Below are 228,386 nucleotides of genomic sequence, written 5' to 3' on the forward strand. Positions count from 1 at the left end.
ATAATCATTCTTTAAATCCGTAAAGGACAGCTTAAGCATTAAATTCTATTTTGCTCTGAGATATTTAAAGATCTGATGAACAAAATCCACAAACAGTGGAAAACATGTAGATACCATGCAGATGAATGTTTTACACAATACCAACAAAAGTATTGGTGCTGCAACGCAGCGAAAACAATCCATGAAATTGAAAGCCATATCATTTTTCTGCAAGATAATGAGAAGCCAGATCATAGTATGGAGCACCTTAGGGGACATTGTGGTGGGGGAAAAAAAAAATTGTAGTGAGCGGGGAAAAAAAATCAATGCTTGTGCGTGCATTACCCCGAGCAAGTTAGCATTCTCTCGCAAAACTTTTGCGTTTAACTGAGAAACATTGCATTCGCTTTCAAAAAAATTGCGTCCTTTTGCAAATCATTTTGAGTTTTCTTGCAAAAAGTTTAACATTTCCTCGCAAAACTTGTACTCTCATATACAAGTTTTCATTCCTGCAGGCTATTGCATTTATGAGAGACACTGTATGTCGAGATGGCAGGTGTCAGTACCTATTTTTGTGGAAATACTGTATCATGTTAAGAGTGAGAAGACAGTGACTTCTTCTGTATTGCATCTTTAGGCTATGCAGAAATCTGATATATGGCAGTAAGCAAAACAAACAGGGTTTGAAATGAACTTTTGGCTTACAGGCCACTGTGGCTAGCAGTGCTCCAAGGTGACTAACCCCTCAGCATTTTCACTAGCCAAATTCCCCCACTCCACAAAAATTGATAAAGGTAACTACAGACTGTACTGCATGCATTTGTTTGTACATTTTATTTGAACCAGAATGATAGCAGGACACAAGCCTAATGATTTATGATTATGATGTGTATTTAAAAAACTGAAAATGTGTATTTGTGTCAGATTTCTGTTTGGATGCCAGCAGTCATTGAATCATTCAGTCAACTGATTCTTTTAAACTGCGTGCTAAACGGCTTCAATTATGTCTCCACAGAGCAGTGGATTAACCAGAAACAAGGCTCTGGGTGTGCCAAAGGAAAACAGGGTGTGCAAGAACTTAGCATGTGCCATTGACAACCATTGCATTTATTTATTTTTAGGTCTGAATACATTTTCAGTCCTGTGTTACCTTGTTATGACTTAACAAATGAATGTCACTTTTATCAATGGATTGGGTAGGCCTGTTAATTAGGCTTAAAATATAGTGATGAAATCTGAAATTCACTCCTGATTCAATTTGATTATTTTAGAAGGATTTATAATTATTTTACAAAACATCCTGAAGACATAAATGTAAATGGTGGGACATTTTGCACTATTCAGGAATATGCGATGTAGTAGCCAGTAATACAAAAATACACCAGATTGTACATTCATTGGCAAAAAAAAAACAATGTTGTAAATAAGAGCAGAAAAAGAATACTGATGTTACATTAATTATTGAACCAATATGAAGAAAGGATAACATGTCTTGTTGCAAAGTAACAAACAGACAGTAAATAGACCATTAATCATAAGAGACACGGCATATTGCAAAGTTTCTTGGGGGATTTACATTTTTTGCGAGAGCAACAATTATTTTTTCCCCTCCTTCCTAATTTTTTCCCCACCACCAATGTCCTACGTACAAATACCTGTATATTGGTAATACATTACACAAAACAGATGTTTGCTTTAACTACAGGCATATCTAATTGACCCTGATAATAAATAATTAAAGAACCCAGATAATATTTTTTACATTTGAGAACAAACCAATGCAGTATGTGGCCACTGCAACAGATACAATCGACATGAGATGAATAAGCATTTCCAGCATATTCTGTCACCTTGTCTCACAATTATCGCTTGTGCATCACTGAAAGAGCGTCTCAGGATCCCTGAAGGGGTGTACAGTTCTGCAAGATCAAGAGGTTTGCGACTGCACCTCTTTGTCCACCAAGCCTATCCTGTTTCCATCAGAGAGCTTTGGAAAGGTTATCGTCCAGCTCAGAGGAGTTGAATAGTGTGAGGCTACTTATTGCTTTACAGTCCACTTGATCTCAACCCAGTGACTCCATTTAAGCTGCCAACACTTTAAGCATTATAGACCAGAATGGTCATTGTTTCCCAGAAGACAATTTTATTGCTCAGAGGTTGTTCTTTCACAGCTCAGGAGATTTCAATGGTGGGTCAATGAACTGATGCTAATTTTTTGTCCGGATCTATTAAATTGTTCGAAAATACATAAAAAATGCAGTACACTTCTTCCATGATGAGTGTCTTTTTAATTACCAGGTGAAATATTTTTTTTCTGGCTTAAAAGTAAACAATTGCCATGTGGTGTAACCTTCCAGATTTAAGGGCATTTCACACTGTCCCAACAAATTTGGTTTTGTTGGGTCAGTGTGTTCACCCTGTTGGTATGGGTGACAATAACATTTAAGCTTCTAAATATTCTAAATTTAGAATGTTTGGAGTTTGTAAGGGCAGGGTGAATTGGCTTATAGTAAAAAGTAAAACATCTGACATTTTTGCAAAAATAAGTGTTGGAATGAGTAACTTATAATAATCTTTTATTATTATTTATTTTTAAAATGAATATTTTATTAATTATTTGATCAATAATATAAAATATATTATAATTGGAAAACCTTTGTCCACCAAATTTTAAGTCATATGGTGTAACCAACACGTAGACTACCATTTTGTTAAAAAAGAGTGGACCCCTTAAGACCCTCGTGACTGTATCTGAATTTTGACATGTGTATGTAAAAAAACTAAACAAAAAAAAAAACAGTTTGTTCAGGTCATGTGAAATAACCATATTGACTAAAAAATATATTTATATACAGTATTTACAATGAAAAATATGTTTGAAAACTTTTTTGAAATTAATGATTAAGGGAAGTATTTTAATACATTTTACTTGATGGTTACACCACATGACTTTTTTAAAGTCAGAATTTTTTTTTTTTATTTATGAAACCATAAAGATGACATTTCTATAAAATGTATGTTTTAAACCAGAGGTTCTCAACCAGGGTGTCGGGACCCACTAGGGGGCCTCAGCACACTTCCAGGGGGGCCTCATGATCTCTTAAAATGATTTAAAATGTGACAATTCTTATAATATGTATATAATTATTATAATTTAACTTACTGAAAATGCTAAAAATGTACTAACTCCCTTCATCAGCTTGCTTTTTATGAAGAATATACAGTTCAAGTAATTTCTGGAAACACAAGTTTTAAATAAATATCTTATAATATAAATATTTAAAAGCCTACATGGATGTCCTTCGAATATTTTCTCCCAAAATGGGGTGGGGGGGTGGGGGGCAAATAATTTGTTTTTAGAGGATTTCGATTAGAAATTAAGTTTCAATTGAAATCTCTGACTTTTCAGTGCATGTAGTACACTAGTGAAATTTTTAGTCTAGAAGAGACACGTGTTAGACCCTGTATTAGGGTCTCAGAGAAAAATCGGAGACACAGCAGACTTAATTAAATGTCTCAATTTGCTCTCCATTTATTGCATTACTGTCTACAGTAATATGAAGGAACACTTAGGCTTTATTACTTTCACTTTTCCTCTGTCTCTTTCTCTCTATCACACACACACACACACACACACACACACACACACACACACACACACACCTTGAACAAGCTTGCAATACAATGTCTGTTGTACTCACTTATGTAGCTTCAGAAAAATGTGAAACATGCTCAACCCGAACCCTGTGCATGTTTGTACTAAGAGGAGCTAGCTACACATTTGGAGATTAATCTAGTGGTCAAAGCAGGCGTGCTCGAAGCTAAAAAACCCTGATGATGGATCAGAAATACTCATCAAGTCATACATCTAGCGGGTCATGTTGACACATGTTAAAGGTGTAAGAATGAAATGACCAACATGAATACTTAAAAGATACACTGGAGACTCCAAATACTGTCATGAAGAGTTACATAAGTGTGCTGTGCAGTTCTTCAAACTGTCGCTTTTGACATTTAGGACATTTAACATGTCAAAATCAACAATTGCCGTTGTAAAAAATGTAAAAACTAAACCGAATCCAATCACAGTAAATACATTTCCAAGATGTGAATGTCTTTTCTGTTTATTTTGAACTTTGAAATATGTAATTTTTGCACCACTATTTTCACCATATGGAATTTCAAAAATATTTGTGTTTTAAACAATGATCCTGAACACTCCCCCGTCTTCCTTTGGTCATTTAAAAGATATTCCCACCTCAAAATCATGCCATTTGTTGACCCAATTCTGTTTTGTTGGGCTGGTCGGGATGTTTTGACATTGCCACAGAGCAACAGTGTTTCAATTTTTTGAGAAAATCAGCCTACAATTTACTTTTTACTATTTAACTGGGATACAAGAAAGTGTTTTAACACCACAAAATTACACACTTCACCATTAATCTGTATTTGAGATCAATAATGTGAGCCAGAAATTGCTGGAAAACTAGAGAAGATAGCGTTGATCAGTACTTGGGACTGACCTCACTATGTGCATGCATGATGGATTAAGTTCTTTAACCACTGATCTTTCGGAGCTATTTTTGCTCCTAGATCATTTCTCTCACCCTCTTGTTAAATGATATGACTACAACCTCAGAGAATCATTCTTAACTGGATGCAGCTCAAGTGTTAAGTTTGAACAGGCCTGTTCATTACAATTCTATACATATAATATCAGATTACCACAAATGTTGTATTGAGTTCAATGTAAATAAAGTTTTAAACTGTATTAGAAAAGGAGAGTTTGTCCAGACAAGCATTGAATGTTAGCTATAGACAAAGCCTTTCCTGAAAAGTTTCAAAGTGGAGTTTGAATACTATTGGATGGATGGTTGGATGGATGGCACTTTTAAAGCATTTAACAGAACTCCAGGAAAGCCCTCTGTGTGAATCCTGTTGTTGTATAAGCTACAGAAATTGCCACAGATTTTCTGTCTATAGAGATCCAATCAAGCCAGGGCAATTTTAGTGGTGCTGAAGAATTTGGCAACCAGAAAAACATTTGGCTCCACCTCATTTTAAGACTATAGCAGTTGACTGAAGGCTCAGAAGCAGATGCAGTGGAGGTATCAAGTGTCTGTGGAGAGTGCAATCAAAATTTCACCCAAAAATTAGACAAGCAGTATCATAGCTGATGCTAAAAAAGATAAATGACACATTTCACAATTTGCAATACCAAAAAGTGTGATTTCTGAAATACTATAGATGCCCTTACAGAAATGGAAATGTAAAATGTTTTTTTAAAAAAGAGCAAAAAGGTCTGTTGGTACACAGCCACTTTGATATAAGAACACACAGAAAGCAAACAATGTCAGTGGCACCATACACATATCATCTAGACCATAAGATGTGTGTGGTGATTGGACTCCCATAAAAGGTGCACAGATAAGCAACTGGGCCATTCTCCCCAGGGATTAAGCTAATAAGAGCAATAGTATTTATAGAGGGTCATTTTAATGCATCCACTCAATCCCTGGCCATCTCATTCTTCAGACCATTGGAAGCCTATTGACCCACTAGAGGTAGAGTTTTACTCACTGTTATAGATGGCAATTTACTTTTTTCATAACTTAAAGTGGGTTTAAGATGCTATGGAAAGCACCTATTTTTTAGAAACCATCATTATAGTGCTATATATTTCAAGTGATTTTGTGGATGGCACATTTCTGATTGCATTACCTTGGAATGTTGCAACACTTTATGGTTTTGTTTGCTGCTTTTAAGGCATTAACAAGGAATCATGTCTATGGAACGATTCGACTGCCATTACTGCAAAGACACCTTGCTTGGAAAGAAATACATTATAAAAGAGGACACACAATACTGCACTAAATGTTACGAGAACCTGTTTGCTAACGGCTGTGAGGTGTGTTCTTTGCCAATCGGGTGCAACTGTAAGGTAGGCCAAAGGAAACCATTTCTTAACAGATCATCATTTACATTTGAATTGAAATATAAAATCGAATTGTTTTTAATGCAACTGAATAAAGAGATATAATGTTTGAAAGAAAAATTTATAAAAGTTAAAATAGCTGTTGTATAAGAATGACAGAAAGTCAAAGCAGATTTGCAAGCTTTTTAATTGGACTTTCTCTGCATGCATAATTAAGGACCTTTCCTACAAGGACCGACACTGGCACGAAAATTGCTTCAAGTGTGCCAAATGCAGTAGATCAATGGTGGACAAACCATTTGCTGCTAAAGATGAGCTTCTGCTGTGCACAGAATGCTATTCTCATGAGTATTCTTCAAAGTGCACCACCTGCAAGAAAACCATCATGCCAGGTAAACACATTTTTCCTTTTCTGAAGAAAATATATATAACATTTTAACTTTAAAAATGTTTAGAGAACAGAGGCTTTCTAAATGTAAAATTTCAAGTGTTATTGTTAGTCAACATTAAGTGCCATTAGCAACCTTTGTAATATTACCTCCGTAATGTTAAGTCTGTACTAGTCATTGTAGAGGTGGAGCTAATTTTGACTTTCAATAAAAGATTACGATGACAATCATTTCCTACACATTGATTTCGCTACAAATGCCGTTTTCCTCATCAAAAAGAGAGCTTTGAAAATGCTGTCCATTACAGCATACTTTGGAAAGCGATGACATTCGGAAACTAAAAAAAAGATTTTTCAAATGAAAATGGATTAGTGTGGATGTGGCCTAAGGTCAAGTCCACACCAAGACATTTCCCTTTGAAAACACATTAATTTTGTTAATTTTAGGCCTCGCATTCAAAATAGAATGCTGTTTTCCTCCACCAGTGATTCGAAAGCACTTTCCATTACCACACACTTTATAAAGCGATGACTGAGGAAATTAAAAATTATTTTTCAAAACAAAAATGGATTACTCTGGATGTGGCCTAAGGTTAAGTCCACACTAATATGTTTCAATTTGAAAACACATTACATTTGCTGCATTCACGCCTCTCATTCAAACTTGAATGCCGTTTTCATCCACCGAAAACAAAGTATTTCGAAAATGCTCTCCATCGTGGTATACCTTGGAAAACGATGATGTTTGGAAATTCAAAAACAATTTTTCAAATGAAAACGGATTAGTGTGGATGTGGTCTAAGGTCAAGTCCACACTAATATGTTTTCATTTAAAAATGCATTAATTTAGCTAAGTTTACACCTCTTAGTCAAAATTGAATGCCGTTTTTTCTCTACCAAAAACAGAGTGTTTTGAATATGCTCTCCGTTACCGCATATTTTGGAGAGTGAGGACGTTCGGAAACTAAAAAATAGAGTTTTCAAACAAAAATGGATTAGTGTGTATGTGGCCTAGGATCTTCTTTCAATTGTGTTAGGTTCACGAAAGATGGAGTACAAAGGGAACAGCTGGCATGAGACTTGCTTTCTGTGTCAGCGATGTCAACAGCCAATAGGAACTAAGTCTTTCATCCCCAAAGATAACAATTACTTCTGTGTCCCTTGTTTTGAGAAGCAATTTGCCTACCAATGCTGTGCTTGCAAAAAAGTAAGTCACACAATTATAAGGGAATCATCATAGACATGCTCAAAAACATTATTACTGTTCTTTAAGTGTCTTGAAAAATATTGCATATGTACTTAATTGTACTGACATAAGAGTCTCTCTTGATTCCGTGTAGGCCATTACAACTGGTGGGGTCACATATCAGGAAAAGCCCTGGCACCGTGAGTGTTTCACTTGCATTGGATGCAAGAAACAGCTAGCTGGACAGCGTTTCACCTCAAGAGAAAACTATCCCTATTGCCTGGATTGCTTCAGCAACCTGTATGCCAAGAAATGTGTGGGCTGCACCAAGCCAATTACTAGTATGTTGTCATAACTTTAAACGCCTTAAAAGTGGAACTAGAAATGATTTTACTATTTTTATATATTTGTCATAAATTTTATGAATTTAGATTAAAAAGTGCAATTTCATGATTACAAAACTACTGTGTATGTGTGTGGTCTAGGTTTGGCAGGTGCTAAGTACATCTCCTTTGAAGAGCGCCAGTGGCACAGTGAGTGTTTCACTTGTACGCAGTGCTCCGTGTCTCTGGTGGGTCGTGGATTTCTCACCCAACGTGATAACATCCTGTGCACTGACTGTGGCAGGGAGAAGTGAGCTCACCTGAGTGGGTTACACAACAGAACAAGAGCAGCTGAAACTTTCAACATCTGCAGGAAAGCCTCCCACAGTGCTTTAGCAGTTTTTTGTTGTTTTTGCTTGCCAGTAAAAAGTATATTTTCTATATTTGGATTTCGGCTCAGAATAAATTGAATGTTGTTGTACAGTAGGAGTGAGAGAGGAATAAACATGAAAGATGAATAGATTAATGAACAGATTAATAACCTCTGCAGTCTTGCGATAAGGCTGCTTAATGTGATGTTTAACGAGTTTAATGATTTTACAGCAATGATTCGGAAAGTTATACTCATAAAACCTAAACCAATATGGAAGTATAAAAAATTAAGAACTTTGTGCTTTGGCAATATTTTTGTCAATAAACTTATTTGACTCTTTTCTATAGCATGTTTTTGGGGAAGATAAGTCTAAACCCACACAACTCCATACTCCAACTACATTATATACACTACATGAGCACAGTATACTGTATATGTAGTGTACAAGACCATGGCTGTGTTAGAAAACTGGGAAATTCTGCCTTCTGAGGCTGTATAAGGAGGCAGGATTAAAATAAGGTGCTTTTCAAACTGTTCTGAGACCAGTTTCCTTAAGAGTTCCATTAATTAAAAAACCCTGTCTGTTAAACCATTTACTGATTAGGCAGCAAGTCAGCTACCTACGTTTTCGGAATGCAGCCCACGATTTGCTACTTGGTATTGCTTATTGGAGGCAAATGGTATTAGGGGGAGGGCACATACTCCATCTAGAGAGAATTTTGTTGTACAAACATTACATTATACACGTTTATGAACAAGATGAGTCAAAGGTATGACGTTTTCCTGGAAGGGAATGACTGAAATTTAAATGTGTATATCTGCTAAATCTGTTAAATTTTTAAGTTAATTGTTTCAGCTTTTAGGAGGTACATATCTAGCATATTGATGCCTTCAAAGCTAACAGACATGGACTAAAAGCCACAAAGCACCATGATCACATGGAAAATCGCAATGTTGCTACCGAATGTTCCTGCAGCCTGAAATTGACCCATTCTGCAGAGTCAGACATTTTTGCGACAATTCCAATGCGTTTACCTTTTCCTGTGGTGCTACTGATAGAGACATAGGTTCTGGTCCCATGGAAACTAGGAAGTATATTCAGATTTCTGAATTTATTTTTAAGGAAGGGTGGAACTTTATATAATTCAGCAAAACACTGAAAACAAATTAGTTTTTTAATAAATTTAAACGTTTTTTAAAGGGGGCGAAACCAAAATAGAGAGAACCACTGGTTAGGGGATATAAAATATGTATTCCTATTGACAGTACTATATAATTTACAATTTAAAAATACAACTCGTTTTTGGTGCCATTTCTCCCAGAAACTGGAGCTCACATATGCCCATACACTCAACAACACTTCCAGCTTTGGCCACTGGGGGTAGCAGTTTGAATTTTGGTAACCACAGGCCGATTTCAGCTAAAGAACCTTTTACCTACGGTTGCCAAATTCATGATTTCATGGGGTCTTTAACTATTATCCATATAAAAGACATTAAGATTTGGAGAAATATCTATAAATGTATGATATATTTAACTATATTGAGTAATACCTCAGTTATTATATATCTCTGGTCTTTCCTGGGTATTTGGCATTGTGCAACCACTAATCAAATTTAGTGCAACCACTAAGCAAATTTCTCTCGGGATGTGTCACATGGCAAGGTCAAAATACACTTGAGTGAAAAACTTCCATAACACTTACAGACAGCATAACCTAATGAAGTGAGACATTTCATTTAATTTCACATTATGACCAACAAATACACGTTTTAAAAATAGTATTTTTTAATATTTAACAAGCTTGTTAAAAAAAGTGTAAACCTTGCTATTTCTGTTTGATCTGACCCTTAAAAATGACTAAAATCAGGTTGATTCAGTCATATCTCTAATAGCATATGTTCATCATCCAGATGTAATGTTTGAGTTTTCATCTTGAAGACGTATGTTTTAGATCGTTTTAATCGTTTTGCAGATGGTGTTTGCTCTCAGATGTCAATTACAAATTCTGCAGATATCTTTGAGACATTTATGATTTAGAATATATAAAAATCATCTCTTTTTAAGATGTTTATCAGATGTTAATCAGAATATAATGCTTTCCAGATGAAGCACTCATACTGTAAACAGATATTTCGGAAATGTATGTGCTATTGTAACGTTTGCAGGAATGAGGCGAGAGAAGGTGGATCTATGTGAAGACTTTTAATAAAGAATTCAAAGAAATAAACATAAAGAACATTCATCCATCCATCCATCCATCCATCCATCCATCCATCCATCCATCCATCCATCCATCCATCCATCCATCTTCAACTGCTTATCTGCAGCTGCTCCAGCAGGGGGCCCCAAACTTCCCTATCCTGAGCCACATTAACCAGCACTGACTGGGGGACCCCGAGGCGATCCCAGGCCAGTGTGGAGATGTAAACTCTCCACCTAATCCTGGGTCTTCCCCGAGGCCTGGCTGCACGTCCCAGCTGGACGTGCCTGAAACACCTCCCTAGGGAGGCGGCCAGGGGGCATCCTTACCAGATGCCCATACCACCTCAACAGACTCCTTTTGACGCAAAATGAACTAACATGAACTAAAACTTAAATTTTTGTATAAATGAACATATATGAAAAATATTATTGCTTGTTAATTATACCTAATGCATTTTCTAATGTTATCAAATAAAACCTTACTGTAAAGTGTTACCAATAATTTTGACTTAAATACAATTAGTTAATTTAGATGTTGGCATACAGTGTGAAGCACATTTTTAGATTACCTGACATTTTTTAATATGTACTATAATGTGCATGGAATATTTTGCATAAGAAACCCTATTTTATGTGTATTTTTGGCCCAGACACCAGACATGAAAGTCTTTACTTGTGTGCTGGTCTTTAAAAAAAAAATGCCTTCTGGGAAGGCAGAGACAAATATAGCATTCAGTGTTTAAAGTGTTTTGGTAAAAAACAATATTGTGACCAGAGAGGGGGTCGTTAAGTATCTCACAGTAAATAGTGTAAGTGGTGAAGAAAACCTTGCAGTCCAGGAGGTGGGGAGAAGAAAGATGGGCCGAAGTGGAGCCATTGGCCATTTGATGGCAATCCCTGTTCTGAATCATCTTCTTGTGCTGTGGATGGTTCGGTCACGGTGCTTAACATGTTCTCCCTGGAACCTATTCCAGTGTTCCTGAAGAAATGAAGTTCTTACACACAAGTTCAGGAGGAGCTTGCTCATCTAATCTGCCAATCAACCTGCAGGCTGCAGCGTATATAAGCTCTGTTTACCTCACTCCAGCGACAGATCCATGCGATATCTTATTACTTCACTTAAAGCATTCGTCCTCCTTATCAGATTCTATCACAACTAATATGTTATTCAAATGAAGCTGCCACACCAGCTCACTATTTTCTTACTATTTTCATACAACTGTTTTCTACCCTACTTTTCCTCCTTCCTAATTTACATGTCGAAGCAGAACCTTTTGCATTGAGGATGCCTCCACAATATCACCACTGCTTCGCTGTATACCAGAGCGACAGCTTAATGGCCATGCACAGGTCCTCTTTAACATTAACTGTCTACCTGGAGCGGCTCTCTTCAGTGTGAGGTTGCCGCCATTTTCGGGCACCGCTCCAGCTTCGCACATACGTAAGCTCTAATACAGTTTTAATTGAAGACGATAGGAATCAAAGATTAGCAACTGAATTCAAACATTTTATTCCCATGCACTCCAGTGTTCAATCCCGCTGCACTGCACAGGTGGTTCCTCTCAGTTTAATTGCTACACATCAGCTGTCTCCCCTCCCACTCTCTCACCAAAAAACTAAAAAACACAAGCACAACTGCGGTACTCCTGCTATTGGCTCAAAACATCCCTAAGCAGCACAACTGCGGCATCTTTCGGGTCGTGTGACTAACCCTCTCACGACACTGCTGAACAGCACAATGTGCTGTCCATATATCGCAACAGTGGCGTCTTTCGGTGCGACTAAACCTCCCACGGCAAGGCAAAGCAGCACAAATGTGCTGTACAGGTGCCGCAACTGCAGCATCATCAGGCTGTGCCACTAAGCCTCACAACACTGTAAAATTGGTGAGATTTCTACCACAACTGATCTATTTTACATCATCCCCAGTACCATGATAGCTGTGGCCCCCATCTCCTCCCATCCATTTTAATCTCCAATAGTTCCCTGTCCCTGGGAAAACCCTAGCAGGAGGCCACCTTCGCAAGTGGCATCTGCCCCGTCTGTTTCGGTTACTTGCAATTTTAATGGTGCTCCCGGGGTTTTTCTCCATCCAGATTTGTGTGGGGTATTTACGTCTTATTAAAATGTATAATAAAACTCGTAAATATATACACATTAAAAACCCCAGTTCGGCAATGCACTTTACCCTCTGCCACCTGTCATTCGAATACCGTCTGGGCTCTCTCATTCTGTCTACACAATTTGACCACAGGTTCTCCTGTTCTAATCACAGTGCGGGCTTTCCCGTTCGACCACAATCCAAGCTTTCCCGTTCGAATCGCAGTGTGGGCTCTCCCGTTTGAATGCCTCAGTCTGTGTCTGCTACCCCAGGCCCACAATTCTAACACCTCTGATACATGAGGTTTGTCTGTTTATTGTTTAAAACTCCCCTTTTTACATTGCCCAGTTTAGGGTTGAACTATTATTAATTAATTCCAACCCAACAGTAAGAGTTGTGTTTACATGCTTGAGAGGCTTCCCACAATGCAGAATGTAAATTTATCTGCCATAGCAGTACATTTTACAAATGTAATAAAGTTATTTGTTCCTTATTAAACTTTTGCTTCCCCTACAGGCGTGTACAAACGTAATTGCCGTGTTTTTCTAACTTACCTTTTGCTTCACTTACAGGTGTTTATAAATGCAATGAAGTAATTTGTGCCCTACTTGATTTGTGCCCACAGGAGGCCCACTTTACTGTCACAGCTTTGTTTTACTGTCTCTGCAAGCTGGTTACTTCAGTACAGTTTACCAAGATTTAGCACTTCTGTTAGCCTTTGATTTGGTGTTTCTTTCACTCATTTTGGGGGGTTAAACATTGCGCTAATAAAACATTCTACTACGCCATTATTTGTCATGTACACATACATGTCTAAGGGTATAATATTTTATATCGAAAAGCACTCATGATCTTTCCACACGCTTGCCTCTTCCTCGAGCCCCTCGTTTGCAGACAGGAAGCCACATCCGTTTACCCTTTATCACTCCGATTATATGGGCAGTCAAACTCGTGAAAATCCAGAATATGTCACTTTTGTACATTAATGAGTCAGTGGTTCAGAGTCTGGTTCTATCGAGCTCTTTGTAGCTTCCACTAAGAGGAAAACAGTGAGCGTTTACAAGGTGCATGCGGACAGATGGGAGTGTGTGAGACAGGTGGCTTTGCCTCAGGAACCCGTGGCTTTATCCTAGCATGAGATGTGTTTGTGTGTGGCCATTTGTGACTGATACTTTCTCCATGATTATGAGAGCCAAACCACACTTGATCTCTTCCCACATAACCTGGGAAAGGTAAAATATAATTGCAAACAAATGTGGCTTCTGTGTGCAATGTGTTTCAATTACATTTACATCCAGCGATTGTACAGCAATTTACAAGTGAGAAATACAACAACGCGACGTGATTTATATTCTTGTAAAGGACAGTTACACTGAAGTGAAAAATATATATATATACTACATACTGTAAATACAATGAAATTACCTAATATTGACCACTATTGGACAGATGGTATTGATGCTTTATCTAGCAAGATTAACCAAAATAATTATAAGTATATGCAGTCTGAAACGGGGAGCTTGCTATGCCTGAGCTGGTCAGTTGTGGCTTGTGAATATTCTCCCTCATTGTGGTCGATACAACTTAAAGTTACTATTATTCTTTTTTGGGATTTTACCTTTCCTTTAGTGTGTAATATAGCTGTTTGTGCGTATAGAAGGTCTGCAAAGTTACAAAGCAGAAAGGCGACGTCACAGGGAGTTTTCTTCACTGCGAAAGCAAAATCCATTTTGTATATAATGCCCTGTTATTTGCTGGTTCTTTGTCAGTTGTTGTATGTGTTTTGACCTCCTGAGTATTACCATTGTCATTTGTAAATGTTTGCTCCTGTTCATGTTCTTGTTTATGTTTTATTTGTTCCTGTGTCTACCCGTTATTTGTTTATCGTTTCATTAAAATCCTTAGCCGCACCTAGATCCAGCTCTCTTGACTTCTTCTCAGCGTCACAGTATATTGTATAGTTGCTTTATTAGTCTCAATTAAATCTAGTTAATCGTGTTGTTAAAGTCAATGTGAAATCAAAATAGACCATTATCAACTGGTGAAATCATTATTCGTAGTACGAATACTATCATTAGTAATGTAGCACAAAAGGTTCAGCTCTAGTTACAAGCCAACTTTTAATACTTAGGGTAAGGGGTTTGTTCAAAATAGTGTAATAGTGAGGCTTGTTTAGGAGCACCAATTATGTTTTCAATTCATGACGCAAAGTGTCCAGAGATAAAAATAAATAAATAAACTAAATAAAAAATAAATCTACTGTATAATGTACTAATTTCTTCATTTGGAGAAAGCAATCTTGCTTGGGAAAATCTGGTAAACACAAAAAGGTCCTGCAGATATTGGTGAATGAAGAAAAAGACCAGCAAGCTGCAGAACGTTACTGTTGGAGGACCTCTGCTGGACAAGACAGGAAGTTCACACAGGAAATTAGGAATGAGAGCTCTAGAGATGAGCCTTTTGCATAGAGATGAGATGGAAACCTAAAAAAAACAAGCATGCCTGGGAGAGCAGCATTACAAATGAAGGGGGGGTTGTACTTATACTTTCACACAAAGCTATAATGTGGCTTCAGAAGACTTGAAATATAGTGCACAATTCGTGAATTGGTCACTTTCAGAGTTTTACAGCCCCTGGTCCCCATCCACTTTCATTGTTTGGAAGAGAGCAGCTCAGAAATTCTGCTAAATGTTTCATTTGGTGTTGCACAGAAGAAGGACAATTATACAGGTTTAGAATATGATGACAGAATTTAAAGCTATAGTTCACCTAAAAATGAAACTTCTCTCAGAATGTTAGGGTTTGAAATCCTCAGTCACAATTCACATTCATTGTATGAAATAACAAATGCAGTGAAAGGTAATAGTGACTGAGGCTAACATCCTTTGGTGTTCCATGAAAGAAAGAAAGTCATTCAGGTTTGGCACGGCATGAGGGTGAATACATGATGATAGAATTTTCATTTTTGGGTGAAGTGGTGTACCAAATCCAGCATGCCTGTTTTGGTTCTGCTAACCATTGTGGATAAATGAAACATCTCAAATATTCAGTAAATCAAAACAGCAAAGTTGTTATTTTTGCTCCTTGATGGAAGTAACACATGAAAAAATTGCTGCCAGAAACATCTTACAGGGCCTCAGATTTTGCGCAGGCCAACAGGAGAACTGACGCACGTATACAGTACTGTCATGCTGGAGAGACCAGTCACTGACTGAACAGACCATTATTTACACCTATTGGCTCGGCAGAACTACATTTAGAGTCTTAGCAGATGTTGTCTAACCAGGTTACTTACGATAAAGACAGTAATTACTATGACAGTAGGGCAATTACTAGGACAAGTTGCTGAGGATATATGGAGCAAAGTAAGCTAGGCCGCATACACCAAAAGGAAACCCACAGCAGTTGCACGTAGGCCTACTGAACTTCCGCTAAAATAAAACATGGCTTAGATGCTACAGTACAATTATATACTGTTGCTTTAGATAAGTCTTTAGACAACTCAAGACAATCAGTCGTGGTCACATTTCAGCCCCAAAATCAATCGAACAAATGATAAGAATTTATATGAAGTTTAAATAAAATGAAGCTTATTTAATGGAACATTAAACATGACAGTTAAGTACATTCTCCTACTATATTACCTTTACCTTAATGTGTCATGAACATTACGTTACAATGCAAAAAACTCACAACGATCCAATAATAGGCATTAATTTCTTTATGCAAAACATAATTTCTTTTTTTTTTTCTAATTTCTTTTGATTTTGATGTGATATACTGTATGACATGGACATGTTCTGGGCTGGTTGTGAGATTCCCCCAATTGTTTTATTTTTATTAGTTTTTTTTATCTTACAAAAGTTGGTGTGTTACATTGTGCTTTTTTGCAAACAGCAAAAATTCAATCCAAGTACCCGGTCAAATCCTAGACAAGCTCATACAAATAATAAACCATTCTTATCAACCACACATTCATTCATGCTTCATATAGATTCATTGAGGATGTATGTGTGCTCCAACTTCATTTATTGTTGTTAGGCTGAGATGTTTAATGACCTTTGCATCCTATATCCTTTCACATACAAATTTTCACATCAGTGCCAGAGAACAAACTACATTGTAAACAACTCAACATCTCTTTTACACCCACTGGACTGGGGCTGGCTCAGTGCTGACTGCTTCTAGCCCAAGCATGGTGTGGAACTGGCAGCCTGACAAACCCAGGACTGAAGATATATATCCAGCTGGGCTGTACACCACTTCAGGACATAGTGCTCTCCAGACAAGCCACATTATATGGACATATTGACAGACCAGACTATATAGTTTGTGGACATGAACTAATAATTGACAAAATATCACAAAAATTGTATGAATGTGAGTCATAATAATGCGAACAGACTGAGATATGTCAGAGTCAATCACTATTGCAAAGAGGCATGTTGAACGTGTTGAGGTTTTCTGGCGCACTTCCTGTTTTGAAAAAATCTCTTGGCACTCCTTACCATTCGCAAGTTTTCCTTTAACGATATGTTTACAAATAAAGAGACATGGCCTATGAAAGATAACATCATATCTAATATTCCTATTCATATGCTTTAGTAAAAATTAGCCAATGGGATGGATTTTGAAAGCGTCTGGTGTTTATATTTTTATATTATACATTTTCTTGGTGTGAATCTCACAAAAACATGTCCAGGTCACATTTCAATCCAAGTAAAAAAAAAAAAAAAAAAAAAAAAAAACTTATTATATATTATATTATATTATATTTTTGTACATTTAAAAAAAACAAATTACATTTAATATTTTTTTGCATTTTTACATTATTTTCATAACAATTAAACATATTTCTCTCCCAAATTCTCTTTACCATAATGCATTCAAATTTTTAAATTTGTATTTATTCACATTATTCTCTGTGCTGTTTGTAATTACTGAATACAGTTATTTTCAATGTATTTAAAATCAGCATACATTCATGTTGGTACAAGAACTACCATTATGTATATATACATCATTTTTTATAATTATGGATTTATATTATCAATATTTTAAGTACATATATATATATATATATATATATATATATATATATATATATATATATATATATATATATATATATATAAACATATTTCGAGTAAAGGGGGGTGTCTTAATGATCCTAAAAAGAGTGAAAATATGACCTGGACGTATTCTTGAAAGATTTCATGAGATTAAGTATGTAGAAAATAGTGTGTGCACATAGTTTATAATTGTGTATTCATGCAAATAATGTGATTATGCATACAACACATAAATATTCATTTTCCAATAAAGACAGCATAATCTAAAATATACACTGTATTTATGTGTTGACCTCCCTATTTGGCTGTGACTCATTCTGCCCCCAGTTAAGATGTCCACTTGTGTTCTGGGCAAGGCCCATGATCATTTTGGTCGACTCTGAGTTTATTCTAGGATCCCTCCCTTCTTTAGATTTGATAGCTGCCTCATGAGGCCACCAATGTTTGGACATTTAATGGCTTGTAGTATTGCAGCAGTTTTAGTAGGTATAATTTAAACAAGCCATATTTAAGGTGTTATTTATGTTCACCAATACTCAAATAATGAAGCAATCTGGTGCAGATACTTGCTTGTATGGCCAGTTAGTTTTTCCCCTGGAGCGAGGCCCGGGATCTTTAAAGGGATCTGCACAGATGGTCATTTTACACATGAGGAAGCAGGATGGATGCAAAAATCAACAGTTACAGAACAAACTGTGGTAAAGAACCAGGCATGGGTAGCTCTTTATAAGTATCTACACCACAGACAGAGGAAAAAAGTACAAACAAAAACATGTTTCTATTTTGCTTCTAAAAATAAAAGCAGACATCTAAAAGGATGGTGTTTACTCCAAAACACTTTTACTTCTGACATTTCAAAACTATTTGAAAACATGCCCTGGGTTTCAAATGCAATAAGTTTTATACTTTGTTTGCACATCTTTATGGCTGTATAGAAATGTACACTGTACTCTTGAAGTGGTGCCACTTTATGGTTTTAAGGAATAGTTTACCCAAAAGTAAAAATTCTGTCATCATTTTCTCACCCTCATGTCATTCTCATGTCAAACTTGTATGCTGTTATTTTATTCTGTTTAACACAATCGGATTAAAAATCTTTACCATGAAATTTCATATTGACTATAAATGTTAAGACACAAAAAAACAATAATAAATAATAATAAAAATAAAACAGTCCATACGACTTGTGCGCTATATCCCAAGTCTTCTGAAAATATACAATGAGAACCAATGATATTTTGATGCTAAAGATGTCCAAGCACCATTCAGTGGAGGTGAAGATCATCAGTCAATAATGACTTAAATTATGGTCTGTTCTGCACTCAAAGCTATTGCATATCTTCAGATAACTTGGAATATAGTGCAAGAATAGTATGTGCTTTTATACTGTTTTGATCCTTTTTGGACCTTGACAGACTTGGGTCTCAATGATCTGTCATTGAAAGAGTGTCATTAGCAGTTTAACAATACTTCAAATATTTCTACTTTCATTTCTGGGAAAAATATTCCATTAAGAAAAATGCCAAGTCAGCTGTTTGCCAGCAATGCCAACATGCAATAATCCTGAGACATCTGCTGGGGATCTGAACAAAGACATCACACTGTGAGCGCACACTGTTAGCATCAGGTAGTGGCATAAATACAAGCATGGGAACTGGTATATAAGATGACGTGCATCTCAGCCATTTTTAGCAAATAAGCCACAAACTATTACAACATATTCTTTATTATGCATTTTACTGGCCTCAGTGGTTGCTGAGAGACACGGAGAATCTTAATTTGCAACCTCTGGACAGCAATAATGGTAAGGTACTAAAAAAACATCGATACAGTAGAACCGTCTCCTAATTTGTAGTTTCCTTGATGAGGCCAATGCTATAGTGAGTAGACTAAACATGAGAATAGCCCAGAGGATGATTAAAACATATCTATTTTTTGGCCCCTAGAAGCAACGCTATCATTTCCACAGCTTTCTTTACCTTTGGTTTTGAAGCCGGGAAACCAGGGGATAGTTGCAGCACGGACCACTGGAGACACTGCGGGTTAGGCAGAGACCACAGGCTCCTACCATGCATCCCGGCTCCCAGACACGGCCTGTTGGGTGGTGTGTAGAATAATTTCACAGCGGGGCATATGGGATTCGTTTTATTTTTTTACCAGAACATATGCTGATATCTCTTTAGGCTTTGTTTGGCTACTGAGTGCTTGTACAATGTACTTAACGGTGCACAAAACCTGGGAGAGTTGGCTCGTACAAATTGTTATGACTTTTAGTCCCATAGAGAAATATGAACGAATCAACAAACAATATTATTGATGTAACATTTAACCCCTAACCCAACCCTAAATGTTTAATCTAAAATGTGATGCCTGTATGGTATCAGTATGAAATTCTGTTTGTTAGTCATCAGAGTGTTATATATGTCCTACAATGAAAATTCACTTAGCTTGCAGAAGAGATATGTAAGCTGGTATGGTGAATTAGCTCAAACTCCTTTTAGTAAATGAAGCTTTTTTTTGAATGCAGATGCTGTTGAGTGGTAAATATAGATTCGTGAACATGCTGCACTTCTGAACTTTAACTCAACTGGAAACCTGTTTATCTACTACTAATGGGTTATTAACATAATGAATTGCACTATAAGGTCTAATGACTCCATAAGATTGGTTGATGTCCAAAGGAAAGTCTTGGCTCTAGTGTGTTAATTAAGGGAAAATTAAGATATTGAATTTAAATATGGGCTAAGCCCTTCTTTCTTCCATCAAACTTTTCAGGCCATAAAATAAATAAGGAAATTTACAGATCTTGGAATCGTAAAACAATATTGCCATGCTGGCACTATACCGAGTATATGCTCAAGGGTGGTTCTGTTGGCTGGCTGAACTTAGTGTAATGTACATTTAAAGTAGTTTTCCAACCCTACTCCATCCCTTCTTCTGGGAAGGGAAGTAATTGCTTCTGCTGACTCATGAAAGTCCACATTGATGTCCACATTATGTAAATGTTGTCCTCGCTTTGGCTGCTTTAAACTTTTTTCATGGCTTTAAAGAGAGGCATCAATTTGGAAAAATATGGGAAATCTCCACAACTAATTTTTTTTTCTTTTTCTCTCAAATAAAGTACACTGTGCAAACAGTATTTTATGAAATTAATAAAATACTGTTTTCATTATTTTTCTGTGAAATCAATGTATAGTAGATAATTTTCTGTCATAACACAATGACATCCTCTGTAAAAAATAAATATCACGCTGCATTGTGAGATAATAGTGCATATGTTGTGTTTTGTTTGAAGTCGCAATTATCTTGATTAATGTTCCCAATGGCTGCCAATTTGGACCTTATGTACATTTATTTCATTTTCTCCCAGCCAGTCTAACAGTGTTATAAAATACAATTGTTTAATCTGTCATATGGAAAAATAATATAAGCTTAGTGATTGATTCGAAGTCTGATCTTAACATTCAATAGCTTATGTGGCAATATTTTATGTTATAATAAAGAAATAATATAATATTTGATCATCAGTTAAGGCAATAATATTGTGTTTTTTAATCATTTTTAATATGCGCTATCAATTATCAACACTCAGGTTTCAAAATCCAACAATGGTGACAACAATCACAGAGTGTATATTTTACTTAAAATATACACTCTGAACATTATGAAAGTAATTAAATGTGACAGTATATAGTAAAAAAAAACTATTGACTAATTTATTCATGCCGCAGTGCACGGTGGGAATAAGCAACAGCGTAATACAGTGGACATGACACCATTATTGTGAATTTGTATACATTTGTTTACAGAGATTTCTGTAATGCAGACAGAGATAAATGTTGCGATTCATTCTAGCACAAGAACACCCCCAAAATGAAAATTATCTCATCATTTACTCATGCCACCCAGATGTAAATTACTTACTTTCTTCTGCTGAAACAAATTAAGATTTTTAGAAGAATATTTCTACTCTGTAGGTCCAAACAATGCAAGTGAATGAGTACCAACATTTTGAAGCTCCAAAAAGCACATAAAGGCAGCATAAAAGTAATCCATAAGACTCCAGTGGTTAATTCAGTATCTTCAGAAGTGATATAATGGTGTGGGTCATAAACAGTTTAATACTTAAGTTAAATTTGACATTTGTACTACATTCTCCTCCCTTCCCAGTAGGTGGCGATATGCACAAAGTATGCAAATTGCCAAAAACAAAAGAAGAAGAATGTAAAAGTGGAGATTGATATTAAAAAGGACATAAAGGACACTCACACTTATTACATCGCTATATAGATTAATCCACTGGAGTCTCACGGATTACTTTTATGCAGCCTTTATGTGCGTTTGGAGCTTCAAAATGTGTAGCTTGCATTGTTTAGACCTACAGAAATTCTTCTAAAAATCTTCAGTTGTGTTCAGCAAAAGAAAGAAAGTCATACACATATGGGATTTCATGAGGGTGAGAAAATGATGAGAGAATTTAAATTTTTGGGTGAATTATTCCTTGAAGTCACCATTTACAGTTGCTATTTTATTGTAATAAATTGCACAACTACAACTGTAAATGTTACTGTGTAAGTACAGTAACTAATAGCCAGGAATGTACTGCAAACTCACACAAAAATGTACTATGTGGGTACTTTCCATGAGAAAAAGACACAAAAAATGATAAAAAAGAATCAATAGTTTGATGTGTTCTGACCAACGTAATATAATCTTAATCCCAAACTTTGCGGATTCATCCAGAACGAATCACCGCTGATTACAGACCCAACATCCCTTGACGCACACTTAAGAAGCTACAATCAGCACCAGCCATGCAGTAATTAGAAATTCAGCAACATCAATTTCCACACAAAAAATGAACACACCCAAACAAACTGCAGTATGGCGGTAGAGGAACTATGCGCAAGCAATCTTTGTTCCCATTGGCACAGGCTGAGAAATGGTGAGACCACCAATCACAACTGCACACAGTTAAAGTTATGCATATCATCAATTTTCATTAAGTTCTTACGAAGGCATATCAATTGAAAACATTTACATCACACTCTCTCTGGCACCCTCTAGCTTTACATTGAAATTTAATGGATCAGCATTCATTTTACAAATTGAAGATATGTGATATAAACTGAATCTCTGTTTCATGGTTGATGAGTAAATCTCTCACAACAACATTTATCCTCCTCTCCGATATAAACTCTATAATGCTGGATTTAATTATGCACAGTGGGTAATTGTGCTTTAATCAGTGGTGGAAAGAGTACTGATTTTTTTTTACTTAAGTTAAAGTACTGCTACTGAAGAAATAATTCACTTGAGTACAAGTAGAAGTACAGAGTAAATATTATTTACTCATATTTACTCAAGTAAGAGTAATTAAGTAGTCTTCAAAAAAAACTACTCAAGTAATTATGTTACCAGTTACTTTATGAAAATTGTATTATATATAGTATATAGGATTTCATTTTTAGAACACAAATAAATTTTTGTTCTTGAAATTAATTGATGCTTCCTTTCACCAAGGATGCATTAAACTGATCAAAAACACTGCCAAAATCATTAATTGCAAATGCATTATTATGGTTTGAAATAATTGTTTTAAGTGGTATTTGTTCATTTTTTTCTTTACCCGTGATGGCAAATATATACTGTGTCACCTATTCCTTACAAAAGCTTTCTAAAGTGCTAATTTGGTACTTAAGAACATTTTCTTATTATTTGAACAATTTAAAATGTTTTCGCTACCATGCGGAAAAACCCAATACCCAATAGTGTTTTATCCCAATTGGCTGAGGTATTGAGTTTTTAAAAATTGCTTTAGTCTTGCAATTACAATTTTGGTTTTAAAAATAGGCAAATAAAAACACATTTCTCCTGAAATTCTATTTTCTCCTAAAGTCTAATGTTTTAGGGAGATGAAGGCTATTCCAGGCATAACTGTTTTAGAAAAAGAATATCTAACCAAGATAGAGAGGGTAGTGGACACCCCAGATGCACAACAAAAACACAAGTAAATCACGGTCTCTACCCGACAGCGGGACAAAAATAATGTTCAGTAAAAAGTCAAAAGAAGATCGCAATGTATGTAATTACAACTTTATCAGATATTATTAATAAAACACGGAAACTTGTTGCATGGGCATTTTTTTTGCCCTCATATTTTGAATTTCTGGGATATTTTTTGTCAATTTCGGGTGGCATTTTTGTCCAGAGTTCCCATTAATTTCCAACACTATTGGCATTGCATCTTTCTGAGTTATTTAAAAGTTTGTAGTAAGTAAACAAGATATTCCCACATATATGTCAAACAACATTGTGTTAATGTTTGACACTAATGTTAAACTACCTTAAAAACAAGTGAAGTTTGATCAGTGGTTAAACGAGTTCTGAATGAACGGCTCCTTTCATGAATAAAATGACGTATGCAGAAAATCACAGTATAACAGTTCTTGTATAGTGACAGGGCAGAAAGTCTTGGAGAAGACAGAGAAGAGAGGAAACCGGTGGCAGTTTATGAGAGCTGCTGTGCTCATGATGATGTGCCCTGCAAACTTCCGTCATGCCACGCACAGCGAGTTTTAGTTTATAAACAGACATAAATTTCTTCTTCCCAAACAATCTAAAATATTATGAAATTCCTTATTCATTATTCATTTTTTGTACTTTGTAGTTGTGGTGAAAAATAACTGTTTTGAAGTTGAATACTTAATTTTTAATCAACAAAAATAAAAGTAAAAAGTACTATTATTTATTATACTTAAAAAAGTTGAAATATTTGAAAAATGTACTCAAGTACTGTAATGAGAGTAGTTGTAATTCGTTACTTTCCACCTCTGGTTTTAATTGAATTGCACTTCCATAAGAGTTTGTTAAACTGATAAGAGATGTTACCTGATAAAAAGCCAGGTAAATCCCCATAAAAATGTCAGAGACACTATCATGATTTATTAGTAGCATAAAACTTTTCTTGCACCTAAGTATATGAGTGTCAGATTATAATTGTTTTAGCAGGTATTCAAAGGTTTCAACCTGTAGTAACCTGTTAGATTAAGAAACCGTTTGGGAATATCAAAAATAGCTCTTGCATATTAACTATAATGAGCACTTGGCATAAAGTTGACTGTCAGCGGCTTATCTCACATTAAGAAAGATGGAGATTGAGTAGGCATTGCTTTAAAAAGCACACAGCTCATAATGTCAGGCTCCAGCGCTTTTCTGTCCTTTAATTTGGAAAAGGGCGTTTCAGAAATGTCATGGAATTTAGATGATAATGGAGGGTAAATGTATAGATTACAGTGAATTTTCAAGGTCCAACAATATAATTTGGCTTATTTCAATGGAACAAACCCACAGTCAGAAGCCTGTAAATGTAGTTTAAAACTGATACAAATCTTCAACGGGGGGAGTGAAAAAAAGGCCTCTAAAGTGAAGTTTATTTTTTGCCCTTTACCTGTTTCTTTAAAGATGAAAATTACCATATTGAGTGTTTTTAAGAACTACTAAAATAACAAGAATATATATTTATCGTCACCAAATGCCATTTGCCTCTTCCTCTCCATAAAACATGATCTGACCTGATAATTAGCAAGTGGTTTCAGTCTTACATATTACTTATGCAATACTCTACAGTATTTAAATAAAATGTTATACATATATGTAAAACCATACACATTCTAAAGCATCAAAGTAGTCAGCCAGACTAACTCTTGCCTCAACTTAAAATTGGACATAGAAATAGATATGACTTCTACAATATCAACAAGTATAATAGACTTTGGTTTATCTTTGTTTTAATTATATAACTCTCTTGGAAAATCTTAAAGTGGTTTATTTCATCTCATCGTCAGAATTCTGGACGACGAGAGCGTGACAATGACATATTGAGTGTTTTTAAGAATTATTACAAGTATGACCAAGAATAATATTTAACTCACAATAATATACAGTATAAGAACAATAGCTAAAGGTATGACAAAATTCACATTTCCATAGCATACAACATTATTTAACCTTCTTATATCGTTTGGTCATTTTTTACCGAAATGAATTTTTCCTATATAAAAAAGACTTGTTTCCTTCATCTGAGTGGTTCAAGACTTAGGGACTTTTCTTCCACATGCCATCTGAACACACACAAAATTTGGACTTGATTTGATAAGTCTAAGTGGTCGTAAATAACAATAACAACAACAAACACATTTACTTTTCAGGGTCAGAATTGACTGACCATGGGAGATGAATGGGGAAAGTCTAAAAAAACAGAGCAATTTTTTTGTTTTGTTTTTGGATTTGTCAAATAAAATCTATAAATCAGCCACAATACAGAGAAATGAAGGGGTGAGACTACACAACATTCTCAGACACACAGACACACAAACTTACACTCACACAAACACGCACTTGTGGCACTATAAAACATAGCATTATTTAATTTTATTTTGTCAAATAAAATCAACACAAATCAGCCACAATGTAGAATACACACACATAAATGAGGGGGTGAGAAAATGACGATACACCCACAATGCAGCACACACACACGCAAACACACACACACACACACACACACACACACATGTTGTGTTTCCATGTTTTATGGGGACTTTCCATAGACATAATGGTTTTTATACTGTACAAACTTTATATTCTATCCCCTAACCCTAACCCTACCCCTAATCCTAACCATCACAGAAAACATTCTGCATTTTTACATTTTCAAAAAACATAATTTAGCATGATTTATAAGCTGTTTTCCTCATGGGAACCGACAAAATGTCCCCACAAGGTCAAAAAGTTCGGGTTTTACTATCCTTATGGGGACATTTGGTACCCACAAAGTGATAAATACACGCTCACACACACACACACACACACACACACACACACACACACACACACACACACACACACACACACAGTGTTAGAGAGAGAGTGAGTGAGTGAGTGAGAGAGTGAGTGAGTGAGTGAGTGAGAGAGTGAGTGAGAGAGAGAGAGAGAGAGAGAGAGAGAGAGAGAGAGAGAGAGAGCCTGAGTCTGAGTCTGAGTCTGAGTCTGACCTCAGTGTGAGAATTTTTACCTATTCCACTAGGGGAAAGTTTAAGCTTAGGTGCGGGAGTCTCACCTTCCAGACAAAAACTGCATCTTTCTGACACTAAAAAAAAAAACCTTATAAGACAAATAATAGTTTGATAATGTCTAAAAATATATCAAAATGCATAACTTGTGATTAAATTTTCTAAACAGATGGTGGCTGCATAGAACACTGCCATGAATTTCAAGTCACGTTATTTTTTTGTTTTTCAACAGATAGCAGCAATCTGCCCCAATACATGAGAAATTTTCATATTTTCTTCATGTTTCAAATTAGTTTTTACTGTTAATAAATGTGACAATATATTGGCTTATTTGCATATGCATATGAATGGTGAAACTGAGACATTTATTTGTAAATAAGATGTTACAGTAAAAACATACAGTAAAATCCCAAAAGAAGTGCATCATTTTATTGCTTTTACTTCAGGGAAGAATAAATGTTATCACCTGTAATGTTTCCGATTATAAATGGCCACAAACAGTTAAGTAAGTAGACCTACTTGAACAGAATAAGAGGGTTAAATGTTGTTTATACAAGGCAACCAATTTTAGAAACTGTACTGAGCTAATGTTAGTTTATTCTGAGCAAAATTGCCTCTTAAGTGGTGATGAAGCATAAAGAAATCTGTCTAGATGAAAATGTTTGGGACTTGGACTTCTGCTCTGGTTTGTGGATGAATGAGCATGGATACTTTAATGGAATAGAGTATTTTTAAGGTTTCGGACAAACCTATGCGGAAAGGCAAATCAAACAGAGTAAGAACATTTTCTGAAGGTAATTTGTCTGCAATTGTCAGTTCTAAATTGGACCATCTGTAGAAGAGGACATTTTACATTTTATTTCCACCACTAATAGCTGAATTTCTACCAAGCACAACTTACTAAAGGCTTTAAACCCAAACCTCTGGCAAGTTTAGCCGTTGTGGTTTTAGCTGTTCTATTTGTACACCATAAAACCATAAAACCACAAACTGCTCTCACTGAATTTATTCATATATCACTACAAATAGTTTAGGTGTCCCCTTTAACCAACATAAACACCTTAGAAGTGCCTCTCGTGTTATGAGTACCAGTCCTTGCAAGGTAAATTGCATTTTAAAGCTAATGAAAATTTGCAGAATCATTTCTTTAATGATTTCTTTTCACACAACCCCAATGCTGCAGCTTACAGGAAAAGGTTGACAAATAGGATTTTTGCTTGTTCTGGGACACTGATATTCATAGTAGATTTCAGTGTTCCCCTTTGAGGCCAGCCTGTTGCTATTGAGGAAAAAAACTCAAAAGTGATGTGACAATGTGGTACAGAAGAGAGCACCATACATGTGGCTCTTAAAAGCCAACAAGTCATCAGTTGTGGTTACTGAAGAGCAACTTTGGCACATGCTGAAATTACAGAGATGACTACAGCTCTCACAGTCAAAAACTTTTGAGGTTGTATGATGCCCTAACCCCCTATATTAGTACAGACTTTCCCCTGCGGACCTGTCTAGTCTTCCAGAACCCAGCTGTTTATAACTAGCTCAGTTTATAAATGTATTAGCCCACAAATGCATATTACTAAAAACTGCCTGGCAAAGGAGGTCTTGGTTGAGCATGGTTATTTAAACTGCAGCTAGTGTATTCAAAGAGGAAATGCAAGTTGTAATGCGTCATTAAGCCTTTAGGGAACATTTAAAAAGCACATCTTTTCAAAATTTATAATGAATACAACCTTTGTTGACCATTTAATATTTAATATTTTCATATTTCATATACTTATGTACTACTTTAATTCAATAAAATGTCCTCCATAATTTCTAAAATGTTTCTAAAAATATATGTCTATATTCTTAAAGCATCAAAGCAGTCAGCCAGACTTTTGTGTTAAGAGTGCATACGTATTTATTGAGCAAATGCATGTCACTGAGCTCTTGCACGTAAGTAAAAACAATGGGATTGGGTCTATTTGATAAAGCCGTGATAAAGCCATACATTTTTGATGTTGCTATTATATTATTTCACAATGCTTTTACAACTCCACACTCCATAAACTCAAACATTTTGTGCTTTTAGATGTTTGTTGTGTTTTATTCTAAAACTGCTTAAATTTGTTTCTTTCAGACAGAAAACCAGTAATTATCTTTGGAAGACACTCTTAGATCGGTTATTATCTTTAAATACAGGACTTAACCACCAAAATGTATGCTCTGAAAAATCCATTACGTAGCTTTATTTAACTGATTCCTTTAAGTGATTCTGATTCCCTGAAAGAAAGGGATATATTTGTCACACACACACACACACACACACACACACACACACACACACACACACACACACACACACACACACACACACACACACACACACACACACACACACACACACACACACATGTTGTGTTTCCATGTTTTATGGGGACTTTCCATAGACATAATGGTTTTTATACTGTACAAACTTTATATTCTATCCCCTAAACCTAACCCTACCCCTAAACCTAACCCTCACAGAAAACTTTCTGCATTTTTACATTTTCAAAAAACATCATTTAGTATGATTTATAAGCTGTTTTCCTCATGGGGACCGACAAAATGTCCCCACAAGGTCAAACATTTCGGGTTTTACTATCCTTATGGGGACATTTGGTCCCCACAAAGTGATAAATACACGCTCACACACACACACACACACACACACACACACACACACACACACACACACACACACACACACACATGTTGGTGTAGCTATCATTATGAGGACTCTCCATAGACATAATTATTTGTATACTGTATGTACTATAGATTCTATCCCCTAACCCTAAACCTAACCCTCACAAAAAACTTTCTGCATTTTTACATTTTTTAAAAAAACATTGTATATTATGCTTTTTTTAAAGCGATTTGAATTATAGGGACACTAGAAATGTCCTCATAAACCACATTTATAGCATATTACCCTTGTAATTACAGTCTGTAACCTAAAAAAAATTCCTTGAAACCACCCAAACCCACGCACACACACACACACACACACACACACACACACACACAAAAGATGATACAAATTTAAAAAAGAAGTGTAAGGTGAGACATCTGCAAGGTAGTAGATCAGACTTACAAACTCCCAAAGAATGTCTTTGTTGTCTCCACCTATAGGAGGCGTTTGCAAAAAAACTCCTATAGGTGGAGATGAAAAGCAAGTAAAATCAAATCAAGCAAACACGTTTACCTCAAAGCTGCACACACTTTACTAAGGGTGAGTAACTAAAGAAAGCTAGATGCAGGCAACAAATACAACAAAATGCAGCAGCTAACTTCATATCATTAACTTTACAGAAACTCTGTGTCCGAATTCACACACATAACATAGGTTATACTGTATTTGAAGTTGGATAAACATCTCAGCTGGTAAAACCATACGTTCTTTAGGTAGGCCCTATGCATGTGAGTAGTTTGAATAGATTCTGGATATGCTTCATTTAGGGATGTGGGTAATGACCCCGTAAACCTAATATATGACATAAATACTAACAACAGTGGTAAAATAAATCTAATCTGGTTTAGTTAAACAAACCAACTTTCTTGGTATACAGTATATCGGATATAACTTCCAGTTGAGAAGAGCTGTTCGTCTTTCGGTTAGATGAATGTTCCGGGTTCAATACAAGTCACAGCATTTGTGGCACGAAATATATTACCACAAAAATTACTTTGACTCGTCCCACCTTTTCTTTAAAAAAAGCAAAAATCTAAGTTATAGTGAGGAACTTGCAATGGTAGTGAATAGGGAAAAACTTAAACATACTATTTCAAAAATATAGCCACAAGACATAAACAATACAGGTGAAACTCGAAAAATTAGAATATCGTGCAAAAGTTCATTAATTTCAGTAATTCAACTTAAAAGGTGAAACTAATATATTATATAGACTCATTACAAGCAAAGTAAGATATTTCAAGCCTTTATTTGAAATAATTTTGATGATTATGGCTTACAGCTTATGAAAACCCCAAATTCAGAATCTCAGAAAATTAGAATATTACATGAAATCAATAAAAAAAGGATTTTAAATACAGAAATGTCGGCCCTCTGAATAGTATAATCATGCATATGTACTCAGTACTTGGTTTGGGCCCCTTTTGCATTAATTACTGCCTCAATGCGGCGTGGCATGGATGCTATCAGCCTGTGGCACTGCTGAGGTGTTATGGAAGACCAAGATGCTTCAATAGCGGCCTTCAGCTCTTCTGCATTGTTTGGTCTCATGTCTCTCATCTTTCTCTTGGCAATGCCCCATAGATTCTCTATGGGGTTCAGGTCAGGCGAGTTTGCTGGCCAATCAAGCACAGTAATACCATGGTTATTGAACCAGGTTTTGGTACTTTTGGCAGTGTGGGCAGGTGCCAAGTCCTGCTGGAAAATGAAGTCAGCACCTCCATAAAGCTTGTCTGCTGAAGGAAGCATGAAGTGCTCTAAAATGTCCCGGTAGACGGTTGCGTTGACTCTGGACTTAATAAAGCACAGTGGACCAACACCAGCCGATGACATGGCTCCCCAAACCAACACAGACTGTGGAAACTTCACACTGGACTTCAAGCATCTTGGATTGTGTGCCTCTCCATTCTTCCTCCAGACTCTGGGACCTTGGTTTCCAAATGAGATGCAAAATTTGCTCTCATCAGAAAAGAGGACTTTGGACCACTGAGCAACAGACCAGTTCTTTTTTCTTTAGCCCAGGTAAGACGCTTCTGACGTTGTTTGTTGTTCAGGAGCGGCTTGACAAGAGGAATACGACATTTGAAGCCTCAGTCCACTCCTTGTGAAGCTCCCCACACATTTGAATGGCCTTTTCCTGACAATCCTCTCCAGGCTACGGTCATCCCTGCTGCTTGTGCACCTTTTTCTTCCACACTTTTCCCTTCCACTTAACTTTCTATTAATGTGCTTTGATACAGCACTTTGAGAACATCCAACTTCTTTTGCAATTACCTTTTGAGGCTTTTCCTCCTTGTGGAGGGTGTCAGTGATGGTTTTCTGCACAACTGTCAGGTCAGCAGTCTTCCCCATGATTGTGAATTCAACTGAACCAGACTGAGAGACCATTTAAAGGCTCAGGAACCCTTTGCAGGTGTTTAGCTGATTAGAGTGTGACACTTTGAGCCTACAATACTGAACCTTTTCACAATATTCTAATTTTCTGAGATTCTGAATTTGGGGTTTTCATAAGCTGTAAGCCATAATCATAAAAATTATATCAAATAAAGGCTTGAAATATCTTACTTTGCTTGTAATGAGTCTGTATAATATATTAGTTTCACCTTTTAAGTTGAATTACTGAAATGAATGAACTTTTGCACGATATTCTAATTTTTCGAGTTTCACCTGTATGTGGGTTAACATGATTTAGTGTGATAAAATCACTTACTAAGTGTAACGGGAGCCAGCCTCCTTGTTAGAGCACCCGCCTCCCATGTCGGGGATGCCAGTTCGAGTCCCGTTCGGAGCGGGGCGAGCAGGGCCGGTTACAATGGTGCCGAGACCCAGATGGGAGTGATGTTTAGGGGGTGAGTGTAATGGGATCCAGCTGGTAGATAGCTGTGTAGTGTGTAAACCTCACTCTCCTGACCTCAAGAGGTAAACTAGCAACTGAAGCTAGAGGCTGTAGCCTTTAGCCTCCTTGTTAGAGCACCTGCCTACCACGTCGGAGACGCCAGTTCGAGTCCTATTCGGAACGGGGCGAGCAGGGCCGGTTACTTATGCTCTTTTGTGTAAAGTTATAGCCAATTTTATAACTTTGTTGACATGACGATGTAATGTCAACAAACCCTAAAACACTGAAATTACTGTAAAAATTATGATTTAAACAACTGAGTTTTAACAGAAGAATTAATGTGTGCTTTTCTAAAAAAAAAATTGTTTATAACATTTCTGCCTTTAAACCCACCAAAAAATGGCCCCATTCATCGATTTTTGCTTTTTTAAAAGAAAAGGAGGGATGAGCTGAAATAATTCTAATCTATTTCTAGAGCTGTCCCAATCACAAAATCCATGTTCAGTGCACTGAAATGTTCACTCCCTTAAAATTAATTCCCAGAATGCACCTTAAAAACTAGGGAGCATCATTGCCCATAATGTTCCCTAACAGCGGACCTCTCTTAAGTTGTTGGAAGATGAGTGTAAGTGTACAATTACGTTTTACGTAAGTTAAAGCCTTATTTTGTTTTGAAATGAGATTTTGTTTGTAATATGTACATATTACCCATTATGGGCATGAAAGGGGAACAATCTCTCAAATATTAGAGGTTTTTTTTTTTATATATATATATATAAAGAAGATTATGAACGAACTCATTTGTATTTTCATTTCTTCTTTTGTCATTTATCTTTAATAATATCACTGTACGTTTGAATGTCTACCACGAAAATGCATGGCATTGTCATTTATTCAGCGATGTTGTGCCACAGGTGATTGAGTCATAAGTGTCCCAATGCTCAGAGTATGAACACCCTCGCCAGTGCCTGAATCTGTGTTCATGATATTCGATGATTCACATCATAGTGAGCTATGGAGCAAGATGAGAGGCACCCCAATAATGTGTGTAGGCAGTTCAATTCATCATGTGAAGGCACTCAAAGCTAAGACACTAGTAGGTGTTTAGTCTCTGCAGCCTTGCAGACAAAATCAGTTGTTGCAACCTGTAATACAATTCTGGCAAAATGTATGTATGATAAATCTGTGCAGATTTAGTGCAAAGACTCTCCTTGTAAGTCATGAGGTAATTTTTTGTACAAAAAAAATAATTATTTGCAGCATCTGCGCAGATCTGGGTTACATGACCATAACCAAGCAAACTCAAGTATCTCTGATCATTATAATGCCATATTTGTTTCAAGATTTCATACTTGATGAATACATCTCAAAGATTAGCTTCACTTCAGAGTGTCTATTTCCGAGACCCTATAATTTCACTGACAATCTAGTGGAGTAGTTCCCATCCACCCTTTCATTCATAAAACTCAAAGTAGCTCTTAGTGGTACAGTTAGTTTGTTGAAATCTTAAATTTAAGTCCCAACCTAGATGGCCTGTTGTGATAACCATAATTATTCAATAGCAAGTTCTCTTCTTGGGCGAGGAAGTTCTCTGGTCACAGCGAGGTTAACTGGAAATGTTATTCCTTGCATTTTCAGCGGTTCAAACCCCGCAGGAAAGGATCCAGAGCTGAAATATACTAGTTTCATCAGTTTCATCACACTAAACATTTTTTATATCTCCCTAACAAACACAAGCACACCTGATTCAACTCATCAACTTGTTAGTGGAAACTCCAAGACCTGAACTGGGTTTGTCAATAAAGGGAGATATCAAAAATGTGTAGTGTTGGGGGCAGTGACGGATTACTGACCGGGCCGATAGGGCCAGTGCCCAGGGGCCCTTGATTACCAGGGGGCCCTTGACTGCCCGAGGGTGTCCTGGGCTTTAAGGCTGCGTAATTTAGTTTGGTAAAACCACCCTTTTGGGCGTGAACAATCCCCATAAACATTCAAATACACATTGCATTAAAAATATATCAACTAGATTTAACAACTTATACCTGTTGACATGACTTTAAAGTGATACAATTGCTCACAAGCCTCATTATTGTAAAGTTATCTCCAATAGGACAACTTTGTTGCCATGATAGCACAACAATGGTAAACCCTGTTAGTGATTTAATGACACTAAAATAATGTAGAACAGAGATTTGATCATACTAGAGTCATGTTAACACTTATAAATGTTTATGTTTTTAGGTTATACTTTTGAAAAAGTGTGTATTTGAATGTTTATGAACTGGCCCAATTAACTTCCATTGTAAATGCCTCACACTGTAACCGTGGTTTTCAAATAAACAAGAAACGAGAAAATATTGTCTGTCGTAATCAACATTATGCTACAAATGCTGTTGGTTGAGCTTAATTTGTAATCAACATGGAACATTCCTTTAATGGCACTGAATGTGCTTTGTAAAAGATAGCTTTCTGTATATAGACAATAATGCCTTTTGCTCAGGCCATAATGGTTATTATAAAGCAAGATAGCAGCCACAACAATATGGTCAGATATGGTAATGAGTTTTACAGAGGACTACATATCTTTTCCTCTATTATTACAAAGTGAAGTTAATGTAACTCAAGTGCTGTGTTATTTTATGGCTCTATGATGCAGCTCATAAAAGCAAAGAAAAATCACCAGATTTAAATGTGACAGTATACACTTTTAATGACATCTACAGCATACAGAAGCATGATATCATCAAATAGACATATCTTGAGATTGGGTTTAGAGATGAGTGATGAAAATCATCAGGGTGTTTGGTTTTCACAGTTTTTGCAAAGGAGTAAGAAACATAAATGAACTAAACTTAAAAATGTCACAAAAAAGACTGACTCCACCCTTACATGCTCTGTCATTAAACTAAATGTTAGTAACATTTGGAGTCTCGCCTCCTTAGTGGGTTGTAAACACAAACACAGTTTGCAAAAATGAAAGCTTGCTGGAGACTTCGCTGCAGGAGGTGCAATGATGCATTTAGAAATCATTTTTGTAAGCAGAGAGATGAATGTGTTTATAGAGTTTAGCAGACTATAAAGGGACAGTTAACCCAAAATGTAAAATTCTGTCATTATTCTCTTATGTTGGTCCAAACCTATATGATTTTTTGTACTTTGAAGAAGTTCCATTCTCTTCAATTTTACTCCTCAAAAGGAGATGTTAAGCAAGATGTCCATGCCAGGGTTTCCTTTAGCTGGTAATTACTGGTTTTTGACTGTTAAAACGTCCCAATGTCTGACAAATTGAAAAATTGTCGGACATAATGTCCGATGAAAATATTAATAAGAAGTGTCAGCAATTAATTTAGTTGATGCCACAAGTGTACAGTGTGACACCATCCCAATGATGAAAGAGCTTCGCTGCCACAGAGGTTTAATCTATCCCGACAGATTGCAAAATTCAAATCCGCGCCCAAAGCAGGTTGCATCCCGCACACTGCCAAAAGCAGTCGGCATTATTCCTGTCTCGCATACCCAGAGTAAAAATGTGTTACTTCAAAATTGCATTAAAACAGCCTTGCGTTTCCGTGTTCTGGAGGAGGACACCAGGCTTACGTGTATCTCAATCTTTAAAGAAATGTTGCACACATTTGACTTAATGTTGGTAGCAAAACGCTTCTGTGCTATGAAGAGAATAGTCCTAAAAATAAAGAGAAAGAAAATAGCCAAGGTAAAAAATTATTTGACATAATAACCTAAGAGAAAAAATTTAAATAAGCTATAATGAACAAAGGTTTATGGCATATTATGCATAGTCCATTGCATTACAGTGCAAAATAAACTCCAAAATCAGATGACAGGATTTGTTTTCAAATTTGTCCCATTAACTTTATAATTCCTGGAAAGTTTGACCAACAACAACATTTCTAAGCAGAGACTCTAGTCCATGCTGCTCTTTTCCATACAATGAAAGTGAATGGTGACCATGGCAAACTCCAAAAATGTCAGTAAATAATTACTTATATTTCTGTCTTCTCTCACACAAAGCTATTATAGAAGGCATTGAATATAGCACACAAATGTTACAGTATACTGTACAACTTTGATTGTACTTTTATAATGCTTTTTGTCAGTTTTTAAGCCCTTGTCACTATTCACTTTCATTGTATGGCAAAGAACATTAACATTCTGCTAAACTTCTCCTAAAGTTTGTGATGCATGGTGAATAAATGATGTCAGAATTTCTGTTTTTGGGTGAACTATGCCTTTAAGACCAAAATGAGACCTGTAAAATGCACACAATATCAATCAGAATCAAAGGAGTTGGAAAAATATTGTCTTGGAAAAAATCAAGTGTCTGAGTTTAAGTTATAATCAAACACATGCTGCAGACAGCTGATTTTCTAATCTTTCATTTAGATGTCATGCAATGTCTGTAAAACAGCATGGCTTCATATTCTAAGCAGTGCAACAAAAAACAGACATGAAAAGGTCAAACAGGAGAAGAGCATGTTAAAACAATGCTTGTCAAGAGTAAATATTGTTCAAAACTATTTAGTATGTTAAGGCACCACTTTGGAAAATTATACTTGATTGAGACTAATTCGGAAAATTGAAGATGTTGAAACAAGCTTCATGTTTAGGGAGTGCTTAATGATATGCTATGTGACAGAAATCTTCCTTCATGTGCTGAAATGGGATCTTCCATTCAACCTGGTCTTTGAGTTCATTTGAGTAATCTTGACACAGAAGAGGAATATACTGTGTATGTGTGTGTGTATATATATATATATATATATATATATATATATATATATATATATATACTCTGGCTGACCAAAAGTTTGGAATAATGTACATACTTTGCTCTTATGGAAATAAATTGGTACATTTATTCACCAAAGTGGCATTCAACTGATCAGATTGTATAGACTGGACATTAATAACGTGATAAATTACTATAACAATTAGAAAAGAAAATTGAGAACTTCTTAAACTACTTCAAAGAGTTCTCATCAAAAAAATCCTACACGTGCAGCAATGACAGTTTCGCAGATCAATGTCATTCTAGCTGTCAGTTGTCCTGATACTCACGTGACATTTCACCCCACACTTCCTGTAACACTTTAGATGTGGCTGTCTTGTTGAGCACTTCTCACGCAGCTTACAGTCTTGCTGATCCCATAAATGTTCAATGGGGTTAAGATCCATAACACTCTTTTCCAATTATCTGTGGTCTAATGTCTGTGTTTCTTTGCCCACTCTAACCTTTTCTTTTTGTTTTTCTGTTGTATGTATTTATCCTCTTGTTTAGTTGTATATCTGACCTTCCACATCTCTTTCTGTCCTTGTAAGAGCCAGTTATCCTTTGTCTTAGAAGACTGTTGTGTACACCTTTATGAAATTTCAAGCATGCAATGTCTAGCCTTCATTCCTCAAAACAATGATTGACTGATGAGCTTCTAGAGAAAGCAGTTTCTTTTTTGCCATTTATGACTTAATATTGACCTTAAGACATGCCAGTCTATTGCATAATGTGGCAAATCAAAAACAAACACAAAGACAATGTTAAGATTAATTTACCAAATAGCTTTCAACTGTGTTTGATAAAATGACAAGTGACTTTCTAGTACTAAATTATCAATTTAGCATGACTACTCAAGGATAAGGCATTGAAGTGATGGAAATGGGGGCTGTCTAGATTTGATAAAAAAGTACTTTTCTCAAATAGTGATGGTGCTGTTTTTTTTTTTTTACATCATCCTGACTATAATTTGTGATCAGTTGAAAGCCACTTTGGTGAATTAAAGTACCAATTTCCTCCAGAAACAGCTAAATCTATACATTATTCAACACTTTGGCTGCCAGTGCATACGTATATATATATATATATATGAAATCATATGGGACTTAAGAATATGTGTGATTATGTAAAGATTTAGCGGCTGTAGCCACATAGCTGATTGTGATCATATATCAAGACCACTCTTGTGTTATAGAGGGTATGATTAATTGGGCGTGTGCATTTCCCATGTGCCCAAAAATAAATTGGGAAAAACAATCCACCAATAGATTCTTAAAGTAATCACTTGGTTTTGGAATGTAAGACAGATCTGTGTGAGAATAACCCATTTAAAGAAATAAAACATGATGAAATGCAAGAAATGCTTTGCGAAGAAGATGCTGACAACTCCAAAAACATTTACAGGCACGCTTTAGAAGAGTGTTGTACAAAATGCGCTCCCTTCTGGACATTTTGTGAAATTCTCACCATTAGGCCCCCAACATATTCAGTGAAAAGCGTAAAAAAAGTCCAAGTTAGATGTATTTTCCAGAGCGTCTTTTTATATATTCTTTATTAGATGCTTCTGGGTGAAGCACTTACAAAAATACACATGTTAAGAACTATAAACTTGTTTGGCCTGAAATAGTACATTTTATGAAAGCCTCACACACTCTCAGAACAGAAAAGCTGAACAAACAGAGTAAAAGTGGCCCCTTTAAGGAAAATAGTTAAATATGTTTTTTGATGGTCAGGTACATTTGGCTCAATCATATTTGTTGTTATATACAGCAAGTAGTTTTTTTCACCACAATGTTTTCATATATGCTTTTCAGGGAGAAATGCAAATGCACCAGACTGTCAAAAAGTGAAGAATTTGCTTAGCAGATGAGGATGAAAGTGAAGAGGCATTTTCAAAAGTAGTTTTGTTCTGCCTGCTACTGTCAGAGGTTTTAAATATTAGAGTGGGTAACTAAAACACTATTAAGACATGCTTTCATTGGAACAGATAATACATTTATATTTAATTTTTTAAATAATAATAATACAAAAAAAAATAAAAAAGAAAAGAAAAAAAAAAAAAATATATATATATATATATATATATATATATATATATATATATATATATATATATATAAAATGCCCATCATAAAAATTTTTATAATGGCACATTTATAAATAAGATGCTCATCTTGTACATTTCCAGAATGTGACCGAATAGAATTAAATAAATTAAACAAAAACTTTTTTTTTCATATGCACATCATAAAACACATTTGTAAAGCTAACAACAAAAGACTCACTCTTTGGAAGTCAAGCCAACATCTATCTGAATTTTTGCTTACATCCTGTATCTAAAGATAACAGAACCACATACAGTATGAAAGTACACATCATACAGGCTATCTATACCCTAAAAATGACATTTTAGACCAAATTTAGGACTAAAATGCATCTTTTGAAGCTTTGAGGGGAACTTAATAAGATCTAATCATGGGTCTAAACACTCAAAAGCAAAAAGTGACATGCCAACATTGGGCAAAATCTGCCTGGTAATTACAGGCTAGTATTGAGAGGGGAGGTACTTGTGTGGTATAGTGTTTTTTTAATGATGCAAGGCCCAGATATGGTATAAAAACCCTCATCATTGTGCTAGGCAGCAGCAGATCCTCTGTCTGGCTCATACTACAAGGATACTCAGAAGTGGGAGCTGCAGCCACAATTTGTATTTATTTGGAACACAAGTATGCCAGTAGGTGTCCATTTGTTCTCTCCTTTGGATAGTTTTAACACAGGTTTTGTGAACTAGGCCCTAGTTTTATGGGACTATCAGCAGGTGCAGAGAGGAGGATGCTCCTATATATTACTTTACATTATGGTGTACGTAGAGGATTTATATATATAAAAAAAATGGAATGGAATGGAATCAAAAGCAGTTTACAGATATTAACTATTATTTAAATCATAGTTCTGTAAAATGGTTGAAATAATTGCTCCAATGGAACTTTTCAATCTTCATAACCAACAGTTGTATTTACCTGTCATCAAATCTAACTCATTCAATTCCATTGCAGATTTGACCTCAGAGAATGGAACTACAAGTAGCAAACATTCTTCTCCTCCTGGTTGCCTTGACGGCTGCTCATGGTGAGAGATATGTTGTCAAGAAGGTGATGAAGGCCCCTCAGTACCAGCCATACTCAGTGAAAAGCCATGGTGAGTTTTTGAACTCCAAAATGTCTCTAAACTTCTACTGAAGAATTTGTTTCTATAAAATGTGTTTTCTGTGCAAGGCAATAGAAGACACACATGAATGCTGCATTTGATTTGAAAACAGGCAGAACAAAACAGTATGCTCATAACTAAGCTGTATGAGCTGATTACAGCACACTGATTGGGTACTGTTACAAAATGGTTCATCCAATGATGCAATGCAACCTGTCCAAGTTTTTGAATAATCATATTATATATTGATAACTGGGCAAAGCATGTTATGTTTCTACATTCTGTTTGCTCTGACTGCATATCAGCAGACATTTGTATATATATATATATATATATATATATATATATGTGTGTGTGTGTGTGTGTGTGTATTAGCTGTTTCATGATTTTATCCTATTTTTGAATATATATGAATTATCAGTTGAAATATAAGGATTTTTTAAGATATTTAATCTTTTTTTCTTATATAATATACATATGTCAAACAAATTATGCTTATATTTCGTGTGGCAGCTTTATAGATGTTATCGAGACGTGTATGTGTTTTATGAATATACATTTTGTGTGTGTGAGTGTGTATATATATATACTGTATGCACGTACAAATACATACAAAAAAAGGTATATTCAAGTTCATAAAATGGATTCACATCACAATAACATCTATAATGTAGGCATACCTAACATACAGTATTCTTTAATCTTTAAATATTATTTTTAAAAAAAGCTTGTCTGGTGGATCAGTACCATTCTTTATCAAGAATGTAACCATACTAAAGTATCTTTATTGTTCTTTAGTGTTTTTTTTCTAATACCTAAAGGAATATTCTCTTAAAACACAAGTTTCAATGTGCCTTTCAGGCGTAATTTGTTGTGAGGATATGGCCTTATTGGTTTTACAGTACACCAAAATGTACATGTATATCTGATTTGCTTGAATAAGCTATTCAGTTGTCTGGATTTGAAAATATTTATACACATCAAACCCAAACAACTTTTGCAGGTTTAGAAAAGTATGAACAGCTTTTTAGAATTACAGCTTCTAGAGACACGTTGAAAAGTGTTTGTCAGGGTGTGTCAAAGAAAAATAGAGACACATCTGTTTTGGTTCATGAATTCTGTGCTTCCAAGAATGACCTTTGGAATGATGCAGTTTACAAACCAATAGATTTGACCACATGAAGGCGATCATAAAACTGTGGTTCTTTAACAATTTTCCTGCTGCATAAAAATAAATATACTTATGAATATTTGTTTAGAAGGGGAGTCCTCAAATGCACAAAATTAATTAGCATTGTAATGTAACGCAGAAAATGCTTAGTTCTTTCTTTTGAGTTTGTATAGTATAAATAGAATACATATATAAAATACATAAAACTTGTAGCCTTTTTACAACCTCAGATTTTAATTAGAGCTCACAATCATGTGAAAGAGTTACATTTTCTTTGTATAGATATTCTGGTAAACATTTGTTGTGCACCCATAATACATAAGATAATAATTTTAAAATATCAATATTTATTTTCAATAAATACCTTATTTCTGTTTGTGTCTGCATTAAGTGTTGCAATACAAGGGACTTGCTGTAAAGTAAAAAAGAAAGGGCTTTATATAGGATTGGTAGAGCATGTAGATAGAGCACCTGCTTTTAAAGAAAGTGAATTCCAAAATTCCTGTTGTAATATAATACCTATTTCAACCATGCTTTAGTCAAAATCATATACTATACTTTTGAAATGAAGTGCTACTTTATATTTACTGCATATAAAGTACATATAGAGTCAATATATTTTTTCTTTAACACAAAATGTCTTAATAGATTATTAAGAAGCATTACTAAAGTTTAAATTCCATTAATTATCATTTTATCTGTAAGTGATCATTGATTGATTACAAATATCGCCACTGATATACATAATATTTACCAGTAAAGCTTCTGAAAATCAGTTTATTTATTTATTTATTTATTTTTGTTTAGTGGTGTCTGTAGCAGGAGAACCAGGTATCCCTGGTGAGCCAGGCCCAGCTGGGCCCCCTGGACCCCCTGGATCCCCAGGAGAAAACGGTGAAGGACTGGAAGGGCCACAGGGACCACCTGGACCACCCGGACCTGCTGGTTACTCTGCACCTGGAAAGCCTGGTTCTCCAGGTGGACCTGGCAAACCTGGAGCCACAGGGGCACCTGGGCCAAAAGGAGACACTGGAGCAACTGGTCCTCAAGGCCCCAGGGGCATGCCTGGCCCTTCTGGTAGCCCAGGTCCTGCAGGTTATTCTGCCACAGGAAATCCTGGACCAGCAGGTCTTCCAGGAGCAATGGGACCAAGAGGGGAGCCAGGTCTTAAAGGGCATCCAGGTATTCCTGGTCTGTCAGGACAAAAAGGAGATAGAGGTATTGGGGTTCAGGGGCCACCAGGAGAGAGAGGTCCAGAGGGGCCAGTGGGTGCTTCAGGGAAGCCTGGTGAGCCTGGTGTTGGAAGGCCTGGAAAATCCGGACTTCCTGGTGAACCAGGTAAATCAGGCTCACCTGGCCGTGATGGGGAATATGGACCTATGGGTTTGCCAGGCCCAAAAGGTCAAACAGGAGCTCCTGGAATTGGAATGCCTGGCAAGCCAGGTGATAATGGTGCCCCAGGTATGACTGGCCCTGTTGGCCCAAAAGGTCCACAAGGAGCAGCTGGTGTACCCGGTGCTCCTGGCATTGCAGGTTATGGTAAACCAGGTGAGCCTGGTATAAAAGGTGAGAGAGGACTAGCTGGTAGCCCAGGTGCAACAGGTCAGAAAGGTGAGGCAGGTGTTAAAGGGCACACTGGATATCCAGGTGCTACTGGTCCTATGGGTTCAGCTGGTCCTCAGGGTCCAAGAGGTTTCCAAGGTGAGAGTGGAGCAACAGGTGATAAGGGTGACACAGGTGCAATGGGACCTCCAGGGCTAAAAGGACACAAGGGAGAGCAGGGAGCACAAGGCATTGAAGGCAAGCAGGGTTATCCAGGGGCTACAGGGCCAGTTGGTCCAAGAGGAGCTACAGGTGCTTCTGGTAACAAAGGAGATACTGGCCACACAGGTGCGCCTGGTGCCCCAGGAACACCAGGACCTGTAGGACCAAAGGGTCTTCCAGGACACTCTGGAGCAGCAGGTGAAAGGGGAGATGCAGGTGCTCCTGGGGCAAGAGGTCCAGTTGGCCCAGCAGGTCCAGCAGGTGTACCTGGAATTAAAGGACACCCTGGTGTTCCTGGGGCACCTGGCCCTGCAGGATTGACTGCCAAAGGAATTCCTGGACCTCAGGGTCCACCTGGACTTCCTGGATCTGATGGGGCTGATGGTCTTCCAGGTCCTGCTGGACCTCCTGGCCCACCTGGACCTCCTGCTGAGTTCATGTATGAGAAGGCCCAAGGTGAAACTGCATACCCAGTTCTTGTTAAGAGTCCAGTGTCTGCATTCACTGTTGCAACTGTGACACCTTATCCCCCATCTGGTACCCCAATTAAGTTTGATCAGATTGTATACAATGCAGAGCAGCATTATGATCCTGAGACTGGTCTGTTCACCTGCCAGATTCCAGGAATTTACTACTTCTCTTACAGCATGCATGTGAATGGGGCTAATGCGTTGGTGGCACTTTATAAAAACAGTGACCCAATCATGTTCACCTATGATGAGTACAACAAGGGATTTCTGGACCAGATGTCTGGTAGTGCTGTCCTTCAGCTCAATGAGCAGGACACTGTTTATATCCAGATCCCTGATGATGAGGCTAATGGTGTTTTTGCAGCAGATAATGTTCACTGCTCATTCTCTGGGTTTTTGATTGCCTCCACGTGATAAGGTGATCAAACCACATCACATGTTCTATAACCATCACTATTTCTCTAACAAAATATAATGTTCTGCAAACCTAAATGCAAAACAGACTGTGCTATTGTTCTGAGAAATACAATATCAACTTGAAAATTCCAAGCAGTGGTGCCAATAAGAAGGAAGTAATTTACTGTATGTAACAAGTTATCAGGGACAGAAAGGGAGTTAAAATCTAAACAATTACACTTTTTGTGTGTGGAAAGAGCATGTGAAGTTGTGTCCTGATTTTTTTGTATTTTCCCCCAATTGTTTTATTTTTTTTGTATCTGTTTTCTTTGTTTTTGTTTGTTTTTGCGGGAAATTATTTCAATAAATATTTGTGTCTTGATTTTACTGTTACTGATGACCTTATATCCTTACTGATTAAATGGAGAGAATGGTGTTCCTGACATCCTTATATCCGACTTGAATATTGTGAGATGGTGAAAATTATCGAGAAAAACTCACAAGCAAACATCTTTAAATGTTGTTATCCCAAAGGCGTAATTTTGCTCTGTAAACCATAATGGATCAAATAAACCATTTCCTAAAGAGCTCTTGTCAGTTGTTATTATGTTTTGGTTTACTGTATAATTTTATGAGCCATTGATTTAATCAATGGTAACTTCTGACTGTTATACAGTGTAACAGCAACATATCATTACGTTGAGAAATAGGAGGGTGTTTGTATTTTAAGTGCTTTTTCTAATAAGTGCTTGTGGTTGCAAAAAGCATTACAGTTTCTGTACTTCCAAGGGGAAAGTCCTTAAAGGCATAGTTCACCCAAATATTTATTATTCACTCACACTCGTGTTGTTTCAAACTTTTATGACATTATTTCCAATGTGGAACACAAAAGGATAAGTTTAAAAGAATGTTAGTCTCAGTATCCATTCCCTTTTGTTGTGTGGATGTTAAAGTCAGTAATGATAACTGATTTCTCTCTTACATCTCCTTTTGTGTTCTGTGGAAGAAAGTCACACAAAATATGACAGGATATTAATCTTTGGATGAACTACCCTTTTAAAAAGGAGAGGGGAGTTAAGGAGTAGCTTAAGCTGTGATGACTGTGTTAAGTTCACTCAGTCATCTGTAAAGAGATGTTGGTCAAGTGGAGAGACAAGTCAAACAGAATGTGCTGGGTGGAGGTAATCAGCAGCTTGGAGCCACAAGCCACAGGCAGCCAAAAAACACTGCATTTTGAGGATTCGAGAGTTGTGGTTGTGTGCAAAACTGATGGTAAGAGCACCTGGAGTGTAAAGTCGTTTCTATCTGTGAACTGGTAGAGGTTAGAGTTGGGAGCCACCAGTTTAAAGTTGCCATAAAAGACAAACATCCAGTACCTAAACTAGGAAACAGGAAAATTGGGTGAAAACACACCCATTTTGTGGTTGATCTAGTGGAGTCAATAGTGCTAGAAACATCTGACTGGTGTTTGTTCACATCCTTAATGTTCTTAGAAAAGGATTTTCATGGTATTTAAAAGAACAACATTTACCAGTGAAAAGGGCAAATTCACAAAACACAAGAAACTTATCAAATGTTCCATGCTTATACGTTTGTGCTATGTGACTGTGGTGGAAGGAAAGAAAACCTAATATAATTACATAATTGCCTTTTGAACAAATAGTGAACCAGAGTAAAAATAAAGGAAAAACTGTACTAAACAAACTGCAAAAATATTTTTCAAAATGTATAAGTCAAAAATTCAAAATGTTTATATACATACATACATACATACTAATTGTATTTTTTTAACTCAATACATTTTAGATTGACTCCCTTATCTGACACACAATTCAGGTCTTGGGAGCCTCTACAAATGAGCCGATGAGTTAAATAAGACAGACAACCAAAGAGTCCAGTGATGAGATATCAGGACAAGATTGAGAACCAATATATTATGGGCAAACACATTTTTTTTATAAATAAACCCAAAAGTGATTTTTAGGTTCATATTAGTAAATACTCCAAAATATTGTAAGAACACTTTTTTTATATATATACACACACACACACACACACACACACACACACACACACACACACACACACACACACACACACACACACACACACACACACACATATTGTGAAGGTAAACAAAGCCACTCATATATTCTCGGTCTAAATCCTTTATTTTTGTTTTGAGTGCCCCTAAAATTCAGGGGTAAAAGAAGCATTGTGAACGATTTGCACGCAACTACATTCCATTTTAAAAAAATCAAGTAGAGATGGTGCTGAAGTATTTACAGGAAGAAAAAAAAAAAAGAAGAAAATCTACTTGACGATTGCACCTGCAATTTTTCCTACATTTGTGGACCTCTGCTGGAATAAAAACCACTTTGACTGCTTTACACATGACAGGTCAAACGTTTTGATCTTAAACATTGCAGAACATCATTCTCATTGAAACAAGAGTACTTCTGTGGATGAAAAAAAACAACAACAAAAAAAAAAAAACACTTCAATTGATACCACTGATTTAAAAAAAAACACTTCAATTGATACCACTGATTTAAAAAAAAAAAAAAACAAAACATTATCAACATCATAAAAACCAGCAATGACTATAGCCAATACCAATACATAATGTGGCGGTATTGCACAATGCAGCTGTTGAGGTTTTGAGCACCTATTTCAGTGATTCATGTAACAATCAGTAAAATCTAAATGGCAACTGACCAATAACATCTGTAAATTATTTGCTAATGTCATTTCTGATAGCTCCTTTTTCTACACCCTTGATTTACCCAATTGTATGGCACCAGTGCCTTCAACTAACATTTTAAATCAATGTCCTTAAGATACTAACATAGTTCACCTACAAAAAGAAACAAAAAGTGTGAAACAAGCAATGCTCTATTAATCTCATTCATGCACAAACAAACACGCACACACACCCACTTACACAACTGCTACAAAAAAAATTATGAAGAACATGGGAAAACAGTGCCTTTCGTATCCAAACATTCCATCCAACTTCCTTCCTTCAAAATGCGATATACAATGTAGTGGATGGAACAGGAATGGATGAAATGAAAAAGTATGGGAGAAAACAGAAGGTTTGAAATGTCATTGGTTTTTGTACAAATTTTCCATGTTTGTGCTCCTCGGACTTCATCTAAAACCGGCTTTTCACCTCCATCCTATTCTGTGGCAGCAGCCGGGGCCTCCAAGCTCTCTGTGGCAGCTGCTGGTTCTTGAGGTGCTGCCTCTGCTTGCTTCTCCTCAACGACCTCACTGGATGGTTTTTCCTCATTGCTTTCAGTTGGTTCCTCAGCTTTGGGTTCCTCGGTAAGAGCCTCCATCTTGGTTTCTTCACTGGCAGCCTCAGGTTTGGCCTCCTCAGCGTCATGTTCAGCATCTTTTTTCTGCTCACCATTCTCAACAACTGCAGCTGCCACCTCTCCACCTTCAGCTTCTTTTTTGGTGGTCTTCTTAAACGAGAAGCCACTAAGTTTAAATGGCTTCTTGAAGGAGAAGCGCTTCTTCTGTTTGCCAGGCTCGCCGCTAGCAGAGGCAGAGCCGTTTTCTTCAGACTTGCTTGTGTCCTCGCCATTTGCAACAGTGGAACTCTCCCCATTACCCTCCGGAGTGGCACCTCCATTCTCAGCTTTATCTTCCTCCGTCTTCACTTCTTCATCAGTGGAGTGCTTCCCACTGGCCTGCACATCTTCTGTGGCTGCATCTGGAGAAGCATTCCCATTGGTTTTAGCATGACCATTCTCCTGTGGGAATAAGAAAATCTTTTAATACCATTGTACTGCATGCAGTCAGTTCTTAATTAAAAATATGGGTTGTTTTCATTCATCTTGCATATATTTACAACCCTACAAAATATTAAAGAGCTCATGGAACATTGCATGGTGTCTATGGATTCGCCACGTGGGTGAAGTCTCACGCACTTTGTCTGGCTGATGCTGTTGCCATCTGAGTGAAAGCTTTGCAAGATGGACGAGTAGATCCAACCAACGTTGGTTGATCAAACCAAGATCATCGCGTTGAGTGCACAGGCAGCATCGCTCTAAAAGCCATGTCTCAAATTAAAGCCATTTAACATTAAATCTGTGGCTTGCGTTTAGAGTCTTATGAACGCTCTCATCTTATCTACAAGATGCAGTAAAGGCGTGGTGTTTTTACCGAAATGGCTTTACACGACGGAAAAGGTTGACACCGCTACTGATGCTTCCATTAAACATTTTTAAATTATAATTTTGCAATCTCCGAAAGTCATGGGTGTCAAAAAAGGCAGCATGCTATGGGATTTAAAAACTTGCCATGACCGACTACATTTGCGGCGGCTATTTTAGTCAGCGTGTGGGTTGAAAAATGCAATTTACACTAAATGAAACCAATTTAATCCCGGGCTTTGATTTTGTATATTTCACTAATCAATATACAGAAAATAACAACACCAAAGTGCTGATTTTCAGTGGAAAGTGTTGGAGTGCCTTTGTTGATCGGCGCATTGTTCAACTGAGGCGACTTGGGTTTTTTTGGGTACTGCACACCCCCTCAAAACATCACGCGTCTGCACAGTCAAAGATCATTATTAAAGATAGTTATTACCTGCCCGTTTGTTTTATTCTCTGCCTCGCCTGGTTTTTCGGCAACCGTCTCGTCTTTTGCACCGTTTTTGGATATTTGCGCTCCCATGCTTTCAAGCGCAACAAAGAATCCCAGCAGATCAAATGAATGAACAAAGAGCGCGAGCTTCTCCCTCAGACGCGTCGCGTGCTCGCTCTTAAGAGCGTAACTTTTCAAATAATCCGCGAAAATGAGATAACGAGAGGGAAGCTGTGATAAACTGATTAGGAAAATATATATATAAATGAAGCACCCTTTCAAATAAAATTAATTATTTGGGGTTAAGAGATGGAGATAATGAAATTGTTCTCTTTTGATAATGAGATGCTGGATACAACGCCCAAATACCCTTGACGTCACAGAAGAGCTGTGTGGGCCAATCAGACGTCTGCGAGTAGCAGGGGGAGGGGCTTCACTCAAGCAATGAAGAGGGTGGAAGGGCGCACAACCAGCAACTGTTGATTCAGTAGCAATGAATCCAGTCACAAAGGGTTTGTTCTTTTTTTTATCTAACACGTATAATATTTCCCCCCTTTTTCCCTTATAAAACCCTAAACTTTAAGACTTTCAATTTCCCCTAATCTTAGTGAAGATCTGCTGGGATAAAGGAGACACCATAGATGTAAATGACTAAGTAGCATTTTTATTGGACCCACTGTATCATATTAATACACTTAATAGACCAACACATTGAATTGTGAGCATTTCATCACCTGGATCTGCTCCATCCATGGATTGCACTTTTCCAATATAAACATCCAGTAACATTGCTTGATGATGAATTCATTCTGAGGAATCCTGGTGACCTAGATTCAGTAACAGTTTATTTTCATCTTAGACATAGCTGTTTTGAATTCAATGAAATTGTCTAAAGCATGCTTTCACATTAACTACTAACTCTCATCACCATGGCAACTGCTCATACAAGCAACATCACAGCAGATTGCTTATAAAGAATGATAATGGTGTAAATGTGCAATGGTGAAATATTTGTTTATGTCTGAATGAGTGAATGAGCATCTGGCTGACTAATCCAGGAAGGAGTGAGGAAAGATTTAGGTTGCAAACTACAAGCTGACATCAATGTTTTTGGCAGAAAAGTCCAAAGATTCCCATACTGCTTTGTACAGATTTAAGGAGCACACTTAACTTTAAATCAACAACATGACTCAAGCAATTTTCATAATAATTGATATTTTAGCCAGTGAAGCCTAACAAAACCCTTTCAAATATAAATTGCATCAAAATATAGCTAAATTTAATCCCAGTTGACCTACAATATATGGAAATTGAGAGATTTTATTTTAGTACAAGAATTCTCTGACAACATTTTCATTTTGTATCCAAAATAAAACCCTATATTAATATTGAAAATGTCTGAAAGCCCAAATCTTAAAAGCATCAGCCTGTTTATTTTTTGATGGCTAATTCTGACTACATTTGTAACATTGCATTCATGTACTAACAAAAAAAAAAAAAGCACAAAAATAAAAAAAGAATTTCCTTTTTTCTTTTTGGTTCCTGTACCATGGCAATGATTTGAACTGCTATTTAAAAAGTTCATTTTAGTAGCTACAATTCAAATACCATGGTACATGAATATGGTCATTCAGTACCATAGTATATATAAAAATTCCATAAACAGTATTCCCATCTGATACCATCACCGCCAAGAAGCCACAGTTGGGCCCTTGAGCAAGGCCCTTGACCCTATCTGCTCCAGGGGTGCTGTATCATGGCTGACCCTGCACTCTGACCCCAGCTTAGCTGGGATATGCCAAATAAAATAATATATATTCACTGTATATGTGCAAATGTATAATGTGTGACAAAAATAAATGATTCTTCTTCACTGTACGATGGTACCAGCGCATCAATTAAAAAAAAGGGTCTATACACATGAATACTGGTGAGAAAGAAATCTGATATATGCCATATGTAAAACACACATTGGTTGTATTCCAATTATAAAGTAAGTAGTTACTGTAATCAAGTTACATTTTAGTCAGGAAAAAGTAATGTAATGCATTATATTTTAAATTCTTGTATTCAGATTAGTTACTGACTTTCAATTAATTTAATTACTTTTAAGTACATTATAGGGTTATACTTATTTCTAATATATTTTTTATGAAGAATACATGAATTATGGCCCCTTAATGAGTCATTGTGAAGGAGAAATTGGAGGTGCTGAGTGTATTACTTCTGTGTAATAATGAACAAGAAAGAAATTTAGACATTATTTTGAAGTTGTTGAGCAGAAAAGTGTTTTAGAATGTAACTTAAAAGTAAAGTAATTAGTCATGTGATTACTTTTAAATGAAGTAATTAGTTAAGTAATCTGATTACAGTTTTAGATAAATAATTTGGCGTTAAAGTGGATTACTATTTTTAAGTAATTTACCCAAAACTGACACATGTCTATTCGTGTAATCTGAAAAAAAATTAAATAAATAAATAAAGCTGTCTGTTTTCACTGATATTCGATATTTAAAAGTACTTCAAATTTTGTCGTGTTTTATATATGTAACATATTTTCCCAAATAATACTTTTGAAATGTTTAAATGTGCCCAAATATATGACCTATGGTTATATATATATATATATATATATATATATATATATATATATATATATAGGGTATATATATTGCATTCAAATGTCTCAGAGATGATAACAAGACTAGGTTTTGATATATAAACTAAAATGTTGTACACACCCTAACCTTCTCTAGTTTATTGACATTTTCAGGAGTGTCTAGATTAGCAGGTGTGGTGTGCCCCTGAGACTCGCATGTATAATGGGGAAAAAATCTGATATTGGACACAGACCGCATTGTCATATTGTTAATGTAACATGTTCTCGACCGTTTCTAAGAGATGGGATGAGAAACAGAACCAGACAGTACTTGTTTTTGTAACTACATCTGAGCCCACACTGCATAGTTCGGGCAAGACTGGACCATCGTGGAGGCAAAATATGCACACGCACGCAGGCGTCTTCTGCGTGTTCTGATTGGTCAAACGCTTGTCAATCACAGCCTCGCTCCCCTTGAGATTCCGCCTCGGCAACGCCATCATCTGTTACACTCGGCGACAGGAGCAGCCTGAACCGTCAGGGCCAATGTTGTTATTTTCATAATTCACCGAGATTGTATGTATTGGTTAAAAGCTGTCTGCAAATGTCCTATTCTCGATTTTCTCTTTTCGGTGAATTACAAACCCTTCAGGCGACACCGCTCTTGGTAAGCGTTTTTTTTTTTTTTTGATGGTCTGGCGATTTTGATTCACTTGGTGCAGCCGATTTGTATCAAATGTCTATTCTGGTTAATGGAAATGATGGAAGATTGTTGCTTCATATAAATCAATTCGCTTGATCAACCGCATAATATTCACTGTTGTTTAATATCGGGAGGGAATGCATTATGGGATTCGTGATGCTTTTGCTCCGAAGTGCTTCTCCCTGGCAGCAGGGATTGATGCGCAGCATAAAAAAGCCTTATGTACACAATTGAATGGAAGAATAAGGCCTCTGTCACTAGACAGTGGGCATATGTTAATATTATGAATTCACTAAAGACCCTTGTATAGGGTACAGAATCTCAAAACACAAAGATGTGACTTAAATAAGTTTTATTTATTATATATAATTTTTGTGTTATCTTTCTGATGGCAGGTTACTTTATGTATATAAATGTACAGTATATGAAGTGGATGCAGTCCTAGATTACAGTACATATAATTCCTAAAGTTTGAAACCTTAAACACCAAAGACCTTTATTTTCCTCGTATTGCTTTTTCTTTATGCATCCTGAATGATAAGTAGGATGCAACTTTATTAATCACTTCATTAGCGTCTATGCAAATTATGAAATATGTGCTAATTATTACTATATATAGTATGAAGTTATATAGTAGCCTATAGTACAGTACAAAACATTCAAGGATAGGAATAACGGTAACTAATATATATATATATATATATATATATATATATATATATATATATATATATATATATATATATTACAATGAACAATACTTTTAATGTTAAAAATGTGAAATTAACATTAACCTAGATTAAAAAGTGCTGTAACATTCATTAATTTAGGTTAATGTTAATTTCAGCATATACTAATACATTTTTAACATGAAAAGTTCTAGATGTTCGTTAATGCACTAGTTGCTGCAATGTGAACAAACATGAGCTAACAATGAACAATAGTATATTTAGAAGTTAACATTGTTATTAATAAAAATGGTGTAAAAAAATTGTTCATTGTTAGTCCATGATACCTAATGTAACTAATAATCTACAAGTAATGTGTGACCAGAAAAACAATATTTTTGCGAATAGATTTGGAATACCAACAAAAATGTGAATGGCTTTTTCTCTTTTTTATTAACAATAATCTCAACTAATGTTGAATAAAGAAATTTGCATTTTATATAAAAGCTTAAACATTCTTCAACACAATATGCCAAAGAAGGTGATTGCAAATAAATTGATGTGTTATGTTTTTTCTTTGTTTTGCCCAATCAGGCAACAGAGCAAATCATAGATGTTTTCACCCCATCTTTAATTGAATGGAACGTTTATACTCCATTGTGGAAGCCCAGTGCTTGCCTTGGTATGTTATTAAATATATGTTTTCACTTACGTTCTGCATGTGTTACATTTCAGTCCTTCAGCCAAAACAATGTAGCCACAGTCAGAGTAAAACTTATTTACTGCTGTTTATCTACATGTAGCTTTAGTAGCAGAACTGTTAATAGTGAATGTGTCATCACTGATTATCCAAGTCATTTAAAATAAGATGTGAATCTATTGGTCAAATAAATCATAGATTCAATGAATGACACATTTAGTTGTTTTAACTGTAAATACAAAATGTTTGTTAAAAAAGATGTCCATGCTGGATCAATCGCAGTATTGGCTTTATTGATTTATATCCCTTTTTAAAAAATAACTTAGGAGATTTTTGTTTATTTTCAATTAAAAATATTTAATCTCTTCCTCATAATACTTTTTTTATAATATATCAATTGATTCGTAAAAAATAATGCAGTTATTCAGTGATTAATTCATAATGTATTGTACTTACATATAGTAAATGTTCTTTTATTTTCTCTCTTAATCACAAAGAATATAGATAATGGGCTGTGTGCAATGTAAGGACAAAGAGGCAACCAAACTCACAGACGATAGAGAAACTAGTGTCTCGCAGCATGCAGGATATCGCTATGGGGCCGACCCGACGCCTCAGCACTACCCAAGCTTTGGAGTCACCACCATACCAAACTACAACAACTTTCATGCACCTGTCAGTCAAGGAGTGACTGTGTTTGGTGGAGTGAACTCTTCTTCACACTCCGGAACTCTACGATCTCGGGGTGGAACAGGTAAAACAAACGGGGACTTTGCTGTTCTAGAACTTCAACAGGGAGTGGAATCTTCATTTTTTAAATAGGAAACCAGAGATTGTGAAAAACTGCTGTGAATGTTAAAGTCAACATGAAATTCAGATTGACTTATTTTATACTGTACATGTTTCTGGTCTTATTGTGCACAATTCTTCTGAAGTATGTAATTTCTGTGACACTAGCACCACTGGACGGAATTACAAAAATAAACCTTTCAAAACAGCTTTCTGAAAACTCCCCTCATCTGCTGTAATTCAAACAGTTAAATAGTCCTGCCCCCAACTCCTGCCATTGGTTGAGTAATGTTGTTGGGGCAGGTCTAAGTGGGTCACTCAAAACAAACACAGGAATTTACTGTATATAGCGCCACAAAGACACAGTGTTTACAGTTTTCGAGAAAATGGACCTATGAATAGCTTCTAGTTGTCTTTGCATATTAAGCTGGGATAGAAGAAAGTGTTTTAACACGGAAAAATTACATACTTCAGCTTTCATTTTTGAGTGAACTATCTCTTCAAGTATGCATGAAAAATAAAACCCAACAAACATTTTCCCTAATCTTTCTTAAAATATCCCAACAATTTTCCACCTTGCACAACACATTTTTTAGACATTGTAATATTTCTATAAAACTATGTATTGTATCAGTCTTTGTCAATAAGCTTATGTTATTTGCCCTCTCCTATGCAGGAGTAACACTCTTTGTAGCACTTTATGATTATGAAGCAAGGTCAGAGGACGACCTCAGCTTCAGGAAAGGGGAGAAGTTCCAGATTCTCAATAGCACGTGAGTTTATAGAAAACATTTTAAAAGACCATGGGGCATTATTGTCTGAAAAGCCAAATTGATCTAAATCTAGCAAAACAATTAATCAGAATGAAGACAAACAGTCTGATACATATTACTCAGTTGGTTGGCTACAAAGTTACAGTAACTTTTAATGTGTCTGCACAGAAAGTATTTGTCGATTTTAAATAGGATTTTATATACAAAATGGTACAGTTAGTTTCCTTAAAAAAAATCACAAGAATTATGCACCTCCCCCAATAAACACCTAGAAAAATATAACAGCAAAGTCTGTTGCTACCAAACAAACTTTTATGCTGACCATATGTTTAAAGCTGTATGCTCTTCATTAATAATTGATGATGAAGAGGATGAGGTGCATGTAGCTTGAAATGTCATATGTATGGTGAGGATAAATTGGATTGTAAATGTATTGACTGTTTATTTGTTCTCTTGCACTTGTTTCCATATTTCAGTGAAGGGGACTGGTGGGAGGCCCGGTCTCTCACTACAGGTGGCACAGGATACATACCCAGTAATTATGTGGCTCCAGTAGACTCCATACAAGCAGAAGAGTAAGTTCTGTTTTTTGTTTTTTTTTGTGCTAAAATAGACAATCGTAATATATAAATGGTATTGCTGACCAAAAGAACAATGACTGCTTTTTGCGTTACTCTAAATAGTATTTTCATTGGGACAAGAACTATAGTATAACTTTGTCATGTGGTCATACTGTTAACCAAACCAAACACTGTATATCCCTTTGTAGTTGGTATTTTGGTAAACTTGGCCGTAAAGATGCTGAAAGGCAGTTGTTGTCCAATGGAAATCCCAGGGGCACCTTCCTTATAAGGGAGAGTGAGACCACGAAAGGTAAACGGCATTTGCACAAACCCATATAGAATTACTCAAAATTATATTGACCGGTCTAAATTGACCAGTCTTTGTTCCGTAGGTTTGCTAACACGTCAAGAATAACACGGTGGTATTTTTACATGTACTTCGACATGTGATTCTCTAAAACACTATGTTCTGGAAGACTCCTGTTAGTATGTAAACTTCTAGTACGTTTCCTCTAGGAGCATACTCATTGTCCATACAGGATTGGGATGAATCTAAGGGCGATCATGTGAAGCACTACAAGATCCGCAAGTTGGACAATGGAGGATATTACATCACCACTAGAGCTCAGTTTGAAACTCTGCAACAGCTTGTGCACCATTATTCTGGTAAATTGCCTTTAAAAATAAACTTTAAATCACCTGGTTTGATTTACTAGATTTCCATAAGTCTGAGTAGTATCGTTTAGACTGCCCACTGACAAGTTGATTATGAAAATATGTAGTTTTGCACATCCCTAGCTTGTAAATTCTTAATTAAATTTAACCATTAAAAGTATAATCAGTATCACTCTTTACATCCTCAAGACGTGACCCAGTAGTGATTTTTAATCTTTTATTATTCAGCCAGGGCTGCTGGACTTTGTTGCCGTTTAATAGTCCCATGCCATAAAGGGATGCCCCGCCTTGCCGACCTGTCCATCAAAACCAAAGATGTATGGGAGATCCCACGGGAGTCACTTCAGCTTATCAAACGATTGGGGAATGGACAGTTTGGAGAAGTCTGGATGGGTAAGCTATTAGCTTAACCACATGCCCAATAAAAGAGCTTGATATTCGTGTATTACGTGAAATTCCAGGGGTATAAATCTAGGCTTGTAAGGAAGACAAGAGATAATTTTCTCTTGTCAAATATGTTTGCTAGAAAGCCAGCTGTCCTGGCGATATGTATGTGTGGTTCATTTCAAGGGCTGGGTGACTCACTAACTATGAAATCTTGTCACCGAATGGCAGGCACTTGGAATGGTAATACAAAAGTGGCAGTGAAGACCTTGAAACCGGGCACAATGTCTCCAGAGTCATTCCTGGAGGAAGCTCAGATAATGAAGAAACTGAGGCATGACAAGCTAGTGCAGCTGTATGCGGTCGTCTCCGAAGAGCCCATATATATTGTCACAGAATATATGAGCAAAGGTAAGAACAGATCCTTTGGGTTTAAATGTATATGAATTGGTGTTGTAAGTTGCAGTACGTAAGTTGAATAATAAACCAAAATATTTTCTGCTGTACAACTGTAACACGACAAATATTCACCTTTAATGTGACTAAGTCACAAATGATGGAAACATTTCATATGGTAATAAATGACTGCAGAATGACATACAATAAAAAAGTTGTAATTGTGCAACATATTAGTGGGTTTTAGAGACAGTCATGAGCAACAGTAACACTAGTTGCAGGTTGATTCACATGCGTTGGGATGGTTTTTCAGGAAGCTTGCTAGATTTCTTGAAGGATGGTGAAGGACGTGGGCTTAAATTACCAAATTTAGTGGACATGGCTGCGCAGGTTAGTAAAATGTTTTGTTGTCCTGTGCACTCAAATAATCATTAAATGCATTTGGTTTCAGTAAGCACTGGACGTTTCAAATTTTCATTGCTTGTACATTCCCTTTTAGGTTGCTGCAGGCATGGCTTACATCGAAAGGATGAACTATATCCACAGAGATCTGCGGTCTGCCAACATACTTGTTGGTGACAGCTTAGTGTGCAAGATTGCAGATTTTGGACTGGCCAGGCTAATAGAAGACAATGAATACACAGCACGACAAGGTGAGGGTTATATTTCCAAATTAGGATGATGGGACAAAAGCTATGAACTGTGCTGATAAAACGTTATTCTATCATCAGAATTACAAAGGACGTTGTTTAGCTGTTGATATAAAATAGTTTCTACTGCTGTATGTTGTGCAGAACTGTAGTGTAGTATCCACAAGGCTGCTTATTGCCTTTTGGTTGAAAATGTGATTGAGATGACGTGGCCATACAGGTCATGTAAAATTTTGGAAATGTTTTCCTTACATACTACACAATTAAATCTGTGGTTTTCCTGGGAACATTGTCCAATTCACAAGTAGAGCACTTTTCAAGATCAGATCCAAAAAATAAGGTGTTCCGTTGCAGGTGCCAAGTTCCCAATAAAGTGGACGGCTCCAGAGGCAGCACTCTATGGAAGGTTTACCATCAAGTCAGACGTGTGGTCATTTGGAATACTACTCACAGAGCTGGTAACCAAAGGACGTGTGCCCTATCCAGGTGAGATTTTATGCTTGAAGGGAATTCAAAGACAATGAGCTTAAATGGCTATGGTAATGTTCAAACACCAGCAAAATGCCATAGTCAGTCCTGTTTGGAGTGCTAAATACAGTTCTGTTTATACACAGTTCATGTATGAATCTGAGTGAAAACCGCACTCAATAAACAAAGTGATTTACAACTATGTAGTTCATGATCATGTACTTCTGGCAGATTATTATTGTGGATGATGAGAGTTTACAAGATTTAATGCTGATTGCAATGAATATGCAACCTATGTGTGGACTAGGTCTTTCAATTCGTCAAACTCCCATTTAGACTTTGGGAAAAGTTTGATGTGACTTGGTGAAATAATGGAACAGATTGGAATTGGTGATATTTTAGCACATTTCTAAGGTTATATTGCGAAAGACGTTAATAAAGCATTATATTGCTACATATTGTTTTGTTTTCAGCCTAAGATGGAAATAAATAAATTTTGACAAGAATTATATATAGTGTCAAATTTCATCACCATCAAAATATAAGATTAATCATGATTAACTACAAAAATTATGCGATTAATCGCGATTACAAATTTTTTATCGACTGACAGCATTAGTTAAAATACTCACTATTTCAAAAATAAATAAACAATATGTGTGTAAACATGATTTTAGTGTGATAAAATCACTCATTAACCTTTTCTGTGTGAAGTTATAGACAATTTTACAACTTCGTTGCCATGACTATGTAATGTCAACAAGCCTTAAAACCCTAAAATCACTGTAAATATTATGATTTAAACACCTTTACAGCTCAAGTAATACATGCGTTTTAACAGAAGAATTAATGAAAATGCTTTTATAAAATAATAAGCTTCACATTTCTGCCTTTAAACCTTCCAAAAATTGGCCACAATCACTTCCATTGTAAGTGCCTCTAATTGTAAATGCAAGTGAGTCTAAATGTTTTTTTTGGTGTTAATCAACATTATGCCACAAATGTTGTCGATAGAGTTTATCTTGTATTGTAACCGGAATGTTCCTTTAAAGACAGTATGATTTTGTCTATCAGGGATGAACAACCGGGAAGTGTTGGAGCAAGTGGAGCGTGGTTACAGGATGCCATGCCCCCAGGACTGCCCTAGCTCCCTGCATGAGCTCATGCTCCAATGCTGGAAAAGGGACCCTGAGGAGCGACCTACCTTTGAGTATCTGCAAGCCTTCCTAGAGGATTACTTCACTGCCACTGAACCACAGTACCAACCAGGGGACAACCTCTAAACATTGCGCTCTAAAATACAGGATGTCACAACAGACTGCCCTCGAAAAGACTGATTAAATGAGCGTTTGATGATAAAAGCTTCCAGATTTTGTGCCATCTTGTTCCAATATCTGACACAATCCATCTTCCATTGAAAAAGGACAGGCAATCACATTATATCTTGTTAGTGAAGCCTAATACTGTTTTTGGAAAGAGAAATCGATTGTGATTTATGATAAGAACGGCTTGTTTGTATTTAGTGTAAATATAATACTTGTGTTTAGTTACCCCTTGTATTTTGCTCCTTTTATTACTTTTTATAATGCTGTTTTATGTTCTTATCCAGGCCGAGAAAGAATCAGCGCTATGAGGAAAGCATGAACATCAAACCTTTTAATAATTACAATGATTCTGGAAATCATTCCTAGACACTTCCAGTAGGATGTTGACCAGCCTCTTTTAAATATTAAAGGAAAATTCTGTCAGCTATATAGTAAAATTATTATACGTGTCAAAACACTCCCTCTTAACAGTGCATAGGTAGCTTTTCTGACACATTATTGTGACTTTTCACGAAAGGTAATGATGTCTGCACTGTTTTAGTGAGTTTGCTGGGCCTGATTATTTGCAACTGCTTTTAGCAAGCACTCAGTGTCTTTATTTTGTTTTCCTGCTTCTTAGAATGAGTGTATTTTCTATTTAGTCACTTTTAGTTGGATTAACTATAGAGCAGTGTATGTATCAGAATAGTATGAGACCAAGTGGGCATTATGCTTGACTATACTTGCAAATGAGATAAAATGAACTGCTAACATCATTACTGTTGTGAGAGACATTTAATGTATCTCATAATATCATGCATTGTGAAATAACTAAATACTTAGAGAAAAATTATGAAATGGTTGAATTTCACTCAAGATAACTCATTGCTGGTCTGCTTTGTTTTTTACCCCTCGTTTTGACCTTCATGATAAAAGGACATGTCTGAATATTCATTATTGGCTCTTTCTTTTCTTTATTTGACACATTTAAGGTGACCATCCACCCTATACTTAGGGTAACAATATGATAATTTATATATTTATATATGATATTATGAGATATCTGTCATTGAACATAAAGCAAATTATGTAATGACACATATTCTCTTTGAAACAATATTAGCATTGTCAACAGTTAAACCAATGGTGACTGATCGTATACCATGAGCAGTTTCTTACAATACAGTGTTGGTTTCAGTCATTGATTTGAATAGAATAAGGGGTTCCATGGAACACTGTTTTTATCTGGGCCTATAACTTAAATTATGTGCTGCAATTTTGTTAAATTTCAACTGCATAATTTTCACATTTATTTTTGTACCATCCATATTTGTATTAATTCATAAATATTTTGTTTATTTAATTGCTTTGTTTCATTTATTCACAAACATGTTTAGAATAAAGTGTCATATTTGAATTATTATAATTTTTTTACTTTGAATTTTTTCACCTGGTCGAATATCTTTCTTGTCCACTCATTTATGAGCAATATCAAATATTAAAAGGAATGTTCCAGGCTCGAAACCAGTTAACTTCAATCGACAGCATTAGTGGCATAATGTTGATTACCACCAAAAACATTTCAACTTGCCCAGTCGCCCCTCGTTTAGGGTGAATATAAGCAGGACACATTTGGAAATTTTTCTTTGCACATTTAATTCAGTCTCTCAAGCAAAAATTAAGAAATACTATGGAAAAAATTATGTTTTAATTGTTTTTGTCAGGCAGTACTGGTAAAGTGGAACATTTGTATTGTCAAAGTGGGACACTTCATTTTATTCCCTCTTAATGGGTTAGTTCACCCACAAATGAAACTTCTCTCATTATTTACTCACCCCCTCATGCCATCCAAGATGTGTATGACTTACTTCCTTCAGCTGAACACAAATGAAGATTTTTAGAAGAATATTTCAGCTCTGAAGGTACTCACAATACAAGTGAACGGGTACCAAATCTCTAAAGGTGCAAAAAGCACATAAAGGCAGCATAAAAGTAATCTATTAGAAATCCCAATTTAACCTCTGCATCTAAGGCCACGTCATCCATAGGCCTGTCCTCTGCTGCAATGTACTTCTGTAATGCCCTGTATGTCCAGAAGAGGGCCCTTTCATTCCATGCAAAAATTAAGATGCCACATGGACGTCCACATTTCACATCACTGCTCAGCTAATTAGTTCCCTGGTTAGTTATAAATAGGTGAGGAGCTTCTATATTTCCAATCTGTTCCATTAAAATCACAGATGAAACTAATCCATTGCGATTTGAAATAAGAGTGCTAATTGGAAGCATAATTAAATATTTAAAAGAGTGTAAAAGATCCCAAAGGATTGATTTGAGCTTTTTCACTTGTATTGATGATCAGAGAGTAAATGACTACAGTATATTGACCACAAATAATGCAGTGTCACTGATGGTACATGTATTAAATTAATTAAACTACTATTATATCTAAAATACCAAGAAACAGTGACATTATAGTCTGTCAACACATAATCATGTCTCTTCTTTTGCTTCCAGTTGAGGCCCCTAACAGATCACGCCCCGCTACGGCCTTAAAAGGCAATAGAGAGTGCAGATGGTGAACACTACGCTGTCTAAGAATAAACCAGGCTTCCAAAGTATAAGGTTACCTTAAAGCTCCCTAGAACGTTTCCCAGCCCATGCTATGTGATGGACCAATAACATCAGTTATATTACCAGCACCTATTTGCCTTCTCCCCTTCCTGAACTCCCCTGTTTACATCCCATTCTCCCCCAGCCATGCTCACCAATCTGGCACTTTGAAGACCCTCATCCCACTTTTTCTCATGAATTTGTCAGGTTTCACTTGTGGATTGCATGGGGACATCAAAGAGGAATATCATTTCCTGAGTGGGATATAACATCAACTGGGTGAAACCATCCAAATTAGATTAAACAAACAAAATCAAAGGACAATCGGAACTAAAAGCAGAACTACACAATGGCTCAGGCAACTAAAGGTACTGCAGGTTTTCACTCCTGGTCTCTATTTCACTGAGAGACATACATTAGAGCTCATAGAATAATGACTGAATCTCACAAAAGGTGCTCTTGTGGTTTATTCTGATACTGAAAGTGCAGCTGAGCTTGTCATATATCAAAACATGTTTTGAAACAAAATGTCTTCTTATCTGGTAAAACAAAGTACATTTTATAATCTTATTATAACATACTGAGATTTACACTACTACTGAATGAACATGGTATGGCATGTTCATCATTGTGTTTATCCTAAACTAGTATGGGATGACGTTGATATAGCCATTTGGATCATATTTTAAAAATAACTCCAATGACAAATATTGAAAGAGTGTCCTACTTTACCTACAGTGTATTCAACCCTATTTATCATTTGATTTATTTGTATCTATTCATAATGCATTGGCAATTTTATGAAAAGTTTTCAGTGCTGTTAGGCCAGGGGCGTGTCCAGGATTTTTAGCCAGGGGTGGCAATGGGTGGCAAGAGTCGAGTAAGAGGTGTCATCCAGTAAGTTCGTCTGATGGGATGGGGGGATTGTGCGGTATTGTCTTGTGGCTGATTCTGTCTGACCTGAGGCGGAACGCTGTGCCCTGCCAGACATGTTATTGATCATGTGTGAGACGGATGGGTTATGCCATTACGTTTCCAGGACGTGAGCGGGGTCCGAGTTTGGGTGGCAAGTGGGGTGTCAAAGCTAATTTTTGGGATGGCAGCTGCCACCCTGTGCCACCTATCTGGCCCCGCCCCTGAGTAAGGCTATATAAAGATGTGGAACTGAACACATGCAAACAGGGTCTTGTTTCTAACGACACGTTTAACATTAAAGAAATATTGAGAGTTTTATTTGATGGATATTTTTGCTGTTGTTTACCGTTTATTAAACTCAGGACATTACGTAGCAATAAAGAAATGGATACAAGATGGACATACTGTACAGTTTGAAGTGTGCAGTCAGTGTGAAGTCAGATGTCTTGGAAGTTAATGTATGAGAGCAGCTGCAGAAATGCAGTGCATGGGGTCATAGCACAGTATTTATATAGAAAGAAAAAGATTCATAAAGAAATATATAAACATATTGAAAGTATTTTAAAGTGATGATTTCTTTGGTAAAAATTTGAGTGAAGCCAAATAACAAGATGGGGTTTGCATCAAACCAAACAGTGTACATTTCAAATAAAAAAAAAATTTCAACTTCAGATTTTTTAACTATAGCCATTTAGCAACCTTTGGATAACATATCCCAACTGTGTGACAATCAGAGAAGTTTAAGACTTCCTTTTCAATTTAAGAGTAAATTAAACACTGGTGTTAACATTGCTTGAAAATACTTTTTAATTTTGTTCTACAACATAAATGACATACAGTCATAACTCAAACGTCAATTTTGTTAAATTATATTATTGCATTTATTCATTGATTTGGAAATATTTACCATATATAAGTGCATTTATGCATTAGTAACACAATAATGAATTATCTGACAATAATGAACACAACAATGTTTTATGAAAAGGGCAAAAAGAGTGCACAGCTAGCTCTTCCGATTGACATCAGTGAGGATGAGATAGGCTTGACTGACATTGTAAAGACATCGATAATCGACACATAAGGACATGTTGCTCTTAAAAAAAAAAAAAAAAAAACGTTTTTGGACGATTTTTAATTGTGGTACATTGTTGCCAAAATGATAAAAAAAAAAATGTCAGAAAGTCAACTTTTATAACATAATGCATTCCACAAGGTTTTAGAAACAGAAATTGCTAATAAGTTGGTTAAATATAAATTTCATAAAGGAAAGCCTTTCTGATTCATCCAGCAGGTAAACTCACATCCTTGTGATAATTGTTGTCAGTGTTTTGTTAGCAACTTGCATTTACAGATCTTCTTTTACTCATAAATCAGAAACTATTCTAAAAGCTCATGGCTTGAAAATGCTTAATCCGAAACTGATCAGCTCTAGGAACACATTAGTATTTTTTCTTCTAAAGATTTTCTATAAAGTTTCTATAAAACCTTGGCATAGGTTTAAAGAGACAATTAATTGAAAAATGAAAATTCTACCATCATTTACTCACCCTCATGTGGTTTCAAACCAGTATGACCTTTTTCTTCAGTGCAACACAAAAGGAGATGTTAGGCAGAATGACAGCCTCAGTAATTTTTAACTTTCATTGTATGGGAAAAAGATGTAATGAAAGACAGTGGTGACTGGTGACTGAGGCTAACATACGGCCTAAGATCTCCTTTTGTGTTCCACGGATGCAAAAATATCATATGGGTTTAGGCGAACATGAAGTTGTGTAAATAATGACAGAAGTGTCATTTTTGGGTGATCTATTCTATCCCTTTAATTTCACCACATTACTCCAGGTGCAGAAGTAAAGCCTATTCGTCCCACCACTGCAGATGCTCCAGTAAGGCCAGTTCCTCAAGACTCTCTCACAGCCAGAAGCCATGGATTTCTTGTAGTCTTGAATCATCCTGCTCAATGGCTAGTCATCATTACACTTCTGGTTTCATGGTCAATCGCTGGTTTTGTCATGTTTGACTTTGTGAGTGACGATCAGCTTGCAAGTAAGTTCTAATTTTAATATAATTTCAAATTAGCAATGCGGCAACATGTTTTCAATGTATATGGCACCTTCGTATTGTTCAATCTGATTTTTTCCCTTCTATTTGAAATAGGCATCCATGATTTTACCTCCGATCCAATGTTAGCAGTGGACAAGGCCATTGAAGACATCGACAGTGGGATAAACCATGTGAACAATTTCTTTACTAATACTCATGGTATGCTTTTACAGTTATACAAAAGTTTCTTTAAACTTTTAGAGGGCGTAAAAGTTTCAATGATTTGAAAATAAAGCTTAATTATGTCATTTCTGTGACACTAGTGCCATCAAATAGAATTGCAAAAATAAAAATTATTTTCAAAACAGATTTCCAAATACGCCCTTCATCTGCTGTTGTTCAAACAGTCAGATAGTCCCGCCCAAACACCAGCCATTGGTTGAGTAACATTGTTGGGGCGGGTCGAAGCGGGTCACTCTAAACAAAATTTCACAGCGGCACAGAAACACAGTGTTTACCATTTTTCGACAATTAACCTATGAATGGCTTTCTCATAGTTATCTCTACATATTTAGCTGGGATAGAAGAACATATAGTAGCACTGAAAAAGTTAGTGAAAAATGTACATACTTAAGCTTTAAAGGGATAGTTCACCCAAAAGTCTCAGTCACCATTCACTTTCAATAGATATTTTTTCATAAAATAAAAGGGAATGATGACTTATGCTAATTTTTTGCCTAACAAATTATTTTGTTTTCAAGAGAAAAAAGAAAGTATGGAACAACAGGATGAGTAAATGATGACAGAATTTTCATTTTAGTGTGAACTACTCCTTTATGTGTAATGTATGCTTTGTTGATGATTTTAAGTGGATGTCCCATTTTCTTTGCTGTTTTGTTTTGAATACAGAGACCATCACTGAAGTGATCTTTAATCCGATGGATGCTGTTCATTCAGCAGCGGCTTATTTGTCAGAATTGTTTAGTGCCGGTGGTATGTAAATACATTAAGTCATGGCCATAACAATCATTCAGCAGTACAAAACACAATAGGACTTTTTTATTTAGTTTTTATTTAAATTATTCTGTATTTGTTTGTTTGTTTTTCTGCTACTGATGATACAGGGATCTCTGAAACCGTAAAACTTGGTTGTGCAGTATTAGATGACATCACCGAATGGATTAGATTCCCAGTGGGCTATTTATTCCACCTCTTTGAAGGTACCAGCATTTGTGCTAAAATAATTTCCCATTGTTCTGGGAGCTAACATGCAGTCAGAAACCATGGACATATTCTAATACAGGAGCAGGATTTGTAAATTGCTATTGATCCCCTTGCTACAAAAGAAATAATTAGTCATACTTGAACATTTCTATCATGATTTCAGTTGCACAGGCTCAATAATGTAGTTTGAATGCTTTCCTTACTCCTTAGATATCTTGGATATAACAATCATTAATCCAGTGGAAATGGTCTGTGAAGCAGTTGTGCAAATTCTAAGCTGGATCAAGGCCATTGTACAATATCTTTCAACAGTGTGGCGAGGCACTGAAGGTATCAGTGCTTTAAAGAACCCAGATTGTTGCATATATAGTTTGACATATAAACTGTATCATTCATAAGTAGTATAAAACACAATAGTACTTGGTTTAGTTTTAAGTTTCTGTTGTTTTGTCATTACAAAGGGGATGCACAGGGGATCACTGAAACAGTAAATCTTGGTGGTGCAGTATTAGATGGCATTACAGAATGGATTAGATACCCTGTGGGTTACTTATTCCACCTCTTTGAAGGTACCTGCATTGCTTATCATGCTGCAATATCTGGCCATTGTGGTTTTACTAGCTGACATGCAAATAAGATTTTAATTTCAATCAGGATTTTAAAAATTGTTAGTGATTCTATTGCTAAAAGGATAAATTAATTATATTTGATCATTTCAGTCAAATATGATTTCAGCTGCCCAGGCTCACTCATGTAGGTTTAATGCTTTCCATTCTGCTTAGACATCCTGGATGTAGCGATCATTAATCCAGCAGAAATGGCCTGTGAAGCAGTTGTGCAAATTTTAAGCTGGATCAAAGCCATTTTAATCTATTTTTCATCCATGTTGGGGGGCATTAAAGGTACTTTAAAATGCAACCCTGTCTCATAGAATCACATTACTATACCTACATTTTTGCTAAATTATTTTGCATGGCTCATTGTATATGTCGCAGCACTTTCCTGCTGAAATACACACTTTGGTGCTTATACAACAATGACTTTTATTCCCTTTCACACAAATCATGAGTAAAACAACAGATTATCAGTTCATAAACACTTACTCTTCACCCGGTTCCTCACACAATGTGATCTTATGACATCTAAACACTTTTACTTTAGTGCATTACTTGAAAAGCTATACGTTTTAACATTTGCAGTGCATAACCAAGCTAAATTTACAAATGTAATCGAGCGTGATCAAACTGCACGGTAGCTCAACTGAAATAGCGTTGCACTTGTGATGCAAAAGACAAAGGTTTGACACTTGAGCTAAAAGTGTCATAGAAGCACCACAGAATAACGTGGTTGCTGCAGCATTTGTGTTTTTCTTCTCACTTTAGCTTTATCAGACACTATCGTTTAGGTTTAGATTTAAGGTTTAGAGTAAGGAGGTAGGTTTTGTTCATTTCATAATTGATGAAACCTTTAAACATTAACCTTTAAAACCGAATTTGTTTGGGAGAAAATGTAACTCGCATTTAGCGCCACTCAGTGGACATATGCCCTAGGAACTGCTGCAATACATGTAAGGAACCACGTAATATAATTTAGCAAATATTTCACCACATTTATGTCTCACATAATAGTATGCTTATATATGATATATTAAATCTATAGACTACAAAGGTGAAATAAATGTCAATATTTTTTCCCATTATTCAGCTTTGATCCCCATGATGAGCACTAATCCAATGGAATTGGCCGGCAATATTGTGGAAGAGACTACAGACCTGAAGAACTCTGTCTCTAATTACCTATCCAACCTGTTTGCAGGAAGTGAAGGTTTTGTTCATTCATCAGCTTGAAACAACATTTAATTTGATTGTGTTTTGCCTAAAACATTTTCATTGCTTGTATAATATGAATCTACTATATCCAGGTGGTATTCCAGACATTAGCTTTGATCCCATAAAAGTCGTCACAGACACTGTTGAAGAATTTACTGACAGGAGGGACATGTTTTTGGCCTATCTCTCAAATATGCCCATGGAGGACAAAGGTATTAATAATAGCAAGTGCATCATGTATTTGCAAGTTTGTGTCTTGAAAACAAAATTGTATCTCTTTTAATATCCCCTTTGTTCTCCATTTCAGATGACACGCCACAAGTGATTAGAAGAAAAGGTTTGTTGATGTTTATTTAATCACTGATACTAATTATATTTTATTAATAATAATTGTAATAATTGTAATTATTTTAACCGTATAAGCTATTGTTATTACTATTATTATTATTCAAGATAAATGTAATTATTTTTGTAATTAATATTTTTATGATTAATAATTTTGTTTATTATAAGCCATGGAAACGAAATATAGTTTACACATGTAAATATTATAATATTCTAATACTTACTAATATTTCTAAATTCTCCAGGAGAATTTCTGCCCCCTCTGGAAAAAGGTTAGTGACTGAACATTCTTTAATTTATGTATAAGCTGTGAATTATCATGATCAAATGTTATAACTACTGAAACAGCATCAACAAGCTTAATGTATTAGGTTTCAAATGCATTTGTTTTGCACTTGCAAAAGTATGAGAGCATGTGAAAAGGGTGTTTGTTTACATAACATTTGATGCAAAATCATAAATGTAATGATACTGTAAAATTTCCAGGCTTGCCAATGCCCCATATCCATTCATCTTTGTGAACTTAATGTTGTGTCTTACACCTTGTTTCAATTCAATCTGACAATTAGATCATAAATGAATGTCAAAGCAATATTGCAAGTTATCATTGTGACAAAGTGCATGAAAAAGTGCTGCAAGACTGCAATGTTGTAATTTATTTGTGTGCCTGTCATAAAACTACAGTGTAAATGTTAATGTTTCACTCACTCTATCTCACACAGTATTGCCCATCTTTTTTTCATATTATGTAAAAATTTGATTTATGTGCTTGCGTTTATAATTTCTCTGAATTCTTTTTTTTTTTTTTTGCATGAGTGCATATTTACATATACAAAAAATAAAAAGATTTTTCAAGTGCACATCTTGCTGTGTTTGATATCCATTCCCTCTTTGCAGTGTAGTACGAAAGTCTAACCTTCTCTGATTTTTGTAGTTCATATTCACAAACACACAGCACATAGGATTTCTTAGCACAGCTATAGCACATGTTGTAAGAATATTGTGACCTGTGACTGATTTTAAACTTAGGTTGAGGAACTTAAATTTGATCTCAGTTACGCTTTATGTTAATGTAGCTAACTTTTATCTGAAGTGGCTGCAGTTTAGATGTTTCCATATGAGAAATCAATGTCACTTAACAAACCTTAGAAGATACAGTATGAACCAGGTTTTGGTGGGACAGTTTAAAACCTTTCTAAAGTGCAACATGTGCATACTGCTAAGGTCTTTAATGTGATGTAATGCCTGTAACTGTGTTTCCAATCTGTTTACCCTATTTGTACAAGACGTAAACTGATAAATGAGTTGTGTTTTGGTCATATTTTAATGTAAAAGACAGTAACAAGTTAAACAGCTTCATGAAATAGTTGCAGAAATAATGGGCAAAAAACAGGACGTTACCGACATCACTGTGACATCCACAGAGAAGGACACAGACAGCACTAAACAGGAAATAAAAGAAGTTAAAGAGACAGTTGAGATGGACTATATTGAGGTGGACACAACCAAGTTCCATGAGGAAGCTGATGAAGACACAACTGAAGCAGTTGAGGATGTCTTGGATGTTACAGAGAAAAGAAGGGTTGAAACATCTGAAGATACCTTCGATATGATAGAAAAGGAGGATGTTGAAGATACCGTGGATGTTTCAGAGGAGGGAGAAACTACTGAATCAGTAGAAGATACCTCAGATGAAGATATGTCTGATGTTATAGAGGTGGGAGAAACTACTGAAACAGCTGAAGATACCTTGGATGAAGATATGTCTGATGTTTCAGAGGAGGGAGAAACTACTGAATCAGTAGAAGATACCTCAGATGAAGATATGTCTGATGTTATAGAGGTGGGAGAAACTACTGAAACAGCTGAAGATACCTTGGATGAAGATATGTCTGATGTTTCAGAGGAGGGAGAAACTACTGAATCAGTAGAAGATACCTCAGATGAAGATATGTCTGATGTTATAGAGGTGGGAGAAACTACTGAAACAGCTGAAGATACCTTGGATGAAGATATGTCTGATGTTTCAGAGGAGGGAGAAACTACTGAATCAGTAGAAGATACCTCAGATGAAGATATGTCTGATGTTATAGAGGTGGGAGAAACTACTGAAACAGCTGAAGATACCTCGGATGAAGATATGTCTGATGTTACAAAGGTGGCAGAAACTACTGAATCAGTTGAAGATACCTTGGATAAAGATATGTCTGATGTTACAGAGGTGGGAGAAACTACTGAAACAGCTGAAGATACCTTGGATGAAGATATGTCTGATGTTACAGAGGTGGCAGAAACTACTGAAACAGCTGAAGATACCTCGGATGAAGATATGTCTGATGTTACAGAGGTGGGAGAAACTACTGAAACAGCTGAAGATACCTCGGATGAAGATATGTCTGATGTTACAGAGGTGGGAGAAACTACTGAAACAGCTGAAGATACCTCAGATGTCACAAACAATGAGGAACCTTCTGTTATCTCTGATAACACAGATGCAGATACTGCTGAAATTATAGAGGGCAAAACAAATGAAATTGCTTCTGATGTTGAAGATACCTCAGATGATAAGGAGGAAGAAACTTCTAAAACAGCTGAAGATACTTTTGATGTCACAGATGAAGAAGCAGCAATTGAAAGAGCTGATATTACAAAGAAAGAAATAACTGAAAGGACCTCTGATGACCAAGGTGAAGGTGAAGATATACCTGTTGTCACCAATGAGAAAGAAGTTGTAACAGATGACAATGATGAAGAAAAAGCTGAAATAGTCAGAATTGCATTAAAAGACAAAGTAGAACAATGCACAACTGAATTAGATGAAGCTGCTCCCTTCCATGTGGAGGAAATGGTGGAAGTAGCAGAACGTGTTGATCATGATCAAGCAGAAGGCAAGGATGAACAAGGTAAATGTGACAAAGAAGAAGAAGATATGGCAATTAGTGACACTGAAAAGAGCATAAAGGACATGGAGGTAGAGGAAAATAAAGATGAAGATGAGGAGGATGTTATTGTAAAAAAGGACATTGAAGAAACTGATCATGATCTTTTAAGAGCCACTGTTGCAGCTTCTGATGATGATGAAGAAGAAGAAAAGGTAAAAGAGGAGGACCTCATCTTGCTTACTGTCAAACGTGACATCAAAGATGGAGATGATGAAAATAACAACAACAATGACAAAAAGAGAGATGCCATCAAAAAAGGCCTTAGTGAGCAAAGATCATCAGCCAAAGCAGCTCAAGAGGAGAGTCATTCCATTGAAACAGATGACCAAGAAGCACATGAGGATCTTCATGAAGAATATGGCAGAGGTAGAGAATAATTCTGAATTATTTACATATAGCAAAAGCAATTGTTCAGTTGGCAGATGGCAACCTCACATAGGCTACCTTAGTAAGATGACCTTGTTAACTAATTAGAATTCACTTACAGGGGAAAGGTTAATTACTAAAGTAGGTTTGTTCATTATTATTGTTTATGTATTCATTTAAAAATAATAATACATTCATTAATATATGAAAATAAATAATGGTTCTAAATGTCCAAGAGTAGCCTAACAACTAACTTTTTGAAAAGACACTTTCCCATTCCCCTTATGATTCCCAATAATAACGGTACTCAAACAATAAACAATAAAACAAATTCATTAAAGGAATAGCTAACCCAAAAATGAAAATTCTCTCATGAATTATTTCTTCTGCTGAACACAAACGAAGATTTTTAGAAACATATCTCAGCTCTTTTGGTCCATATGCAAGTCAACAGAGTCAAATACTTTGAAGCTCAAAAAGCATATAAAGGCGCATAAAAGCAATCCATAAGACTCCAGAGGTAAATACATGTCTGCAGAAGTGAAATGATAGTTGTGAGAAAAACAATCAATATTTATGCACTTTTTTCCCATTAATCTTCACTTTCAAAGCCCTCCTAAGCACTCTTCAATCCTAAGTGTTCTTCTTCTTTGGTTTTTGCCGATTTGCATTTTCCGTGCATATCGCCACCTACAGGGCAGGGAGAACAATTTATGAGAGAATTTAAATTTTTGGGAGAACTACTCCTAAACCTGCTGTAGCATTATTTAACAAATAGCCCATTAGCATTCTTTTTTAGGAATTTTTGATAATTCATTAAAAGCACCTGTTGTACAACAGTGAGTTCCGGTCAAATAATTTGATTAGACAAGCATTCCAAAAGTGCTAATATTTTGTACAACAGCACTGTCACGGTTTGTATCACTCCGCTTGTCTGTGTTTGCTACATTGTATTCCAACAATATGACTATAATATGGCTAGCAACATTAAAATCCTATATTACTGTAATAGGTGGCAATATTGTCTGAAATGTGGCAATGTACAACTGCGCTCTTACTTCTGTGATATTCTTGCTTACATTCTGATGAACAATACGTTAGCTCTTCTTACAAACTGGATGTGGACGAACAACTTGATGGATGAAGATTCATTCAGTGTTGCTTCTACTTCACATGGGTTTTGGAAAGAGCCTTGAAAGAGGGACAAAACACTCTGGATGATTTTCCAAAGAGCATTGGTGCTGGAGAAATGCATTGAGTGATTTATAGCAATTTGTCCAATGTTGTCTCTTTTTATAGTAACTATGTGGGACAATGTGGCAGTCTTTTTCTTTTTTTTTCTTCGTGAAAAAGTTATTCAATGTATGTGGAATAGCTTTACTTTTCTCAAATCAACATACAGAAGAATGCAAAACTACACAAATTACTACAAGATTTTTGCAGTAATTTGTGAGGAATTTCAGTGCCTTGATTATTCAGTCTTAATTTTACTTTTGTGGGATTTCTAGTCTTTTTATACACAAGAGATAATGCACAACAGATGCTTTAACTGTCTCTTATCTAAATGAGAAATTCTCCGTGAGTATATCTATTTCATTTGAATGGCTTTACTCTCTAATGCTATATAACATGGCTGATTAAAAAGCTTTTCGCTTTTTACAAATACATTTAATTTAACACACTTATAGTGCACTAATTCATGCACCGATTCTCCTTTTACATTAATAATGTGGATGTTAAAACATGTAACTCTCTCTCTCATTTAACATTAACTGTACTCATGAATTTCAGTTCTTGAACAAGTGAAAGATGCCAAAGAGAAAAAAGCTAGAGAGGGGATTTACAAAATCATTCAAGGTGAATTGTTTTTTGTTTTCTTAAATGCTTGTACACAGCAGAATTCAGTGCTTGTGCAGAATGAAAAACTGGATTATTAGCTATATGGCTATATCCACATTGATCCGTTTAAGTTTGAAAACTCAATTTCATCATTTTACAAAGTATGTTTTTACCACTTTCAAAAGTCTCCATTTTCAGTGCCGTTCCTGTGTGGATGATAGTTGTAAACATAGTGAAAATAATGTGCTACGTGTTTGTGTGGACTTGGCCTTAAAAAGAGAGCAGGAAAATTATAGGACTGAAAGAAATGATCTTATCTGTTTCTACAGACATGAGAGGTAAGAAGGCCGGAAGAGAAGAGGAAATAACACTGCAAAAAATAAATATAACAGTAGAAAAAGCAAAGAAAAAAGAAAAAGCTAAACCTGATGAAAAGGTGATAGAAAAGGTTAAAAGAGAAGAGAATGCCAAAAAGTACAAGACTCCAGAACCAACAGGTAAGGCTGGCAAACTGAATGCAACAAAATATTTTCACTATCATTTTACTCATATTCAAAAAGCTCTACATTTAGATTCAACATCCAGACAACTCTTCATACACATTTATAACTCAAGGGGGGTCTATGTGCACTCCTCTGTTATTGTCAGTGACTACAGAATTCAGTTGCTGTTTATATAGATGAGATTCAAGAGATCTACTTGTATATACAAATGTGTGCTAGAAAAGCACACCAGAGAACCCTCTCTAAAAATACTGTATGTGATGTACTAACACCAGATGCCTACATTAGATAAAGAAAGCTCTGCTTCCTCATTAGAATAAAATTGTCTGAACGTTTATGTGAGGTGGCAACCTAAAACATTATTGTTCATGCATCATTCATTATGATATCTTTTTGTAATATGTGAAAATATCTTACAAAGGGACCGAAATTTCACTCTAACCCTTTTAAAATATTACACTATGCAGCTTTTTTCATGATTATAAACATGATTGTGTTGCTTGACATCATAGTCAAGATGTTGAAAATGTTACAGTATTTAGTTCTTTGCTTTTTATTGCTGCATCTAACAAATAAATACTGAAAATGCTTAATGTGCTTAAGTTAATGTTGCTGCACTGTAAGAAATGTTTTTGTTACGTAACCTACAAAACTGTCAAAGTAATATTATTTAAACATGACTGAATCAGCATGCGTACATTAGGTTACAGACATAAAAGTAATTTTATAGGTCAGACCAGGTAGAAATACACTCACCAGCCACTTTATTAGGTACACCTGTACATATACATACTTATTCATGCAATTATCTAATCAGCCAATCATGTGGCAGCAGTGTAATGCTTAAAAGCATGCAGATATGGGTCAGAAGCTTCAGTTAATGTTCACATCAACCATCAGAATGAAAATTAGACAGACGGGCAAATTCAAGTATTTCTGTAACTGCTGATCTCCTGGGATTTTCACTTGCAACAGACTCTACAGTGTAAAGAGAATGCAAAAAACAAAAAACATCCAGCGAGCAGCAGTTCTGTGGGCGAAAATGGCTTGTTAATGACAGAGGACAGAGGAGAATGGCCAGACTGGTCCAAGCTGACAGGAAGGTGACGGTAACCCAAATATACATATTACAACAGTTATATGCAGAAAAGCATTTCTGAATGTACAACATGCCAAACTTGCGGATGGGCTACTGCAGCAGAAGACTCTTCTGGGTACCACTACTGACAGCTTAGAACAGGAAACTGAGGCTGCAGTGGGCACAGGCTCACCAAAACTGGATAGCAGACAATTGGAAAAACATCGCCTGGTCTGACAAATCTGAATTGCTGCTGAGGTATACAAATGGTAGGCCCAATCAGTTTTCTGTTCTTGGCTGACAGAAGTGAAACCAAACGTGGTCTTCTGCTGTTGTAGCGCATCTGCCTCAAGGTTCGACGTGTTGTGCATTCTGAGATGCTACTCTGCTCACTACAATTGTTCAGAGTGGTTATCTGAGTTACTGTAGCCTTTATGTCAGCTCGAACCAGTCTGGCCATTCTCTGTTGATCTCTCTCATCAATAAGGCGCTTTCGTCCACAGAACTGCTGCCAACTGGTAGTTTTTTGTTTTTTTGCATCACTCTATACACTCTAGAGACTATTGTGTGTGAAAATCCCAGGAGATCAGCAGTTACAGAAATATTCAAACAAGCCTGTCTGGCACCAACAATCATGTCACTGCCTAAATCACTGAGATCACATTTTCCCCCATTCTGATGGTTGATACACCGCTGCCGATTGGCTGATTAGATAATCGCATGAATAAGTAGGTGTATGTACCTAAAGTGACCCAGTGTGTGTCGATCCTTATGGTTCATGTTATAATCTAAATTAAATATTTTTTTATATTTTCCAGAAGAAAAACCATTAAACCACCCAAAATAACTCATTAACACTAAAAAAAAATCATTCTAAAAAGAATACTCAGGAGGTTCAGAAAGCTGGTTTGTAGAGACACAGTTCCTTGAATTGCACACAACTTTTACAAAATAGAAACTGTAATTAGATTTTACACTGAAAATTGAGGAAAAAAGTAATCTTTTAATGACATTACAAATTAATCTGTATAGTCACATCATAAAATTGAAATCTAATGTCTACATTCTTCAAAACAGAAGCTAAGAAAAAGGTTACACCAGCAAAGAAAGGTATTCACAATCTATCAATAATTTGCTTTCAACATGGGGTATAATGGCAGAAAAGATTCCCACTAATGGCACTGTAAAGTAACAATGCTATATTTAATTTAACACAGAACCTGTGAAAGGAAAAGTGAAACCTGTGGACATTCCTAAAGGTAACATATCAAATTATATCAGTTATCACTTTATGAAATAAAATAATTTCATCCTATAAAATTTTGTTATGAGTTATGATTTTTTTTTTTTTTACTTTAACTTACATTCCATCTGACAATCACACCTGTCGCAACATAAAGCAAATGTTTCAGAATGGTAAATAAATCTGTGTTTACTGTAATAAACTACTAGACTATATTGTTTTTCAGATGATGTTACCAAGAAGTTAGCCAAAGCCAAAGGTAAAGAAACAAAAAATGCTATATATTTTTAGTGAGCTGAAGGGTCTAGTGGGTGAAAGATCATAACAGATCTGGGATGTAGCCTGTTTATGTACAAGTTCCTTTCAAAGGAATTGTTCACCCAAAAATAAAAATTGTTGCCCAAACCAGTATTTTATTCCTTAGAAAAACACAAAAGTACAGTTTTTTTGTCATGTTGAATGGAATAGTTCACCCAAAAATGTAAATTCTCTCATGCCATCACAGATGTGTATGCCTTTATTTCTTCTGCTGAACACAAATTATTTTTAGAAGAATATCTCAGCTCTGTAGGGCCATACAATGCAAGTGAATGAGTACCAAAAGTTTGAAGCTCCAAAAAGCACATAAAGGCAGCATAAAAGTAATCCATAGGACTTCAGTGGTAAAAAGTAAATAAGTGTGGTTGAGAAACAGATTAATATTAAACTATAAATTCTCCTCCCTACCCAGTAGGTGGCGAAATGCACAAAGAATGTGAATTGCCAAAAACAAAAATGAAGAATGCGAAACTGAAAGTGGAGATTGATAGTCAAAAGGACTTAAATATAGATCTGTTTCTCACCAACACTTATCATAGCGCTTCTGAAGACATGCATTAAACCACTGGAGTTTTATGGATTAATTTTATGTTGAATTTATGTGCTTTTGGAGTTATAAAGTTTTGCATTGTATGGACCAACAGAGCAGAGCATCTTCGTATGTGTTCAGAAGAAGAAAGAAAGTCATACACATTTAGGATGGCATGAGGGTAAGTCAGCATACAGAGAGGAGCTGCAGTGGCTGACAAACTGTTGCATAGCTAACAACCTGTCTCTGAACATGGACAAAACAAGAGAGATGGTTGTTGACTTCAGGCTCTTTTTTGGGGGGGATATTTGGTGATAAACACACACACACACACACACACACACACACACACACACACACACACGACCATCCAAGTCCCTTTGCTATTTTTGCACATTTGTATTATCTACCCGAATTTCAAGTGTGCACTGTAATAGCTGCATAAGGTTGAAATTACAATAAAAGCCACTACTACTACTACTACTACTAAATGATGAGAGAATTTTCTTTTGGGGTGAACTGTTCCTTTAACGACACTCCAGACCAGACATGCTCTTGAGCTTCAAAAAGGATAAAAACTGCTTCATAAAATGCTTCATAAAGTAGTCCATAACACTCGTGTAAAATATTACAGGTCATCTGAAGTCATACAATAGCTATGGGTGAGGATAACCGAGTCATTCTTTAAGAGCCGGTTCTTTTCAATGAATCGGTTAATCTTGTAAAACAAAATCAGACCGGTTACAAATCGCTCTGCTCACGAATCGGATAGATTCACGACTCGGGTTGAACTCGCACTCTGATACGGATAAGGGAGATTATAATGACTTAAGTTTCGATCTGTTCTTTCCACAAACTTGTCGAATGGCTGTAGAAGATTTTTAATAGATAGCACGACTTTTATGAGGCCTTTGTTGTTTTATTTGTGTTGTTTTTGGATCTTAACAGTGCGGTGCCCAGGAATTAACTCGTGGGGACAACATAGTACTTTATATTGAGGACATATTAACTAATTGGAATGGGGTAATATTTAGTTTTGTGGCATATTATTTTGATGCAAATTGATCCTTTTCTTGTGGTGAAGAGTTTACATTTAGAAATGACTTCTCTTCATGGGCATTTTACATTTGCACATTATATTTACATTATGCTTCTCGTTGTATTAGTTATCAATACATTATTAAAGATAATTATATTTTTTAGGGGCGTTTTTTCATGAATGAATCAGTGTTTTTTATTAACTGTTAATAAACTGTTAACTGTTGTTTTCTCACCACGTGAAAGATGCTCGTTTGTCGACGTATTGGCTACTGGCGAAATAGATGTAATTCGCATTAATGGTTAATAAACGAATCAGTGAACAAATCATGTGGCGAACGAATTCAATAGACTCGAGTCACTAGGACGAGTGAAAATCCCCGCCTCTCATTCACATTTGTATGTATGAGGGTGAATAAATAATGACACCATTTTTATTTTTGTGTGAACTTTTCCTTTAATGTCTGTTCTGTCATAGATATTGAGATTGAAAAGACAATAAAAGCCAAACCTGCACCCGTAAAGAAAGGTATGTAGGCCTCTTGACGAAGTTACATTCTTTTTGGTAAATTTTTAAATAACTGGACATACATTGTATTTACAGAAGCTGAAGTGGCTAAAGAAGAGACCAAAGCAGCACCATCTATAAAAGGTAAAGTGTTGTATGCTATTACTTCAACAATATGAGCAAATAATTGCAGTTTAGCAAATGTTTTTAATGCGACAATAATAGGCTTACTAATGTCTCTTCAAAATTAGCTAACCACTATATTTAATCAGTTATTAAAGGTGCACTCAGTAACTTTTGTCTTTGTGTTATCTTGGACTTACACTGACACCTAGTGGCTTGGATGCAGCATCATCTAAAATCAATAGTTTTCAGTTTCAGATGCCATTGTAGAAATGTTGTATTCCCAGTCAGCAATGATTACTTTAATCAATCAATAAAAGTGTCAAATAACTTGATGTTTACTGAGATTAAGCGAGTAGTATTCAGCTAGTCATGTGATTCTAACATGGGATGGGCACCACCAGTGCTCGAGGACTCGGGTACTCGGACGTGGCAGCAATGATCGATCATGAAAACGATTATCGATAGTGATCACTCATGATGTGACTTTTCACTTAATTCAAAATCCAGTGACAATTACCTGACAACTAAATACAAACGTGTCAAAGAGGGAGCTTATTTTTCATTTTGAGACTGATTACATTGTGATTTTGAGGGGTACACTGATTATCAGAGACTTCTCATGGCAAACAAACTGATACGACGCTGCGATGCTATCATTACAATAATCAAAACAAAGAGAATGTAATTAACCGCGTTTTGAAAACCTGTCTCTGTATAAAGTTAGAGATGGGTATGTTGGGTTCCCTATCGAGAGGTCTCTCCTATTGCGTAAGTAGCTTACGCTATGGGAAAACTCAGTTTCTCGAGAAATATTGAAGTCTTTATGTAAAACGCATTGCAGCTGCACAGCAGACAGTAATGAGCGAGGCAGCTCGGTCATTGGCTGTGCTGCGACAACTGCTCGAACCAATGACGGGGCGACTCTGAACGCGCGACCAATGGGCGCGTGCCTCGCGTTCGCGCGCTCAGAGCCCGCCGAAATTAGCATAGCCAGGCTATATAATGGGCACCCCGTCATACGAGTTCCTTTAGATTTAATCTCCTTCAGCAAAGACCTTCTCTTCACTGGATTCTCCGGATTGTTGGAGTCTTTCGCCCGCCGTTGACAAGCCTACAGCAGGACTGCTAAGAGGACGCCGGCGCCTTCAGCCGCCTTCGAAGCCTTCTGCTACGCCATCCGGCGCGCATCACTATATCCTTTTTACTAAGCTACTTTGCAAGTGTTCGCCTTTGCAACACTTTTTGTATTTAGTAAAAGAGCAAATTCGAGACGTTGTTCCAAATGCCTTCGACCTGCGCCTCGTGCAGAGGCCTTCTTCCTGACAGGGACCGTCACATTATCTGCACTCGCTGCCTGGGACCTGACCACGCAGAAGCTGCTTTCACTCGAGGCGGATGCCCCGAATGTGACTCCCTGGGCCTCAACGAGCCGTGCGCTCGCTTCGCCGCCTTAGCCGCGAAGGAGCCTGCTACCACCGCGCTGCTGTCCCCTCTGTTCGAGCCACGCAAGAAAAAGCAGCGTTCACGGAGGCCGCCAGAGCACGCGGACTTCAGTGACGTCACGCCGGGCCAGTCCCCGCGTGCTTCACCACCACCCGAGAACTCCCCGCCGCCAGTCCAATTCACGCAGACGGACCAGCACCCCTCCAACAGAACGGTGGGTCTCATCTTGTTCAGCGCGCCAGGGGACGACGGTGAAAAGGATGACAGCCTTTCAAATTGGCGCTGCATTCGACAACTGGCCGGGCTCAGCCTTCGACCCCGCGCTGTCGACATTAGCGGACACGAGCACGGGCACCAGCACGGTAAGAGAGTTCGCTGAACGCTTCACTGCAGCGAGCAAAACGTGTAAAACATTACCCAGTCCCCTTACAGGCGGCTGGAAATGTCTGTACAGCAGTCAATGGGCCAGTCACAGAACTCGCTCACCTGCAATCAAACGCCGTTTTAACGGCGACACACAGAAATCACAAGAGTCGTTTTCTGCCTGTGTCACTAAGGGGTCACGTGTCCACACTAAAGCGCGCACTCCCACATATCAATACTGTCCAAACAGTGCCGAATACTTTCCCAGCTCGAGCTGGACGCCCCATAAATGTAGATCGTGTGCCTATTGTCATGTATGCACCACTACACACAAGCACTGTTCCCAAAGTTATAAACACTTCCCCAGTAAAAGCGGGAAATACTATAAATGTAGCGTGCGTGCCTGCTGTCCTGCACGCACCCCCCCTACACACAAACACTGTATGCATGGCCAAAAACCCCGCCGCTAGCGGGAGGCTTTATGAAAGTGGCGCGCGTGCCTACCACAGTAGATGCACCCCCACCCATAAGCGCTGCCCATACAGTTCCAAACAGATCTCTGGCTCACGCCGCGAGCATCACAGATGCGACGCGCGAGCCAAGAAACGCTAAGAGCGGGAAGCTTTATGGAAGTGGCGCGCGTGCCTATTACAATGTATGCACCCCCACCCGTAAACACTGTCGTTTCAAACATTTCTCCGGCTCTTGCTGCGAGCATTACGGAGATAGCGCGCGTGCCTGTAATCTCACACGCACCCCTGCACTCAACAAAGCTGCTCAGCGCGCGCCCGCGCCTCTGAGAGCTGTAAGCTCAGTGTTAGCACATTTTCTGCCTGTGTCACTAAGGGGTCACGTGTCCACACTAAAGTGCGCACTCCCACAGTTACAAACACTGTATGCATGACCAAAAACACCCCGCCGCGAGCGGGAGGCTTTATGTAAGTGGCGCGCGTGCCTACTACAGTATATGCACCCCCACCCATAAGCGCTGCCCTTACAGTTTCAAACAATTCTCTGGCTCATGTCGCGAGCATCACAGATGTGACGCGCGAGCCAAGAAACTCCTCGCTAGAGCGGGAAGCTTTATGAAAGTGGCGCGCGTGCCTATAACAATGTATGCACCCCCACCTGTAAACACTGGCTATACAGTTTCAAACATTTCTCCGGCTGGGAGCATTACGGAGATAGCGCGCGTGCCTGTAATCTCACACGCACCCCTGCACTCGGCACTCAACACAGCTGCTCAGCGCGCGCCCGCGCCTCTGAGAGCTGTAAGCTCAGTGTTAGCACATTTTCTGCCTGTGTTACTAAGGGGTCACGTGTCCACACTAAAGTGCGCATTCCCACAGTTACAAACACTATGCATGGCCAAAAACACCCCGCCGCGAGCGGGAGGCTTTATGAAAGTGGCGCGCGTGCCTACTACAGTAGATGCACCCCCACCCATAAGAGCTGCACATACAGTTTCAAACAGTTCTCTGTCTCATGCCGCAAGAATCACAGATGCGACGCGCGAGCCAAGAAACTCCCCGCTAAGAGCGGGAAGCTTTATGAAAGTGGCGCGCGTGCCTATTACAATGTATGCACCCCCACCTGTAAACACTGTCTATACAGTTTCAAACATTTCTCCAGCTCACGATGCGAGCATTACGGAGATAGCATGCGTGCCTGTAAGCTCACACGCACCCCTGCACTCGGCACTCAACAAGGCTGCTCAGCGCACACCTGCGCCTCTGGGAGCTGTAAACTCAGTGTTAGCACAAGGCAATTTGCCGGTGGGGCCCATACGTCACTGCGACACGCCCCCAGCCAACATTCAGCCCATATCTGTGCGAGCAAAAGCCTGGGAAAAAATCCCCGACATGCCAAAATGGGTTTTGAACATAATAAAACACGGTTACTCACTTCAATTTGCTCGCAGACCACCCCGCTTTTCAGCGGTGGTCGAGACGAAAGTGAGGAAAGATGTGTCACATGTTCTACGCACCAAGGTGCTCAAACTGATAGAGAAGGGTGCTATAGAAACTGTTCCTCCCTCTATGAGCGAGGCGGGTTTTTACAGCTGCTATTTTCTCGTCCCGAAAAAGGACGGTGGCCTCCGCCCCATCCTAGATCTCAGACATCTGAACAAAGCTTTAATGATTCCCTCGTTCAGAATGTTAACAACCAAACATATCCTCACGCAAGTTCGCCCCGGGGATTGGTTTCTATCAGTGGATTTGAAAGACGCTTTCACATTCCGATAGCGCCTCATCACAGGCCTTTTCTGAGATTCGCTTTCGAGGGACAGTCATACCAGTACACAGTACTACCATTCGGCCTATCATTGGCCCCTGTACATTCACGAAATGTATGGACACAGCACTTTCCCCCCTGAGACAGCGGGGAGTGCGAATACTGAATTACCTCGACGATTGGCTAATCATAGCACAATCAGAGGGTCAGTTAACAACGCACAGATCTTGGATTATCAGCCATCTAGAATGCCTGGGTCTGAGAATCAATTTTGCAAAGAGCGTGCTATCCCCCAGCCAGAATATCTCTTTTCTGGGAATAGTGCTAGACTCAGTGCAGATGACAGCACGCCTCTCATCAGAGCGCGCTCTCTATTCGACGCCTTGCAACATCATTCAGAACGGGCGCACACGCCCCCGTCAAACGATTTCAAAGAATGCTCGGTCTCATGGCCTCGGCATCAGCGGTACTCCAGCTAGGATTGTTGCACATGCGTCCTCTCCAGCGCTGGCTCAAGAGCCGTGTCCCCACTCACGCGTGGCGCTCGGGCCACTTTTTGATCAGAGCGAATCACGGCTGTATAAAAGCCCTGACGCCCTGGAAAGCCGTCAACTGGTATCAAATCGGCGTGAGTCTGGGCGTAAATACGCGGAGAAAAATGATCATGACAGATGCCTCCAAAATAGGATGGGGTGCCCTTTACGAGGGGCAAGCGCCTACATATAAACTGTCTGGAAATGAAGGCGGTAGTCTTGGCTTTCAGAGCCCTGCTTCTGTACCTGAAAAACGAACACGTCCTGGTCCGAACGGACAACATGACGGTAGTTTCGTATATAAATCGCCAGGGTGGACTCAGGTCGAGCTCCCTGCACTCTATGGCCAGGGAGCTCATCTTATGGTCACAACACCACCTGCGCTCGCTGAGAGCAGCGCATGTGCCAGGCGCCCTGAACCAGGGAGCAGACATGCTGTCCAGAGACAAGGTTCTCCCAGGAGAATGGTCTCTCCACCCTCTGATGGTTCAGTGGTTATGGCAAAACTTTGGCAAGGCAGAGGTCGAACTCTTCGCCTCCAGGGAAAACGCGCAATGCCCCATTTTCTTCTCAAAGAGCACGGAGGCGCTCGCCCAAGTCTGGCCGAGCCGCCCCTTGTATGCTTTTCCCCCGATCACGATGCTACCTCAGGTCATCAGTCGGATCAGGGAAGTGAGATGTGCAGTGCTCCTGGTAGCCCCACTCTGGAACAACCAAACGTGGTTTCCAGAACTGATGCAGATGATGCAATCTGCCCCATGGCCGATTCCGTTGAGGCTAGACCTCCTCAGGCAGGCCAACGGGATGATTCTTCATCCCCGCCCCGATCTGTGGGCCCTCCATGCATGGCCCCTCAACGGGTTCCCGAGAACCTCCCCAGTGGAGTTTGAGAACCATCACTGAGGCGCGAGCACCCTCTACGAGGCGCTTATATGCCCAAAAGTGGAAAGTGTTCAGTGACTGGTGTGATACCAAGAGCTTGAACCCCAAATCGTGCGAGATACCAAGTGTACTTGCCTTTTTTGCAAGAGCTGCTGGAGGCGGGCCACACACCCTCCACGCTCAAAGTCTATGTGGCTGCCATAGCGGCGTCACACAATCCTGATAAAGGACGTTCATTAGGGAAAAACAACCTAATCATTCGTTTCCTAAGAGGCGCTAGGAGGATGAACGCTCCTCGCCCCCCTCGGTGCCGATCTGGGACCTGGCCACGGTCCTGGACGCACTCAAGAGTGCCCCGTTCGAACCTCTCCGAACCGTGCACCTTAAACAGCTCTCGCTCAAAACTGCGCTCTTGCTGGCGCTCGCGTCAGTCAAGAGAGTGGGCGACCTGCACGCGCTGTCATCAAGCGCTGCTTGCCTGGAATTTGGACCTAACGACTGCAGAGTTGTCCTTAGGCCAAAGCACGGGTATATTCCTAAAGTGCTCTCCACACCCTTCAGGTGATATCTCTGGCAGCGCTATCGTCCCCAGCAGACGAAAGCGACGCTAATTTACTCTGCCCCGTCAGGGCGCTCAGAGTATATTTGGAACGTTCTGCCCTGTTCAGACAGACGGAACAATTATTCGTATGCTTTGGCGGCCGCACTAAAGGTCTCGCAGTCTCAAAGCGCTGGATAGTGGATGCTATAGCGCTAGCTTATGAAGCCAAGGGCCTTCAATGCCCATTAGGCGTCAGAGCTCACTCTACGAGGAGCATGGCCTCCTCGTGGGCTTGGTCGAGTGGGATACCCATTGAAGATATTTGTGCGGCGGCGGGCTGGGCCTCGCCTTCGACATTTATCAGGTTTTATAACCTACAGGTCCCCTCATTGCATTCCAACATTCTATCAGCCTGACTGTAGAATGGACTGGAGAATGTATATGCTGAGCATTATCTCCTCCCTTATAAGGTCCGTCTCTGACCGACTCAGAGGATTTTTTATGCATATCAGTACATAGAAAAAAAAAATGTATTCCAACATTCTATCAGCCTGACTGTAGAATGGACTGGAGCATGTATACGCTGAGCATTATCTCCTCACTTATAAGGTCCGTCTCTGACCGACTCAGAGGATTTTTTATGCATGCCAGTACATAGAAAAATGCATTCCAATATTCTATCAGCCTGACTGTAGAATGGACTGGAGTTTGTATATGCTGAGCATTATCTCCTCCCTTACAAGGTCCATCTCTGACTGACTTAAAGGATTTTTTTATGCATATCAGTACATAGAAAACTCAGTACATAAGATATGTGCTTGTGTTTGTACTATGAGCGCCCCACCATGGACCACCTTGGAAGGGCGCTCTATACTATCCCATTATGTAGCTCGCCGTTGGCCGGCTCGTGGAATAATCACTTTGCTTTAAGGCTCAGGCATCTGCCTCTGGCTTTATAGAGCGAAGTCAGCACGCACGGCATTTTACATGGTGTTCCCATAGCGTAAGCTACTTACGCAATAGGAGAGACCTCTCGATAGGGAACGACTCGGTTACTAACGTAACCTCGGTTCCCTGAGAGGAGGGAACGAGTATTGCGTAAGCTGCCGTGCTTGTGCTTGGTCAGTTCGCGAGTTAAACTTTTTTAATGAGGAAAAAATTACACCAACTTACAACTCCAAAAGTAGGATTCTGATACCTAATTATGTCATGTCATGATTTCAGAGGTTGAGGTTGCTAAAGAAACAATTAAAGCAAGGAAAATGAGGGAGCGGGAACCAGCTCATACTCTTTAGCTTCTTTTATTACAGGTCACTTTCCAATGCACACACTAAAACAAAAACTCAGTCGCGCAATAATCAAAAGTAAATCTTCTCTTTAACAGAGTCTCGGGACTCTAGCTCCTCTCTCCTCTACTGTGGCTCTGTCTGCTCCTTTATCTCCCTACAGCTCTCACTGTAACACAAAACAACTGTCAGAGATAATTTCCCACAGGTGATAATCCTTACCTCTCTTGTCTCCCGAACTCGCTCTCCATTCACAAACGGGCCCCCGACCACACCCCCACCTCCACAGTATGATTCTCCATGACATCAATGTCCCATTTTTAATTTTTGCACTACATTGTTTTCTTACACATCTTTTATGTGCTACACTCATTTTGTTGTACATGACACAAATTCATCCAGTTGAATGAATTGCAGGACCTACAGTTGATATATTTTATATAATATTTTTACAGTGCATTCAGATCCCTTGATTTTTTTCTCATTTTGCTGTTGCTGACTTATGCTAAAATGCTTTAAACTATTTATTTTTCACATCAATTTACACTCCATACCCCATGATGATGAAGCAAAAAAATTGATTTTTGATATCTTTGCAAATGTATTAAAAAGTATGTATTCAGACCCTTTGCTGTGACACTTGAAATTTAGCTCAGATGCATCACATTTCTCTTGATCATCTTTGAGATGTTTCTCCTCTTTAATTAGAGTCCACCGATGGCAAATTCAATTGATTAGACATGATTTAAAAAGGCACACACCTGTCTATATAAGGTCTCACAGCTAAAATTGCATATCAGATCAAAAACCAAGCCATGAGGTCAAAGGAACTGACTGCAGAGCTCAGAGACAGGATTGTGTCGAGGCACAGATCTGGGGAAGGCTACAAAAATGTTTTGGCTGCATTTAAGGTTCCCAAGAGCACAGTGGCCTCCTTAATTCTTAAATGGAAGAAGTTTGGAACAACCAGGACTCTTCATAGAGCTGGCCGCCAGCCAAACTGAGCAATTGGGAGAGAAGGGCCTTGGTAAGAGAGATGACCAAGAACCCGATGGTCACTCTTGTTGAGCTCCAGAGATTACGTGTGGAGATAGTAGAAATTTGCAGAAGGACAACCATTACTACGACACTCCACCGATCTGGGCTTTATGGCAGAGCGGCCAGACCTCAGTGCAAAACAGAAAAAAAGCACCTGAAGGACTCTATGAAAAAAGAAAAAAGATTCTCTGGTCTGATGTTATGAAGATTGCATTGTTTGGCCTCAATTCCAAGCATCATGTCTGGAGGAAACCAGGCTCATCCCCTGCACAATACCATACCAAAGTTCAGTGTTAATCTCGTCAATGACATCACTGTTGAAGAATGTTTTTTTTTTATTTCGTCAATGATAACGAAGACGAGACGAAAAAGGCGCATTATGACGAAAATTAAACAATTATATTAACCCATATTGATGAAAATATGACGATATAGAAATTATACTGAAAGATATTTACAGTGCAAGATATGAAAAGGAGCGGGTATGTGAGACCACGAGTTGAACACAGGAAAAATGAACCGCTTCAAAATCCTATTGATTTGAAGCATCCTATTTATAAATGATACAATTTTAATCACTATAGTAGCCTATATCCACAACATATATGTAATATAGCAACTTACATCTGCACACTGAATGAACAGGCCTACTTGAACTAAATGATGCGCTAATCAGAATATGCCTAGTTTGCATTGTGCAACTTGCGTTCTGAATATACTTTTCCATAAGACACGCTACATGCATTGTAATATCATTTTACGGGAAATTAATAAGTCACTAAAGCACGAAGAAGAGTACAGTAGGCTAACTTATAAAAAGTAGCTAATACTTCAGTCTATTCATTATAATTTTAGTAGGTCCGTTTTTTTCACAACAAAGCCAGTAGACTATGTATAGTTAATTTTAACAAAGAAAATGTTTATACATTTTTTCCCCTTAATGTTTGAATATTTGGTTAAAGTTTGGTCTGTTACAGTTTGACACACTTTTTTGTCTATTTTGCACATCATCGTCAACTAAAAGATTATTTTGGTTGACTAAAATTATATGTAATTTTCATCAGACTGAAACTGATTAAAACAAATTAATATGTGATGATGAAATATTGACTAATTTTATAGGACATGTTCATCAAAAGACAAACTATGACTAAAACAAAAATGGTGGAAAAATGAACACTGCCAACGGTGAGGCATGGTGGTGGTAGCATCATTCAGTGGGGGTGTTTTTCACTGGGGGGGTGGTCAGGGTGGAAGGAAAGCTGAACACAGCAAATTGCAGAGATATCCTTAATGAAAACCTGGTCCAGAGTGCTCAGGACCTTCTAAAGGACAATGACTCTAAGCACACAGCCAAGACAATGCAAGAGTGGCTTAGAGACAACTCTGTGAAGGTCCTTCAGTAACCCAGCCAGAGCCCAGGCTTGAACCCAATCGAACATCTCTGGCAAGACCTGAAAATGGCTGTCCACTGAAGGTCCCCATCCAACCAGACAGAGCTTGAGAGGATCTGCAGAGAAGAATGACAAAAATCCCCAAATCCGGGCGTGCAAAACTTTGTCGCCTCATAGCCTACCCAAAAAGACTTGAGGCTGTAATCGCTGCCAAAGGTGCTTCAACTAAGTACTAATAAAGGGTCTGAATACTTATGTCAATGTGATATTTCAGTTTTACATTTTTAATACATTTGCAAAGTTATCAAAAATATATATATATATATTTTTTTTTGCCATTTGTTATATGGTATGTAGTGTAGACTGATGTGAAAAATAAAGAAATAATTTAAAGCATTTTAGCATAAGGCTGCAACATAACAAAATGTGAAGAAAATTAAGGGGTCTGAATACTTTCTGAATGCACTGTATGTATTTGTATATTTATACACTTCTAGAAAGTAAAGTTGCTCAGGAGAAGGTAAAACCAGCTCCCATAAAGAAAGGTATGACTTTCCACATAAAATAAATTCCTTTCAAAACTAAAGGCAAGTCTTTTCTAATGTATGTGCCATGAACTGCTGATGTTGATTGAATTACAGAGCCTGAGGTTTCCAAAGAGAAGGCCAAAGCAGTGCCATCAAAGAAAGGTAAAAGGTTGTTTTCAGATAGAATTTTAAGAACATGTGTATGTTTATATGTATTGTAATAAATATGTGTTATTCAGAGTCAGAAAATTTTTCAACTAACGTTTGAATATGAAGTGAACAACAATCTATTGATAAATGTTTGATTACTTTGTATCTTTTAGCAGTAGTTTTTCAGCTGAAGAGAAAGCTAAACCTGTCACCTGAAAGGACACATACAGCACATCTTCTAACTTTTTGCCCTTAGATGCATTGAAAAATCTGTTAAATCTCCCATGTTTTAATATGTTTTGCCACTTTTCGAGTCATTCCAGTGCCCCTGCTCAGACATATAGTATCATATACTAAATATGTAATGTCTTTCTGTGGTGAACTACAGCTACTGTATATTTATTTGACAAATATGGATTCATATCCACATATTGCTTTATATGGATTCATATAAATCAAAGGTTGAGACTATATTTGAATCTGTTGTTGTGAAGTCCCTCCTGTATTTCACTTTTTTATTCTCAGAAGTTGTTTTTTTTATCTTTTCGTTTCAGTTATTTTAATTATGTTTTCCTTTTTCCTTACAGATGCTGAGAAAATTAAAAAGAAAACAAAACTATCACCAGATAAGAAAGGTGCTCATTTTGAGATAGTTTGCCCATTGATTAATTTGAATCAGTTGTCCACTGAATTAAAATGTTAAAATACCATGTCTTTCAGTGGATGAAGCCCCCAAGGAGAAAGCTAAAGCGGCATCTATAAAAAAAGGTATCACCTTTTGACCTAAAATGTATGTAAATAGTTTAAGATTATTTTATTTTTTACATATTAACTGCCAATACCCATTAATCAATTAAAGAGCCTGTTTTTCTAAAGAGAAACATTCAAAGAAAAAAAAATATTTTTATTTTCTGGATTTTCTAAGTAACTGAAGATGTTAAAGATAAGGCAACACCACAGGGTTCCCATGCTTTCTGGAAAACCTGGAATTTTCCAATGCAGTTTTCCAGTCTTGGAAAAGTCACATGGTTTAAAAACAAAATAGAAAAATACCTAAATGTCCTGGAAAATAATTATTTGTTCTGGAAAATATTTTAGTATAATAAAACTCTAAAGTGCACAGCACATGCAGACTATGTATGAATTCAATTGAGTCACAGCTTTACAGGGATTAATAATCACACTGGGCCATGGAGCAAACTGGAGGTGAGAAACTACCGTCAAATACAAACAGAAACTCCAAAATAAAAGCTTGATTTAAATGGACGCAGTGGATGTGTTTTTGCTTAAATGTTGGGTGCATAAAATGTCCTAGAAATGTCCTGGAAAATTGTGCCTTGAAAAGAGTGGGATTCCTGTGATATTTATACTTCAAAGGTTATGTTTTCAACAGGCATATATTTGGGCTGCAAATGTATTGTTTATTTTTAGTAAGACATTCTTTTGTTTAAATAAAATGCAGAGGCTGAATCTCCCAAGGAGAAAACTAAACCAGCCCTTTTGAAGAAAATTATGATGTTATAATCTTACATTTATAAATAATTTAATAAAAGTAGTTTATGCATGGCATTAGCTGAGCATGCCAAATTATTTTCAGAGTCTCATGTTTCAAAGGAGAAAGAAAAAATACAAATCGGCAATAAAGCACAATACTTATGCTTTTTTTTTTATATGCTTCCTTGGTTTTTAGTCTAATTAATGTACAGTATACAGTATATACGGATATGTATACAGTATATATATGTGTGTGTGTGTATATATATATATATATATATATATTCACTTCTATCTTGTTCAGAACTGGAAGAGAAACCAAAAACAGCTCCTGTGAAAAAAGGTATTAAGTATATTTACATTTTCTTTTTTTTTTATTTACTGTTCAATGCTTTTGGCAACTCTTTCTCAATGTTTATATTTGAATTGCAGAGCCTGAAGTTGCAAAAGAGAAAGTCAAACCAGGACCTTCAAAGAAAGGTAAAATCTTTTTTTGAAAATGTAATATTTTGTCTTTGTTTCTTTGAAGAATATATACCATTGTACCATATACCATTATTCAAGGACAGAATAGCCTGAACATGGACATATTTGTACTGTATAAGTAATTTTTCGTCTAATTTGTGATAATTTCAGATACTGGCGATTCTAAGAAGAAAGTAAAACCAGCTACAGCTAAGAAAGGTACTGTTTAATTTCGTTGGAAGTGTGAATTTGTGTGGGAAGTTTTTTTACATTAACTGCTCACAATTATGTACAGAGCCTGAGGTTTCAAAGGTAAAGGCAAAGTCAGAACCCTCAAAGAAAGTTAAGATGATTCTGTAATGTTCAATTGTGCAACATGCATATTTTAAAACAATCATCACATACAGAAAAAATATGAATATGCTGAAACTGTAGAAGAGAAAGCAAAATCAGCACCAGCAAAAAAAAGGTACCTACAGTATGCACTGTATTTGCTACTGTATCAGTATAAGGATGGTCAAGGAGGAGGTGGAACCGGCTGAACAGTCAACGTAAGGGTTTAATGATAAAAATTTAAAACCACACAAACGAGCGCCCCCGGCTCCCCTTTATCTCACTCTCCACTGCACCATCATGACCCGGCCACGCCCTCCTCCTCGTCACACTCCTCCCCTGCCGCATTCAGGCTGGGGCGCCACCGGACTAACTTAATCCCCCCCACCTCTGGAGCGGAGACGCTGCCTTTCTGGCCGTTTCATCAGCCAGTGGTCCACCCCGCCTCTTGTGAACCAGGGGGAGATACGAGATGTGGGTAGGGGGAACGGGTGAGCGGAGACACAGAGAGAGGGAAGTACTTGCTTGCCGGCTCCCAGACACGCTTTTGCCCGGTCCTCAATTGCTTCTCTGGCAGATGCCTGCTTGCTCCTCCCCTGGCAGATGGCAGCGAGTCCTCCGGCCCCTGGTGGATGGAACCGCTCCTCCCCTTCTTCAGTGGATGGCACCGGTTCCTCCGGCTCTCGGCTGCCGGCTGCACCACTGTAACAGTTAAAGAATGGGCAAGGAGCACCCCTGGAAACGCGATTTTGAATTCAGGGTGTGCTCAGTGACTTTAGCCAGGTCTCCTAAGCAACCAAATTGGCCCAAGTTGCTAGGGAGTGTTGAGTCACATGGGTAACCTCCTGGTGGTTGCTCTAATTTGTGGTTCTCGCTCTCGGTGGGGAGCATGGGGAGTTGTGCATGGATGCCATGGAGAATAGCGTGAAGCTTCCACACTTGCTATGAGTCTCATGGCCGGCCGAGGGTAGAGTCACATGGGGTAACCTCCTTGTGGAAGGCGATTAGTGATTCTCTCAGTGTGGCTCATAGTAAGTTGTGCGTGGATCTCGGAGAGTAGCATTAGCCTCTACATGCGGAGACTCTGCAGTGTCATGCACAATGAGCCACGTGATAGGATGCGCTGATTGACGTCTCAGAAGCCTGGATTGATGAGAGTAACCGCACTGATCAGCTGATTCAGCACAGGCTGTGCACCATCACAGCCCGGTCATGCCCTCCTCCTCGTCAAGACTATGTATAACAAATATTTTAAAAAAAATATTTTTCCTGAAAATAAGGGTCTGGGTAGCTCAGCAATTTTGACGCTGACTACCACCCCTGTCGCAAGTTCAAATATAGGGTGTGCTTTGTGACTCCAGCCAGGTCTCCTAAGCAACCGAATTGGCCCGGTTGCTAGGTATGGTAGAGTCACATGGGCTAACCTCCTCGTGGTCGCTATAACGTGTGGTTCACGCTCTCAGTGGGGCATGTGGTGAGTTGTGCGTGGATGCCACGGAGAATAGCATGAAGCCTCCATACGCGCTTCGTCTCCGCTTTAACATGCTCAACATATCACGTGATAAGATGTGTGGATTGACAGTCTCACAGGCAACTGAGATTCGTCCTCTGCCACCCGGATTCAGTCACTACGCCACCACAAGGACTTAGAACGCATTGGGCATTACAAATTGGGGAGAAAAGGGGAAGAAAAAAAAATCTTTCCTGAAAATATCAAGTTAATGTAATTTAACTTGTAAATCCCAGATGATGCACTTTTAAAGGCCAAGGTTGCCAAAGAGACAGCTAAACTTGTAACTGTGGAAAAAGACAAGTTTAAATTAATCAGAGCCTTAAGCTTCCAAGGAACAGAAAGATTTATTATAAATGCATGTCTTTGACAATTTGCTGCAAAGTGCCGACTCTGTCTCTTATCTTGTTCAGTGGATGAAGTTGTCCAAAATAAGGAAAAACCAGCCTCTGCAAAGAAAGGTACCACACTTTGTCAAGTATAAACATTATCCATATCATATATTTTCTACATATGCTTTTGCTTTTTACTGTTTCTGAAGAACGATATAATCAGCTTTATTTGTTTAGAGAAATGTATTAATATGTATTAATAAGTAGTTTTAAAGGGGAGTTTTGGGAGGGGGGTAGTACAATTTTTGTGAACATACAATTTTGATAACATTGATTTTTTGAAATATTATTTTAGCCCTTATCAATTAAGATGCAGATTTTTTCAAGAAAACTGAACAAATTTGTGAATATATTACTCAAACATAGACTAGATTTGCATAAATATTTTTGAGTCTCATAATTTTTTACAGCCTGTAATTGTAACGAGGCAGACGAGGACTAAACGCAGCTTTTAATGAAAAAAACAAAAGATGAACAGGGTAGACCGGGGTAAAACAAAAACACAGGGAACATCCACGATGGGAAACCAAAATATAAACAAGAGAAAACGACTCGGTTACTAACGTAACCTCGGTTCCCTGAGAGGAGGGAACGAGTATTGCGTAAGTAGCTTACGCTATGGGAAAACTCAGTTTCTCGAGAAATATTGAAGTCTTTATGTAAAACGCATTGCAGCTGCACAGCAGACAGTAATGAGCGAGGCAGCTCGGTCATTGGCTGTGCTGCGGCAACTGCTCGAACCAATGACGGGCGACTCTGAACGTCGCGACCAATGGGTGCGGCTACCGCGTTCGCAGCTCAGAGCCTGCCGAAATTAGCATAGCCAGGCTATATAATGGGCACCCGTCATCACGAGTTCCTTTAGGTTCAATCGACTGAAGCGAACTGACCAAGCACAAGTACGGCAGCTTACGCAATACTCGTTCCCTCCTCTCAGGGAACCGAGGTTACGTTAGTAACCGAGTCGTTCCCTATCGAGAGGTCTCTCCTATTGCGTAAGTAGCTTACGCTATGGGAACACCATGTAAAACGCTGTGCGTGCTGACTTCGCTCTATAAAGCCAGAGGCAGATGCCTGAGCCTTAAAGCAAAGTGATTATACGACGAGCCGGCCGACGACGAGCTACATGGGATATTATAGAGCGCCTTTCCAAGATGGTCCATGGTGGGGCGCTCATAGTACAAACACAAGCACATATCTTATGTACTGAGTTTTCTATGTGCTGATATGCATAAAAAATCCTTTAAGTCAGTCAGAGACGGACCTTGTAAGGGAGGAGATAATGCTCAGCATATACATACTCCAGTCCATTCTACAGTCAGGCTGATAGAATGTTGGAATGCATTTTTCTATGTACTGGCATGCATAAAAAATCCTCTGAGTCGGTCAGAGACGGACCTTATAAGGGAGGAGATAATGCTCAGCATATACATACTCCAGTCCATTCTACAGTCAGGCTGATAGAATGTTGGAATGCAATGAGGGGACCTGTAGGTTATAAAACCTGATAAATGTCGAGCGAGGCCCAGCCCGCCGCTGAACAAATATCTTAAATGGGTATCCCACTCGACCAAGCCCACGAGGAGGCCATGCTCCTCGTAGAGTGAGCTCTGACGCCTAAGGGGCATTGAAGGCCCTTGGCTTCATAAGCTAAGCTATAGCATCCACTATCCAGCGCGATATTCTTTGCTTTGAGACTCGCGAGACCTTTAGTGCGGCCGCCAAAGCATACTGAATAATTGTTCCGTCTGTCTGAACAGGGCAGAGCGTTCCAAATATACTCTGAGCGCCCTGGCGGGCAGAGTAAATTAGCGTCGCTTTAGTCTGCTGGGGACGATAACGCTGCCAGAGATATCACCTGAAGGGTGTGGAGAGCACTTAAGGAATATACCCGTGCTTTGGCCTAAGGACAACTCTGCAGTCGTTAGGTCCAAATTCCAGGCAAGCAGCGCTTGATGACAGCGCGTGCAGATCGCCCACTCTCTTGACTGAAGCGAGCGCCAGCAAGAGCGCAGTTTTGCTGTTTAAGGTGCACGGTTCAGAGAGGTTCTAACGGGGCACTCTTGAGTGTGTCCAGGACCGTGGCCAGGTCCCAGATCGGCACCGAGGAGGGTTCATCCTCCTAGCGCCTCTTAGGAAACGAATGATTAGATCGTTTTTCCCTCATGAATGTCCTTTATCAGGATTGTGCGACGCCGCTATGGCAGCCACATAGACTTTGAGCGTGGAGGGTGTGCGGCCCGCCTCCAGCAGCTCTTGCAAAAAGGCGAGTACACTTGGTATCTCACACGATTTGGGGTTCAAGCTCTTGGTATCACACCAGTCACTGAACACTTTCCACTTTTGGGCATATAAGCATCTCGTAGAGGGTGCTCGCGCCTCAGTGATGGTTCTCAAAACTCCACTGGGGAGATTCTCGGGAACGCGTTGAGGGGCCATGCATGGAGGGCCCTCCATAGAGTGCAGGGAGCTCAACCTAAGTCCACCCTGGCGATTTATATACGAAACTACCGTCATGTTGTCCGTTCGGACCAGGATGTGTTACGTTTTCAGGATGCGGAAGCAGGGCTCTGAGAGCCAAGGCGACCGCCTTCATTCCAGACAGTTTATATGTAGGAGCTTTTCGGGTTTGACCAAAAGCCGGAGACAGGCCTGCCCTCGTAAAGGGCCCCCCATCCTATTTTGGAGGCATCTGTCGTGATCATTTTTCTCCGCGTGTTCACGCCCAGACTCACGCCGGTTTGATACCAGTTGATGGCTTTCCAGGGCGTCAGGGCTTTTATACAGCCGTGATTCGCTCTGATCAAAAAGTGGCCCGAGCACCACGCGTGAGTGGGGACACGGCTCTTGAGCCAGCGCTGGAGAGGACGCATGTGCAACAATCCCAGCTGGAGTACAGCTGATGCCGAGGCCATGAGACCGAGCATTCTTTGAAATTGTTTGACGGGGGCGCGTGTGCCCTCTCTGAATGATGTTGCAAGGCGTAGAATAGAGAGCGCACGCTCTGATGAGAGGCGCAGCTGTCATCTGCACTGAGTCTAGCACTATTCCCAGAAGAGATATTCTGGCTGGGGGATAGCACGCTCTTTGCAAAATTGATTCTCAGTCCCAGGCATTCTAGATGGCTGATAATCCAAGATCTGTACGTCGTTAACTGACCCTCTGATTGTGCTATGATTAGCCAATCGTCGAGGTAATTCAGTATTCGCACTCCCGCTGTCTCAGGGGAAAGTGCAGCGTCCATACATTTACGTGAATGTGCGGGGGCCAATGATAGGCGAATGGTAGTACTGTGTACTGGTATGACTGTCCCTCGAGCGAATCTCAGAAAAGGCCTGTGATGTGGCGCTATCGAATGTGAAAGTAAGCGTCTTTCAAATCCACTGATAGAAACCAACCCCGGGCTGAACTTGCGCGAGGATATGTTTGGTTGTTAACATTCTGAACGAGCGAATCATAAAAGCTTTGTTCAGATGTCTGAGATCTAGGATGGGGCGGAGGCCACCGTCCTTTTCCGGGATGAGAAAATAGCGGCTGTAAAAACCCGCCTCGCTCATAGAGGGAGGAACAGTTTCTATAACGCCCTTCTCTGTCAGTTCGAGCACCTCGGTGCGTAGAACATGTGACACATCTTTCCTCACTTTCGTCTTGACCACCGCTGAAAAGCGGGGTGGTCTGCGAGCAAATTGAAGTGAGTAACCGTGTTTTATTATGTTCAAATCCCATTTTGGCATGACGGGGATTTTTTCCCAGGCTTTTGCTGGCACAGATATGGGCTGAATGTTGGCTGGGGGCGTGTCGCAGTGACGTATGGGCCCCACCAGCAAATTGCCTTGTGCTAACACTGAGTTTACAGCTCCCTGAGGCGCAGGTGCGCGCTGAGCAGCCGTGTTGAGTGCCGAGTGCAGGGGTGCGTGTGAGCTTACAGGCACGCACGCTATCTCCATAATGCTCGCATCGTGAGCTGGAGAAATGTTTGAAACTGTATAGACAGTGTTTACAGGTGGGGGTGCATACATTGTAATAGGCACGCGCGCCACTTTCATAAAGCTACCCGCTCTTAGCGGGGAGTTTCTTGGCTCGCGCGTCGCATCTGTGATGCTTGCGGCATGAGACAGAGAACTGTTTGAAACTGTATGTGCAGCGCTTATGGGTGGGCGTGCATCTACTGTAGTAGGCACGCGCGCCACTTTCATAAAGCCTCCCGCTCGCAGCGGAGTGTTTTTTGGCCATGCATACAGTGTATGTAACTGTGGGAATGCGCACTTTAGTGTGGACACGTGACCCCTTAGTAACACAGGTAGAAAATGTGCTAACACTGAGCTTACAGCTCTCAGAGGCGCGGGCGCGCGCTGAGCAGATGTGTTGAGTGCCGAGTGCAGGGGTGCGTGTGAGATTACAGGCATGCGCGCTATCTCCGTAATGCTCGCAGCCGGAGAAATGTTTGAAACTGTATAGCCAGTGTTTACAGGTGGGGGTGGTAGTGCTCTTTAATGCTGAAGATTTTAGCTTATTTATTTAGAAGTAGATGCTGTGCAAGAAAAGCCCAAACCTACTTATGTAAATAAAGGTATTAATATTACAAACGGGGTGTTTTTTATTTTATTCTTGCCACACGCTATATGGCAATTTCAGGTTGAGGCAGCCTAAGAAGTTGATCCATTTGCTGCCAGTATTTGTTTTAACTGAACATGAACTAATTTATAACACTACTTATATTGATTTCCATTCATTCACAGAATCTGATATTACAAAAGAGAAGGAAAAACATGTACCTTCCAAAAAAGGTGCATACAAATTAAGATCTGTGTTTTTGATCTTATGTGCATTTTTGTCCTTTGTCCATTTTTTCCTTTCCTGTAGAGAATTTTAATCAACATGTTTATAGTCAAATAATAATCACTTGACTTGACTTTCTACTCTGTTTTTCAGAGGCAGATGTTAAGGAGAAAGATCAGCCTGTTGCTGTTAAGAAAGGCATGAACAAAATTCATTCAAGTTTATTTAGTTCTGTGGTGATGTACAGCAGTGAAACTGCTAAGTGAAAAAAGAAAGATCAATCTTGGAAAATAATTACTGAATCTGCATTGGATATTTAGGCAGACATGTTATTTATATTATATCCCAATATTTTGCAGAAGAAAAGGCAAAACCTTCTCCAAAGAAAGGTAGACATTTTATCAATGTTTCAGAGACTTAAGCTGTTATAAATACATGTCTATTTATTGAGCTGTGTTATTTGGCACATTTTGCAGAGCCAGAAGTTACCAAAGAGAAACCAGCACCTTCAAAGAAAGGTGATTACAATATGCTTTTTTTTTTTTTTTAAATGTGCAAAATTGAATTCCAGACTAGACTAAAATACTTTTCCATATTCAAAGCTTATTTGTTTGAGAAACCACAATGTTTTACAGAGCATGAGATAACCATAGAAAAATCCAAGCCGCCAAAGAGAGGTACTTCAATTTTTTTCTGAGAATAATGCTGTATTACAGTAAAGACATATGTAACAATTGCAATATGCTAATCTTTACAGTTGTAGAGGCTGAAGTCTATAAAGAGAAAGCCAAACCAGCCCCTGAGCAGAAAGGTTTGATTTTATTTAAAAATCAAGTCTAGATATTCTACAAACAAATTTTTAAGTAATGTTAAAAAAATCTTTGCCGTTTCAGAAGTTAAAGTCATTAAGGAGAAAGCTAAACCCGCTCTTGTAAAGAAAGGTATGGATATTAATTGAAGAATCACATCAACACTTTCCCTAAACAAAATGAAAGAAATGCCAACATTTCTCTGAACACAATAATTATCATTATTGCAGAGGCTCAAGTTGTTAAGGAAAAAGCCAAAGCCCCCAAGAAGAAAGGTTTGACTTACCATTATTTTAGCATCCTGTGTCAAAGAACAAGTTAACATTTATCCAAGCAAATTGAAAGAAAATGCTAAAAACAAAAAATCACAATTGGAAATATTTTCACACCATTGGCATTTCAGAGGCTGAAGTCATCAAGGAGCAATTTAAACCAGCTTCTGTAAAGAAAGGTATGGATATACTTGAAATCATCTTGCATACACTGTTTTTTTCCACTGTATGATGACTATTAATCACATGAAACAATACTGTTTTATAGAGCCTGAAGTTGCTAAAGAAAAGACGCCTGAACCAACACTACAAAAAGGTGAGGGGGATTTTAATTATTTGACCAAAAATCTATCAATTTAATCATACAAGGCATTAGAGATAAGACTTTCGTTATTTCTGATGTACTACACATTTTCCCCAAAACAAATTCTTATTTACATTTTAACCCTTTTTTTAGTTGAGCTTCCAAAGAAAAAAGCAAAACCAGTCCCTGTAAAGGAAGGTACTTATCCAAAAACAATTTTTATTAATAATGTTACACAGATGTATCAATGTGTCTGCTAATGTTGCCAATTATTTTATTCAAAGTCAAATACTGCTGTGCTTTAGCTAATATTACAGATGGATTATGAAGAAGGCTGACATGCAACAGGTTAAGAGTCAATTGCCACATTTTCTATTCTAAAGTCAACTCCCCATGTTTTACAGAACCTAAGATTACCAAAGAGAAACCAAAGCCAACACCAAAGAAAGGTTATTTGTGATAATAATGACATAACTATAATGTTGATAATGCTGATGTTTTCTCTAAATATTTTATATTATCACCCTTTTAGAGACTGACGCCAAAGAGCAAGCTAAACCAGCCCCTAAGAAAGGTTTGATTTACTGTGTTGAATTAAGTACCAATGTAAAATGTATTATGTTATACCATAAATGTACTTTTTCCAAATATTTTTCACATTATTATAATTTTAGTGGCTGAAGTCATCAAGGAGAAAGTTAAACCAGCCCCTGAGAGAAAAGGTTTGAGTTACCATTATTTTATCTTAATGTGCGTTTACTGTGTTACTTACCCAAGAAAATCCATTTTGAAGTACTATCATTGCCATTTTAGAGGCAGAACTCATCAAAGAGAAAACTAAACCAGCTGCTGTAAAGAAAGGTATGGATGCCAAAATACTGCATAAATTGTTTGTTTTACACTGTATGATGATTGATGAAACAATACTGGTCTATAGAGCCTGCATTTTGTTTAATGTTAACAATTTACCTAAAGGCAGTCAGTCTTGTCATCAAAAATGAGATGAAATGCTGTATTTGATTAAATATTCCAGAAAGGTTGTTTAGAGTTTATGTATTTAAGATGCATTGTTTGCCATGACTGAATCTGAAATATCCTTATTCGGTTTTGTAGAGGCTGAGGTCATCAAAGAGAAAGATAAAACAGCTCCTGTAAAGAAAGGTATGGATGCCAGTTAAATCCAGTGTGCACTTTTGCTTTATGCTGCATGATGTTATTCATCTCATGACACAGTACTGTTTTATAGAGCCTGAAGTTATCAAAGAAAAAGCACCTGAACTAACACCAGAACCCACAAAGAAATGTATTAAAGGAGACCTATTATGCCCCTTTTTACAAGATGTAATATAAGTCTCAGGTGTCCCCGGAATGTGTCTGTGAAGTTCAGCTCAAAATACCCCACGGATCATTTATTATACCATCTTTTGGGTGGAATCAAAAACATGCCGTTTTCGTGTGTGTCTCTTTAAATGCAAATGAGCTGCTGCTGCCCGCCTCCGACATATCTGTGGTCTCCTTAAATACAATCAGAGACAATGGTAACTTTAGCTGCATTAGCTGTTGAATCAGCTAAGCACATTCAGAAAGGCGATTTGCAAACATTCACAAAATATAAAGTGCAATACTTAAATATTCAGGATATAAAGCTGGAACACAAACAGTTGGTACTGATCTATGCTTGAGAATCTTTTTTTTTTTAAATCCTGCTGTGTAAAATTATCTGCACAAACATACATACATTTTTGTATGTTTTGGGGCACGTTTTCTTCAAAAACAGAACTTGTCCACGTCGTCTTCAGTGGCTCTGATGCCGGTAGTGCACGAAGACTCTGCTTTTACAGCCAACAACAGAGCACTTATGACACTTACGAAGCTGAGACATTATTCTACTAACTGTATCTGCTCCAGCGCGTAAAAAATGACAGACTGTGTTTAGATTACTCAGGAGAGGATCTATGATAATAGGGTGGAGTCCGTCACCAGTCGTGGGCGAGGCCTGCTCTAACATGACATCACTTTAGAGAACAAAAACCATTCATTTTGACACGCTGTTTTTGATTAATAGAAATATAAGAAAGAGGAGTGGGTGGACTTTTAACATTGTAGGGTGGTTGTGTACACACACTGCCGACTCACATTTATGTACAAACACCATGTAAAAGTGAATTTTGCATAATAGGTCCCATTAATATACCATATTATCTGTCTTTGTACATTTTAAATTTATAATACACATTTTCCTAATCCAAAACCCTTATTTACCTTGTAACCCCTTTTCAGTTGACGTTCAAAAGGAAAAGGCAAAACCAGTTGCTGAAAAGGAAGGTAAATGTGAATTATTTTTTGAGAGGACTGTCAGCTCATATCTGCTTTTTAACTGTTATTCTAAAGTTAAGTCCCAATGCTTTGCAGAACCTAAGATAACAAAAGAAAAGTCAAAGCCATCACTTAAGAAAGGTAAACCCTATTTCAATTTATTTGTGACAAATATGCCAAAGATGTTAATCATTTTATTTGTATACAAATTTTATATTTATTATATATTTTATATAAGTGTTTTTCATTTTAGAAGCTGAAGTCATCAAAGAGAAATCTAAACCATCCCCTAAGAAGAAAGGTTTGAGTTACTTTGTTTAGAATAAAATCACAATTTTCTGCAACAACATGTGATTTTTAGGGATGTGCCCGATGCCGAATACCTTATTCGGAAAGGCACGAATAATGACTTCAAAACGAATAATGGATTCATCTGAATAATATAAAAAATATTTGTATGACTGATTATCCAAAAAGCACAAGGATAAAGCGATATTTTAAATAAGTATATACAAAATTACAAAGAATTTATGAATCTGTGCTGCCAATATTTCTAAAGTGTAAACCTTATGAATGAAAATGCGTACGCTGGGATTTCAGATCGGACAAGTGTGGTCTCGACTCCGTTTGTGGTCTCTGTTAATTGTGCGTGTCTGGAGCTTGTCAAGTGTAACATTAGGATGCAACATCATATACGCTTTCCACTTCTTGAAATGTCTGTTAATGAATCACACGATTCACACATACTCATTTATAGCCTAAACCTGAGTGTGACGTTAAATTCTTGACCTGAAGTGATGATTTCATGAAAATTCTATTTCATGCAGATATTAATATCTGAAATACCAGGAGAAACCACAGTTAACAACGTATTCCACATTTAATGTAGCCTACAAATTCAGTTTCATCTGGTAAGAAAAAAATTATAAAACAATATTTTTTTTTAAAATAATATTTGAATAATAATAATGAATATATTAAAAGGCTATTATTATGAAAAAGCATATACAAGGCATATTTTATTAATAGAAACGACAAATGTAAGAGTAACATTTAAAAATGGGAATTTCATTTAGTTTTGACACACTTCCGGTTTAAGTCCCGCCCACATCCGGTTCTATCTGAATAAAGAGACAGATAGACAGATAGAGATCATTTTGTCACATTAACATATACAAATATAGATAATGGCTTCGCTGCGCAGCCCTAGTGATTATTCTAAAAATAGATTTTTCTAAATATCTTTTAAATTATCTTAATTTTAAAGGCTGAAATGTTTAAGGAAAAAGCTAAACCAGCCCCTGAGAAGAAAAGTGAGTTCTCATTTTCAGCTTTATGTGTGTTTTACATGGTTAAAGATTAATTAAATATAAAGATAATGCTAGAGAACGTAAATTACAATCTAAAAATATGTTCACATGTCATTTTAGAGGCTGAAGTCGTTAAGGAGAAAGCTAAACCAGCTCCTGCAAAGAAAGGTATAGATATAAATGAAAATTAAATATTTTCATTCAAGACAATTTTAGGATAATTCTTCTCTTTTGCATTCTCTTACATTTCTTTTCACCATCACAGTGTTAGAAGCTGAAGTCATTAAAGAGAAAGCTAAGCTAGCTCCTGAAAAGAAAGGTTTGGTTTTAGAATCAAATAAACATTTTCTTTCAAACTACATTTTAGATTATACTAAAATGTTTTGTATGTTTTGCTTTCTTTCATTTTATACATTATCAACATTGTAGAGGCTGAAGTAATTATGGAGAAAGTTAAACCAGCCTCTGAAAAGAAAGGTGAGTTTCACTTGTATTAAAGCACTGATTTTTGAGATAAGTGCTTTAATAATAAATTAATTTGAAATGGATATATTTTTAGACAAAGGTCTCAACCAACGAACCATGTATGTGAACAGGATTTTATAAAAATGCTTTTTTTCTGAAAATTGACATTTATTCAATTTACTGTAATATCTGCCAACTCCGTCAGACACACTAAAAAGCAGCTCAGGCTCAGGTGGTAGAGCGGGTCGGCCACTAATCGTAGTGTTGGTGGTTCCATTCCTGGCCCACATGACTCCACATGCCGAAGTGTCCTTGGGCAAGACACTGAACCCCAAGTTGCTCCCAATGGCAGGCTAGCACCTTGCATGGGAGCTCTGCCGTCATTGGTGTGTGAATGGGTGAATGAGCTTCTCATACACTTTTTAAACTTTTAATACCGCTAAGGTTAAAAAGGTGCTATATAAGTGCAGACCATTTACCATTTAAAAGCATGCTATTTTAATTGGATCCATCCAACAAGAGTTTAAAGTCTTTAATTATATAATAATGGTGTTCAGTAAAGGAGTTAAGTGATGAAATACATTCTATAATCTTTTTTTTTCTGTTTCCGCACTATTGTGAAAATTCTGATGGAGTTGACAAAAGTGAATATTTTTCTATCTTAACCATGTGTTAAGATGCAACTAAAATGTCAAAATGATTCTGCAAGTCTTAACAGAATTGATCACAATGGGATGAATGTGTTGACATGTTAAAGTGTGACCGCAGAGACATTTTTTGTTTGAAATATATACAAATTACCAGACCATGTGTCGTACTATTTGTTGCATTTTAAACACTTTGCTTGGCAGTTTAACATTGTGACCTCATGTGCTTCCAAGTATAGAGCATGCATTTTTTTAAATTCTAATGAAATTATTTAAAAATGTAAGTAATAAATGCCCTGAGTATACACATTTCCTTTTAGAGTGAACTTTTTCAGTATTTTTATTATTATGAATTTCTTGATTTGTTAACATAAAGAGTCTTTATTACTAGGGACATGTTTTGCCCCTTTTCTCAAGAATCAGTGAAAGATAAACAAATTACTGTAACAAGCTAACCCAAGAAAAAATGTTTATACTATAGATTTTTTACAATATCAAAGTTTTTACATGACCTCCATTTCAGAGGCTGAAGTAATCAAAGAGAAAGCTAAACCAGCTCCTGTAAGGAAAGGTATGTGTCAATGAAATCATTGTGTGTACCGGTATACTGTTGTTGTGTTTTTCCACTGTATGATGATTATTCATCACATGAAACAATACTGTTTTATAGAGCCTAAAGTTGCTCAAGAAAAGGTACCTAAACCAACACCAGAAAGAGGCGAGTTTTCTTCTTACAGTCCTTTTTAAGAACATTTTGCAGTCAAATCATAGCAAACATTAAAAGACTTCTTTCTATTCAATGTTTCAATGGCTGAAGTTGTTTGATGAGACTGAAGCTGAAAAATCCTTTTTCTGTTTTGTAGAGCATGAAGTCATCATAAAGAAAGATAAACCAGCATTTAAGAAGAAAGGTTTGATTTACTGTGTTAACAATCAAATTAACTTTATCCCTAAGAAACATTTTTACTTTCTCTAAACATTTCTTTTTTTAGTCGCGGTACCAAAGGAAAAGGCAAAACCAATCCCATTAGAAAGAGGTGCATATCTAGTTGACGTTTCATGTGACAATAACCTGTTGATTTGTCAGTGCATAGCAACTGTTGGCAATTGTTTTAAATATTTATGAATGTTAGTTCAACTGCCAGAAAGGTTTATAAAGTATGATAACATGAGAGACAAATTAAGTGTCGTCTCAATTACCTGCTATTCTACATTTAAAGCTCTATGTTTTGCAGAAACTGAGACAACCAAAGAAAAGGCCAAGCCAGCAATAAAGAAAGGTAGGCCTACTTCAAATTATTTATCTTGAGTTTTGTAGACTACTGAAACATTTTTGCTTGGCAAATTGCAAGATAATCCTAACCTTTTGCTTTTTCTAAATATTTTTATGTTATCAAAATTTAGAGGCTGAAGTCATCACAGAGAAACAGAAACCAGCCCCTGAGAAGAAAGGTAGGAGTAACTATTATTTATCTCAATGTGTAAAAGATATCACTATCTGTATTATATACAGTACATGGTTTTGCAACATTTCAGAGGCTGAAGTCATCAAGGAGAAAGTTAAACCAGCTCCTGTAAGGAAAGGTATGGATATAATCCTGCATACACTGTTTCTTTCCACGGTATGATGACTTTTAATCATATGAAACAATACTGTTTTATAGAGCCTGAAGTTGCTAAAGAAAAGGCACCTGAACCAACACAAAAACCAAGTGAGTTTCCCCTACATGGCTTTTAGGATGTTTTAAAGTCTTTCATAAATGAGAGAAAATACTTGATTCTAGTGGTCAATATTTCCGAGACTGAAGTAGTTAAGAACATATGTGTAGAGCTTCATTATTTAGCATGATACAAACTGAAATGTCCCTTTGTTTTATAGAGCCTGACATTACCAAAGAGAAAGCAAAACCAGCCTCTAAGAAGAAAGGTTTGATTTACTGTGAAAATAATCAAATTTAAATTATTCTCAAGCTAAATGTAAGCTTTCTAAGCTCTATACATATTTATATTATCATCGGTTTAGAGGATGATCTCATCAAGGAGGAAGTTAAACCAGTTCCTATAGATTCAATTCAATTTTCATTTCACTTTTTAATTTGTAACTAGTCGCACCTAATAAACATGCAAAAATAGTTTGGTCAGCGGGACTAAGTTAACAAAATAAAATATATCAAATTTTATATTAAAATGAAGCAAAATGACCCACATATTTGTTACTGTGAAAAGTTATTCAAAATAACAAACCTGTTTTTGGAACATTTGTCAGAAAACTGCTCCACAGCACTCATCCGAATACTTCATGAACGAAAGATTTAAAGCAGCATATCAAACGAAACTAGAGATGCTACTCTTTACAACCAAACAGGATTCAGAGAAATAATTTGAAGAGGTTTCTTATCAGTGGCACTTTTGTTGGCACTGTTTCGTAGACGTAGTTCACGGAAATTGACGCCATGGTGTTTGGTCTCGTCAGAATTTAACACTTAAATGACGAACAGTATGCAATGGGTTTAAAGGAATCTAAATGATGCGTTGCGTATAGCGAATCCAATATAGTGAGTCCTTGCATGAGGCCGCTTGGTCGCACGAGGTTAAAATATAGTCAATAATGTTAAACCATCATGTTTTGCAGAACCTGAGATAACCCAAGAAAAGCCAAAGCCAGCACCAAAGAAAGGTACTTCAATTTATTTGTGAGAATAATACCAAAACCATTTTTTCTGGGACAGTTTTAAGATAATGATAAATGGTTTTATATTTTCACCTTTTTAGATGCTGAAGTTGTCAAAGATAAAGCTAAACCAGCCTCTAAGAAGAAAGGTTGGATTTGCCATGTTAACTATCAAATTAACGTTATCCTTAAGCAAAATCTCAAAATATTTTTTATATTATTATTGTTTTAGAGGCTGAAGTCCTCAAGGAGGAAGTTAAACTAGCCCCTGTAAAGAAAGGTAGGAGTTACTGTAGTTTTAACTTCAAGTGAGCTTTCATGCTGTGTTTGAGGTTATGTATATCCTAGATCAAAAACAATGGTAAAGATAATTTTTTTAAATAATATATATTATTTTTTTTACAGAATCTTTTTCAGTCTCTAAATGTGTTTATATAATTGCCTTTTCAGAGGCAGAAGTCAAGGAGAAAGCTAAACCAGCTCTTGTAAAAAAAGGTATGGATATAAATACTGTTGTTTTACACTATATGATGATTAATTATGAATAATAAAATACTGTTTTACAGAGCCTGAAGTTGCTAAAGTTAAAGCACCTGAGCCAACGCCAAAACCTACAAAGAAAGGTATTCATATACCCTATGTGCTCTGTCTTTAGTGCTTTATCATTTTGAAAAGGTAAAAGTTACAGTTATTTTAGACTGTTTGCTTTTCACAAGTTACAAATCAAGTTAACACGTTAACCAAGCAAATTAAAAGATAATGCCAACTAAACTCTTTTTCACTCTGTAAATATTTGCACATCTTTGCGATTTCAGAGGCTGAAGCCAAGGAGAAAGCTAAACCAGCTCCTGTAAAAAAAGGTGTAGATGTCAATAAAGTGACTGTGCATCCTGTATACTGTTTGTTTGACATTGTATGATGATTATTCCTCACATGAAACAATACTGTTTTATAGAGCCCGAAGTTGCCAAAGAAAAGGCACTTGAACCAATACCAAAAAGAGGTGAGTTTTCCCTCTGGCCTTTTACATAAAATCAGTCAGTCTAGTCATCAAAAATGAGAGTAAATGCTTTATTTTATTCTGTATTTCAGAGACTTACTATATACTGTATTTATTTAAGATGCATTGTTTGCCATGACTGAATCTGAAATATCCTTATTCGGTTTTGTAGAGGCTGAGGTCATCAAAGAGAAAGCTAAACCAGCCCCTAAGAAAAAAGGTTTGATTTATTGTGTTAACAATCAAATTATCACTATCCCTAAGCAAAATGAAAGATTATGTGAAAAAAAAAAATAGTTGTATTACTCTAAACATTTGTACATTATCATTGTTTTAGTGGCTGAAGTCATCAAGGAGAAAGTTAAAACAGCTCCTGTAAAGAAAGGTATGGATGCCACTTAAATCCAGTGTGCACTTTTGTTTTACAATGCATGATGTTTATATTTCACATGACACAATACTGTTTTATAGAGCCTGAAGTTGCTAAAGGAAAGGCAACAGAACCTGCAAAGCAAGGTAACAATGTACACTAAACTGTATGCTGTTTATCTTTTAACATTTGCAATTTTAAATACATTTCTTCATGATATTTTCCAATTATCTTAAATATTTTAACATTTTTATTTTAACATTTTAGAGGTTATCAAGGAGATAGTTAAACCAGCTCCTGTAAAGAAAGGTATGGATGTTAAGGAAATAACCGTGTACATACAGTACCATTATTTACTCTTTATAATGATCATTAATCACATGAAACAATACTGTTTTTTTAGAGCTTGAAGTTGAGCTTGAAAAGGCACCTGAACCAACACCAGAAAGAGGCGAGTTTTTCCCACAGTGTCCCTTTTAGGAAATTTAAAATATATTAACCAGAAACCTACCTAAGTTTACTATAGATAATACCATCTAATAGCTCAAAAGGATATGATTTAAAATAAAAATTATATATATATATATATATATATATATATATATATATATATATATATATATATATATATATATAATGTGTGCGCATGCGTGCGTGCGATCACCTGTTGCCACTCCCAAGCAGAGATGCTGTCAGCTTTCTGAAGATCAACTTTCTTAGTGGAAAAATAGAGGTCCAAGCAGGCGTAATTCTACCTATTTAGCGGTGGCCGGTGCACAAGAGTCGATTACTATAGAAACCGCAATGTCCTCCGCCATTTTAAACAGCACCCATTGTGTAATTAATCAGTCTGTTGTATGTAAACGGCTGACACGGATTCACTTCATGTCACCTAACTGGCTCATATTACACACAAAAATTATCTTTTGCCACCACCTGCTGGCTAACATATGTAATGTAAAAAAAGACAAACATTAGCTCTTACCAGATTTGCACTGCTCTTACACTTTAGTTTAAAATGGCACAAACACATGCGGAGTGATACACACACAGTGAAGCGTCAGAGTGCCGATGGTGTCAGACCATCAGTGCTCATGGAACGTCTCTCGTCCAATCAGATTCGAGTACCGGAACTAACTGTTTTATATATATATATATGCTTTATTTTTTGGCCAAGATCTTGAATTTATGACAGGAGATCTGAACCACTCCTTAAAGTCTTCTCCAGCACATTCTAAAGACTTTCAGTGGGGTTAAGGTCAGGACTCTGTGGTGGCCAATTCATGTGTGAAAATTATTCCTCATGCTCCCTGAACCACTCTTTTACAATTTGAGAACAATGAATCTTGGCATTGTCATCCTGGAATGTGCCCTTGCCATCAGGGAATAAAAAATCAACTGATGGGATATCCTGGTCATTCAGTACATACATGTAGTTATCTGACTTCATTTTATTGAAGCATAATGTTGCTGAGCCTAGACCTGACCTTTTGAAGCAACCCCAGATCATAACACTGCCCCCAGAGGCTTGTACAATGGGTACTATTTATGATGGGTACATCACTTTATGTGCTTCCCTTCTTACCCTGGCATGCCCATCGCTTTGGAATAGGGTAAATCTGGACTCATCAGACCACATGACCTTTTTCCATTGCTCCAAAGTCCAATCATTATGCTCTCAAGTAAAATGTGCCCACACAGCTGTTTATTCTCAATCCTGTAAGTTCTCGTCACATTGTGCATGTGGAAAAGCTCTTGCTTTCACTATTAAACATAGTTTTCTACTGTTGATTTTTTTTATGATGTGGCTTCACCAAGCATTTAGTGATCTCAGATTAAGATGTTTTTCCAACCATATTTCTTACATGAAGTTGACGGTTCACCACTTAACCCAATTCCAGTAATTTCAGCAATCTCCTTAGTTGTTTTCTTTGCTTGATGCAGGCCAATAATTTGTCCCTTCTGAAAAACATTAACATCTTTTCCAATGACCACGGGATACGCCTTCCAACATGGTTAAGAAATGTGAAGCTACACTCTGCAAATGTGAAGTTACACTCAGGTTAAAATAATATATATATACAGTATATACACTGTATATTATTTAGGCAAAATGAGCTTATACTAATTTCACTGTTTTAACCAACTAGAAATGCTAAAACTAGCCTAATTAGTAGTTCCAATGTCTACATAAAGCTTAAGCTTCCATAACTAAATCTAATGTAACATTGGTACATATAATAAAAGCTAATGCACTAAATGTCTATATGGCCACAGTCTCATTAGATGAGTTGGTTTCAAAATTCTTTCAAAAACACAGATGACGTGGCACCCATCGGTCTGGACATGGAGCTCCTGAACTCCATCAATCAAAAACTGTCTCTTCTGGATCTAATGCGGAAGGACATTGGTGTAATGAAAAGTGACCTGGAGTCCACGCAAAATCAAATTACTCTTCTATGGAAGGACAACAGAACAATCAAAGGTATTTGTCCATTTTAGAAATAGGCTGGTTAGACTATTTGACATAGTCAATGTGTCAATATGTGTCAACATACAGTTATTTGCAGAAGAACAGACAGATCAAATATGCATTTCTTTGTATACACTCCACCTGGATGAATTTTTTTTACTAAACGTTAAATTAAGTTAACAACAGTTTATAAGCATTTATTGTTTAACCTTTAACATGACACTTAACAAAACTGTCAGGTTTTTGAGCCAATTTAAGGAAACTTCTTTGAGGCAGCCTCAATAACTTTATAAAGACTATGGGTGATCTATACAACAAAAAATCTAGAATCCAGGTCAAGAGGAAATTAAGTTGTGTATTTTTCACAGTTAACCATGAATTATACTGGAAATAAAAATAACAATGCAAATCATTTCTTAATTAATGTCAGACCACATGCTATCCGTTGCCTTTCAGAGCCTGACACTGTCAACGTTACAGTAAAGCCAACTCCAATTGTCTCCATTGAAAAAGCAAAATCAGGTATTTGTTACATTGTCCTAAAGTTATGTCAGAACATTATTTTGTGCATTCACATGCCTGTCTGGTCATAAATATGGATGCATTGAGATACAACTAAAGTTGCATACAACTGCAATCTTTCATATAAAGTGTGATTCCCACTGCAATGTACAGTTGTACAGGTGACTGAAAGATTTATCTTCAAAGAACATGATACTCTGAAAAACATTAACAAGATAGCATCTATAAAGACAAGTAATGGGCAAACATTTTCTTATCCAACATTAACTTTCAGAAATTTTACTTTTTCTTGTGGTACTATTTGTACTAGGGCTGTCAATCGATTAAAATGTTTAATCGAATTAATTACAGCAGGCCAGGGTGGCAGCAGACAAGTTAAGCATTTCTACAATACAAAAAGTGTCTTTAGAAGTCAAAATACTGTTTCTTTTATTTCCATATCATTACACATAATCCTACTTCCTTCTGAGCTATTTTTATTTGTTGGTCTGTGTACTCGTGTGTCAAACGGATGCTTTTGGAGCATCTAACATTGGTTGCGTCGTTGCGCTATGTCAAGTTAAACGTAAATTTGAAACTCAGAAAACCAGTCTTGAGATCCCTGGATTCTGTGGTGCTTGGTCCAGCTGTCCAGATGTAGACAGTGATGGGCACTTCGTGAAGCTTAGAAACTTTACGAATAATTTGTTTTAAACCAATACTTTAGAGCACAGGCCAAGTCACGTGATTTTAGCGACGAGGCTTCGTTACATCATACTGTTTCTAAATGTTTCGTGGGTTGACGCTAGAGGCCCTTGATCCCACAGTGAACTCCTAAATCAGTGTTAACTGCAGGCTGTAACTGATTTCGAGTCAATTGAGCAATAATCAGACTGACTCAAACAAGAGTTGCTGATTTCAATTCAGTCATTTTAAATTCCCTGTCAATCACCTTGAGTTGTGTTCCCACCTGTAAAACGGTATGTTTTACAGGTGGGAATGTTTATGAGAAAGAGATTTGAATTTGAGAGAGGCATATATTTTGTGATATTTAAAGAGATGTGTTTGTTTTACAAAAAGTGAATCCTGAATTTCGACTATTGTACATAACACACCTTCACTTTTCTTTTTAATTTAGTTCACCCAATGTCATACCGTTATAAATGTGTTTGAGTCCCATTCTGACTGTGTCATTTATTTTTCATGTAATTAACACATTAAATCGACAGCCCTAATTTGTTCATGTAACTAGACAAAACCTTTAGAACAATATTGGAATGTTCTACATGCTGCAGTTGACATCACTCTAGCATTTCTGTTTATATTCAATATATGTTTTGTCTTATTATCCACACAAAATGAGTGCCAAATATATCCAGCTCTTCTTATCCCTGTTTAGCCTGAATGTCAGTTTATGTTTCCCACAACATAGAAAGTGATGCCCTGAAAAACATCACTAAACAAGCACCTGCAAAGAAAGGTAACAATAGTAAAATGGTCTCAGCTCTGTTAGGACATTTTGTGAATTATTCCTAAATAATTAGAAACATTATTTCATGATATAAGCAAATATCAAAACTGAAATATTTGTGTTCAAATAAAAGAAAGAATAACTATTCCATTCTAGAAAAAGAGGCTCTGAATGCCAAGATCAGACCAGAGCCCAAAAAGAAAGGTAAATTTGAAATGCATCTGGATTACTATACTTTTTTTTAAATAATTTGTAATTACTCTAAAATATTGATTTTGTATTTTGTAAGAAATCATTTTACCACACTGACATGCTCATACTTTATTATAACATATTAAGTAAAAAGGTGTTATATCAGTGTTTGTTTGACTCTCTTTCCTGATAATAGAAATCCCTCATGAAAAGGTCAAAGAAGTAAAGAAACCTTTACAGCAAGGTACTATGACTGTACTGATGGGCTTGCATGGATTACATAGATTAACTAACACTGACTTTTAACATTTTATTCTATGTATTTTTAAGAATTAAGAATATTTATTATTTCTAAAATTCATCAATAGGCTTAACATTAATAGTTGATATACTGTATGTGTCACGATTCCCTTGTTGTCTGCCCTGTGTTTCACTAGTCATTGTCATGCACTACACTTCCCACAATTCCCGGCCCTCATCGACTGCCAGCCCTGTGTCATTGTTCGCACCTGATTGTCGTTTGTGATCCTCCTGTGTCTGTGTATTTAAACCCTGTTTGTTTCTCCATTCGTTTGTCGATCGTTGAATGTTTCTGATGTGTTTAATGTTTCGCTGTTTGGATGTTTTTGATGTTTTTGATGTTCCCATGTTTACTCCGTTGCCTGTCTTGCCGTGTTTTCATCCTGTCGTGTTCATCCGGTTCCGTGTACCGTCCATGTTTTCATGTTTTAGTTTAAGTTTTTCCCCCGTGGATGTTTCTTTTGTTCCTGTTCGTTTTGTCTTCACCTTGATCAGCAATAAAGAACCCGCACTTAGATCCCACTCCTTGTTTGCCCTCGTCTGCATTCATAACAGTATGATAGTTGGCTATAGTACAGACAATATTCTCTACAAACTCTAAACTCTACACCTGTCTTTTTCTGGAATGTTAAATAAGAAACATCTCATACATCAACTTTATTGTAAGAATAATATAATAATGTTTTTTTTTTATTTATAGAACCTGAGGAGGTCATAGTAAAAGGTATTATTTTTATGTTTCAGCAATTAAGCAGTTATGGTATACACAGTGCAATCCATAAATATTCAAATAATTTCAAGTTATTAAGGTCTGCTATAATTATATATTCTTACATGAATGTTGCATGACATTTTTTGTTTCAATAAACTGAAGTATTATTTCAACAGTCAGAACAAATAACAATTGCTGTAGTGTTATTTTGTACCCGTTTTATTAATGACATTGTTTTCTTCTGTTGTTTTTAAAGTAGAAGAACCTGTTATCACCAAAGATATTCCAGAAATAGAGGAGGGTAGGTTTTGTTCTTGTACAGCTGTGCATTATAAGCAATATTGTTACAGAGAGGCTACAGCCCAAGTTTAAATACTACGTCTATTTTCCTTTGTATGTGAAGTGTGACCATTAATTGCTTCTAATATTTTTTCCTCTCCAGAGGACGTGCCCTACTTTCAGTGTTTCTTTGTGGATGAGGATGATACTCCGTATCCGTTCTTCCCATTTTCACCACCGGTGTGAGACAAGCCATGGTCTGAAGGTAAACAGCATGGCAAAGCCGATGGAATAAAGATCCCTGAAGGATGAGGCACCTGTCGCTCTGATGCAAGAGGTACATACTGTAGCTGGTCCTAAAAATCACACCAAGTAGGACTCAGAAATGTTGATTTTAATTTATTTCATGGATGAGTTTCAAAACTGGAAAACTTCCTTCTTAAAATGTTGTTGATTTTTGTCATTTTTATTTTGGGGTTCAGAGCGTTTAAATGGACAGCGGTTGCAAGTTTTGCTAGAATTTGTCATATTGTCTTAAAGCAATCCGTCTTATAACTGATACCATAGATTTGACTTTTATTTCAGGTTTCATAATGATATAATTGTATTTATGCTTGTGTGATTTATTTATATATGCTTGTGCGATTTTATTTATGTATGTGTCAAAGAAGGAACACGAGTACAGTTTTTCCCAGAAAGCACTGACAGGAAGTAACAAAACAATCAATATGGGGTTTGAAAGTTTGTTTTGACTTACACAACTGAAATGAAACTTACTATGTAATAGAGGATATAATTGATCAAGTAATAAATAAATGTCTTCTTTTTTGGTAGTACAGTTTACAGAACTACCAGAAGGGCTTAGAACAACATGCCCAGTTATTCAAGATGTATGTATAATGTTAAATGTATTACTTTTATTTAGTTTACTTTTTTTTATTAGTAGTATTTCATTTTTTTTATTTTACAGATGTCAGTTGTTTTGTAAGATGTTATAACTCTATATTTCACAGAGGAAACACAAGTATGTTTTGTGCAGTGTTCTTCATAAAATGATACACTGAAACTTGCATAGAAAAATAGAACGAAACTGTTGGTGTTAAATCCAGAGAAATGACTTAAAACATGATGCTGTTAAGAACTGCACTTTTGTGCTATTTTGATTTTTAGATTTGAGTGCCATTGAAAGACACCAGTTGAAAAGGCACAAAGCTGTTCAAAACACTGACCATTTTCTTCCAAGCAAATGTATTTTTTACATTGCAAAAAGTCAAGTTTTTACTTGTGGCATAAGATTTTTCATATTTACATTTCTCCACATAATATATAAGCTTTATGTAACCTTTTTTCCTATAAAGTGTGGATGTGTTTTTGCACCCGGCTATTAAATGGGTATAACTACCTAATGAAGACGTGCCAATTAAATGGCATACAGACATTTATAAGTATATTGTGCTATAAAATTGTCTATAATGTACATTTTACACATGCAGAAGACTTTTACATTATGAGACTAGATTATGTGCCAGATTAAATGTTTTGCATGTGTTACTGTGTGTATTTTTCAGTGTGTGTGTGTTGCGGGGGGCAGGAACAATTTTAGTGTCTTTCTGCAGGAGTTTAGCATGTTGCTCCATAGAGGATAAGCTCATGCACAGTAATGCCACCTGTTCAAATACATACTACATCAATATTTAAGTGTTGTAACAAAATAAAATAGGTATTTTTTGGACAGATTAGTTCTTAATTTGATCTTGATATATATTATACATGTGCATGCACGTTCTGATGTAAATCTGTTTAATAAATGAAGAATAATTCCACACTAAATAGCTTATTTTTAATAGTAACTGGATTTTGCGACTATAATTGTTTGTTAGATTTGCATAGCATTAATTTATATTTGAACTTAAATATCCTGCTCATATTCTATCAAATATAACGTTGGTATGGTTCAAAAGGTTACAGTTTGAACATGTGCATTTTGGTGTATAAAATTTTATAAATGAAGTGTAACTAGAAAAATATCATTTATTTGAAGAAAGAAAATATAATACAATTTTGTGTTTATTTTCAATTCTTGCTGATTGCATGGTTTTGCTGTCAAATCCTCAAAATGTAAAGAAAATGAACTGGACAATATAGTGGCCTAATGTACAATGTGTTTCATTTTACTTTCTGTAGAAAATGTATAGACATACAGTAAAATAATTTACAAAGCTCTAAGGAAAAACCACATTATGGTCAAATAAAAGGCTTATGAGACTATAATGCCAATTGAACTATTGTACATGTTTAAATTTTGCTGAGGTCTATTTTTACAAAACCAGCACAACTGCCTGATGGTCCGTTACCATAAGTCTCACAGAAATTAACATTTATAACAAAGAAAATGTAGAACTGTAACATTGTAACATTCAACTTAATGTAAGCAACTAATTCAATATCACCCAAGCCATTTTTCCAACACCCATTTTCACCAGTAGGTGGCATTATATACTATATCCTCTCATGTAACCTTTTTGGTCCTCATATAACATTATGGTTGAATTGCTAGTCACAAAAGAAGCACTTTGGCAAATTAATTGCAACAATATTATTTCAATAACATGTGCATTAACAATAAATGTATACCAGATTAAACACATTTAAAAGAATCTGCACAAATCTACAAAAAATGCATTTTAATGTTATCTTTCACCCTCACAATACCACAAGAAGCTGCCAGTAGTGCGAAATACTCAGTGCATTGGTATGCGCAGCCTGCTTTCTGCTATTCAAAGTTCTCAGCCTGCAGACTGCTATTCAAGTATCTAAAAAAAACATTAAGCCAAGTACCAACAGAGACAATTCCTGACTGAGCCCATCCTTAAAATTCCCTTTTTGTATGGTAGGCCTTTATAGAGAAAATGTACAGTGGCCCTAAAAATTATTTGGTCACTTCAGCCACACTAAAAAAATATAATGTATTTACATTATATAACAATATATCAAACCAAGTGACATTTAAAGAAATGTAGCACAAACAAAAAAATTTTTAACAAAATAATTTTTTTAATAAGTAAATATTGTTCACGTTCTGGTGTTCAAACATTATATTTCTATAGTTAGTGTCATGAACTACATCTTTGCTTTACATTTCATATATACTGTATATTTCAAATATATGATATATTGTTTAAATATATTTATTTAATCAAATATAGTGTAATATATTTGATATTGCATATACAGACACACTGTTATGCATAATCCATTGCGTATATAATGTATTACTCATTTTACTATCATATTTCCAGTGGAAGTTTATTTGTAACATTAAGCTGAACCAAAAAAAGTAGCCTATGATTTGGGACATAGATGTATAAAAGAATATTTGAAACTGAAACCAAATGAAGAAGTGTTCATTTGAATCAATTGTGTAAAACACCTCATTACCACTCTCTCATTAAACATTGCTAGCCATTACGCAACAGCAATGCCCTAAAATTAAAAGCAGTCGCTGGGTAAACCGTGGTCCAGTCCTGGAACATTGCCCGATTACAATCTGTGCATTGTCAACTGAAATATTTTCTCCTATGTGTTACCAGTTCCCATGGAAAGCGTGGAGGAGTGTTGGGGGTTCCCAGAGCCCCTGTGCCTCTTTTCTTTGAATTTGGGGAACAATGGGGAGAGTTTCTTTCACGACACTTGGCAAGAGCATAATCTGCCAGTGATGTCACTCCCAAATTTATAGGCTATTGGTCGCAGAAGAACGGCCTACTCTCGGCCCACAAAGAAGAGAGGCAAAATCAGCTTAAAGATGAACCATGGCTGGCCTAAAAGAAAAAAAGAGGGGAAGATGAAGGCAAGCATTCATGCTTCCTGACAAATGGCCACAGAGACTTAACATAGACTGAAGGGCTGAATAGACCCCCCGTATCCTCTCTTTTTTCTTTTCTCGCTTGGTCAGTTTGTAGACGAAATTAGTCCACACGGAAGTCTTGGCACTTTTGAAAAAAAAACTGGTGTGATCAAAAAGAAATGAAAGCTTTATTTTCTATAGGTTTTAGAATTCAGTTCCTGAATTAAGAAAGTACCATCTTTTCAACTATACTGTCACTCTCTCCACCAAAATGTGAATGCAAAGTCAACACACTGAATGTCAAACTTGCACAGAGCGTTTAATATCAAAGAAAATTCTTAATGATGTAAACAAAACGGAGTCGCGTGACACCATGTGAGGGACGTATGTGTGAATGGCGAGCTGTGCACACTTTGCCAGTTTTTAATTATTTTTGTGTCACATACCAGTGAGATTCGATACACTCTGTTTCATAACTGTTCTATGAAGACAATATGTCAAAGAATTCAAAATCCTTGGTGTCTGGAGACATTAAAATACACTAACATGCTCAAGCTGATACCTGTGACCGGGCCGCAGACCAGGGAGTCAATTTGGATGGGGTGGTGGGAAAATTCAACGTCAACTGTCCAGCATGTCTGTGATGCTGACGAAGGTCGTTGTGAACTTGGAGGATCTTATGGTAATACGTCAATCGATTACGGCAATGGAGGTGAAATTCTCTGAGTTGGTTACAAGAATCGGGGATGCCGAGAAATGGATCGATTATCTGGAGTCATCGGAGAGGGAATTAGCTGCTAATCCGCTAGCGACCAAGGCAGATTTGCAGTGCGTCTGGGAGAAGTTGGAAGACCTTGAGAATCATAATCAGTTAAACAACATCCAAATTGTTGGCATATCTGAGAACGAAGAAGGCAGAGATATGGTGAAATTCCTGAACGAGCTCTTCCCGAGTTTGCTCGACATAACATGCAATAAGATAGAAATTGAGCAAGCTCATAGAGCCACAGAGGGCCACAGGCCTCGATCAATTCTGGCCAAATTTCTGAGATCATCCGATAAAAATCTTGTGTTACACGAGGCGAGGAGTAAAGGAAAGATTTCTTGGAAGAACCACAACATTTTCTTGTTCCCAGACTTTGTGAATTCGACAAGAGAGAAACGTGATCGATTCAAGGAATGCAAGAAACACTTACATCAACGGAAGATCGCTTTTGCACTGATGTTTCCGGCCAAATTAAGAATAGATACTAAGCATGGCCGCAACGTATTTACATACCCACAACAAATTATGTCTTTCATAAAGTAATTGGAATGAGTTAGCCATTTGGTGATTTTCACGTTGCTCCCGAGTGAGCTTGACTCACTGAACATCTACATGTTCTTTGTGTTTATTCTGCCTATTGACTGAAGTTTGTTTTATAGGTTTTCTTCTGTTACGTAATTCTGTCTCACAAAATTTGTCTAGAAGCAACGGACTTCGAGCAGTCTGACAGCAAAGTTGTCACGGAGGCTCTCGTAGGCATACATGGACATTTTGAGTTTAGAGGGATACACTCTGGTTGGTGCTGTCATGCTGGGGGTTAATGCACACGTTTGTGTTTTTTCTGTTTGTTTGGTTCGGGGGGTAGTTCGGTGTTTGATTGTTGCACTAATGTTGGAATGTGGTCTTTTATAATCTTGTTTTTGACACACAATCTATTTTTTCTAATATGTCAAAATGTCAAATGTTAAAATGAGTGGATTGTCTCTCTCCATGTGGAATGTGAATGGGTAGGGGCATCCCATAAAAAGAAGGAAAGTTATTTCACGATATAGTGTTCCGTCAAGAAATGCATCTTTCAACTTTCAAAACTTTTGCACCTAAAATTGATGATCAGTGGTTTTTTTTAAAGATCTTGAAGGGATGATGCAAGTTGCTGACACCCCTCATGATATAAAATTGGGAGGAGACTTTCATTTTTGATGGACTCAGTCCTTGATCATAGTGATGCAAAAGTGTGTAAGCCCCCTAGAGCAACATTAACACTTTACAGGATGTGTAAAAAATCTTGGTCGTACAGATATTTGGAGACTTTTGAATCCATCTGGAAGGGACTATACATTTTCTATACAATGAAGTCCCTCATTTCATATGTTGTGGATTGCTAAATTGGAAACATTTAAGTCTCAGATCTTGCCCTGGTGAGTTTAGAGGTGCTTTCACATACAGAGAAAAATAAATCATATAGTTGCCGCTTTAATATATCCCTTTTGCAAAATCTTTAATTCCAACAAATTTTAATGGCTGAAATCAATGTTTATAAGGAGACCAACTGGTCCTCAGTATCCTCTGTGGGTGTGGCTTGGGTGGCACTTAAGGTGGTTCTTAGGGGTCAGATCATACAGTATGCCTCATTTATCAAAATGTCCAAAGCACAAGAACTCATGGAGTTGGAAGGGAATATTAAAAGAGGCAGAGCTAAAGCGCCAACTGTCGTCTAATGGCCTCAGATAATTGACCTGATTGAAATACAGATATAATACTATTTTGTCACGAAAGGTGTAGTTTTGGCTATTCAGTACAAAATAGTCATACTTTGAGTCTGTGGACAAAGCAAGGAAGCTTTTGGCTAGATATATAAAACAAAGACAGTCTTTTTCTACTATTTTCTCAGTGAAATCTGCTGGTGGTGAAATGTTTACCTCGGCTATTGATATTAATAATGCTTTTAAATAATTCTATTTTGATATTTATAATTCCATGCCTTCATCTACTAATAAAGATATTAGAAAATTTGTGGAACCATTAGAACTTCCTAAACTGATGACTGAGCAAATAAATTCTCTTGATTCTGAGATAACCTTGGAGGAGCTTGGTGAGGTAATTAAGACCCTACCTACAGGCAAGGCTCCGGGGCTAGATGGCTTTGCAGCTGAATTTTTTTGATCTTATGCTACAGAATTGGCTCCACTTTTGCTGGAAGTCTATACTGAATCATTAAATAATGGAAAGCTTCCATCAACCTGACACAAGCCCGGATCAGTCTGATAATTTAAAAGGACAATTATTCAAGCAAGTGCAAGAGTTACCATCTAATTTCCCAATTACAGTGGGTAGCACTGTCGCCACACAGCAAGAAGACCTTCTGTAACTGTTTGAGTCCCGGCTCACCCAGGGCCTTTCTGTGTGGAGTTTGCATGTTCTCCCCGTGTTTGTGTGGGTTTCATCCAGGTGCTCCGGTTTCCCCAACAAGTCCAAAAACATGCAGGTTTAGTGAATTGGAGACTCTAAATTGCCCCGTATGTGTGAGTGAGAGTCCCCCAGCCACTGGGGGTTGCATCAGGATGGGCATCCGGCATACAACTGTGCCAAATCAACTATATATGTGAAGAGAATCCTGCACCCATGTGGGACAAAATGATAGGAAAGAAGAAGGAAGTCGGCTGGAGTGCCCCATTTCAGGAGTGTTGTTCAGAGATGGGCAGGGTGGCAGCTTTTGAAGAGGGGGCATCCAGAAGACTTGGGAATTTAGACTTGTTTGTGGAGAAATGGGGCAAATATCTGACTTTTTCGGAGGGCTTTCAGCTTTTCAGAATTTGTCTTGGTGGCTTAAGCTTCCAGTGTTCAAACAATACAACAAGACGGAGAAAATAATAAAAAAAAGTGAATCAAAAATATAAGTATATATAGAAATACACAAAAAGACAATATATATATATATATATATATATATATATATATATATATATATATATATATATATATATACAATATTTACAAATCTGTTATGTCCAGATGCAAGGGAATGTATGGCAGAAGAGGTAGGGTATTTTGGATATATATGACTAAGCCATGTAATTATTGCTCAATGCGGCAGTTTTAACTATGCATGAGATGGATAGCCTGAGGGAAATAAACATTCCTGTGTCTAAAGATTCTGGTGCTCAGTGCTCTGTAACGCCGTCCAGAAGGCAAATGTTCAAAAAGGTAATGGGCTGGGTGAGTGAGAGTGATTTTTCCAGCCCTTTTCCTCACTCTGGAAGCGTACAGTTCTTGAAGGGAGGGCAAGGGGCAACCAATATTCCGCTCAGTAGTCCGAACTGTCCTCTGCAGTCTTCTGATGTCTGATTTCGCAGCTAAACCAAACCTGACAGTTATTGAAGTGCAGAGGACAGACTCAATGACTGCTGAGTAGAACTGTATCAGCAGCACCTGTTGCAGGTTGAACTTCCTTAGCTGGCGAAGAAAGTACAACCTCTGCTGGGCCTTTTTCACAATGGAGTCAATGTGTATCTCCCACTTCAGGTCCTGTGAGATGGTAGTGCCCAGGAACCCGAATGACTCCACTGCTGCCACAGTGCTGTTTAGAATGGTGAGGGGGGTCAATGTTTGGGTGTTCCTCATAAAGTACACAATCATCTCCACCGTTTACGTGAGCGTGTTCAGCTCCTAGCTGTTTTGACTGCAGCTGTGAGCCAGCCATTCAACCTCCCTTCTGTAAAATGACATGTAAAATTATTAATCAAAACAGTCTAGACCCAGAATAAAAAGCCTTTAAGAAAAGGGACTTGAAATAAATTGTGAGACACTTCTCTAATAAGGTTTGGTTATATAACTTCCAGTATATATTTGAGAGTAGCTCCGCTATTTTCACAATAATGTATTTTTTCCATTAACAAGCGTCATTTTCCAATGAGAACCGGTGTAGCATCACAAAACACTGTAATGCAAACACATCCTCCTGTCCTATCTCTCTCTCTCTCACTCTCTCTCTTTTCGTGCAACCTTAATTTAATCCATTGCCTTATTTTTTTAAGCGAAATATTGTGTTAATTCAATTGCTGTTGTTTATCACTATAGTTTGCGTAAAATATGTTGTTTTCTAGTTTTATTGGTATTTTTTTTTATAAATTACAAATAAAATATTAAAAATAATAAAATGTAATAACATTTAATAAAACGCACCTAAAGTAGCTTCCCCAACGCTGTAACTGCGTCCAAATATCCATACTTCCCTACTATATAGTTTTCCAAAAACTGTATGGCAGTGGAATATGTCCAAATACTCAATATTCATAAAACAGTAAGTGAGAAATACCTGACTGGCCTACTGTTTCCGGCAAGATTCTTAAGTGCAGATTGACTGGACACTTAATGATCCCATAATCCCTAGGTTGCAAAATGCTGGATTTTAAAGAACGCTGATGAACCGTGAGTTGGGCGGCTCTATTCAACAGTAAGTGATTTATATACCAAGAAATTTGTTCCTTGTGCTCAAATGGTGCTTGTTTAACAAAATCAGAGTAGATTCTTTTTAAAGGTGTTGTTATAATCTCATATCTTTGGGTCACGGGTCAATACCCACGTCCCGAGATTAATAATGTCAGGAATCTTTTCATACTACTTGTATTAATACCTCAAGAACATACTGATTTAGAGGCTGAGAAATGTATCCTTCATCACATAGAGTACATACTCGGACGCAGGGTGTCTCTAGGGAACTACTCTCAAAACAAAGATGACATGGTATGCTGGTGGCTTAAATGAATAACAGAGTTAATTTCTCATTTTGTTCTCAATGATACTTTAAGGGATAGTCCACCTAGTCATTTTCTCACCCATTTTTTTTACTTTCTGTCTTACATGGAACACAAATGGAGATGTTAGCAGAATGTTAGGAACTGACAGCCTTAGTCTCCATTTAGTTTCTTTGTATAGATGCTTTTGTAGATATGTTTGTGTTCCAGGGAAGAAAAAATGTAATTTGGGTTTGGAATGACATGAATAAATGATTACAGCATGTTTATTTTTGGGCGAACTATCCCTTTAAGTAAAACTCTGCTTGCCGAATTTTTGCCCTGGCAAAATGTCATTGTGTTGTGTGGTTAAACAGTTGTGTCATTAATCCGAGCAAGGTTTTCAGATGAGTCTCATGCTATTAGGTCAGCTGCGAAGGCGGAGAACAATGTCTGATTACTTTCCACTCCAGTTACGACACTTTTGTGACTAAAAATGATTTACAATCTGCTATGAGGGTGAAGCCATCATTACAGGCCTAGGTCAAACTAAACTGTCACCATGTACTGTTGGGTACATTGTGAAATATAATTTTGAGCCATCATTACAAGCCTAGGTCAAACTAAACTGTCACCATGTACTGTTGGATACATTGCTCTCCAAGAGTCAATCCTGCCCATTATCAGGTTTGGGAGGGTTACTTTTAAAAAGTATTCCACTACAGATTACAGAATACATGCTGTAAAAAGTCATTTGTAACGTATTCCATTTGATTACTCAAGGTCAGTAACATATTCTAAATACTTTGGATTACTTCATCAGCACTGGTAGATTTTTTAAATTGTTTTGACTATAAAAACTCTGCCAGTACAGTCAGACAAAATACACGTGTTAAAAATATATTCTCTGAAAAACCTAAATATCTTATGCAGTGTTGTTTCTAAAACAAGATAAAGCAAATTGGTCTTGTTTTAAGGATTTTTTTAAATTTGTACAGGAAAACAATACAAAAATTATTACCAAGAATATATGTTTTGCCCTAATATCAAAGGTCTTACTAGAAATAAGAAACTATGATCCAACGTGAATTTTCTTGATAAAAAAATATGATTGTGTCTGGTAACACTTGCATGTAAAAAGGATAGAAATAACATTTTAGCTTAGCGTAAAACGGACAATTTACACAAGGTTTATTTCTATTTCTTCTGCTCCAAACTTACTTCAAACTTTCTTCTCTGTCTGCTCGTATGAATGTAGCACATCATAAGAAAGTGTTTCATTGCTGTTCAAATGCACTTTGAATCGCATCATCCATCCATCCATCCATCCATCCATCGTCAACCGCTTATCCTGTGTACAGGGTCGCGGGAATCGCATCATTTATATGTATAAATGTTTTCCATCTGAAAGGAATAAATATTAAATGAAAAAAATGACAATAAAATGCAAAGTAATCTCTTCAGTAATCAAGATACTTTTTGAATGTAACCGTATTCTAAATACCAATTATTTAAATTGTAGCTATAGTGGAACACAGTTACTTATATTTTGTATTTTAAATACGTTAACTGTTACATGTATTCCGTTACTCCCCAACCCTGCCCATTATTGTATATACAGAATTACACTGTTTCACTGTTTCTGGCTAGTCTGGTACAAACACTGTCAATTGAGTTCACTTGTATTGAACACAGAACATTCTTTTAAAAATCATTTGATTTGACAGTTAAAATAAATACAAATCTTGTATATCGTATGTTTTACTTTGAAAAAAGTAAAGATTTATAAAGATTTTTATTTAAAAGTTTTCATAGTTTTATTACTAAATTATTAGTTTAAAATATAAAGTAATAATATACAGTGTGTAGGTGTGTCCAAACTTTTGACTGGTAGTGTATGTCATAATTAACTTCCAAAGTATTTGTAACAAAATGAGGCCACGGTTCCCTTGAGACCCATTTGAAAGAAAGCATCTGAACATGGTTGGTTGAATTGATCGAATGATGATCCTGCGTAAAGACAACACAGATTATAGTATTAACTTTGACCCACTGATGACGTGTCCCCTTGGCAAGTTCACAAGTTGTGTAGAGGTTACTACAGGTCATTTTGAGAGAAGCAAACACTCGTTTATACTCACATTACATTGCATAGATGCAGGATTGTTTCTCGGACTGGCATTTTCAATTCAAATGCAAATATTTGGCCTGCACTAAAAAGCCTTTTTAAAGGTCTGTTGCCATTCAAAATCCTCCAAAATAAAAACAAACTATCATTCAGGGCTTCAGACAAGTTTTTTTTTCCATTCTGATCTCAGTCTGAAGTGGGTGCTTGAAAATGTCAAAATCAGCATAGTGCAATAGTCAAAATAATCCAAGGCAGCAGATTAAGTAAAATCTTCTCAAATGTGACTCAAAGAGTTACTGCAGTGTTGGCCATTCGCTCATTGGATTAAGATGGCACAGTTGACTCTCAAAATCTTGTCAGAATCTTATTAGCATCTAAAGCACAAAAATGGCTGATCAATAATATTTAATGGTCATCATCCCAGTACTTAAGGATACAATCCATAATCATATTGGATTACAGGTAATGAAAGAAATTGCATGTAAACATAAGTAAGCAGTTATATATGTACGTAACTTTTAGCAAAAGCCTATATATAGGATATGATCATGGAACAATAGAATCACAACATTATTTGTTTATTTTCCAAAGTTTTTGTGTGTGTGTGTGTGTGTGTGTGTGTGTGTGTGTGTGTGTGTGTGTGTGTGTGTGTGTGTGTGTGTGTGTGTGTGTGTGTGTGTGTGTGTGTGTCTTTTATCTCAAAGAGTGTATAAATCTGAACTGTCAATTATGGATGACGTTATAAATGCATTTAAACTATGGTCCCCTGTTAAGCAGGTTCATTCGAAAAAGTACTCTAATCTAATGCAATCTAACTTCTCATGGACTGGTTGGTAAAATGTGTAAACGACATGGATCCATGTATTCATTAGCACTGGCTGGATGAGATATGCTTATTAAAGAGCTTACAAATGAGATAAAAGAGCTCTGCAATCTCCTGCTGTGGACAATGTTACCAAAGAATCCAATTTACACAAACTCTGGATTGTTGCTGATCATTTCAAAGAATTTAAAACTTAATATATCTTATACTTTTGGGACATTTCCATATGCTATATATATATATATATATATATATATATATATATATATATATATATAAGATTCTCAGGGTGAATTCAGTTCAATTTGCCCAATTTGTGATGAAAGATCACTTTACTGTTCTTAGAAATACTGCTAGATATATGAAGGAAGCACCGATGTATCGACTACTGATGTTTATAGGCCAATTATTGACCAAATTAAAACTGGTGGGTAATAAGCATGAAAATACAGATATGAAAAACCGATGGATTATTTATATTTAGTAGCACACTTTGTAAAAACTCTGTAAATTAAAATGTGCAATAAAAGCCACAATGTGTAGAAGGGCTGGCACTCCTAAGAACATAAAATATCTTTAGGGTATATAATGAATATATATCATCCAAAACAATGTCATATTTGTGATATTTCAGTTGTTTCTTTTAAATAAATTTGCTAAGTTATCCAAAATCAGTTTTTTGCATTGTCATTTGGGGTATGGAGTTTAGATTGATGTGAAAAAAAATACTAATTTAAAGCATTTTAGCATAAGGCTACAACATGCGAAAGTATAAAAAAATGAATGGGTCTGAATGCACTGTATATATATATATATATATTAAACAGTATATATTATATGTACTGTATATACTGTATGCTTAGAGTGAGTAATATTATTGATTATGGACACCTTGCACAGAACCGAAATATTAAAACAACCAACAGTTTGTTCAAGACATATTTTAATAAGAAACAAAGACACTTTTTTTGACCAAATGTGTATTTCATTCATTTTGACACAAATGCAAGCCTCACTTACACAATTCACCAACATTATGCTCCATTACAAACACTTCACAATGTGTATTTCATATAAAAGGTCTTACAAAATATATCTCACATTTCTAAAAAAGGGGAAAAACTTTAGAATACAATGTAAAAATGCCCTTCTAATATTGTCAAGTTGCCGGGGTTACACTGAATCATCCATTAGTTTGACATTATGCCTTTTCATATGTGCGCACACACTCCACTCCCTCAAAGGTCAACGTCTGTAAACAGCAAAGATTGGGAGAGGAAATATTAAGATCATCATTTTTCAATATGTATTGTGCATCAATATGAGCACTAAATATTCATGGCACTAATGGCATTAAAACTAAGTTGTATTTAAAAAATATTGTATGTATACTAATATTTATAATGCAACTCACCATAATCAATTTTCCATCTTTGAGTTCTCTAACAAACTTTGTCTCCTTGCCGTCCCACCTCTGAACATGGACAAGGTTGTCTCCTTCCATGGTTACAGTTGACTGAAATAATATGAAATGTGATTTGTCTTGTTCTACACAAAAATTATATTTTGCATTTGTGCAAGTTCATACAAGGTAGCAGATCATGCAGGGTAAAAAGCAGACCTACTGTAAGTTGCAAAGAGTGCATTTAAATTAATTTGCAATATTGATTCTTTAAAAATAAAAAATGAAATTGCTACAGCCTTTGCACACATCAATGAGTGTCTGTCACAGAAAACATACTTAAATGGCACAAACCTTTACGTGTCTGTCATCTGCTGTGGTTTCGTCAAACTCCTCACCCAGTTTGAATGAAATCTCAGTATTTTTGAAGGTACTCAGTGTCTTTATACAAAGCTTGTCCCCTTCATGGCTGATGGCAATTGTGGGTTTGGTAACATTGCCAACTTGCCTAGTAGCAAAACCAACACCTGTGGACAAAAAAGAGAGAAGGCAAACATTAGCCTACAGACAGAAGCCAAACTTATGCATGCATGCATACACCTAAAGAGCAGGCTGCACTATTGCACTTTGCATGTGCAAAGATGCTCAGACCAATCTGTCTTTTTGCAAAAACCTAATTATTTTTTACTTACCCAGTGCTTTCATATATTCATCAAAATTCTTGCTGTCCACCAATTTCCAAGTTGCACAAAATGCATCAACCATATTGACAGTTTTAAAAATGTAGTGGTCCTTTAAAAGTTCACAGGCTCCTTTGTGTGTCTGCACTCTGCAGGCTGGAAAGCCCAAAGTAATTAATACTCAGGGAGGCGGGGATTATGAAGAAGCTTGTGCTGATTGGATGCATTTTTATCTACTCAAGCTGTGATTGGTTTAAATACATGGTGAGAAGTGACACTGTAATTTCAGTTGTCTAATCCAATAACGGGTCTTGCTTGGACTTTGCATTTGAGCAAAGATTACAATTTCCAAAATTACTATAAAGACGTAGTTTATTACAGTGTTACATAGATTATCATATAAATAATCTGGGTAAGCATCTTAATAGCATCATAATTATATGGAATAAAAACAAATATTGCACAAATAAATCTACGTAAAACAAGATTAATTTAAAGATAACTATAATGGTTATAGAATACAAGGTCAGTGCAAAAACTGGACACAAATTCACCCCTTTCTCTGGAGGCATTTTGTTGATACACAGGTGCAATTCAATATTTAGAGAAATCTGTTTGTGCATTAAGTCACATTTTAATGAACCTTTGTGACTTAAAGCACAAAGAAAATTATCGATCAAAAATACATTAATACATTTTACCTGGTTGCTAAGATGCTGAGTGGTTGCTATGAGGTTAGGCTACTATAATGTTCTATGAAGTATTGAAGGCTATGTAATATAAAAGTTTTTATATACTTTTTTATGCAGAAAACACAAGCATATTTAAAAAACATTCGTTATCCACTGCACACAATAAATTGCACGCCACAGAATTTGTACTGAATACATGATATGCTTGTTACTATGTAACTACGCTTATTGATTTGAAAGTGTTCTCACTGATAGCCTTACAGTGTAAGCACTGGATTGCAGGCGGAACTAGATAGTAAATATTTCCTAAGAGACCAACGCGTAATATTCCTCTATGTGGCGCAAGAGGGCTCAGAGAGCAGAAAGATCACTTGGAGCAGCATTCACATTTCAGAAAGTTTTATGTCTTATTGGGTCATTTGTGCCCTAAATGTCTAATAGTTTAAATTTTTGAATTTCTAGAAGTGTAAAATGACATACAAATGCAGACCCACAATAAAAATATATATAAAATTGTTAAAATAAAGTACCTCATCGGTAGTCACGAACAACTGTGATTGGTCCATCATCACCAGCGCCGAGAAAAGTTACAGGAACCACGTGACAACGCATTATACAAGCCGCTTCAAACGCGGTCTGAAAATTTATTTACATCTGAATAATTACACTTCGCCAGTTTAACAGCCATTTAATGGAAAATACACCGTGCAGGGTAAAAATATTTATTATTTAGACTAATCAGACATCGTTTCTGAGCCTTTAAGACCCCGCCCATTGTGCGTGTTCTTCCAGCGTATTCCATTTCTATGGTTCTTTTTACCAACTGATTCGCACGGCTTTGAGACCGTTTGAGACAGCCGCTAGGAGGCAATCGTATTCCATTCGGCACACACGACTGCAGTTCATCTCAGTAGATCTCGCTGCCATTACCATAAATTGCTTAGAAGTATTTGTACAGTCACTAAACAAATGCCAAGGGGTTATGCAGCCGTAACATGACTTCTTAAGCATTCTCACTTTGAGTCATTCCAAAGTCGCAACACTACCTCATACCTTTACATCATATGAAATGAAAACACTTCATTCGAAGCAGATGAAATTTCGAGGCGTTTTGCCGTTGTTTCCCAACTGTTTCCCCTCAAATGTCTCCCTATTTCTCCATAAGTCATTAATAAAGCTTCGAAGGATACCCCTCCCCAAAACAGGAAACTATGTGATGCCACTTAAAGGAATAGTTCACCCAAAAATTAAAATTCTCTCATCATTTACTAACCCTCATGCTATTCCAGCTGTGTATGCTGAACACACATATTTTGAGAAAAATATCTCAGCTCTGTAGGTCCGCAAGTGAATGGTGGCCAGAACTTCGGAGCTCCATAAAGCACATAAAGGCAGCATAAAAGTAGTCCATTCGACTCCAGTCGTTTAATAAATGTCTTCAGAAGTGATATGATAGGTGTTGGTGAGAAACAAATCAGTAGATTTAACAAGTCCTTTTTTATTATAAATATACTTTCAAACAGTCGTCACATGCACGTTCAAGAGAGGACCAGGTTCTTCTTCTGTGATTCACATTCTTCGTCCATATTTCCACCTAGCCTTCTGGGCAGGGGAGAGAATGAAAAAAGGGAGGTATAAAGAAAAGGAAAATAATGAATAAGTCATATTTGCACAACTGCCCAAAAGGTGACTATATGCACGAAAAATGTGAATTGAAAAAAACAAAAGAAGACCTCTCGTGAATGTGCATAGAAGGGCTGTTTGAAGATACATTTATGGAAATAAATGACTTACATATTGACTTTCTCACCCACACCTATTATATAATTTCTGAAGATATAAACACACCCACTGGATTACTTTTATAATCCCTTTATGTGCTTTTTACATCTTCAAATGTCTGGCCTCCATTCACTTGCATTGAATGGACCTACAAAGATGAGACGTTCTTCTAAATATCTTCATTTGTGTTCTGCAGAGGAAAGAAAGTCATATACATCTGGGATGACATGAGGGTGAGTAAATGATGAGACATTTTTCATTTTGGGGTGAACTGTTCCTTTAATATTGAGCTGAGTCTTTACTGCAGATGCCGAATAAAGTGTCACCACAAACCATAAGGCCTATGACCACACCCTTGTTTTATCCTAATTATGATGCCAAAGAGGAGGCCTGAATGTAACCATGGAGCTTTTTTGGTATATATATGTAATTAAATAGTGAATGTGATTAAAATGATTGATTTGTTTTGATAAATCATACTGTAAAGTTCACCTAATGGACCAAGACAAGCTGTTTCTACAAAGCATTAAAATACTACATGAAAAAGGCACCCTAAAGGGACTAAGAACAAAACCTATATTTTTAGGCACAGTTTGTGGTCCTAAAATGCATGCAATTAGGATAAAACTCTTGCTGTTCTGTAATGTTATACACAATAAGACGCCACAATTTAAACTATGGTACTCTATAATTTAATGGGTATGGCAGAACGTTCTGAACAAAGAGAACTTCAGACCCTGCTGTTTTCAATTAAACTGGCAGGCTGAAAGGTATGTCCGGCTGCCTCAGATCTTACACTCGGCCAAGCAAGAAAGAAAGGATGATTCTGGCTGTACTTAACCTTTACAAATGTACTTTGTAAGTTTCTATTGTGAAATTAAAATGGAATTTATAACAAATGTGGATACCATTAACCAAGCTACAGTAAAGTAAAATTTTGTCAAGACAAACATTGAATGCTGAAACCTTACCTGAACATTTAAAACAGCTTTACTTTAAATATTCTATACCTTTGAAGGTTATTTAGTCAAGAAGTTTAGATATTTGGGTAGGCTGAAAAGCCTTTTGATGTTTGAAGGTTATAAGCCTTGTGTAAAGAGTATGGATGGGAATCGTAAGGAATTTAACGATACCGGTTCCAATTTCAATTCCTCTTAACGATTCCAGTTCCTTAACGTTTCCAGAATCGATTCCAGTAGTTCTTTTAGTACCTTTTTTAAATTATTATTTGGAAATGAGAAATGCAATTCTTTTTGTATTTACTACCCTCTGCTATCTGTTACCAAATGATGAGATCATTTGAGATGTCTACAGAGCAGATATAACAAATCAAAAATACATTTAATAGCCTACAATTCTTGTAAAAGGTGCTTAACCTCGAGTGGTCTCTCCCAGCAGGAACCTGACCAGTCTCGCCTAGATGAATGGTCCCTGCAGTCCGGATGCTGTCAAGCGACCACGTTCTGCTCATAACGAACTGTATAAGTCCTGGTGCGTGCCCTTCTCAGTGCACTCACGCGATGACGCGAACGGTCATGACCAACTACTCTCAGTGGAGGAGGCGGTAGCGGCACACCTCTGCCTAGCAAGTAACAGGGCATGGAAATCACGGCCCATACATCCTTCCAAGCCGTGTCGACAAATGTCCCCACTGGCTGGAAAAGCTTACTCAGCGGCAGTACAAGCTGGATCAGCACTCCACGCAATAGTGGTGCTCCAGGTATTTCAAGCCAAGCTTCTCAAGCAAATGTATGAGCAAGGCTTCGATCCAAAGACATTCAAACATGTTGCCAGCTGGCCTCTTTGGCGGCTCTGTGAATACGTTTGCTGAGCATTGCATTGCAACTTGCAGCAATCACAGGCCATAAAACACTTTATGTCAAAACAGAGTACATCACAGCCTGTTCGGCCTTGCTCTGTTTCGAGCCAGCACCCGACTAAAAGCCCCATGCCTGCTGCCTCAGTGCCGGCACCTGCCGTAGCCGAGCCACCGGTAAGGCCACACAAGCCGTGGCCCAAACAGAAGCAGCCGTATCAGCGCCCGACTCGTGCCGGCAGAACAACATCACACATTCTCAATAAAAAGCCCTTTTCCTCTTCAAAGCCCACACATTATGCACAACCACTTCCTTATGGTGAGCGATGCATTATATCATATGGTGAGCAAACAAAATTGCCCTCTGTCCTGTTACTCATATGCATGGCGAGCCCTAATGGGAGCCCTAATGGGAGCCCTATACCAGAATGGGTGCAAAAAAAACAATAGAACATGGTTATACATTATACGATTTGCATGCCGGCCACCCCGTTTCAATGGCGTTCTGTCTTCCATGGTTTCATCCTAAGACGCTAAGAGCCAAAACACACAATCTCATTGTGAAAGCGCGATAGAGGTTGTGCCAAATTGTTAAGCCCAAAAAGGGTTTTACAGCCGTTAGTTTCTTGTCCCGAAGTAAGATGGCAGGCTTCGGCTGATCCTGGATCTGAGACATTTGAATCGCACACTCACAATGCACCTGTTCAAAATGATTACTCAGAAAAAGACCTTATCACATGTACGCCCACACAATTGGCTTGCATCGATAGATCTGAAGGATGCATACTTTCCTATCCAAATTGTACGACATCACAGGATGTTTTTTGAGATTCGCGTTCGAGGGAACAGCATATTTAATCAAAGTCCCGCCCTTCGGACTGCTTTTGGCACCTGGCACGTTCACAAAGTTCTGAGCGGCGTGTGCATCTTGAACTTCCTTCTATGATTGGCTGTTACTGGCTAAAATAGAGGCTATGTTATGCCAGTACAGAGATTGCTGCTTCAACATCTAAACAGCTTTGGCCTCAGTGTGAACTGGGTTGCTCTCCCCTAGCCAACATATCTCCTTTTTGGGAGTCCGCCTCAACTCCACAAGCAGGCGCGTGCACCTCACAAGCGTGTTCAGGCCATTCTACAGTGTCTGTCTCAGTTCAAACTAAGGAGAACACTTCCACTGAAGCTGATTCAAAAAGCATTGGGGTTTTAATTAATTAATTTAATTACATTAATTTAATTAATTAATTGAAAACATTAGGGTCTGAATTTCTCTTTGTTCAGAACGTTCTGCCATACCCATTAAATTATAGAGTACCATAGTTTAAATTGTGGCGTCTTATTGTGTATAACATTACAGAACAGCAAGAGTTTTATCCTACTTGCATACATTTTAGGACCACAAACTGTGCCTAAAAATACAAGTTTTGTTCTTAGTCCCTTTAGGGTGCCTTTTTCATGTAGTATTTTAATGCTTTGTAGAAACAGCTTGTCTTGGTCCATTAGGTGAACTTTACAGTATGAGAAACACCATCAATCATTTTAATCACATTCCCTATTTAATTACAAAAAAGCATTGAGGTTTATGGCAGCGGCATCCATTAGGTCTCAGGTGTAAGAAACCTCTTAAGTGCTGGCTCAAGCGCCATGTGCCACGACATGCTTGGGGCCATAGGCGCATGCACATCACTATATCCTGCCGCTGTATAGCTGCTATAGCACCTTGGCGCAGACCTATTGTAACACCAAGGGGTGTTAATGGGTGAATGGAGACTTCATCCTCAAACTGTATTGCGGATATGTGAAATATTCAGCAAAAACAAAATCTATATATTTGATTATATATAGCGATGTGCTCCTTGTTCTCAGTCAGAAATTCTGATGAAATGGTGTTTGTGCACCTGCTTTTATAGCGGACAGCTTCGCACCAAAACAGGCAGGGCTCTAACACCATAGCCAATATTAGAATATTGCCATTATTGTAGAGAGATTTCAAATAGGTTGTGTAAGAAGGCACTCCCCATATGCATAAATAAATGCAATGTCTCTTTCCCTTTGTCTCAGGGAACCAAGGTTTACGTACGTAACCGAGACATTCGTTGAATACCGTATTTTATAAAAAAAAAAATTGTCTGCGGAACGATCCAATAACACTTTAAACTGCAGTACAGCCCATTAAAGAGACTGTAAGTTTATCCCTCACAGCCTTGTTGTCAGTAGGCCTACTATTAAAAATCAATAATAGCGTAAATACGGTCTATAAATGGAAGTGCTGTATGTTTTGTGCTGTATTTTCAAAAGAACCGGATCCTTTGAATAATTATTTTGGGAATAGAACTACACACTTTTAAGTTGTAGAGTCAGTAGAGGGCATCGCTCCTGCAGAAATGTGCTGCTGGAAACACTGTCACAATATTTCAGGACGGTGTTCCAGCCGAGTCGGCGGAAAATTGCACACAGGAGAACCGTTAATGGAACCGAAAGTCAAGGAGATTATACGATTCCGGTATTTTTTTAAGAATGAACAAGAACCGGTTCTTGATTCCCAACCCTACTAATGAGTGATTTTTGCTTTGTGTATTATTAAGTGTTTAATACGGTTTTCTGAGTGGTTCCTTGAGCATTGCTTAGCAGTTGCTAACGTGTTCTGGGTTGTTGCTAAGGTGTTATAGGTGGTAGCTAAGGTGCTGCTAAGCGGTGGTGTTCATATTGGTTGTAAGATGACTACAACAGTAGGTCATACTGGGTGGTTGCTAGACAGCTGCAATACAATATAATGCAGAATTATGGATGACAGTGATGTAATAATCAGGTTCTATTAGGCAATAAACAATGTAGAGATACTAAATGTTCTTCAAATTTCATGACTGAAGAACATTAGGTTTTTACAATGGGCATATTTAATTTTTAGTGGTTATAATCTTGGTGAAAGGTCATATCTGATCACCCAAATGAGGAACATATATAATGGCAACAATTTTTCCTTTTAAGGTATTTACATTTTTCCAATCAATTGTGTATTTTATGCTATATGACTGCAGCATGTCATTGATGCACATCCCAAAAATTTCACTTAAAATAAAGTATTTCAGAGCAAAGCAAATGTACACAATTCAACCACCTTTTTCGTCTTTTTGTTGAGCCACATGTGGCTGGCAGACCTGAGTGAAAGCATGTGTTTTCATTTAGCCCTTTGGGTAAATAGGAAACTCTGAGAAGAGAGGATAAAGTTGAATCTCATTAACTTGTTGTGTTTTCAGACTCTTTTAAGGTTTTCATTGGTCAGTCAGGAGGAGTCAATCTGCTACTTGTGAATTATTTGAACTGCATATGTTAACTAACATTTAAGGAAACACAGTGATAAGTAATAACACGGTTTGATTTTGATCATTACTGGCACAGGGCAACTGCGACAGAGCAGAAGACTATGTGCATTTACTCAAAAGATTCCAGAAAACACTGCTCCATCTATATGTGCTGGTTAACTTCTAGTAATGGCAAAACGCTGTTGGAAAAATATAAATGAAAAATAAATAAATAAATAAAAATTCCAAGATAAGTTCCTTTTGGAGTAGAATGAATTATCTTAATTTATTCCAGAAGGCTGAATTAGTGAGATTTACTTGTGCTGAAAAACATGGCAGAAGAGGTGATATACATTCACTCAATAACTGTACTATAATAAAAATCATGAATTAACTTTTGAGTTTCTTAATACTGACATTAAGTTTGTTCCAATATTTGCAGTATATTAAACATACTATATATGTATGTGTATGTGTGAATCTCACGTAAACATGTCAAAGTTACATTTCATCCCAAAATCAGCTGAAAACTAATAAGAAGTTATAAGCCTATTTAAGGACCATTTTTGCATTATCATTTGTTCAGATGTTGTAATTTTGATGTTTTATAAATATATAATAATATTTATGTATGTATGTATATATATATATTTTCACATTATTCTCAATTATAATTATTTATATTATGTAAAACAGTAAAAAGCAGTTCAACAAAAAATACAGTAATGTTTTTAATAAAAGTAATTGTAATTAAATAGTGATGACATTATTTTCATGACAATTAAGCATATTTTCACAAATTCTTTACCATAATCACCATAATTAGTCCAGATTTTATATTTTTAGGGTTCTAATATATCTTATATATTATCTTATTTATATAATATATATTAGATTATATTACACTTTATTGTCATTGTGCAGAGTACAGGTACAGAGCCAATGAGCAATATGTACTGTATATACTTATATATAGATAGATATATATAAGTATATACAATAAAGGTTTTTATGGAGTGCAAAGTTATGAGGTAGAGAAGCAGAGATGTCTCAATGCAAATGTCTATGAATACAGTACAAGGTGCAAATTAACAAGTATAAACACTGAAGTTGCATTGTACAGAATGAAGTATAAATATATATGTTCATATATATATATATATATATATATATATATATATATATATATATATATATATATAGCTTGTGACCATAACAGTGCAAGCATCATCAAGTACAAATTATTTGCAAAGGAATGTGCAAAAAAATAAAAACAAATGTAGTCCGAGTGGGATGTAGTGTTCATCGCCCGAGTTTAGAGTTCAGTAGGCTGACAGCTGAGGGAAAGAAACTGTTCCTGAGTATTCTGGTGCGACAGCGAAGACCCCTATAGCGTCTCCCAGATGGGAGAGGAGTAAACAGACCATGGTTGGGGTGAGAGGTGCCTTTGATAATGCTTCTCACCCTCCTTAGGCAGCGTTTGTGGTGAATGTCTTTGATGGGGGTAGCTGAACACCAGTGATGTATTGGGTAGTTTTCACCACCCACTGGATGGCCTTCTGTTCTGAGACAGTGCAGTTGCCATACCACACTATTATGCAGTTTGTTAGGATACTTTCAATAGTGCAGTAGTAAAAGTTCAGCAGGATGTGTGGGGACAGGTGAGCTTTCCTTAGCTTCCTAATGAAGTAAAGGCGCTGTTGCGTATCGCATCGCCGCTGATCAGGCCTACCACTGTGGTGTCATCTACTAACTTGATTATGGAGTTGGAGCCATGCTCAGGAATGCAGTCGTGGGTGAAGAGGGAGTAGAGGACTGGACTCAGCACACAACCCTGTGGTGCACCAGTGTTCAAAGTGAGGGTGGAGGAGTTGTTTTTGCTGATCCAAGGTCCAAGGTTCAATTGCAGATTGAGGGGCTGATGCCAAAATGAATGAGCTTGGACAGCAGCTTGGATGGGATCACAGTATTGAAGGCAGAACTGAAATCAATCAATAGCATCCTGACATATGTGTTGTTTTTGTCCAAGTGAGTCAGGGCAAGAGCTGACGATAGCATCCTCAGTTGACCTGTTGTGTTTGTAGGCGAACTGATATGGATCCAGTGTTGGGGGCAGGCATGTTTTCAGATGGGAGAGGACAAGCCTCTCAAAACACTTAGTGATGATGGGAGTAAGAGCAATGGGGAGGAATTCATTGAGGGCCACAGCAGCAGCATGTTTTGGTACTGGCACAATGGTGGCTGTTTTGAAGCAGGTGGGGACAATGGCCTGGGCCAAGCAGAGGTTGAAAATGTTGGTGAAGACATCAGCCAGCTGTTCTGCGCAGGCCCTGGTCACTCAGCCAGGTATGCCATCAGGGCCAACAGCTTTATGTGCATTCACTCTGCTCAGTGGAGCACATGTCACTGGTGGAAAATGTGAGCAGCAGATCATCAGGTGGGAGCTCAGCATTTATGGATGGTTCTTTGTTTCCACGATCAAAGCGAGCATAAAAGGTGCTGTTCGTCTGGGAGGTTGGTATTTCTGGTTGGGGGAGGGGTGGGGGGGTGCTGTTCACTGGTATGTAATCTGTGAGGGCATGGATGCCTGTCCACATACATCTTTGTTCTTAAATTTGTCCTCAATACACAGTTTGTAATTGTGTGTGGCTGCTTTAATTCCCCTCTTCAGATTGGCCCTGGATAAATTGTAGGCTTCCCAGTCACCAGATCTGAAAGCAGCACCATGTGCCTTCAGCAGGAGTCAGACTTGTTCACCCAGGGTTTCTGATTGGGGTATGTTTTAAATGTTTTATGGGTGGTTACCTTGTCGACACACCTGTTGATGTGTTGCAGAACAGAATTTGTGAAGGTATTAATGTCCATATGTGAGTCCAGGTTGGCCTGAGAAGCAACCGCATTCCTGTCTGTGTTCAGGAACTCATGCTTTAGTGAAGTCCTCATTGTGGGTTTCACACGTCTGATAATGGGGGTGTATTTGGGGAGTAGGAATAGGGATAAGGGATCATATATTATTCTTAATAAGGATTATCATTTAAAACAATGCTTTTAAAAATAATATGATTTAAGTCAGCATAAATTAAAGCCAGTACAACAAACAATTTTTGTGATGTAAAAATACTTTACAGTTTAATTAATGCATCATTATTTATTACAGTAATAAATACATCATTATTTCTACTTTAATTAATTCATGACAGTTACACTTATTTTAATCGTTTATGAAGATACAGATTAAACTACTGGAGTTTTATGGATTATTTTTATGCTGCCTTTATATGCTTTTTGGAGTTTCAAAGTTATGGCAACCATTCACTTTAATTGAATGGACCTAGAGCTGAGATATTCACTGAAAGGTCTTCATTTGTGTTCAGCAGAAGACAGAAAGTCATACACATCTGGGAAGGCATGAGGGTGAGGAAATGATGAGAGAATTTTCATTTTGGGGTGAACTTTTCCTTTAAGAAACAACTGTTTGTCATGAGCCTCAATAACAAATACAAATAAAATAAATGATCATAAAATAAATATAAATGCTAAAACTTCAATCTTTGGATGTCAGAGACAGAACTGTGTCCTCACAGTTTTTAAAAGGTCACCACTTGAAACAGCAAACTAAAGGGTAGAAATTGTTTATAAGGCCATTTATTGAGGTCTCCACTAGATTTCAAGATCATCAGGCCTTGCGTGACTACTCGCTCGACTACTAGGTCGAGGTTCAAGCTCCTTGAGCAGCAGCAGCTCTTTTCCCAGAGTTACTTTCTCAGGGCATGGAAAGCGCTGAGTGTGGCAGTAGTCCCTCTGACCCAGCTGGTTCTGTTCTGTGCTAAAATTTGTCCAGTTCTGCCCATTGGCTTGCTTGTCGTAATTGTCAGAAGAGTTGGATTTACCACCTGTATCTAGATTGTACCTGAGATTAGGGACAGGGGCCGAAGAGTCTGTGTAATACCCGTAGCTGTACAGGTTTCTTGGAAAAGGCTTGACATTACAGGCACTGCCAAAGTTTTTCTCTGTCTCCTTGATTTTGTCTTTCATCCTCTTTAAAATCACATAAAAAAACTCAAAGACGTTGAGCGCTAGAGAAACCAGTGACACGACCAACATGAAGATGATAAAAACAGTCTTCTCTGTAGGACGAGACAGGAAGCAGTCCACTTTATGGGGACAAGGGAACTTTTGACACGTGTAAATGGCAGACAGCTTGAACCCATAGAGATGCCACTGTATCAACAGGAAACCAACTTCAAATACTGACTTCAATACGATGCTCACTATATAGGTGTAAAATATCCCACCTCTCATCTTGATCTTCCCATGATCTTCCAACCCGTACTTGAACTTCTTTGTTTCGATCTTCCGTAGAAGAACATCGACATCTCCACCTTTGCTCTGAATGTCTTTAAATTTCTCCTCTTTCTTGTTCAACTTCTCTTCCTTGTGCATAAGGAACACAACATGGCTGAGGTACAGGAGAGTCGGTATGGATACAAATATTATTTGGAGAACCCAGAGGCGCACATGGGAGATGGGGAACGATTTGTCGTAGCACACGTTTTTACAGCCAGGCTGCTTTGTGTTGCACTTGAATGCTGACTGCTCGTCTCCCCAGGCCGACTCCACCGCCGTTCCCATCAGCAGGATCCGGAAGATGAAAAGAACAGAGAGCCAGACTTTGCCTCCCGCTGTGGAGTATGCCTGGACCTTGTCAAGAAGTTTCCCCAGCATGCTCCAGTCACCCATGATTAAAGATATTCTGTATTAAACAACGAGGACCAACCTTCAAGCTGACAGAGAGAGTAAATTTATTGAGTATTATAAACAAAAGTTCCCTGGTGATAAATCTCAACACATCCGAGAGGTTTTTCTGTCCATATTACTGCCCAATAAAATATCAGAACTCTCTGGCACATATTCAGATATGTTCATGGTGGGTCAGTCTCTACTCTGAAAAGTCACAATATATGTGACTATATGAAATATATGATAAATATATTGATCTTCAGAAATACAGTATAGCTAATATAGCTAAAAACACAAGCATTTAAAGGGATAGTTCACCCTAAACAATGAATACACTCATCCTTATGTTGTTCCAAATCCTGATTTACACTATTTCTTATGTAGAACACAAAAGGAGATGTTATGCATGTCACCAGTCACCATTCACTTTCATTGCAGCTTTTACATACATTAAAAATTAATGGTCAGTCCCTAACAATCTGTCTTAACATCTCCAATGTATTCCACGATAGAAATAAATACGGTTTGGAACAACATGAGGGAGAGCCAATGAGGACAAGAATCCCAATGAGGACAAAACATCTAAAATACCGCATATACGTGCAGTTTATAAAACAAAAAGGAAACGTTTGAAAGATTTAACATCTCTTTAATCAATGTTGACTCTTCAAGTCCTTGCCAATATTTCTGAAGAATAAACTCCACCCCATATTCTGAATTTTTAGGGAAAAGGCTACAAACATTAGCAATAATTGACATAATACAGTTTATATACTAGAAAGGAAACTGAGAAACATCTCTCTAATCCGTGTTAACTATGCAGTCCCTGTAAATATAGCCAATCTTACCTGGAATCTTCTTCTAAATGCCAAGCATTTTGTCAGTCACAGTAGCCTAACTGTCCGTAACACATTTCAATTTAACATTCCTCAAAAACAAGCATATTCGGTGTAAAATGAACGTTTTCCACAGCAAATGTGCCCTCAACCATCCGTCGGAGTGACTGAGTCAGAGTATAAGGTCAGCTGACTCAAACTTTAGACTTCTAGAAGTTCTCTATCTCCGTTACGTTTTTGAGAGAAAATATCTTGGAATAACGGTGTGAAGGAAAAGTGGAAATACCGCCATCTGGTGTAGAAGTATAGCTCAATGCAATAAAACAAAACTATGAAAAACGAAAACAAAGTCATTCAACATTTTGCGAGGTGTCTGTGCTTGAAGTGGTGCAGTTCGCAGCGGTAAGCAGTACCTGCACTTCTAATGTTCCCTACTCTACAGAGTACTCTACTCCCGGTACGATGTAATGTCTATTAATGTAAGACAGGGATTTGATGCGGCCCGCCAGTCACTTTGATCTGACCTTCCAACTGATTTTGATAAAATCGCGGTAAACGTCAGAACGCTGTTTTAATTCAAAAATGTCATTCTTCTATACTACTCCTGCCATTGACATAAATGGTAGTTGTAAGAGTAGTATGGGTAGAATTCCATTTCGAACTCAGTGGCTTTCTGAGCAAAACTCAGCTGTGAGTTTAACAACACTCAACAAGTGCAACAGCACAGGCCCTCGTCAAGCGACCCGTGGTCCAGTTCCGGAGGAGCGCACGTGTTTAAGCTTGTCTGGACATAGTGTTACTCTTCTCTAAAACATGAACCAGCAACTTTTGGGTGAGCACATTTTATTGCGTCATATTCACTATTGCTTAGCTGCTAGGTGCAGTCAAAACTACAGACTTAAAATAAAAAAGACTCAAGCCTTTTTTCACTAGAGACAAAATGATGATGAAAACTGAACCTTTAAATAAAATAAATAGGAAAAAAAAAAAATATTCTCCATTCTTTCTTGTAGTGTTCGTAAAAAGATTATATGAATTGTCATTGAACTTGTCTATGCATAGTCTATATCCTGACAGTGATTGGTTCATCTCAATCCTTAGCATCATCAAATCAGTTTGTTCACCGTTTCTAATTATTATTATCTACACAAGTATCTGCTCCTGTGTGCAAATGAATGCGTGCAGGACAAGGAAGGCTAATTTTGCCCTCCTTGAATTGGAGGATAATAAATAAATTAAAAAGGAAAAACAGGCATAATTCTCTTAGTTTTAGGCTACATTAATTTTGTGTAAAAAAAGAGTTCTACACTAACTATTGTTCTCTTATGTGTGTTGATATTGACAAAGATTCAGATCTAAGTATTCTTTCTCAGTTTTCATAAACAATAACCTTACTTTGTAAGTTTTATTTTCAGAGTAAAGTTATTTGAAACCTATTTGTTCTTTGAGGATGTGAGGTCATATTTGTTCTTCAGCCAGATCTTAAGAAGGAATCTAAGGCCAGAACTTGAAAATGTTATTTAAATATCTCTTTTAACGTAATTAAATAATATTTTAATGGAAATAAACACATTATTTATCGTTTTGTTTTTACACGTTAAAATGTTAGTTACATTAAAAGTGTTAGGTAAGATAAATATGAATAAAAAAAAGTTTGACCCTGTTCAGTTTATAAATCCCCAAGATTATTTACTTATTTTTAAATAAACAAAAACAGAGCACTAATATATATATATATATATATATATATATATATATATATATATATATGGGGTCACTGTCCTTTTCTGCATATCACGGCCCGTTTCACAGCCTAACCACCTGGAAAAGTCCCAGTTCTCACTCTGGCTAGTCCGCTCCTGCTATAACAGGATATATACTTCTGTTTATTACAAGACAAATGACTGTGTGACAGTGGTGACTTATCAGTATTCCATAAATGTGTACACATACATGTTATACTTGAGACAATTAATATGTGTAGCGTATGTGTAGCTTACATTATGTGTTATGTGTAGCTCAATATGTGTTTGACAGCCTGTTCCATCTCAAATTTCAGTGTGGAAGTAATAAATCCTGTTCTATATTTGTTGCATCATCTCTTTGATATGTGAAAAATAAAACATCAAAATATATCAGTATATATTCTATTCTATTATTTTCTAAATGTCTTGAAAATGTTTTGAAAATTTGACACTATCTTGGCATTTTGTAGATCCATCTGTTATAGATATACCTCCAGGTCTCTAAAGATCTGAGTATACAATAATGTTTGGCGAAACACCCATGCATTTAAGGGTTAATCTACCACCTGCTAAAAAAATTTAAAAAACAGCTAAAAAAGTGGTATGCTGGACTTCACTGTTTTAAGCCGGCATAGCTGGTCTTCCTGTCTGGCAAACTGGCATTCAGCTGATTTAGGCTGACCAGCCATCAAATGCCACAACTCTTCTAAAACCATTCTAATAGATCAGCCTGTCCAATGGAAAACAGCTTGCTAATTATTTTGCCATTTTATTGAATTCTTTCTGGGTATCTGTTTGGCAGATCCAGTCACTTTTCAAACAAATAAACCAATAATTAAAAGAAATTCAAATTTTTTATTTAGTAAGGAATCAATTACAGCTGATAAAGTACTTACAATATATCAAGACTATAATTCATTCAGACATTGACTGACAACTTTAATGTACTCTGTTATATTAAACATAATCATATGTTGATTGCCCAGACACAATTCCCAACATATTTATTTTATATACTTGTATATTATTTACTGTGTATATGTTAATATGGAGCAGCCAACATCCTTTTTTGTTAAGAGAAAGTCTGAAATTAAGGCAATCAACAATGCTTGGTTTTATTTAAACAACCAACAGCCATTTTTCTCTTCCAAAACCACAAAACATTTGAGCGCACAAATGAGGTTTATTTACTTGAGGTCATGGAGGACCTCAAGGGAAGCTCTGTCTCAACCCAGCTGTTTGGATTGGCCAACATTCTTTTCCATATTTCAGCTTCCTCATTCATCGAATCCATCCAATCAACTTTCTTGCCATAGCTCTGCCCTGCAAGTAAACAGAGGCGATATGTTTGAAATGGCTGAAATAACTAATTTATCCTCCATTTTTATATCTGGATTCTAAATATTGATTTGGTATTGGTATTATTTTATTTATTTAACCAGGGAAATCCTTTGAGAACAAGTCTCTTTTACGAAGGAGCCCTGGCCAAGAAGGCCGCAATAAAATTTTCACATAAAATACAAAATATACAATAAACATGCAAAATATAATACATTAACAATACAATTAAACAGCCACGCGTAAAAAAAAAATACAATGGACTTACAACAGTTAGAGATACAATGTAACAAATTACAATACATTAGACTTATCCTAATTTGGGAAGCAGGGACAGGTGCCTATTGTGCCTGCTTCCCGATACTTTACTAGCCTCTTAAAGTGACCAAAGAAGACCAAGTTATCAAGTTTTAAGTCATTCTGTAATAGGTTCCACGCTGATGGAGCAGAAATTCTAAATGCTTGCTTCCCTAACTCTGTTCGAGCCCTAGGCACAATCATGTGGAGATTATCATTAGACCGGTATAATGATGGAAAAGATTTTGTTACCTGTTCCAAGACTGAGGCGCAGACCTCCGAGAAACTGATTGGAGAGGGCATTATGATCCCACACGGTCAGTTCACAACAGGTCTCACTGACTTCGCCTGCTTTGAATCCATCATACACCATGACATGGTTATATACCGGGTCCTGGGTCTTCTTTACCACATGGGTCTTCTGGCGGCTTTTCTTCCTGGAATCTGGTAATATGTAGCTAAGAAACCAATATATTGATGGATGAATTTCATGCAAAGAACTTAGACAGGCACATATTTCATTGGAAAATCAAAAGGAAGAAAAAATAAATCATATTTGGGCAGCTGCATGACACCTTTGTGTGTTTGTCTTTCTGTTTAAGTTCCTTATTAAAATATTATTTATATTGTCAAGCCGGTTCTCGCCTCCTCCTTTCCATTAATACCTTTACAGTCACATTGACCGATGACAAATATATATATATATATATGACAAAGAGAACGTGTGAGAGAGAATTAGAGATTGAATGATCAGGTCTGTAACAGGACTAGCACACCCTTACCACTTAACAAAAGAATCAACTCCCTGAGGCTTCAGGCGACGTAATTCTTTTGCCTCCTGCAGCCAGACATGAATCTCCCCAGTATTGTTTTTCAATCCACCTGAAATTAAATGATATGTTCTAGAGCAAACAAAGCTCATTTGCCATGAACAATATTCTTAAAGGGATAGTACATTTAAAAATGTAAAACTCTGCCATCAATTACTTAGCCTCATGTTGTTACAAACCTTATTATTTCTTCCATGGAACACAGAGGAGATGTCAGGCAGAATGACAAGTTCCACAGAAGAAAGACATTTCTATAAGCTGGGAACAACATGAGGGTGAGTAAATGATGACAGTATTTTCATTTTTGGGTGAACTATCCTCGTAAATTACGAATGAGATAAACAATTTTATGAAATAAACAAAAACAACATCAATGGTTGAAATTGTACCGGTGGTCTCAGGAGGAACATATTTCAGCGAAACTGATAAAGATCCATGAGACTCTTGAGATTCTTGATTTTCTGCAGTCTGTGATCGAAAGTGAAAACATTATGTTTTATAAGATCTTAATTAGTTATCACTTTATATCTGAGAACATCTACAGTAGGGTCTGTTTTAAAACGTAGCCTATATAGGCAGTTGTCGTCTATGGCAGCATCCTTAATGAAATGATGCCTCAAAAGAAAGCAATTTGGAATGCTCTATATAGGCGGCAGCACTGCGCATCATTCAAATAGCGCTGGTCATGTGCAGCGCACGCAAGACTCGACTCGCAGCATATTTCATATAAACAAATTATGTTGACAGGAACACCGCGATACTCTATTAAGCATAAATATGCATAGTACACATTTTGGACAAAATAGTCAGTTTTCTATTATATTAAACACTTTTTAGTATTTTTTTTTTCCCCCTTTTCTCCCATTTTGGAATACCCAATTCCCACTACTTAGTAGGTCCTCATGGTGGCGCGGTTACTCGCCTCAATCCGGGTGGTGGAGGACAAGACTCAGTTGCCTCTGCTTCTGAGACAGTCAATCCATGCATCTTATCACGTGTCTCGTTGTGCATGACACCACGGACACTCCGCATGTGAAGGCTCATGCTACTCTCCGCGATCCACGCACAACTTACCACGCACCCCGTTGAGAGCGAGAACCACTAATCGTGACCACGAGGAGGTTACCCCCATGTGACTGCCCTCCCTAACAACTGGGTCAATTTGGGTGCTTAGGAGATCTGGCTGGAGTCACTCAGCACGTCAGAACTCGCTGAGCTTCCCAGGCCACTGATACTTTTTAGTATTGAATGTATTAGAAGAAGATTTTAATCCAAATTTCTCTTGCTTCGTCCACCATCTTGGATTTATTTTACCACCGAGCTCATCGCGGTGCATTCTGGGATCAACTACCTGGGGAAGAATACATACGATGCTACCTTAAAATTTGTCCAAAACAAGGTAACTTATAAGACAGCATAATGAAATAAAGATATATATGTTTTTGAACATCCTTCGCGTCAGGAGCGCGCCTATGATGTTTTTTAAATGCTGCCTCTGGAGGAAGCCCATTAGGTATTGGAACAGACACACTGACTGTTTCAAAACATAGTGAGTTGCCTCACTGTCTACTTCTTAGCTTACCTTGTAAGGCAGCATCCTAAAGGAAACCGAACCTTATAAGTGACTGATTGTGGAAATAACTAATTTGAATAAGATGGATCTTTTTCATCGACCATTCGGTGTTGCATAAAATATAAATATATTTATAATCAACATTTCTGTCAACACTATGCACCTTTCATTGCAATGCATTCTGGGCACTGCACCTTATTCAAAAAGAATGCATGCAATGCTGCATAAGATTTTGAAAGAATGCAAGGTCTCTTATTAGGCAACATTGTTGTGCTGCCTATACTGTCTGGAACATCTTTGCGTTGAGTGCAGGCTTATGATACCTTAAAATGCTGTCTTGATATATGGCTCACAAGGTTTTGGACTAGAGCAATAGATTTGACATAGACAGATGTGTAGCTTTAAAGCTGGGGTCAATTATCTTCCATTAAACTCAACTGAGGGAAAGAAAATACTTCAAAAGGAGAATTTAATTTAATATCCGTCAATCAAATTCACTGGACAAGAAAATGTATTGCCAAGCTAGTGAATTGTTTGTCATCCTTTATTTAGATTCCAGACCAAAAATACGTTTTAAAATCAATTAGGCTTTTTTCACCTTTCCTAATCAAGTACAGAAATTTCTTAGGAAGTGTACCTTGGGCTGTAGGTTGTACCAGGAAAGTGCCTCATGTCCCCAGTCCCAGGTCTTCAGACTAATTTCAACCTGCCCTAGGAACATATTTCTTCCCCTAGAGTCATTGTGCCACACCGACAGATTCAGAGTCTTTTCCGGTAGCTCTTCACGTTTCACCTTGTACTAATGAGAGATTTAAGATAACATTATTTCCAGCAAGGTTTTTTTATTCATAAATATATGTACTATGCCTTTGCTCTTTAAGTGTCACAGAAAAACATACTCTCAGAGATTCAACATAAACTGGGTTAACAGTGTGTTTCTTGATGGACGTTTTCCTTTTGCTGCGGTGAGACTTGTCTGGATAGAGGTAAGTCTTCACATAACTGTCAAGGAGAGTTTAATTTTATATGAATCAAGTTTAAATGTATTAAACAAGAGAAAGTAAGCCATTAATGTGAATAATGTTTGGTCACAACAACAGTAATTACTTCATTGTCATTACTATACATTCACTTTCTCGTTTTAGGTTCAGAACTCACGGATCAGTACGTTGTTTACGAGGAATGGCAATAGCCAGATCTTGACACTTTTCAATCATTATGATGAGCTCTCCAACAGGGCTGTACATCATTGCAAACTCCACAGAGCCCTGCGCCTCAACATCTCCAAAATCCCCTGCATTACTGTATACACTCAGCAAACTACCGGTGCGCTTAAAGAAAGAAAAAAAAAGACAAACATGAACGGGGTAAATCTCATAAAGACTAATTTTTTTTTTACAGTATATTCTGGTGTGCTTGTCCTGCAAAGTCAGAGACACATAAAGTAAATTATGACACTTTTTGGGAGTCTCTATCGGGTGCTATTGTATGTTAAACAGCAAAATTGTTTAAAATATAATATTTTCTGTTTGGCAGAAGACTGTAATTTGGTTTGGAACAACATTAGGGTGAGAAAATAATGACAGAGTTATAATCTTTGGGGTGAACTATTCATAAAAATCTTATTTTTGTACTTGTTATGCTTTTTCATTGGTAAGGACAGTGAAGGATGTGGGAGAGAGAGGGGAATATGGGATCAGGAAATGACAAGGTCCGGATTTGAACTTGCATCCAGTAGCACAACATCCCTTTTATGTTTAATGTTAAAATGCAGATTTGACTAAGTAAGTCATTTGTGGGTTGATTTCCCTAAAGAATGTTAAAGGGATAATTCACCCAAAAATGAAAACTCTCTCATCATTTACTCATGTCATTCCAGATGTGTATGACTTTCTCTCTACTGCAGAACACAAATGAAGATTTTTAGAAGAATAGCTAAGGCTATGTAAGTCCTTTTAATGCAAGTGAATGGTAACCAGATATATAAACCAATATGGGTTTTTTTAATGGCTGATGTTAATGCTGATATCCAGAAAGCAGGGTGGTCGATAGGCTGATACAATGCTGATATATCACACAATTTAAAGTAAATAGCATGCACATAAAATTGCAAAAAAAATAAATAAACTCTTATTTAGCACTATATTTACAAAATTTCACACTAAACATTTACTTACAGTATAATAATATAAAATATACAAATATAAAATAATATTGTATTTAAAATGGTATATAGCAGTTTCTTCTGATTTCTGTTTAGTCATCAAATGTTAGTAATTTATTTTTACATGAAGCAATTGTTAATATATTAGGATGAAGGAAAAAACAGTACACACAGTAGTCCAGCAACCATGGATGGCATGTGCACATTAACAATCGCATTTTCTCAAAAAATACAGAATAAAACCAATTGTACCATACAGTGCATAGTGAGTTTTATTGATATTTGCCTTTTTATCATTAGACAAGACAATTAAAGTGACAGGGAACTGCTGAGGAGAGGCTGGTAGAATGTACTTTAGAGCAGTGTTTCCCAATGAAAATGATCAAATTCCACAAATTAAATAAATGCATGAAAAGGAATAATACTTTCAGGGATCCATACTCCTCACCTTTAAGAAAAATGTGCCATTTTTAAAGCATAATCGAAGAACAATGATTAATGTGCAAAAGTGAGTGATATTTATACACACTAAGGGTCTTTCACATGACTCGCGTCAGCGCTGCAGAATACATTGAAGTCTAAAGCCACTTTACACCAAAGTGTTTTTCACACACACCAATAATGTCTTTGAGAGTACTAAGCAACAAGAAATATTTAAAACTCTCCAGATTTGTGAAGAGACATTGAATGTCTCATAATTTATTTTAATTAAATATTACCTTATCGTTTACGAATTTCAGAGACCCCTAATTTAAATTCACCAAGAAATGCTTAGACCTAAACATAAACTAGTCATTTTATTACTTTCTGCTATCAAAGCAACGGCAAGCTTTTTTCCTCTCTTCCAAATACATGTTTTCAATGTTTATTGTGCACACCTCCCTCTTTTTTCGTAAAATCGCCCCTCTGTGTCGCTTTCTGCAACTCTTATCATGTGGAGGCGCTTGACGCTGACATTGAACGGAGTGTTGACGCTCAACTCAACTCATTTGAAATGCATTTTACAATGACGAAAGAACATTATTGAAACTCAAAATTATTATTGTGGTCTTTTCTGATAAAAGCCATGCTCAGCAGTTTAAATAGTCTACTGTAGGAAAATGATACCATAGATCTGCTTTGTGTTTATAATTCTATTACTGAAATCAGTAGATTAAGGACGTTATTGAAAATCACTGTTATTAGACTATTATTGTTGTCTTTTTGGATGAAAAATAATGCTTAGACTGAAGGAAAACTATAGATCTGCTTTGATCTTTTAATGCTTAAACACTATAAAGTCTCTTGGAAGATTTTGGTCATGAATGACTCAAAATGATTCAATGACTCACTCATAGCACATAAGATGCTCATTTGTCGCCACCTAGTGACATTTCCAGAAGGGGTTGCTGAACTAATCAGTTAATAAAATTGAACAAATTTGTCAAACAGAAGCAAGCCTCACCAAAATATTCTTTATTTTGCAGCTAATTCTGCACAATTGTAAACTTGAATAAACCTGAATAAATAAAATAGCTGGAATTGATGCTTTTAGCTTATTCTTTAAAAAAAGGTTTGTGAGGTTGGTTTATAACTAGATATGTGCATATTTGCAGATGGTATATAAGATTTGTTTTATTTATATTTGCCTTTTTATCATTAGACAAGACAGTTAAAAGTGACTGGGAACTGTTGAGGAGAGAAATGGAGAATGAAACAGGCTGCGTCTGCCGTGACTCTGATATCCGGACCATTCAAATAAGACTATGTTGCAGACCGGTCTATTATTGTAGTAACATGATGGCACATAACAACAAAACGAACCGTGTCTGGTGTTTCAGTTGCTTCACATGCAAGCAGGTGATTCTCAGTGCACTAAAGAAACAAACAGGACAAACAGGAAAATGTATCGGCCAATGCCGATAATTAAAGAATTCAGAATTAGCCTATAAGCCTCGGCGATATATTAGTCAGCCACTATTTTTTTGTTGTTGTATTGTTGTTATCGTTAATAAAGCCCTGTTATTGTTGCTTCTCTGCATTTAGGTCCATTCCTTACAAACTATGACATTAGGCACTTCCACCATTCAGTCAAATGGTTACCGTTGTTAAACTGTGCTGTACTAATTCAGGCTTATTGACACTTTTTCCACTGTGGTGCTGTGATATCAGGATTAGAATTAACTGACTGAATTAACTAAAGCCGTTCCATCCGCATGGTTCTTCTCTCCTGAATATGCCTAGTTTACCATGCTGAGAAATCCAGGAAGGGAACGGTTTGTAATCATACCATACCGAATCGTGTTCAAGTGGAAATGCTACTGTAACCATTACTTACAGTGCTCAGAACCATTCGGCCTGAAGGTAGAAAAGAGCCTAATCTGTTTGGTGCCGCTAGCAGCACAAAAAATGTACTTTTCACCTTTAAAAATACAAGTAAAATGTAGGAAAACCCAGCTTACATCAGTAAGTGACAATCCACTTTCAGAATAGCCTTTTCTGCTGGACAGTGAATCATCATCATCAGAATCTACGCCTTCATCCTGGACATTGAAAACATTATAATCAAACTAACCATAAACAACAATGAGGTGATATTTCAAGTGGTGTAAAAGTATAAATTATATTTTTGTATGAATGCAGCACACCTCACAAGCATCTACAGTGTAAGAGGGAATTGTGGAAGCTTCAACTGAAGTATCCAAAAAAGATGTTGGATGTTTATTACCTAAACAAATAAATGGCACAAACCAGATTTAAATCCCTTATAATAATCAAGTTTACCATAAAAAAATGCTTGCAGGCTTAGCCTGAGTTTTAGTAAACGTAGACCATACACATAATACTAGGTGTGTCAATGTATGAAATCAGACACACTATTTCATGATTAAAGGTAACAATGTGGTGAAACTGCATACAAAACACAGTAAAATTCAGGCACTAAAAACGGTTCAAGTACGAACAAAAACACAGAAAACGAACAAAATCATTTTGCACAATGTAACCGAAAATAGGAACAAAGTCCCTTTCAATTGTTCTGGAGTGAAAACGTCATTTTTAAATGCTGGTAACCAGTAAATAACCAATTAATTTTGTTCTGATATTTTTTCATGAAACCAAAGACTAGAGGATTTATCAAAGTAAATATATGTAAGTACACCACTTCTTGTTGCCCAAAAAATAGAGCTTCATTCTTTTTAGTAGAACATAAGCAGTGCTTTGGGCAAATATCAAGTGCTTTGATTCATAAGGAAACTGCATAACATTTTTGCTATAACTATATACACTCACTGTGCACTTTATTAGGAATACCTGTATACCTACTAATTCAGGTGAATTAGTTAAAAAATGTTCAGTCCCTGGAAAAATTGAGCTGTAAGGAACTAGTAGTCTCTTGTAGTAGATGGCATAACTGTTTACCTTCCAATTCTTTTGGGTTTGGAGATTCAGATGGCATAATGACAATTGTGGGGACCATATCATCTCCAGCCTCCAGCTTTGGCTCCAGTGTGGTGATCCTCTTTAAGACAGGTGGCCTTGTCTTGTGAGCTCTTGCAAGAACACATATTAGAATATCAGACTCAGTCCTCTGGTCTGTTTCATAATTTTCCTCCTCGGCTTTCAATTCTGAAGAACCTTGTCCCAGTTCTGGTAGAGTGACCAGCCCAGCAACATCTTTACTTGTTGGTTGAATACATGACCCTGTACCTGGCTGAATTTTTTCAACATCTGCTTTATCATAATGTTTAGAGTCAACGTTCAATCCAACATCTCCACTGTGCATTAAATCCCCCTCGTTTGTGATTGAAATGTGGTCTTTGCTTAGTTCTGCTAAAGCCTGGCTAGTAGTGGGGATGTTTTTTGGTGAGTTCAGATCATTTGATGGATTGTTATTTTTTTCTTTATCTTCAAGGGCATCAAGATCCCTTTTCACAGCTTTACCACTGACACGTGGTTCTGGCGTCCTGTGTGGTGGTGACGTTTCAAAATCTTCCACCCTACTTGCATCAGCTGTTCTTTCATTCAGTAAGAACAGATCATCTTGGGTTTTGGGTGTTTTCTTCTTTCCCATCTCAAATGGGTGGTCATCTTTGAAATAATTTGAATAATCTTTTCCCAGCAGAGTGCCAGAGGGAAATTTCATTTCAGTCTCCCATTTTAATGACCCGATTTGGGATGCTACTTCAACATTGGAATGCTTATTGATTTGTTCCTCAGCTACATTCACAACTTGATTTGTATCTGTCTCAGCAAGTATAGCAGTGTTTACATTTTTCTCCAAACATCCATTCCTGTCTAAACTTGTCTTGTAATTTAGAAGAGCTCTGGAGACCTGGCTTTCCTTATAATGGTAATTAGTAGAGTTTAAGGGGCTTGGTTTGTCAGTTTCATGCTCTCTAAACATAAACTGAATTGAACTTTGCTGATATCTGGCTGTGCTGTCTTGGAAATCATTAGCTGACTCACTAACTTCTAAACCTTCATGATCTGAGTGTCTAGAAAATTCTGGTCTATCATTGGACTCAAATAGGGAAGCCTGTAATAGATTCTGAAACTCAGTTGATGAACTTTCTAAGGAAACAACTCTGTTCACGTATGTAGGCTTAGCCTGAGGACTTTTCTTAGATATGATTTGAAATTCTGTTTGATCCATAAACTTTAATTGGGACTCTGTATTCATCTTAAAATGACCTGATAAATCCTGCTTCTCCAGAGTCTATGCATTTTCAACATTTGCCTCTCTCAATATAGGTCCAACACTACTGCTTTAAACCGGTGCCGGTTTTATTGTATTTGGTTCTAGTGAGAGATTCACCCAGATTTCTTCAAATGTTTTGTCTTTCCACAATGCAGGAGGGAGTGAAACCTTTCTCCTTCTCTCGGAATTTGTTGCTTGTTTTGTGGCACCACTTTCAGTTTTAGTCTCAAGTTGCACTTGAACTGTACTTGGCGGAACAGTTTTGTCACCAGATACTTCTTTGTGTTGTGTTTCTGTTGAATTGTTTCTGGGGTCAGTACCATTGAGGGCATTTTGCCATTATTTGCAGCTCTTTGGTTTTCTGAGGAGCCTTTACCAGCAAGACTTAGAGCAGATAATGTCTCTGTAAATACATTGGAGACAATCTGTACTGAAATATATGACCAAACATCACTAATCATCACTAAACATCAACATCCCAGCATGGCACCAACAATGGCAAGGTCATTGGTTTGATTTCCAGGGAAACACACATACTGGCAACATCTATACCACAAATGCCTTAAAAGTTCATACATCCATCCATCTTCTATAGACAGCCTATCCCAGCTGTCTCGGGCCGAAGGCAGGGAAACACCCTGGACATGTCCATCACAGGGCCAACACACACAGACACACACATTCAAACACAGACACGTACACTCACTCTCACCTACAGGCAATTTCCAATTCATTTGACTTGCATGTCCAAAGAACTGGAGAACCTGGAGAAAACCCACGCAAACATGGGGAGAACATGCAAACGAAAGCCCTGGGTGAGCCGCGCTCAAACCAGGGACCTTCTTGCTGAGAGGCGACAGTGCTACCCACTGAACCACTGTGCCTGTCCCTGTACAAAAATGTATTTTCAATAAAAGCATCTGCCAGATACATAAATGTAAATGTTAATATGTAAAACTCAATGTTCAATTTCTTAATGTCATAATTTTGCAAAATATACTCCAATGGAGAGCGTTTGTGGTAAATAAATCAATCAATGTTTACATTTTCAAACGTTTTAGTGTGGATGTGGCATAAATCATACAACTGTTCTGAAACATAAATGAATCTCAAATAAATGTGTTCAATTATTATTTTATATTAAATATAAAAAAATTGTAACCACATCTTTCAAACTCACCATCATCCATAAAGTCCTCGTCAGTATATTGATGATAAGTCTGTCAAAAACAAAACATTAAAGTTCCAGTCTTACATTGAAAATGTAGTTTTCTTTCTAAATATTCACAGAATAAAGTGTGACAAACCTCTTTTCTAAGGGCTGGGTGAATTAATCTAGGGTCAGCTGAGGGACTACAATGGAAAATATGAAAATGTATAGCAAAATATTAATTTGTGCACAGTATTTCATGAATATAAAGCATGTATATACTGTATACACTTAAAACCCTCCTAAACTTATGCAAAATATATTTGGCTAGCAGTGGCTATAAAATAAATGCCTTTACTTTGGAGCTGTGTTGTGCTCCTTCTTTTCACCGTCTTTGTTCTCCTCTAGTATATCTTTCAGGAAAGGGTTGGGTTTATGGGCTAGGTTTAAATAGAGAGAGCAAATATAATTACACAGGTGCACACAAGTTACTCAAAAATATTGCATTGATTAGATACTCTTGGCTAACATAAATGCAGAAGCAAAGTAGAATGTATTCCAAAGTGATCTATAAAAATAAGTTTTACAGTTTGCTAAAGGCAATGTAGGACATGGCTTGGGTGAGAACATTTTGAAATGACTTTACAAGGTGTGTGTGTGTGTGTGTGTGTGTGTGTGTGTGTGTGTGTGTGTGTGTGTGTGTGTGTCGAAATATAAAACTCTTCTTAACAGCATGATCTCGACAAGGAGAGCATGCATTGCCATATACCTGCTGTTTTCTTCCATCTCATGGAGGACCTCACCACTGCTGTGACGTCAGTCTGCTGCCCGTATCGCTTGACCTTGAGCTCTTCAAACCACTCACCTGTCAAGGTCTTCAGCTGCTTAAGGTCAGGGACAGACTGCCTCAGATTCCTGGTATGATATAACAAGCACAGGCAGGGTTCTTTTTCTGATACTACAGGCAGAATGTATGGTTAAGAACGCTATGCACAACGTTGGCCAGAGACATTGGGAAGGATCATTCTTTATTATTACCATATTCCATGCTTTAGAATAATAGTAAAGTCATTAAAATTATTAAATAACACAAATGATCTATTGGAATTAAGTAGTTTTCAATAAAAGCTAAATGCAAAAATACTGTTACATTGTAGCTTCTTCAAAGTATCCACCCTCTACCTAGCTTACAGCTCTTCACACTCCAGGCACTCTCGCAACCAATTTCATAAGGTGTCACCTGGGATGGTTTTTAACAAGTATGGACACATCCACATTAAAAATGTACTTAAAATGTTTGTTCCACAAAGAAATTCATATGCAAAATTATATTTGCCAACAAAACCAGCATTAAAACATATGACTTTTTAGATAATGGGAAACATAAATTCAGTCAAGTGTGTCCATTCTTTTGACTGGTTGTGTATAAGCATACTAAAGCATGCATACTCGTACAATACAGATCTGAAATGTTGTGCAGTGTAAATCAAAATCATATCTTACCTGACCCGTCCACTCTCGAGTCGTTTTAAATCCTCATCTCTAAGAAGCACTTGACGGATAGCTGCCTCTTCCTCGGCAGACAGAAAGCTCAAGTCAATCAAATCTGGTGCACTTTTATATTGTTTCATCCTCTCCAAAACAACCGCTCTTCTCTCTCCGCAAGGTAAACCACTCCGTTTACTTCTAACAAAGATGTGTCTATCTAATTCCAGTCCTTATGAATCAGAGTACATGCACAAGAGATCTTAACTCCCTCGGAGTTGTTGAACTGGTTGCGCTTGATTGAGAAAGAGAGTTGTTGCACTTTCAGCGCGTTGAAACACCACAAGGCTCACAGTCATTCACATTTACACGGTAAAACAACAACAACAACAAAGGCACGAAGTGACGTCATCTGTCAACACTGAGTTTGGATACATTTTACGGAGTTTCCTCAAAAATGTTTCCTTAACACCCAACGTCCTTCAGGAGTAATCTACTTTCTTTAACTTGAACAAATAGAAAATATTAATTATTATTTTTATTCATGCATTTGTAAGTAGGCAAATTAACTGCTATATCATTCAATATATTTATAATAATAATAATTATTATTATTCTACAATAATAATATATTTAATAATGGCAGTTTATTTGCATATCCTAGTATTATAATTATTACTCTTATTAATAGTAAAAAAATAACAAAATATTCAAATACATATAAAAATATATGAATGATAATCTGTTAATTAGCATATTTTATTGTTGATAAATAATAATAATACAATTGTACTTTAAGTAGGGAAATTGACTGCTTTCTTATAATAATTATTAAATATGCAAATTAACATATATTATTAAATACAGTATATATTTTTCTATTTTATTATAATTATAGATTCCACTAAAGAGAAACTACCATCTGTAAAAGTCACCAAATTAATAAAAAAAAAAGTGTGCATTGCCAATTTGCCATGCATTTATGCCAATAAATGGATTCCTGACTTTATGATTCAAAAATAAAAATGTATAGGCTAGGTGTAGGCTATTCACGATTGACTTTGATGTGTTGCTTAAAACACAAAGTTTGATCTACATCGCACCCTTTAGGTAAATCTTTCGAAATATCTTCAGTCATTTCCTCGACAGAGAAGGACGATAGCACACATGTAATGAGTTTCAAGAAGAAGCTGAAACGCAATTTTCCTGATTGAAAAAGGTCGAGTGTAGGAAATATCAGTAAAACGTTTCACCCAAATACCAGAAGGTGGCATTCATTTCCAAAACTTTAGATAGATAGATAGATAGATAGATAGATAGATAGATAGATAGATAGATAGATAGATAGATAGATAGATAGATAGATAGATAGATAGATAGATAGATAGATAGATAGATAGATATAGACGACAGACAGACAGATGACACAGCACGACAGCTAAGAAGTAGATGTATGTAGAGAAGATCATCCATACATAATACTGTGTTTGACCCCCTTTCGCCTTCAGAACTGCCTTAATTCTACGTGGCATTGATTCAACAAGGTGCTGAAAGCATTCTTTAGAAATGTTGGCCCATATTGATAGGATAGCATCTTGCAGTTGATGGAGATTTGTGGGATGCACATCCAGGGCAGGAAGCTCCTATTCCACCACATCCCAAAGATGCTCTATTGGGTTGAGATCTGGTGACTGTGGGGGCCATTTTAGTACAGTGAACTCATTGTCATGTTCAAGAAACCAATTTGAAATGATTCGAGCTTTGTGACATGGTGCATTATCCTGCTGGAAGTAGCCATCAGAGGATGGGTACATGGTGGCCATAAAGGGATGGACATGGTCAGAAACAATGCTCAGGTAGGCCGTGGCATTTAAACGATGCCCAATTGGCACTAAGGGGCCTAAAGTGTGCCAAGAAAACATCCCCCACACCATTACACCACCACCACCAGCCTGCACAGTGGTAACAAGGCATGATGGATCCATGTTCTCATTCTGTTTACGCCAAATTCTGACTCTACCATCTGAATGTCTCAACAGAAATCGAGACTCATCAGACCAGGCAACATTTTTCCAGTCTTCAACTGTCCAATTTTGGTGAGCTCTTGCAAATTGTAGCCTCTTTTTCCTATTTGTAGTGGAGATGAGTGGTACCCGGTGGGGTCTTCTGCTGTTGTAGCCCATCCGCCTCAAGGTTGTGCGTGTTGTGGCTTCACAAATGCTTGCTGCATACCTCGGTTGTAACGAGTGGTTATTTCAGGCAAAGTTGCTCTTCTATCAGCTTGAATCAGTCGGCCCATTCTCCTCTGACCTCTAGCATCAACAAGGCATTTTCAGCCCACAGGACTGCCACATACTGGATGTTTTTCCCTTTTCACACCATTCTTTGTAAACCCTAGAAATGGTTGTGCGTGAAAATCCCAGTAACTGAGCAGATTGTGAAATACTCAGACCGGCCCGTCTGGGACCAACAACCATGCCACGCTCAAAATTGCTTAAATCACCTTTCTTTCCCATTCTGACATTCAGTTTGGAGTTCAGAAGATTGTCTTGACCAGGACCACACCCCTAAATGCATTGAAGCAACTGCCATGTGATTGGTTGATTAGATAATTGCATTAATGAAAAATTTAACAGGTGTTCCTAATAATCCTTTAGGTGAGTGTATATATATATATATATATATATATATATATATATATATATATATATATATATATATATATATATATTATACACCGATCAGACACAACATTAAAACCACCTGCCTAATATTGTGTAGGTCCCCCTCGTGTCGCCAAAACAGCGCCAACCCACATATCAGAATAACATTCTGAGATTATATTATTCTCACCACAATTGTACAGAGTGGTTATCTGAGTTACTGTAGACTTTGTCAGTTTCGAACCAATCTGTCCAGTCTCTGTTGACCTCTCTCATAAACAAGGAATTTCCATCAGCAGAACTGCAGCTCGCTGGATGCTTTTTGTTATGCACCATTCTGAGTAAATTCTAGAAACTGTTGTGCGTGAAAATCCCAGGAGATCAGCAGTTACAAAAATACTCAAACCAGCCCATCTGGCACCAACAATCATGCCATGGTCAAAATCACTGAGAAAACATTTTTCCCCATTCTAATGGTTGATGTGCATATTAACTGAAGCTCCTGACTCATATCCGAATGATTTTATGCACTGCTGCCACACGATTGTCTGATTAGATAATTGCATGAATAAGTAGGTGTTCTGGTGTTCCTAATAAAGTGCTTAGAGAGTGTGTACATATACAATATATATATATATAAATATATACACTCTGTCAGCCAAAAGTTTGGAATAATGTTCAGATTTTGCGGTTTCAGAATTAAATTGGTACTTTAATTCACCAAAGTGGCATTTAAATGATCACAAAATATAGTCAGAACATTACTGATGTAAAAAACAGCACCATCACTATTTGAAAAAAGTCATTTTTGATCAAATCTAGACAGGCCCCATTTCCATCACTCCAATACCTTATCCTTGAGTAATCATGCTAAATTGATAATTTAGAACTAGAAAATCACTTGCCATTATATCAAACACAGTTGAAAGCTATTTGGTTTGTTAAATGAAGCTTAACATTGTCTTTGAGTTTGTTTTTGAGTTGCCACCGTATGCAATAGACTGGCATGTCTTAAGGTTAATATTAGGTAAAAAAAAAATTACAAAAAAGAAACAACATTCTCTAGAAACTCATCAGTCAATTACTGATTTCATACAAAGGAGTACACTACAGTATTCAAGGACAAAGGCCATTGGGCCCTTGTCTACCGATGGCCAGTCCTCCCCTGATAGGCCCCAAAGTGCGTCGGCCCACCGGGAAAATGCACGGTATGACAGATTACCAGTCCAGCCCTGGATCAGCTAGACTGTAAGGTGCGTAAGAAGTGCCAGACAAGATAGCCACACCTATGGCAAGTGCTACAGGAAGTGTGGTGTGAAATGTCACGTGAGTATCAGGACAAACTGACAGCTAGAATGCCATTGATCTGCGAAACTGTCATTGCTGCACGTGGAGGATTTTTTTTGGAGGAGAACTCTTTGAAGTAGTTAAAAAATTTTTTAAAATTTTTATAGTAAATTATCACGTTATTAATGTTCTGGCTATACATTGTGATCATTTGAATGCCACTTTGGTGAATAAAAGTGGATTTTTTTTTTCAAAATCTGAAAATTTTTCCAAACTTTTGGCCGACAGTGTAGGTGTGTATATGTATATATATATATATATATATATATATATATATATATATATATATATATATATATATAGTATATATATAGATAGATAGATATATTTTTTATTTTTTATTTAAAAAAATATTTTAATTTCTGTAAAAGCATAGTTCAATGTTAGTGTCACCATATAAACCATTCCATATTTGTCCATATACAGACCAGTCCTTTTTTCTTCCTTTTTTCTTTTCATATGGTGCGCAGTTGTTTTTGTTGTGTTTTTCTCGCCGTGTGATCGACTATCGGTGTGCAGCCCTTTAAAAGAGGAGCGTCCATTCAGAATGTGCGCCATTGACTCTGTATTTATTATGGTGCACACAAGCGCCAACACCAAACTGCCAAAACAGTTGAAATGATCAGATGTATTGTATACCTCTTTTTGTTATGTCTAATGCCATTGCAAATCGTATTATTCTTTGTTTTGAAGATACCCATTTCTATTCATATTACGCATTTTCAGCAGAAAAATTGTGAGGTAGGCAACCGATGTGCGCATTATTATGTGCGCATTATTATTAATGTGTGCATTATTTAAACTTACTGCTCTGGCGTCACTATTTACAACTCTCTCTCTCTCTCTCTCTCTCTCTCTCTCTCGCTCTCTCTCTGCTCTCTGCATCTGCTAGTGTGATGATGCTCGAATGTTACACTGAAGCGTTAAGTCATGCGTTTCCCGTCATTGATGATCTGACAGAATTTGACGAATAACAAGCCATTGCACGTTTGCCATGCTTCGGGAAGCGGTAATAGCAGTCGTTTATGACATTGATTTTTTCCGTGAAAATCTGTTTTTTGCAGATGAACACTCCTTTCATCTCCAAACGATGCTCTGAAATGCAGTGGTCGACATTGAGGATCAGCATGATGGGCTTATATGAATTCATTTGGATGACAGGTGTATTGATGGCGCAGGAACATTCTTAACCTACTTGCTAGGAATCTTTTTTTCGTGACGGTACATGAAGATGGCGACGGGGACGGGTTGGCAGCAGCCGTACTCCGCTGCTCAAGGCAACAATACCCCTGCTGCTACTGCCTCTGGGTCAGCGACCAGTCCACCCTCCACATCCAGCAATTTACTGTACGATTCTGCCCTGACCATGGAATACACTCAAGATCTGCACCTGAAGATGAGTAAAAAAATAGCACAACTCACTAAGGTTGGTATGATCAAATGGGATGATGATTATTATTTACAGATTGCCAGGAAATCTCAATATACTATCTGAACTTTAATATTAGCACACTGTTTTATTTTTAATCCTTATCCCCCATGGAGAGGATGCTCATCATAGGCTACTGCAGCAAAAATCCCTTTTAATCCCAGACAGAATTTTCAAGATGCATTTAATCTATGATTAGTTTCTAAAAAAGTAAGCATGTCTTAAATAATGAGTCTTGCATGCTTCTTTAATGCAGATAATCAATCTACTTTTCTTCAACGCTGCCGTTTATTAAATGTGCTTATGCCAAATTAGTTGTTACCTCTGATATCATTATGCAATTTCTTCCAAACATGAGCCTCTCTTCTTCCTTTGCATCCAAACTGGTTTCCTTTTGTTATTTAAAGAAGAAAAAATGTTTTAGTTTAATTGTCATTTAAGACCTTTTCTTATGTAAAGTAAGTTTAAGAAAACTAAATTTGAGCTGTGTTATGAGAAATGAGGACAGTTTATGAAATGGATTTATCATTTGTATATTTATCCCTTAAATGCATGGGAATTTCACCAAAAACTCTTACATATTTGGGTCTTTAGAGACCTGCACTTATACCTATCTAAAATGGATCTACAAAATGCCCTCATAGTGTCAAATCTTCCTAAATATTTTCAAGAGAAATAGAAAATAATAGAATAAAATTGTTAATTTATCAAAGAGAAAATCAGGACAAACACAGAACAGGATTCATTACTTTCAAACTGAAATTTCCTGAGACACAACTGGCTGTCAAAAACAAATTGAGCCACATATAACACATAAGCCACGCATAAGCTACACATAAGTTACACATAAGTTACACATAAGTATTTTCTCAGGCACTTATTAAATCTAAATAGCTGCACAATTTACATAATTTTAGTAGTAAACTCAAATGTGTTGTACTTGCTATAGTTTACTTCCATGTTGTTTCTTCTTCAAAGAGCTATGTCAAATGTAAATCAAGTCAATCACTGAAACAACAGCACCACCTTGAGTAAGAAACAGCATGTATAATATGTGTGTACATGCATATAGGAACTGATATATCACCATTGTTGATTATTATTTATTGTTGCACAGAAAATGAATGTGATAAAGTATTTGTTTGTATGAATATAGAACTCATTCCTCTTGCAATAAACAAAGTAGTAGACATCCTGTGATAGTAAACTGATATACTCGATATGAAATAATCCTAAAAATATAACTAATGAGAAAGAAGACACTTTTACATTCCTAAGGTCTGTAATAACCCTACACACTTTTGGTCCATACCTCTATCCACCTTCTATAGCTGATTGTCCTATAGGGTCGTAGGTAGTGCTTTCCCAACTGTCTCGGGCCGAAGGCAGGGTAACACTCTCCAGTCCATCACAGGGCTAACACACACACACACACACACACACACACACACACACACACACACACACACACACTCATACCTATGGGCAATTTAGAGTATCCAATTTACACTTTTGGTACACTTGCCATTTTTTTTTGTGTTACACTATTTATGAGCGATAGATTGAGAAATACTAAAGAGGTGTGGGCACAACTCCAAAACATGGATGAGGTACAGGGGATGGAATGAGGTCCTGGGTCACTAAAGACCCGAGGTATGCGTTTAAGGGTTAATGCACATTTTATTCCATTTCTGATGAGAGCATTTCAGAGCTTTAGGTAATGTAGGTAATTGATTTGGAATTTAATATGTTTATTTAATTCACATTTTATTCCATCTCTTTGGTAAATAGAGAGCTTTATTATGAGAAAAGAAAAAAAAAAAGAATAATAGGGAATTTTGTAATAAATAAATTAGACTAGGTTGAACCACTCTGAATAACTACAAAAGGATGGCTTAAAGTATGTTAATAACATGGGATGAGACAGAAAGTAATCAATTAAAGATGAGAAGAAAAACAGCAGCACAAGACAGCAGCAATTAAAGGCTGCTTGCTTTGATGTAGAACTCTTAAAACCAGGGAAAGAGAGTCATGATAATGAAATGTTTTGCTGGGAAAAATGCTTGAACATGAACATGAAGTACGTTTTCTAAGGCAGAAACATTTTATCCTTTAATTGTATCTCATACATCTTCAGTATGATGTATTAAAACATTCATGACAATTTTCATAAAATGAAATTATACAAAATAACATTTCACACCAGGAGTTTTCTGTATAAAACCCAAAGGTCACTGATTCTGCTGAATTTTCATCATTAAATAAAAAAGTATTTGTTTATTCAGTGTTGTTTATGCACTCAAATAATGCATGACACATTTTTGTTGTATATGCCTGCACTGCAATATCATATCATGAAATATCATGCTTTTAACAAGTATCTTTGTCTTTTCTTTTTCCAGTAAACAAATCTAAACTTAAATCCTTAAAACAAAGAAAACAATACCTGAAAACCTAAACTGCATAAGATATTGAGGCTTGTTTTAAAAACATATATGTTGGATGTAAGTGTATTTGCCTTGTGGCACTGCATCCATGTGCCTTTTGTATTATTTTGTTTCTTTTTTCCCTCGTTCTATTAGGTATTTTGCCTCTCATGTAGTTTTCTTGTACAGCAGCACTAAATTCTTATTATTATTAACCATTTTTCTCATAGGTCATTTATGCCCTCAACACAAAAAATGACGAACATGAAGATGCCATCCAGTCTCTGAAGGAGGCCCACGATGAGGAGGTCCAGCACATCTTGACAGAGACACGGGACAAGATCCTCCATTACAAGAGCAAGGTCGGCGATGAGTCTGACCTGAAACGGCGCCTGCAGTCCCTGGAGGAATCCGTGGAGCTGCATGAGCACATGAAACGTCAAGCACTGGCCGAGTTTGAGATGTACCGCCAGCGCATGGAGGACACGCAGTTGTGCACAGAGGCCCAGCACACTCAACGCGTGGTCTCCATGTCCCGAGAAGTGGAGGACATGCGGCATGAGTTCGAGGAGAAGCTACGGTCCTTCAGCCAGGTTCAGGCCCAGTTTGAGCAGGAGAAACGACGGGCACTGGAGGAGCTTAAATCGGCCCATCGGCAGCAAGTAAAGGATCTGCTGGAGAGCCAGCAGAACCAGAGTGCCTCTTCCAGCCTGGAGCAGGAGAAGTTAGCTGAGCTCCACCGTACAGAGCTGGAATCGCTCATGGAGCGTGTTGAGGAGTTGACACAGGACAAGGTCAGGCTGGTTGAGGAATATGAGGCGAAGTTGAGCAAAGCTCAAGGGTTCTATGAACGCGAGCTGGAAGCCATGAGGCGTACGCAACAGCTCACCACAGAGAATTTGCTGGCTTGGAAGAGGACAGAGGTGGAACTGAGGAAGGAGTTTCAGCTACAGGAAGCGGCACTCCAAAGGACCTTATGTAAACTCCGTGCTGAATTGCACAGAGCTCAGGAGGTGGCGCGAGAGAGCAGGGACAAGACTAACAGACTGCAGGCATCTCTCAACAATGCAGAGGTCACAATCAATGTAAGGATTTTGGCACTTTTAGTACACTTAGTGAATAAAGGGGCAATGGATATTCATGTGTGAATTAAAACTCATGTAAGGAAAACATATAAATAACACTAAAGGAATAGTTCACCCCAAAAATGTTATTCTGTCATTATTTACTCACATTTATGTTGATGCAAACCCATATGCTGTTTGTTTGTTTTTTTCAATGGAACATGAAAGACGATATTTAACTTTTTCATATACTTTATGGACAGTTTATAGCTGGGTCAGAAATTACTTTTCCATTAAGAGGCAATATTTGTATTTTTTATATTCATGGACATTTTAAACCTTTTAAAGGTCTTCTTTTCTAACCAAATAAAAAATAAATGGTGCATTCCTTTTATGTCAAATAGTTCAATGTAATCATTCAATTAACTCAAATTCTCAAAATAAAAACTACAGTAGATTGAGAATGTATTTCCTCTTACCCATTAAGAGGAGGGCCTGGGTATCTCAGCGAGTAAAGACGCTGACTACCACCCCTGGAGTCATGAGTTCGAATCCAGGGCGTGTTGAGTGACTCTAGCCAGGTCTCCTAAGCAACCAAATTTAGCGGTTGCTAGGGAGGGTAGAGTCACATAATAATGTGGTTCTCGCTCTCTGTGGGGCACGTGGTGAGTTGTGTGTGGATGCCGCGGAGAATAGCGTGAAGCCTCCACATGTGCTATGTCTCCACAGTAACGCACTCAACAAGCCAAGTGATGTGTGGATTAACGGTCTCAGACGCGGAGGCAACTGAGATTCGTCCTCTGCCATCTGAAATAAATCAAGTCACTATGCCACCATGAGGACGCACGCACATTGGGAATTGTGCATTCCAAATTTGGCATAAAAGGGGAGAAAAATGTATTAAATAACAGGCAAAATACAGGATGACCATACAGGAATTCATTATGGATTTTGGGGCCATTTTTGTCTCTTTTCAGTGGCAATTTTGCTCTCAGCCCCCCTTGATTCATATTGACTACAAGCTGTCAAGCTCTAAAAAAAGTAAAAAAAAAAAAGCACAACAAAAGCATCATAAAAGTAGTCCATACAACTTGTGCGCTATATTTTAAGTCTTCTGAGGCCTTACAGTGTTGTTGTGTTGTGAACAGACTGAAATTTATCGATTATTTCCTGAAAATCTTCACCTCTCCTGCAGCTCTCAAATCAAACATGGTGCTTATGGTGCAGATTGGACTTCTAACATCTAGTTGGTTCTTGAGTGTCTTGTAACCAATCATCATGACTTCAAACAGAAAAAAATAACATTATTTATGTTTTAATGACATGAGGATGAGTAAATAATGACAGTTTTTTTTTTTTTTGGGGAGGGGGGTGAACTTTTCCTTTACAATGTTTTTTTAAAAAGGGATTTTACCTCTTGACAGGAGTTACATAAGCAGCTGGAAGAGGCCATTCAGGATGGAGAAATTTGGGTGATGCAGTTCAAGGATACAGAATATGAGCTGGAGGGAAGCAGAGATCGAGTTCAGCAGCAGGCCAATGAAATCCTTCACAAAGCCAGTGAGAGTTATTGTCATGGCTAAATTAAAATGTTCTGCCTTATATTTTCTGCTATGTGACAGTGAGTCACTCAGGCTGCAATGTGGGAGTTTCAGCTCAGTTCAATAATTCATATTTTAATATAACTGTTACAAAATGTTTTAGATGGGTCTAAGTTAATTGGCCTGAATTTATTTACCTCATTGACTTTATTGACCTGATTTTTCACATGGAATGAGTTCTGCTACCTATTAATGACTGACTTACCAGTGCTTGCCAAAAATATATTGTATGTAATTTTGGGAGAGGTGTTAATCTAACAATTATTTTTGGACAAATATCACCTGTATTTCTTCCACAGGTCAGATAGGCTCTCTTCAAGCAACCCAAATGAGCCATGAGGCCACCATCAGGGACTTAAGCTCTGAGCAGAACCGACTAAAAGAGAAGATCCTACAATTAGAGGAGGAGAGAGAGAGTCTTCAGAAACAGATGAAAACACTAGAAGAACAGCAGCACCAGAAAATCCTCAACCTGGAGAAGGTATGTCACTCTTCACAATTGTATGTGTCTCTTTAAAGCTGCACTCAGTAATTTGTTCCTCATTAAAAAAGTTTAACTCCTAAAGACATGAATTGTAATTTTGTAATATATGTAGGAATTCATGACCACTCACATTAAAATGAAGACTCCAGTCATATCAGTAACCTTATAAAAGCTGTTTTATTCTACATGGAGAGGGTCCACACAAGGGGGCTGCCATGTTAGAAACACATGACCAGCCAAATCCCGAATATTTCTCGCTTAATCTCAGTAACTGTCCTGTTATTGGACACTTACACTCACTGATTAAAGTAATCATTGCTGTCTGTGAATGCAAAATGTATACAATTGCATCTGAAACTGAGAGCTATTGATTTTAAATGATGCTGCATCCAAGCCTCTAGGTGTCAGTGTAAGGTCAAGATGTTACAAAGACAAAAGTTGCTGAGTACACCTATAAATGTCCTTAAAGGTGAAGTGTGATGTAATATTGTGCCTCTTGCGTCACCAAACAAAATTTCTAAAATATTTGAACAGGTTTTCAGAACACACCACTCAGTTTACCATTTGGTTGAGCAAACAGTAGTACCACCCCAACTCATGGTATTGATTGAGTTGATTTTGCCGTGGGAGGCTGGTCATGATACCCAAACAACCAGAAGAATGTTTTGATAGCCCCCCAAAAAAATGTGCACTAGTTGACTACATATTAATATGGGATAGGAGAAAGTATTTTAGCAAATTACACACATCACTTTTGAAAAAATTGGTGCATAATATAGCTTCTACCATATGATCATACAAACCAGAAACCATGTGCAAGATACAGGCATTTGTCACAAAGTGATGCAACACAGCATTTTATATTACAAACCTGTCACTGATGATTGGAAATAATGATCATGTTCTTCAAAATAAGCTGTTGAGATTTGACAAAGGTGTGCTATTTTGGCAGTCACTTTGTGAGGAAAAACAGACCCATGAGATGGAGCTGGCACGGGTCAGAGCCAAATTTGAGGAGGAAACGAATTGCCTGAAAGAGAGCCAGACAAAGGCTGTAGAGGAAGTCAAGGAGAAACACAGAGTCCAGCAGGAGAGCGCACGCAATGCCGCTGAGAGAGAGAAGAACCAGTTACTCAATGTAAGAACATTGTATATTTCTAAGTAAGAATTTGGTGCTAAAAATAATATTTAATCGCAAAAAAAATTTCACAAAAATTTATTTACTCACCCTTGTGTCATTCCATAACTTTCTGTGGGCCACAAAAGGAGAAAACATCGCAATCGAATTTCTTCAGCAGAACCTTTTTACTCTAGCCATCATTGTATGATATATTGTTTATACACATCTCTTGTAGAGCCTATGCAATGTATTTTCATTTACAAGTATGTAGTTTTGTGGTTTGACAGCTTGAATGAAACCTATTCACAAGTACATTCAGAGAAATGGCACAACAAATGTCGTAATTTCTAATCGTTCAGTTTGTGCTTCATACACTAACCTGCAAACTTATCAGCGTTTCTTTGTTCATTCTTAAAGTTAAAAAAATCATAGTAACTTTGGACTGCCTTCTGCTACACAACATCAGCTCAACATCTGTGTGTTATACAGGTGCTTTTCCCAGGTGTGACTCGGCTGCAGTAAATGATAGATCACCCTCTTGTGGTCTCCCAACACTATTACGCCAAACTATTAAACAGAGGGCCAGCTGAACTATCCCTTTAAAGTTTGGCCATCTGTTTGAAAATAAATCAGATTTTTTTTTTGCTAGATAGACACCCACTTGTGTTTTCTTTTTTTTTTTTCATTGTGTACTACTTAATGAAAAAAAAATATTGCAGCATCTCAAGTTTAAGTGTGCTACTGTAGCTACAGTAGGTATCCCACAAGGATTGCAGACATATTAAAAATGGGAATATTCATTCCTATTAAATAAGACATGTTTTATTAACACTGTTCCCAAATCATCTATTCAAACCCTGAGAGCAATTCAAAATTGCATTTACTGCTCCTGGTAGAGTGGTGTTTATCATGCAAACAGCCATTTCTCATTTCAGCAATGACAAAGTGTTTTGTAGCACCACAAAAATAGCTCTCAATCTTCGAGACTGTTACGAACTGGCCATGGAGATGGTGTTAGGATCCATGTGGAGGAAGTTTCTTAATAAAACACATGCAAAGCAGGCAAAGAGACTTCGTCAAAAAGCAGGCAGATAAATCCAATAGACCAAATCCAACCAGGCAAACAAAACAAAGGGTAATCCAAAAAGCAATAAATCCAGAAAAAACAGGCAATGGTCAAAGCACGAATCAATAAACAATGGCAATGGAAAAATGTTGCAGTGATCAGCAAAGCTCTTGGATCTATGTAATTCAATGGAAAAAGACTCCATCTGTCAGTGGCAGATTGTCCTATTGTCTGGATTTACCTCTTATTTGGATATCCTTCCATGTCTCTTCTAATATTTTCTTTTCACTTTTTATTACCCAGGAGATGAGACAGCAGTTTGAGATACGGTGTCTGTCGTTGGAAGAGCAGAGAAACCACCTTCAACAGCAATTGGAAACTATACGAGAGGAACTGACAACCAAGCTCAATATGGCCAACCAAGAGGTTTAGATTAGCAAAGTCTTGCATTGACATTAACAGCAGAGTTGTAGTCTCTCGAGACCATATTAACATCTGGGTCTCGGCTTATGTTCTCAAACAAGACCGAAGTCTGTTTCCAGTCTATTAAAGGTGATAATTACCTTAACCATCATATGGCTCAAAATGTTTTAATGCTTAAATTAGATTAATATTCAGCTACAGAGTGGACCCAACTTAATGCCGATGGTCAAAATTGTGGCTGTAGAAGACTAGGTCTACTTTGAGGGGTCTAGTCTGGGTCGTAGCGGGTCTACTATTGGTGTGGATCTGGTTCTTGAAAGTCTGGTCTTGATGCCAATTCTGACAGACAGATATTATTTGTTAGAGTTTGTGGATTTGACCCTTTGTGCCTCTGTTAGGTGGCTCATTTGAAAGATCTGGTGAAGGAGAGTGAAGAAAATCTGGATAGCGCTGAGAGCCACATCTCCTGTCTTAAAGATAGCCAGGAAAATCTTCTTATTGAGTTGGACGCAACCAGGGCAAGAGTGAGAGAGACAAGCAACCTGCTCACAGATCTACAAGTATGCTCCACTTTTTGACTCAATTTATCATTTATAACTTGCATTTTGAGTGTATATCTCATTCTGAATGAAAAACAGAAGCAGCATTTACAAGATATTTATATCAAATATTATTGAAGCAGCTTATAGGAGCGTGAAATCCACTGACGCATCTCAGCACTTAGAACGATAGCCGTGAATTCAGTGTGGCAATTACTGCAGTAAGAAACAGATAATAGAGCGAGATGTTAAAAGAAATGTTAAAAGAAAAATTAAGCCTCATTCAATTTTCAAGGCACCCAAAACAGCCACTTTTGTTCTGCACAAAAGCCTGCAAACTGCGGAAAGAGATTGCGTGCCTCAAGATCTCGTTTGTGTAATCAGCTCTACAGCAAACTAGGCGTCTCTCTTTGCTTTTCCCACGATGAATCATTATCCACACTTCACAGGAGGAAATAGAGACCCAGAAACAGCAGCACGAAGCCAGGGTCATCACAATCAAAACGGAGGAGAAACAGAAAATGAACAAAATCACAGAGGAGCTGGACCTCAAGTGGACCGATGCTCTAAGGTGAGTCATGCATCACTGTAGACCATGGGCGTATTGGGAAGAGAAATCAGCCCTGGGGGGGGGGGGGATCTGTCCTTTTCTGCATATCGCTGCCCCCTTCGGCATATCGTGGCACCGTTTTGTGGCCCATTCATTAAAGCTACTTAAGGGGGCAATATCTTTTATAAATACATAGCTGTACGATGATATAATTTATAATTTAATCAGAGCCATGTTTTTCTGCTAGCAAAACAATGAAGATTTCTGAATGAATGAACACACACCGTTAGAGTGACAGCATTAAACTTGAACCACTAAATTTACTCTTAATTTACTCTAAATAATAACTGAAGTGTTTTTCTTATGTAAATGTGCACCATTTTAAGCAGATTTTTCATTAAAGGTGCACTCAGTAACTTTTGTCATTGTGTCATCTTTGACTTACACTGACACCTAGCGGCTTGGGTGCAGCATCATCTAAAATCAATAGTTCCCCTTCTGTCGCTCACACTAGGGGTCTCTCTTGAGCACCTTTTCTATCTCTGATCTATGAGAAAAGGCCAATGAGAAATTGGCAGACAGAATTTGCATGTCCCGCCCCCGGACATACGGGTATAAAGGAGGGGAAATGTATCCGTTTCATTCAGAAATTTTCTTCGGAGCCGATGGTTGTGTATGCAGCGAGCTGCGAGTCACACACTGTTCCTCTCATCTCTGAGCAATTGCTGTTGGATCCATGGCACATATCAGCGGCTTTCTCGCTTCTCTACACGGCAGTGCAGTTTGCCCCTGGGTGCTTCGACAGCGCAACTAAAAGAGTTGATTTTCTCTAAAAGAGTTATTTCGCTAAAAGAGCAATAACACAGCTGGCGTTGAACGTCCTTTTCAGGACGCGTCTTTATAAAGATGCCTCTCCGCCCCTGTGTAGTTCCTGGATGCGGTAGAGTTCTCGCACTGCGAGAACATGACCATGGCAACGTTCAACAGAATGAACTCCACTTCAGCCGCCCCCTGCATACGCCCCCACGAACCACCCGCCCCCCGGCACGCACGTGGACTTCCGTCCGGGCTTGAGGCAACAGCGGCTCACCTCATGGCCAGCCTGCCTATCCTCTTGAGCCCCCCAAGCTGGATGAGCTCGCCAATGCATCGGAAAGTGGTCCGGAGTCTGACGCGGATGACTCAACTGGGCTGCCGCCTTCGGGCCAGCACTCCCAGTTTGAGGCTGACGCCCATATGTCCGACATGCTTGCTCGGGCCGCCGCCAGCGTGGGGCTGGACTGGAACCTTCCATCCTCCCCACAGCCTTCGCGGCTTGACGATTGATTCCTCGGGACCGAGCGGTTGCGATCCACCTGTGCCCTGAGAATGCTGTCACCTGGCGGGGTCGCCCTGTGGTTCCCTCCAAGGCCTGTAGGATGACGTCTTCACTGACCTCTAGAGCCTACAGTGCCACTGTACAGGCCACTGACTTTAGTCAGTGCTGAAATGCCTCACCGCCTTCAGGCTGGGCACAGTGGTCCCATCAAAATTTTTCCAAAAGCTCCTGGGGCATATTGCATCCTCCACAGCGGTAGCACCGCTGGGGTTGATGCATATGAGACCGCTTCAGCACTGGCTCCAGACTCGAGTCTCGAGATGAGCATGGCGCTGCGGCACGCACCGTGTGATCATCACTGCCGCCAAACGTTCAAACTCTGGGCAGACCTCTGCTTTCTGCGAATGGGAGGCCCCTTGCAGCAGGTGTCTCAACACGTCCTGGTCACTACTGACGCCTTCATATTGGGTTGGGGTGCCATGTGCAAGGGGCACTGGGCTGTGGGCCGTTGGAAAGGGGCCCCGCTGTGCTGGCACATCAACTGCCTGGAGTTGTTGGCTGTACTTTTTGCCCTGTGGAGGTTTCTCTCGCTAGTTCAGGGCAAGCACGTCTTGATTCGATCAGACAGTACCACCACGGTAGCGTACATAAATCGCCAAGGCGGCTTACGCTCCCGCCACATGTCACAACTCGCCCGTCGTCTCCTCCTTTGAAGCCAGCAGCGACTCAAGTCCATGTGTGCCACTCACATCCCGGGCAACCTCAACATGGTGGCGGATGCGCTATCACGACAATGCTTGCACAGGTGCTGTGCAAGGTCAGGGAGGATGAGGAACAAGTCACTCTAGTGGCTCCTTATTGGCCCACTCGGACTTGGTTCTCGGATCTCATATTCCTCGCGACAGCACCTCCCTGGCGAATTCCCCTGAGGAAGGACCTTCTTTCTCATGGACGGGACACACTCTGGAATCTGCACCCAGACCTCTGGAACCTCCACATCTAGCCCCTGGACGGAATGCGGAAGATCTAGCTGGTCTACCACCTGCCATCATAGACACGATCAACTAAGCCAGAGCCCCCTCTACCAGGTAACTTTACGCCCTGAAGTGACGCTTGTTCGTGAATTGGTGTTCTTCCCGGGCTGAAAACCCACAGAGGTGCGCAGGTCAGTGCTCTCATTCCTGCAGGAGAGGTTGGAGGGGAGGCTGTCCCCCTCCACCTCGAAGGTGTATGTAGTCGCTATCGCGGCTCACTACCACACAGTAGACGGCAAGTCTTTGGGTAAGCACGACTTAATTATCAGGTTCCTAAGAGGCACCCAGAGGTTAAATCCCTCCCGGCCAAGCTTGTTCCCCTCCTGGGATCTCTCAGTGGTCCTCTCGGGCCTTCAGAGACCTCCCTTCGAGCCACTAGAATCAGTCGGACCCTCTCCCTGAAGACGGCCCTCCTGATCGCGCTCGCCTCCATCAAGAGGGTCGGGGACCTGCAAGCGTTCTCTGTCAGCGACACCTGCCTGGAATTCAGTCTGGCAGACACTCATGTGATCCTAAGACCGCGACCGGGCAACGTGCCCAAGGTTCCTACCCCTCCCTTCAGGGACCAGGTAGTGAACCTGCAAGCGCTGCCCCGGGAGGAGGCAGACCCAGCCCCTTTGTTGCTGTGTCCAGTACAGGCTTTGCGTACCTACTTGGACCGCGCGCAGAGCTTTAGACGTTCTGAGCAGCTCTTTGTCTGCTTTGGTGGACAGCGGAAAGGGAACGCTGTCTCCAAATATAGGCTTTCCCACTGGGTAGTTGACGACATTACATTAGCCTATCACACTCAGGCCGTGCCCCCCCCTGCGGGTCCGAGCACACTCAACAAGAAGTGTTGCGTCCTCGTGGGCACTAGCCAGAGTCACCTCCCTAGCAGACATATGCAGAGCAGCGGGTTGGGCAACACCCACGACACAACGTCGAAGTGAGCGACAGAAGGGGAACGTTTAGGTTACGGATGTATTCTCCATTCCCTGATGGTGGGAACGAGACGTTGTGTCCTCCCGGCCACGTCGCTGAACCGAACCACTGTTGCGGCCTAACCATTTTCGGCTCCTCAGAAAAATCCTGAATGAAACCGATGCATTTCCCCTCCTTTATACCGTATGTCCGGGGGCGGGACATGCAAATTCTGTCTGCCAATTTCTCATTGGCCTTTTCTCATAGATCAGAGATGCAAAAGGCACTCAAGAGAGACCCCTAGTGTCGCTTCTTCGACAAAGTGTCTCGTTCCCTCCATCAGGGAATGGAGGTTACATCCGTAACCTAGACGTTTTTAGTTTCATATGCCATTGTAGAAATTGTGTATTCACAGTCAGCCATGATTACTTTAATGAATGAGTGATAGTGTAAATGTCTGGATGGTTACTGAGATTAAGAGTTATATTCAGCTGGTTATGTGATTCTAACATTACAGCCTCCATGTGCGGAACCTCTAAGAAAGTGATTAGCCTCTTTTTCACCATCGGGCCAAACTGTTCTCATTGCAAAATCAGAATGTACATAACAAATACTTCAATTGGTGACAACGTGAGAGGTAAACACTGGAGCGAATGCTAAAAGGTTAAAGTTCCAAGAATAGCTAAAAAGGACATTTATTGACAAAATATTATATGATTCATATATTGATATATTATGTGAGTTTTAATGAGCTAGCTAACATAATCTACCTTCCTGATGTACTATACTATTATCATAAAATCAAGAAGAAACACTAAATGAGTGAGTCGGCACCTACTATTGCCATTCCACCATTAAGGTTAAGAACGGTTAGCTAACTGTGCCCCACAAATCCAGGCTAAGAGCAGTTTTTAATCGTTCTGTGCCGAATCAAGTGGAAATGCTACTGAGACCATTCCTCACTGTGCTCAGACCTGTTCAGCCCAATGGTGGAAAATCGCTTAATGAGCACTGAGACTGAGCATCTGTGTCCTAACATCTAACATGCCTGCAGGGCAGTGATGGCTCAGCGGTTAAGGCTCTGGGTTACTGGGTTACTGACCAGAAAGTCAGGGGTTCAAGCCCCAACACCACCAAGACACCACTGTGTGGTCCTTGAGCAAGGTATCTGCTCCAGGGGTGCCGTATCATGGCTGACCCAGCACTCTGACCCCAGCTTAGCTGGGATATGTGAAAAATAAATAATTTCACCATGTATATGCAGAAATGTATGTATAATGTGTGACAATTGATCAATTTATTTATTTGTGTTCCATGGACATTAGAAAATCATACGGTTTTGGAACAACACAAGTGTGATTAAATAATGACAGAATGTAAATTTCTTTGGTAAACTTTCTTTTTAACCTAGTGGCACCGTTACTTTTAGCCAGTTGCTCCTTACACTGATGCCACACAATGCATTAAATCGAATAAAGAGTGACTGTACACAGTGTTTGCAATTTTGAGTGTGCACACGGTAAATCAAATGTTTAATGCCCTAAAATAGGAGCTGTCTGTCATGCATCAAAGCCTGTGACAAATCCTCTTTCCCAGGCATGCATTTGGATTAGAATATGCTAATTACAAGAGTAAGAGGTTAACATCCAGTCTGCACAATGGCACAACAGCTCACAGTATTCAGTCAGCTGAGCTGAAGGTTACCAAAACATCTGTGTCGCTCTTATTAACATTATATTTCTCACTGTCACAGTTACATTGTCACACTGTTTAAGCAAGGTGTCCTTGTCTCTTTCTTACCCTGTCAGTTGTACCCTTTCTGCCTCTGTCTCTTTGCAAATACATTTCTAGGGCTGAGCTGAAAGGTTTGCGGGAAGAGCTGACAGCCGAGTATCAGGCAGAGAAGCAGGTAGCGTTGACGCAACTCTCCCAGCAGAGAGACCTGGAGATGATGGCAGCCAGAGAAAGCTGGCAGAGAAAGGTTGAGGATCTCCTGGAACAGGTAGTTAAAGGTCACAGAGGTGGCTGCTTTTTGTCATTTAAACCCATTGTCCTCATTAAAAGAGACCATATTCTTGAATTTTGATGCATTACATTTTTTTTTTTAACTTAAAGTCTCCTTATGATGTTGGTCAAGTTTTCTTGCACCAAGAAGGTCTAAAGTTTAACATGACCATTTAAAATCCTCTCTCTGTCTACTCGTTTTCTGTTTTCTGAGTTAAATACAAGTTGGCTTCTATTGACAGCATTTGTAAAAAGAATACTGTCTCTAATTTTGTAAAAACAAAACAAAAATGTGAATTGGTAGCAAACAATTTTTTTTTTATAAACAAACAAAATTGTGTATAGGTAGCAAAACAAAGGTTTGCAAAAACAAAACGAAAATTTTACCTAATAAAACAAATGTAACAAAACAAAATGTAATAAAAACAATAGCAGGGCCGCCCCTAGAATTTTGAAAGCCCTAAGAAGATTTTCAAAATGGGCCCCCCCTACCTACCAGTACACTTGTCCAAACACACCCAACATCAATAACTTAGCAAGTTTAAATTGTGCAAATAAACAAGTCTATTTATTTAAAAGCATTGCTTATTAAGGCATAACTGTCGACTGTAGTTTATCAGCACAGTTATATCTACTTCAGAAGTACAAAAAAGAAAGAACATAATCAAATATCACATTCACAAATTAATAAATATATTGAATGAATTTATGTGCAAATTACTAAGGAATACGTAAATCAATTACCAAGTTAAGGTATGGTAGGCTACAGTAGATTACATACACTCGCTATAAATAGTGGTATATGCTTTTTTCACCCTGGTGTACAATAAAACGATATAATATCTAACAATATCAGTGTATGTTGTATAAGTATTGTGACTGAACTTAACATCGCTGGCACTGGGAATAAACACTGCTGCTGTGTGACTTAAGGTGCGTACACACTGCCAGCGACTTTATCGCTGCAGGTCGCCAGTGGCTGGCGGTGAAGTCGCTAGTGGGTGTTCCCACTACTGGTTGCCTAGTAACGTTTATAAATGACATTCACGGATGCCATTCCATTGCTGTTGACAGCGAATCTCTTTTCTTGCCACTAAAAACAAACATTTTGGAGGGAAAAGACTAAATATAAATGGAATCAGTACATAAAATGCTTTACAGTATATCAAAGATGAATGAGAAACCAGGCGTGCTGTTTGCCATAGCGGCTGTTTATCTGCGGCGAAAACGCAAACGCCGGTCTGTCTGGGTCCATAAAATCCCCGCGATCTCAGATACACCTTTCCACGCAGTATTTTTCTTAAAAATGTCCTTGTACGTGGGAAGAGACATATCATAGAGCACTGGAAAATTTCTAACAGCAAGAATTAGCCTTTCATCAATCTTTGCGTTACTGCAGGAGCTGAGAGAGAGAGAGAGAAGGATCACGTGAGCTCTCCCGTCGTCTCTCCTATTGTCTGTCGCTTCCGTTAGTCGCTCCAAAGTTGAACTTTTCTCAACTTTGTCGCGTCGCTGGACACGCCCACATCTAGCGCCAACGGTCGCGACAGCTCGTGTCGCCGGAAGTCGCTGTGCTCGCATTGAAAATGAATGGTATTGAGTCGCTGTCGCGCGCGATGTCGCTGGCAGTGTGTACGCACCTTTAAGGTGCGTACACACTGCCAGCGACTTTATCGCTGCAGGTCGCCAGTGGCTGGCGGTGAAGTCGCTAGTGGGTGTTCCCACTACTGGTTGCCTAGTAACGTTTATAATTGACATTCACGGATGTCATTCCATTGCTGTTGACAGCGAATCTCTTTTCTTGCCACTAAAAACAAACATTTTGGAGGGAAAAGACTAAATATAAATGGAATCAGTACATAAAATGCTTTATATCATAGATGAATGAGAAACCAGGCGTGCTGTTTGCCAGAGCGGCTGTTTATCTGCGGCGAAAATGCAAATGCTGTTCTGTCTGGGTCCATAAAATCCCCGCGATCTCAGATACACCTTTCCACGCAGTATTTTTCTTAAAAATGTCCTTGTACGTGGGAAGAGACATATCATAGAGCACTGGAAAATTTCTAACAGAAAGAATTAGCCTTTCATCCATCTTTCCGTTACTGCAGGAGCTGAGAGAGAGAGAGAGAAGGATCACGTGAGCTCTCCCGTCGTCTCTCCTATTGGCTGTCGCTTCCGTTAGTCGCTCCAAAGTTGAAAGGTGCGCACTCACTGCCAGCGACATCGCGCGCGACGGCGACTCAATACCATTCATTTTCAATGCGAGCACAGTGACTTCCGGCGACACGAGCTGTCGCGACCGTTTGCGCTAGATGTGGGCGTGTCCAGCGACGCGACAAAGTTGAGAAAAGTTCAACTTTGGAGCGACTAACGAAGCGTACAGCCAATAGGAGAGAAGACGGAGAGCTCACGTGATCCTTTCTCTCTCGCTCAGCTCCTGCAGTAACAGAAAGGTGGATGAAAGGCTAATTCTTGCTGTTAGAAATTTTCCAGTGCTTTATATGTCTCTTCCCACGCATAAGGACATTTTTAAGAAAAATACTGCGTGGAAAGGTGTAGCTATCTGAGATCGCGGGGATTTTATGGACCCAGACAGACCGGCATTTGCATTTTCGCCAGCAGATAAACAGCCGCTATGGCAAACAGCACGCTTTGTTTCTCATTCATCTTTGATATAAAGCATTTTATGTACTGATTCCATTTATATTTAGTCTTTTCCCTCCAAAATGTTTGTTTTTAGTGGCAAGAAAAGAGATTCGCTGTCAACAGCAATGGAGTGGCATCCGTGAATGTCATTTATAAACGTTACTAGGCAACCAGTAGTGGGAACACCCACTAGCGACTTCACCGCCAGCCACTGGCGACCTGCAGCGATAAAGTCGCTGGCAGTGTGTACGCACCTGAACTTTTCTCAACTTTGTCGCGTCGCTGGACACGCCCACATCTAGCGCCAACGGTCGCGACAGCTCGTGTCGCCGGAAGTCGCTGTGCTCGCATTGAAAATGAATGGTATTGAGTCGCTGTCGCGCGCGATGTCGCTGGCAGTGTGTACGCACCTTTAATGGTACGTCGTAACTGATGTCTTTAAATGCTGCGCGCGGCTTTAGAACGGGATCTTCAGGTCCAGGTAACGGGTTACCGAGTCGGCGCCATGACCCTTGCTTTCCGCCAAACACGTGTTTCAGATAGGGAAAGGTGCACGTCACCCTCTGCACTGCCCAACCTAGTGAGCCCCCCAATCATAACAAGAACAAAAATGTGACAAAATAAAGCAAAACAGTAGGATGAGGTCATTCAGTGCATTCTGTCTATGGTAACAAGTCAAAATAGCCAAAAGTGGAGATGTGTTTTTTATCGGAGAGCGACGATATGTAAATGACATATGTCATGATTGGCTAACTTCTGTGTATCAGCATACTTGATCGATTAGGATGAGCCTAGTTGCTGAATACTAACTACTGTAGGTGTTAATGAACAATAAAATGTTAATGTATTCATGGCTATGGTAAATTTCTAAATCTGCATCTTTTACATAAATTATATTGGTTAATAATAGGTGAGGAAACATTGCTTTGTGAAGGTTTATCTACATAGTACGTTATTTCACATGAAGGAAAAACTTATTTTTAAACATTTGTCACCTTGAATATGTTGGAACTGCATGACTACATTTGTACTGATATTTATATGATAATGAGTCCCCGAGCTGTCTCTAAACTACAAATGCTGTAGTATACTGTATAGCAGAGTAACTATCAGCTACTCGTAATTCATCAGTCATTTAGCAATCAATCTGAAGTGATGTTCAATTTCGAGCTCTGATGTTTTCCTGTCTTCTGAAACTAATAGAAAATGCAAGACACTTTTTTCTTGAGAAAATATCTATAAGATGCACCATCGCTGCTATACATTCTCATTTCCCATGTTTGACTCTCTCTGTAATGTGACGGTGTGCCCCCTGCACTCTGTCTCTCTGTCGCTCTCAAGTCACATCGCTGTCTCTCATGTCAAAAACCTCCGAAAGCAGCAGAGTCAGACGTCTGTCAAAATCTCTGATGTCCTCGAACTTTCTGTAGAGCTTCCTCTGGTCAATACTCCCGATCTTGTATAAAGCTAGGAATGCACAATTTTTCGGTCACCATATCGGCCAATAAATGCCCTTTTTAATTGTTGGCATTGGTCTGATTAGGCTAATATTAGAAGCAGACAATATCAGGGCTTTTTATTATTCTTTTTTAACCCGTATACTCTCTTTCTATGGCATGTTTCCAAGTATTGTGCATCTTTTCTAATATACATTATAATATTTTGATACCTATCAACAATTATTGATTATCAAAAATAGTAACAAAATAATTATCACTATTGTCATTTGCAAAAATTGTCATATAGGTGCATTCTAATGTAACACAATGCAAGAAAAAAATGAATACAATGTACTGTATTAATAATACATAAAGACAGATTTACTGCATGTTATAGTTTGGTTTTGCAATCAACTCCCGTGTGAAATTCAAGGCCAGTTTAGTCTCGTCCTGAAGCCCAGGTGCTGAATACTGCCTCTCAAGCTTAAGTAAGACACTTTCCTCTTTTTTGCCCTCATTTTACTGCCTCAGTGTCTATTTTAGGCCTGCCTTTTTGCTGCATGCAGATATGTGCTCACCATCTTCTCTTTTTATTCTCTTTGTGGGTGATTAGAAAGACTTCTCATTGTTATTTCTACATCTTAATCCTGTTCTCATCTTATTTCTTGAGTGCATAAGCATTAAAGTATCTCTTCTCTTGTATATTGCTGTTAAGATTATATAAATTTTAGGGAACCACAGGGTAGGTCAGCAAAAACTGCACAGTGGTTCTGAATGAATACTTAATTCACATGGAATTTAGGATTAAGCTTCCTAGAGAGGCACAACGGCAGTTGAAATCGTTTTAACAGCAAGTTCCTGTTTTTAGATGTTATATGCAAATTATTGAATTAACCTGTAAAGCCAAAAATGTATCACTGCGAAAATTAGTTTTCTTAACACATTTGTTTTCCAGTAACAAAATTGTTTTACATTAGTTTTATTTCCCCCAAATCGAAGTCTTTTAAACGTGTTCTCTGTGTATCTCTTCTGTCAGATCTCTCTGTTGAAGCAGAGCCTAGAACTGCAGATGTCTCAGTCAAAAAGTGCACTGCAGCAGTTGCAGGCACAGTTCAGTCAGGAGCGCGAGCACCTGGCACAGCAGCTGCAGGAACTGTCACTGGAGCATCAGCACAGAGAGTGCCGCCTGCAGGATGCCCACTGCTGTGCATTGCAGGATATGGAAGATGCGCAACAGATCGAGCTTAGGGTACCTGCTCCTTACATTCAGTCACTTTCACACACACTCATACCAATGTGCAAAAATGTGCATATATACTGGATCTCCCAGATGGAAGCTGCATTGAGAAACATAGAAATCCTTAAATGCACGTTAGCTAAAACTAAAGGTAGCTCATGCAATAATATACACAACTGTATATATATCTTGAAATTACACTCACTGAGCATTTTATTAGGAACACTATGGTCCTAATAAAGTGCCTGTAATGGTCTTCTGCTGTTGTTACCCATCCGACTCAAGGTTTGACGTGTTGTGCGTTCTGAGATGCTATTCTGCTCACTACAATTGTACAGTTTGGTTATCTGAGTTACCGGATCATTTCTGTCAGCTCATTGGCCATTTTCCGTTGACCTCTCTCATCAACAAGGTGTTTCTGTCAACAAAACTGACTCTTACTGGAAAATTCCAGGAGATCAGCAGTTACAGAAATACTCAAACCAACCTATCTGACACCAACAATCATGCCATGTTTGAAATCACTGAGATCACATTTTTCCCTATTCTTACGGTTGATGTGAACATTAATTGAAGCTCCTGACTCATACAGTATCTCCTTGATTTTATGCACTGCACTGCTGCCACACAATTGGCTGATTATATAATCACACAAATATGTAGGTGTACAGTGTAGGTGTACAGCCATAAAGTGCTCAGTGAGTGTATATTCTTTGTAATACAACTTGATGTTTCCCTAATTTGGATGGTTCTCCATTAGTATGTGACTGCGTATCATCCTTTATTGATTGTCACTTTCACCATGTCCATTTCCTCTTCTCCTCTCATGCAGCAATAATCACACACATCACCCATGTCTTACCCTCCTCTCCTTGGGCACCCCTCATTGACAATCTCCATTGTGCATGACATCCAGATGGTAAATGTCCCTCTTTTATGTCCCTCTTTGTCTACTGTCAACTCTTAAAAACAAATGCATATTGCTGTTTCATTTAAAAAATTGGACACATCACAGAATATTTTAAGGTGTTTGAAGTTGAGGCGTCCTGCAGAGTCTAACAGGCTTTACTTCATCTCTCCTTGCCTGGCTCTGTGGCCAAGAAGAAAGCTTCTTTAAGCTGATTTGGTCATATTTTGGATTACTAAGTAATGAAAAAAACATTAATAGATGCTTTCATCATGCATTCAGTTAGTTGGTGGCGCTGGATGCTATTAGGTTTTTACAGTAGCTTTGTGGGTGGACAGTTTAGATAATCCCCATATTCCCTCATATGCTTATATACAAAGAGTGGCAGGGAGGCAGTGTGATAAAGAGAAAATGGGGGGTGTTCGCTGTCCTTTCATGCATTTTTTTGTTTTTTGGTCCGTTCTGCATAACGCAGCGGCTCATTTTTGCTTATCGCGGCCCATTTGGCACATTTCGCGGCCGAACAATTGGCCCGCTCGGTTCTCCCGATGGCCATTCCCCCTTATCCGCCCAAAATGCGTCGACCCACCGGGAAAATGCCCGGTATGCCAGATTACCAATCCAGCCCTGCTCAGAAGTTAGAAACTATAACCTAAGTTTAACTAAATCTTTAACACTGTTCTTCTGCTGCCACCTTGGAAGCACTGTTATTACCTTCAGAAAATGCAAATCTAGTTTCCATCAATGATACCCTTTTGTTCCCATGGCATCATGTTTCATTGAAACATGATGTCCTTTATTCATTATAAATAGAGTAGTTTTATTCATTTTATTCTTTATTTCTTTCTGCCTTCACGTGTGTGTTTAGGAGCTTGAGGATCGTCTAAAGCAGGAACAGAGAGAGGAGTTACATGGTTTGAGAGAAGCTCACAGACAGACCCTGGATATCCTGCAGCAACAGGCAGACCAAGAGCTGCAGACGCTGCGCTTTGAGCTGGAGGATGAAGGCAAAGCCATGCTGGGTGAGTCATACGCTCACAATAGCTCCAGCACCACACACCAGCCTACAAGATCAAGATCATTTATGGGGTGATTTCAGATAGTCTTATATATGCACTGTGATAATAAAAAAAGTAGTTTTTAGCTGGTGCTTTTATCCAAAGCATCTTTCAGTACACTTATTACAGGAGAAGTGCTACTGGAGCAACTTGAGGTCAAGTGTCTTGTGTACAATATGAGTTGCTCATTGCTAGGTTTGAACCTACAGCCTTTTGGTTAGCAGTCCAGAGCTTTAACCACTAGGTCCGACATCAGCAGTAGCAAATAAGCTCATGGAATTAAAGGAATATTCCAGGTTGAATACAAATTCAACTCAACTGACAGCATTTGATGCATTATGTTGATAACCACAAAAATAAATTTTGACTCGTCCATTCTTTTCTTAAAAAAAGCACAAATCGAGGTTACAAGCACATACACTGGAATTGAATGGATGCCAATCCGTTAAAATACTTACTGTTTCAAAAGTATAGCCACAAGACATAAACATTATGTGTGTTACCATGATTTTAGTGTGATAAATCACTTATTATCCTTTTCTATGTAAAGTTATATCAAACTTTACAAATGTGTTACCTTGCAGATATAACGTCAACAAATCCAAAACCCTAAAACACCTAATACGACGATTTAAACAACTTTACAGCTCAAATAATACATGATTTTTGACAGTAGAATGACTGTAAGTGGGATAAAAAATTATAAGCGTCACATTTCTGCCTTTAAACCCTCCAAAAATTGGCCCCATTCACTTCCTTTGTAACATTCACTTTTGCTTCTTGTTTTAAAGGAAACATTTCGCGGACAAGGCGAAATAATTTTTTATGGTAATCAACATTATGCCACACATGCAGTTGATTGACCTTAACATGTATTGAACCCAAAATATTCCTTTAAACAATTAAACATCTATTTGAATTTTTAGTTAAGTTATTATTTCATAAACCTGATTTTTAAATGGTATTTTAAAACCTTTAGATATAATTTTTAAAATTTTGTTTGGTGTTGCAAGTTGTGCTGAACAATAACACACATCATCTGGACAGGACAGCTTTTATTTTGACATAGTTTTGATAGTCGTGTGCAGAATCTTATTTGTATATTAAAGTGGTTGATTTGTAAGTTCTTTGGTTTATACTGGTTTTATTTTTGCTGTAGCTTCCCTGCGCTCTGAGCTCAATCATCTTCACGCCACTGCCATAGAACACCTTAGACAACTCCACTTGAAGGAGAACAACGCCGCCAAACGAGAGATGGACGACACTATTGAGCGCTGCAAACAACACGTGAGAGGCTCATTAAAGCATAAATAACATTATTAAAGATACACTACGGAGGATTTTTCATTACATTTTTTTTTTTAAATTAACAAAATAAAATGCACTTGAGTCGATGCATCATAAATCTTTGTTGCTCGAGTCACTATGGCAAGCCTACAACAATGATAAATCCCGAGCTTTCAGGTTTGATTTGGCAGGAAATTTACGTCAAGTCTGTAAACAAAGAAAAAAGGACTGGCAAAATAATATTCCTCCACAAGTAACTCACTTATAAGCACCAGCCAAATATGGTGTTTGAAGGTCTCTTGCATATTTTATTTATATTTGGTCAGGGTTTTACTGTCATCTGGGTTTTGCTCATACTATGTTTTGTATTTCTGGGTGCATTTTGTGAAAAGCTTTTTCTTTCTGATCAAGAGTGCATGAGAACTTATGACAGCTTATACCTTGTAGATGAAAAGCACATTTTACTCTAAACAAAACCGCATACCCACACATGATATGAATCATTGTTATTTTCAATGTTCAGACATAGACAATTGTATTTTATGTGGGTTTTTGGTGTGCCCGAAGCTGAATACCTTATTCGGATAGGCAAGAATAATGACTTCAAAACGAATAACGGATTCATCTGAATAATATAAAAAATATTTGTATGACTGATTATCCAAAAAGCACAAGGATAAAGTGACATTTTAAATAAGTATATACAAAATTACAAAGAATTTATGAATCTGTGCTGCCAATATTTCTAAAGTGTAAACCTTATGAATGAAAATGCGCATGTTGTGATTTCAGATCTGATGGGCGTGGTCTCGACTCCATTTGCGGTCTCTGTTAATTGTGCGTGTCTGGAGCTTGTCAAGTGTAACATTAAGATACGACTTTTTTAATGTTTCATACGCGATTCTTATGTATTTATTTATAGCCTAAACCTGAGTGCGATGTTAAAGTCGGAGCTCGTCTTTCCGTCTCTTAAAGTTGACCATATTTATATTCACATCAGCGATTAAGGTAATTAACTGGTTATGACTTTATTCTAAATAAAAGATAAAAGCTCCATAAAGGTTTATATGCTCCATTGAGTATTCATCTATTAGAAATATTCCTTCTTATGTAAAACGTCTTTTTTTCTTAACTTCTTTATAAGGTGTTAACTTTGAAAAAAATGTGTTCTTGAAATCTGGAAAGGCGCTATATAAATGTAACATTATTATTATTATTAATATTATTATTTAACTTAATAATTATTAAAACTTTCGTAAAACTTCCTGATAGATTTATGGGATTTTCACCTGTTTGTAGGCTATATTGTTTTTAATTTAATTTCTTTTAATGTTTGAATTTGTATTTATTATTCACTGCAAAATGTGTGCTTTACATTTCCCATTTTGCTTGACACCTCCTGCCTCCAGAATAAAGTTGTTATACTTGCACAGTCAAATGAAAATTGTTTCATGCAGATATTAATATCTGAAATACCAGGAGAAACCACAGTTAACAACCTATTCCACAGTTAATGTAGCCTACAAATTCAGCTTCATCCGGTAAGATTTGTATTTTTTTTAAATAATAATTGTATAATTATTATTATTATTATAAGGCTATTGTTATGGAAAGGCATATACAAGGCATATTTTATTAATAGAAACTATAAATGTAAGAGTAACACTTAAAAATGGGCATTTCATTTCGTTTTGACGCACTTCTGGTTTAAGCCCCGCCCACACCCGGTTCTATCCGAATACAGAGACAGATACAGATCATTTTGTTATACAATTCAGAGTTTCCTTAAATTAGACACTGACAGCAAACAATGCATCCAGTCATACAGAAACACTGGGGCTAATATTTTTAAGAAGCAAGTGTGTAAATCAATCAAGCATATAAATAAATAAATAAAAACAGCTAGAATACCAAAATCACACATAGGATTTATAGCTGTACTCTGTTTCAAGTTGATGGTCAGGAATTAGCTGCCTGTCTGTATTTACTAAAGATAAAAACCAAAGTAGATTTTTACATATTCTGAAGAGAATGTGAATGATGCTTACCTTGGAAAAACCTGTTGTTGCTAGGGTGTTCTGGGTGGTTTCTAGGGTGTTGCTAGATGGTTACTAGGGCATTGCTTGGTGGTTGCTTGCTCACCCAAGTCAAAACAGCTCACCCCAATTCTCTATGATATTCTGATCCCTTTATATGGCTAGAATGCAGGTGTCTTGAAACAAGTTTTTAAACTTGGCACGGCTTCTAAAAATTTAAGCGCCCCTATGAGAGACACTGAAAACAGAAAGATGTGGCCAAAGATGTCTTGTGTAGCGCATGTTTACATAGAAAAGCAATTAAGCAATTTATCTGTACAGCACAGAGTCTGCCTGCAAAAAACACGTTCGGATGTGAACTGCCCCTTAGGGTTTGGTATATATTGAAATCCTAAAACCTAAGTAATAGTGCTACTGTGTACTGTATACTAATAACAGTACTAAAATACTATACTTATAAAAACAACTACAACACCAAAACTGTGCTCTGTTTTAATGTGAGGGTGAAAAATAACTGCACCTTGGTTTCAAGACATGGTTGTGGTTTCAGCAGAAAAGAGAGGCCCAAATTTGAGAGTTGAAGTGATAAAATGCCTCTAAGCCAAGCTTCGCTTTACAGGAAATTGAAGAATAACTACAATGAATAAAGTATAAGGGGCTGATTTCTGAATAATGGCTGAGCTCTTTCCATATTTTTACAATCCTTTCCCATTTTCATATTTGATTTATAGTCTCTCTCTGTATTTATCTGCCTCTCTAATACTCACACACTCATGCTCTCACACTTCCTGATAGTCTCCCATTACTTAATACTTCAGCACAATTGAATGTCTTTTAATGTAACCTATATGCATATTTTAAAAGCCCCTGGGCATGGCACAAAGTCTTCTAATGCTTTTTTTAAGCAAATCATTTAAATATGATAAAATTATGAAAATTACTTTAACTTTCCAGAAGTCTGTGCTATGTTTAGATACCCAGTCACTCATCTGTTGAAGTCTCTATCTTTCTGTTCTCTCTTTCACTAACTGTTCCTTAATGTACGTCCTCTCCAGGAACATGATCTCCTGGGCCGTATATCTGATCTACGACAGGAAGTGAACTGTAGGAAGAACCGGATCGCTGATCTGGACCATGAAATCCACTCTCTCAATGAGACCATCAGCACACTGACCAAGGAGCTGGAGCTTAAAGGGAAGGAAGTTCTGCGGGCCCGTAGTGAAGCCAACCTGCAGATCAGGTACAGCAGCAGTTACATGATCTATTTAGGATTCAGTACTATTACTAGACCACTAATTAAGTATAACAAATTTGTGACATTGACCCTATTAACAGTTTTCTTGTTGGCACTGAAACACACAAAATGCTCTTTAAAACATTTGAAATGTATGCTTTGCTATACTATGCTTTATTAGGTTTTGCACAAACTTGTGGAGTCCATGCCAACTGAAGTGCATGCAGTTATTAAAACAAAAAAGGGACATGCAAAATATTAAGAAATTCTGACATTTATTAATTCAGCTTTTTACTTAAATTATGCTAATAATATAATTTGTATTAATTTGTAATGAATAAACAAATTATATGTGTATTTTAATTCACTTTGGATAAAAGTATCAGCTAAATAATTTTGTCAAATTTGTAGATTCATATATTGCATGAAACTGTTGAAAGATCTAGCAATTTATCTAAACTTCTATAAGAATTTATTTTGAAGGTTAATCTAAAACTGTCATGGTTATGGCATTTGTGCCGGTTCATACCATTGTTTGTATTTCTCTCTCTCTCTTGTGTCGCACAGATGGAGATCTCACGCGTGAGCAGCATTTCCATGGGAAACGTTGATCATGGCAATGATTTACACGCCCGTTCCACTTGCTTCTCACTGATTGCACTCCCTACTTATTCCTTGTGTTTTCCTTCTTTCTTTGCCAGTTTATTCTCTTGTTTAGTTGGAGATTGCTCTCTAGAGGTGTGGTTAACTTCCTGTTCTTCTTTGCCTTCATTTGAATTGTCGCCTAGTTCCCTTGGAGGATTCCTCGGTCTCTGCCCACGTGTCGGGAGAGAAAATCACCTGGGCTTTGCTTTGCACTACACCAGACTCAATGTACCCTCTTTGTATTCAATGTACACTCATTCCTTAGCCCGCTGAGCAGCTATAGCTTTTGACGCTGCTCATCACTGCAGCCGGTGCCGGGTGTGACTGTCCTTGTTTACAGACATGGTTGTTTATGAACTCATTGACTGTTTCCCTCTGCGTTTGGGTCCTTTGTCTCACCTCATCCCCTGACAGAATAAACTGGCTAACATGGACACAGCGGAGGAGACTACTCTTTGCTCTGCCCTTTCACAATAAGGAGCTCTGCTTGGACAACACCCAGATAAAATCACTGCCTCTAACCACACTCTGGAAATGATGGCTTTGCAGCTTGCGGAACTCACTGCAGTGGTTGAGCTGCTCCACCCTCCTCTCGATCCCAGTCCCATGCAGGACACTCCTCCATCTCCTTTGGCAGCTTTCCACGTCCCATGGCACCTAGAGGAGTGCATCCTCCCTCCAACTCTGTTGTCAGGTGAGGGAACTGTAAGAGCTTGTCTCTAGCGATGCTCACTGTTCTTCTTCTTCTGGCCCTCCAGGTTTTCCTCAGACATGATGAAGATTGTGCGTGTAATCACGCTCCTCTCCGGAGGGGCTGGAGAATGGGGAATGACAATGTGGGATAGCCAGCATCTGTGCTGCTCCACCTATGATGCAGAGTGTTTGACTGTGCAGCTCAAGAATGGGAGGCTGGGAGGATTTTATCAGGACTATCCCAGGGTAATCGATCAGTAGCCGAGTGTGCTATAGAATTTCACACCCTGGCCACTTCCAGCAACTGGAACAATCACACTATGTGGGGCCTGTTCTTGCGGGGACTTTCTGATACCATCCAGGACGAGTGTCATCCTTTGGATCTTACCCCTCGATTCGATGATTTGGTGGAACTGGCCATTAGAGTTGATCAACGCCTGACTCAGCATTGTGATCATCGTCGATGCTGCGCTTTGCCCGCTCGGGCAGCTGATCTTCACCCATATCCCACTCCTTCTACCAGATCACCTGACTCTCATCTCGACTTTGAGCCCATGCAGGTGGGTAGACTTCCAGTGTCACATAAGGAAAGGCAACAGTAGCTTCTAAAGTGGTTATGTTTTTCTTGTGGCCGATCGGGCAACATGCCCGTTAAAAGACAATGCTCATCAATAGTAAGGGGTTACTGGTGAGCGCGACACCCTTGGACAAAGCCCCCAGATGTCGCACACTTCTCCCGGCCCGGCTGCAGAATGGAACAGACAGTCATATGATTTCGGCTTTGGTGGATTCCGGTGCTGAAGGGAATTTCACAGATCACTGACACAGATTTGGCTTCCAAATTGCGACTCCCCAGGGTCCAATTGGATGAGCCCATCACCACACACACACTTAGTGGCACGCCCCTGTCAGTCATCACTCATTCCACGAAACCAATCATCTTTGTCTCCAGTAACCACTCTGAACCGTTGTCCTTCTATCTCATCCGGTCCCCATTGACCCCAGTTGTGCAGGTACATCCTTGGTTGGTGACGCACAACCCACACTTAGATTGGGCAACCAACAAGGTCCTTGTTTGGAGCTCTTTTTTTTCTTCACATTGTCTTAACTCTCCTGTCACCCCTGTCCAGTCTTGTGTTTCATTGCTGGATGAGCCGGCAGAATTGTCCAGAGTACAGTTTGTGTTCCACGACTTGATGTCTGTGTTCAGCCCGTCCCGTGCCACGACCCTCCCTCCTCATCGCCGTACAACTGTGCTATAGAATTTCTTCCTGTCACCTCTCCTCCTCAAGGACAGCTGTATTCACTCTCGGCTCCTGAGAGGGAGGCCATGAACAGGTATATAAATGATTCTTTAGCAGGCGGTCTCATCTGCCCCTCCTCTGCAGGGGTGGGGTCCTTCTTCGTGGAGAAGAAGGATGGCTCACTTAGACCCTGCATAGATTATTGGGGGCTGAATGACATCATGGTGAAGAACCCTTATCCTTTGCCATTGATGTCCTCAGCTTTAGAACTCTTGCAGGGGGAGTCCGTCTTTACAAAGTTGGACCAATGCAACGCTTATCACCTGGTCCGTATCAGGAATGGGGATGATTGGAAGACGGCATTTAACTTCCATAGGGGGCACTTTGAATATTTGGTCATGCCTTTCGGATTGGTCAACGCCCCCGCCGTCTTCCAGGGGATCATGAATGATGTGCTAAGAGACATGGTCAAACGTTTTGTTTATCTTGATGATATTCTGATCTTCTCCCAGAATATGCTGGACCTTGTGCGGCACGTCAGGTAGGTGTTTCATTGGCTGTTGGAGAATCGGTTGTTTGTCAAGGTGGAGAAGTGTGCTTTTCATGCACAGTTGGTTCTGTTCTTGATGTTCATCATTTCATCCAAGGGAGTGTGTATTGGCCCGGCCAAGTTTAAAGCCATCTGCTAGTGGCGAACCCCAGATTCTCGCAAGGCATTGCAGAGGGTTCTGGAGTTCACTAACTTTTAGCAGAGATTTATAAGAAATTATAGCCAACTCGTCACACCCCTGAAAGATCTCAACTCCATGCTCAATTACTTTTGTTGGTCTCTGCAGTTTGCTTAGTAAATCACGAATAAACCAAGATCAAGCGTTTGCTTAAATGTTTGAAAATATTTTTGTAGACAAAAATATAATTTTGCCACCATATTAATTTATTTCATTATAAAACTAAAATGTTATAAAAAAAAAAATCCTTCAATACTGTTTAAAAAGAATCCCAGGGTGAATCCTCAAGAAGTTGGTTGAGAAAATATCAAGAGTACATGTCTGCCAATTCTAGACAAAGGGTACTACTTTGAAGATGCTAAAATATAACACCGTTTTGATTTATTTTGGATTTTGTTTTGTCACAACATAATTCCAATAGTTCCATTTATTTTATTCCATAGTTTTGATGACTTTACTATTACTCTAATATGTAACATTTAAGGTTTTACCACTGACCAAACGTCAGCTTAATGCGATTTACTGATGTATATACTAAATTCTGAAATCTAAATAAAAGCTTATATAATTTTTTTTTTAAAGTCCATCCAGTCACAGGGCATTTTTTTTTTTTTTTTTTTTTTTTAAAGAGGAAATCAAATGTAAACCCATATCAAGAACTTCTGCTGGAAATAAGCAGAGTTGTGAAAATATATATACTTTAAAATAATAAATGCAGTCATCAAAGAGACTTTTCTAAATAAAAGCTTTTTTCTTTTTTATTATTAGTTATTTTTTAAGGTTAATTGCACTAATTTAATTATTAATAATTTTTTTCAATAATAATGTTTCTATCAATGTAGTCATGGCAGTGTGTCTGAAAGAGCACAACGTGTGCTGATGTCTTGCGTACAATTTACACATGGTCGAGAGCAGGTATACATTTTCTTTGTACCAACTAACGTTTCAAAAATATGAAAAGTTTCATGAATCCAAACATTTGCGTCAGGCTGGCTGTACGAACGATTTACCAAAAAAATTGTTCTGCTCATGTTTCATGAATGAGCCCAATGTGCTTGAGTAGAATATTTTTGCTTTCATGAGGTATTAGGTTATGAAGTCCTAAAGGTCAGTCTATCTAAACCAGAAGCTATGTTAATACGAGAGGAGAGCAGATGGATATATTTCCCACATACCCACACACAAGTCCACAGCCTTCAGGCAGAACCTTCTGACTTAATCTCATCAGAGCTGCTTTCTTCTGTTCCTTTGATATGAAACCTCAAGGTCAGAGGAGATATCTCACAATGAGGAAATGAGGAACTACATTATGGCACATGAAAAGTGTGTTCTCTGGGCAACTAAGAGAAGTCTGTTCGAATAAATAATGGAGTTTGTGCGCCCCAGATACAGTAAAACAATTTGAATGAATTAATCTCTGCTAAAAAACAACAATAATAAAAAAACTTAAACCTGACTAATATGGTTTGCTGGTCTTACAATGTTTAAGTTGTTTTTTCTGCAGAGATATGGGGACAGCTAATTTATTCTTAGCTTGTTAACTGATCAGAGAGCTGGTCTCCCAGCCGGACCAGCTGAAATGTACCCCTCTAAAACCAGCCAACAGAGCAGCTTGACCTGGTTGGGAAACCAGCTAAGATCAGCTTAGTCTGGTTTAAGATGATTTTCAGCTGAGATTTTTGCTGTATGTTTGCATTATTAATTTTCTATATATTGGTTATTCACAATTTCCATACAGTTTTGTATGTGCTAATGGTGTTTTGGTTGTATGGCAGGGCTCATGAACAGGATCTCTCAAAGCGATTGGAGAGGGAGATTGAAGAACTGAACGCATCTCATAACAGAGAGACCCAGATCATGCTGTCAGATTTTAACAAAGCCCAGGAGCTGCTGAAAGACAAGATCTCTGCTCTGCAGATTCTGTGAGTCCATTTATCTCAATTACATAATACTGAATATTAAAACAGATCGTTCAGTGGAACTGTTTCTGAGTATTTCATTTAGAAGAATACGTTTATACCTCCAGACAGCTAGATGAATTACATCAGTTCTGTTACAAAACCTAGTGAGCTGCTACACTATCTATACAGGCAGTAACCTTCTGAAGCAGCATAATAGCCAAAACGGAACCTCATAAGTGACTGAATTAAAATTATTCTCATGAGCTGCAACTCTGTTAATGGTCCCTCATGCGTAGCACACAAAAAGTGCTTCACGTATTATAGTGTTGACATACTCTCACAGTCGATTCCAATATCCTGGTGCTTAAACCCACCTAAGGTGGTTTGTTGGTTTTAGCTGGTTGTCGTCTAACCAACTAAGTCTTCTTTAAAGGGCTAGTTCACCCCAAAATGAAAATGTACTCACTCTCATTCCATCCCAGATGTGTATGACTTACTCTCTTCTGCTGAACACAAACAAAGATTTTTAGAAGTATATCTTATGTTTGATCTACACTAAATATGCATTTTGGAGTACATTCACTTGCATTGTTTGAAGGAGGAGGCCTGGAATGAAACCCTAAAAATCATAAATCCTGTTTTGATAAAGAAAGAAACTCAGATACATCTCGGATGGCATGAGGGTGAGTAAATTATAAGCATATTTTCATTTTTGGGTGAACTATTCCTTTAAAGAGATAGTTCACCCAAAAATAACAATTCTCTCATCATTTACTCACCCTCAGGCCATCTGAGGTGTGTATGACTTTTTCTTTAGCAGAACACATTTCAAGAAAAATTTTAAAAATATCTTAGCTCAGTTGGTCCTTAAATTACATAAGTCAGCATAAACATCATCAATACGACTCCACTGGTTAAATTAAATTCTTCTAAAGCGAAACAATCAACTGCAGTATGCACATGTGATGTAATCGTGTTGGCACGTTTACGCGAGAACAGACGCATGTATGGCACAACCGGAAGAGCGGCGCTGTTTACAACTGAGTAAGAGGAACACTGTACAGAAGCTCAGTTGGTTTTGGTTTATATCTGTATTTGTATCTGTATGTTTACTCATTATGGTGCATATCCTGCATGTCTCAATTTAGAGAAAAACGTTAGATTACGTAAGAACATGCCAACGCGAGTACGTTGCATGACAGACTGTGTGAACTCCACTTTCTCGCAAATGCATATACTGCTGCTGACCAGAAGCCATAATTTATACGTTTAAAAGTACTTAAATATTGATATTTGTTGCACCAATGTGATCATGTCATTAGAAGACATTAGAGTCGTATGGATGACGTTTATGCTGACTCTGTTCTTTTTGGCACTTCAAAGGTTGCATCACTTTTTTGTGTTTTTGTTCAAATGTGTTCTGCTGAAGAATGAAAGTCATACACATCTGGGATGGTGTGAGGGTGAGTAAATGATGAGAGAATTTTCATTTTTGGGTGAACTATCCCTTTAACTGTGTCGGCCATCTTGGATAAAAAAAAAGTTTCACTCTGCCCATCACAAAGCATTTTGAGATTGACAAACCTTGTGTTTTTTTGTGCCCATCTATGCTGATTTTCAATTGTTTTTCTATGTAAACATGCTAGTCTTTGACCGTTGCACCACACCTCAGTTTTTTCAGTGTCTTGTGCAGGAGCGCCACATTTTTTAGATGTAAAAAACCTGTTTTGAGAAACTGCGTTCTGTGCTATTCGTTGCGCTTCATCTATTTTTGCACAAAAACGCAGACGCTAAAAATTTTGCTCTCTATATATATAGAGAGAGAGAGAGCAAAATTTTTAGCATCTGCGTTTTTGTGCAAAAATAGATGAAGCGCAATGAATGAGTGTATATATATATATACACTCACTGAGCACTTTATTAGGAACACCTGTACGCCTACTTATTTATGGGATTATCTAATTAGCCAATGGTGTGGCAGCAGTGCAGTGCATAAAATCATGCGGATCAGGACCTTCAGTTAATGTTCACATCAACCATCAGAATGGGGAACAAATTTTGACCGTGGCATGATTGTTGGTGCCAGACGGGCTTGTTGGAGTATTTCTCTAACTGCTGATCTCCTGGGATTTTCACGCACAGCAGTCTCTAGAATTTACTCTGACTGGTGCCAAAAACATCCAGTGTGCAGCAGTTCTGCGGATGGAATTGCCTTGTTGATGAGAGAGGTCAACGGAGAATGGCCAGACTGGTTCGAGCTGAGAGAAAGGCTCCAGTAAACAAATAATTCTGATTGTAGTGATCAGAATAGCATCTCAGAATGCACAGCACATCGAACCTTGAGGCAGATGGGCTACAACAGCAGAAGACCTTGTTGGGCACTTTATTAGGACCATAGCATTCCTAATAAAGTCCTCAGTGAGTGTGTATATTTATGTCCATATATGTGAATATATATACAGTATATTATGTGTGTATGAACAGGTTGGAAGGAACAGAAGAAAAGTTCAGAAACAGAGAAAGCAGATCAGAAGACCTTCAGGTGATCGCTGATCTCAGAGAAATGGTGTCAGAGAGAGAGACCCTGGTCAAGAAGCTTGTGGTAAGTATTCACTGCAACTGTAGAGGTGCATCACCCCATTTAGAGGGATTTATAGACCGCTGTACTTCTACATATATTATTTTATCCAAAAGCATCACATGTCTCCACACAAAAGTAATTGATTTCTTTGTACAGGGCCTTTCGGTCTGACTGTGCCTCCTTTGTTCCAGGATGACAAGAAGTTTTATCAGCTGGAGTTGGTGAATCGAGAGCCTGGCTTCAACAAGGTGTTCAACACCAATCCCAATGTCGGGGTCATAAACCCCCTTATAAAGGTTAGAGAATTACAACTACACTGATCAAAGTTTCCTCTTAAGTCCATGTAAATTGGATTTGTTCGCATTTAACCCCTTTAACCTTTGAAAGCATTCCACCTTAATTGTTTGTAGAGTTCATGGTGTGTAATAAAGGAATATGCTAAATGAAGACTTCAAAGGTTATGCCTGTGAATAGGAAAGGTATTTTATGGAGGTACTGCTGGAATGTATTTTCTGCAAGGACTATTTATAGTGTTTTACTGTTCTTTTAGTTTGACTAACCTTTGCTTTCAGTTGCACAAGTTGTGTTTGTGGAGTTGTCATTGTCCATGTCTTATATTCATGTTCAAACATCAAGTTCTAACCTGCTTTCCAAGTCATAAGCTCTGTTCTAAAACCTTATACATGTGATCCTGCCTTAGAAATATGCTAAACAGTGTAATTGGAATTATGCTGGCTATCTTTTGGAAAAGCCTAGTCTTTTATGTCTATGATGCCTTTAAATGCCATCTAGGTAGGCAGCTCGATATGTCTTGGACCAGAGCTATAATCAATCATTTCTCTTACCTTTCCTCATTCATAATGGTGTGTCCATTTACTTGTCAATTAAGCTTAAAACTACAATTCGCCCATCATCTTCGACTTCCCACAATCCCTTTCTGTGTGTGTCCTTTTTAATGTAGCATAAAAGTAGAAAACCTGCATACAGTTTCCCCAGCTCTCCAAACCTAAGTGTTGTTGCAGTGGAAGGAATGGCGGGCAGGTCCGCTCCGCTTGCTTTTCTTGAGTCTGACCCCAACTCCCCCATTTACCACCAAGAGCTCAGGTGTAACAAAGCTCAAACCCCTCTGCCCCAGACCGACTCCACTCAGAGGTGAGACTCACCTCGTCGTGTGACGTCCTTGTCCTCACATTACGTATGAGAGACATGCTTAATTCACAGAACTGTCTTGCCATTGGTTGGATCACACGGTTTTCGTCCTGTACTGCAGTAATCGTAAAAGAACAGTCAGTCTGTCTGTTGATTGGACATTTTGATACAAGAACACAGCCATGTGTGTCCAGAGTGAATTGTGGGTATGCTCGTGTCACTTTGCAAATGCATTCTGTCGGTGAATGGCACACACCAAAGACTGTTTGTATCCCATGCGATTTTTTATATGCATGTTAAATGGCTAAATCAACCCAAAAATATGATTGGGTTGAGAGTAAAAATTCTGTCATTATTTACTCATCTTGATGTTGGTCCAAACTTGCATGCTGTTATTCTTTATTGGAACAAGGATAATTATGGTTACCATAGATCAACAGCTCATAGTAACCACATCAAGCACAAAAAACACCATTAGTAAGTCATCTATATGGTCCATTCACAATATTCTAATTCTTTTGAAGCCATAGGTTAGTGTGAAGAAAAGTCTGTTATTTAAGTAGTCATTCACTGATGATCTTACCACCAAAATTTTCATCTAGCCAGCATCTGTATCCAGATTAAAAATGATACACTGTCGTCAAAAGGACATTGGTTCTTCCATGTGTAGTAACCAAATACAAAGCAAAATTTTTGTATTCTGGATGCAAAAATAGCTAAAACGCAAGCTCTATCCAGGTTGATCTCATAAGATTTTTAAATATTTTTACTTAATGTTTACACATAATTTAGCATTTTTTCCCTCCCCTTTTCTCCCCAATTTGGAATGCCCAGTCCCAACGCGCTCTTAAGTCCTCATGGTAGCGTAGTGACTCACCTCAATTCGTGTGGCGGAGGACGAATCTCAGTTGTCGCCACGTTTGAGACCATTAATCCACGCATCTTATCCCGTGGCTTGTTGAAAGTTTTACCGCGGAGACGTAGCACGTGTGGAGGCTTCACGCTATTCTCCGTGGCATCCAAGCACTACTGACCACGCACTCCACCAAGAGCGAGAACCACACATTATAGCGACCACAAGGAGGTTACCCTATGAGACTCTACCCTCCCTAGCAACCGGACCAATTTGGTTGCTTAGGAGACATGGCTGTAGTCACTCATCGCACCCTGGATTCAAACTTGTGACTCCAGGGGTGGTAGTCAGTGTCAATACTCGCTGAGCTTCCCAGGCCTCCACTTTAGCATTTTTTATGTATGTAGAGGTTTAGAGATGTAAAAATCTTCACGAAGCCTCTGACGACTGGTCGGAACTGAGATTCCTGGAACCTTTACGAGGACTATAGAGCCCCATAGAGGACAGGGCAGGAATTTTTTTTTTCTGAAATAGTTTTACGCTCCCTCGCAATAGTTTGCATTCCCTCGCAATAGTTTGCATTCCCTCGCAATAAGTTTTGCGTTCCCGCACAGTACGTATTGCGTTCCCTCGCAATAGTTTGCATTCCCTCGAAATAAGGTTTGCTTTCCCTCGCAATAGTTTGCGTTCCCTCGGAATAGTTTGCATCTCTCGCAATAAGGTTTGTTTTCCCTTGCAATAGTTTGCATTCCCTCGCAATAGTTTGCATTCCCTCACAATAAGGTTTGCTTTCCCTCGCAATAGTTTGCGTTCCCTCGGAATAGTTTGCATCCCTCGCAATAACTTTTGCATTCCCTCGCAATAGTTTACGTTCCTTCTCAATAAGTTTTGCGTTCCTCTCAATAGTTTGCGTTACATCGCAATAATTTTTGCGTTCCCTCGCAATATTTTGCGTTCCCTCGCAATAAATTTAGCGTTCCCTCGCAATAGTTTGCGTTCCCTTGCAAAAAATGTTGCGTTCCCTCGCAGTAAATTTTGCGTTCCCTCGCAATACATTTAACGTTCCCTCACAATAGATTGCGTTCCCTCTGTGGTGTGTCAGCTGTGTTTGAACGCAAAAACACGTCCATCCTCATGTTGTGCTGTTACTAGTGTCAAGCAAGAGTGCGGATTGTTGGCTGTACAGCTGTGTGCATTGCCTAAACAGCAGTAGTTTTGCTCACTGCCCCCTGCTGAAAACAGGTGGTACTTCAAGCTTGAATTCCTATGATGGTATAAAATTCCTCACAATGCTCCGGGGGCATGATTAATTGTGTTAATTTTTTTAAAGCTTTATTTTCTATATAATTATCGCACATGAAATATAGTTAACGCATTGAATCGACAGCCCTAAAAATAACACCATATAGGTTTGGAACGACATGAGGTTGATTAAATAATTACAGAATTTTCAATTATTCCTTTAAATTGAGTGAATAAACTCAATTTAATGTTTTGATGTCCTTATTGTGTAGAATAGAACATGAATATAATCACAAACTACAATGTGACGCAATATGTGATGCTCATGAAGAAAGGACTGATATTTCAAGTAACTATTTGTGATTACACAATGGCATTGGAATGCCAAAAAAAGCATGCTCTTTATCTCATCTCATGTCATCACACATAGCAATGCCTTCATAAACACACAAGTATGGCCCCGCCCATTACCCGATCTCCATCCTTCATGTTTCATGCATATGTTGCTTTTTGTGGTTTTTAAATGAGCTATTCAAATGATTCTGGTATTCCAAATATACTTTCTTATAGGAACTAGCTGTACATGGCAGCAGCCTTGCATAAAGCTTTGAGCCGGAAGATCATATTAGACAGCTCTGGTAGTCCGGAATATTTTATTTATCAGTTAAAGCAAATACATCGCTATCCCGTAGAAGCTGCTTGTTGCCTCTGATACATTTGATGCATGAACATTAAAGGGCATTTTTTTCTGCATTACTTGCTGCAGTAGTTACAGATGTAAAATATTTGCAGTCACCAAAAGGCAAGGATACTTGACTGTAAAAAAAATAAATAAAATATTTAAATAAACTAATGCAATGATTTTCATACACCTTTAAGTGTGGCTTAAGTATTTAAATACTAAAAAATATATATCTTTAAATAGTAAATTAAATAGTATCACCATACAATAAAGTGAGTGTTTAAATGCAAATTCACTAAGTTGTGCTATGTAACTGGATGTGTTTGACTTTTGTGTGTTCTGTGCAGCCCTCGTGAGACTGAGGATTCAACCGTAGCACCAAAAGAACAGCAACTACAAGAGCTATTTTCACAGTACTTCTCCTTTTAAATTTTCTAAGACACTCAACTGAAGAGCATGTGAAACTGCAGTTTTCAATAGTCCATTCGTCTTTCTTTGATATATCTCACTGTGATTTTTATTTTCCCTTTTGATATGAGCATTTATTCAATATAAAATGAGATGCACATCCATTTCATATACTATTCATAGAAATTACTTTTGTGTTGCCAGTTTTTAAAATAAATTGCACAAACACTTAAATGTGTACTTGTATTGTACTGTCTTGTTATACTCCATTAACTGCAAAAAAAACAACAACAAAAATGAAATTAAATTTTAGCTCCTTAGTTATATATGTTTACTAGCATAGTAAAAGGACTGTTTGTCTTTTAAGTGCTTTTTACGCTTTAAAGGTGAAGTGTGTAATTTTTGGGATGTTGAAATGCTTCTATCCCAACGTAATATGCAATTAAATTAAAGCCCAAAGTATACTTCAGTCAGACAACTGCGTACAGGATACAGTCAAATGAATACTTTGAAAGGATGGCATTCGACTGAAAGCAGACACTAAGTGTTCGCCTCAAAAGGAAGTTTACTTTGGGCTTAAGGCATTCATAGATTGAGTCCCTTGAAACCCTGTGGAACTATTAAAACATTTGCATTATAAATACATTAGCAGCCTGACACAGCAACACTTGCTCATCCAATGGCATGAGTTTGGGCAAGACTCTCTGATTGTTTGACGAATGGAAGATAGAGAGTGTTTGGAAACATTGCTTGAAAATTAAGGATAAAATCATAGGAATTTAATGATTCTGGTTGCGATTCTGATGCCTCTTAACTATTCCAGTTTGATTTCTTTAGTACTTTTGAGGAAGAAGTATTAGAAAATAAGAATATATGTTCCGCACAGCGTTTTAGCATTCGAAAATGTTTAATGTAACTGAATGTCATAAAGGCTCAGTTTCAACCAGGTATTATGATTCATCTCGGATGATTCGATCACATGTGGTCAGATGAGACACCTCGCTGCTTACACCTAGTAACTTAAATGTGTCTCCTGTGACCGCTTGTGTTTGGATTTGGAGGGGATGGTCTCTGTTTCATGATGACATACATCAATCACTATGTCAGTGTGTTACTGCATAATATTAAAGCGCAACAAGGTCAGAAAAGACAAAGAATGTTTTACATTTCCCGGTGCGGTTGAAATGTAATCTAAGCACAAACGCAAACATGTCAGACAGAATTATCCGTTATTTTAGTGGATTACCTGTATTAAAGTAGCTTCCTGTGTTTGTGCTTCTCGTCTTTGTTGATATAAGACACACTGAATAAGACCTGTGAAATTCTTGTGATTGTATATCCACTTTTTTACATTTTCTGATCGGACTGTTATTCCCTTTTATAAGCAACTTGTAACCGGCAAAGATCAAACTTGTTTTAACGAAGCAGTTCATTGGCAGGTGAGAGGTGGCACTTCGCTGCTGCCGGAACGCATACAGGATCTTTTCACGTGCGTTTTTGACCACATTCATATGTGGTTTTTGTGATCCAGTCACAAAACATTTTAGAACCCGTCTAGTCCTTTTTTTAGGGGCCAAGCACTGTAGGTGAGTAGGCACCTATTGTATCTGTTAGTTTTCTTATTATTATTCTTACTCTCTTGAAGTCTATGGCACCCCATAGAACCGTACATAGCAGTGGGGATTTCTTTAAGACTGCAAGGGAAGCTCAGCTTCCCCTATAATGTCAAAAAAATAATGGTCAAATATGTACTATTGTGTAAACAATTTATTGACTAAAAATGCGTTAGAACACGTTCATCTCGAAGACGAGTTCGTTCAGAATCAGCTACATTACATATAGCAGGTCGGCTGACTCGATTTACTTCTCATACATTCCCGTAGCGTCAGTGCATTTCCCTGTTGAAGCCGAGCGTCCATTGACTTCAATGGGGCTGCTCTGAACAGTTTTTTTCAGTGCTCCGAAAATAGACGGTCATTGGATAAATGCTGCGATTATGTTCCGTCCAACGGACGCTCAGCGTCTCTGGGGGTGAATGAGGAGTGGGCTGGCCCGGACTCCGGGCTTCAGCGTGATGATTGGAGGATCTGTCGAAAGACTGCATCTCCTTTTGATTGACAGCTAATCTGTACTATAAGAAGTCACTGAAGCTATTTCAGCTCAGTCCCATCGCGGATTTCTCAAGTGTAGTCGAAAGACAAACTGCTGCAACCTATTTCTTTATATTTGTTTGGCTGAAATTGCTAGTCAATTTGCATAATACATTTCACACAATTATACACCACATTCCTTGTTTCAGTTTTACCAAGTTTAATATATTTTTGTTTTAGAGCGTTCGCTCGTTCGTTCGTTCGTTCGTTCATTCGTTCGTTCATTCATTCATTCATACAGTAGGCTAGGCTAGCGTCGTTCAGGGTGAAACTGCGCACGATGGCAGACGGTGCTAATATTGTCGACCTGATTTTGGCGAAGCCATTTGAAAGTCTTCCTTACGAGGAAAAAATTTGAATTAAACAGCAGGGCAGATCAACACCTAAGATTGATTTAGTGCAAAAAATAGGGTAAATAAGTTTATAATGTAGGCCGAAAATGAGCTTCCCCTCTTTGAAAGACCAGCAGCCGCCACTGGTGCATAGGAAAGTTATAGAGGACACTCTCAAATGTAACTGACACAAATTTGGGGTATTTAACTCAAACCCTCTAGTGCCACCAACCATTAAAATTTGTACTTCTGTTTATGCTCATAACTTTAAAACCGTAATTTAAAACCAAAATATTTTGTGTCATCACAAGCATGATCTGAGGTTACCTGCACAGTTTTGGAACAGCTCCACCTAGTGGTCAGGAAATCTGAAAAATAGCTATTTTTGCTTATAACTTTGGAATAGTTTGGCTATTCTCTTTTAGAATGACTTATCTCTTTACATTCCCTGGGGCATAATGAGTCAAATGATGTTCAGTTTTTCTATGTCGGCCATTTTGGGCGTCGGTCATCTTGAATTTTGAAGTGCATTGGTGTACCATTACAAAAGTTGGTATGCATCATCGACACCATGTCCAGAGGGTACCTATAAGGTTTGGGCCAGCGCCACCTTGTGGTCAAAAATTACAATACATTGTGTAAAAATGCTTATAACGTTTGATTAATTTGGCCTATCTTTCTAAGGCTGCTCTTTTTAGATTTCATGGGTCATGCCGATGATACCCAATTTGTCATGGTTGGCCATACTTCCTGTCTACCATTTTGAATTTCACTGAAAACCTACTTTTTCAAAATCCACCAAAGCCGTAAGTCTGATTTGCAGTAAATATTGCGTGTATCATCTAGGGGCACTCATGACATATAGTTATGAAAAGTGTTTTGATAAACCAAATAGTTCTCGTGTAACACGTCAACAAATTTCAATGCAACACGCCAATAAGGATCTGAGGCTATATTTTTGCAATTATTTGCCGTATTGACATGAAACTTTGTATGTGTCATTGTAACAACACCATGACAGCAACACATACATTTGGTGACAGCGCCACCTATTGGTAAAGAGTTATAATGAATTGTATTGTAATATTAACAATTCTACCTGTTTCTTTATGCTGCTTTTCTTAGTCATAATCAGTGATCTCCAGTCAAACTTCCTTACATGCAGTTGGTTTGCTTGGACCTGCTACTTGCAGCTATATTTTTTAAAATGAAACCGGTATTCGGTTCCCAACCCTATTGAAAACCCTATCATAATTTTTGTTTTTGTGACTCTAGTGGCACAGAAATTACACACTTCACATTTAAGTACTAACATTTACTTGAACAGTATCTGCACATGGTTTGTATCTAGGTACATTTATTTAAAATATTTAGTCAGTATCGATAAAAAGTGTTAACATTTAGTCAGTCAGCCCACATAAAACAAACATTCCATTTATTGGTTATCCACATTTAAAAATATCCTTATATTCTCCATTTTTCGATCATTTTTCGATCATTCGATCATTTTTACAGGAAGTGTGACGGAGACATGAATATTCTAAAAGTACATACTAATTTACCAGCAATGCAAGCGTGCTCTTTTTTGCCCACTGTGAATAATATTATTTCTGGGACTGACCTACAGTTGAAGTCAGAAGTTTACATACACTTAAGTCATTAAAACACATTTTTTAACCACTACACAGATTTCATATCAGCAAACTATAGTTTTGGCAAGTCTTTTAGGACATACACTTTGTGCATGACATGAGTAATTTTTCCTACAGACAGATTGTTTCACTTTTAATTGACAATATCACAATTCCAGTGTGTCAGAAGTTTACATTTACAAAGATAACTGTGCCTTTAAGCAGCTTGGAAAATTAATTCCTTAAAATGATGGCAAGCATATAGCCAGTTAGCTTCTGATAGGCTAATTGGGGTCAACTAATGGTGTACCTGTGGATGTACCTTCAAACTCAGTGTCACTTTGCTTGACATCATTGGAAAATCAAAAGAAATCAGCCAAGACCTCAGAAATTATAATTGTGGACCTCCACAATTCTGGTTCATCCTTAAGAGCAATTTCAAATGCCCGAAGGTACCACATTTATCTGTACAATCAATAGTACACAAGTATAAACACCATGGGACCATGCAGCCATCATACCGCTCAGGAAAGAGACGCATTCTGTCTCAGGGAAATGAACATAGTTTGGTGCAAAAAGTACAAATCAATCCCAGAACAACAGCAAAGGACCTTGTGAAGATGCTGGAGGAAACAGGTAGACAAGTATCTATATCCACAGTAAAACGAGTCCTATATTGACATAACCTGAAAGGCTGCTCAGCAAGAAAGAATCCACTGCTCCAAAACCGCCATAAAAATGCCAGACTGCAGTTTGCAAGTGCACATGGGGACAAAGATCTTAGTTTTTGGTGAAATTTCCTATGGCCTTTTTGGCCATAATGGCATCATATAGAAGGAAAATTATGTGGATATATTGAAGCAACATCTCAAGTCACAAATGGGTCTTACAAATGGACAATGACCTCAAGCATACCTCCAAAGTTGTGGCAAAATGGCTTAAGTACAACAAAGTAAAGGTATCGGAGTGGCCATCACAAAGCCCTGACCTCAATCCGATAGAAACATTTTGGGCAGAACTGAAAAAGCGTGTGCGAGCAAGGAGCCTACACACCTGACTCATTTACACCAGTTCTGTCTGGAGGAATGGGACAAAATTCCAACAACTTATTGTGAGAAGCTTGTGGAAGGCTACCCAAAACGTTTCACCCAAGTTAAACAATTTAAAGGCAATGCTACCAAACACTAACAAAGTGTATATAAACTTCTGACCCACTGGGAATGTGATGAAAGAAATAAAAGCTGAAATAAATGATTCTCTCTGACATTTTACATTCTTAAAATAAAGTAGTGATCCTAACTGATTTTCTATGATTAAATGTCAGGACTTTAAATGTATTTGGCTAAGTTGTATTTAAACTTCTGACTTCAACTGTATCAATTTTGCATTTCAATGCAACAATTACAAGAAAATGTTTTTGGACATCAACATGACAGACTTAGCATTTACAAGAGTTGCAGTTCTCTGTGCCTGATTTATAACAATTCCGGCTTGTGATTATTGCCTTTTTGCACCTCTGAAACTCAATTGATATTTCATGTATATCTTTTTTGCATCTAAAATTAGCATTTTGAATGACCTTGATTTTTAGAATAACAGTAAAATTACAACCCACACGGCCACAGCACAGATGTTCACAGTTCAGATGGCTTTGAAGTGTGTATTTTTTTTATTGTTAATATATTTTCTTCTGTCCCAGGCTCTAGCTTAATATAAATATAAGTAAGCTATTTGTATGTCGATTTTCCTGAAATGTGTGAACTCTGTGGCGCTTTCAAAATATTGGCTCAACCAGTGGCATGAATTTGGGGTGGAACTGTCTGTTTTCCCAACAATTGAATCTAGGGGAAGTGTGAGGAAAACTTGTTTGAAAAGGGTCTACTTTCGACTGAAACTTTTAAAATGCTACAACATATATGTACATTTTAAGTAACAAAATTAAATGAACACTCTTTGCCATTCACAGGTGAAACATGCTTTTTGTTGTAGGAAGAACTCAACAAACATAAATGGAAAAATACAAGTGCCATCATTAACCTTCATTTTAGGAAATTTACATGTGCTACATCATCAGTAGGACTTCCAATTTCCTCACATTCTCCATGATATTGCACAGCTCATCTTCTGATTGGCCGGTTGTCATCTTTTGGTTTTACATGAGCAAGACGATTATGTAGATAAGCAGGAGGCAGATGAGGATGAGGGAGAAATTGATAATAAGATATTGTAAGTTGTGCTTAGTCTGCGGGTTCAATTCGATGTTGGACGCCCTCCGAATCGCTGACCGCGTCATGTGCTGCACCCTCTCCATCCTGTTGGCTTGCGTTGCAGTGGTGCTTTATGAGAAACAAGAGAGATTATTATATTTAAAGGTGGAGTAATTCATTTTAATCCAATACACTTTTTGTCAAATTCCGCAAATATCTCTTCACGGTCCGCTAGCTGTCCGTTCTGTGTGTGTGCTGAAAAAAAAATCAGGTGTTTGTACACAGCACTGGCACTGTAAATGGGAAAATAAACTAAGTGGATTGGACCGATCCACACAACACTAGTGTGCATGAATTTGGGCGGCAGAGCTTCTGAAATAGCACTGAAGGGAGGGTGTGTTTGTTTGGCTGTTGTGTTCAAATATCAACAGTCTCAGGAATCGCTTACTCCCACCTTTAAGGGCCGATGATACAAGTCTCAATAAATATATATATATATATATATATATATATATATATATATATATATAGTCGGGGATCACATTGGGAAGTATTTATAGTAACATTATTATATTTAATATTATTAGGGGTGACAATCGATAAAATTTATTTAACAAATTAATTACATGTTATGGCGATTAAATAATCAAATTAATATTCACATACATAAACATTTGTTGAGAAAGCCCTCAAATAACAATAATCAATATATAATGATTAAATATTTATAAATTTTATATATATATATATATATATATATATATATATATATATATATATATATATATATAATTAATTAAAATGCATTACATTATTTTGGCACACAAGTGAAGCATTAAAAAAGAAAATACAAAAAGTGGCTTTAGAATGCAATATATTGTTTATTTCCATTTCATTGGCCTACAGTTCACAGCAATCCATTATGCAGTTGAATTAGTCAATCAGTCCGAGATTTATTATAAAAAGTTTGTAACTTAGAAAAACATGTTTTGAGATCACTGCCTTCAGATTTGCGCTCCATCAAGCTGTGTTTGTACGGAGGAACATATTCTCAAACTCATCTTGTGTTGTCTGTTCTCGGTAAGTGTGTTTGTTCTCAATCTCTATGAGTTGCGTGTTGCCTATACATATATAGCGATTTTTGCTTACTGCCCCCTGGAGAAAACAGGTTGTACTCCAAGCTTGAATTTGTTTAGATTGCAGGAATATTCCTTATTACGGTCCGTGGACATGATTAATTGCGTATATTGTTTTAACACGTTATTTTATATAACTTATCGCACTGAATTATTCTGTTAAATCGACAGCCCTATATATTATATTTATTTATTTTAACGTAACTGTGCAGCCAATCAGTGGCGGTGTCGTGCAATATTCAGTCCCGCCATGAAATCCTGTCCCCCTTGGAGAGTTGTTTGCAATTCTGCCTTCACGTGCTATCGGAATTATCGTAAAAAAAAGTATCCAAGTTTCCCCACTTGGAAGATGACATGAATGATTCAATTTGTAATTACGGCTGGGAAACTCGATAAATTTGATACCCAATTTCCAAGATAGGAGGAGTCCTAAACTTTCAACATGGTGGAGGAGAGTACAGTTTCTGTAGTGAATGACAGATTTTGTTCATTTTTCAAAATACAGCTTATTATTAGCACTTGCCATTTTGGTCATTTTCATTTATGTATATCAGCAACCATTCTATGCATGTTGGACATTTTTACACTGTGAAAATAGCTTGTATTTGACCAAAGTTCCATTGTTGTCAGCAAGCTTACTGAGTGATATGTATTATGTTGTCAAAATAAAAGTTCCTCAAGAAATATGTGTGAATGAACCTGGCGTCGTCCATGCTTCCTGTTCTCTCTGACAACAAAGCACGTGAACACAGCGTACTCGTATTTACCGCTTCAGAAGTGGGAAGTAGGATAATTCCGATTGCACACGAGGGCAGCATAATGCATGATCAGAAGTGTCATTTACTCTTCTAATTCCTGTTGTAGCTGATCACAGAAATACAGCATTACCATATCTATTTACCATAGCACAAAATTAAACGTTTTTTATATATTAATGTGAAGCATGTTGCATGTTAGCTTAGTGGGATAATTTAATAGCTTGCTAAATGTAGGGAATGCATAATGCAATGTTAGCTTAGGATGCTAACTGAAAACAAAAAGAGAAACGTTTGCTATGACCATTTGTTGTTTGAGTAACATTTGATATGTCGTATAGGGCCTTTAACAGTTTTGGGGAAGCTGCTTTGGAACTGTAGCTTCCCAAGTTACAAGCCACTTATATGAAGTATGAAGTAGTTAAACTACAGTGAAGCTAAAGCAGTTAGCTACACTACAAACTAATTACAAATAGTAGCTTTTAAAAGAAAAGAGATAAGAAGCAATCAAATTATATTACTTAATTCTGCAAAAAGATGTTTTGATTGCTAACCTGATGGTTTTACAACTGAAACCATAGTTTACATTGATACATTGGAGGGTTTGTAGTAAAACCAGTAGCTACTTAATCAACCATGGTTTCTACAGTCAAGGTTACTAAAATATTACTATAGTAAAACCAGGTTTAATTTTCATAAGTTTACCCTTACAAAAAATCTAGAGTTGCCAAATAATTGCTGCAAATTCACTACTCATTATTTTCACATGTAAATTAGCTTGTTATTTACGACAAATGTTTGCCAAAATGTTCAGCTCTTCATCAGTAGCGGTGAACCTGCAGCAAACCTTTGGCGACAATAAAGAGTTTGCCACAAAGCTCATTTGCATGTGAAAATTAATAAGTGGCAAATTTGCAGCAAGTTTATGCAACCCTAGATGTTTTTGTTAGGGTACTAATAGGGTGTGACAACATTACATAAATTAACATAGATGTAAAAGATTTATTTAAACTAATAAAGCTAGAAAGCCCTGTTTTATATAACATAATAAATTTATTGTTAAAACAAACGGCAGCAATTAACTAAATATTTTGCTTTTAAAAATGCAAAGTCACTTTAAGGCTGTGCTGGGCTCAAGTGAGTCAGTGATTCATTAATCTAAACTAGTTATTTTACATGAATGTAACAAGTGTGTCGTTTTGTTGGAAAATGTAGTTCACTACAGTGAAAACTCAACTATTGTGAAAATAGCTGAGCTATGTCACGCTACTGAAAACTGTAGCTAATTGTAGTAAATCCATGGTTAAGTTTCGTACAGGAAGGGTAGGTTTAGGTTAAGGAGTAAGGGTTGATGTAGGGTGTCTATGGGACTCTAAATAAACACAATAAACATGCTGCAGTGATGCTCATATACACTCACTAAATACGTTATTAGGTACATCTGTACACCTACTTCTTCATGTGTTTATCTAATCAGCCATATGTGTGGCAGCAGTGCACTGCATAAAATCACGCAGATACAGTTCAGGAGCTTCAGTTAATGTTGACATCAACCATCAGAATGGGGGGGTGATCCCTGTTATTTCGTCCATGGCATTATTGTTGGTGCCAGATGGGCTGGTTTGAGTATTCACGTAACTGCTGATCTCCTTGGATTTTCACGCACAACAGTCTCTAGAATTTACAAAAACATCTAGTGATCTGCAGTATTGTGGATGGAAACTCCTTGGTGATGAGAGAGGCCAACGGAGAATGGCCAGACTGGTTCGAGCAGACAGAAAGGCTGCAGTAACTCAGATAACCACTCTGTACATTTGTAGTGAGCAGAATAGCATCTCAGAATTCACACCACGTCAAACCTTGTGGTGAATGGGCTACAACAGCAGAAGACAACGTCAGGCACTTTATTAGGATGAATATTGGTGCAAATAGCATCTAACAATGTTTGCACCAGGTTGCAAATTGCATCTGCAATTATGCACTAAATCAACTACAAAGATTTTACAATCACACTGTTATTTTAATATTCATACCAAGCATTTGTCATGTATTTTTTATTGTATATTTGCCAAAATGATCCTATTAGGAAGAACACTGCGAGGCAGCACTCAGAGTGATAAGAGTATTCACTGTCATACTCTCACCCTCTCTAGGGCACTCTTGTTAAAAGCTGTGAGTGACATGCAGAGGGACAGACGCTTGTCTAACAACTAACATCCTCTTATCAGCTGTCTTCAGATTGTGTGTTCAATAATTCCAGACTGAATGCGCTCCTAGCGTTGTATATTTGTCAAAAAGTTTGTCATTTATAGTCAATCGAGTCATTCCAAATGTCAACACACTTCTTTATGCTGCAGTCAACTATTGATTGTTGCAAATAGTTTCTTTGCAATGCTTAATCCCATTTTACTGGAGCTGGTATGGGTTGATTATATTCCAAGTAGGACACGTTACTGAATCAACATCCTTTACTGTTCTGGGAATAGCATTCCTATTAATAAAGTTGATTGACCATCAAGGACACAATGCAGTTAGGTAGTCTGTCTGTTTCTATCCTAAGTCTCAGGTGAAGTGCATTTCAGAAGGAAAATGTCACTACAGTGTCCCCTTAAAATTTTTAGACACTTTTGGATACTTCATTCAAACTTGAATATATATCTGAAGTGGCATCTGCAAAGAAATAATGCTAAATCCTTTCTCAGAACGTTTTAGTTATATTTCATTAGTGTGACTTTCCCTTTTAAAAATTAACCAACAGCAACTATAGTTTACATTGGTACATTCCCAGCTAGCAAAATGATATTGTGGCATCTGCAAAAGATTACGCTTGATACTTTCTCAGTAATTCACATTTCTTGCTTTTTTTTCAGTTACTTTTAACCAACTGGTCCTAAAGAGATTGGATAAATAAGCAATAGCTAAATATAAAAAATGTCAAGACTCTGCACTTGGTCTCATTTTAATGGCTTAAAAAGCCAGTATTTAACAGGGGATGCATTGCATTCCAGTACTGTGATCCAGTGACAATTATAACTGCTTTGTCTTAAAGCAAACACTAGCATATGTGATCAGACTGTATTGCATTTGGATAAAAGGCAGCTGGATTTGCTTTTTATTTACCTTTAAAAGACTTTTGTACCTTAATAAATGATAGTTCTGTGAACTTATTACATTAGAATTTGGGAAGCCACAGGTTTGCTTTCATTCTACTGATTTGCATAGAAACAAATTTTTATGAAAGTGATATTTCAATGCAAGATGCAAATATGACTATGGCTTTCTTGCTAGTTCATCCTCTGTATCAAGTATTTTAAAGTGGTGTCTTATATTCCTTTCCACTATTTTCTGATGTAAACCACATGCAATAACTTGCAATGGAAAAAAATATTTGAAAATCATATAAAAATGTATTAATATTCAGATCTGAAGATAAATTCCATTAACAGAAGTTCTTAGCAATATTTTATCATTCTTCCCAAATAAAGTCATTCCTAATTCTATCAAAATGCTGGAGGATTTATTTAATTAAAAATGTTTTGCTCACCCGTAAAAGGGTAGCCAGAGCCAAAGAAGCAGTCCTTTCAAATATGAGGCAAAGAGTGAACCAGAAGGAAAATATTGGATGTCACAGAGGCTTTCAGAACATGCTACAAATTTTATAGGATGAACTGAAAGGGGTGGGGTAAACAAACAGAGTAGAAGCAGAGGACAGTATGTTCACCCAAAAATGAGAATGATCCCATAATTTTCTCACCCTCAAGCCATCCTAGGTTTATATGACTTTCTTCTTTCAGCCAAACACAATTGGAGTTATATACAAAAAAAAAAAAAATACCCTGGCTCTTCCAAGCTTTATAATCGGAATGAATGGTACCTTAGATTTTGAAGCCCAAGAAAGCGCATCCATCCATCCATCAAAAAAGTACTCCATACGGCTCCAAGGGGTTAATAACATTACCGGAAGCCAGTGATTATGTTTATAAAGTTATAAATATAGATATTTTTCTAACAAAAACGCTTCGCTTCAGAAGGACTTTATTAACCCCTTGGACCACTACTGACCTTTGCCAGTGAGAATCTCCCAGAATTCCTTTGTTCCTACAAATCCTTTGCACTCTAAATAAAACTTGCACAGCAATCTTTGCGTGGTTGTGGTGGGCTGATCCTGGGTGAATCCCCAAAACCAACTTTCACCGCGGCATGCTCCAGGCACATGCGGTCCCAATGCCCTGTGAACACTCCCACTCTTGCGTGTTAAAGCAGGTGTTAGGGATTTTCATAGACTTACAAACATTTGCAGAAGGATGACAACATTTTCTTAAAATCACACTTAGATCTCACATGTGTCTTGTCAAAGTCCTTGTAAGGCAAGTCAGTTCACGGTAACGCCCTCAGGCAGCTATTTTCTATGTAGGCAACAGGTATACAAGTACAGCTTCTATCTACTTCAACAGGAAAAGTCTGGGAACAAGTCCCGGCCCCTGTAATGAGAGGTTCCCATTAAGGTCCTCTTTGGTATAGCTATGTCATTAGGCCCACGGCAGAGGGCTTGATGTTTTGTCCCTGGCACCATGAATTTAACTGACAGTCCTGTCTAATGGTTTGGAATGCATGTTATGGGATTGGCCGGAGTATATCCAGATTATTAATCCATTGAGACTCAGACTGTAGTCGTCCTGTCTTCAATTGATGAGAGGAGGCACAACCAGTTTCTACCTTATGATCATTGTGTACATCTGTTGCTTTTCGACTAGAAGATTTTTTTGAATCAGATATGGACTGATGTACAAATCAGCAACATGAAGTAACAAATTGTAAAAAAAAAAAAAAACCTGTGTTGGGTTAATTACTCCAAAAAAGTAATTTACTACATATTGCTAATTACCTCTATAAAATTGTAATCAAATTACCGATTACTTTATCGAAACGTAATAACATTACTAATTAGATTACTTTTAAAAAATGTTCCGAAAATTACAGAAAGTTATTGGGTGCACCACATATTATGAACAGATGTTTATATTAAAATAATATGTTCTTTAAGTGTATTTTAAACAAATATTATTTGAGAAACATGTGTAATCTAAGAAATGTACTTAAAAGTAATTAACTTAATTTGAAGTCAGCAGTGCTGGGTAGATTACATTTTGAATTGTAATCTGAAACAGATTACAGATTACATGACTAAAACTGTCATTTGTAATGTTATCTTGTAGATTATATTCTTCAGGTAATCTTATTACTTTCGGATTACCTTGAACCTAAACTAACTAGTTTATTTGATGTCATATGCATTTGAGTAGGATAATCTTGTACCACCTTGACATAATGTTGCTTAAATGCATTATAAAAAAACATACTTTATAAATCAAATGTGAATTTTTATGATTTTTGGTGTTTTACTGACTATTTGTCTATTACTGAGTGGTATATAAAAAAGGCACTTAAAGGATCATGAAACCCAAAAACAGATTTTTGTTCGTCGTTAACTTTATTGTGCTAATGTAATTGGTTCGGCATTTACTGTATCTGTGGATTACATAGTGAATATGAAACAATGTGTATTTGCATTTTTATGCGTTTGCTTGGAAAAACCTTTCCAAAGACATACATTCATTTTGTGTTCATCATGAGTCGGTTAGATATGCAATGTAAAGTTGAGAAAACATGCAAGCACACCCCTAAATGCTTCTTTATATTTGACTTGGAATCGTTTGCAGTGGACATTATGTTTTGGAAGGTAAAGTTTACATGGCACAGCAATGTTTTTGACCTGTGTCTCTTTAAAAGTGAATAGATTTTTGTAAATCCAGAATCTTCAGGTCAGGAGATCAATAAATTATGAATAATTGACTGTTGTTGCTGATTAATATATAATCATGTAATCCATAAGTATGTAACTGTAACACCCTGTCTACACAGGATGCAAGTGGCTCGTCGTGACAAAAGTAAATAGATCCTAATATAATCAATGAAGCTGTCTACACTAGAAGCATCCGTTGCGGTGACTGTAAACGGATGCCCCGTTCTATTGCTGACACACTGCAGAGCTACTCCAGCCATTTTATCATCCCATTTGTCTGCAAAAAAAAAAAGATTTACCAAATATAATTTGTTACATATTTAAATAACTTCTGATTGCTACATTGAGGTCAGCTCATGATGTTTCTGGTCTCTGGTCTGCTCTATTTAAATCATCTTTTTTGTCAAGACAAGATGTACAGTGAAAAAAGGAGTTATATTTTGGTCTGATCTCACCCAATTCCAACTGGATTACTTGAGAAGATTAAACATTGATTAAACTTCAGGAGTCTGATGGATTATGTTTATGCTGACTTTATCTCCTTTTTGGAGCTTTTGGCGTTCAGGTCATCATTCACGTGCATTGAAAGGACCTACGGAGATATTCTTCTAAAAATCTTTGTTTGTGTTCAGCAAAAGAAAGAAAGTCATTCATATCTGGATGTCATGAGGGTGAGTAAATTATGAGAGAATTTTCTTTTTTGGGTGAACTATCCCTTTAAAAACAACATGAAATAGCATTTTAAACCCTTTTGCTTTTATAATGTGAGGTGTTGATGGGTGAAACAGGACATTCAAAGAAAAATGAAACATTTTGGGTGGGACTTGATTTTATCCATTCATCAATTCATTGATGGGAATTCGTTGGATTGGGAAAAGTGGTGTTCCATTCCAGAATGGAGCCAGCCCTACATGTGAGTTTGCAGTCAAAAGAGAACTACTCTGCTTATGAAACATGTAATAATGATTAACATTATTTTCCCTGCCCATGCTACCTAGGTGATGTCAGACAAAAAGAGAAGCTGTTTCAGACGTTTTTTTATGTATGTATTATTTTCTTTAATAATATGCATTATAATGCCAGGAATGTGTACTAAGTTGGTTAATAATAGGGACTATTCAAGCTTTAAAAAAAATCCAGAAAACTCGAAAAACATATATGCACTGTTCATCTGACTGTGTGATATTTTAAGCCTGGCGAGGAGACAACTTGGATGAAGAGAGTGGAAAAACATTTCTGCTATTTATAAGGTCTGATTAAAGGGTCAGACCATCTCATGTGATAAAGAAATAAACAAGTACATCCACTGCTTTGTCACATCACAGGGCCAGTCACTGAGGGCTTTGTGAATTTAAAAAGCAGCCTTTAATCGACAGGACGTGTAGCTTACAGTACATACTGTTAATTAGAAACATGATTGGGAGTCCTCTCTCAGGAAACAAACATCATGGTCCTGGTGGCTCAAAGTACCCAATGTTTTGCCAGCAGGATGCATTTATTAACTTACAAAAAAGGCAAAACAAATCTTTAAGAAAATTCTTAAAGATGGCCAAAACATGTAACACATCCTAAATGAAGTCTTAAAAAAAAATAGATCATAGAGTTAATTCGTTTTTTCTGGATAAACTAGTGTAGAAATATATTCAGATACTGAAAAATAATAATGGATCACTTTTGTGGTGGAAAGAAATTCACAATTTATATCTCTTTAACTTTGTGCAACCCCTTGTACACAGGCGTGGACGTTGTATTTTGGCTTCGCTATACGCAACGCATAATTCTAAATTATTTAAACCAACTGATCTCAGTTGAGAAGACTCTGGGCTGTCAGTAAAGAGTTAAACTTTCGATGTACAGAGTCATGTGTTAAAACAACACGGTGCCAATCAAAGTGGAGTTTGTCTTTGGGAGAAACGCCAACAAAACTACATCTGGTAAGAAACATCTAGTTTTACATGACAAACAACATTGAGCCAATCACAGTGGAGTTTGTCTTTGGGATAAATACCAACAAAACTACATCTGGGAAGAAACCTAATTAAGTTTTTACACTGAACACTCTTTTAATCAAATTGATTAGTCTCTAGTTTCATCCAACATGCCATTTTTGAAATTTGAGAGATATAAAGACAGCAATTCCACTCTCCTCCCTAAAGTGGACCACAGGGAAAACAAAAGTTATGCCCAAATACATCCTGTGGAAGAGGCGGTAGCAGCATATCTCTGCCTGGCGAGTAACAGGTTGTGGAAATCGCGCCCCGTTCTTCCTTCCAAGCCATGTCGACTGACATCCACACTGGCTGGAAAAGCATAATCAGCGGCGAGCCAAGCAGGTTCAGCACTCCACACGATGGTGGTGCTCCAAGTTTTCCAAGCTAAGCTCCTCAAGCAAATGGACAAGCAATTGGACAAGCAAGGCTATGATCCAGAGACATTCAAAGAGCCCCGCACTGATCATTCAAAAGCCACTGTCAAATCTAGAAAAGGCTATGTGCCAAAGGTTCTAACCAAGCCCTTCAGACAGAGTGCAGGTGGTTTACCTTCAAGCCATTTTCCCTCCTCCATTTAATTCAGATGAGGAACAGTCATTGCATTTTTTATGCCCTGTGCGAGTGCTACACACATATGTTGATCGCATTTGCCAGTTTAGACTGTCTGACCAGCTCTTTGTGTACTATGAAGGATGCACAAAATGAATGTCCATCTGCAAGCAAAGACTTTCTCACTGGATTGTTGATGCCGTCGCCCTGGCTTACGAGTTGCAGGATGCAAATTGCCCAATTGGTGTTAAAGCACACTCAACTAGAGGCATGGCCTCTTCATGGACATGGTTGAATGGTGTGTCTTTACAATCATATGTTTTGCAGCAAGATTCACTAGGTTTTACAACCTAGATGTGACATCTCTATCATAACAAGTCCTCTCTGTCTAGAGTGCTTACGATTTCGTAGGCCAAATTTATGCCCCTCTTTTCTAGTATGTGCTCCCTGTCATTTTACACAACCGCCTGCGTTCAGGCCGTTGTATCTCTTAAAGTCAAAAACACTTTGATTATAAATAAAACTTCCTTCCCGACTGGGTTTGTGAAGGGGTTAATTCATACTATATGATCATAGTTCATATAGTCATGTTTAATCTCTGGGAAGGTTATGTCGTGTAGGGCGGTGTGATGGGAATCTGTTCCCTATAGCGTCAGTTTAGTGACAAAATGTCAAGTGTACTGAATCATAAGGGAACGTCTCTGTTACGTATGTAAACTCGGTGCCCTGAAATGAAGGGAACAAGACATTGGGTAAGCTGACTGCACTACGGACTCAGGTCTTTTTTTAGGTGTGAGCGATGCGCTCTTTGTCCCTCAGTCATGGCACGCTTTTTTCTAAACACCATAGCCAGTACTGGCTTTATTGTGGAAAGGTTTCAACTTAGTCGTGTAGAAGGACACTCCACCATAGCATCAGCTTAATGACACAATGGGCACGTGAGTATCAGAACTGGACCATGGTGCAATGGAAGAAGGTGGCCTGGTCTGGTCACATTTTCTTTTAAATCACTTGGACGGCCGGGTGCGTGTGCGTCGTTTATCTGGGGAAGAGATGGCAGCAGGATGTAGCGTTTGAAGAAGGAAGGCTGACAGAGGCAAATACTCCAGATCTCAATCCAACTGATCATATATGGGATGTGCTGGACTAACAAATTTAGAAGACTTGCTGCCAGATACCACAGGACAACTTCGGAGGTCTTGTGGAGTCCATGCCTCGTCGGGTCAGATCTGTTTTGGTGGCATGAGGGGAACCTATACGATATTAGGTGATTTTATTGTTGTGGCTGATATACAGTATATATTAGTGCTGTCAGTGAATTCAAATATTTAATCACGATTAATCACATGATTTTTTTATAGTTAATTACGATTAATCACAGATTTTAAAAGTGCTGAAATTTGAGTCTATATACTTATTTTTCTGTCAAAATGCATCAAGCTCCTTCTTAGAAAATAAAATGAAACAATATGTAGCAATTATGTTTTATTGATGTTTTCCAAACATAGAATTCACAGTATAAAGATGAAAATGCACTAAAATCGCACAATTCACAAGTAGTATCTAGCCCTGTAGTTTGCGTTTTCATTGCAATGACCATTAAACCTCTTAAACCCTCATCCTCCACAATATTAATAGTGGCTATCCTCTTTGCTACACCAATCATGAAGATTGGTCATGTAAATCATGCATTTACATGATTTGCCACTTTGAATTCAACTTGAAAAGCACTTGCAGAGAACATCTTGTTTTGCTTTTAGCGCTGACACTGTAGAATGTTACAGAATCAACATACACATCATGTACAATCAGCTGGAACTTTTTCCTGCTTTAATTTCAGGGTGATAGCAGAAAAACAAGCTTGTTCTCCAGAGAGCCCTTGGTACCAAACAGACCCATTTGGTTGTAGGTTAAATCAACATTTCAACATTCTTTTTTTTTTAGTTATGTTGCATAATGAAAGTCTGAAGATGTTGATTAGTTTTTAAAGTGCCCTCCAGCCTATCCATTGACAGTATTGAGAGTGTGTCTGGAAAGAGTGTGGAGGTTCTCTGGTCTCCACCTGAGAAAGCAGGAGGACCCATCTTGGGCTCTCACGGCCAACAAACACATTATCAGTGTCACTACTGGATGAAATGTATTCTTCACCACATTCTACCCAACATTCCATAACACTACACACAGGTAGACTGTAAGCTTCTTAAAGAATTAAGAAATTGTGTATTTTTTATGCCCTGGTTGATCTCACCACTGTCATTCAGTGACAGTAGGTCAAAAATTATTCAGCTGAAATCGGACTGTGCTTACCGATAATTTAACCACTGCCCCCAGTGGCCAAAGCTGTAAGTGTTGTTGAACGTAAGCACATGTGAGCTCCAGTTTTAGGGTGAAATATCCACAGAGTGACATCATAAGCAAGTTATATTTTTAGTGGTAAAAGATGTAGCACAGTCAATAGGAATGCCTATTTTATTAACCATATGCCCTGATCCAAACCCATAGCCTAAATATAAGAGTCAGCAGTGTAAAAATGTCATCTTCGAGGTAAACATTTTACCTCAGAATCGCACTGCACATTGATTGTGTTTATGCAATTACTTCCTGCTTTCTGAGGGACCAGAATCTGGTTCTGCTCATGCAACGGATTATCAATAGCACTGAAGGAAAAGGTAAACACATTTGAATTGATGCAAATATGTCTGATGGGAGATTGCATGTGTCAGTAACTCAGCAGATTGGGGTTGATGTCAGGGTACCGGTAGCAACTTGTCCAGATCATGTTGTTGTGCCACTAGTGGCAGCAACAGAATTGCAGTCTTTCTTGACACCCAACGTTATTGGCTAGCTAGACTAAAGATGCAACTACCTGTTTCTCTGCACTGGCTGATGGTATATACTGTAGTGTTTTGCTAACCTGTTTTTGAAAGCATTATTACTTTTGCAATCCTGCATGGGGCTGCTGGTGGTGCAAAAATGACACACTTCACCTTTAAAATGTGATGGTTCTATGGTGATATGTAGTACTTATTGTATTGAATGTGTCTTGTCCAGGATCTCTATAGCTGCTGTAATCATAGAAGGCCAGGGTTTGAACAACACCAACACGAGTTGGTTAGTGAAGCTCACAGTGAAGCTCACATGACATCATGCAACCACATTACTAATCAACATGCTGGAGTTGTCTCTCAATGTATCTTAAACACAATGACTTGGGATAAGCAATAATCGAATTGTGCCTTCCGTGACGACTTTTAGAGCAGAATGGAGGCTGCTGGGTTTTGCATCCAGATGGAACTCATTAAGGAGGAGAAAAGAGGACGATGATTCTTCCACAAATCATACCACAGGCTTTGATAATCCAAATTTAGTGCCAAATATTTAGGAAAGAAAAATTGCAAATGGGATATCTTTAAGATCTTAATTGTTTTTCTTAAACAGCAATGAGATTAAATAAGAAATTGGATTTTCTTTTTGGTGTTGACACTCCTTGCTTTCGGGTATCTCACTTATGTCATGTTTTTAATTGGGGTTGCCATGCACTACAGTGCCAACCAGGTGTTTATCTGAGAGGGGACTCGTATCTGAGCAAATGGGGCTGAAAATCTTACTGACCACTCAGATCTAAATCATCTCTTCTCTGCCCAGTTGGATGTCACAGCAATCACTGTAGACTGGGTTTATCAGAGAAGTTACTATGTTTCCAGTGGCAGGGTGTGTGTTTACTTTTAATTAAGGATTTCCATCTGGACTTCCTATGCTTTTGGACATTAATGTAATCTATGTTTGTGTAATCACTTTATTATTCAATTCTATATACCATTCTGTTAAACGCAGGTCGTATTATCCTATTATTGTGGATTAGATGACTGTTCTTTTCCAGTGAATATAAACCTCACCTTATTGACCCTATAAACGTAATTGCAGAACCATATAATGGGTGAGAATCATCAACAGTTTTTGGGCACCGTCTGTCTCGAAAAGCTGATTTGCACTGCTTTATATAAAGCCATGAAACACAACATTCTCCATTACACTATTTTTCATCATACATTATTACTACGACTAACTAATTAGGTAGCTCAATTAAAGTTATAATTTGTTTTAATACAAATAAAAGGGATAGTTCACCCAAAAAATAAAATTCTCTCATCATTTACTCACCCTTATGCCATCCCAGATGTGTATAACTTTCTTTCTTCAGCAAAACACAAATTAAGATTTTTAGAAGAATGTCTACGCTCTGTTGGTCCATACAATGCAAGTGAATGGGTGCCAGCATTTTGAAGCTCCAAAAATCACATTAGTCTGCATAAAAGTAATCCATATGACTCCAGTGGCTAAATTAATGCCTTCAGAAGCAATATGATAGGTGTGGGTGAGAAGTACATTTTTACTATAAATTCTCCACACTAACTTTAATATTCTTCTTCTTGCATTTTTGGTGATTTACATTCTTCATGCAAATGCCCACTACTGGTCATGGTAAATAATTTCTAGCAAAAACAGACATAAATATTGATCTGTTTCTCACCCACACCTATCATATCACTTCTAAAGATATGGATTTGACCACTAGAGTCATATGGATTACTTTTACGCTGCCTTTATGTGCTTTCTGGAGTGTCAACATTTTGGCACCCATTCACTTGCATTGTGAGGACCTACAGAGCTGAGATATTCTTATAAAAATATTAATTTGGGTTCTGCAGAAGAAAGTCACACATATCTGGGATGGCATGAGGGTGAGTAAATGATGAGAGAATTTACGTTTTTTGGTGAGCTGTTCCTTTAAGCTCAGTCGACAGGATTTGTGGCATAATGTTGATTACCACAGAAAATATTTTCCACTTGGCCCATGTTTATTAATAAAAAAGGCAAAACAAATTGCAGTTACAGTGAGGCACTCACAATGAACGTGAATGGGGCCAGTCCATGAACTTTTAAATAAAAAGTATTGCCACAAGATGTAAACATTCTACACATGATTAACATGATTTTAGTGTGATAGAGTTGCAGCATATCCAATATTACTACTTCGATGCCATGATGATGCAATGTCGGTAAACCCTAAAAGCAATTTTATAACACTAAAATCATGTTAACACAAACACTGTTTAAGTCTTGTGGCTATACTTTTGAATAAGTGTGTATTTTAATGTATTAACTCGCCCCATTCACTTCCATTGTTAGTGCCATATTGTAACCACAATTTTTTTTAAATCGAGGGACAAGTGGAAAATATTTTTTGTGGTAATCAATATTATGCCACAAATGCTGTTGAGCTTAACATGGTATTCAACTTGAATTGTTCCTTTTAGGATATTAAAGATTTCATTATTATATATTGTCATACTGTAAGCAATACATTATTTAATTATATTGAACATTGGTCTTCCGTAAGATGGCTTTTCGTGTTGCTGCACTGTGGAATATATCGTACCCCTCTCAAGTCAAGACACTTTTATTTGTATAGCGCTTTTCACAACACACATCATTTCAAAGCAGCTTTAACAGACATTGAAACTGTAATATCTATAAAGTCTTAGAGCCATCATTATGTAATTTGAATAAATATGATTGTAAATTGTGAATAAAATAAATAATTAAATAAATAATTTTAGATAATTTAAAATAATATTTAGAACCCCAGTGAGCATGCCGAAGGCGACTGCGGCAAGGAACACAAAACTCCATAAGATGTTGGTTAATGGAGAAAAGAAACATTGGGAGAAACCACACTCAGTGTGGGGGCCAGTTACCCTCTGGCAAAACAGCATGAACTTAATACCAATATTAGTTATTTGTGTGCAGTGAAAGTCATGGTTTAAAATGTGTAAACTAAATAAGTGTTAAGGGTCTGTGTTTAAACAAAGATTTTGTAAGATTAATGACCAGTGTCTTTGAAGTTCATACTGGATTAACTGCAGAAGTTCACATAGATGTATTGTCCTGTGTTAGTTGGCAGATGAAGGGTTTCATGTTGGTTATTAATCTATTGTCTATGTATTCCATTTCAAGAGTGCAGTCTATCAATAGATAAAACTGATGCATCAGTTTATCTGCTGAAGTCCATCGTAAAAGACCAAAGTGATTTCTGGCTAGCACCGGCTGTAGTTTGTCTGCATCACTCACACACATGTTGGGTTTCCATGTTTTGTGGGGACTTTCTATAGACATAATGTTTTTATATTGTACAAACTTTATATTCTATCCCCTAAACCTAACCCTCACAGAAAACTTTCAGCATTTTTTAATTTTCAAAAAACATCATTTAGTATGATTTATAAGCTGTTTTCCTCATGGGGACCGACAAATTGTTCCCACAACGTCAAAAATATCGGGTTGTACTATCCTTATGGGGACATTTGGTCCCCCACAAAGTGATAAATACATGCTCTCACACACACACACACACACACACACACACACACACACACATACACACATACATATATCATAATACATTTTATTTAAAGGCGCCTTTCTCGGCACTCAAGGACACCGTACAGGAATACATAAGACATTTAAAAGCACCAAAATTAAATAAACAACAACATTAAAAACAAAAAGAGGTAGAGCAATTGATATCATGTGAGATAGGCATTTTTGAACAGATGTGTTTTGAGTTGCGATTTGAAGTGGAAAATGAATCGATGTTTCTAAGTTCGGGTGGTAAGGAGTTCCAGAGACGGGGAGCAGAGCGGCTAAATGCTCTGCTCCCCATAGTGGTGAGACGGGCAGGGGGGACAGACAGGTGTATGAAGGAAGAGGATCTAAGGGAGCGGGTGGATGTTGGACCATGGAGAAGATCAGACAGATATGGGGGGGCAAGTTTGTGGATGGCCTTGAATGTTAACAGAAGGATTTTGTATTGAATACGGAACTGGACCAGGAGCCAGTGAAGCTGTTGAAGAACAGGAGTGATGTGGTGAATAGAGGGGGTTCGAGTTATGATGCGGGCAGCTGAATTCTGGACCAGTTGAAGCTTATGAAGGGATTTGTGAGGGAGGCAGAAAAGGAGAGAGTTGCAGTAGTCCAAACGGGAAGTGACAAGACTATGGACAAGAACGGCGGCAGTGTGTGGTGTAAGGGATGGGCGAAGGCGATTAATGTTTCGTAAATGGAAGTAGGCAGACCGAGTAATGTTATTGATGTGGGACTGAAAAGATAATGTGGTGTCAAGGATGACACCCAAACTCCTAACCTGGGGGGAGGGTGAAACGGAGGAATTATCAATAGTGAGTGAAAAACTGTCTGTTTTGGATAAATTAGATTTAGTGCCAATGAGGAGAACCTCAGTTTTATCACTGTTTAATTTGAGAAAATTTTGGGAAAACCAGGTTTTTATTTCTGTAATACAATCAGTGAGGGAGGTGGGCGGGAAGTGAATGAAGGTTTGGTCGAGAGGTAGAGCTGGGTGTCATCAGCATAACAGTGGAATTGAATGTTAAATTTATGGAATATATTGCCCAGGGAAGGAGATAAATGATGAAAGTATGGGCCCCAGGACAGAGCCCTGGGGCACACCTGAAGTGATAGTAGAGGGACTGGATTTGAAAGACTTAAGTTGAACAAACTGAGTGCGGCCAGAGAGATAAGATGTGAACCAGTCTAACGGAGTGTGGGTGATGCCATTGGAAGATAATCTGTTGAGAAGGACGGTGTGAGAGATGGTATCAAAGGCTGCACTTAAGTCGAGGAGGATGAGGATGGTAAGGAGTCCAGAATCAGCTGCCATGAGAAGGTCATTGGTGATTTTGATAAGTGCTGTTTCAGTGCTATGAAGTGGACGGAAACCAGACTGGAACTGTTCATACAGGTTATTGTGGGATAGATGAAAATGGAGTTGAGAGGCAACGGTTTTTTTCTAGGATTTTGGAGATGAATGGTAAGTTGGATATAGGGCGAAAGTTATTGAAGTTTGAAGAATCGGCACCAAATTTTATTAAAATTGGGGTAATGGCAGCTGTTTTGAATGATGTGGGTACAGTTCCAGTGGTAAGAGAGGAGTGGATGATAGCTGAAATGAGGGGAGCCAGGGAGGGAAGGCTAGCTTTAACAAGTTGTGTTGGAAGGGGGTCAAGTTGACAAGTGGAAGCCTTGGATTTCCTAATGAGTTCTTTGATTTCTGAAATAGCGGGGAGCTCGAAGGAAGAGAATGAATGGGTGGATGGGTGAAAGTCGGCTGAAATGCTAAGATGAGGGATAGATCCCAGGTGCTGGTGGATATTCTTGATTTTTTCAGTGAAAAATGACATAATGGAGTTGCAAAAGGAGGTTGTATACAAATGAGGGGGGAGAAAGTCCTGGGGTTGGGTAATATTGTTAAGTAAGGAAAAAAGTGACTTGGAGTTTCCTTTATTGGCAATAATCATACTGGAGTAGTAGTGGGTTTTGGTGCTAGCAATGGAGTCCTTGTAAAGTAAGATGTGGTTATTGTACATTTCTTTGTGAATAGTGAGACCAGTTTTTCTATAAAGACGTTCAAGTTGCCGCCTTTGGCTTTCATGAGACGAAGATCGGGGGTGAACCAACGGGCGGAAGTAGAAAAAGAAACAGATCTATTTTTTAACGGAGCAAGGGAGTTAAGAATATTATGGAGTCCAGTGTTGTAGTGAGAGACCAGATAGTCAGGGGTGGATAGATTGTGAATTTCAGGCAGGCAGAAAGAGTGGATACTTGAAGTGAGAGTGACAGGATCGATATTCTTAATATTCCGAAATGAAATAAAACGTGATATTTTAGAGATGGAAAGAGTGAGTTTCACAGTAAATGAGATGAGAAAATGGTCAGTTATAGGGAGTTCAGCAGCTGTAATGTCAGAGGGAGTGACACCAGAACAGCAAATTAAGTCCAGAGTATGTCCTTTGGAGTGTGTGGGAAAAGTGATATATTGCTGGCATCCAAAACTCTCTAGGCAGGAGGTGAAGTCTTTAGTAAGAAGGAGATTAATATTGTCCATGTGGATATTAAAATCACCCAGCAGTATTATGTTTGATGAGAGAGAGAATAAGTGAGTATTATATATATGATATAAGCAGAACTCTGTAGGAAACACCGGGGTGGTGCATAGAAAATTTAGATAAAAGACATCATAATCTGTCAATGGGGTTTCTTGAGGTTGGAGGTTGAGCTATTTCTCAAGGCTGAGGAGCAGATTCTCAGTTTGGTCATTGATTCATCGAATGCTGCCATCTACTGGACCACTGAAACATCCATAGAAGCCTGTAGACTGGATGGGATTGGCTACCATACATTGATCACAGTTAGCTAGTATCACTTTGAATGTGATTGAGGGAAACCTGTATTGGTTGATTCAGGAAGGCTCCTTGTTAAACCTTTACAGAACTGACATCATGGGTTCCAAAACTTCTATTTGCCTTGAAAGGAATCACACATTTTTCCAGATACTCAGGGAACCCCCCAGTATTGACTTTGGGAATGTTTTCTATTTTGTGGTGTCTAAGGAACTATTACAACATGTGGAACCACTTCAAAATGTACTACACAAGATTTGTTTTAAACTCAGTAAATAATGTCAAATGTTAATACTAAATGTTCTTTATTTTTGTATTGTTTATTTATTATATCTCATTTATGATGCATTTCTAACACAATTTTCAGAACATCCGGTTAAAAAGTTTTCTAAACCAGTCATAAATTTGACAAGATTCAAGCCAAACATTTAATTTAACATCATCATTACCCTCTTTTCATATTGGGGGAAAGGAGCATCAACACACACAGTTTTTGTTTCTCCATGAATAGGAAATAATTACGCATCGGTGAGCCCATGTACGAACAGACTCATCTACACTCACAGAGGATAGATAAGACTAGGAAAAAGGGACTAAATGTAGATAAAATTAACTAAAAATTTGAAATGACTAGTGCTCTTCATATAAAATGGCACCAAATTGCTCTAAGGTGGTTTTAAAAAAGTAACTGGCACCAAGACCTGTGAGCTGGACCTCACTTTTGCTGCCTTCCTACATGCAAATAATGTTATATTATCTATTATAATAGTAATAATTTTTGTGTTATGGGTTAAATGAAAGTGTATTATATGACCAATAAATAAAGTATATAGTACATATCGACTAGATTTGCATTTCCTTTTTTTTTTGTTAAAGGAAAGATAGTTAAATTATACTGTAAATAATATAAAATAGCAAATGTATGATCTCTGAGAAAATCAACATATGAGCTTTCTTACAATTAGCAGCTCTTCCTGAGGCACCCCAGCCCACTGTGTGAAGATTGCAAATTCACTCCTCTTTATTGCACATTTGTCCTATTCTCTCCCTCCTCCTTCGTTCCCCTTCAGCTCAGAATCACCTCAAACTCACCTAAGATCTGTTCGTAACAAAATATCATATCTGATACAAATGATAGAAATAATGTAACTAGGCATGTTTGGTATCATTTAAAAGGTCTCAGTGTGACTGGTATTATGGTCTCATCCCCACAACAGTAGAATATCTGGTAATACAGTTTTAACAATGTAGACAAATTCTGGCCAATGCTTGGGTGTGCACCTTCCTCCTTGGTCTTTCATCTAAATTACCTCTTGTATGCAGATAAAATATGACCCAAGGACTTCCGAACCTAACCACTCCCAAATTCCCTTTGTTTATGTTTTCTCTGGTTTGGGTATTTAAGGAAATGTAACACATTGTTCACTAGAATTGTCTGTAGCCAGAAATCCTCATGGTGCTTACACTGCATTTAGCTGAAGTCAGGTATGCATCTGTTACTCTTAAGATTCATCTTTAAGCATTAGATGTTCTGAATTTATTAATTGGCTTCACACATATTTACCTGACTAATAAATTGTTAGGTAATTGTTATGTATTTATTCTGAAATTGTTGTCTTTAGTAGATTACGTTAAATTCCTTTTACTGCAAATCTGTTATC

At 37.8% G+C, this 228,386-nt stretch overlaps 10 protein-coding genes across 28 annotated transcripts; 5 read left to right on the forward strand and 5 right to left on the reverse strand.

The window, feature by feature from the left end:
• Nucleotides 1-5,455: 5,455 nt before the first annotated feature.
• Nucleotides 5,456-8,523, forward strand: LOC127656944 (four and a half LIM domains protein 2-like). Its single transcript, XM_052145510.1, has 6 exons — nt 5,456-5,543; nt 5,746-5,920; nt 6,132-6,306; nt 7,340-7,509; nt 7,643-7,829; nt 7,974-8,523. The coding sequence occupies exons 2-6, from the start codon at nt 5,762-5,764 to the stop codon at nt 8,123-8,125; spliced, it is 843 nt and encodes a 280-aa protein (XP_052001470.1). The 5' UTR covers nt 5,456-5,543; nt 5,746-5,761; the 3' UTR covers nt 8,126-8,523.
• A 31,078-nt stretch (nt 8,524-39,601) lies between these two features.
• LOC127657179 (collagen alpha-1(X) chain-like) lies at nt 39,602-44,569 on the forward strand. Its single transcript, XM_052145855.1, has 3 exons — nt 39,602-39,708; nt 40,031-40,172; nt 42,160-44,569. The coding sequence occupies exons 2-3, from the start codon at nt 40,046-40,048 to the stop codon at nt 43,998-44,000; spliced, it is 1,968 nt and encodes a 655-aa protein (XP_052001815.1). The 5' UTR covers nt 39,602-39,708; nt 40,031-40,045; the 3' UTR covers nt 44,001-44,569.
• A 1,509-nt stretch (nt 44,570-46,078) lies between these two features.
• On the reverse strand, nt 46,079-48,923 carry LOC127657224 (myristoylated alanine-rich C-kinase substrate-like). The gene is made up of 2 exons (XM_052145923.1): nt 48,588-48,923; nt 46,079-47,746 (listed from the first exon to the last, which is right to left on the reverse strand). The coding sequence occupies exons 1-2, from the start codon at nt 48,672-48,674 to the stop codon at nt 47,165-47,167; spliced, it is 669 nt and encodes a 222-aa protein (XP_052001883.1). The 5' UTR covers nt 48,675-48,923; the 3' UTR covers nt 46,079-47,164.
• Nucleotides 48,924-51,680: 2,757 nt separating this feature from the next.
• On the forward strand, nt 51,681-60,639 carry LOC127657162 (tyrosine-protein kinase fyna). Its single transcript, XM_052145835.1, has 13 exons — nt 51,681-51,850; nt 53,149-53,236; nt 53,752-54,008; nt 54,720-54,816; nt 55,293-55,391; nt 55,586-55,689; nt 55,896-56,045; nt 56,283-56,447; nt 56,670-56,849; nt 57,148-57,224; nt 57,334-57,487; nt 57,839-57,970; nt 59,027-60,639. The coding sequence occupies exons 3-13, from the start codon at nt 53,762-53,764 to the stop codon at nt 59,233-59,235; spliced, it is 1,614 nt and encodes a 537-aa protein (XP_052001795.1). The 5' UTR covers nt 51,681-51,850; nt 53,149-53,236; nt 53,752-53,761; the 3' UTR covers nt 59,236-60,639.
• A 1,332-nt stretch (nt 60,640-61,971) lies between these two features.
• LOC127657017 (titin-like) lies at nt 61,972-116,453 on the forward strand. Of its 16 annotated transcripts, none has more exons than XM_052145632.1 (78): nt 61,972-62,237; nt 64,630-64,833; nt 64,945-65,049; nt 65,740-65,823; nt 65,955-66,050; nt 66,265-66,384; nt 66,516-66,623; nt 66,837-66,956; nt 67,759-67,878; nt 67,976-68,095; nt 68,191-68,220; nt 68,474-68,500; nt 73,328-73,393; nt 73,705-73,872; nt 76,034-76,066; nt 76,174-76,215; nt 76,426-76,458; nt 78,563-78,613; nt 78,689-78,736; nt 88,931-88,978; nt 89,075-89,122; nt 89,698-89,745; nt 89,831-89,878; nt 90,909-90,947; nt 91,037-91,084; nt 91,241-91,288; nt 93,326-93,373; nt 98,044-98,091; nt 98,237-98,281; nt 98,443-98,472; nt 98,560-98,601; nt 98,719-98,760; nt 98,841-98,894; nt 98,977-99,024; nt 99,123-99,167; nt 99,296-99,343; nt 99,433-99,480; nt 99,622-99,666; nt 99,873-99,917; nt 100,001-100,042; nt 100,143-100,190; nt 100,282-100,329; nt 100,582-100,629; nt 101,749-101,793; nt 101,881-101,925; nt 102,038-102,085; nt 103,215-103,262; nt 103,360-103,413; nt 103,524-103,571; nt 104,730-104,777; nt 104,877-104,924; nt 105,070-105,117; nt 105,199-105,243; nt 105,442-105,486; nt 105,611-105,658; nt 105,743-105,790; nt 105,871-105,918; nt 106,086-106,133; nt 106,839-106,883; nt 106,979-107,026; nt 107,110-107,157; nt 107,328-107,372; nt 107,444-107,500; nt 107,693-107,737; nt 107,833-107,880; nt 108,050-108,097; nt 108,215-108,262; nt 108,349-108,393; nt 108,515-108,556; nt 108,651-108,698; nt 110,568-110,732; nt 111,177-111,242; nt 112,654-112,701; nt 112,849-112,896; nt 113,081-113,128; nt 113,885-113,908; nt 114,153-114,197; nt 114,339-116,453. In XM_052145632.1, the coding sequence occupies exons 1-78, from the start codon at nt 62,219-62,221 to the stop codon at nt 114,419-114,421; spliced, it is 4,503 nt and encodes a 1,500-aa protein (XP_052001592.1). In that variant the 5' UTR covers nt 61,972-62,218; the 3' UTR covers nt 114,422-116,453. The 16 variants fall into 16 exon arrangements, with proteins under 16 accessions (XP_052001592.1, XP_052001595.1, XP_052001594.1 ...); XM_052145635.1 differs by having other exon boundaries at nt 114,156-114,197; XM_052145634.1 differs by having other exon boundaries at nt 98,446-98,472.
• Nucleotides 116,454-127,402: 10,949 nt separating this feature from the next.
• LOC127656880 (fatty acid-binding protein, brain-like) lies at nt 127,403-128,689 on the reverse strand. Its single transcript, XM_052145406.1, has 4 exons — nt 128,564-128,689; nt 128,226-128,398; nt 127,884-127,985; nt 127,403-127,721 (listed from the first exon to the last, which is right to left on the reverse strand). Exons 1-4 carry the CDS (start codon nt 128,634-128,636, stop codon nt 127,671-127,673), a joined length of 399 nt encoding a protein of 132 aa, XP_052001366.1. The 5' UTR covers nt 128,637-128,689; the 3' UTR covers nt 127,403-127,670.
• An 8,660-nt stretch (nt 128,690-137,349) lies between these two features.
• On the reverse strand, nt 137,350-141,888 carry LOC127656892 (gap junction alpha-1 protein-like). The gene is made up of 2 exons (XM_052145422.1): nt 141,729-141,888; nt 137,350-140,924 (listed from the first exon to the last, which is right to left on the reverse strand). Exon 2 carries the CDS (start codon nt 140,878-140,880, stop codon nt 139,801-139,803), a length of 1,080 nt encoding a protein of 359 aa, XP_052001382.1. The 5' UTR covers nt 140,881-140,924; nt 141,729-141,888; the 3' UTR covers nt 137,350-139,800.
• Nucleotides 141,889-144,311: 2,423 nt separating this feature from the next.
• LOC127657371 (synaptotagmin-like protein 2) lies at nt 144,312-157,315 on the reverse strand. Of its 3 annotated transcripts, XM_052146127.1 has the most exons (14): nt 156,995-157,315; nt 156,261-156,406; nt 155,850-155,931; nt 155,649-155,694; nt 155,522-155,561; nt 152,291-152,370; nt 152,105-152,185; nt 148,658-148,830; nt 148,399-148,501; nt 148,137-148,298; nt 146,316-146,394; nt 145,879-145,978; nt 145,349-145,554; nt 144,324-144,784 (listed from the first exon to the last, which is right to left on the reverse strand). In XM_052146127.1, the coding sequence occupies exons 1-14, from the start codon at nt 157,120-157,122 to the stop codon at nt 144,645-144,647; spliced, it is 1,566 nt and encodes a 521-aa protein (XP_052002087.1). In that variant the 5' UTR covers nt 157,123-157,315; the 3' UTR covers nt 144,324-144,644. The 3 variants fall into 3 exon arrangements, 2 of the variants coding, with proteins under 2 accessions (XP_052002086.1, XP_052002087.1); XM_052146126.1 differs by lacking the exons at nt 155,522-155,561; nt 155,649-155,694; nt 155,850-155,931; nt 156,261-156,406; nt 156,995-157,315 and adding an exon at nt 153,063-155,279 and having other exon boundaries at nt 144,312-144,784; XR_007972271.1 differs by lacking the exons at nt 144,324-144,784; nt 146,316-146,394; nt 155,522-155,561; ... (2 more) ...; nt 156,261-156,406; nt 156,995-157,315 and adding an exon at nt 153,063-155,497 and having other exon boundaries at nt 145,515-145,554.
• A 4,570-nt stretch (nt 157,316-161,885) lies between these two features.
• Nucleotides 161,886-201,133, forward strand: LOC127657338 (protein FAM184A-like). 2 transcript variants are annotated; one of them, XM_052146078.1, is made up of 17 exons: nt 161,886-162,412; nt 165,072-165,926; nt 167,330-167,465; nt 167,806-167,987; nt 168,943-169,128; nt 170,480-170,602; nt 170,998-171,159; nt 171,588-171,709; nt 176,792-176,942; nt 182,066-182,278; nt 184,042-184,195; nt 185,391-185,518; nt 188,610-188,794; nt 193,874-194,020; nt 196,484-196,601; nt 196,772-196,876; nt 200,854-201,133. In XM_052146078.1, the coding sequence occupies exons 1-17, from the start codon at nt 162,212-162,214 to the stop codon at nt 200,860-200,862; spliced, it is 3,177 nt and encodes a 1,058-aa protein (XP_052002038.1). In that variant the 5' UTR covers nt 161,886-162,211; the 3' UTR covers nt 200,863-201,133. The 2 variants fall into 2 exon arrangements, with proteins under 2 accessions (XP_052002038.1, XP_052002039.1); XM_052146079.1 differs by lacking the exon at nt 200,854-201,133 and having other exon boundaries at nt 196,737-196,870.
• A 3,237-nt stretch (nt 201,134-204,370) lies between these two features.
• Nucleotides 204,371-212,739, reverse strand: LOC127657340 (cardiac phospholamban-like). Its single transcript, XM_052146080.1, has 2 exons — nt 212,670-212,739; nt 204,371-207,363 (listed from the first exon to the last, which is right to left on the reverse strand). The coding sequence occupies exon 2, from the start codon at nt 207,336-207,338 to the stop codon at nt 207,180-207,182; it is 159 nt and encodes a 52-aa protein (XP_052002040.1). The 5' UTR covers nt 207,339-207,363; nt 212,670-212,739; the 3' UTR covers nt 204,371-207,179.
• Between the last annotated feature and the right edge of the window lie 15,647 nt (nt 212,740-228,386).

The sequence above is a fragment of the Xyrauchen texanus genome, chromosome 16 (genome assembly GCF_025860055.1).
Source record: "Xyrauchen texanus isolate HMW12.3.18 chromosome 16, RBS_HiC_50CHRs, whole genome shotgun sequence".
Taxonomy (NCBI): domain Eukaryota; kingdom Metazoa; phylum Chordata; class Actinopteri; order Cypriniformes; family Catostomidae; genus Xyrauchen; species Xyrauchen texanus.

Bases quoted from the DNA above. Each gene is read 5' to 3' on its own strand.
- LOC127656944 (XM_052145510.1), top strand. From the start codon at position 5,762: ATGTCTATGGAACGATTCGACTGCCATTACTGCAAAGACACCTTGCTT. The intron at 7,510-7,642 runs GTAAGTCACACA...GATTCCGTGTAG, and splicing joins AATGCTGTGCTTGCAAAAAA to GCCATTACAACTGGTGGGGT. The intron at 7,830-7,973 runs GTATGTTGTCAT...TGTGTGGTCTAG, and splicing joins CTGCACCAAGCCAATTACTA to GTTTGGCAGGTGCTAAGTAC.
- LOC127657179 (XM_052145855.1), top strand. From the start codon at position 40,046: ATGGAACTACAAGTAGCAAACATTCTTCTCCTCCTGGTTGCCTTGACG. The intron at 40,173-42,159 runs GTGAGTTTTTGA...ATTTTTGTTTAG, and splicing joins ATACTCAGTGAAAAGCCATG to TGGTGTCTGTAGCAGGAGAA.
- LOC127657224 (XM_052145923.1), bottom strand. From the start codon at position 48,674: ATGGGAGCGCAAATATCCAAAAACGGTGCAAAAGACGAGACGGTTGCC. The intron at 47,747-48,587 runs GTAATAACTATC...TTATTCCCACAG, and splicing joins AGAATAAAACAAACGGGCAG to GAGAATGGTCATGCTAAAAC.
- LOC127657162 (XM_052145835.1), top strand. From the start codon at position 53,762: ATGGGCTGTGTGCAATGTAAGGACAAAGAGGCAACCAAACTCACAGAC. The intron at 56,046-56,282 runs GTAAATTGCCTT...TTTATTATTCAG, and splicing joins GCTTGTGCACCATTATTCTG to CCAGGGCTGCTGGACTTTGT. The intron at 57,488-57,838 runs GTGAGGGTTATA...GTTCCGTTGCAG, and splicing joins TGAATACACAGCACGACAAG to GTGCCAAGTTCCCAATAAAG.
- LOC127657017 (XM_052145632.1), top strand. The intron at 91,085-91,240 runs GTAAAATCTTTT...TGATAATTTCAG, and splicing joins ACCAGGACCTTCAAAGAAAG to ATACTGGCGATTCTAAGAAG. The intron at 108,263-108,348 runs GTATGGATGCCA...ACTGTTTTATAG, and splicing joins AACAGCTCCTGTAAAGAAAG to AGCCTGAAGTTGCTAAAGGA.
- LOC127656880 (XM_052145406.1), bottom strand. From the start codon at position 128,636: ATGGTTGATGCATTTTGTGCAACTTGGAAATTGGTGGACAGCAAGAAT. The intron at 127,986-128,225 runs GTTTGTGCCATT...ATATTATTTCAG, and splicing joins CAGATGACAGACACGTAAAG to TCAACTGTAACCATGGAAGG. The intron at 127,722-127,883 runs GTGAGTTGCATT...TGCTGTTTACAG, and splicing joins AAGATGGAAAATTGATTATG to ACGTTGACCTTTGAGGGAGT.
- LOC127656892 (XM_052145422.1), bottom strand. From the start codon at position 140,880: ATGGGTGACTGGAGCATGCTGGGGAAACTTCTTGACAAGGTCCAGGCA.
- LOC127657371 (XM_052146126.1), bottom strand. From the start codon at position 154,323: ATGAATACAGAGTCCCAATTAAAGTTTATGGATCAAACAGAATTTCAA. The intron at 152,186-152,290 runs GTGTGCTGCATT...TTCAATGTCCAG, and splicing joins ACACTGTAGATGCTTGTGAG to GATGAAGGCGTAGATTCTGA. The intron at 146,395-148,136 runs GTACACTTCCTA...TTTCGATCACAG, and splicing joins GGTACAACCTACAGCCCAAG to ACTGCAGAAAATCAAGAATC.
- LOC127657338 (XM_052146078.1), top strand. From the start codon at position 162,212: ATGAAGATGGCGACGGGGACGGGTTGGCAGCAGCCGTACTCCGCTGCT. The intron at 169,129-170,479 runs GTAAGAACATTG...TTTATTACCCAG, and splicing joins AGAAGAACCAGTTACTCAAT to GAGATGAGACAGCAGTTTGA. The intron at 194,021-196,483 runs GTGAGTCCATTT...GTGTATGAACAG, and splicing joins ATCTCTGCTCTGCAGATTCT to GTTGGAAGGAACAGAAGAAA.
- LOC127657340 (XM_052146080.1), bottom strand. From the start codon at position 207,338: ATGGAGAGGGTGCAGCACATGACGCGGTCAGCGATTCGGAGGGCGTCC.